Source organism: Halichoerus grypus, chromosome 9 (genome assembly GCF_964656455.1).
Source record: "Halichoerus grypus chromosome 9, mHalGry1.hap1.1, whole genome shotgun sequence".
In the NCBI taxonomy this organism is placed as follows: Eukaryota; Metazoa; Chordata; class Mammalia; order Carnivora; family Phocidae; genus Halichoerus; species Halichoerus grypus.
Genome location: NC_135720.1, coordinates 22,898,921 through 23,186,213, shown reverse-complemented (window position 1 = coordinate 23,186,213; position 287,293 = coordinate 22,898,921). Strand labels below are relative to the sequence as shown.

General features: G+C 37.0%; 2 protein-coding genes and 1 long non-coding RNA gene across 10 annotated transcripts; all 3 read left to right on the top strand.

Moving 5' to 3' along the window:
- The first annotated feature begins 7,210 nt into the window (after nucleotides 1–7,210).
- Nucleotides 7,211–71,098, top strand: VTA1 (vesicle trafficking 1). Of its 2 annotated transcripts, none has more exons than XM_078054653.1 (8): nucleotides 7,211–7,379; nucleotides 26,962–27,056; nucleotides 29,850–29,977; nucleotides 30,823–30,898; nucleotides 47,055–47,163; nucleotides 58,825–58,998; nucleotides 64,082–64,162; nucleotides 69,719–71,098. In XM_078054653.1, the coding sequence occupies exons 1-8, from the start codon at nucleotides 7,268–7,270 to the stop codon at nucleotides 69,862–69,864; spliced, it is 921 nt and encodes a 306-aa protein (XP_077910779.1). In that variant the 5' UTR covers nucleotides 7,211–7,267; the 3' UTR covers nucleotides 69,865–71,098. The 2 variants fall into 2 exon arrangements, with proteins under 2 accessions (XP_077910779.1, XP_077910780.1); XM_078054654.1 differs by lacking the exon at nucleotides 7,211–7,379 and adding an exon at nucleotides 9,859–9,877.
- Nucleotides 10,101–12,015, top strand: LOC144379039 (uncharacterized). The gene is made up of 2 exons (XR_013441072.1): nucleotides 10,101–10,392; nucleotides 11,109–12,015. It is a non-coding gene; the product is annotated as an uncharacterized LOC144379039 (long non-coding RNA).
- Nucleotides 71,099–141,961: 70,863 nt separating the features above from the next.
- On the top strand, nucleotides 141,962–278,814 carry ADGRG6 (adhesion G protein-coupled receptor G6). Of its 7 annotated transcripts, XM_036106671.2 has the most exons (26): nucleotides 141,962–142,421; nucleotides 149,974–150,074; nucleotides 206,309–206,650; nucleotides 208,908–209,531; nucleotides 217,746–217,814; nucleotides 220,074–220,154; nucleotides 225,886–225,971; nucleotides 228,748–228,800; nucleotides 229,796–229,858; nucleotides 232,983–233,125; nucleotides 236,331–236,442; nucleotides 237,519–237,583; nucleotides 238,271–238,481; nucleotides 239,499–239,670; nucleotides 241,008–241,148; nucleotides 243,745–243,864; nucleotides 245,492–245,537; nucleotides 246,908–247,014; nucleotides 251,125–251,252; nucleotides 252,397–252,665; nucleotides 253,854–253,950; nucleotides 256,237–256,520; nucleotides 269,839–269,940; nucleotides 270,588–270,740; nucleotides 273,288–273,333; nucleotides 275,850–275,971. In XM_036106671.2, coding segments are annotated over exons 1-25 (3,585 nt in total). In that variant the 5' UTR covers nucleotides 141,962–142,419; the 3' UTR covers nucleotides 273,302–273,333; nucleotides 275,850–275,971. The 7 variants fall into 7 exon arrangements, 6 of the variants coding, with proteins under 6 accessions (XP_035962564.2, XP_035962561.2, XP_035962565.2 ...); XM_036106668.2 differs by lacking the exon at nucleotides 273,288–273,333 and having other exon boundaries at nucleotides 275,850–278,814; XM_036106672.2 differs by lacking the exon at nucleotides 220,074–220,154.
- The last annotated feature ends 8,479 nt before the right edge of the window (nucleotides 278,815–287,293 follow it).

The window sequence follows — 287,293 nt, the reverse complement described above, 5'->3', positions numbered from 1 at the left end:
TATTGTGAATGGTTTCCTTGTTTCTTGTTGAAAAAAAAAAAAAAACACCTCTCACAGATATCCTAACAACTATAGCTTTTATGTTCAAGATTATTGAACTGAAAAACTATATATTAAATTATACTTCCTGAAGAGCTATGAAATTATTTCAGAAAAACTTTTATCAGTTCAGTGTATTCTTTTTATCTGCCTGTCTCACCAATAATCACCTTTATTTGATATCATTTAAAATCTTTATGACTGCCTTGTACTGATGCCTTATTAGTAGAGTATAGTCAGTCAAATACTGAGATTTTCAATTTTTTCTTAAGCATTATTCAACCTATGTTAAATATTATGAATTTCTAGATTTAGGATTTTAAATCATTGAGGCTTTCTCCACATAGAAAGCACAGGAAAAGGGCCAACTTATTTTCATTCAACAAAGAGCTGTTAAGTATCTGTTATTGAATATACACTGTACTAAGAGTTCATAGACAAAGATAACTAAGATTTAGTACCTTTATGAGATATTTAGTGAGTAGTCCAGTGGCAACTTAAAGAGTGGAGGCTGTGGGAATAGCCCACCCTGAAAGGAAGGAGTATTTATTCAGTCTTTGTTTAGAATCACTGGCCCTATGTGCTAAGAAACAGCAACAATGTTTAGTCCACTTTATTATTATTTTTAAATTCTCTATAGATAGCCTACCTTTTATTGCCTGCACCCAGGGTGGATTGCTTTCACCAATCCTCCCACAAACACAAACATGTTTATCTTGGATCTATTCTCCTGCACCTTTGGAAGTAAATTTTTTATTCGATGCCAGACATTGTGTGTTTTACCTTGTTGGATGAGGGATATTTTTTTCTTCTCATGAATAGTCTTAAACTTTATTCTGGGGCACAGTTAAGTTACTTGGAAATGGTTGATCCTCTGTGCTTCCTTTTAAGTTTTGTTAAATGGAACCAGTGTAGTTCTTCCTGAAGGATTAATTTTGCCACCTTACCAAGGCAAATCCTTTCTGAGGACTCTATCAGATAATCCTTTGGTATTTTGGACATGTTATCTTTCCACCACTCTCAAAATTCTACCCGCAAGCTGGTTGACTCCTCTCAGTCCATTTGGAGTGTTATAACAAGGTACCATAGATTGGGTGGCTTATAAACAACAGAAATTTATTTCTCACCATTCTAGAGGCTGGAAGTCTGAGACCAGGGTGCCAGTACAGTCAAGTTCTGAGATCCCTCTTTGAGCTACAGACTTGTCCTGGATCCTCACATGGTAGAAAGAAAGTGAGGGAACTCTCCGGAGTTCATTTTATCAGGGCACTAATCCCATTCATGAGGGCTCTACCCACATGACCTAATCACTTCCCAAAGGTCTGACCTCCTAATACCATCACATTAGGTGTTGGGATTCTAAAACATGAATTTGGGGCGCCTGGGAGGCTCAGTCATTAAGCATCTGCCTTCGGCTCAGGTCAGGATCCCGGGGTCCTGGGATCCAGCCCCGCATTGGGCTCCCTGCTCAGCGGGAAGCCTGCTTCTCCCTTTCCCACTCTCCCTGCTTGTGTTCCCTCTCTTGCTGTGTCTCTCTCTGTCAAATAAATAAAATCTTTAAAAAAATAAAAATAAAAAAATAAAAAATGAATTTGAGGGGGGACACAAATACTCAGTTTATTGCACTCATGGTTGCTACATAAATTGTTGTAGCTATAGGAAATAGGTCTCTATTTTCCAAAGAAAGAAAGGAAATAGGTCTCTATTTCCCAAAGAAAGAAGGGAGAAGTAGCACAGACATTGTCTTGGTTTGTCTCTTAGGATTTTTCTCAGGGAAGACCTTTTTTTCTCTCTTCTCCCCAAAAAAACCCAACAGGCTTCCTCTTAATATCATTGCCCACTCATAGATGAGCACTGATTTATTCTTATTCTGATTTATCCTCTAGTACATTGTCAAAGTATGACTCTTTGTAAAGAGATTTTTTACCTTGGCTGTTGGGAAAAGCAACTAGTCTCAATCTTGTCTGAATTTTGGATAATGTTTCTTTCAATCTTTTCCTTGAAAGATATTTAAAGATGTTACACTGAGCAGAACTCAGTTGGAGACACTTTACAGGTCTCTGAAGCTCTCTTGTTTGCAATTCTCCCCTCCAAGGTATTCTGCCCTCCAAAATCTAGCCTCCTTGGCCCCCCTGGACTCTATCTCCTTGCTGGACAGGCGATGGCATTTCTAAGCCACCATAGAAACCCTGCTTACCCCTGCAAACAGTACCTGTTGTTATGTATAAGGATACAGATCCAGTGAGAGAGTTGGTTTGGATAATCTTTTTAATTCCTTTCTGATCTACTACTTTATGATTTCATTTTGTTGGTAACTATATCAGGATTGTAAGAACACAGTTATATACACCTGAATAATAAATGATATATATAAATATGACATTTATACAGTGTAAATATAAAATATTTATAAAAACTGACTGTTCTAACCAAAATGCAAATGTAGTAAAAATTAATAAGACTATCAATATTTCATAAAAAGCTCATGGATCAAACAAGGTAATTTAAACTAGTTTTTCTGTATTTATAAATGAATAGCAGTCAGAATACTACTTATTAAAACCCATGGGATGGGGCCAAGTCTGTAGTACACAGAAAATTGAGAGCTGAAAATACATTTATTATTAAAAAGAAATAGTAAATGTAATTTAAAAAGTAAAAATAAGAACTTCAAAATAAAACTAAAAAATACTAAAATAATCTAATAAGGATAAAGGCAGAGAATACAGTAATAAATTAGAAAACAAACATAAAAAAACAACAAAATATAAATACAAAATGGTAAAGGAAAATAATAAAATAGACAAATTTGGTGAATCAAATTAAGTATGCAAATATACTATCATAAGATTCTTATATGCGAAGTTTTATATTATCACCTGAAGTATACTGTGATAATTTAAAGATGTATACCGTAACATATAAGATAATTGGTAAAGCAAAACAACAAAATTTGGGCTAAAAAGCTAACGAAGTTAAATAAAATCATAAAATTAGTTAATTAACATTCAACTAATCCAGAAGATGGCAAAAAAGAGAAAAAGGAAACAAAAAATGATGGGGCAAATTGAAAGCAATGACAAGGCAGTAGACCCAAATCTAAAAATACCAATAGTAACAATAAATATAAAATGTCTTAGCACCCTAAACAAAAGCAAAGATTGTCCAGATGTGTTTTTTTTTAGAAGCTAGACCAAACCATTAACAAGAACACCACCTTAAATATTTTTGAATATTTAAAGATTTAGTATTTAAACCATTCAAATATTTTTACAACTAGATAATGAGGAAAAAAAATGGAAAAAAATAGATCATGCAAAAGCATAAGAGAGCTGAAGTGGCTATAATATGAGAAAACTCAAGTAGGTTTCAGGGCAAGGGAGATGACAGGGATAAAAGAGACATTTAATAATGATTAAAGGATAATTTCATCAGGAAGCATAACAGTTCTAAATGTGTATGTCACCAGTTACAGAGTAGCAAAATATATGAAGCAAAACCTAACAAAATCCAAAAGAGAAATAAATTCAGTTACAATTAGAGATTTCAACACCCCTCTCTCACTAATCAATTGACAAAGTAGAAAGAACATCAGAAAAGAGATGGAGTACTTACATGTTACTAATAACTGACTTGCACTGATTGATATTTAGAGAACCCTTCACCTAACCAGCAGATTATACATTTTTTTTTCATGTACATGTGGAACATTCACCAAGAGGGACTCTTTGCTCGGTCATAAGAAAGTCTGAATAATGAAATCATATGGTGTATGTTAGCTGGTCACAATGGAATTAAACTAGAAGTTAATAAAAATAAGATATCAAGAATATGCCCAAGTATTTGAAAAACTAGCAATAGCATCTATTAACCTATAGATAAAGGAAGAAATTATGTGGAAAATTGAAAACTACTATAAACAAATACTAATGCACACAGTTTCTCAAAATTTGTGGAAAGCAGCTAGAAGAGTAATCGACAGAATATTAGAAGTTATAAATATTCTGTTAGAAAAATTAAGTTATAAAGTGATTTAAACCTCTCACCTTAGGAAATTATAAAAAGAACAGTTTAAATACAAATTAAATAGGAGAGAGATAAAAAACACAAAACCTTGAAGTAGAAAACTGAAAGACAATAGAAAAAAATCAATGAAACAAAAAGTGGTTCTTTGCAAAGATTAGTAAAACTGTTTTCTCACTAGACAGGTTGGGATAATAAAAGAGAAAATGAAAATGACCCAGATCATAAATGGAAAAAACAGGGATATCACAACAGAATATTTAAATGATCATAAGGAAACATCATGCATGAACAATGTTATGTCAATAAGTTTGATACTTACACAAAATGAATACATTCCTTGAAAGGCACATATTACTAAAAACTTAACAATTAAACAGAAAATATGCATATCTTTATACTTATTAAAGAAATAACATTTAAAATAAAAAGCTTTCCCACGAAGAAAATGCCAGGCCCAGGTAGCTTCACTGGTGAATTCCATCTATGTCCTCCCCTAACTTGCCAAGATTTAAGCCCCAACCTGGAGGGTGATGTGAGATCCTTCAGCAACTGTTCAGAGCTGGATGGAGGAGAGTTTAGGTCTTTCTTCATAGTAAGTTCTTCATTATAAAACATCAACAAGAAGAAACAACCTCATGTTATTAATATTTATTTTCTTTCACACCATAATTTTAATGTGCTGTTATGCTAAGTCTCTGTTACTTTTCTTCCTCATATCAATACTCCTCTCATGACGGGAGTACAGTACTTGGAAAGAAGAGAACATGTGTTGGCAGATGGCATAAAATCCATTTCACTTACTTGCTTATTTTGCCCCTTTCCTTCTTTAGAACACATGCAAATGAGAAAGGGACCTGAGCAACCTCCAGTCTCAAAGGGAGAGATCAGGAGAATAACAGGAAGGTACAGCTTTCACTAGGAATAGAACACATGATTTTTCAGACATAGGATCATTCAATAGGAAAAACTTAAAGTACAAGGATATAATGGTATAGAGAGACATTAAAGTCAATAGTGGTTAGATTCACAGGCTCTGAAACCAAAGGACATGGATTTTAATATCAAACACTCATATTTACTGGCTTTGATCTGCTGCAAGTTACATAATTTCTAAGTGCCTCACTTTTCTTATCTATAAAATAATGAAAATGATAATACCTTCTTCATAGGGTGTGGTAAGGATTAAATGAATTGATGTTAAGTCCCTAGAAACATACATGATTCATAATAGATGCTCAGCAAATGCTAGCTAGTTATTACTACTCTGTTGTGCCAGAGGAGAGGTAAAACAATTCATATCTCATGACCTTAATCTCAATAGCAGGAATTGCAGCTTCTGATCAAGGCAATCAGGGCAGAGAGTCTAGCTTAAAGAGACTGGAGAAACATCAGCTACATATTGATGATTCACTGGGGCATTGGTCCTGAACCCTGGATATACCATTAAAATTTCCTGAAGCCCTTTTAAAAACACTGATATTTAGGCTCCAACCCAGAACTATTACATTGGGGTGGCTTGGGGGTGAGACCTAGATAGGTCTTTGAAAAAAAAAAAAAAAAACTTCTTAGGTGAACTTTAAGAACAACCAGAGTTGACAATCAAGAATAGGAAAAGAATAAATGAGAATTCATAAGGACAGAGAGATGACATTTATGGTTATCACACTTTGCTTTAGTTCCTCTACCAATCCAACTATGCTGACTGGAAGATCCAGGTTCCAGTATGGTCAGGTTCTAGTGAGCCCGCTCTTCTAGGCTGCAGAATGTTGCTTTCTTATTGTATCCTCACATGGGGGAAGGGCCAGCTAGCTCTCTGGGGTCTCTTTTATAAAGGCATTAATCCCACTTATAAAGGCTCTGCCCTCATCACCTCTCAAGGACTCCACCTCCTAATACCATCACATTGGGCATTAAGTTTCAACATATGAATGCTAAGAAGACCCAAATATTCAGTGTGTAGCATATACATTATCAAGTGGTAGTGAATGTTACCGAGATTGGGGAGAATACAGGTCTCAATTTCTCGTCGGGTAAAAAAAAAAGGCAGACCCAGAGTAAGGTAATGTACTCTGCAAGCAGAAATAGACAAAGGATGTGGATAGGGGTAATCACAAGGACACAGAGCAGTTTCTGCGGGGAGGCGGGGGTAGATGTTTTGGTGATTAGAGAAGAGCAGGCAGGACAAATTTCAGAGGTTGAGATCTTTTTCCTTGGAGATAGTGTGATTTCAATAAAAACTAGTTTTAAGATGAACCCTCAAAACTGGGAACTGAGAAAATAAAGCAGTACAGATGAAGGTTACTGGAGGAGGCAAATAAAGTGTAAAGTCCTGGAAAATGACAGAATGGGATGGAAAAGAGAGAAAAAGAAGTCACTAATGGTGGAAGGAAAAGCTGATGCCTACAATGGTATGAGTCAAAATACCTGACAAATTATTGATCATTCTCCAGAAATAAATGATCTTCAGATTCTTCATGCACCAGTTCGGAACAAAAATTCAATTTTCTTTAAGCTTAATGTGCTTAGTATTTAAGTTGAAAAGAGTCTGGTTATTTTATCCAATATGTCAATACAGAAGAATTCAATATAAAAAAATCAATATAAAAAATTAAACACATCATCTCTCATCTTCCACAACAAGTGAATTTAAAGTTTCCAAAATCAGAAAAGGACGCTATTACGATAATCTGAGAAACTGGAAGTGATAATTTCTGAATGATATTAAAGGCAATTCACGCCTTTACCCTTTCTCCCAATCAACAAACATTATTCTCTTCTTGCTTTTCCCTTTCTACCTTCCGTTTTGCGGAAAGAAAGAGGAAGGAGGGAAGGAGGGAAGGGAGGGAGGAAGGAAGGAAGGGAGGGAGGAAGGAACGAAGGGAGGGAGGGAGGAAAAAAGGCATGGGGGACACAACAAGGTAAAACAAACCAAAAACTCTTTTCCCTCCCACCCGCAGCCAGCAGAGAGCGCTGGTGCCACAAGCGGCACAACCGCGGAGCCGCTTAGCCTTCTCTGGGTTCTAACTGCCAAGAGCGAGGTACATTGAGGCTGTCCCTGTTGGGAGCCCGTAGTTGACTTGCTGTCGCTGAGCAACAGGAGAATGGGCGGGATTTGCCATTCGCGTTCGTGCGCGCGACCTACCAGACGGAAGCGGAAGTGTCGGTGGCGCGCGAGTAGGAAGTGGTGATTCCTGGAATAGAGATGGCCGAGCTTGCTCCGCTGCCCCCACTACCCCCCCAGTTTAAGAGCATACAGCATCATCTGAGGACGGCTCAGGAACATGACAAGCGGGACCCTGTGGTGGCTTATTACTGTGAGTCTTTCCGAGTCGCCGTGCCCCTCTTTACCCTCCAGGGCCCACACACCACCCCTTGGTTTTTAAGGCAGGCCCCGCCCCTTCAGCTTTAGACCTGAGCTTTGACCTCTGGCCTGCCCTGGGAACCCAGTGGAGCCCCGCCCTTTTCAGGGTTTACCCCACCTCACCAGCTCTCCGCCCCCTCGCAGGCCCCAGAGAGGCAAAACGTAAAAAGCACGGTTGGTGTTCGCCGCCTCTCTGGTCTTGTGCTTAAATATTCTTAAACTGGCTACATGGGCTCATGAGCTAACACGCTGTCTTGAGGTTTTCTGTGTGTACTCAAGAGAGTCTCCTGTCTCGAAAATAACCTGGATGGTTAAGTAATTGTGCTGAGGCTAAAACGAAGCTGAGTGTCCCAAAGACAGTAATGATGTGTACAGAAGGAAGGTAGACTAATCGAAAACATAGTAATAAGTGCAGGTTAAGTAGGACGACATGCAAGCTCATTAAAAAACTCATAAATGGTGAAATGGAGAGTAGTTGCTACAAAACTAGCACTTGAATTTGACCATTTTCCCACCAGTGAGGATTTTTTGTCTTGACTTCTTTGAATAATACTTGGGTTTGAGACATTTGGTAGTAATACTATGACTTTGGTTGGTTATGAAAAATATAGTCTACAGTTGGAGAATAGATTAGGTTGTTCAAACTTTTTCCTTTGCAGTAAGTCCAGTAGTTTTATGTAAACTTTAAACTGACTGCAAATAAAACAAGTGACCAAGCAACTGTAATCTTCTGTAAAGGGTTTTTAGCATTGAAAAGCTCAATATAATGTGTCCTGTGCTGTGAACATTGTAAGGTTTGCTAAAATCTGGTCTGTTGTCTTCCCTATCATACTCCAGTACCCCATTTTCATGTCTCAAGTGTACAAGGCCTTTTTAAACCTCCATGTTCTTCAATACCTTGGAATGTCTGTCTTTTTTTTTTTTTTTCACTTGTCAAACTCCTCATGATTCAAGATTTAACTCAAACGTAATCTCTTCTGTAGGCAGTAAGTTGATTATTCCCTAGGCTCTACTTCATTTTGTTCAAATCATGCCGTATTAGTTCCATTATATTTGTTCTTCCAGTTCCTCAAGTAGGGACTGTTAATCATTTATTCACCTTTTATTTATTGAGTTTTCTTCCTGTGTATCAAACATTACCAGGCACTGTGGCTACGGTTCCTGCGTTCATGGAGCTGGTACACAAGTGGGGGAAAGGGGATTAAACAATAAAATGAAAATATTATATGGAATATTAGAAGATTTTGAAAAAAAATAAAGCAGGGAAAAAGAATAGGGAGTACTAGGATTAGGGTGGTAGGGGGTGAGAAGGGGATTTCACTTTAAAGGTACTCGTGGAATGCTTCACTGAGTTCACATCTGAGCAAAGACTTGAAAGGAGTGAAAGGCTTTGCATCATTGGAAAAGAGTATTCTCAATAGAGGGAATAACATATGCAAAAGTCATGAGGCAGGGGCTTGCTTGAAGGAGGATCAAGGAGCCCATTGTAACTGAAGTGGATAGAGGGAGGAGAAAAGTGATAAATGTCAGAGAGGTAATTTCTTATAACAATGAAGTAGGAACCCTTGTTCCTGTCTAAAACTAACTGCTATTCATGAGCTCTGTGTTATATACCTTTGTGATAGCCAGGGGCTTTTATTTTCTGTGTCATCATCTTCTCCCTTTTGCTATATCTTTCTAAATTTGCCCCAGTTTCCTTTATTTAAAAAATAAAATAAAAATTTTAAAAGAACTCTCACTGTGACATTCTCCTAAAGTTATAGTTCTGTCTTCCTAACCTCAAAGTTAAGCTTAAAATAGTTGTCTGTGTTGTCTTTACTTTCCTATCTCATAGAGCCTTTCAGCTCATTGCAGCCTACTTTTCATGCCTTTTATTTCACTGGAACTGCTCTCCGCAGGGCCATAGACAAACATTTTCATTGCTAAATCCAAGTGGTACTTACAAAATATTTTTTGTTATAAAACATGCATATTAAAGAACACGTACAATGTGTATACAGTTTAAGGAATAATAAAATGAACACCAAGGTACCCACTGTATTTGAAGTTATTAGACTTTTTAATTTTTGTCAATCTGGTGAGCATGAAATTCAAGCTAAATTTGCAATTCACTGAGTCTTAATGAGGTTGAGCATCTTTTCCTATGTTAATTACCCTTTGTGATTCCCCTTTGAAATACCTATTTATTGCTTTTGTCCTTTTTTTTATTTCAGTGTTTGTCCTTTCTTAAATGTAGATATTACTCTTTTGTTACATGCATTGCAAATGTCTTCTCCAAGTTCATAGTTTGATTTTTCACTCTATTTATGAAGTCCTTTGATGTTCAAAAGTTCTTAATTTTAAAGTATAGCTAATTTATCACTCTCTTATAACTTATATTCTGATTTTCTAGGACTTGATTTCTTTTCGTCTACCTTCTTTGGGACTTTGGCTTCCTGGATTTACAGATGGGTATCATAAATTCTGGAGAATTCTCTGCTATTATCTGTTCAAGTATTCTCTACTGAAATTTTGATTAGACATGTGTTGCACTTTTCTCCTTTATTTGTCTCTTAATATTTTCATAGTTTGCATCCCTTTGTCTCTCTGTGCTACGTTCTATGTAATTTTTTTAGGTCTGTGTTCACCTCCATATATCCTATTGTATCACCCATTTATTGAGTTTCTATTTTCATTTTTTATTTCTGGATGTTCTCTTTTTTGTTGTTTTTAAATCAACCTAGCCATTTCTGATAGTCTTTTGTTACTGTATTTTTTAAACACTTGTATTTCTTTAAATGCTTTAAAAATACTTGTTTATATTTGCAGTCTCATAATTCCTGTAGCTGCCATATATATGGGTCTGATTTCTGTTGTGTAACAGAAGACTGCTCTTGGTGACTTATTGTGATTTGTGCTCTACACATACCAACCAGTGTTCTTCAAACTTCAGTATGCAAGAAATTCTACAGGAATCATCTCCCCAGGTCTCAGCTTGTTGCTTCTCTGACAAAGCTCCTTTGATCAGGGTAGCAAAGTAGTATGCTGCTTCTCTTTTCCCACATCCTGTTTAAATTGTTCTTCTCCTACTTTAAAGAAGAAAGGCAAGCTCTCATGTATCATGAGTATTTTTATGGTGTGTTGCCCTGGGAAGGAAGGTGGAAAACCTTCCAGGGTGTCCAGAAAAAAGGGACAATTCAAATTACTGGTGTAGTGAAGTCTCTGTTAATTAAGGTATTAAGGAGAGCATCCTGTCTTTCCCTGTTTTATATGGAAGAAGATCAGAGCAAAGAATAAGCATTTATTTGAAAATGCAGGGCATGAGAAAGGATGTCAAAAGCAACATTTTAATTTGGGGAATGAAGACAGAACATTTTATAAGGGGGAAGAGGAGGAATTATCCTTAGATATTAGTAGCCATTGTTTGATCATTTGGGATTTTATCTGGAGGGGCGGAGAGGAACAGTTTGGGACCAGAGTCATGTATCAGAGAGCGTGAAAAGATTTAGCTGTGGGGACGAGGACAGGGAAGGACCACAGTGGAAAAGTCTCTTTCATATGTCGCTTACATTTATAAGTATATCTGTTAAGGGTAAAGCCTCATGTTAAAACCAGGCCTGTGTTGCAGTGTTCTGAATTCCCAAAATGTAAGAGTTTTCATGAAATGACCTAACCTTTTCATTTTCTATTCATTATTTTAAAGAATATCATTCCTGATACAAGAGCCAAACAACAAAAGAGAAATGCTGAAGTGGGTAGTGCCTTGTTTCATCCAAGTGACTTAAGGATCTGTGGCTTACTGAAATTTTGGAATTAGAATTCAGATGAGATGAGGCGAATGCAGACGTGGCTTAACATATTTATTCGAATTGAAAATTTATGTCATATTTTTCTGAGAAAGTAAGCCTCCACTGGCTGGCTGGTTTGGCATTAACAGGTTTTACTATTAATGTTATATGGCAGACATTCTCAAACTAAATGAGCCTAATCCTCAGCTCTGAGGTTTTTTTTTTTCCAGAAATACATTAAAAACAAGTGATAAGAGAAAAACATTTAAATTGGTTTTGAGTTTTGTTTGTTTGTTTTGTTTTGTTTTTTCTTTGCCAAAGGATGTTGAACAGTATTTCAGTTTTCCCAATCCTGTTGGTGTCTTAGAATAATCCTGTCTCAGTGTCATGAAAGAAAATGATAAATCTTTGTAAGATTTTTTTGTATGCTTCACAGAATTGAGAAAATGAATAACTCTAATGATGGGGTGACAAATCCTTTTCTAGTTTTAAAACAAATTTTGAAGCTGACCTATATGAAATGTCAGCTAAGAGATTATTAAAAATAGTATTTGATGATAGGTGATTATATGCTTTTTAGCCTATAACCCGGAAGGAAAGGAATTAAAAGAATTCAGTGATTTTGCTGTGATAAAACTTCCATTCTTATCTGCTGCTTTATATGAATGAATTTTCTCTCATGTTAAATTTGTAAAAATGAAAGTGGGAACAGAACCAATTCTGGTTCTGTATGACAATAAATCATACTGATTCCTAGATACACAGTTTAGCTGTGTATAAGATGCATTTCCAATAAATTTTACGTTTTTTTAATGATTGAAATGTGTAGCATTGATACTGTTTTGATCAATTATGCATTACGATAATCACATAATTTTAACACTTAGAGGAAATCCAGAGGAAAAATTTTAACACTTAGCATCTTATCTCACAGGAAATTTTGATAAGTTTAAACTTCAATTTTTATACATTTTTTGTTGCAGAGAATTATGATAATCAAGTTAGGACTTTTGAGCATACAAATACATTCTTTTATAATAAATTCTATAGGATAAGTAAATGGGAGTATAGGTTAAAAAGTTACAAAATGTATTATTTCTGATGTTTAAAGAAGGAGCTTTGTATGTTTTAAAATTATATCAAGTTGTTATGATACAGTTGAAAGAATGCTATAATTTTTAGATGTATATATCTGATGTACAGAAATTACATCTTTTATACGTAAACATCTGATGAAAAGTGGTAGGTACCAACTTAAAAATGTGTGAAGGGATGTATTTCTATAATCTTAGTGCAAACAATTTTCTAAATTTCTAGAGCAAAGAATTTTTGGTGAGAAAAAAATCAAGATTATTACACTGAAATACTTGCTGACTGGTAAAGCTCCATACTCTCTTTTACATGCTGCTCCTTACCTGGAATCCCTGACTTCCTCTTAACCTGGCTAGCTTATTCTTACTGATTCAGTACAAATTACACTTTTTGAACCGCTTTCATTACCTCATAAGGATGGTCTGGAAGTTGTTCCAGTGTGCCTCTCATCTTACTTACATTGTATCATATACACCGATTTACCTTTTAATCTTCTGGATTCTCCTGGAGGACAGGGATTAATATCTTGTTTTCTCTTACCACCCGGCACATAACTGACATTCGTAAATATTTAATAAATGCCATCTCTCTGAATGTTATTAATATTTCACTAGAGTGTAAGCTCTATGAGAGTAAGAAGTATGTCTTATGTTGGTGATCTTTGAATCTCTAACTCCTAATAGAGTACCTAAGACACTGTGGATGTGTGTAAATTTTGTCTGTTGATTGAATAAATGAACTGTATAGTAACTATATTAATTTATGGCTTTTAACATGTTCTAATTACAGTGAGAAAATGCAATGGAAAGAATTCCAGTGCTCTATTTTATAACTTACCCTACTATATTTATAATGAGTTTTAGATTAAGTTATAGGTATGTTCTCAGGATGTACCCATTGTGCCTCCTCCATTTCAGTATTAAATGATTTCCAAAAATGATTTATCTCTGGCCTTAGTGTGAATACTCTAGTGTTTTATCATTTTTTAATTGTTACCTTAATACTTCTGTATTTCTTTGTTGTTTGGTCTTTTGTTTTCTTTTTAAATCAGGAATGTATATTAAAGTGCTGTGTATCAAATTACTTTTTTTACTATTTGTGCAAGTGCAGATATGCTTATACTTCTTTGAACTTATTAATGGAGTATGTAGTAAAAAAAAATAGTAAATGTCCTTCTATTTGAAACACCCCTCCATCCCTGGAAAGAATCCCATTAGTTTTTTTTTTTTTAATTAAACTTTTTATTTTGAGGTAATTATAAATCCACATGCATTTGTCAGAAATAAGACAGAAAGATCCTATGCCCTTTACCCTGTGTCTTCCAGTGGTAATAACTTGCAAAACTATACCATAATATTATGACCAGAATATTGACATTGATAAAATCCACCAATCTTACTCATAACTCCCCAGTTTTATGTTTATTCCTGTGTGTGTGTGTGTGTGTGTGTGTGTGTGTGTTGTTTAGTTCTAAACAGTTTGTCAGGAATAGGTTCCTATATCACCATGGTCAAGATAGAGAACAGTTCCCTAAGAATCCCTTGTTACTCTTTTGTAGCTACACCCATCTTTGTAGCCACACCCATCCCTTCTCAACCCATTGCTGCCCCGTCCCTTAGCAGCCACTAACCTATTCTCCATTTCTAAAATTTTATCATTTAAAAAATATTATATAAATGGAGTCGTACGTTACATACCCTTGTGGAGTTGACTTTTTGTCACACATTATCACTGGCATTTTGTGTGTCACTATTTTTTATTTTAGTCGCTCTGATAGATATGTTGATATCATGGCTTTCATTTTTATTTACCTGATAGCTACTGAAATTAACATCTTTTCTTGTGCTTATTTACTATCTGTATATCACCTTCAGTAAAATGTCTGTTTTTGCCCCTCCCGCTTTTTAACTTTACTTGGTTTTTAGAGTTCTTAATATATTGTAGTTACAAGTCCTTGTTTTGCAAATATTTTCTCCCAGTCTGTAGCTTCTCTTTTGTCTTTATAACAGGGTGTCACAAAGTTTTGATTTTGGTAGTACCCAGTTTTATCAGTTTTTCTTATATCATGCTGTTGGTGTCAACTCTGTGTTTTATCATGTATATTTCTTAATGTCCTAGTCTATTTTTTCTGTTTTTCTCCTGCAAGAAGAGTTCCTAAGTAATACTGATTGAGTCTTTTTTTTTTTTTTAAGTGTTGCCATTGTCAGATTTTTAGTAAAGATGTCATGCTAGCTTCCTAAATATTGTTAAGAAGGTTCTCATATTGGACCTGGATTAAAACACAGATTTATCTCTTTTTTTAGATTAAAGAAAAGTAATTGATAAAGCAGAACTTTGTGCTTTTGCGGGGGGAATTATTTTACATATTTATCAATTTCTTCAATTTGAAATATTTTTGGCCCAGTATTGATATATTAAATAAAGTTTTCTGGAATATCTCCCATTTCTGTCAGATTTGAAAATTTATTAGCTAGAAATTACGAATTTTTTGAGATTCATTAGAGAGCACAAGCTGGGGGAGTGGCAGGGAGGGAAGAGAGAAGCAGACTCCCCACAACCCTGAGATCAGGACCTGAGCCAAAATCAAGAGTTGGATACCTAACCGTCTGAGCCACCTGGGTGCCCCAAATTACAAATTTTGCCTTTTCTCGCTTCCCTCATATCTCTCACAGTCAGTCGTTAAATTTTTAAACTTTTACTATCTCCTCAGTTTCTTTGGTATATCATGCCCTCATCTTACACCTAAACTACTGACAGGGCTTCCTAGGTTCTACTTCAAACAAGTAATCCCTTTAGCCACCAGAAAGATCTGCTTTAAGTACTTAGTTTAAAAAAAAAAAAGTAAAAGAATGATAGAGTTGACTGGAAACACTTAGAAATTCTGTATGACCCAAACAGTACAATTAATTTGAAAAACATTGCAAAGGAAAAATATTTCCAGTAGATGAGACAGAGGCCCGGTATCCCGGATATATAAAATACTCATACAAAACTATTTTATAAAAACTAACATCCCCATAGATAAATGGACAAAGAGCATGTATGTGTAACTACTAAAGGAGGGAATGCTAATTATTAACATTCAGTTTAATTAGTAATGTAAATTAAAATTTTTTTGGCTGTAAAATTGTAACTCAGTGCAAATGAATATATGGTGAAATCGCCATTGACAAGGCTGTGTGAATTGGTACAAAGTTTTGGAAACCATTTTGGCAAAATGAATGGAATTGTAAAAATATCTCTAATTCAGTAATTCTAGTTTTGGAAAGTTTGTGCTTAGGAAATAATCACAAATATACTGAGAGCATTATGTGGAGTCTTCTGGATGATTATTTATACATTTGTGAAAAATGCAAAACAACCAAAATATATGTCAATGTGGAAATGGTTAATTAAGTTATCTTAATCTACTGGGTGGAAAGTAATATAATCAGTTAAGAATTACAAAGCATCTTTTGTAACATGGGAAGAAGTTTATATGAAAATGCAGGATATAAAATTATATAATATGAATTGACCTTTTTAATGTGTATATACTTGGAGAAAAAAATTGTGGCTTTTAGGTTCATGGATACTGTTTCTTTTGATTGTCTTTTTTGTTTATTTTCTGTTCTATAAGTGAACATGTTCCATTCCATAAAAAATTTAAAAACAAAAGCTTTATTAAGGACAGATTCATTTTTAAAAGCCACCTATAATAGCTCCATATAAGTGCCCTTAGTGATTTGAACTCTGAATCATCTTTAGCAGTTCTGATCAAGCTGAATTTTATTCTGTTTCTGGAACCTCTCTCATTTTCTCTTGTCTTCAAGCCTTCCAACATTGTATTCCCTCTGCCTTGACAGCTCTTTCCTTCTCCACCACCCCCACTCCACCTTATCCTTAGGCACCAGCTTGAATGTCACTTTTTCAGGGAGGCCTTCTCCTAAACTTCCAAAGGTGCTTCTTTTCTGTGTCCTCATTGTGTCTTGTAAGGCTACCTTAATTGCTTTTCATTTATCTATTATCTCTTCCAGAGTTTAAACTTCAGGCTTGTACCCTTCTGGGTGCTTTTTATTTATTTACTGTGCCATGTAGTGCTAGGCCACTAGAGATATTTACATAATAAAGAAAAGGTGCTCAAAAAAAAGTTTGTTAAATTGATCTGTATTTTAAGGCAACAGTGGTCCCTAGAGGGAACTATGGCCACATAGTTGTCACTGAATAAAGAAACCAGACAACTAACATTCATGTAGTTCTTGGCATTTGTAACAACACTTTCTTTCAGGATATCTGATTTGAACCCCACAATCGTCCTGGTTCTTAGGAAGTGATGGAACCAGGAACTGAGTGGCAAATGCTAGATGAGAAATAACTTATGGAAAATTGTTGATGGTAGGTAGTAATTAGAAAACCAATTGTGGAGTGAGTGAGGGTAAAGGGCCTAGTCAAACTGATGAAAAATGAAAGGGGGGCAGAAAGGCAGTGCAGTAATCTGGGAGATTTCTAATAAATGAAGAGTAGAAATGGAGGACAAGCTTGATGTTATTAACATAACTCCGAGCAGCATGTGTCTCTTTTTTTTTCCTTTAATGAAGCCAGAAAATTTTTGAGTCTCTACTAAATGTGGACACTGTATGATACATATTTTGATTCTATCAGGTTTGGTGTTGTAGATAAAGCTAAACCCATAAAGATTCTGTCCTTTGAAATTTGGTTAAGTAACTAAACATAGTTTCAAGTGTGATTTTTCAAAGTTTCCTCTAGGGGGTGACAGTGTATAATTAACAGACTTTGAATGAAAGTGTGTAAGTGCTCTTTGAGAGTCATTTGTTTATATGATCACTGGAAAATTAAATACAGTTGTTCAGGAAGTTGCAAATAGGTATGGCCGTTTCAATTCTGAGATGTTACAGGACCTACAGTGTAAAATTTTTTAATTTAATTTAAAGGCTAAATAATATTGGATTTTTTTAATTGCTGTGTTAAGTCAGATGGATTTTAGGATTAATAATCAGTTGCCTATTATTTTTTCTGTTGTTAATGACACTGAAATTGGATCTTTTAAAGCCAGTGAGACAAACTTAACTAAACCTATAAAAGATAAGCAATTTTTCCCTGTTTTTACTGATTCCTGAATCTCTGTGATTAATTGAAGCCCATAGTCCTGCTGTCTAAGTACTTATTTTTTATTATAGGCTGACTCAGGATACTTTACTGTAGCAATGACAAGTTAATAATGAAAACACAAAGAGTTGGACACCTGATTTATCCATTAACATTCCATTTATTTACCTTATGTTTGTTTTTGCAGACGTGCTGCAAACATGAGTTTTACTTTGTAAAAAATGGTCATTTTAATAGTTACTCCTTTTTTTGAGTAAAGTAAATCAGTTTTTAGACTCTCAGCCTATCCCTAAGGTTGAAGGGACAGGGTCAGTGGTGTCAAGTAATTCGTCCTTCACTGTTACTGTCTTTCTTTGGCACCCATGCAAGTTTAAAGCATCTTTGGTAAGGTTCATTTTTTATGACAATTATGTTTGATGTTCAAAGTGAAAACTGACTCTTTAGCAGCATGTTATTATATAAGAGGTTTCATTGCTTAAGTTCCTGCTTTCATTCAATCCGTCATTTATTTTTCTGTAGCTTGTCAAGGTATTTTGGTGGTTAGATATTTTTTAACCTTAGTTACTGCTTCTCTTTGGGAGCACTTTGGATTCTTTCGTGCCTCCACTATGGGCTTACTAGATACTCCTCTTTGGTTTTTTTTAGTAGTTGCTTTAGCATTCATGTTAATTTAGTCTACTACCATATAATATGCCCCCTCACATTCAAGGTAAAAACTTTACTTTCTTTTCCCTTCCCCTGTCCTTTGGCTATCGTTGTCATACATTTTACTTATAAATCTGTCATAAGCCCTAACCTACATTTTAATTTCTTTAGTTGTCATTTTTTTGAAGAAATTTATAAAACGAGGAAATGAAATTTTGAAATATTTTCCCACATAATTACCATTCTCAGCACTCATTACTCCTCTCCCTATATCCAACTTTTAAATCTGGTATCATTTTCTTTCCTGTTGAAGAGCTTTACCATTTCTTATACAGGCTTGCTGCCAGTGAATTCTGTCAGCTTCTATTGTGTGAAACAAGCTTTTATTTCATATTTATTTTTGATAGTTTTGCTGGGTAAGGAATTTTAATTTTTCTGTTTATTATTTTTCTTCAGCACTTTTTTCTTTTTCTTCTTCTTTTTCTTTTTTTTGGCCACACCTCTCCACCTGTCCTCTTTGGGGAATCCAGTTACACATATTTTAGAACACTTGGAATTTTTTCCTAATTCACTGAGACTCTGATTTTCTATTTCTTTTTCTTTTCGATCCTTTTTCCCTGCTTTGAGTAGTTTCTGTTGTTACGTTCTGAAGTTCACTTAATCTTTCTTTTGTGGTGTCTAAACTGCTATTAATACTGTCCAGTAAATTTTTCATTTCAGATGTTTTTCATCTCCAGACATTCCATTTGTATTCCTTTGTGCATGTTTTGTTTCTCTCCTCATTTTATTCATGGTTTCCATTAAATACTTCATCATGATTTCCCAGTAATTTAATGTCACTGCTGTTTCTGGTATTTTGTTATTGTTCAATCTTAATTGGGCTGTTCACATTCTCCTGCTTATTGCCATCTGTAGTAATTTTTGATTGGTTGCAGGACATAGTGAAGTTTAAGTTCTTGAATGTCTGGATATTATGGCCTTTGAACAGATTTGATCTGGCCAACAATTAAGTTAGTTGCAGTTAAGTGTGATATGTTTGTGTCTTACTTTGTTTGTTTTTTGTTTGGGGGCAAGTCTAAAGTAGCTCTAAGGACAGGATAATCCTACTAAAGCATACCATACCACTTGGGGTCTCTACTAAATATCTTGGGTAAGCATTTAGGACTCTTCACCCTGGTCAGAACTTGAATGCATCTCAGCTTTGGGGATGGTCCAGCTCACAGCTTCCACTCACTCTTCGTCTGACTTTGTGGAGTTCTCATCTACATGTGCATCTTGTAGTATTCAGTTTAGCCTCAAGTTTATCCCTGTACAGATTTCTGGGATTCTTTCCTGCATGGCTTCTCTTCTACAGAACTCTGCCCCTCCACTTATAGCTGCTTCAGTAGTCCTGAGCTTTAGTCTGTTTTCTCAACTCTACTAGAGTGTATTCTGCTTGAGGCTCCCCCTCCCCGTTCCTTAGTTTAGAATGTGCCTCCAGGAAGAATGCTGCACTGATCATTGGTGGAGTCATCTCATTTGTTTCCTTTCTCCAGGTGTCATGGTTTTCCCATCTATTTCTATTTGTGAAAAAGTGGTTCATATATTTTGTCTAGTTTTTTGTTGTTTATCGTGGAATGTCAAGTCTAGTTAGTGCATCGTGGCCATCTGGTCTCATTTTAGTAATCAAGTAGTCACTTAGCTTTTGCTCTGTACCAACACAATCTTTTAGTAAGAACTCAAGAGTAGCTCACTTTTTCTTAAAGCTACTATATTATGACAGGAGCTCCAAAAATATTTGTTTAATGAAGGAATGAGCAAAGTAAATACCCTTTATTGAGTAGACCCTCATTCATACTGTCCTTTTTATCTTTGACTCAGAGTCCCTTCACAAAAGCTAATACTAACCATATAGCAGGTATTTACAATATACTTATGAATAGAGTAGTATATTCAGTTCTGTTTATTGGAATAAAATCTTTTAAACATAGTATAAATCATAATGATTCCTATTTGAGTGCCATGTTTATTTAACCTGTCAAAGCATCACTCTTCATAATTGCTTTTATATGTCTTTTTTTTGTGTGTTTATATCATGCATTTCATAGTTTTATATTTCTTATGTATAAGCAAGGATGTGTTAGAATGTTAATGTTTAGATTTTATGGAACTTTGAATTACACATACCTTCAGGATTAGTAAATGTTTATCTCTTAAATGCCTCACATTAAATTAAAGTTAGGTTGGAAAGTGTTTAATCCTTTTGCAAATGTGCCTCATTACTCATCTTCAAATAATATTTATTCATAAAAGTAAACACATTTCTTTGATGAAATAAATCAAATATATTTTCTTATAGATGATTTTAGCTACATATTTATTCTGTTTTAGTAGGTAATTTTCCATGTTAGACATTAATTTTTCATCATCCTGCTGCTGCTACAATGAATTACTTGTCTTGAGCTCTATATGAAAGTGATTCCTTTCTCCATCCTTTATGGCAAAAAGATCTTCTGGTGTACTTATTAATTTTCACAAGTAGATTTAAGGTCTTTTTGCTTTTATTAATATTAAAAAATGTATCACAAGATAATATTCTGCATTTAAGAAGTAAACTGCATGAGATATTCAAAAATGTTAAAGCCAGGCCAGTTTTATCATAAATATTTCCAATTCTGAGGTGATTCTTCCCAGTTTTTCAATTAAAGGTGTTGTTATGTAATAATGTCCTTGTAATTGCAAAGACTTAAATATGCATGTAAACCAAGAAAGAAAGTGCATGCCAGCGAAACCAATTAACTATATCATCATTACATTGTATTTCAGATAACAACCATCTGTGTTAAGGTTAACTTTTTTTTTTTTTTTTTAAAGATTTTATTTATTTATTTGAGACAGAGAGAATGAGAGAGAGAGCACATGAGAGGGGAGAGGGTCAGAGGGAGAAGCAGGCTCCTTGCTGAGCAGGGAGCCCGATGTGGGACTCGATCCAGGGACTCCAGGATCATGACCTGAGCCGAAGGCAGTCGCCTAACCAACTGAGCCACCCAGGCGCCCCCAAGGTTAACTTTTAAAGGATAGGAGCTGATACTTGTTTTTATTTGTGTTGTGAGGGAGGATCATAATGGCTGTGGTGATATGAATCGGGAATAATTTGATTTTTGCTTCAAAGGAGATATAGATATTCTCCATTTTTATTGTAAACAACAGAAGTAGTTAAAAATAATAACAAACTAGAAACTGAGAATTGTACTTTTTACATATGAATAAATCACTTTCTCATGGTAACAAGAGAACTGCCCAATTAATTTCTGCATGTTTGCTTAATGGTTAAGTCCTAGATAGATGGCTGCCACTAAAGCCAATGTGAACCTAAAAATCAACCTCATTTTTTCAACCTATCTATGCTGAATAGCCATTTATCCCCAAAGTTGGTTCACCAACTACACTCTACAACCTACACTTCATGGATTGTAGGATTCGTACAGTATTCACTACTCTGTTAGGAAGATAGGAGAAAGACCTCCTAGGAACATGAAACTGTACTGTATTTCCTCACATTATCATGATATTCTGTTGGCCAATAGTATATATATAGGTAGTGAATAATTAATTAACGTCTGTTAAGTTTTCTGTGCATGTTTTTGGGTGAGATGGTTATTAAAATAGATTGACATGTGTTTGAAATAGTCATTTGGGAGGTTGGGAAGGCAAGTATTAAGCTCATTTGAGGTCGACATATTTATATTTATTTATATTTATATTGGTGCTCATCTGCCAGTGGTCTCTATTGCTCATATATAGGCATAGAGAAAGAGGATAGTTGGGTTTAAATATGAGTGTCCTTTTGCCATAAGACTAGAGTAAAAAAATTAAGGGGTAGAAGGAGCTAGCGCAGTAAAGTTTTAGAAAAATACAAAATCAAAGCTGGTTGCAGAGAGAAGTTAAAGGAGAAAAGACTGTAATTAAGAAATAGACACCAGTGAACTGGCCACCTGTTTTAACAGGCATAGTTTCAAGTTGGAAGAAATGGAAATTGTGTTTAGAGTTGGTGCTTAATATATTGATTTTGGAAGTATAGCAGTTTGAGATTGTAATTTAATTATGGAGTGAGTGGCTTGTATGGGAGAGTGCATATAATCATTAGAGTCAATAAGAATTGAGAACATAGTTCTGTGTATTAGGATTAGATTTGCTTTCTTATTGCTGAAAATCTAAAATAACAATAGCTAAGTTAGATAAGGACTCATTCCCTCATTTAAAACAAAGTCTGATGTTGTCAGTACCCAAAGTGTCTCAGTTCCATGAAGTTATCAGGGACCCAAACACTTTCCAATTTCAAATATACAAGCCAACACATGATTACCACTTCCAAGGTTGCCTTGTGGTCTAAGATGTCTACTAGTGTTTCAGTCATACCATTTCTGTTTTAGACAGCAGGAAGAAGAGGGAAAGGGTCAGTAAGATCTTTCCCCTCCTGTCATTTCCCTTTAAGATTACTACCAGAATTCTCTCCCAACAACTTCTGACAACATAGCATCAGTCTTAGTTGAATGGCCATATGTGGCTTTGAAGAATACTGGGAAATGTACTATTTGACTAGGTACATTACAACCCCCCCTTAATAATGTAGGGGTCTCATTAGCAAAGAAGGTAGGAAGAAAGAATGTGGGCGGGCAGTTAGTAGTCTCTGCCACAAGTATTGATTATCCATGTGAACAGCCAAATTTTCAAGATGATGGAAGGACAAGGAAGGACCTTGAGGTCCTTGGTCAATTACAAGAATTAACAAGATCAAGTGGAAGAAAGGGGCTTGAGCTTTAGGTCAGACATTGAGAGAATACTGTAAGTAGCAGTGGGATGCAAAGAAAAAAACCAATCATACTTGCCAATCCTGACATAGGAAGAATTATGTAAGAGAATTTCTTCAGGTGACATCTAGGGTTTAGTTAAGACAAAGAGGGAGAGGAATCTGAGGAGATACAGGGGATATTGCTGATTATAAAGCAGTAATTTCATGTAATATGGTAAAAGAATGGGGCCCTGTGGAAGAGGTATGGGGTAGGTTGGGGTAAGAAAATACAGTTTATAGTTGAGGGGAGTAAGGATGTAATGAGTAATGATTCTTAACCTTATGATCTCCTATCCATATGAGTTAAATTAATCTCTAATATATTATATAAATTATGTATTATATTTATATATTGATGCACAAATACTATATTCTAAAAATACTGCATGTATTTTTTTTTAAAGATTTTATTTATTTGAGAGAGAGAGAATGAGAGAGAGCACATGAGGGGGGGGAGGGTCAGAGGGAGAAGCAGACTCCCCGCTGAGCAGGGAGCCCGATGCGGGACTCGATCCAGGGACTCCAGGATCATGACCTGAGCCGAAGGCAGTTGCTTAACCAACTGAGCCACCCAGGCACCCAAAATACTGCATGTATTATTAAAGATACAGAAACATAGATAGACATTTTTAAAGAATGATTAAAAATTATCAGTAGAAATGCTAAGATTTTCTTTCCTACACTCTAGCCAGTCCCTGGGATCATGTAGGTCCCAAAGGCTGCAGTTTCAATATAGCATAGGGTAGGGACTCTGTTAGGGGAAATATGAGTAACCTGGCATGGAATTGATCCCTACTCTCAAGCAGAAGCCTTCCTCTTAAAAATAAGATCAAGAACGCATAAAATTCTTGGTAAAATTTTGGTAATACAGTAAGACATAGCAAGATTAAATTTGGAGGACGGTAAAGCATATTATCAGTGGAGATACTGTCATGTGCTAGAGATGGCATTTGATCTGTGATCTGAGCAAATCAAACAGCCAGGAAACATAAAAAGTAAAAATATGCAGGGGCACTGGGTGGCTCAGATGGTTAAGCATCGGACTCTTGATTTCAGCTCAGGTCATGATCTCAGGGTCTTGGGATCGAGCCCCGCATTGGGTTCCACGCTCAGTGCATAGTTCGCTTGTCCCCCCCCCCCCCCCGCTTCGTCCCCCACTTGCACGCGCGCATTCCCTCTTTTTCTCTCAAATAGTCTTTTTAAAAAGTAAAAATATATTAAAGAGGGAACCACAAAATCATTAGAGAAAGGAAGGATCATTTATTAAGTGTATTTGAGATAGGTGCCCGTAACTTGTGGAGGAGAGGAAATGCGAGTTAAAGAGTTAAATTTGAAAATTTAAAACCATAGGAAAAACTAGAAAAATCATGTAACTGAGTATCTGGTCCCTTGGAGAAAGAACTTTCCCAAGCTTAGAATTTACAGGGGGGAAAAAAAAGGAAATAATAGCTTTGAGTACATAAATATTTCAAGTCTCTGTGTTTTAAAACAGATTCAGAAATTGAAAGATGGCATATTTGCAGCCAATATGTTTGTTTTCCAAAGAGTTCATGTGATGCACTATAGAAGAAGAAATGCAACAAAAACCCTGGGAGAAGAAACCTGAACAGCTCACAAAGAGGAAGTGTTGGGGAGTTCAGTCACAGATCTAAGAAGAAAAGGACCTAAGACAGGCACAGATCTTGGACAGCTCAAAAGAAATGTGACTGGTTTAAAAGGAGAGGGTGTTCAACCATGCTTTAAGAGGTGTGGGGGGATGGGGAGGTAGGGAGAGATCATTAAAACCTTATAGACAAATGGGTAAAGGACCTAGCCATGTTGCTAAAAAATATATGACTGGTTAAAAAAAGAAAGAAAAAAAATTTGGTCACATTTGTTATCAAAGCAGGAGACATTTAAAATGAGCGGGTTTTTCTGTTTTTCAAATTAGAATTTGGTCTTGGGTCAAAGTGATACCCTGTGCTGGCTGGTATGCAGAGAAAACAAAAGCACTATGCTTTTTATACTGTGTGGCAATGTAAATCTGTACAGTACTTTTGGAACTCCCATTTTTCTTCTCTTGTTAATGACTAGATGGATCAAACCCTGAAATTTGATATGTGAAAATAAATACATTAATAAATTAAACATCAAACTCTGTAATATGAGATAGTCCTAAAAGCCTAAGTATTAAAAAGTAGTATCTTCAGATAAAGCTTTTAAAATTAAAAACACAATAAATAACTGTGTATCATGTATATCTTAATACATTTTTAAAGAAGATATCATTGAGTAGGCATAATTGAATTGGAAATCTTGAGAGTAACTAGCAGATACCAAGCTATGTTATAAAGCTCTAGTAAATAAAGCAGTGATAGGCCAGTAGACTAATGAAGCAGGATAGACAATATACAGAATTGGGCCCTTTTATCCCATGGAAGCTTAATATATGATAATGAATGATAAAAGTGGCATTTAAATCAGTGGGGCAGAATGAGCTTTTCTTTCATCCATGTATTTATCTATTCAGAAAATGTTTATCGAAGGCCAAGCACTATCCTACATGCCAAGGGTACATCAGCAAACCAAATAGACTAAAATCGCCATCATCACAGAATTTAAATTCAAGTTGGAGTAGAGATGGTGGATAAATAAGTAGAAGATGATTACTTGCTGAGAGAAAAGTAAAGCAGGGAAGGGGGATAGTGTTCACAAGATTTCATTTGAGGGGAAAAACATTATATCCCTCCTTTATACTGTGTAAAGAACTACCACAAGGCAATTTGTTGAAAAGCAGACAACCCAATAGAAAATTTGGCAGACGGGGCGCCTGGGTGGCTCAGTCCTTAAGCATCTGCCTTTGGCTCAGGTCATGATTCCCAGAGTCCTGGGATCGAGCCCCGCATCGGGCTCCCTGCTCGGCGGGAAGCCTGCTTCTCCCTCTCCCACTCCCCCTGCTTGTGTTCCCTCTCTCACTGTGTCTCTCTCTGTCAAATACATAAATAAAATCTTTAAAAAAAAAAATTTTGGCAGATTTTTTTCTTTTATTTTCATAGCTACTCCTAATTCGTTAAGATGGATATAGAGCTATCCAGTAAATATGCAATACATTTTTAGTAGTGAAAATGAAGTACCATGTAAAATCTTGACACTGATAAGTTTAATAATACCAGTTGTTTTTTTGTTTGTTTTGTGGGTTTGGAGAAATGGTGCTTGCATATGTTGGAGATATAACTGCATATTGGTAATCTGTTTTGGAGGACAGTTTAAGAGTAGCTCTCAAAAGTGAAAAAGATACACATACTATGACCCGGGTATTCCATTTCTTTCTTGGTATTTGCCTCCGGGAACTCTTGAATGTGTGCACAAGAAGGTATGGTAACACAGCAAGATTTGTAGTAATGAACATCTGGGAACTACCTAAATGTGCTTTCATTAGAATGATGTGAAGCGCTGTCACAGATTTCCAGGACATATTTGGAGAATGTAAGAGTAAATTACAGTGGTATGAACACACCAATGGTAACAATTACCACCAAACCTTTCACAGCTCCTATCACTGGAAAAGCTATTAGGATCATGGTGTCACAGAGGTTTTTTTTAGGTTTAGCCTTCTCTCTAATGTTTTTATTAACTTTTTTAAAAGGGTATATATATATATTTTATATATATAAAAATAACTAAAATAGTTCTCCCTGTTAGCCTCAGCTCAAATTATGTTTCCCAGTCTTCTAGCTCATATTACATATTTTGTCAGTATCACTTTCAGGCACTGGTAAGTGCTCTTGTACGTGTCATTTTTCTGATTGCCTTAACTTGCCAATTACAGGTCTTTTTGACAGCTTAGGTTCTGGTCTTTTCTTTTCTTTTCTTTCTGCCAAAAGAGAAGGCCTTACTTCTTGATTTTAAAAAAAAAAATTGCTATTATCATGAGTCTGTTTCATTCTTTGGATAATATTTGTGTGTTCTTTATTTTTGTAAATAAGATCCATAGTAAATCAAAGTTTTATTTTTAAATTCACTTAAATTTTAAGTTATTTATTAGAACATGTATTTTAAACATTCAGTAATGGAAATTGTTCAAGTCATCTCATTTTTCTTTTTTTTTTTTTTAGGTCGTTTATATGCAATGCAAACTGGAATGAAGATTGATAGTAAAACTCCTGACTGTCGTAAATTTTTATCAAAGCTAATGGATCAGTTAGAAGCTGTAAGTTAAACACTGATCATTTATTTTCTGATTAATGTTTTAAGTGGCACTTTATTATATTTGTGTATGTGTATTTTGCCATTTTAGTTCATCCTCTTGGCAGCCATCAAGCCATGTCATTACAGCTGAGGAAAAACTAGACACAATTTTTTTTTAAAGATTTTATTCATTTACTTGGCACAGAGAGAGAGAGAGCACAAGCAGGGGGAGTAGCAGGCAGAGAGAGAGGGAGAAGCAGGCTCCCTGCTGAGCAGGGAGCCCAATGCGGGGCTCTGTGCTAGGGCCCTGGGATCATGACCTGAGCCGAAGGCAGATGCTCACCTGACTGAGCCACCCAGGTGCCCCGACACAATTTTTTCATTTACATCTTACTGCTAAGGGAGTTGTAAGAATAAGTTAAAGTAGATTTCAGTGCCTTTGCATATACCACTATATCTTGTTATCGTAGATGTTATTATAGATGACCTTTGAGTCATTCTTTCATAAGTGACAAACGCTTTCTAATCTACTTCATACAGTCACATGGATGATTGATTTGGGAATTCTTAAATAGCTCTTACAATAATGAAATGGGCTACTTATTTAGTGAAAGGGACAACAAAGGAAATGGTATCAGTTGACTATAGTCTCTTTGTCTCACTCTTGGTACCAGGACAAGATAATTTTATTTTATGGTCCAGGCATTCTTCCCTGCTAGCAGAAATGTGGTAGGTGATTAATGTATGAGTCACCTTCTTGAACCATGATATAATTTCACAGGTTATATAGAGGCAGCAATCCAGAGAAAATTGAATGGGTTGGATTGGGTGTTAGTGCAGGCAGGCATGGGTAGCCATAGTAATACAACTTAATAATCAGGACTCCACCCTGTCCTCCCCTGCCCAGCTGTCCTGGTTTTTCTTTTAACAATGTCAGGGTCTACTCCTCATTAATTTATTTCTTTAGAGGCTGTTATATTAATAGCTGCAGCTTTTTATTTATTCAATTAGTATGTGACCTGCTCAAGAGAATTAGAAACCTAAATATTTGACTAGTTGCATTATTTTGTGTGGAGAGACAGAATTTTAGATATATTAAAAATCAAAACATGATAGTCAGCCCAGAGGTTTTATAAATGTTGAAAGTTACTCAGATCAAAACCTAGTTATATTAAACAGCCATGGGCAGTAGGGTTCTAACTTGGTATGCGTGTCTGGCCTTCTGACCCAGAGTCCCTGTCACTGCTACTATTAACCATCCATTGGACCTAGTGGCACTGCTGATGGGAATCCAGCTCCCTTAAAGCCTGTCTGTCCTTCCACTTCTAACATGGTTTCTGTAGGTAAATTTGAGTATTCTCAAATTTATTCTCAGGAAAAATTTGAGTATTCTTTTTTTGGAAGGTGAGGTTAGGGGGTAAGAGGAGGAATGTGTCTCACACATAGCAGTACATTTATAAAATCATGTTGCTAACAGACTTTGTATAGAATATATCTCTTTATTAATTTCACAATATAACAGTAATAACTAAAATACCTTATGGATAAGACAGAACTCAGAATAGTTCTTTATAAAAAGCAAAGTATAAAATCACATTTGTAAAGGGACTCAGCAGGAGTTTATTATTATCTAAATTAAATAACAGGTAAAATAAATCTATTCCATGGTGAGTCTATCCCATCTGACTGTGCTTTAATATTTAGATTACAGTTGGAAAACTGAGTGTATTATGTTTTTGCTGCCAGATATTTCATGTTGAAGATGAAATGAAGTGACATATTTCCACTTTTTTCTAGAATTAAATCCACTTCTAGAATTAAATCTAGAATTAAAACATTTCATAGTGTGGAAATAGTAAACTAGTGTTCCATGTGGGGTTTTTTCCTGCTTTTGTTCAGGATAAGTATAGCTAAAACATCCTTAAATTCCAACATTAAATCTCTTCTGGAACTTACATTATTCTGTTGTAATTATGAAAATATTTACTTTGCTGATTTTGTGAAGAATCCTGAAGCTTTTTTTAAATTTAATTTTTTAGTTTATAACGTTTTTGAGAAAAGCCATCTTTAACCAGTAGTGTGGTACTCCGATCTAATATTCCAGAAAGCCCTTTCATTGTAGAACAACAGTCTGAGTAAGATGTAGGAACTTTGTTGTGTTTAAAATATTTTAAATTATTATATGTGTAGGAAAAGGATATACTGACTGAAAATTTACAGTTGTGAATTGTGTTAACGAGGTATATATTTGTCTAAATTTTAAAAACTCCTGTAATCCTTTTCTGAGTTTGTGATCTCATACTGTAGAATTATATCTGTTTTTTTACACAGTATGCTCTGGGCGATACCCTTTTAGGATATAATGATTTCCATAATCATATTTTTTAATATTTGATAGAAGAAATTGAAATGAGAATAAATTAAAATTTTAAATTATGATTAGAGAATTTCCTGATTCTATTTTTAGGATACCTCATAGTATATTGGCTATTACTTTGAAATATTTGTCTGATGCTTTACATAGATTGTTGGATGTGTTATCTTTTTATTCTTGGTTATTTTGATTTTTAGAGTTACATTGTCCTTTCAGGTTATCATGAGTGTGTTTCTTCATAATTTTGTAAACATTGGTTTTTATTCTAAAAAACCTTGGGCTGAGGCAGAGCAGTTTTTGTGAGATTTCATTCATACCTCTTTTACTGAAATGAATATAAAATAATTTTTAAAGTTTAAAATGATTCTTAGGATTATTTGTACTTAAGCATACATTTCTGTGAGTCCAAAATCTTAAGCTTTGTATCTGATTTAATTTTAGCTTAAGAAACACTTGAGTGATAATGAAGCTATTACTCAAGAAATAGTTGGTTGTGCCCATTTGGAGAATTATGCTTTGAAAATGTTTTTGTATGCAGATAATGAAGACCGTGCTGGACGATTTCACAAGTAAGTAAAGCAAGAGAAAAATTAAAATTGTACATTTTATTACTGTGTAACTGGAATTACCCAGTTTTCCATTGGACACTTTCAGACTTCTTGATTAATGATTTAGATTTTTTTTTAATTACTTGTAGAATGTCAAAATGATTTTGGGTACAAGAACAAGCCTGTCTTTTTAGGCTGACAGAAGAATAGCCAGGGCAGATTTATTTTTTCAGTAATTATACCTCAAGTAGCAATTCTTTAACATTTAGTAAAATCTAAGAGTTGATTTTAGCCAGTGACAGCCTGGTGCAATGATACTGATTTTTTAAATTATCACAACCTGCTAATTCAAATGATTTGTCATTACTTAAATGCAAAGAAACGCACATGGCTTGATACAGGTTCAGATAATACTGTAATTGCTTTTTTTTTTTTTTCCTCAGAGCATGTGCATGTGTCGGTGGGGGTTGGGGGGCAGAGGGAGAGGGAGAGGGAGAATCTTAAGCAGACTCCATGCCCAGAGCAGGGCTCGATCTCACAACCCTGAGATCATGACCTGAGCCAACATCAAGAGTCAGACAATCAACTGAGCCACCCAGCCACCCCTATAATTGCATTTTTTAATAAAAAGTATACTATAAAACCTTGCTATAGTATATTTATTTGTAATATGAAGGTTGTTACTTTCTCCTAATAACAGATTACAGAAGGAGTTTCATTGTGTTCTTCAAATCTGATTTTATTTAAAACATTAATTTCAGAGTACTTTTGTAAACACTGTAATTTTTTTTTTCTTATAGTTACATGACTAATTCTGCAGCTTAATGTTTTTCATTTAACTAAACCAGCTTTCTCTTCTCTTTTAGAAATATGATCAAGTCCTTCTATACTGCAAGTCTTTTAATAGATGTCATAACAGTGTTTGGAGAACTCACTGATGAAGTGAGTGTACATTTTTTATTGTTTTGTTAGCCTAAGCTCAGTATTGTTGCTCTTTATGAGTTTTGTAATCGCATTGCTTCCTTAGAGCAGCATGCCTGTCAGAAATGTAGTAGAAGCAAAAAATGTTATTTTAAATTTTCTACTGGCCACACTTGTAAAGTAAGAAGATGAAATAATTCTTAATAATATTTTATTTTTTGTAGTAAGTTCTTTAAATCTAGTGTGAATTTTACAGTTTAGCAGATGCACAGCTGCTGTGTTAGGCAGCACAAGTTTAGGGTTTGATTTTATTAAGTGCTTAAATATTACTAATCCTGTATGCTGTTAAATTACTGCACTGTTATCTGGTAAGTAGACTGGAGGCAGAGGCTTTTAGGACTTTTTTTTTCTTAATTTCATTTTTAATCAGAAATATTATGATTTGTTTCATTGTAAAGTACACACAGAACTTGATATTTTCTGAGATACTTCATACCCATTTTAGCATTTTGTTTTTCATAACCTCTAAGGTAAGTAGAGCATATATTCATTTTATACATGAGCAGGTTGAGGCTAAGTGACAAACTGAGTTTATTGCTGTGAGTTCAGTGTTGTTTTCACTGTAGCACGCTTTACCATTGGCATGGAAAATGTGTTTTTTGAGAGAGATATTAATATAGAAATAGAGAAAAAGCTACAAATGAAACTGATAAAGGCATGTTATATTAATGATTTGATATTTATGAAGAGTATCGCTTTCTGTGACATGATTTGTTTCCCAAATGATGAGCAGCTCATAGTAAAGTTCCAAATAAAACAAAGTATAATCTATCTATGAGATGTTTACATTTTCATAAAACAATATAGCAAAACTATGCAAAAAAATTCTTTATATTTAAAACAAAGTTAAGCTCTGGGCTTGATGATATAAGCTAGGTTTTTGCATTACTGCAAAAGAGATGTGCAGGACATTTCAAGGTTGTGCCCAATGAAGAACGATTTTTTATTATGTGGGACTGTCCATTTTGTTTCAAAACATCAAGCATCCCCGGCTTGCCTACACAGCATTTCCCAATCATTCCGCTAACCAGAAACCACCCCCAGATATTTCCAAAACACTCTCTAGGGTATGGGGCAATGCCCGTCGAAAAGTCATGTTTTCTAGTTGCCTTGAGACAGAGTAGTAAAAGAGAAAACTGAGACCTGCAGCATGAAACCTAAAATGCTTCCTAGTGGTTATACCTTTTTTGTATTCTGAAGGCTCTATGGATCCACTCTGTTTAGCTCCCTCTCTACTCCCGTCTTGCGTTAGGGCTGATCTGGAGTTCTTTTTCCTCTGTTTTTCTGGTGTGCAGCACTACACTAGCTACTTGAGGATACAGAAGGGTTTAAACATGATGATGGACTAGTCCTCTTTAAAGTTTTAGATAGTTAAGTATGGTTTTAGAAAGTACCAGGTAGGGTGAAGGAGAATAGAGTTCAGATTAAAAAAGAAGTTATAAGACAGATCAGACAGACTAAAAGGCCTGGGATCTTCAGTTGGTGGGTTTTTTGAATAAAGAACTATACTCTGGTGTGCTTTGTATGATAGGAATCTGTGGAATGAACTAGGCTGAGGAAGAACTACAAGTCATTTGACAAAAGAACTAGTTAATGATTATTGTGGAACTTTGTACAGGGTGGGTTTTTTATTTGAGGAAAAATAATATGGGCAGACAGATTATAAAATCTGAGGTGTAGATATGGCATCCAAGAATAAGTCAGCACAAGTCTCTTGGAAATAAGAAGACAAGAAATCTGCAAAGCAGAGATGGCAATTCAAGTTAGATTAGACACACCCTCACGTAAGAGGATAGTTTTGAAAGAGAAGATGGTCATATAAACATCCTGGTAAACACTTAACATTGAAAATGCAAGAGGAAGACGTGCATACAGAAATAAAGAAGTGGAGACACTCAAGATATCAGAGAAGATCATGATACCGCAGAGTGGCAGAGTAGCAGATCCATTTGCCCAGTACTTCCAAGAGGGCTCTCCTTGCATCACCCACCTGCTCTTAGGGAAAGTGCTCCCCCATCTCAGAAGAAAGACCACGGTCCTTTGAACTTATAGATGCCAACCATGAGGACCCCAGATAATAGGTAAAGTAATAGATACAGGAAAAACAAAATATCTAGAAGTCTTAAGTGAGTAATGCAGGGTTTGCTTTAAAAAAAAAAAAAAAACTTAAAAGATACATACATAACATGCATGCATAATTAGCGTGAGGTTCATCTGCATTTCAGAAAAAAATCTAGGTTTATATTTAGGTATCCTTAACAAAGAACAATTTCGTTAGTTATTTGAACATAGCAACTAGGACAGGGACTCTGAATGGGGCAAATGATAGGGCTTCAAAAGGTGTGGGGGAGATTGTTTAGGGACTGAGGATGCTAAAGGATATATGTAGCAACAGAGTAAAGGGCCATGTTCCTAGAATGTTGGCACTCTTTTCTTTCCCTGTCTCACCACGCAACCTGCTACCCGAGCTCTTTTACCTTGCACTGGTACTAGACTAAAGTAGGAAATAGCATCTGTGTTGGTTAAAGGACCCAGCTAGCTGGAAGGGTCTGAAATGGTACAGAGAAAAGAAGTTAGGCATTCTAAGGCCAGCCTGAAAGGGAAGTTCTTGTTGTTATTTGATTGGGGTGAGGTTATTCCTTGGGCCTTCATCATGTAAGATGCCATGTAAGTTGTACATACTTAAATCAAGAAATGTGTGTATGCACAATTAGTGTGTAATTATATGTAGGTGCTTTTCATGAACTTTTTTTGTTCCATTATTTTCCATGTCTGGAAATGGCATCTTCATTGTCATTACTGAGATTTCGGTTTTTCAGAATGATGGTGTGAAATGTCAAATAATTGTAAATAAAGTTCCACTGAGTGGAATAGGGAGAAATCCACTCTAGCTGTGGCTTTACCAGCTTGTCATCAGTACAGATGAGCAGGATGGTGATTGGCATCAACCGTTTCCCCTAAGTCCTTATGGTTATCTTAAGAAAATCTAGGGCTTGGGGCGCCTGGGTGGCTCAGTCGTTAAGCGTCTGCCTTCGGTTCAGGTCATGATCCCAGGGACCTGGGATGGAGCCCTGCGTTGGGCTCCCTGCTCCGCGGGAAGCCTGCTTCTCCCTCTCCCATTCCCCCTGCTTGTATTCCCTCTCTCACTGTGTCTCTCTCTGTCAAATTAAATAAAATCTTTAAAAAAAAAAAAGAAAAGAAAATCTAGGGCTTGTACTTATTTACTTGTGATTTAAGCCCGATATGCCTAAAACAAGGCACAAGCTCTTACAACATTTTTTTTTTTTTAAAGATTTTATTTATTTATTTGAGAGAGAGAATGAGATAGAGAGAGAGAGCATGAGGGGGGAGGGTCAGAGGGAGAAGCAGACTCCCTGCTGACAGCAGGGAGCCCGATGCGGGACTCGATCCCGGGACTCCAGGATCACGACCTGAGCCGAAGGCAGTCGCTTAACCAACTGAGCCACCCAGGCGCCTCTTACAACATTTCTTATCTGAAACTAACTATTAAAAAGATGAGCTGTTTTAAAAATTATGGGTATAAACTGGTTACTCAAAGCATTTAGCAGTTTTAAGTCATTCCCTGCTTTCCACTTCCACTGTAGTTAAAGCCTGTACTTGGAAAACACTAGCAGAGACACAGACAGGAAACAAAGGTGGGAAAAGAATGAGTTTAAGGATTTCAGGTAGGCAAGGTTTTGTTTTGTTTTTTTGTTTTGTTTTGTTTTTTAATATATCCTCCTATAGGTATAGTTCAGGACTCTAACTTATTTGTTCATTTATAAGGTAAGTACAGTGCTGCATTTAACTAGAGAATATGCCATAGTTTTTAACAAAGCTAAAACTTTCCTCAGAAATAGTTGTTTTCCTTGCCTCTCAAAGAACGCTGTTTTGAGAAACACTAAAATTTGTAACAACAGAAAATGGGGAGGGGAAAGGCATAATTGTCGCATAATTTTTATTTGTGTATTTTTAAATTCTTTTAATTTTATTATCTTAATAACAAGGGAATGGTTTTTAAATTAATGTTTTCTAAAGTTTTTAAAATACTACATTTTTTCACTATCAGCTCTGATAATTTATTTTAAAAGAGATAGTGGTTGTGAGAGGCAGGCCCCACTGAACTCAAAACCAAGAAGTCATTTTACTTCTTCGGACTTGGTTTTCCTTCTGTAAAATGGGAAGCCTGGATGAGCAGGTCTCTGCGGTCCTCTGCAGCTGCACCAGTCTCTAGGGGTATATGTTCCACATGTGGAAGAGGTGATGGGAAAGGAACAAAAAACAAAGACGAACAAGCAAAAAGAAAAAGAAAAGGGGAGAGGCAAAAACAGTTTTAGATTAGAAGCTACAAAAGGAGGGGTGAAAACTCTATAGGAGGTTATATAAATGAAAGTAAAAAGTAGACCCACTGAAAATATGATAGCACAAAACAAATTTCTAGTAGGAGGGAGAAGAAAGCTAGCATTGCAGCATGGGGAGTGGGCAAGCTAAACACCTGGGCCCTTCTGTATGACATTTGTATGTGAAGATTTTGAGTCTTCTAATTAAATTCTTTTTAGCTCATGTTCCAGTCATTTTTTTAGAAGTCCACTGGTTCACAAGCTACGTGACTGCGATTTACCTAATTTATCCTCCTATTTGGGGTTCTTTTTCTCTACAACGTATTTTCCTCTGTTACTGTTTTATTGAAGGACCTAACAGGGACTGTTCACTTCCTGGCATTGCAAGTCCAGGCTCCGACCTGTGGTACTTCTTCCCAGTCCTCTTTTATGTTCGTCAGACCAGTCTCCTCACTGCCTGCTCGGTTTCTACCACTGATAACTGTTGTGTGTTTTGCCTGCTTGCCTACGCCTTACCTTCTCTTTGAGTCAGCTACATTACTCTCGCCCTTACATGAATTTCCCCATTCTGTCAACTTCCACCTTCAGAGTCTTAACTGAATGAATATTACACATACTGTATTGTTTTAAGTTTTATAGATTATATTTTGGAATAAATTATACTGCGAGTCCTTACAAGAGGGGACTTTGTCTCATTCTACTCTTACATCTTCTTTAGCATTAAGTGTAAATTTTCGCCCTGAGTAAAATCTCAGAATAAAAAACAGTGGCTGATAGTTGATATTTCGGATGTTGCTCTAGTTCAGCTTTTCATTTTTCTGTCTGTAGATGGAGATAATGTTCAGACTTGTTTACACAGAACTTCTTTCCTAAGTCTTCTAAAATGTAATAGATCTCTTTTACTCACAGCATTTTTCTTGGTTATTTCCTAATATTTTTTCACATCATTATTCATAGATGCACAAAAATAAAGTCTACATTTTCTTCAGTCTACAACTGTTTTTTTTTAATATTTTATCTGCCACTATTCTGTTTTTTAATTCTCCTATCTCTGTTTTAGTTATACCTATTTAACTCTTTTAACTGTGCTTTGTATAAGTCCATCTCATTATTTAAATATGTTGTTGTATAACTTCTAGCATTTCTATAGCTATATAGAAATCAGTGTCCCAGTTTAGGGATAGAATCACCAGAATATATATTAATATTTTGTATTTTAAAGCAAGGGATGTTCAAAACATAAATATTTTGTTTTCCTCCTATAGCATCTTGTGTAGTCTGTTCGTGGCCAATGCTATTGATAGACTTTTATTGTATTTTAGATTTGTTTCACTTCTAGCATGTTGGGGAGCAGATAGCATTTTGCCTTTTTTCCTTCATAAGTCTTTTGTTTAGGTTTAATAGTGCTAATTTAGGAAGAATATAAAAATCGCAGATAAAAGATTCACTTCTAGCATATTGAGGAGCAGACAGCATTTTGCCTTTTTTTCTTTCATAATCTTTGTTTAGGTTTAATAGTGCTAATTTAGGAAGAATATAAAAATCTCAGATAAAAGATAATAATACTGTTCTTGTCTATTGAGTTTCTGCTAATTTGGGAGGAATCAAATGAATATGGTATGCTTTCCTGCCTTCACAGAACTTGTGTTCTAACGTGGGAAGAGAAGCAAAATAACTAATTATGAGGACCTATGGTATAGTGATGATAGAGTACAAGGAAGACATTTCACTCCTGCCATTTGCCTGGCACAATGCCTAGACAGTTTAGATATACCTTATTTCACCTTTTACAACTCTGAATTACGGTAAGAAAACCAAGAGTCAGGAAAATATAAGTACCTTGTCCCCAGATGCTATGGCCCAGAACAGTATTCTCAAATTCTGTGTGAACATCCAGCTTTTTTTCTTTGTAATTTCCATTCTGTTGCAGACTGATAGTTTTGTAAAATACAAGTAATTATTGAATTATTAGAAAAGTGAAACTTAAAAAAAGACCTATAAAACCCAAGCCTAATTTGTTTTAAGTTTCCTAAATACTCTCAGTGTCTGTACTGTCTTGTCACAAACTTGTAAACAGTTCGCACACTGGGGCTGGGACCACATTTTGATTGGCACTGATCTAGAGCCTTCTCTGGAAGCCCCCAGGGAATCCTGTTTTTATACCAATCTGACTACCCCTGCTCAGAAAACAGAGGTTGCAACATCTCTGCAGTGATTATGTATAGGAATAGCAGGTTGGGAAGGAGGTAATCTGTTTAAAGTATCCATTTGCACTGAAAGGTTCTGAATTAAGCAGCATCTTATTGGTAACCTAGAAAGCCATGGTAGACCAGGAGAAATTCATCTGCTTACAAAAGCATGTGTTCAGGACATACACCATACCTTAGGTTTTCATGCTTTTATTGTATGTACATTGAAGGTCTCATTCTTAGCAGTTACAATAACAGAAAAATATGAAGGTAGTATCTCTCTTACTAGAGTAGGAATTCCACATACTTTGAATTCATTTCTGTGTAATAATTGCCAAAAACAGTGTCTTGCACCTAACGCTTAATCGTGAATGAATGGTGTATGTTTGCATGCAGTGTTAGGATAATGTGACTAAGAATACTACAGGCATTGGCCTCAGAAGTCCATACACCACTTCATAACTGTGACTTTGGTAAGTTATTTGAATTATGTAAGCCTGTTCCATGTCTATAAGGTGAAGGAAATTGTAATATCAATTTTATCAAGTACTCCTGGACTTCAAATGAGAAATGCATGTAAAGCCTTTAGTAAATACCAAATGCTTAAAAAACATGAGTTCTTGCTTTTACTACTAGATGAATAATGTTCTAGTGTGCTATATTTACAAAGGGCATCAGTGAATGCATGAAAACTATAATGGAAACTATCCTAAACTGCTCAATTTTATGTACTTATGAATCTATTCAAAAATAGGCATTATATATTATTACTACTATATTTGGAGGTCCAACATGTGCAATTGGAGTCCAAAGAAAGAGAGTAGAAAGAAAATGTAGAAGAAAAGGTATTTGAGGAAATAATGACCATAGATTTTCTAAATTGGATCCAGCAAGTTCAGTGAACCCTAAGTAAAAGAAACCATACCTGAGAACATTATAGGCGAACCAGTGAAGTTGGCTGATGGAAGAGAAAATCTTGAAAGAGCAGTCTTGGCAAACAATACATTATACACAAGGTAACAGTGCTTTGAAGGATGGTTGACATCTCATTTTTTTAAAAAGTGGTGGCAAAAAGATAATGAAATTGACATGTTTAAAGTACTGAAAGAAAAAAAATAAGCAAAAAACCCTATGAATTCAGAATTCTATATAGAACAAAGCTATCCTTCAAAATATGAAGGTAAAATAAAAGACATTTTCAAACAAATTAATTCACTGCTAGCAAATCTGCTCTAAAGAACTAAAGAACAGCAGAAACAAAGTTTTTTAGGCTGAAGGAAATGATACCAGATGGCAACTTAGATTTATAGGGGGGAATGAAGTACACTGGACATAGTATGTAGGTAGAAATATTTTTTAAAAAGCTATATATTTTCTCTTTTCCTTAATTTCTTTAAAAGATAGATGCCTATTTAAGTAAAAATTATTATAGCTATACATATTTGGTAAACCCAAAAGAAGGCAGAAAAAGGGAAGAGAGGGTAACAAAAACAGATGGGACTCATATAAAACGATCAGCAATTTTAGGCCTGAATACAGTTATATCAATACATACTATAAATGTAAATGGACTAACACTCTAAAAAAGAGACCTTCAGACTAGATTAAAAAGCAAGCTATAACTATACTGTTTACAAGAGATACCTTTTAAGTACGGAAACACAGATATTTTAAAAATGAAAGGGTAGAAAATATTCAATGCAAATACTAAGTAAACAAAATTCCAAGTGAACACATTAATATTAGACAAAGTAAACTTTAAGAAGATGTGTTAGTAGAGGTAAAATGGGACATTTAATAGCAATAAAGGGTTCAGTTCATCAACAGGATATTACAGTTATAGATGTCCACATAACAGTTTTAAGTTATATGAAACAAAAATTGATAGAAATAAAAATACAGAAAAATTCATAATCATAGTTGAGATGTTAACACTTCCTCAGTCATCGTTAGAATAAGTAGTTTAAAAACAGTAAAGTTAATAAAGACTGGCCAAGTATTGGCTAGAATGTGGAAAAACAAGAGCTTTCATACATTGCTTGGTGAAAATGATAAATGTTATAACCACTTTGGGAAAAGATTTGGCAGATTTTTATGAAGTTAAATATACACCTATGCTTTTACCCAGCAATTCCTCCTTGGTGTTTATCCAAGAGAAATGAAACCTATGTCCAGAAAAAGACTTGTTCAAGAGAGCTCATAGGAACTTTATTCATAATAACCCAAAGCTGGAAACATCCCAGATACCTACCAGCAGAGGACTTGATAAATGAATTGCTCTGTACTGTGATCTAAAAAGGTAGTACTGATACCCTTACAACATGGATGAATCTTAAAGGGATTATGCTGAGCAAAAGAAGACTCACATAATACAAACGGATTCCCTTCATACAAAGTACTCCAATATACATATTTATTCTAGTGAAAAAGTTAGGATTTATATGGGGGGGGCAAATTGATCTGAAAAGGGATATAAAGGAATCTTCTGGGGAACTAGAAGTATTATATTTTGATAGGAATATATTTTATACAGGTATATCTATTTGTCAGAACTACTTAAATTATACATAAGATTTATGCACCTCAAGGTATATCAATATTACTGCAAAAAGTTAAATATTGATCTGTTGTTTGTAGGTTTGATTTTTCTTAATGCTATTGGGTTGGCAATTCTAAAACTGCTTACTCTGTATTCTAGGATTGAGCAAATGAGTAAGTATATTGAGAGAGCTAGGTTTCTCACTTCTGGGGAAAGAAGTTACAATAGGATGAGAAAAGACTAGATTGTATTATGGTGTTGGATTAGAATTGGAGGTGTCCATATTATTCATGCTTTTAAATATATTTGATAAATAGAGCAAAGTAGATACACGTGGTAGTATAGTAATCGTGTAGTAGGATAGGTAGTATATATGTACACTATAACTGTATATTACAGTATGTATATTTGTATATACACATAAAGCATACATATAGATGTGTTTATACATGCACATAAAACTTAGTTCTTATATCTCTGTATTGAAGGGACCTAGAAGCAATGATGCACCAATAGCAGTGAAAGTGTCTGATTTTGGGTTCTAAATAACATTCATCTCTAAAGGAACCAGGACTTTTACAGAAAAGGCTGTATTTAGGACTGGGTCAGGGAAGGTATTAGATGAATTGGACCTTCGTCTTGTGCCAGAAAGTAAAATCTTCATATGATCTTGGGGACATGTCAAAAGGATCCAGAAGCCAGCTGGAAAAGGTTTCCACTGTCCATGTCAGGGACAATTTGAGCATCAAAATAAGAATGATATTAGTGGATGAAAACTCATCGAATAAAATAAGCAGCAGTGGGTCTATACTGAAACATACAGAGAAATATGTGAATGAATGAATGAGTGAATGAATGAATAATGGAAAAACAGAGAAAGCCCTTTATAATAGGATTCTAACAAATACAGAAATAATGATGAAGGTAGAAATCATTAATGGGTTTTAAAACTAATAGGTGCAAAGTTTGATGAAGAGCAAGATATTTACTTTAGTCTCTAATGTCTTCCTTCAAATTGCTTATTAATTTTAAAGGGGGAAGTAGTAAGTCTCTAATGGAGAAACCTGACACGACTTTAACCAAACGTTAACACAAACGTTAATCAAATGTAACACAACCAAATACTTCAGTATTTGAGTCATCATGGTAAATAAATTTGTTGAATATGTACTTTTCAATCATTTCTCATTGTATTTTGTCCATTGTTCTGGGAGTTTAATAGAGCCCTTGTTGTTTGTATACTATATTTGGGAGAATTGAGGGACTAAGAGTATAAAAGTATTATCTTTGATGTTACCACCAAGTTGGAGATAATTCCTTTCTTTTGTACATTAACTGCTTTGAAATGTTATGAAAACTATGGATTCTCTCCCGTGCATATATGTATTGCATTTTTCCATACCATTCAGGGAGGTTCACAGACACCCTCAACCCTAGCCACTGACCTTTCTTTGTAAGCCTAAGTCAAACTGTGTACTCAAGTGTAATATTCACACTTATTGATTAGCAAAAATGTTTTACTCCAGGTTTGTGTTTTTCAAAGTGTGGTTCCAAGACAACCACCTTCAGAATCATTTGAGGTATTTGATTTAAAAAAAACATGGATTCCAGATCTACTATCCTTTCCTTCATCATCAAATATTTATTAAGCTCTATACATCAAGCATGGTTCTAAGCACAAGTAATGCAGCAATGAATAAAATTCCTGCCCTCATGGGAATCCCATTCCTCTGGTGAAGACAGTGAACAAATTAATAAATTAATAAATAAAATGTATGTCAGATGGTAAGTGCCATGGAGAAAGTCAAGGTAGGGATAGGAAGGTTCATTTCAGTAGGTGGTTGGGGATGGCTTCACTGAGAAGCAACATTTTAGCAATGTCTTGAAGATAAGGAAATGAAATATAAAGATGTTCAGGAAGAGGCAAGACAAAGTGCAAACCTTTTGAGATTGTAAAGAGGGTCTGTCCAAATTTAAGAAGTATCAATGAAGGTAGTGTAGTTGAATCTGGAGTGAGAGAGGAAATAGGAGGTGAGGGTGAGGAGGAGTTCAACCAGAATTGATGGGATTTAAGTGCTATTTTTAAAGTATTTCATAAATAATTTATTAAAATAAAATAGAATATTTCTTTCTAATGGTCAGGGATGGAAGTAGGGAGACCCATTAGTTCATTTTTAAATAATCAAAGTGAGAAGTAATACTGGCTGAGACCAGAATTTGCAGTAGATGAGGTGGTGAGAAGTAGTTGGACACTGAATATATTTTGAATGGAGAGCTGACAGACTTTAAAGATTTGTTGGTAGATTTTAAGAGAAATAGAGGACTAAAAATGACTCCAGTGGTTTGGGCTTGAACAACGGCAGGAAGGGAATTGCCATTTACTGACAGGGAAGAACAAAATTAGTGGGAGAAGATCAGAAGTTGGTGTTGAACTTTGAATGCTTTGAACTATCAGGCGTACAAGTAAAATGTTGAGGTGAATTGAAAGTTCACAAGAGAAAACTGAGCAGAAGATATGAATTTGGGAGTTGGCAGCATAAGGTGATATTTAAAACCATTACACTTGGGGCACCTGGGTGGCTCAGTCGTTAAACGTCTGCCTTCGGCTTGGATCATGATCCCCGGGGTCCTGGGATCGAGCCCCACATCGGGCTCCCTGCTCGGCAGGAAGCCTGCTCCTCCCTCCCCTGCTCCCCCTGCTTGTCTTCCCTCTCTCGCTGTGTCTCTCTCTGTCAAATAAATAAAATCTTTAAAAAAAAATAAAACCATTACACTGGATAAGATTGCCCAGGTAAAGTGTTAGAAGAGGGGAAGTCCAAGAACTGAAGCTTGTGGCATGTTCCCCACCTTGTAGATAAAAAGAATCAGGAGCACCCAGCAAGGCAGAGAAAACCAGAAGACCTTGATAACCAGGAAACCCAGTGAAAGGACATTGCAAGGAGGAGGAAGTGCTCACCTTTTCATGCTGATAGAGTCAAGTAGGATGATCTCTAAGCTTTGGATTTTGCAAGAGAGAAGTAATCTGTAACCTTGACAAAAGCAATTGTAGTGGGATAGAAACTTGACTAGGTGGGTTCAAGACAGAAATCCAAGAGGAAGAATGGGAGCATTCTCTTTCATGGTGGCTTTTTGGCATTATAATAGAAAATGATTTTCATCAGATTTTCCATAGTTTGGGCTAAGAATTTATTTTTTTTATTATATCCTCATGTGATCCTTATATGTACCAGGTTTGAGAACCCCTGCTGTAGCCTGTGGTTGGCATTTGCTAACCAGTCATTCTTGCGTGTAGCAAGTGCACATGATTTAAAAATAAAATGAAAATCCTTACCACTGCTGACTCTCATGGCCAAAATTTGCAGTTGTCAGTGACTCTCATCAATCCAGTTACAAAACAGGAACTTAGAGGCCAGGGACAAAAGTAAAAGTTCTTTTTGTAATTCCTGTTTCCCAGAAAGGATGTCTAATCAGCCAAAAGGAGTTAAAAGATCTCAAAAATATTGACATCTTGAAATTTTCCTCTTCAAATATTCTTTGATATCTAGCATCCTTTATTTTAAAGAAAACAAAATTAAAAAACAAATTAATTTTGAGTTACAACTGCCAAAATCTTCTGTGAAGTAGTATAAGCTCCAGTTTGCAGGGTTGTCTTGAAATAATTGCGGAATAAAAAATAAACGGTTGTATTGATTTATCTGCTCTGGGGAAATTTTGTAAAATGTATTTACTAAAATGAAACCATCTCAGGTTAGAGTAACGTTTTTAAACTTCACATACTAATGAAGGAACCCAACGTGGTTTAAACATCTTTACACTATTTTTTACTATGAAATTAGGAATGAAGGAACCTCCTAAAGTTATCACAATACAACTTAATCCAACTTAGTCTTTAGATGGTGTTAAATTGTTTTGAGTGAAGAATAGTCTGTCCTATATTTAAAGATCCCAAAAGAAGGCAAATTAAACTTTCCTAAGCAATTTATACATTTTCTTTCAAAAGGGTCCTCTTAAATATATACCAAGTTATAGCTTATGTTAATATGCATTAAGTAGGTGACGTTTTAAAGCCAGTTTTACCTTATTTCATATATTCCCATCTGAGTTGCAAATTGTAGTATGCTTATCAAGGTAGCCCTGAATTGAGTGGATCGCTTCACTGCAAAATAGTGTGACCTTGGGTAAGTCATTTACTTTTGTACTGCCATTTCCTCATATTTATAATAATGGGATTGCAGAATCCTAAAAGAAGAAGGTGAAGAAAATATCATAGATTTCAGGTAATACAGATGCCACATTTAGTGATGGAAATTACTGCCTAGCTTTCACTTTAGATTCTGAAGTTCAGACCTACCTTGTTCATCCTGTTATCCCCAGCACTTATCATCTGTAACTGACTTGAATAAATGATTACTTCACTTGCTGGTAGTCAGGGAGGTTGATAAGAGAGTAAACATTTGAAAGTCTACAGAGACTTTTATCAGAAGAGGAAGCCATGTTAGATAGGAAGACTAGCATGAGAAAAGATTGCAGGTGAGACAGAATCTCATCTGGATTGAGGGGAGATATTAGGAAGTAGAACAGACTGAAACAGTATCCACAATGTGGAAGGCCTTGAATGCCAGGTTAAACTGTCTTTACATTGACCCAGTCTTTTAATGTCTCAGAGCCTTGGAGTAAAATGTGACCTGCCTAAATTTCAAGTTTATTGTGAGGACTGATTAAGAGAAAAATGTGTAAGTGCTTCAAAACCTATAGGGTACTATAAAGATGTTGGTCCACAGCTTTACTCTTGTCTTGGATTTTTCTTACTTATCCAACTAGTCCATATTATGTATCTTCCACCAATGGCAAATTTACTTCTTCACCATCATTCTCTAAACACTTCATTTACTTCTGCCTTTCTGCCTTTGCTTATTCTTTTACTTCTCCCCAGTATAGTCTTACTGCTACTTTCCATCATACCCATCCTGTAAGACCAAGCTAAAAGTACCATTTACTTTATCATTTGTCCATTATTATGGACGTATTAAAGAAACAAGTTCAATACTTTCTACCTACTAAATTTTTATAGTAATATTCTTTTGTATTTTAGATCTATATCCATAATAAGATGATCAGCTCTCTAAGGGCAGAAGTCACTGTATTGGCTTGTTTTATGTCTCCCATATTACCTATCTGAAGGTCTTAACTAATAGCAATTATTGAAGAAGCCTAAAAAATGTTGAGGTTATCTGTAGCTTAGGTTTTCCCAAAAATAGGGAAATTTTAAATCACTGGAAATTTGAAGTAATTCCCTTCATTAGTAAGTGACTTTCCTAGTACTTAAGTATGTAGAAACATAATTCATATTTAAAATTATATATGAATCCATTGATTGAGCCCACCCATTTACAGTATCTGCTAGGACAGGGTATGTAAATTTATTTGGAGATGAGACAGAGGATTAGTAGCCAAAGATAGGAGGGAAAGCAGGAGAACAAGAGTGTCACAAAAACCTGTAATAGAGAATGTTTCAGAGTTTGGAATGGTTCGATGTTTTGTATGCTGATGAAAGGTTTGGTGATGCTTACAAGTGTCTGTTGGATTTGCCAGCGTGGAGAGGGCTGTTGGTGACACTGAGCACATTCCTTAAGTGAACTAACAACTTAAGTGAGGTGGGGGCTGGCACACGTGGGCTCACTGCCATTAAAAGGCATGGCGCATTCAAATTCTCTGACCTTTTATGTGATGAAAATAAGAACCAAACGAAAGAAACTCTTTTCTCTCTAGAGTGAATTAGCTGGTGAGGAAGTGAGAATGTTAAATGTGGATGCTTCTTTTGAAAAGCTTCTTTGTGAAGTAGAATAAATTATAATCATACCTGGAAGAAAATGGAAATCAATGTAGAAAAGTTGTTTTTAGTGGAATATAGAAGAGGATTGTTTGATAAGAAAAGGGGAATTAAATATGATACAAATTCAGTAATTTGGGCGTTACTTCTTTTAGGTTTCTATATACTTATCTGTAATAGTATCTAGATAATTTTGCATAAAATGCTCAACTAAGTATCTGTGCTGTATGCTATGTTTGTACTTATCCCTGATGTAGTGGTTCTTTGTAAAAGGCACATTACAGTTGTTTTCAACATAATGAAAAGTGTCTTATCTCAAACTCTAATGTGCATACAGATCACCTGGGGATCTTGTTATAGTGCAGATTCTGAGTTAGGTCTGGAATGTGTTTAAAGATTATGCATTTCTGATAAGCTGCCAGTTGATACCAGTACCACTGGTCCATGAGTGTCATAAAGGTCAATTGAAATATAAAGTAAAAATTACTAACCCATCCAAAATTCTAACAGATTATACTTTTTTTATATTTTTAAAGCAAATTTTTGTCTTAATTTTATAGTGTGTAGCATGAATTTTAAGGCAGAAAAGAAAAGGCAACTAGCAGGTTCTTTACTGATATTTTCAGTTCTTACAACAACCCCATGAGGTATTATTTTCCCCTTTTTGGAATTGAGGTAACTGAGATTCAGAGCTGGTAAGTAGCGTGCTATGGGTTAAAAGGTCAAGTTTGCTTAGCTGTCTGTCTAGTGTTTGTTTGTTTTAACCCCTGCATCATCTTAGTTTTCCTTTTGTTTTCACAAATGTGTTTTCATAGATTTGTACAGATCAATTTTTTCCTCTTTGGTGGAAATAGCTCAATCTACTGTTACTATCTTTTATATTTAATTTTAGAATTCCATTTAACCTAGTCCTCCCAGGTGCATAAGAGTTACAAGTTTTGCTGAAGGACACTCCCATATTTCCATTGCAGACCTTTTCTGAAATACAGAATCATAAGAGAGGACTAGGCATGTGTTTTCAGGAACATAGCATTTTGTGGTCTGTTGAACCCTAGACAGTTGGTAGAATCCAGTGGTAGGGTGGGGAGGTTGCCAGATTGTTTCAGAGATATAACATGCAAAAATGGGTTTTATCTCAGAAATACCATATAGGTTATCATAAATACATATTTTTACTTCTTACTGAAATTTAATATTGATATAAAAATATTCCTTCTAGAATGTGAAACACAGGAAGTATGCAAGGTGGAAGGCAACATATATCCATAATTGTTTAAAGAATGGAGAGACTCCTCAAGCAGGGCCTGTTGGAATTGAAGAAGATAATGGTATGTATTTATTTATTTAAGTAAAATGATTTAGTAGAATCATAATCGTTCAGAATATTATCTAAGGTTTTGGGAAGAAACTATACATTTTCATTTGTCCCGTCAGGTCCAAAATCCATGAAAATTGTGTAAAATAAATTTAGGGACAGTGAGAGATTAAAGCCAAACTGCTCTAATATCTGTCTTTGTCAACAAAGATGGCCTGGCCATCTCCTACCTGTAATCAGATTTCATTCTTACATAGAACAGGTAATCCATTTATAATTTATAAAATATTTCCAAACCACAAGGAACACTATTATTTTTTACATATCTATTTGAGGTGAGTTTTTTTGGTCAGAGGAGTAGGTAGTGCATTCACATGGCTCAAAATTTATAGAGGATATAAAAATATGAAATGAATTTCTCATTTCTACCACATCCCTCATTGGCCAGATTCTACCAAAACCCAAATAAGTAAATACGATTTTTTTTTTTGGTTTTTTGTGTCCCTTTACAGATGATTTTTTTTATGAATTTACAAATAAATAGGAATACACATCCTCCTTTTTTTAATACAGTTGGTAATAATAGACACTTCTGCACCTGAGTTTTGTTTGGTTTGACTTAATAAATGCATGAAAGTTTCACCATTACGTAATAAGTAGTTTTATAAAATTAAATCATGAAAAAATAAGGGTCTTATTTCACTTCACCTTTCAGTTAATGTGTAATTGAAAAAAAAGGAAAGACATTTTTTACTTGTTTTTATTGATTAGACATACAGGAAATTGACTGTTAGGAGAACAATCACTGTACCTTGAATTAAAATTCTAGGTGATCCTTGCATTTTGTTATACAGATTTTAGGCATCTATGAAAATGATCATTGAATGCACGAGTTGGTGAACTTTTTCTTAAACGGTCAGTAAATATTTTAGGCTTCTAGGTCATAAGGTCTTTGTGGCAACATCTCAACTGCTCTTGTAGTGCAAAAGTAGCCACAGGCAATATGTAATCAAATGAGCAGGTCCCTGTTCCAAAAAAACTTTACTTACAAAACAGGCAGCCAACCTATTGGCCAGAGTTGGCTGACACCAGCCTAGTCCATCTCCTTAGATGTTATTACACTGAATTCTATTAAAAGATTGCCTAATACTGAACCAGCTTTACATTGTGTAATAAACCTCACTTGGCTCTGTTTTGGGTTTTTTTATTGTTATATTGATGGGTTCAGTTCACTGCTACTATATCATTACCAGCTTTACATTGAGTAATAAACCTCACTTGGCTCTGTTTTTTGTTTTATTATACTGATGGATTCAGTTCACTGCTACTGTATCATTTAGGATTTTTGCATTGACATTCATATTCATAAGTAAGATTGGTCTACAGTTTTACTTTTTGGTGTCAATATTCTGCTTGTCATAAGTATAATCTGAAGATATCTAGTTTTTTTTATGCTTTGGAATCACTTTAGAATTTCCTTTCCTTTAAATGTTTTCTAGAATTTTTTTCATGAAACCAGCTGGTCCAGGTGCTGGGATGGCTTGTTGGCACTACTCTTCTATGGAAATTAATCCTCTTAAATTTTTTTTTTTAATTTTCTCAATGCCCAGTGAATGAATGTACATTGATGAAATGAATATTTTAGTTCTTGTAGGCCATTTTAGTGATTTCTGCATATATGTGCTGTCCTCGCAGTTTTTCAGGTGACAGTTATATTGCAGTTCTGCATAGTGGTATATTTATAAGTACATGCTGTATATGTATCCATAACAAAATATAACAGCTATGTTGAGTATTTCCATATATCAATTTAGAACAAATGGGTAGCAAATAAGCACATGAAAAGATGCTGAAATCTTTAGTCATTAGGGAAAAACAAATTAAGACTATAGCGAGATACATCATACCTACTAGAATCTAGGGCTAAAATTGAACAAACTGATAGTCCCAAGTGCTGAGGAGAATGCCAGGTAGCCGGAACTCTCATACATTACTCATTGGAAAAGAAAAGGAAAACGGTTTGGCAGTTTTGTATAAAATTAAAAATATACTTGACACAATATCTAGCAGCCCCACTTCTAGGTATTTTTTTACCCAAGAGAAATGCAAACATATGTCCATACAAAGGCCTGTTAACTGTTACCGCAGCTTTATTTGTAATTGCCAAAAACTAGAAATAATTCAGATGCCATAATCTGTTGATATTTGCAACAGTATGGTATGGACTAATTTCAGAAGCATTTTGCTAAGTGAAAGAAGCCAAACACAGAAGACTACATATACACTATATGATTGTATTTATATAACTTTTTTACCTATCTGAACGCTGCATATCTGTGATGTTTTCTCCTTCATCTGAATTTCTGCAGAGCTATTTTATGTATGTATATAAAGTCTTATAAAATGTATAGGGACACATTTGCTCTAGGGACACAAATCAGGTAAGTGAGTACCTGGGGTGAGGGAGGGATTTACTACAAAGGAACATGGGAAAGGTTTGGAGATTACCAGAAGTAGTGGTTATACATTATATAAGCTTTATGTCAAAACTGTATACCCAAGAGGTATGAATTTTACTGTATGTAAATTATACCTCAATAAACCTGCCTTTAAAAGAGCAAAGGAGATGGGAGGAGAGAACAAGTGGGGAAGACAAGAAAACCTTTTTGTTCTATTTATTTAGTATGCAGAGGACTACTTAGAATGTTATAATGCCATTTGGTGAAAAAGGTACACTGCAGTTTTGTATATGAATACTCTGTAAATTATTTTGCAGTTTATCTTCTAGAGATGCAAGCTTTCATACAGCATTTCAAGTTAACTTTTTGCTATCTATTCCTGAAGCACACTTCATATGTCCTTATCTAATGTTTTAACAGTCTTTTTCACATAGAATTCTTCTTACAGTCATTTTCTGTAATAAATAACCTTGCATTCATATAGTGCCTTAAAGCTTACAAATCATTTTCACTTATCTCATACCCATAGAAATCCCTTGGGAATAGCTTATGTTATTACTCTTGTACACAGGAGGAAGTTGAGGTTCCACATGGGTTAGGGCCTGCCTAAGGACATAGAATCACAAAGGAGAACTAGAACTTGAGTCCTGGCCCTCTTACTCTTGAGTCCTATGGGTGTTTGGTTTTTTTGTTTGTTTTTTTATACCCAGTGCATGTGTTTTTTACATACTTCCTTTCCTACTTTAATACTGACCATTATCAGGAATGTTTTATGTCTGTCCTACTGTTAACAAGTGTCCACAAGAAAATACCCAAGATCCTCAGGCTACCAAGCAAGAGTCACCACAATGTGGCATCAACCTACTTTACCGGTTTTATTTTCTGTTCCTGTCTTGTATTTTCTTGAGTGGGTCAGGCTGCCATAACAAAACACCATGGACTGGGGTGGCATTTATTTTCTCAGGGGCCTAGAGGCTGGAAAGTCCAATATCAAAGTGGAGCAGGGTTCAGTTGCTGGTGAGTGCCCACTTCCTGGCTTTCAGACATCAGCCTTCTCTTTGTTCTCATATGACGGAGAGAGAAACAGATCTTTCCTTCTTTTCTAAGGCCACAGTTCTATTAGAATAGGACTCCACTCTTATGACTCATTTAACCTTAGTTACCTTCTGAAGAGCCTATCTCCAAATATAGTCACATTGGTGATTAGGGCTTGAGCATATGAATTTGGGCCGGGGGGGGGGGGGCACAGTTTATTTCATAGCACCTATATATTATAGTCATAGATGTTAAGAGCCAGAAAGTACCTTTGTCTCTTTAATTATAAAACCATTTCTGCCTCCTAAATTGCTCATCTTTTTTTACCTATCTGAACGCTGCATATCTGTGATGTTTTCTCCTTCATCTGAATTTCTGCAGAGCTATTTTATGTATGTATATAAAGTCTTATAAAATGTATAGCACTTAATAAAGTATCTTCATAATTTATGTTAATGTTTATTATTTATGGAGCACTTGGTATTATTGGGCATTGTGCTAAATATTTTACATGTATTAGCTAATCTAGTTCTCATAGCTTCTGAAGGTAGCTGGGCATCCCTGTTCAAGCTCTAATAACTAGTTAATGAAACTCAAGATTCGAACCCAAATCTTCTAATTCTAAAGTCTGTGCTTTTATTCTACATTTAAGCAGATGCATTTTTTTTCCTTCAACCAGTTTGATATTTGATATTAATACATATGTCTTCCCCATTGAGTTTTATAAGAAAATTTCTCAGCCAGGAAACATAACTATTAATTTCACATTCTCTTGAGAACATAGTACCAATATTATGAGGAACATTTCTGTGCTTTAGACATGATGTAGAGCCCTAAATTTGGAATGAACTCCCACTTCCCAGGACATATCCTTGTTCTTACATTTTTAAAATGTAATTGTTTTTCATTCATTTTTAAAGAAACTTACTTTTTTAATGACATTTTGTCAGCGTTAGCTGGATACCGGGGATGAATAAAAGACATGATCCTTTACTTAGAAGAGCTTACATCCTCATGGGGTACAATAGTTTTAATAAGCAGTTATAATACATGGTAGTAAGAGATTGTGCCTGAGCTGAGTCTCAAAAGAGAAGTTGAATTAAGTCAGGTAAACAAAAAGGAAGGATGCCACAACTTTAAAAACAAAACAAAAACACTTCAAAAGCAGCAGGGAGGCAGATTGAGAACTGGCTAAGACTGTAAGATCACTGTGTGGGGGGGGTGATTTTTGAGAGTGAATTGGAGAAAGATAATTCTGCAGATTGTGAGATGAATTCAGGGGCTATTAGTGACCTAAATTATAAATAACAAAAGCCTGGGTGAGATATCGACCATGGGGATAAAGAGAAGGAAATGTAATCAGTAGAACATAGAACACAGAACACTTTAATGAGGGAGGAAATGGAAGATGATCCCTAAGTTTCCAGCCTTTCAAAGAAATGACTAATACAAGATGAGCAGGTTTGGTGGGAAAAATTAAGAAAAGATACTGAGATGCTCATGTGATTACTACTTGCAGAACTCCCAACTGGCAATTAGATACTCTTCCAAAGATTGCAGGAGAAAATTCTGGGCTAAAAATAGAACTTTGGAGTTGTCAGCCTAAAAGCAAGAGATGAAGCCAAAGTAAAATGTTTCTTCACCCAGGGAGGATGGATAGTTTAAGAACTAAGGCCACAGATGGAACCTTTCTTCACATTTAGTAATTATATTAAATTGGAAACTGAAGCTGAACCACTTTTATTACCTGATTATATTTAAGGTACCTTTTACACACACATATTTGTAGTAAATGTAATCATGTTGTATTTATCATTACCTTCAAACATCTGATTTGAAAGATACTTTATTTCTTGTATATGGTTATACATATATTAAATATACCATGAAAATACATTTTTTGTTTTAAACATATTTTACTTTTCAGTAGCATTTCAGATGTGTCATTTTAGGTACATTGATATGCCTAATAAATAATCAGTGTTGTTTTTTTTTCCCCTAGATATTCTTTCAGTATCAGTGACTTCATTTTGATTATTATCATGATCTCTTTTGTTGTGAAATAGTGGTTTTAGGCTCTTTATAATACTAACTTAGTAGATGATTAGATATATGTAATTTTTGTTATGTTTTCCAAAAATTAGCTTAAGTAGAGCTTGTAATTTCTATTCATTATTTTTATTCAGTTTTTATAGAGCCTCTAGGTAGTAGAAAATTGGGAGTTAAAGAATACCAATAATCCTCTAAAATATAAAGGAGAATATTTTCACTGTATGCTTTTTCAAAATAACTTAAAATGTAACCTGGTAACTTAATCAAGTGTTAATGTCATAATATCTAACAATATCTGCTCAGAAGTGGTTTATGGCTCTAAGAAGATGTTCTCAAATCTGAATATGTAAGAGAAAAGTCTTCTTTAAAACCTTGATTTTTCTTTTCTCAGTATACCATTATATTCTCTTATGTTCTTAAATTAATAAAAGGTATTATGTTTAACAAAAGTCTAATTCTCTGTTATTCTGGAATTGAATTTCTAGTAAAACCATTAAAAAATAATAGATATTACACCTTAGAGTAAGAAAAAAGAGAAAGATACTTACTTCTGAAAATACTGCTATGTGGAATTAAGTCATATTTCAAAAAGTACATAAGGAAACCATATGATTAGTAAAAAAAAAAAAAAAAAAAGTGTTCCAGGAAAAAAATAAGGCTCAACTGAAGGGAAAGAATTCTGTTAACATTCACACTCTAGGTTTCATGTCCATTTCAATTCAGTATCTGCAAATTGGTATTATTTTTAAGTGGTCGTAATTAACCAATTATATTCAGTAAAAACTAAAGAAGGTAATTTCTTATATTTCTACTAATTTAAAATTTTCCTCTTTTGGGAAACCCTAAGATACAGTTAACTTCAACATTTTTTAGTCTCAGTAAGTATTTGCTGCTAATTAAGACCTGTAGTTGGAGAACATAGGAGATATAAAGTAAGTCAATACATTGTTCATCTAAAATGTAATCTTAAAGTGCCCTAATCTAGTGTTAATGTCATAACTTTTAACAGTATCTTCTCAGAAATGGGTTATGGCTCTACAAAAGGATATAATTTTACATATATACATTTTTTGAAGTATTTGAAAATGAATTGGAGTTACGCTCTTTTGCTTCTAAGTACTTCATTCGAGTTTGATACAATTGATTTAGTAATCTCCTTTGTGGCTTTTTGTCCCTCGTCCAAGATACAGTCCAGGATCAACCACTGCATCTAACTTTCATGTCTCCTTAGTTCCTTTCATGTGGAATGGTTCTTCAGCCTTTCTAGGTGTTTCTTGGCCCAATGTTTTTGAAGAATACAGGCTAGTTATAGACTGTCCCTCAATTTGGGTTTGCCTGATGTTGCCTCATAATTAGATTACAGTTATGCATGTTTAGCAGAAATATGCCAGAATGAGATTGTGTCCCCTACCTTGCATTGGAAGTGTCTAATATTGGTGAAATATTGGTGATATTAACTGCTGCTCAGATAATGTGGTATCCTCTGAGTTATTACACTTTAAAATGATTTTCCTTTGTTATTAATAAGCTGTTTGTGTTAATAAGTTATTGTGGAATAAGTCCCTTTGAGACCATGTAAATACCCTATTTTTAATGGAACATTACCCCATTATCTTTAGCATCTACAGATACAAATTAAAGTTTACTGTTTGCTTAGTAGTGTAATTCAGTGACTCAGTGACTTTTGACACACACACCCTCTAAATAAAGAACATTTCCATTATCCCCCAAAATTACCTCATACTCTTTCCCAGCCCATTCCCACCTTGAGAAACAACTGATTTAGTTGTTTGTTTAACCAAAAATTAGTTTTGTCTGATTTAGAACATTATGTAAATGGAGTCCCACGATGTTGTTATGCACCTAGCTTCTTTCAGCACATCTGTGAGATTCATCTGTTTCTTGTGTCTTGTGTATCAGTAGTCCACTCTTTTTTACTGCTGAGTAGTATTTCATAGTATGGATACCATAATTTGTTTATCAGTTCATCTGCTAATGAACATTATGGCTGTTTCTAGTTTGAGGTTATGATGAATTAAGCTTCTTGACATTTAAATACATATGGTTTTTAGACATACTTCACATTATATGTGAACAGGTGGATGTGTTTCATTGCTGTGGGTCAATAGCTAGAATAGAATTGTTGGGTTATATATAAAACTCCCAAAGCATTTTCTAAAGTCCTTGTACCATTTACAGTTTCATCAGCCATTTATTAGAGTTTCTGTCTCTCTCTATCCTTGCTAGCCCTTAGTAATTGTCAATATTTTTAAATTTAGCCATTCTGATCCTTATATAGTGGTTCTTCATTTGTGGTTTAATTAGCCTTTTTTCCCCAATGGCTAAGCGATATTGAACTCTCTTATATGTGTTTACTGGCTTTTCATATATCTTTATTTGTGAAGTGTCTGTTTAAATCTTTTGCCCATTCTTTTTTGTTGGGGTAAATGATACATAACAAAGTTTACCATTTTAATCATTTAAATGTACGGCTCAGTGGCATTAAGCAAATTTGTATTATTCAGCCTGTCACCACCATCTATCTCCAGAACATTTTTCGTCTTCTCAAATTGAAACTCTGTACCCATTAAACTGTAAGTCCCCTTTACCCTATCCATTCCTAGCCCCTGGTCACTGACCACTGTTCTGTTTTCTGTCTTTGTGAATTTGACTATTCTAGGTACCTCATATACATGGAATCCTACAGTATTTGTCCTTTTGTGACTGGCTTATTTCATTTATTGTAATGTCTTCAAGGTTCATCCATGTTACAGGATGTTTTAGAATTTCATTCCAAAGGCTGAATAGTATTCCATTGTATGTCCCTACACATTGTATTTCTTCATCCATTGATGAACATTTTGGTTGTTTCTACCTTTTGATTGTTGTGAATACTACTGTGGACATTAATATACCTGCCCATTTTTCATGGGTTGTCTGTTGTTTTATTATTGAATTATTTATAAATTATGAATAGAAGTCCTTTGTCAGATACCTGTTTTACAAATATTTACTCCCGGTCTGTTGTTTCCCTACTTGTTTTCTTAACTGTCTTTTAATTACCAAAAATCATTAATCCTGGTGAAGTATAATTTATAATTTTAAAATTTTTAGGGCTACTTCTTATGTCCTATGAAATCTTTATCTACCTCTACCTTAAAAATTCTTTTATATTTTTAATCCTGAAGATTTATCATTTGAGCTGTTACTTTTAGGTTTGTGAAAGACCTTAAATCTTTTCATGCATATAGTGTGAGGTAGGCTAGATTCAGGATTATTTCCCCCATAAGGATAGCCTATTATTCCAGCACCATTTGTTATGCATTTTCCTTTCCTTGTTGAATTTCTTTGGTTCCTCTGTCAAAAATTCAATTAACCATGTAAGTGTGATTCTATTTCTGGATTCTGTTCAATTACATTGGTCTATTTTTCTGGTCTGTACCAACAGCACACTGCCTTCCACCTTTTTACAGTAAACCTTGGAGTCAGATGGCATAAGTTGTCCAACTCTTCTCTTCTTTCTCAAGATGTTCTTAGTTATTCTCTGGCCTTTGAGTTTCACCATAAATTTGGAAGTAGGTTTTTCAGTTTCTATTAAAATAAAAAACAGCTGGCTGGAATTAGGATTGATATTACATTGAATTGATAGATAAATTTAGAGAGAATTGATACCTTAACAAAACTGAGTCTTTCATTACATGAATATGGTGTATCTTTGCATTTATTAAGCCTTCATTAATTTCTATCGGCAATATTTTGTATTTTTCAGAATAGAGATTTTGTGCCTCTTTTGTTAAATTTATTTCCGAGTATTTGGTTTTTTTCATTCCCTTGTTTACTTCTAATGTATGAAATACAATTGATTTTTGTATAATGATGTTATATTGCACAACCTTGCTAAATTTACCTATTCTGGTGGTTGCTTTATAGATTCCTTGGGAGTTTCTGTGTAGATAATCCTGTTATCTGCAAAGAGAGGCAGTTTTGCTTCTTTCTTTCCAATCTTTATATCTTTTCTTTTTCTTGTCTGTTGCACCCGCAATATTCCTTGAAATGAATTCTGTTGTGTCTGTTACTGGATTTAGCTACTTCAGCTTTTGTCTGCCTGGTATTTACATAATTTATCTATGTTCATCCTTTTACTATAAATATATCTGAGTCTTAAAGCATATAGGTGTTTTTTGGTTTGGGTTTTGTTCATTTGTTTGTTTAGTCTGTCAACATCAGCCTTCAAAATTGTGTTTGGTCCACTTAATGTAATTATTGCTGTAGCTAGATTTAAGTCTATCGTTTTTATCATTTGTTTTCTGTTAGTCCCATCTGTTTTTGTCTCCTCTTAGTTTCTTTTCTCTGGTGAGTTTTTCCTCTTTCATTCATTATGACTACATTTGTCTCTATGGCCTTGAACATATTTATAGTACCTGCTTTAATGTTATTTATTTATTTATTTTTCACTAATTAATTTTTTGCTAATATCTGGGTCATTTGGGGGTCTTCTTCTATAGACTCTCTTTTTCTCCTAACTCGGGTCACATTTTCTTCCTCCCGCCCCCCTTTATTTCTATTAATTTTTATTGTTGATAACGTCTTGTAGCTCCTCTGCATTTTCTCATCTTCCTCTGCAAGTTCTTGATTCTTGTTCTAGCAGGCAGTTAACATGCCTGAACTCAAACACTGCCTGTCCTTCTTTCAGCTTTAAGGCTCTTGCTCTCACTAGGACACTCCAGAATCTTCCCAGAGTGTGCATGCATAGTTCAGGGTCATACAGTATTTAGTTGGGGTTTATACACACATTTCAAGGCTCACTTCTCCGCAGCTCTTTCTTTTGCACAGACTGTTGAGTGCCTGCGGGTGAAAAGCCACATGAAAGCAAACCTTACCTTGTGAGATTTCCTCTCCAAAGGGCCATCTTCACTCTAGTTTCGACCAGCTTTTAGTCACTTTCTAGTGCCTTTAAAAATTGGAGGGAGGGGCTCCTTCCCAGGATGTATAAATGTTATAGTTCTCTAATATAAGAGAGAATAATTTTAGTGTATATAAAGTATGAATACGTCTACAAGGTTACTTAGTAAAATGTGTATCTCAGAGTAGGTAGGATTTTTTTTTTTGGTTGTTTAAAATTATCCACATTGAATATGTAATATGGTTATGATCAAACAAAAAAAGTTATTTAAAAATGTGATAGGAAATAAATTGACTTCAGAAATCTCTTGCTCTCGCTTACATTTTAAATTATGAAGATTCCCAAAAGTGGCTAATTGTCATTTTAAATAGACTATCAATATTTAATTTTCCCAGAGTAGCTTTCAGATTCGGCTAATAATATAGTATATTTTAAGTCTGTATTTCAGAACTTACCAACACAGAGTCTCTACACTTGATCTTAGCCAAAAGACCGAGAAGCGATTCAACACAAAGTCTCTTACTACTACTTTCTGTGCAGGTAGCTCTGTGAAATTTCATTCCTTTGTTTTTGTTGATTAACCTACAACAAACACACAGGTAATCATTTAGTAGCTAGTGTGAACAATGAATACTGATTAAAAGGCAGCTGTCAGAAAAATAAAGTCTAGGGGCGCCTGAGTGGCTCAGTCGTTAAACGTCTGCCTTGGGCTCAGGTCATGATCCCAGCTGCTGGGATCGAGCCCCGCATCGGGCTCCCTGCTCGGCGGGAAGCCTGCCTCTCCCTCTCCCACTCCCCCTGCTTGTGTTCCCTCTCTCTCTGTCTCTCTCTGTCGAATAAATAAAATCTTAAAAAAAAAGAAAAGGAAAAGAAAGTCTATGGATAGCATAAATGTGACATGTCTTGCCAAAAATACCCTGTTCATCTTAAGTTTAAAGAGTTTAAAGAAAATTTATTTTTAAGAAAAACATACTATATGCAAAGATTTTAATAGAATTGTAAAGTATTAACTTGAAGTGACAGTCATATTGCCAGGCATAATTAAGTGATTTAAGAAAAGAAAACAATTAAAACTATTATTTTAAGAGCTAGAGCCTACTTATCAATTGCATTAAATAGAATTGCATCAGAAGGTCTGTTCGTCATGTCTGTATAGCAAAATAAGAATGTTTGGCATTTTTCTTCCAAATACCTAGTTTAACTTTACATGTAAATTATATAATAGATGTTGAAGAAAATGAAGATGCTGGAGCAACATCCCTGCCAGCTCAGCCATCTCAGCCATCATCTTCGACTTACGACCCAGGCAGCATGCCATCCAGCAGCTTCTCTGGCATACAGATTCCTCCCGGCGCGCACGCTCCAGCTAACACACCAGCGGAAGTGCCTCACAGCACAGGTAGGAAACTGAAGCTCAACAAGTTTTGAACTCTCCTTTCATAAATAAGGACTGCACTTTTTATTGTGTTTATGCCTGATCGTGATGGTCATGAAGCATAATAAGATCTTTAAATTCTATTTGAACCTACAAAAAATGTTCAGTCCTTTTTGTTTTATTGTTGTTTGTCCTTTAGTTTTTTGAGAAGTGACCAAACATTTACATATGTTACTATTAACTTTATATTTTATTACTAAGAAGAGCTTCTGTGCTTTTCGTGTGTGGTACTGTTTTCTCTTTCTTCCCCTCCCTTTCTTTGCCCTTCACTGTCCAAGATTAGCACTGAGTTGTGCGCATCTATCATAGTATGTGTTGGTCAGCGTCCCACTGTGTCAGCAAGATTTGATTTTTCTTGCCTTATTTCCTTAGGACCCGACCTCTGCCCTCAACGTAGATATTATTGATGAAGGGAGCAGGCACTGAGGCAGAAAATCTCAATAGCAGTGGAATCACAACCAAAAAGAGGGGGTGTGGGTTATTTCTTTTAATATTATAAACAGTTGACTGAAGAAAAGAAAGGGAAGTGATAGCTACTGTCTTTGAATAAATCAGTACTGTATGTCTGTGTTTTCATGGAAAAGATCTAACAACACTAGTCTCTAGTAATGAGTCAGTGTCAGTAAATGAAAGATAATTTTTAAAATTGCAGACAGATACTCTTCCATTTACTTGTATTATTGACAAAGTGTCATCCTTACCTTGAGATAGAAGGGCATTTAAAGCCATAATTTACCTTGAGATAGAAGGGATTTGAAGTTTTTCCAAAAATTGTTCTTAAAATATTTCTTTTATCTCAGCATAAATGTAATCTATGGTAGTAAACCATACAAACATTTCAAAATATTTAATTCATAGGATGAAAGTCATTCTTTGAGCCCTCATTTCTGCGGTTTCTGTTAAGTACCACACCATTACTTCACTGACTTTCAGATTTTCAGCCTCAGTTTACCCAAACCATTTTAGCTTATTTTGCATGAGTTGAATAACATTTAAAAGTTTTCTATTTGACTATTATAGCACCAATTATTATTAATTTCTTTCCTCCTATTTTAAAACTTTTAACTTTATATTATCTACAAATATTGCTGTTATTTTTGTCTTGAAGAATATTGATGAATGTGATTATTTTAACACTGATCTCTTTTGTGTCATCATTTGACTTTGCTTTGCTTTATGGTCTGTATGATGAGTTTAATAGACCAATTTGAGTTTGTTTTGTAAGTAAAATTTCGCAGAACACTGTTATAAATATTTTATTTTCTTACAGAAATATTCAGTATTTCCAGTGTAGAATAATATAAGCAATACCAGCTACTTAGATGTATTTGCCTTAGATAAATACTACTCTATTCTATTGAATTTAAACACTAACCAGGAGCTCCTGACACACTATTTTTATAGAAGGGCAAAGTGTGAATAAAATGTATTTTGAAGTCAAATAGTATTGGTTATTAGTTCCTGCCCCTTGCTAAACCACAAACTCAGATGTTATTCAGCTTCTCAGTCTAGGTTTTGCCTCTTTCTAAAATGAAATTAATCATACTTCTCATAGTGATTTTAATTATTAAAGGAGAAAAAATTTGAAAATTCACTACTACTGTGCCTAATCACACAATCATTGTTCAGCAAATTAGCTTCCTTTTCCTTTTTTTTTTTTTTTTTTTTTTTTTTCTCTCTTCCTTCCTATCTCTGTGCCAAAGACAGGGTATTTAAGAGCAAGCTAATGAACACTTAAAATCATTTTGTGAATCAAGGGAAGTGTCACCTTTGGGGGTAGGATATTGACCTTAAAAAAAAGTTGCCTAGAGGGTACCATGTTAGACAGTTTATCTTAGGGCAGAATCCTGGTGCAGGCACCTATATACATATATTTTATATATAGTCACAGTGTGTATATAGAAGAGAGCTCACTTCTGGGAGGGCTGTATTCGGTTGGACCATATGAAATTGCTGCTTTTATATAACATAAGTGATAAAATCTTAGTAGTTTCATATGTTCAAACTAATAGACCGTTATCTCCTGCTTAGAATATCTTTGATATACATAAACAGATATTGAGGAGGTAGTTTCTATTAGAAAGTTTTCTGGCATGAACAGTTCATCTTTCTCCAATTAACTCTGGCATGAGCCTTACTTTTTTTTCTTTTTTGTTCCTCAGAGTGAGCACATAAAACTAAAAACCTTGAAACTTTTTTAGGGTGAGGTCCTATCTTGTTGCTTTATATACACTCTTATAGACTTAGCATTTACAAAATTATCATAGCTATTTTATGAATTAATTCTTACAGCAACTATATTAACTATATTAGATATTGCTATCCCTAGTTTACACACTGTAAAGAAATTAAACAATTATCCCATGAAAATAAACATACAAACATATCTATTAGTGACAGAGTTTGAACCCACGTCTTTCTGATTTCATGTTTTTGCCACCTCCTTTCTGTGTCTCTTCCTCCAAGGAACTAAAACCCTGTTAAATCAAAATCTACTTTTCTCACAATATTTTGCCCCATAAAATTGGTTTGCGATATTGGAATCTCCTCTTAGCTGGCAGATTTTTTTTCTATTATATTTAAAACAGTAAAACATTTTGGCTAATAGCAAATGAAATAACATTTTTAGTTTATAAGTATAGCAGATGTTTCCCCTCTTACTCACTTTAAGATTGATTTACTTTCCCTCATATAAAGATCCAGGATGTACTTTTATCAAAGGGAAATCCTCAAGATAGCTGAAAAGAATAGTATGTACTAATATACGGTTTTTAGTTCTTCCACCAAAAAGCACAGGGGTGCGAGGAGTGCAGTGAGCGATTGTTTAAGCAAGCAGAGTGCCTCTGGGCTCTAACCACTGTGGACGGTCAGATGGAGGTGATAGAGCGGATGATTTGTCCTTTCTTTTGAAACACATGCTTTATACAGCCTATACGTATTGAGGACGAAGGTCTCAGTAATTAGATCAAATATTAGAATTATGTTACAATGAATGCTAGCCTTTTGATTATAAATGCGGCTCCTTATACGTAGATCAAAAACTTAGCTCTTTTATTGTTGTTCTTTTATGTATGAGAAGTACTGCATTTGAGTTTTCCTACACAGCTTTCAAAGTTGTTAATATTTTGTCCTGACCACTTCTATCAATGCTATTTTCCATGATTATACTGAGGTATAATTGGGTTACTCAACCTAATCCTCCTATTTTCTTAACTTTGCTTATAGTGTCCCTTGTATCTAGCATGTCTTTCTCCCTTTTTCTCTGCCTCTCCAAATGCTACTCCGCTAAGGGGTCTGTTTAACTATAATTCTGGATAATCTCTAGTTTTCTAACCAACACCCATTTCTCCCTTTTCAGAATCCCCAGACTGTGTAGACAATAGAACAATTTAAATTCAGACCTTAATTAGAAATCTTGTAATGTTTAATTCTTGAATGTGTATTAATCCCACTTAATAGGCTACGTAACCATCTACTTAAAAGTTAGCCAGAACTTATTTGTTGACACTTCTTTTTTGTTAAATAATCGAAAGGAAGAAATTTCCAACATAGTTCTGCTTTCCCCCATGAATGTTTTTATGGTCACATCACTCCCAACATATTCCCAACATACTGCAGTCTTTGGGGTTGCAGTCCATTTGTGAATTGACATATGAGACCTTTCCAGATCCAGAAAGAAAAACAGATTTGGGCATCTCAAAAATAAATAAATAAATAACATAAACTAAAAGCCACTTTTACTAATTTAACAAGTATTTATGAGCTTATGTTGGACCTATACACTAGGCCCCCGTGGAAACGTGTCATGACGGCTGCTGAAAGGACAGGCCTTGGCTCATGTGCATCAAGACAAATGGAAGCAGCATCTTCCTACTGCTGCTTGAGGTGTGTTGAGCACCCTCTGCTGTCAGTTCAAGCTTTAGTTGAATGACTGTAACCAGAAGTTCTTAATAAAATGCAGACTACCTATTTTTTTAATATCACTCAGATAAAATTTTACTACATAACTAAATTTTCTCCCTGTAAATTCTGTTTTGTTCTTGTTAATTAATATTGCCTACTTAATTAATCATATGAAGATGTACTAATAAGCATTTAAAAGTTAATAATACAAGATGCTGATCAGTAAAAATATTCCTTTTCCATAGAGAAACGGATTTGTTTGGAAAATTTTAATTTAGACAAAAACACAAATTACCTAGCAAGGAATGGCTTGATACCTAGATTGATCTGTGAGTGGGTTGTAGATTTACCTTTTTTTTTTTAACGTTATATGAAAAATTTATAATCATCTACCTATGCTTTAGGTACAGCTGCTTCAGAGCACTGGGCTTGACTAGGTAGTCTCTGAAGATCCCTCTCAAATCTTGCATTCCTTTTTTTTTTGATGTAATTATGTGTCTTTAAAAGCAAGTTTTGTGGGGACATTTATGTTGGATGGTGATACTTTAATATATTTGGTTAGCACTTACCAAAATCAAGCAAAAGATAGTCATTGAATTGGTCAATTTAAAACTTGTATGCCCCTGACTTTGCAGGTACACTTCTTTAAATTTTTTTCCCATAAATGAATTCATATATATGTGTGTGTATATGTACACAATGTGTAAGATTATTCACTGTAGTATTATCTATAGTAGCAAAAGATTGGAAACAACCTAAATGCCCATCAGTAAAGGACTGCTTTGTAAATTGTGGTTCATACCTGGAATGGAACACTGTGTGGCCATGTCAAATAACAAGGTAGATATATATATATCTAGAATTATTGCTAAAACATACTAAGTAAAAAAATGCATGAAATAGTATGGTATGCAGACATAACGACCATCTGCATTAGACATGTGTGTATGTAAACACTCAGAATGTATTTCCTGCATATTTTCTATACCAGCCTCCAGCATCAAATAAGTATGTCAGATTACAATTCATTAAGATTTCAAAAAAGTAATTAAGAAATGGAATTCCTTCATGATCCTTTAAATATTTTCCTAGTATATAATTAAGAGGTATAACTTTTACACCCATTTGTGGTTTTCTGATGCAGGTGTAGCGAGTAATACTATCGAACCCACTCCACAGACTATTCCAGCTATTGATCCTGCACTTTTCAGTACGGTCTCCCAGGGTAAGTCAGTTGACTGTTTTTTGAGATATATCGTATCTCTTGTTTTGGGTGTTGTTTTCTAATTGTAACTTATTGGAATGTTTACACATTTCTTTGAATGTCTGTATTCACTGGATTCTCCAGAACCAAGATTCTTTCATATTATTAAAAATATCTAAATTTGAAGGCATTCCCCCCCTTTTTTATAGTTCCTTTTTTTGGTATACAGTGGATATAGTGGCAGAAATAGCCAAAGCTATCACGAAAGCTGATACTAGATTACTTTAGTTCAAAAGTTACCATGTCTTATGATTATGATCTTCCTTATCTATACTAAATTATTAGATTATCCAAAAAGAGGAACTGACCATAGTTGAAAACAAAAACAAAAAGGAACCTGTAATAAATTGGCAAGTTACCCAAGAACATAGTGGAAAATATTTATCTGTTAGTAGACAGACCAGATAACCTGCCCAATGAATACTATATTCCTCTGTTAAACTTGGTGTCCAGACTCTCCTCTGGAGTCCCACCCAATTTTAAAAGCCCCACCTAAAATCTGATGTGAAAATACCTGAAATAGATAGATCAGTGAAACAGAATAGGGACTCTGGAAATTAGACCACACGTTATAGGAATTAAATTAATGATGAATGTGGCATTTGATCAGTGTGGCAAGAATATATATTCAAAAGTGGTGTTCGAACAATTGGTTATTCGGGGAGCACCTGGGTGGCTCAGTCAGTTAAGTGTCTGACTTCAGCTGGGGCTGTGATCTTGAGGTCCTGGGATGGAGCCCCGCATTGGGCTCCCTGCTCAGTGGGGAATCTGCTTCTCCCTGTACCTCTCTCCCCACTCGTTCTTTCTCTCTTTCTCAAATAGGATCTCAAAAAAAAAAAAAAAAGAACAATTGGTTATGAGAAAAAAATATATATTAGATACTGTCTCTCAATACTTGTATGTGATTTAGTTGTGTCTTAACAGGTTTGACAAATGAAAGATGAAAAATTCATGCCACAGAAGACTCCTTCTTCCCCATTACATTGTTAGAATGCAACTAATAGACCAGGAAGAAATTGAAATTTAAAAATAAAGAAGTAATGTCCAGAGCATATATAAAGAGCTCCTACAAATGAATAAATGAAACTTAATTCGATAGAAAAAGAACAGGCAGAGAATATGATAGGGAATGCAGATACTCAGTGAACACATGAAAGCTTTCCCAGCCATATTCATAATCAGGGAAATTGAGAATTAGAATGAGTTTGGTTTGGTTTATGTCAATAGATAAAAAAATATTTTAAAGGATCAATAATCTGTAGTGTCATTGAAGACCTAAGAAATGACTCTCACATGCTGTTGGTGGGAAATGTACATTAGTAAAGTTTTTGCAGCAGCACTATGTCACTATCAGAATTGCAAATGTAATTTTTTTGAACTGCTATATTCTACTATCTTGAAAAAATACTCAGACGTGGGCACAAAATTTACAAGGATATTTTATTTCAACATCATCGCAATAGTAGAAAATAATCTTTTAAGTGCTAATTAATGGGATATTATGGTTCATTTGTCATAAGGAATACTGAGCAGATATTAAATATATATATATGGTAACTTTGATGTGAAAAGATCTCCTAAGCATATTAAGTAAAAAAAAAAAAAAACAGGTTGCAGAACATTATATATAGTATGACCCTATTTAGGAAAAAAATATTAAAACTATCTTCCTGCATGTATGTATGTGTTTAAGAACATAGAAAAATTCTAGATAATACTCAGACCAAAACTAGTAGTTTCGTAACCATCACTGTCTTCACCACCACCTCTAATAAATACTCGCTGAGCCCCTTTCCTGCTACATTTTTCTCTTTAGTGCTTAGTACTTATCACCTTTAATACACATAGTGTATGTGCGTTAGTATTAATATATTAAACATTTCTGTAGTGAATTTGTGGCTGACTGTGGAAAGGCTGACAATGGAACTGGAAAGGTGGTAGGTAGTTGAAGCAGAACATTTCCTTTTTTAACTTACATATCTCTATCTAGTATTAGAGTGTGAATAACCGCTTACCCCATGAATTTTTTTGAGAATTAAATGGAATATCTGAAACGAATTTATTAGCACAGTGCCTGACCTAATCAAATTCTACCTCTAATCATTCTAGTGCTGCCATTTCTAAGAAACATATCTTGGCAATGCCTGGATGTAAGGGTTCAGTCCTGAGCTTTATCTTTACTCCCAGGACTTACTGCGTATCACGTGGTTCCCCTGTGATTCTGCCCATGCTTTCCATTCAAGTCAGAGGATAATAGAGTACATTAGGATCAGATTATCCAAGGCCCCTGATATGAATTTCTAAAATTACCTAGCTAAGTAAGAAAGAGTCTCTAAAGACCCATTTTGGTAATCTTTACAATTAAGTATTCTATGGTCTATCATAACATTAGATAAATTAGCCTTAGAAACGGATGCTTATGTCAACTGAGTGTGCAGGGATTTCTCTTCACACCAAAAATGTTATCTTTGATCCAGTGCTGACCCAGGCTCTTCCCACTGTGATAGGGAACTTGAGTAATAGTCTTCTGCCTTCTTGTTCTGCCCCGTGGAGGAGAAAAGCGGCCCCGTGATGAGGACGGTCTTCTCTGAAGCCATCGGCAACATATTTATAAACATAGAGTTCAGAAAAGAGATACTCTGTTAGACAACCTCTTCACTCCTTCAGACACCTTTTACATCCACAGTGTGCTCTCTCTCTGGTCTGATTATGGCCTCTAGTAAATTTTAATAATAGAAAAAATAGCTTTTTTTTGGGTGCTCTAAGCAGTATTTACTATTTTGTATATAACATCAGATACTGAAATTGAACAGTTGTTCTCTTCTCCTTTTATATATTTTCCACTTTATCAAGTTTTCAAATGCTAAGTTAAAAGAATCATAATTAGGCAGATTTTCTTTTTATTTAATTTAAAATTTTAATCACATTTTATTATTAATGACTCTTAGATGATATTTGTTAAATGAAGGGAAGCCTGAAGTGTTATAAAATAGCAAAAGTAACTATTTGACATGGCTTTTTAAGTTCTTTCTATTTTTAATTAATAAGTCTTGCATCTCTATTTAAGCCTATAAGTTACATTTTGTATCTGAGTCTGTAAGTTGGTTATTATCTAGTTATATTTTATATGATAGTTACATAATTTCATACATGTTTATAAGCTATATATATTACATACATGTAATGATATTTTTCTATTAAAATATTTTCATTCACATTTTCTGAATATTGAAATTGTTATTTCATAAAAAGTGCAATATTTGTGTTTTAAAATAGTTTTATCATTGGTGGATAAGTTTAGTTTATAAAAACTAAAATAGTAATGGAGTTCTTACCACTACATACATCTCATTAATAAATAAGTGATATATCAGCAAAACACTGCTAAGGCTAATGCTGTAAAAATAAGATTAGTTCTGATCATTGGGGCTTTCTTCCAGCAGGTCCGATAAATTCTGAATGGTTTCCCTACATACTTAAAGATTGCCCTGAGATAAGAGGACAGGCTATTCAAGCACAAAATGAGTAGTGGGGTAAACTCAATTTTCAAAGGCGTCTCCCTCACCTAGATAGGATGTATAGCTTTAGATGACTAGAACCTCTTAATATATTTGGAAAAACCATTGAAGAACCTAAAGTGTCCTGACTAAATTGTCAACAGAACAACTGCAGGATAATTGTTTTTTAGGTTTAATGGGTAAAAAATGCCAAGGCACTAAAATATTAAAAGATTTGTGGAAAAATGTTTATACATATATATATATATAAAATACAAATAATATAAAAATAATAAACATAAATGTAAATAAATATAATAAAAATATAAATAAATATAAATATATATGTATAATTGTATTTTACTAGTGTATTGATTTGTATTTCTTCCTTTTTAAGCAAGACTGAAATTCAAGAAAATTGAAACAAGATCTGTCCAAATTGGAATATATAATCTCTCACTCACAACAGTAAAGACCAACCACTGATCTTTAATAATCAAAAAATTTTTGAAGACTTTATATGTCACACACTGGGCTAATTACTACATGTAGATCTATGTGTATTATCTTAAAATCTGAAATTTCATTAATGTTTAATTCTGTATGAACTTTATTTTAAAATGTAGGAAATAATGTACACACAGCATTTTTATATTCATTCATTAAAGTTATTCAGTACTTACGGGTGCCTGGCTTTGGCCTAGAAACTTTAGGATACATTGTTTCAGAACTCTTGAAAATTTTAGAAAATAATGATTTGGATCAGAACTTAGTATCTGGATACCTGGAGTCATTACCTACTTTGTAATATCAAAGTTTTCATTATATGCCATGTATGTGTGTGTGTGTGTGTGTGTGTGTGTGTGTATACATACATATAGCAAAATTAAAAGCAACTAAATAAAGATAGTCTGTTTATAAGTACATGCTTATAAACAGAATAGAAATATATTGACTTCATTTATAAACAGAATTTGAAATATATTATTTGTTTGTTATATTCTGTGCCCCAGCCTTCTTTCTGATCTGTTCTTAATATCCTTAATAAAGAATTCTAAAGAAAATGAGGCACAAAGTCAGTTTTTAATTTCATCTTTAGAAATACATATTCAAACCTTAGATTGATTAAGTGAAGTTTTTTTGTTTGTTTTCTTAAAGATTTTTTTTATTTATTTGGAACAGAGAGAGACACAGCGAGAGAGGGAACACAAGCAGGGGGAGTGGGAGAGGGAGAAGCAGGCTTCCCGCCAAGCAGGGAGCCCGATGCAGGGCTCGATCCCAGGACCCTTGGGATCATGACCTGAGCCAAAGGCAGATGCTTAATGACTGAGCCACCCAGGCGCCCCAAGTGAAGTTGTTTTTTTGGTTTTACCCAGATTATTTAGTCGGGTTCTACCCTTATTAATCATATGTGTAACTGGAAAACTTGGTGAGAATAAATTTTGGACATAATTTGTAAAGGTTGTTTATATGTTTAGTTTTATAATTTAATGATAATTAAGCTAGAGGTTTTTATATGGATGGCACAAAAACAAAGTATTTACATGCTAAAAAAGTTAAATGACTTATGTAATTTTTTAAATAATTTTATTTATTTTTTTCATGGAGAATTATATTTATATTCTAGCTCAAGTGAGGGTTGAATGGTTTAGTCTGTGTGTATTGTTCCATGAAAAGAGAGGCTCAGCAATTCTAGTATAAAAACCAAAGCTACTATTCTTTTTTTACACAGAATATAATTTTTTTGCAGTTAATTTATCAAAATATATAGGCTTCTAGTTTATTACTTCTGGAAGAAAAATCTTTTCATATAAGTTATTAGTATTGGCATGTGTATGGTTTATGTTAGTAAGAAAAAAAGTGAAAAGCATGAAAATACTTAGTTAAATATTTACACCTGGGGTTGAAAAACCTTCATGTTTTTATATAACCTACAATCTTAAATGTAAGCATTTACCTAACCTAATAGAATACTTTTTAGATTCCTACAGATATCTTAATCACTCTGTGTTTCTTCTAGGGGATATCCGTCTAACACCCGAGGACTTTGCTAGAGCCCAGAAATACTGCAAATATGCCGGCAGTGCTTTGCAATATGAAGATGTCAGCACTGCTGTGCAGAATCTACAGAAGGCCCTCAAGTTACTAACTACAGGCAGAGAATGAAGCCTTTGTACAGTAGATCCATGCATTTTTGGCTTAAAGAACTAACAGTCCATTACTCTATCTTCAGCCTATCAGGAGCACAGTTTTAAGGAAGACTTCAGTTGCATTGACTATAACAATGAAATCTGTGTCTGTGTATCAGATTCCTGTTGAAGCATTCAGCAGCAGCCTCAGCCAGTTTTCATTGTCCATTTAGTGGATCCAGTAATCTCCGGGGATACAGGGCTGATGTGAGCAAAATCCTAAAAATGCCCATTGAATCCTGCTTCAGGAAACGAAAACACACTTCTATAAAATGTATTGGGGTTCGCATTGTATCTTAATATACATAAATTAGGGATTTTTTTTAATCATAATTTGGACACACAGACTGTATTATTTTGCTATAAAATTCTAAATTTAACTTTTAATAAAAATTGCCAGAATATGCTAGATTAGAGATCATGTTTTTGTTTTCCTCTGGATTTATAAAACAAATATGAACATCCTAAACTGTTCGATAAATCCAAAAGGGATTATGTTCTAAATTAAATTTATGTTCATGTTTAATATCACTACATTAAAAGTTAAAATCTTTATGGAAGAAAATACAAGGTAAAGAGGTGGAATCACTCTTAGATTTAAGAATAATGTTGGTCTCCCAACTGCTTTCCCTTCTCCATTGAAGCTTAAAGTGAATTGGTATTTATTCATAGGCAGTTTGACTGCATGTACTAGGGAATGAAAAAAAGACATTTGTAGTAATGCCTGGAAATTTGGTGCTTAAAGTTAAGGTTCTCCTCTGCTGCTATGGAATGGATTCCATACAGTGTATAGCTAGGAGCGATGCAGAAGATTATAAGAATTTAGACTCTCAGTTGTTAAGTTTATAAGTTTTGTGGGAAATTATGGACTTACTGTGTGTCACCTGCATTTGTGCTGTGTAAAAAATAAATACAAGGATTCTTTTAACTTGTTCAGCTTATTACAGAGCCAGATGTGTTTTAATTTGCATGCTAGAGTTTGTCATTATTGAAGTCATTATGTTTATATAGGAATATGGATATTTCCATAGTAAAAAAAAACAGTTTTTAAAAGGAAAGAGGTAAATTTGCCAAATTTACCTGAAATTTATCTGGTCCATTTTGTTCATCCCATTGAGATTGGAGTCATTTAACATAGGGGTCCACAAACTATGTATAGTGAGTGGGCAGACCACCTGTTGTGTAAATAAAGTTTTATTGAAAAAAACCCATACCCATCATTTATGTTTAATCTGTGTTTGCTTTCCCTGACTGCAGAATTAGATGGCCTGCAAGTCTAAAATATTTACTATTTGGCCCTGTAAGAAGAAGTTTGCTGACCCCTGTTCTAACAGTCTCTTTGAAAGAAAATGAATCATTAACTCATAATCACTTGTCTTTTAATTTTTCTTTGCCTAAGTGTAATGCTATTGCATAGGGTTTGATAGAATGAACATTCAGACAGAATAAACTATTCTAAGGCATTGAAAATACAAGCCCCACAAACCATGCCTCCTGAAAAATGTGTTCATATCTTTCACAACTAAACTCTTATAACATCTGTAGAGTTCAACATTTGCATCTAAAACTCTGGTGCTCTGATGCATTCCTCTAGACCTTTATTGTAGTAGAAGAGAGTCTAGGATTATCTTCAGTGTGTTACAAGAGGTAAATAAATCCAGCAAGTTTTAATTCAGATCTTAACATGTCTGGACACTAGAAAGAAAACTGTCAACTCCTATTTTACACCCTACTTTGTTGCTCCCGGTTGGGAGAGCACATTGACGGGAGAAGATAATGTGGAAACCCTGGAGTTCACTGATAAATGGGCTGTGGTGTAACAGCACTTATCTAAAATGGAAGCAACATCGCTAGCTTCCTCAGAATTTGTTACGAGATACTTTACATGAAGTGCTCAGCAGTTGGTAGCAGACCACAAATGTTTATTGTTATTAACCTTAATGTTAATAATGTCAATTATCAACAATTTATTTCCCATATATCAGGAAATCCCAGTTGTCTCTGTGTCTTATTGCTTTAAAATGCTTTCTTGCCTGAGAGGATTAAACTATAAGTACTTTTAGCTTTGTATTTCTTCATATGGATTCTGGCAAGATAAAGTTAGAAATTTTTTGATAAGTTTAAGTAATTTAGCCCTACCCAAATCAAAAGAATGAGAATCTGGGAGGAGAGATTCTCCTGAAGCAGTGGTTCGCAAAGTGTGGTTCCTGGACCCCCAGCATCAGCATTACCTGGGAACTTGCCAGAAAGTTCGGAGTTTCTGTATTAGTGATAAAACGAGTATGGGATAGGAAATGCTTAGGTGTGTGGAGACATGCATATTTAAGTAGTAGGATAGTCAGGATGGGCCTCACTGAGGTGACTGCATGAAGAAGGAAGAAGGAGGAAGAGCATTCCAGGCAGAGGGAGGTAAAGAAGAGGTCAGAAGGTAGAAGTGAGGAAGGCTGGTGAAGGGAGCCACAGGCTTAGGACCACATATAGGCTTTTTGTAAGAGATCCGACTTTTACTCTGAACAAGACGGGGATCTTTTGAGAGGTTTTGAACGGAAGAGTGGCCTGGTTGTGACTTAACTTTTAAAAGGATCATATTGTCTGTGGAGACTAGGCCATAAGGCGGGTAAGAGTGGAAGCTGGGAGACCAGTTACAAGAGTATTGCAATAATGAAGGTGAAATATGATGGCTTAGACCAGGGTAGTTGTGGAGGTAATAGGACGTCATTGGTTTCTGGCTATTTTTAAAGCAGAGACACAGTATTTCCGATAAACTGGTATGAGGTATGAGTATAGGAGGAGTGAAGATTGACTCCCAAGTCTTTAACCTGAACACCTGAAAAGAATGAGTGGTTGTTAACTGCAGTAGGGATATTTCGTTGCCGAGTTCTGCTAACGTTTAGGCTGAAGTACAATGTTCCCAGGTTCTTGTGACCGTCCCGAGTAAAACTATTTGATAACATTGTTTTGCCAGTGCAGACAGAGGGGGAAGAAAAAATAAGATAAAGTTCTATCTACACCGATTGTCATAGACATCTCACCAAATCACTGTTGAACTGGAGCTAGAAGCCAAGAACAGTTCCCGTGGTTAGCATGGCCAAGGAAGCATGCAGGCTTCAAGATCACACCAAGAAAAAGACCCCAGTTACAGGTCTTGGAAGTTAACAGCCTAGGGTGTTCATATGAATTGATCTCTCTCTCTTTCTCTCTCTCTATATACATATCTATCTATCTATCTATATCATAACTTCTAGAAATTTGAGGTTACTGTGTATGTGTTAAAATTAGGTTATATGCTATTCTTTCTAAAGAAACTTACACCCTAATAGCAGTGTTGTTATAAATATCTTCAACTCTGAAAGAACAATGACTAGGGGTTGAAGAGTTTTGGTTATCTGTGTAGCTTCCCCTGCCCGTCCCCATTTTATTTTTTAACTTTACTCATGTTATGTATCAGAGCAATTGGATCAGATCATCTACTTTGGACCATAAGTAAACCTCCACCAGTAGAAAAGTTCTGTTCTTAAAAGATGACAAAATTTTAAGACCTCCCTCATGTGGAGGTATGCTTACCTGGTTGGTTATAATCTCTCATGTCTGTATGGAATTCTGAGACCGAAAGCTCATTCACTGGACTGTATTTAAATAGGACTAATTCCGAGTGAGCAGTACTTTAATAATAGTAAAGATAATAGCTAACATTTAGGTGCTCGCTAAGGACCAGGCACTATTCTAAGTATTTTACATGTATTAATTCATTTAATCCTGCCAGTGATCCTAAGAGGTGGGTCCCATTGTTGTCCCTGTTTTATAGGTGAGGAAACTGAACCACCAGATAATGATGTGCCTGAAGCTATGCAGCTAATACTGAAAGTTTCTAAGCTCAGGCTACCCGTTTCAGACAATGTGTATCTCCATGTAGGTAAATCACCAGTTAAAATTATTGTGAGTATAGTGAGATGTTCTAAGTGAACTCCACATTATCAAGGTCATGGGTCACAATCAAGGTCATGATCCCTATTATTAGTGGGAGGTGTTATCAGCCAGATTTTTCTGTTATCTAGGCAATGTGTCCCAATTAACTAGGTGCAAGGCAGTGAATAAAGAATGTGAACACACAGCCTGGAGCCAATGGCCTGGTAGTAAATGGATTGAGTCCAGGGAGAAAATGAGCAGGATTTGAATGCAATGGATTAATATATCATCTTGGAGAGGGTGTCCCACATTGCTAGGGAGACCCGAGTTTCCCATTCTTTCCTTTATATTTTAAATAACATTACTGTTTTTATTTCAAATTTACAATGTTAAGTATTTTTATTTAAAAATACATTAGACCTTACCTTCAGGAAATCAGATCGGGATATGAACATCAATATAAAATTAATCTTTATAATTAGTTATTTCCTCAAACTTCTATCTGAAAATCTGAGGCAAGAGCACCTGTCCTTTCAGAAATCCCTTGAGGGCACCTGGGTGGCTCGGTTGAGCAACTGCCTTCAGCTCAGGTCATGATCCTGGAGTCCCGGGATCGAGTCCTGCATCAGGCTCCCTGCTCAGCGGGGAGTCTGCTTCTCCCTCTGACCCTCCTCCCTCTCATGTGCTCTCTCTCTCCTCTCATCCTCTCTCTCAAATAAATAAATAAAATCTTTAAAAAAAAAAAAAAGAAATCCCTTGAAATTTGGAGGGGGAAAGAGATGACTGTATAACAATAACTCATAACTTCCTGGAGAACTAGCTTCGTAGTTCAGCAATATTAGGAGATCTTGTAAAAATATTAGCATCATTCATATGTTCAAAAATAATATGTATTGAGCATCCATGGTCAATTAAAACTTAACATGATAATGCTATATTATTGGAGGTTATATACAAGACACAGTAATTCTTCCTGGGAAAAGTCAGGGAAGGCCTTGAAGAAGAGTTTGAAAGGTAGGTTTGCCAGGCAGACGAGCAGGGAGAAGTGAGCAAAAATAAAGCATGCACAACAGCATGAGGGGGAAAAAAATGCAAGAAATATGGGGAATTTGAAGAATTTGGTGTTGCTATGGCAGAAAGCCTATGAAGAACAGGAGTTGTAAATGTGAGATCACACAGGTGGAGAGGTGTTAAGACACTGAATTGTGTCCTGCCAAACTTCCTATGTTAAAGCCCTCTCCCTCCCAATGTGACAGTATTTGGAGATGGGGCCTTTCAGGAGGTAAGTTAGATGAAGTGAGCAGTGGGGCCTGAATCCCATAGCTCTGGTCTCCTTGTGAGAAGAGGAAGAGACACTAAAGATATCTCTCTCTCTTTGCTCTGCTTACTCTCTCTCTCTCTCCAAGCACACAAACAGGTCATGTGAGGACACAGCAAGAAGGCAGCCATCTACAAGCCAGAAAATAGAGGCCTCGCCAGAACCCAGCCCTGGCGGCACCTTGATCTCAGATGTCTAGCCTCCAGAACTGTGAGAAAATAAATTTCCCTCGCCAAAGCCATCTGTGGTATTTTGTGATGGCAGCCCAAGCTGACTAAGACAGGAGGCAAGAGGATGAAAGCATTGATAGTCCTGCCAAAGAATTGACATTTTCGTTTTGAAAGTGATGGAAAGTATGATTTCAATTCTCAATTTCCTCCAAAATCTGTGGCTCAATTTGTACTTTAAAAAATGATCTTTATCTATGTATCTCTATGAAGGCTTTGATCCCCTCAAATATGCCCTTGACAATACTGCTTGCTTGCTTCATTGGTAACCCATAGAACTGTGTTTGTCTTCTTGGCCCCTCGGTTGTAATACTTGGGTTGTGCTGTGGGGGAGAGTCAGAACCCCTTAAGAAGGAAGAAGGACGTTTGGATGTGTCTGTTTTACCATGTTTTACCATGCTTCTGTACTTTCTGTCTTAAAACTAATGAAGCCCCTCTAACTGTAACTTGGCATAAATTACTATTACTTTATATATCATGTAAGTTAAGCTTTACTTATACAAATCTCCCTTCATTGAGATGCTAACTCCTTAATGGTGAGAGCTATTTAAATTTGTAAATCCCTAGTACTGTGTGTGATGCCTGATGCAGACTTAGTATCTCTAACCAGTAAAATCAACAGATGACTTGGTGAGGACTGAAGAAATTATACTGAAATCATCAAATAAAGGTTAATTATGTTCAGAAAACTCTGTTCTCTAATATTATAGTGTGAGATAAAATTGCCTCGAAAAATTCTGAAATTATTTGTTGATCATTGTTATCTTAAAAAAAAAAAAACCTCATTATTGGTTAGAGTCCATCCACACCACCCAGAAAGTCTTGATTCGTAATTGAAATGTATGGTTCTTTATCTGTTGAAATCGTGAAGGTAACAGTGGATCAGATGTGCTCAGAACATGCCTATAGTATAGACTAATAACATCCTAGTGACGACATACATGTTCTCTGCAGGTATATGTTATATGTTCTTGGTCTATCCATACTCTTAGAGAGATTAATATGTACAAGCCATTGCAATTATTTAACAACAACAACAAGAAAAAGAAAAACCTTGTATATGTTAAAAACAGGAAAAAATATCCAGATTATGTTGAAGTTAAAAATAATTATTATGTCTAAGGAAATTGTAATGGAAAGATTATTTTTATAGGTGAATGGACAAATAAATGGAAGTTTAAAATTACAGAAGCTGCCACTGAGACCTGAACACTTTCGGGGAAGTCGGAACTCATTTGAATTTTTTTTTTTTCTCAATGTATATACTCTTTTCTTCTGTCTATTGCTCCAAAAAGGTGTGAAGATTATAAAGCCATGGCATAGGGTGACATAATGTAAAGAGTGTTCTTTTCTGAGTCAGGAAACAGGGTTTCTGGTCCCCTTGTTGCCATAGTCTGTTCTATCAACTAAGAAAAGTTGCCCTTCCTGACCCTCCTCTGAGCATTAGTTTTCCCACAAATAGCAGGAGCGGGCAGGGCTGGATATCTAACATCCTTTGAAGATCTCAGATTCTTCAAGTCTCTGAAAAATCCTTAGACTTCTACAGACACAATTGGAGGTCTGTAGTCCTTGAATCACTTCTTATTTGAACTAGATGCATCGTTAGATTATGTTTTCAAAACTCAAATCCTGACATCCATCCTATTTAATAAACAAACATCCCCTGAACATCTTATGTTAATATGTCAAGAAGTCAGTAAATACATCCCTTTGAATAAAGTTGAAACCAAGGACCTGGATGGCAAAATAATTACTGTTCCTCTAGGTAGGGAATTTTCTTCTGCCAATGTGGAAATTAACAGTGAGCAAAAATCTGACAAAGAAGATTTCAGAGCAAAGAATATACCCAGGGATAAAGAATCATTTCAAAACGATAAAGTGGTCAATTAATCAACAGAACATCACAATCCTGAGGGTTTATGTGCCTAACAAGAGAACTTCAAAATACATGGAGCAAAAACTAATATAATTGCAAGGACAAGTCTATAATTATAATCAGAGACTTTAACACCCATCTCAATAATTGACAGAACAGTAAGAAAATATGACTGGTATACTGAACCCTTAAAATTTGTCCTTATGACCCTGAATAAAACCAATCCATCTTTTTTTTTTTTTTTTTTTTTTTTTTGCAGTGGGTTCCTTTTTCTTTTCTTTTTTTAGAGTGACTTCTATATAGGCTGATATGAGAATGATCTGCTGACTCCGTTTTCCTCATGATTGGAGATTTTATTTCTACATGTGTGAAGACTGCAAACATGTCTGCCTTTTTTGATGATGAATTAAAATAAGTGTCTTTAGTTATTTATAAATGAGTATGTATATTTACTGAGTATATACTTTTTGATTCTTTTTTTAATACTGTCTTGAGATACTGCTTATAAACATCTCCTGATATTCTAAGTTTTTTCAAAATGAATTAGTCTGAGAGCTTTTGCTATAGCGACTGCAGCTTGGGGAAAAATTTATTCCAAGTCCCCCTATAGCAAAAACTGTCAGATTAATTTATTATTTATTGGTATCATTTTCTAGAAAAATCCCAATACTGCAGGTAGAATAACATAAAGAATCCTGTTAAATATGTGTTTGTGTATAAAATATTATATATATATATCTCATATATACATATATATTTATGTATCTGTATCAGATAATTGTATTTATCTATATATATCAGATAATAGTAATCCTTTTAAAAATGCTCTTTAGAATTATGTGGAGCAAAAAAGCAAAGAAAATTATAAAATAACTTATTTTCTGTTATTGTAACCTGAGGGCACGAAGTTTTGTTAGAAGTCTCAGCTGCTCAGGAGCTTAAAATCTATGTAGGACACAGATGTGCACAAGTAAACGTAACTGGAAGCATAGTTTTAAGTGCCATAATGAAAACATTCATGAATTTCTATTGAAACTTAACAATTTTTTTTCCCAAACTGGGGAAGCTGAAACAGGACATATCCCTGGGATGGTGACATTTGAGTTGTACCTTATTCCAATAAAATGAAGTGGGTAATTAAGGTAATGGGGAAGCATAAAAGGAAAAGTACAGTAGTGGAAAAGTGCATGATAACTTTTTTCCAATTATAGCAAACTAGCCATAAGGAGAAACCGGCTAAACAGTATAGTCACATTGAGTGAGTATAGTCACATTGAGCCAATGAGATAGACAGCGATCTCTTAAAGATGGAAGAGATTCCATCTAAATCCTTTCCTTCTGTATAAAACCTAAGTAAATTCTAAATCCTTCTGAATAAAATATTTTTATTCTTTCTGAAGCTGAAAGTGTATCTACTTGTAGATCCCAACTTGGTGTAAGCCCCAGTCCTCTTCCTGATCTTCATCCACCCTGCTCTAATCCTTCCATCCCTCAGAGACCTACGATCACAGTGAAGGGTCGGTTCATGGTAAAGAGGAGAGTGACGAGAAGCAGACAGGACAGAACAGGGCTGGGGGAGAGTGAGGTGGGCAGGGAAATTGGAAGCAGGTCAAGGGGTGGATATTTTAAGATCTTTAGAAGACAAAAGTAAGGGGTTAACTCAGTCTCAACAATTCACAGGAAATGTCACTAAAGTCCAGCTCAGAGAATCGCTGGTGGTTGTTGGGGCCATCACTGTCTGTTCCGCAAGCGCTTATGGGAAATTATCAGGATGCTTAAGTTTTTGTAAGAAAGTTGTGGGAAAATCCACAGCATGCTCTCATAAAAAGGTTTCTGAAGACCTTGCCAACTAATCCCTCTTTCATCTGCGTATGAAAGAATCTGAGTAGGATTGGAGATATAGCATGTCACGTCAAATGAGTCTTTTGACAAGGAGGAATAAATCTTATTAGGAGTGTGTTTGATAGAGTCTCAATTTACCTTTTCAGGAAAGTCTCAGTCCTTAGACATTTAAATTCTTCAACTGCCCGGGGAAACTGAGTAATCCTGGAAACTTGAATTCAGTCCTAATGAAGTGTTAAAAACTTTAGTAATGTGACATAAACTCTTTGATTCACAAACTCTTCAAGATGGAAGGGCCCCTAGAAATGATCTAATCCAACCTTTCTGTTTTACAAAGGTTGGACTTGAGGCCCAGGAGAGATGCAGTTACTTGCTCAGGATCACAAAACTGGTTCATTAGTGGAACAGAAAACAAAAAACAAAAAAACAAAACAAAAAAAACCCTCCATTTCTCAGACCGAGGATCTTTTTGTATAATGTATCTTGTTCTGAGGGCTAGTTCAAAAAGATTCTCTGCTAATTCTTGATATTTGCACATTTTCACCACAATATACATGTAAGTTCAGTGAGGATTATTAATTGGATAATTGGTCAATCACATTGTAAATATTCACTCACTATTACCCTAAGAAGCCCTCATTGCTGCCCAAAAGAATGAAGATGTGAAACAAACTGAGGGTTCTAGAGGGGAGGGGGGTGGGAGGATGGGTTAGCCTGGTGATGGGTATTGAGGAGGGCACGTTCTGCATGGAGCACTGGGTGTTATGCACAAACAATGAATCATGAACACTATATCTAAAACTAATGATGTAATGTATGGGGATTAACATAACAATTAAAAAAAAGAACTAAAAAAAAAAGAATGAAGATGTGTATCACTTTTCCTTACAGATATTCAGAGTGATGGAAAACATACACGTGCCAAGCCATCTAGCATCCCAAGGCAAATGCATAACAAGATGCCAAACGGAAGAGAGAGGCAAGAACGAGGTGCGGGCTGGGGCTGTATCTGGAAACAATGGAAATGTGCTAGGGAGAACCGAGTTGAGAGAGCGACCAAGAGCAGCTCGAAGTGTCCATGAAGGCTTTGTGGAGAAAGCAGAGCTAGAAGATGATAGGATTTTTCTGGCGTTACTGAAACTCCCACTTACCTGCCGTCTTCTTTCGGGCTCACTGTCCAGAATAATTTCAGTGGCCGTGGGAGGGGCTGTGCTCTTCCTGCTGAGGTCAGAGCAACATCAGGGTGATCATCGTTTCTTGCCGTCTCTTTAGCACAGAGCTTTTCACCCTGAAAAAGGATCTGGGGTTGTGGAGGAGAGAAAAAAATACATCTTTACTTTTTAAATCTCTAGCTGACATGTAACCTTTCCTACAATTAGAATATAAACAACAAACCATGATAGGATTAGCGCTTCTTGTGACTCTGTCACCAATAAAAATGACAGATGTTTTCCTTCCTCATTACAGCCTTCACGGTTGTTACTGATAGATTGAAAAGTCGTTGATGGTTACCGTTATTTTCAATGTATGGACATTAGTTGATCTGCTCTAGATATTATTGTGTTAATAAAAACAAACATATATTATTATATTGCAAATTTGAACTTTAATATAATTTTATTATTTATTTCCACATGATTATTTCATCCCTAACCCTAATTAGGTAAAATAATGGCCTTCAAGGATGCCCACACCCAAACCCCAGAATCTGTAAGTATGTTACCTTACGGGGCAAAAGGGACTTTGCAGATGTAATTAAGGTTAAGGACGTTGAGATGGGGAGATTATCCTGGATTTTCCAGGTGAGCTCAATCTAAGCACAAGCATTCTTTTTTTTTTTTTTTTTTAAAGATTTTATTTATTTATTTGACAGAGACACAGGGAGAGAGGGAATGTAAGCAGGGGGAGCGGGGGAGGGAGAAGCAGGCTTCCCGCTGAGCAGGGAGCCTGATGCGGGCTCCATCCCAGGACCCTGGGATCATGACCTGAGCCAAAGGCAGATGCTTAATGACTAAGCCACCCAGGCGCGCCTAAGTACAAGCATTCTTAAATGCAGAGAATCCTTCCCAACGTGGTCAGAGAGGAGAATGTACAAAGGACTTGATCAGCCTTCGCAGATTTTGAAGATGGAAAAGGAAACCAGCAGCCAAGGCATGTGGGTGGCCTTTAGAAACTGCATAAGACAAGGAACACAGATCCTTCAAAAAGAAGTGCAGTCCTGCCAACACCTTAATTTTAGCCCCCAGAGACCTCTATCAGACTTCTGATCTTCAGAACGTTAAGATAATATATTAGTGCTGTGAAAGCCAACTAAGGTTGTGGATATTTGTTCTGGCAGCAATAGCAAACTAGTCCACTATTTATTTTATACATTTAAAAATAACATTCTGAGAAACTTCTCCAAAGGCATTCATGCACAAAAATAAGTTGAAAACTCCTGCCTAGCACTGTCTGTTGCTACAGTTCAAAGGAAAACCTTAGGTAGTTCAACAATGACACCAATCAGTATGTGGTGGAGCCCCAGAGGTAAATCGTGTATTTTTTTGACAATTGTCCAAATATTCCAGTAAAAAAATTTGTAGCAAAATCATAATTATAGTTCTTATTCAAGCTTTACTTTTTCTCTCACCTTCTTGAGTAAGGGTTCTTATTTTTCCTGGCTTCCACCATTTCCAAATCTGGATTGCTTTCATATATGCAACTCATTCATGCAGAAATGAGAGCCAAGGGAGGAGTGATTTTAATCCTTTAAATCGTCATTATTACTTTATGAGCTTTATGAGCTAAAATATCAGGCTAGGGAATTGTTGTAGGAAAATGAAAACCCAACAAAGAAGTCCTATGCCAAAGGAGATGTATTTTCCATTCCCAGTGGTGATAGAGTCTCTGATGATTCTTTATTGAAATTCTTGGGATCGATTCCTAATTTGTTCTAACACATTAATGCAAAAATGATTTGCAAAGGAGTTTCCATTATCCTACTTGTTAAAAGTAAATGGCACCCTTTGAAGTATCTGGTTAATTAAAATTGGTTATGATATTTGAGTTCTGTAAAGTTCTAGGGAAGTACCTGATATAATTCTACCAATGCATTCTTATCTATTATTTTGTAGTCTATCAGAAAAAAAAAAAAATCTTTCTATGTAATTCCAAAAGAGGTGTTTCTTCCCTCATAGAAAACCACAGTCATGAGGTAACTAAGATGAGTTCGTCAACAGCAGCATGATCTGCCTGGTGTTGGGCATACCTTGCCACACACTTCTCAGCATGTCCACATTCTCTTACTACAAGCAGTCTTTCTAAATGTGCGCATTTGGATCTTAAGAAAATAAAAAAAAATTAAAACTGCCAAGGCAAACATTATAAAATTCTAAATTATTGATCAATTTGCTTTTGAAAATATGCATAAAACAATCTAATCCTTCTTTCCTAGGACGGGCTCCTTTGAGTAATTAAAGACAGACATGCTAGTTTTGCTGAGGTCAAGTACATACAGTATATAATAGAATATGATATCTGGACCTTGGACAAAATGGAATGCCAAAACTAGAATGTTGCCAACTTTCCACTGTGCAAGGTCTAATTTAGTTGATACATCTGCTTTCCGTGCTTCATGAACCCTAATGCATTCTCAGGAATTCAAAGTAGTATTTCTCATTACTAAAGATGCATGGTCATTCTGGCCTCAGGAACATAAAGTTGTGTTAAATAACATAGATTTTTACATAGAAGGTTTTTAGAATGCCTTTCTGAGAGTTTTCTAAAATGTAAAAAAGGAAAATGATGCTAACATTTAGCTTAAAAATCCATAAATATTTAACTTGTGCTTCATAGCAAGTTTTTTCATTAAAGCACTTACATACTTTCACACCTGAAAAACATCTCATATCTCTAATAGCAATCCTCAACTAAGACTAGCATTTTATTGGTATTTTCATATAACTACACACTTCCTAAATGCTTGTGTACTGTATGGTAAATAGTGACAAAAGACAGAAAATACATATTGGTGATGCAAACAGTTTGCACTTAGCAGCTCTGATTTTTTAAAATTAAATTTTTATCTCACAGGAAATAGCATACTACCAAAACCAGACAAAGATGTCATCATAAGAAAAGAAAATTCCAGGCCAATATCTCTCTCTGATAAACACAGATGCAAAAATCCTTAGCAAAAATAATTAGCAAACCTAAATCACCGGTACACTAAAAGGATCATACACCATGATCAAGTAGGATAGGGTCCTGTAACTGAAACTTACAAAAATATTTACTACAACAGATTTTTTATTCCAATTTTTTATTATTTAAACTTAGTTGGATCCCAACAACAGAATAAAATAAGAGACCTAAGGGCTCACTCTTCATAGCTTTACCAATGAATGTCCGTGAAAGGAGAGATTAAAGCTAATAACTAGTTTATTAAATTAGACCTGGGGGACAATATCAGGTCTCAGTTTACTGTTTGTTAACATAGAGTCCGATATCCAGTTTAATTGCATTGATCAAGTATTTAGTTATGAAATAAAATACAGTTTTTGTATTATTCTCATGCCACTTTTATTTAAACATGAACCTAGAGTCCATATTGTATTATATATTTAAAACACAAGTATATTTGGATCTCTTCTGAACAGTCAAATCATGCACACCCTTTAACTTATATTTATATTCTCAGGTTGATAATTTCCCCTGTGGATTCCTTTAACTATGAGATGCAATTAAAACCAAACTCAAGAAATAAGCAAACATGGGTGCCTGGGTGGCTCAGTTGGTTAAGCGTCTGCCTTCGACTCAGGTCATGATCCCAGGGTCCTGGGATTGAGCCCCGCATTAGTGGGGAGTCTGCTTCTCCCTCTCCCTCTGCCTCTTCCCCCAACTCATGCTCTCTTTCTCTCTCTCATTCTCTCTCCATCTCAAATGAATAAATGAAATCTTTAAAAAAATAAGCAAACATTTAAATAAATATGTATTTGAAAGAAAACTTGTTTTGATAAGAGTATGCAAAATAGTATAAATGTGCTAATTTACTTTATTCTAGTTATGCTAATGTACTTTAAATTAATGACTAAAATAATTCAAAGAATTGTAGGGATCCTTCCTTCTCTGAAAACACTAAATCAATGTATCACCTTGTCACAAAATGCTGTGATGTAAAGAGCACTGATCTAGGAGTCAGAAGACCTGCCTTTCATACTCCAGGCTCTGCCCCCATTTAGCCTATGACAGAAGCTCCCTGTGTCTGTTTCCTCGTGGTGCACAAGACTCAGTGAGATCTCTGACTTTTCTAAAACGTTATAACTTATTCGTGAAATAAATCTCTCTCCCTCTTTTCAGGGTTCAGCACAAGATACCGTGGATCAGAAGACTGCAGGAAATCAATGTCTATTTCTGTCATATGAATTGCATATTAAGTGCTTACTCTGTGGCAGGCCCTCAGCAAAGTGCAAGCTGTGTAATCTTACCCTAACTCTGGAAGGTGTGTGCTGGTTCCTGTTTACATCAGAGGACACTGAAACCAAAGAGATTGAGGAACTTAACAAGTTCGTGTAGCTAATAAGGACATAAGGTGGTATTTATATCATATCCCTGTGACTTCAAAGTCTAAACGCCACCATTATGCACCCCATGCTCTTGTCACTTGCCGTCATTGATATTTCCTGAGGGCATTGCTTGGTCATAAGTCTCAGGAAAAATTTTTGTTCTTCTAAGATATGAGATTGGAATTTCTCTGAAAAGCTGCTGCAGCTTAACTGTTTTGTTCTTTTAGATAGTGATAAGCTTTGGGTGAATTTTTTTAATAACAGGCTTTTTCTGAAGAAAATGTAGAAAAATATATAAACAATAAAGATCATCCATAATCCCACCATGCTGAGAAATTCCCCCCAGTAACGTCAGTGTCTGCCCTTCTCAGACATTGAGGAGGAAATGTAGCTGGACCTGCTCAGCTGACAGGCTGCCCAAGGCCAACCAGACTGCAGTCCTCGGAGGGACAGTAGGAGACCCACCCTGGGGACACAGCTCACAGCTTTGCCAGGGCATGTAGTGAAGAGTTTGAAAAAGAAAAGCCCTGCTCCCCAGGAAACACTGACAGTTCTCCGCTCACCTCACCCAGGCACGTCTTTCAGCATCTCTGTGTGTAAGGAGGGATCCCACTGTCTGTTGTATTTTTAAGCTCTATCTGTGTAGAAACAACATGTCAAAACCTCCTGGGCTGGCCCGCTTTTCATGGTGAAACTCCTTTTGTCTGTGCTATCTGTCTTCCTCTCTCTCTGGCCTCCTAATGCTGTGGATGGGTAAGAATCATGAAAACCATAACCCCTGTGCACTGATATCTCAACTCTTCCCCACGAGGCCACCTGCCACCCTCATCCACCCAGGGCACTGAACTTGGGGGATGACACCGTCAGTTATGTCTGATGGCTACTTCCTGCAACGTTTGGGGAACTGGGCTCTCTGACAGGACACACAAGAAGAAAAACCAACAGGAGGAGGAGGAGGGGAGCACTCTGGTGACCTCACGAAGCAACACTTGCTGAGCAGAGGGAGAGAGGTCTACTTTTCTAGGTAGCTGGGACTTTTGTTCACCATTTATTGTCAGATGCTTTATCACTGCATGAAGGCAAAGACTGTGTTTCCTTCAATGCCGTATCCCCAGGCCCCAGACTGGTGCCTAATACACCGTAAGCTCTCAGTACATACTTGGTAAACTATTTAGATTGTCTGCAAGAAAATCAGGAACCCTCAATAGGATCCTCCTCTCCCAGCCATTAAAAGTGGGGTCCTCACACCACTGCTCTGGGCTCTTCTACCTCTCTCCTTACTCTGTCTCATCTGCCTGCCAACCTTCAGTTAACCATGTACTTGCTGATGATTTCTAATTGTATTACTCAGACTTGGTTCTTTCTTCCGTATTCCAGACTTCACTTGACATTTCTATTGGGATGACTCTAAAGGTACATAAGTTAAACATACCCCAAACTAAACATTCTCTCACCCCCTCCACCATCCGACTCCTCACCAATGTCTCAAGGAATGCCCACACTTTCTACTCAGCTTATTCAATTGTATAATCTAGAAGTCATATTTGACTTCTACTTTCCCTTATTCCCCACATCCAGTCCATTAAACGCTGTGAATTTGAACTCCTAATATCCAGTTTGTGAACAGCATCTTCTTTGATCCCTACTACCACGACTCTAATCTGAGCTACCAGTCTCTCTTACCTGAACTAATCACCTGGATTCACCTGGAGAATTCCATAATTCTCCCTGCATGTTCTCCCTTCCTCCCTCTTCAGTCCATTTTTTGCCACAATCAGAGTCACTTTTTAAAACCTTAGTTCTGATTCTTCTGTACCACTGTTTAAATACCCTCAGTATGACCTCACTGCCCTTTGGATAAAGACCAGAATCCTTCACAGTGCTTTTTAGGTGCTCTGTTGTCTGATCCACACTTGCCTCTCCAGTTGGCCTCATATCACTTTCTGCCTTGCTCTTTGTGTTAAGCCACCTGAGGCTTCTCATGGGTCCCCCAAAGTCATTGCTTTCTCCTGCCCCTTGACGTTCACATAACGCTGATGCTCTATCTCGAAATACTCTCTCCCTCAACCTCATTTCATACTTAACCTCATTCAATCTCACTCATTTTTTGACATCAGATAGATTACATACAGAAACAATTGTGTTTTATCACACTTTTGTAAGAAGAGATCCTTAAGTTCTAGATGTTATGGTTATTTGAAAAATTAGTAATGAACATATATCTTATTAGTAGCTTAAGTGTTTCTCATACTTCATTATGTATGCAAGTATAGTTGACATTTCATTATAAGAATTAAGAACACTGAGAGTATATTTGCTTCGAGAAGATGCCTCCCTTCACTGGAGAAAACTGGCACTGATTCTATCAGTTATTAAGCAATGTTACCCATAGGAAGAAGCCTCAGGATTTTATATCATAGAACAGAGGTCAGCAAAGTATGACCTATGGGCCAAATCTGGCCCAGCAGCAGTTTTTATCAATAAAGTTTTATTAGAACACGGCCATTTATTTATGTATTCGTTTATGCAATGTCTGTGGCTGCTTTCATGACACAATACAAGTAGTTGACTAGTCATGACCAAAATTGTATAGCCCAAAAAGCCTAAATTATTTCCTTTTTGGCCCTTTAGAGATAGTTTCCTGACTCCTCTCATAAAATATAATGACAAGGATTTTAATCAAAAGAGTTCAATGTCAGGAACTACCGGTAATCCTAAAAGACATTAAGTATGAATTTCTTAGAAAACCTAGTATAAATTATACTCTATTCTGATGGACCTGACAAGAAGAGTTGTCCTCAAAATGTACCAAAATAACAGAATCAATTGATTTGTCTAAAGAGTGACTAGGAACTGTATAATTGAATGTTAGAAATTTATGCCAAAATTCGTGTTTATGTATTTGTGTGTGTGTGTGTGTGTGTGTGTGTAGAAGTTAATGTTATGATGTTGAGCTGTTCTTTGAGGGAGTAACTAGTCATCAGACCCTACTTTTAAGGATGTCTTGGTTTATGATAGGAAAAAGCCATCATCATTGAAGAAGAGGTTTTTTTTAATTATTATATTAACAAACTGGTTGGCATTAGTCCAACTCATCTAAAGACCAAATCATTTAGAAATGTTAGCAAGAGGTAAGCATGGCTTTCACCAACCTCTTTTCTGTCACTTAGCATTGTTCTGATCTGCGAAGAGAATATTTCTTTAATCTCCAACTAAACTGTAATATTTCAATACTCCCTTTGAAACACTTGTAAAAAGTATGTCTTTCACTGTCTCAACCTCAGTAGAATCAGTAAGTGCATGCTTATATGCATAAACTAACCGGTAATTTTATATTTCTGGGTGTATGATAAATATTAATAATTATCTCCTCATGGGGAAAAATAAACAAATAATAAAAATACAGGCCTTGAGATCCAGTCACCAGAATAAATTCAGGTTCAGCCACTTACTGTCCATGTTGCCATGGACAAGTTACTTAAAACGACAAAACTTCTATTTCCTTTTTTATGAAATGGTGGAGATATTAGTACTTACCACATAAGGTTTGCCTGAATAAAAATAGACTATTTTTGAAGCACTATGTGATGTCTTGTGTAAATTGTAAATGGAAGTGTTTCAGCCCATGCTTATGACGAGTCATGCAGGTGGGCCTGTCAACTTTTCCCTCCTCTGGACATTAAAGCTGATGATAAATCGGCACATGATGCAGAGTCCTGATCAGTGATGGTGAGAAAAGTACTACATCTTCTGAATCTGTTCTCAGTGAGAAGAAAAAGCACAGCAATGAGCAATAGTGGAAAAGCTATACCTAAAATCCACTTCTTCCCTATTCAAGATATAAAATTGACATGTTCAAAACTCTAGTATCTCAAGAAAAAAAAAGTTAAAATATGAAGAGATGTCTAAAAAAACTGGGAGGCACACTTCATAAAAGACAGGGAATTACTTTTTTGAAAATAGAGTAAATCAATGCTTCTCAAGTGTTCCTCTCCAGAAGACAGAGAATGAATAGATACCTGCTAAGTGTTCTGGAGATGAGCAGAAGAACAGGACATAGCTCTGAAGTCATGAGCTGTAACTTATGATCCATAGAAATGTTATATTCTACATCTTATTTTTTATATTTGTTATTTTAAAATTTCCTTAAAGTCTCAATGAAAAGGTGCATCTTATGCATTTGAGGACTTCCCGGCACACTGCTCCTTATCCAGTAAGAAGCACAAGTTGAACAGGGGTTCATCTCAGGTATACACCTGCTGAGGGAATTCTCTTTAAGGAATAAGTTAATTTAGGAAGGGGGAAAAAAACTATCACCTTGAACAACATCTAAACAGTTAGTTATAATAATTTTTCCCTTAAGCCCTATGAAGTTAAAGTGATATTGGAGAGGGCGCCTGGGTGGCTCAGTTGGTTGAGCGACTGCCTTCAGCTCAGGTCATGATCCCGGAGTCCTGGGATTGAGTCCCACATCGGGCTCCCGGCTCAGCGGGGAGCCTGCTTCTCCCTCTGACCCTCTCCCCTCTCATGCTGTTTCTCTGTCTCTCTTTCTCTCAAATAAATAAATAAAATCTTTAAAAAAAAAAAGTGATATTGGAGCGTCACTATTTAAACAATCTTTTGGGGAAATTATTAGATTTGTATTCAAGGGAACCTAAGGCAATCTTGATCTTAGGAAACTAGTTGTGTAATGGAAAAAATGAGAATTTTGCGGTCAATGTATTACAAACCTGGGTCTGCCACTTACTAGTTGGAGGAAAGTTATTTAACTTCTCTGAGCCTCAATTCCTTCAGCTGCAAAGGGAAATAACAATGAAGAGTTGTTTAAACAACCAGAAAGGATGGGTATAAAATGCCTGGCTTGATTACTACATGGAGTGGTTGCTCAGCATAATAGAAGCTCAGTGTAATTCTCTATGAGGTTTTATTCATTCATTTATTCATATATTCATTTATTTATTTTCGTAGAACAGTGTTTCACTGAGACAGGCAAAAAGTAATGGTCTGAATACTATTCTTGACAAACATTCTATTGATGTCTACATGCAGAGGCTTCTCCAGGTATGAGTAGAGATCACAGTGTGCACGGCTGCTAAACAGCCCACAGCAGTTTGAACAACTTGTCTATGTGCAAAGCAATGAGGTTACAGTTCCATTAGGGTGAGTTTGCATATAGGTTCACCTAAAAAATAGTGATTGAGCTCTCACTAGGCAAAAAGCATCATAGTAGCCATAAAATGCAAAGGACTGGCATAAAATGGAAGTATAAATTATAAAGGGAGAAAAAATTGCTATTCCTCACTTCTAAAGAGCTCACTTCTAAAGGAGGATATAAGGATGAACACGCAATAAGCCCAGTGTATTTGTTTTTGGAAAAACACAGTGAACCTAGGCTCGAGAAAATATACTCTCAAAGCTTATGAATAAAATTTTCACATGAATGGAATACTTGCTAGAGGCAGGAAGCACTCAAATAAAACTCATCAAGGTCAGCTCCAAAATTGCTACGTAGTTGGGGCCTAGAGGCCATCTAGTTGCAAGGAGAACCAGACAGATCTGCTGTGAAGCTTAGTTGACCTGCACTCTGATTTTATTTAGGGTGCCTTTGGTGGTGGTGAAGAAGATTCTGAAGAATGTTTAACCACAATCACTACCCACCACTCCCACTCAGTGACCCCTTAGCACCATCTCAGAAATTTGGGTTTTAGACCTGGTTTTGTCCTTACATTTGGAACCTAGAGATAACGCCTCTCTTTGAATACATATATTATATTATTATTTTTTAATAATATTATTATATTATATTATATTATATTATATTATATTATATTATATTGTATTATACATATATTATAGGTGGTCTACCAAGTGCCGGGCAAAGACACAATCTGTTTTCCCAATGGGCTCAGGTTCTAGTTCAAGGGACAGAGACCCCAAAAATAATAAGTACAGCAGTGTGATAAGCATTCATCTGCACTTCATTCTTTCCAAGGTGATATAAATGGGGTGGAAATCAGGCTTCCATCCATAATAGGTGGGGCTGTCTTTCCAGAATTGGGGTTGTTGGACATAAATCCAACAAGATCCAGGAAATCTTTCTCCGCAGCCCAATTTCTAAAAAATAATATGTTTATTTTCAAAACTCATGTTTCCTATGGATATTCTCTCCATTGCTAAATTTTAAAAATGGCTCAAAATACAAAAGATTTACACATAACTCTCCTGAGGAAGCCAAAGATTGAAAAAAAAAAATTCACTAGCACCTTAATGTTGCATTGAGAGAAAAAGAAAGGTACTTTGGCTGCCAATGTAGTTAATTAGCACCCAGTGAAAGTTAAGCCTTGTTTTATAGAATGTTTATTATATTGAGCTACTCTCATGAGCCAGAGATGGTGCTGGGTGATTAACATATATTATCTCTGTCAGAATTCCTCAGGATAGTCTTCTTCTCTTTTTTTCTCAGAATAGTCTTCTTAGACAAATTTATATTCTAAAGCCCTGAATTACTCTTCCCAACATTTTGATTTCTAGGAACATCCTTCCCTTCATCTACCAAATACCACTTCAAGGGTAGAGGCTGAAAAGCAAGGCCCTACAAGGCTTAATTTCCTTTTGATTTTGGTCTATGTGGGATCACAAATACTTGGTTTAGAATTGACCATTTCTACAGTATGCCTTAAGCGAGCCAAATTCCAATGTGGCTCTGAGTGAAATATTTGCCAAAGTCTTGAGGCTGTCAGGATAGTATTGACTCTATAAAGAAGTGGATTTCACCTCAGTATATTTATTTTATTTTTTTTTAAAGATTTTATTTATTTGACAGAGACAGCACAAGCAGAGGGAGAGAGAGGGAGAAGCAGGCTCCCTGCTGAGCAAGGAGCCCAATGTGGGACTTGATCCCAGGACCCTGGGATCGTGACCCAGGCCGAAGGTAGCCGCTTAACCGACTGAGCCACCCAGGCGTCCCTCACCTAAGTATATTTAAATGTGCTCTTCTCCTTTGCCTAAAAGTAGTTTAGGATGAAGATGTTTACTATTATATTAAATAAAATATTTCTTTATATCTCGAGTTTATTCAATACCAAATCATCTACACTTCAGATCACATAATGCAATGACTAGACAGGTAGGGTTCAGCTAGCCCAGGCTGCTCACTTCGTGGAGGAGGAAGCCAACTCCAAAGATGAGGAGTCTTCCTTGATGTCATGTAGCTTGAAGAGAAATGCAGGTTGGGATAAAATGCCCCTCTGCTCACTCCGTTTCCCTGCCTCTCCCACTGCACCTCTGCATCTCTTATTGCTGGCGTATGTGGTGTTTGTGTGCAGAGTTCCCAAGGAGTGCTCTCCCAATGTATCATTTTGGTACATTAGTTTTCTACTCATCCATTATTTTTCTTAAGTACCTCTGAACTTAAAAGAAGATTACTTCAGAAAATAGTCTTTCATAAGACAATACCCAATTGTAATATAAAAGCATCGTGACAATCTGCTAGGTCAGGAATCCCCCTCTTCCATCGGATGCTGTGGAATGCAAATTGGTAATAACAGTAACAATTCATTGGTAAACCAAGATAACACATGACCGGAGTTTAGTGGAGAGGCAGGTATGTCAACTGTGGGAGTGGCTAAGAGGTGACAATGACATTAACTCAAAAGAATATGTTCCAGTTTCTGTTAATTAATAGGGGCGCAAAATTTCTTGTCTTTCTTGCAGCATTTAAAATCTTCTCTCCTTTTGAAACTGTTCTCTATTGGCTTCCAGTACATTGTTCTATATCAGTTCTCCTTCTCTCCCTCCATTTCTCTCTCATTTTTTTTTAAGATTTTATTTCTTTATTAGAGAGAGAGAGTGGGGGGGGAGGGTCAGAGGGAGAAGCAGACTCCCCACTGAGCAGGGAGCCTGACATGGGGCTCTATCCCAGGACCCTGAGATCATGACCTGAGTCAAAGGCAGATGTTTAACCAACTGAACCACACAGGCACCCCTCTTTCTCATTTTCTATATACCTGCTTAATATCATCCTTCTATGACACTGATGTCTTTTTCTCTCTCTTTCTCACCATTATTTTTCTATGGAGCTACAATTTTGCATTTTCAACCCTCCCAGAGAGTTTCCACAATTTATTTCTAAGGCATCTCGAACTCTGTGTGTCAAAATGAATTCATTTTATCAACTGAGTGGAGCATATTTCTCCATTCCTTTAAGCGTGAGCTTTGCAGAGTAACTTTCTTCCAAAGAGTATAGTATGAAGAGGAAGGGAAAAGGATTATTTCACAGTAGAGAAGCTGGGAAAACACTACCTCAGCCGGATAATCAACATCAACTACCATATTGATAGTACATACCTTTAATATGATGTGATAAAAATGGTACTTTTTCTCTGTGGTCTTCCTCCCCAAATTCGCAACCTTAGTCCAATCATAAGAAAAACATCAGACAAATAATAATTGAGGAACATTCTACAAAATATTTGACCAGTATTCCTCAAAACTGAGAAGATCATCAAAAATAAGAAAAGTCTGAGAAACCATCACAGTCAAGAGGAGCCAAAGGAGACATAACAACTAAATGCAATGTAGTAATCTGGAAGGGATCCTGGAGGAGAAAAAAGACATTAGATGAAAACTAAGAAAATCTGAATAAAGTATGGACTTTAGTTAACAATAATGTGTAAATATGTGATTAATGGTGACAAATGTACCACACTCAGATAAGAGGTTAAGAATAGGGAAACTGAGTGTGAGTAGATGAGAAATCTCTGTGCGATTGTTATAATTTTTCTGTGAATCTAAAAGTATTCTAAAATAAAAATGTTAAAATAACAAATTCATAATTTTCCCTCCCAAGTCTTTTTTTTTCTTATGTTCCCTATTTTTGTCAGTATAATTATGGTGGGACAACCAGAACTTTGCCCCGGCTATCCACATTTATAAGGCACACAGCTTTTAGTGAATGTTTTATTAATTTTGAAATTTAATATCTGAGTTTAGCACCTACATATTGAGAAAAAAATAGCTAAAATAGAAAGCTGCCAGATAACCTCTGTTTATTAATGACACAAATCTGGGCACCACACCATAAAGTACAAAGTTGATTTGAGGCCATCTATAATGGAGAAGTCAAAATGGACCCACTTGACTCCGATTCAGAAAACTTTAAATTAATTTTTCTATAAATTATCTAAACTGCCTCATATGAAGATAACCCTACATGACCTTCTGTCTTTTCTGCTTACCAATTTAATTTTGTTAACATCTTTCCAGTTTAAATCCTAGAATAAATTTTGAATACTCATCCCTCAACTGTTTCTCCATCTTCCCCTTTCTGATTGTCTGACCAAAGATGATTTAATGTCTCACACAGCCTATGTGCCCTGTTGCATGATGAGGGAAGGAGTACCAAGTCTGCCACCATCCCCTGCCCTAGTGGCCTCTTCTATGCTCTAGGTTGACCCCGTTGGTCACTAACGTGGTCCATGGGCTACCATCCACACCAGGTGGCATAGCTGGGCCCATCCTGTTCTTCCAGATTCCATTCTTCTCCCATGTTACTTCTCAGCAATGGCCTCTAGTGATGCTGTTCCCTCACTTTTTAGTCTCTGCTTCTTGACCTCTGGCTTCTTTCGGTTCTATTACCACTTCTCCATTCCTTTCCAAGACCTATAGAAAGTTCTGGATAACTTGCAATCCACATACAGGCCCTGGGAACCAAGAATGACACTAGAGATATCTATCCACCTAAACCCCTTCTTTGTCATTGATAATTACTGTTTTTGTTCACTGCTATATTCTTGGGATGTCATGCTGCTCTGGGATTATGCTGGATGCAAGCCTTTTCAAAGGGGCCATGCCATAGGAAAGAAGGAACAAGTCCTCTTCTTTGGGATTTTCCCAAACCTACTTGGGTTTTTCCACCACAGTACCTCGCAGGTCCTCTCCTCCTTCACCTTGGCAAGGTGGCAATGGAGCATGGACTAGATCCCCCAGTTGGCTCATCTCTTGCTCTTCTCTTCATGCTTCATTGTGTTCATGTGCTCTCTCTCTTTCTGCTACCCTCTCTCACCCCGCCACACCCCAGCTCCTCTCCTTAGACGTGGAAAGAATTTTTATTTCCTTTTCCTCCCTAACAGGAATTGCCTTTACTCACAGCCACATCCTTCTTTGTTCTATAATTTATATTAAAACTTTATGCTACAGTTCTCTGTTTATGACTCTTAATATTCAAAGCCTAGCTTTGGAAAGTCTAAGAAAAGTTTCTCTCCAATAAAGAAAAGCTCTTACGAATCAAAAGATTTCTTTTCAAACTATCATCTTGCCATGGACTTCAAAAATCTCTCTTTGAAATTCAAAGCAGAACGATGATTATTGTTTAAAAATGTCTTGGTCTGGGCCTGTCCTTTGCTACCTTTGGGCAATAAGATCAGGTTTAGGTCTTAGATTTCTTGGCAGAAGGACTGCCAGGAACAAATCTTAGTCATTCAGAGAAAAGAAAATGCAACAGGCTATATTTAAGCTATTATCTCAAAGTAAATGTTTTTGCTCTGCTTGGCTTCAATCCCAACCAGGCCATGGCTCTCATGGAACCTTCATTTACCCTTGTCACCAGGACTGGTAACCAAGACATTTCTTGCTCTTTCTTGTACCTTCACAGTCAATCAAATGTGGGAGTGTTGTCAATTATGTCATGGTACTATTTCTACTAGTTTCCCCTTTTCCCCGATTGCCACTAATTCACCCTTTACTTCTCACCTAGATTATTTTTGTCAACTTCTAACTTCACTGCTTGAAGGATCTCCTTCATTTTTTTTCAGATATTCTTCCCTCAGGTTGCAAATCTGAACCGTGGACTGATGTACACCTGAGGTCCAGTTCTACTTGGACATGGGAGAATTTGAGCAAGCTTTGAAGCATCTGTCTCCTCAACCTTGGAAGGAGGCAATGAGATGATATACACAGAGCATTTAGCATCGTGATTGGCTGATGCAAAGCAGGCACAAAAGGCTGCGATTATAACATAATATTAATATTAATGATTATAATTCTCAAAGGTCTTAAATGTTTTCAGAGGTTCACGGATGAGAGACACTGAAGGCGGAGTAGGCTTCAGGGCAATGCAGCTGTGGGGAAAGATGGCGAGCGCAGGTGTGAGGGCAGGAAGGTGCAGAACAGGAAGTAGCGGCAAGATGGAAGCAGAGCATGGCAGGAAGCCGGGGAGAAACAGTTGGAGAGGCCAATTACAGAAAAATTAGGGATGACCATAATTTCTAAGGCTAAGAATTTGTATTTTATTTCATAGGCACTAAAGAAGTTTTTTCTTTATCCTAACACTGAAGTCATGTGTGTGGAGTGTGAGCACATGGGTTCATCTGTGAATTCTACAAGCGAAAATCCGAATGTTCAAACGATAGTGAAAACTAATGGATCTGCCTGTTGAAATAAACATGCTCACGTTCTCTGAACAGTAACTTCAGAGTTTTTTAAAGAGAGGAATTCTTACAAATGAAGTTTAAGTATCATAAGCTTTCACTCCCATCTATTAGCCAAATACATCATCGAGTTTATATATAGTGTCTGTTAAATATTCTAATATTTTTTAGCCTTAGTTTTAGTTTGGCAGTAAGGTTTTGCCTTCGGAAAGGGAGAAGAGAGAGAGAGAGAGATGTGGAGGGAGAGATGAGAAATGGGAGACAGGGAGAGAGGAATGTGGCAGGACCAGGGATAAAGAGAGAAGGAAATTAACAGTGTAAGATTTGGAAAAACCCAGGGACAAAATCTTAAAGGTAAGAGGCTCATGGAAAGCAAACTTGATGAAGTGAAATGGCAATAAATGAACTCATATATCTAGAATAAGTATTCAGTAACTGCTCCCCCCAACAAATAACCCAAATAAAGGAATAAAAGATACCAATAGGCAGGTAAGAAACTGAATCTATTTTATCTTCAGAAGCAAAAGGCTCCACGTGAACCCGAAGCTGTGCTGACAGTCCAGTTGGGAAGAATTCAGTATTCAGTTCTTCAGGTGATCAATTGCCAAGCTCTTAGCGGCAAGAAACCATGCCTCGTGTACTGGGTCAGCTCCTGTCACTAACACATAACTGGCCTTCAGTAAGTTTATTGAACTGAACTAAACTCAATACCTGAGCATTGGAGAATATGAATTCTGGCCATTGGTTTGGGCTGACGCTTCCCAACCTTCACAAGGACCTCTGTACTGTGCTCCGTTGGCTACCTGATACCTGGCCTGTAGAACTTGCTGAGTCAAGTCTTATTTAATTTTACGTTCTTCCCGAGGACTGTTTATTGGCCCTTCAGTTTTTAGGAGCATTTTCATATCATGATTTCAATTACACTCAAGGGTCCAATTGTTTCCTTCTACCTAGGTTCTCAGGAGCTGCACAGAATGGATCAATTCACTGTGTTTCCCCAGAAGGATGGTAATTTAAATACGATCCTGATTCACTCCATTTTCCTTCCTATCAGGTCCTTCCTAAAAGGGACTTCAGAATTACTAATGATAACTGAGGAAAAGAAGAGAGGTTAGAATGCTAGGATTGGTAGATTAATAAATAAGTAAAAACTTGAAATAATGTTCTGTTTCCTTTACCCCATGTCGTTCATGCTTTTAATTAACCTCTTCAATGGACAAAAAAATAGGGCCTTAACTCTGGGTGGGTCAATGTTCCTTGAACCTTTATGGTGCACTTCAATTACAGCTATTAATAGTGAGATCATGGAAGAAATGAGTAAGACATTCCTACTCATTAAAGAGCTCCCAAATGATACATTCAAAACTTTAAGTTCCTTAAGTGGCTGTAACTTTCCATTAATGATGAAGAAAGATTCCTTATTTTAAAATGTCTAGAAATTAGAGCCTTGAAATACATCTACCACAAAAAAGGTCAATTCATTTGTTGTAAAATATACTTTTCTCTTCTCTTTCTTATTATTAAATCTTTTTTTTTTAATGTTTTATTTATTTATTCATGAGAGTCAGAGAGAGAGAGAGAGAGAGAGGCAGAGGGAGAAGCAGGCTCCCTGCCTAGCAGGGAGCCCGATGCGGGACTCGATCCCAGGACCCTGGGATCATGACCTGAGCCGAAGGCAGACACTTAACCATCTGAGCCACCCAGGCGCCCCTTCTCTTTCTTATTATTGAGAAGTAGTGAGGGAGGGAGTCATATCCTTTATTCCTAGGCCTCTCCAGGAAGTTAGAGGTGGATCAGTGAAGATTATGTTAAAGATTCAAAGAGTCTAAAGGTGTAAAAAAAAATGCAGATACTATTATTATTGACACTTTGTCTTTGCTATCACTCTGCTAACTTCCATTTCACCTGTTAACCTCCTATTCCATTTCACCTGTTAACCTCCTATTCCCAGTCAGTGGTTTTATTCTGCTCAAAAAGTCTTAATTTTTAATTAATGTTCCCTTTTAAATATCAGTTAAGTACCAAAATACTTTCCCCTTGAACTTAGATGGAAACAAAACTAAAACAGTTTTTTTAAAAGGGAGGGGGAGGGAAGTGTGCTCCTTGGAGAGTTATCAAACACGTTTTGGGGACATCTGTGTCCCAGAACAGCTCTGGTTGTCTGGATATTTCACAGACCAAGTCTTAGTTTGAAAAGCAGTCGCAAAAAAAAAAAAAAAAGCAATTGCATATTTTTTATTATTATTCAGTTTGAAAATCTGCAAGAGTCTTCTCAAAAGGATGAAAGTGTGTTTGTGTGTTTAAGACAAAGAAAATCCACAATTAAAAAAAAAAATCCTAATCTGCTCAGTCCTGAAAAGAGCCACAATTCAATTTCCTTTTCCCCACACAGTTGAGGTGCTTCAAAGTTGCAATGCGAGTAAAATTGAAACGAACCAAGGATGATGTTGATCGTAAGGGAGAACTCTCCAGTTTTACTTTTATTCAATTTCCTGATGGATGAGGCTGTACCAGGACCCAGCAGGGGAGGAGGTGAGGTTGGCCACTGGGGAGGCTGGAACACTTCTGCAGGGGCATAAAGTAAAAATCACAGACCGAGCCAAATCCACGTTTCTGCTGGACACTATTTCCCAGGAGGGTCACAAATCTAAAACAGGTGAAGAAAGTAATTGAGTAGCTATAAATTCCATCATAAAAGTTTCCTACTGGGAATAGGCAATAAGTCCATTAAAAATAAACCACAACAGGGATTCTTGATGGTGGAAAACATTACAAATAACTCACACGCTGGCAAGAAATTACAACCAATAAGAGTGTTCTAAAAATAGTGGACCAGAGGAGGGAAACTACCTACAATAAATGATTTCCAAAGGAAATGCCAATTATTAGAAAAAGGCCAACAGAAATGGCCAGAATGGCCTGGGCTCCAACCTGGAGGCCTCTCTCTCTGCTGGCTGCAGTTAAAAGGAAGAACTTTTTTTTTTTTTTTTTAATTTCCCCATTATGAGTAGTTCCCATGCTTTAATTGAGGCAGAAGATTTACATGTTTTTTTCCCACAATGTAAAAGGCGGCCTTGTTCTTAAAGAATAGGAATTGCAAGCAACCCTGACCATTCCTGTGTCTAGAGAGGTTCCTATTTCTCTATCTCGAGGAACCATCTGCAGAGTTTACAAATGAAGCCGGATGGTGGCCTTAAGTACTAGTCCTTTAAGAAATGGAGGCATAGAAAGCACATGCTTGTGTTGAGTGCCCACCAAGAGGCACTGGGGATTTGGACTCAGACAAGACCTTGGCCTTTCCCTCAACAGTGAGGCTCGAATGGAGGAGATGGACACATATGAAGGTCACAATATAATGTGTGAACCAAGAAAGGTATATAAAGAAACCCCAGCCAATGAGAGACGTCAAACACACTGGGAGGCGATTTGCTTACATGCCGGCTGGGACCTGGATTTTCTCCCCTGAAAAGTGGAAACAAAAAATAGATAGTGAAAGAGTATTACAAGGTGGATCAGCGATTAATTCATAAAATATCTTTTCTGCATTGCCAAGTTTGTGGTGTCTGGTTTTTGGAAATTATAGTTAATTTCTTTTTAAAATTTTAATAAATATTTATTTTCCCCACCTGATGCATTCTCTATGAGTCCCACAAATTGTATAATACTGGAGACCCACAAAACTTAGATTTCTTTTCCCCATTCCCAGCCCATTCTTTTAAAAAAGTCATTCTGAAGGGCGCCTGGGTGGCTCAGTCGTTAAGCGTCTGCCTTCGGCTCAGGTCATGATCCCAGGGTCCTGGGATCGAGTCCCGCATCGGGCTCCCTGCTCTGCGGAAGCCTGCTTCTCCCTCTCCCACTCCCCCTGCTTGTGTTCCTGCTCTCGCTATGTCTCTCTCTGTCAAAAAAATAAATAAAATCTTTAAAAAAAAAAAAAAAAGTCATTCTGACGGTTAAATATTGCTTTGTTATATGGATTTCAAGTTGCTCGATTTTGCCTTAAATGAATGCTTATTTGAAAAGAGACAGCAGCATATACCGGACAGAGCTGTGACCGGGGGTGAGCAGAGCCGAGTGAGCGCCTGGTTCTACCTCTAGCCAGCGGTGCGTCCAGGGAGATCTTCCGCATCTCAGCATCTCTTCCCGCTGCTGCTACCTTTGACGAACTGTCTCCAACGGTCCTTCTATGGTTCTGCGTCCTGGGGATCTCTGAGAACTGTATGAAAAATATTCTCTCTCTCCATCTAATTCTAGTTTGGCTAATAGGAAATGAACGGGAGAAACTGAATAACCAATAACTCCCTGTCTTACTGTGGAAATTGGCTTCTAGCCCTATTATCGGCATGACTGAAACTTCTTTACCAATATTAAGTGCATAGGTCAGATAGGCTGAAATTCTAACAAGAACAATTGCTGTGAAGTGCAGAAAGATAAGCAGGTCGCTGGGGCCAAAGCAGAGCTCCAGATAGAGCAGAATGTGCTATGGGAAGGAAAAGGCCAGGCTAGTGTACTGCGGTAAATTGGAAGGCCAGACGCAGGTGTGTGAGACGGGAGGCCTGGCAGACGGCCCTGACAATGAAGGACAGAGAAGTGAGGCAACAGCAAGAGCAACAAAATCAGCAAGATCACACATCAGGCCAGGCCAGGTCCCCACGTAGGTCTGTGGTTCCCAGTGCCAGCTAAATATTAGAATCACCTGCAGAGCGTTTAAAACCAACAGTGTCCTGTCCCACCCACCCACCCGTAGTAGTATTTAAATTTCCCAGGTGATTCTAATGTGCAATCAGTTTGGGAACCACTGGCCTTGATGCTGTGTTTTGGGGGGCAGCCCAGAGGTTAGATGCTTAATTAAGCTCCCTATTAAACAAAGGCTAATATCAGAGCTGGATTTATTTAGTAAAAGAATTTAGTTAAATGTAGAGAGCTCACTGAAGGAAAAATATTTTAAGCTGTCATCAGTCACTTATGCTTTAATACATCCCTGTTGAGTCAGTGGAACTTTCTGTGTTGATGGAAATGCCCTATGTATAGACTACTGTCCCATTCGGTGGTTCGCTGGCCGCGTGTGGCTGTGAGCACTTGAAATGAGGCGACAAAATTGAGCAAATAAACTTTTAATTTAATTAATTTAAATGAATTTAAATTTAAATAGCTACACGGGGCTAGTGGCTCCCATATCGCAGGTCTGTGCAATTCTGTTGTGAATGGCTGAGGATTGAAAGTATAGAGGATGAGGGTCTGGAAACCCAGGGAAAGGAGGAGGAGGGCATTACAGATCAGTAGGAAAACAAGGATATTTAATAAATGGTTTTGGGACAAAAAAAAAAAAACAAAAACAAAACTGTGGGAGAAAAAGAGGAAATTAGATCTGTAGTACATATCAAATATTTTTTTAAATCCTGGAAAAATAATCAAGTGCTTTCCTCATTCAATATAATTTATGCTGTCATTAAATTCAAAGCATCTATATAGATCAACATGGATAAACTAAAACATAAAAAGTTGAGAAACTGGTAAAGTTGCAACAGTATGTTTGGCATGCCACCACTTATTCAACACTTTAAAATAGAAAAAAAATAGTGCTTATTGTTTATGGAGACATATAAATGCTCTAAACACATAAAAAGATGCAGATGAAAAACTCCCAACTTTCAGATAATGGCTACCTCAGGCAAGCGAGCTGAGGAAAGGGAAGGGGGTGGAGGAAATTTTAGTTTACAGATCTGAAACAGATATGGCAGACTATGAATGTTTAATATCAGCGCTGGGTACACCTGCGTTATAGCATCTTCTGGGCTCTTCTCTGTGTTTGAAATGAAAACTGTGAAATTTTCAAAATTGCAAATTTACTTATTGTTAGTGACATAAAGGTTTGCCATCAGTCTGGGGCAGACTTTTGGGAAGAGTTGGTGGGCAAAATTCTTGCAGTCCAAAATCAGATTATAAGATGCCAGAAATCTTGGGACGCCTGGGTGGCTCAGTCGGTTAAGTGTCTGCCTTCGGCTCAGGTCATGATCCCAGGGTCCTGGGATCGAGTCCTGCATCGGGCTCCCTGCTCCGTGGGGAGCCTGCTTCTCCCTCTGCCTCTCTCTCTGTCTCTCATGAATAAATAAAATATTAAAAAAAAATATATTAAAAAAAAAAAAAAGATGCCAGAAATCTTTAGATACTTTCATAGGTAATTGAAGAATTTCAACATTATTTTACACTGGAAAGTATTCTATATTTATTACTTTTAGGCACCATACTTTTCTACTCTATTCTGTACTACCTTGTAGGACCGATTCCACTAATCCAGCAAAACTTTCCCATACTTAGAGTTTTGTGTACAAGAATCCCTGATCATTGCCATAGAAAATATCAAAGACAAAAATTTTATCTTTTAAAATAGAGGACCATGAATAAAAAGAAATGAAATGACTATTGCCATATATCAACAAAATAGTTCATATTTATATTCATTTTCATCTTTAAATATACTGACAAAATCTTTATAGTTTTAGCAAAAATATAAGGTAGCAATTTTTATTCTTAACAGTAAATCTAGCATTACTAGTTAGAACTTAAGCAACAACTAATAAATGGTGAAACTAATATTTGAATCCAGGTTTATCCTATTTCTAATCCTTACTCTGAAACACTAAGCTACACTCTCTTACTTTCTTTATCCCTAACACAGAGAAATATTAAAATGAGAAAATCATCAAGAAGACACATCACAATTTTCGAAGGCCGATATTTGTCTTTGTTCTCTTTGGCCAATCTATAGTGATTGTTCTTGCCCATAGTCTTGATAAAATGCATAGGCGTGGACTCACTTCAGTCTCATTCTGTGCTGTTAAACAGGGAGGATGAGTACATTCAAAGATACGAGTTTGTTACTAAAACTTTGTACGAAGGCTACTTTGTGTGTGAAGTTCCCAAGTAAATTTCCTCTTACTAAAACTAATACTAATATTAATTAACACAAATAAAATGCTAACAGAAGTGTAGTGAAATTTTTAAAAAATAATTATTATAACACACTAGGTAGAACACACTTTCTCAGATGACTTTAAATGATACAGCTAGGGGCGCCTGGGTGGCTCAGTCACTTAAGCGTCCAACTCTTGATTTCAACTCAGGTCATGATCTCGGGGTCGTGAGATAGACCCCGGTGTTAGGTTCTGCGTTCAGCAAGGAGTCTGCTTCTTTCCCTCTCCTTCTGCCCCTCAGTGCTCCCTCTCTCTCTCTCAAATAAATAAATCTTTTTTAAAAAATAAATGATATAGCTATATTCTCTCCTGTTCAGTTGCCTAAAAAGACCCATCCCCTCATCTTGACATTCTTCATGTATAAGTTTGATCTTGCTAATAATGTTCTGTTCTTCCATGAAGCACATCTATCAAGGAGAATAGTTAATGGAGAAAAATGTAAATTTAGAAAAAAAAATGATCAATAAAATATGACAGGGAAATCAGAGCATTGCTACGAGAAAGCTAAAGATATTAACGTGAGGGTGATTTTTATACCCCAAAATTGCCACACCTAAAAAGAGATCACCATTTACTGCTTCTTAATAAATTTATAGTTCGATGTAAATAGTAATACACTAAACTTTGCAAAATTCAGATTAAACAAATTTAAATGTTTCTTCATTACAGGACTTCTCAGAGCCTTTATTTTGTTAATCTGATTGATTGTTCTTTAAGAGAAAGGTTTACTGCATGATCCTCCTCTTTGTTCAGACTCTCTTACTTGGTGTCTCCAATAATATATACTGAGGACCGCTGCCCCTAAAAGCTAAGTCTTTCAATATCCTGTCTTCCTCTTTACTTAGTATGCATGCATTTATTGGATTCCTGTTCTATGTTGGAATCTGGAGACCTCATGAGGTTCCAAGTTTGTTTGGAAAAGCAAATATATGCAAACAACTTGTTACACAATAGGCTTAGTTCAAAAGTTGGCTCTGGGTTAGAAAAACACTGGAAGGTAAGGAAGAGAAGCCTTTTGCATTAGCAGTGCAGGGGAGAGTAAAACACCCCACGGGCAGGCAGTCAGGGAAGTAGAATTTAGGACTGCTCCCACATGAGAATGAGAAGTAGGGATTTTACCTTTCGTATCTGCCATAACACTGAAACTCCACCAGGAAGGAACCATGATTTTTCTTTTTCTTTTCAGCAATATATTCAAAGGATCTGGCATAGCGTAGACATTCAAATATTTGTTGGTAAATTATTGAATGAATGTATATCCCCCACTTATGAGCCCACACCCTGCCAATAACTCATTTAGAATACTCTTCCCTGGAGCCTGTGGGTCTAATTCTTTGTTTCCAACTCACTCCTGGAAACCTCCTAAAGCTCTGGTCTCCTTATCCGTAATTGAAGATCTCTTTCCTGAACCAGTTGAAACATGACTTCCTTTAGTTTTTCCAAAAATGTGTTTTCTTATCCTATCTCTCAAAGCTGGACTTTCTCTATCTTCCAAGGAAACAGCCACTCTATCTGATGGACTGGTTCTCACTACTGTGCTAATAAATGGGTGTGTGCTAGTTTTAGACCTCTGAGAAGCAGATGCCAAAATGGGACTAGGAGAGCAAGAGAGTTACTGGAGGACATGCTTGTAAAGGTTAAAGGGAGGGAATAGGAGAGGACGTGAGAACCTTCTATCTGACCCCAACGAAGGGAAGGTGAGGGCAAGAGGACCGGGGTCCGGGGAGAGTCTCAGACTACAGCACAGCTCTGAGATGTCGGCCCTGCAGTGCTCAGCCGTTGGCCGGGAGGGGGACATGGCATGAAGAGATAGGGTGAGAGCTGGAGCCATTGGTAGACTACGCTCCCACCGCAGGATCTGAGTAGTTGCTTTTTATGGCTGCTACAGGAAAGAAGAGAGAGGCTCCCCTTTTGTGTTTCTCTCCTTGCCGTGGTAACAAGTGGGCATTTTCTAGTGCTCTCTGGAAACAAGGCTCTCATTTACATTCACACTTCCCAGGCTTTTTTGTTTTGGGGCACACAGAAAATGATAATATATTGGCAGGGCATTATGGAAAATAGAAGAAATAGAAGAGGCCGCTCCAGGCAAAGGCTCAGGGGCCCAAGCAATTCAAAGACTGAGGGCATCAGCCTCTCAGACTCTTTTAAACCACTTGAAGTACGCTGTAGGCAATCTGTGCTTTAACCCTCTGTAAAATAACCCTCTGTATAAAATAACTAGTTATTTTACAGAGGGGTTTTCTCTGTGCGGTGGTTCTCAGCTCGGGCTGTACATCTGAATTACCTGGAGAAATTAAAAAAAAAAAAAATGAATACCTTGATCCCACTCCAGACCAGTCACAAGCTCGTGGTGGATCCCTGACACTGGTATACTGATTTTTGTGTATAGTCAAAGTTGAGAACCACTGTTCTGGCGCCTTCTCCAATGCCAGGGCAATAGAAAAGAGAGCATAGAGCAGGCAGGTCCTAAGGCATACCTCCTCTTCTATAAATAGATGCGGCCCGGAGAAGAATGATGATGGTAAAAAGAGTATTAGGATAGTCATTGCCTTCAGGATTCTTTTTTCCTATTCCTCTGGGTTTTCTAGGAACTGGCAAGCCTGTGCAGGACTGAATTTCATCATTTGCCATCCAAGCCCGATGTTCAGTAGTGTTTCGTTATGGAGTTCATATGGGAAGGCAAAAGAGAGGTACCTGGGCGGCTCAGTTGGTTAAGCATTTACCTTTAGCTCAGGTCATGATCTCAGGGTCCTGGGATCGAGCCCCGTGTCAGCCTCTCTGTTCAACGGGGAGTCTGCTTCTCCCTCTCCCTCTGTGCTCTCTCTCTTGCTTTCACTCTCTCTCAAGTAAATAAATAAAACCTTTAATTTTTTCTAAAAAAAAAAGAAAGATAAAAGACCCAGAAAAGTCAACATGAAACTGAAGAAGTTTTTGAATTTTTATACCATGTAAATTGGCAAACATTATAAATCATGACTTTTCTTTTCCCTGGAGTGAGTTTAATAGTATATCACTGTTTTTAAGTATTTTTTTTAATATTTAGATTTCTCCTTCCAAAGCTATTTATGTTGTGCTGTTGTCATTCAATTTATTTGTTGCAGATCCCTGCTTAGGTTTGCTGGTTATAACACACTATGGTGTGGTCTAACGTGCATTTCCTATACACGAGCCAGTAGCATGACCAGGTTCAAGTTGATAGTTTTGAAGACCATGTCGTTGGTGTTATGTTCTTCCATAAGGAAGCACACAACTAGTGCTTCTCCTTCTTTTGGTGATGTTTACAGCCAGTGATGCTCACAAACCCGATCCATTAGTTCATTATGGATTGCAGTGCCATTCCTATTTTCATTGTTTGACTGGAACACATCTATAAAGAGAAACTCCCCTTGTCTATGATTTGGTTGCAAAGTGACATCTATTTTACAGGAAAGGCAGGAAACACATTGGATTTTTTTTCCCCTTTATTTACAATCCTCGTAATAATCAATCGGTTCCACAGCATCCTCTAACGGCAACCATTAGGCTGTGCGTGTTTTCCAGTATTACTAGAAATCATGGATATAAGCATATATGATGTGTTTCAATCCACTGTAGTCATTATCTTAATAGAGGTCCCATCTTTGATTGGTGGGACACTCTATGTTAGATTCTGAGTCCTTTTGACCCAATTCTAGTCTTTGATAGTTTCATTCATCTGGTATAATAACATGTTCTAGGCTCATCTTATATACTTCCTGTCCCAGTCCTAGGTATTATATATATCCTTAAGATGAGTTGGTTTTTGTTTGTTTGTTTGTTTTTGTTTTTTTAGTGGAAAATAGCACTTAGGGGCCACAATTCAGGCTCTAGGGGTACTTTGCTACTACTCATCATTTCTAGGTCTTTTCAGTGAACAGAGCTACAAAAAATATAAATTAATTCTGGTATGTCCAGTACAAATTCAGAACTGTATGGTTTTTATGTATCCTCAACTATCTTAAGTTTTTGTTTCTTTTCTCCAATACTAAGAATTCTGGTTTCCCAAGGTAATGGGATGCTAAAATTTGTATATCACATAAATTATTCATTTGATTTAATCCATGTGATTCACAGAACACTTTCAGAATAAGAGCAAAATTACTACTAACAATATAATTATTGAAAGAACTAAGCATTTTAACAGTTCTTCTGTCCCCTGATAACCCACTAAAACCACATAAATTCCTGTGTTTTAAAGTAATTTGAAACAGTTCCCTTGGTATATGTGTGGCATCAATAAATAAATACAAAGTAGATTAACTTATTTTTTTATTTCATTATTTTTAAGGAGATTTTATTTATTTATTTATTTATTTATTTATTTATTTATTTTAGGGAGAGAGAAAGTACACGAGTGGGAAGAGGGATTAAGTGCATGCGAGGGAGAGAGAGAATTTCAAGTAGACTCTGTGCGGAGCACAGAGCCTGACGCAGGGCTTGATTTCATGACCCTGAGATCATGACCTGAGCTGAAATCAGGAGTTGGATGCTTAATCAACTGAGTCACCCAGGTGTCCCAAATCACTTGTTTTTTTAAATGACTTTTTTATATTTAGAAATCCTTTCTTATTTTTTATTTTATTATTATTTTTTAAAAGATTTTTATTTATTTATTTGACAGAGAGAGACACAGCGAGAGAAGGAACACAAGCAGGGGGAGTGGGAGAGGGAGAAGCAGGTTTCCTGCCAAGAAGGGAGCCCGATGCGGGGCTCGATCCCAGGACCCTGGGATCACGACCTGAGCCAAAAGCAGATGCTTAACGACTGAGCCACCCAGGCACCCCTAGAAATCCTTTTTTAAATTTAAATTTTGTTTTAAAATTATGTAAAACACATATATACTTCAACATGCAAATCTACAAAGACAGGAAGTTGTATTTGACTTCAAAATTAAAATTTCCAAAATGGTTAACGTGAACCTAACTTTTTAAAGTCAGTTTGAAATAGTAACATGGAATTCCTAATCTTCACTGAAGAGATACTTTGTTCTCAAAATGAAGTGACAACAATATCACAACCTCTTGTTTTACCCATCCAAAAACTTACAAAAGTTTGAATTCTAGGAAAGGAGCTAATGTCTCTTTTTCTTCTTTTATAGATACATGTAACATGACCATGTGTTCTGTAGTGAGCACACAGGCTTGAAGCCACCACCTGATGCCGCTCTCGCCAGGGGGTCTGGCCAAGTTTCGTCAGATCAGCTAACCGTGTTAGGGAAAGCCTGTTCCTGGGGCACCTGGCCAGCAAGCTCCTCCCACGGCTCCCCAGCGGAGGAACGTGATGGGCAGTGGCTTTCTCTGAAGCTAGTTGCTAAAACAGTTGTCCACCTGCTTGGTGATCTTGTTTTGCCGGTCACATCACCGAGGAACGAAACGACCATCCCCAGGGCCGCAGCCACCTGAGGGCCGAGGAAATCAGTATCTTCGGGCATACAAGTAACTCAAGCTAGTTAAGAAGAGTTGCAATCGTGTACTATGAGTAAAACGCATCTGAGCCAAAATGTTCTTTTTAAATCTTTTCCTTACCACTCTCTAGTGGGTGCTAGAAGGGAATATAGGCTCAAATAGTTATTTTTAAATGAAATGTTTGAAAATTTTTTACAAATTGGGAAGCTGGAGCACCTGAGTGCCTCAGTTAGTTAAGCATCCAGCTCTTGATTTTGGCTCAGGTCGTGACCTTGGTCATGAGATTGAGTCCCACAAGGGGCTCTGTGCTGGGTGTGGAGCCTGCTTGAGATTCTCTCTCGCTTCCTCTCCCTCTGCCCCCCACCCCTGTCCTGGCTCATGTGCTCTCTCTCTTGCTCTCTTTTTAAAAAAAAAAGGAGAAGCAATTCTACTGTAGATTTTATCTTACTCACTTGGGTAAAAAGGAGAGTTTTTAGGTGGAAAAACTACATCCTGTGAGTTGTATTCCTGGAGGACTTCTCACTTTGTCAACCGACTGCACTTAAGTAGGTATAACATCCACCTGGGTCCCTCAGATTGCGAAACACATCGTAGCCTTGCCTTAAAGGTCTATTCACTACAACGAAATCAGAGAAGTATAAAAATCACAGAGAAACGATTTTAACTACAGTGTTCTAGTTTTTGAAGAAGATCTCCTATAAAATCGTCACTTCCATGGGCATTGAAATCCATTGGCTTGTAGGCACCCAAATTCTGTCAACTGGTTGAGGATAGTATAGCAAATTTCTCACTTCTCCAGACAGATCTCAGGAATAATGTAAAGGGGTGCGTGTGTGTGCCTGTGTGTGTGTGTGTGTGTGTGTGTGTGTGTTGGATGGTAGAGGATAGGCACTAAAGTGAGAATATGGTGGGAGGGGAGGGAAAGTAAAGGCTGAGGGGAATGCTGGAGGGGGACAGGATTTGGTCACCGGGTTAGAGGAACGGAGAGAAATATGTGATCAGAGACAGAGATTGCTATCAGAGGCGCAGAAGTGCCCTTTGATAAATTGTTGGCTAATTCCACAGATACTTTCTAAGTGCCTCTTGTACTGGCAGCTGGGGGACGACAGCGGATAAAACCAGATAAGCCCCTGCCACTCACAGTTTACATTCTAGCAGATTCAGTGCAGCTGCCTAACCTAAGCAAATAAACATCTTATAATATATTTAGGAAAAATCCTATTAATAGTGTGTCATGAAGTAAAGACATACATTCTACTTGATTTCTAATCTTGAGAAACGTAGCAAAGGAAAAATAGGACACAGCTGTCTTAATTTCAAGAAATACGGTGATGTTTAATAATGCATAAAATATCACAAATGGTTTTGTGAGAAGTTCTAAGAGTGAAGTTGTACATTTTACTATCACTCTATATTCTCCTTCCTATATTTTTTAAAGGAATTTTGTGAAGTCTGTGTTTTCGGGGAATTTACTTTCAGATTGCCCTTTGATCCCAGTATGCAAAATCCCTTCGTAAACTATAGAAGTATATCCAGAAGGGACAGGAGGAATTCTATTCCCCACTTGTCATATTTCAGGGAGCTTCCCTACCCTCTTCCTGGGGCCCTGACCTAGCCCATTAGGTTAAACAGAACAGGCCATTTTATCACTCTTTAGTAAATGGAACAATAGACCCAGAGGTCTTATGGTACTGTGACTTTACCAAAGAAGCTGTGAGGGGCGAGGGAGACCTCTGTCTGAAGCCGTTTCATGCAGTGTACTTCAGGAAGCACCAGTTTCTGTCACTCCTTCCAGAGACACCCAGGACCTGAAAATATCCACTCTACCAGCTCCATAGAAGGGAAAACCAGATGGAACTGCCCAATTTCTTAGCTCAAACCTAGAGAAAGAAGTGTGCCACTGGGGAGAAGAAAGAAAAGAGCGTATGGCCAGAGAAGGACAATGGACACTCTGATGCCCATCTAAATTTATCAATTTGCACCGTGCTCTGGGCTCCAAAGTAAGATTTTCAACGAGTAAGAATATGGTTAAAGAGTTTCATAAATACTTTATTGTTATACTTACTGTTGTTGTTACTATAGAGACAGGCTCTAAACATGCCTCTCTGTCAGACCTCCCGTGCGATCAATGCCGGCCCCCAAGATGCAGACAGCAGGGGTCACAATGCCTGTTGTAGAGAGCAGACCATGCCCACTACACCGTGTCCATGGGAATGAGGGGGGAAACAGCCACCCTCTCAACAGCCCAGAACCCAACCTTCACCTTTCTCCTCTTTGGATTCTCAGTATGTCCCTTTACGTTGGTCCTGCTTTCAGAATAGAATGAAACTCTAGGCTGTGGACTGTTGTAAAATAGGAACTACTCAGTGGAAAAGAACGGAATCATTGGAAAAGGTTCAGATGCCTGAAGTTGTGCTTTTCTCGTTTAATCCTTACAATAATGCTGCATATTATTATTTTTATTACCGTTATTTTACAGATGAGCAAACAGGCTCAGAAAAGTTAAGTGAACTGTAACACGTCACATTGGCCAATACCTGGTAAAAACGGAATCTATCCCTGAATCTACCCAATGCCAGAGACTCTATATTTTGTACTATGTATCATTTTCATGTTAATTTAAGGAGTTCTGTGAAAATACTCTATGTGCCTACAGTTGCACTGAGTGCTGTGAGGGCCACAAATGAGTCACTATGTTGTGTGCTTGGTAAGCAGCTCTGACTTGTGGGCTCACCTGTTAGCCAGACTTGCTTCACTCAGAGCAGACATCAAGGCTTCTGAGGAGGGGGCTCTAGGTGCTCATCTCTTCTGATGCTATGAAGACTGTTGTCTGAGGAAAATATTCTTTGGATGCCTTCTTGTCCAGAGCCTGCTCTTATTTCTTTTGGTATGGTAGTAAAGTAGTAAAGTGCATTGGTCAAAAGATGCAATCTGGAATCAGACCAGATCTGGGTTCAAAAGCTGGTTCCATCACTTTCTAGCTATGTGATTTTAGCTAAATTTTCTCATCTGCACAATGGGGATAATACGAATATCTACTCATGGAGTAACGGAGAATTAATGAAATAATGTACCTAAAATCATAGCACAGTGTTACATGTAATCCAGGTAGCTGAGTGCGTCTTCTTGGAACTGAACATGCCTACCTCAGTACATTATTGTTTAACTTTCTTTGTCAAGGGTACTTATTCTGACTTTTCAAAAACTTGTTTCCCACTCCTTTTTCTGTTTAAAAGGTCATAATTTCTCTATAGGTGATTCTATCTCTTCTGGAAAAAATGATTTCCTCATAAACAACAGCCCTGTGAGGACTTGGTGCCCTTCTAATCGTAGCCATGCAGAAAATACATGTTTGTAGACAGTGATGATAATGCTCCATCTCAATTTTCCATGAAGTTTGTTTTTCCTTTTCTTCTTCAGCCAGGCCACCAAAATGTAAAAGCTCTTAGCTATATGAGTGGGTCAAATATGTGTAAGACATCCCTAAAATGTATGTTTCTCAAAAAAACATGGCTCCCTCCTCAATGCCAAAGCATGGCAAGAACTCAATTGTTAATCAGGGAAGTGTTTGGGGTAACATTTTTAACCGGCCACATCCTTCTTTTCTAAATATTTTGGTAAGCTTGAATGGATTTTTATGCAATTTCACTTAATTCAGAGATTTTTCAGTTATAAATAGGGAAGTTCATCCCCAAAGATGCCTTTTTTTGCATGGGAATGGAGACCCAGACATCAGTATTTCCATGTGATATACAAAAATCTGGGGCACTGTGAAGGTGGTTGCCAGAGGTTAAGAAAAGTCAGCCTGATGTGGGAAGGAAATAGATCAAAGGGCTGCCTGTAACTCTTTTACTCCAAAAAGCCAGAGGAATCCTTTTAAGTATATCCTGATTCATGTATGCTGTATTCTAATAGCCGTGTCCTTCCTCAGCTCTTTAGGTGGTAGGATGAAGTCCATAATGCACACACTGAATAGATACTTGATTGGTTGCCCTTGTGTTCCCAGCAGGCTGCTAGGAGCTCAGGGGGCCATGAAGGGAAGAGGAAAGCATGCATCCTGCCTTAGGAATTTATATTTTGGTTGAATAGAGTTGAAACGACTTTTCCCTAAGGTAAGCTTACAAGGCTCATCCCCAAGAGCAAAGAACTCATAGCACTCAATGTAAAGTCAAATGCATTTAGACTCCTAGATGATGCAGCATGGCCATGAAACAGAAGGGGGAGGATTACGTAGATTTAAAGTTGAGAGATCTGGATTTTTAGTCCAAGTTTGTCTCTAACTTTCTAGGTCATCTAAGCCAATTACTTTATTCTGGCCTTTGATTAAATAATCTTTGCTAATAAAGCCCTGATTAAATAATCTTTGTGTCTTTTAGTAACATATTTCTATTTAGTAACATTATATAATTCCAGGCAACAACGTTATATGTAGGAACCTCTAAGTGCTGTGCACCGTGCCCCCTGGAATGGAAGCCTGAGGAATTGAGTGAGTCATAGATTCTGTGGACAAGGGCTTGCTTTCTACTGGGCAAACTGGATGTGCATCCAGTATGGATCTGTGACTATAGAACAAAGGGGGCTACCTGCTCTAACAGAGGTCCAAGAAAAGTAAGATAAGAGCATCTAGATATATTCATTGACTTCATATCTTTTACTTCCTAAGGCACTGGAAAAAGCCAAAAGACCTCTCATACCAGACTGATAACTTTTTCTCCCTGATCTGAACCTCCTTTTGTTATTATTTCAATCTATATGGAGATATCTCTCATATACATGTATATGTATACACACACATACATACAACACACACAGACATATTACATTGTACATCATGGGCAAAATGTGTTTAAATTGTCTTTTTTGTATTAACTAATGTTCTAGATGCACGAGGTGAACTGGTACATTCATCAGGGTTCCTCAGTTGCAAGCAGTGTAAACAGAATCTGGATAATTTAAACAAAAAGGGAACTTATTGTAAGTTGTTGAGTGAGATCATAGAATTGAAGAAGCACAAGACCCAGGATAAGAAAGTTCAGGAAGCAGCTAGCTCCTTGTGGCAACAAAAACCCTATTGCCTTTATCAGTGAGCCACCCAAACTAAAAGGTGTATGTTACAACCATTGTTTTTGTTTTTTGTTTTTTGTTTTTTGTTTTTGAATTTAGGCTCAAGAGTCAAAATCCTTAGAAGACAAAACCTGATTAGCACGGCTATGGCTTTCTGTGTACCCCCTTGGCGAGTCAGGGAGAGCACAGTGTTTCATGATGGCTCCAAGACTACAAACAATGAAAAGAGATAGGAACCTGGGAGATGTAAATATCCAAAGGAAAGAGTGAATGGGTGCTGAGTAGTGGACACCAACAAACATCCACTGTGGTAAGCTCTTGGAAGAAAGCCTGAGTTTTTCTTTAAAGACCAATCATCCTTAAAGTCTTCCTTTGTTGACACAAAGTGAACAAAACTTTTAGAATCTCTAAAAGTAAGAAAGAGAGTTTTGTTCTAACCCAAATTAGGATAGCTCCCCAGGAAACACAATCTTCACACGGAACATAGTGCCCCGGAGGATGAAGAGCTTTTACAAGGTTATATACCTTTTTACATCTTGTAAAAGCTCAAAAGATTATAGATTATCATATAGGCAGGAATCACAAGTTTTAATGACCAGGAATGCAGGAGTGGGGACATTGATCGATATCTTAAGGATAGGATGGTTTTCCTTTTGGCTACTCATTTACAAAGCAGGTGCACAATGTATGCTTAGTGGCCATAAACTGGGCTTTGGGTGTAAATAAAGTTTACGTAAAGTCATGTTGACTTAGAAAGAACCTAAAATGGCCACCCTTATAGCTCAGGTCTTTATAGAGAGTTTTTTCTCTCATCACCTTAAAGGCTCAGTTTTGGTTAATTTTTCACTTATTTTTAAAATTAATGTTTTTCTTAATATGTCTGTGATTTTTTTTTCAGGTTTTTTTTTTTTTGTGTGGGTAAAATGGATGTCCCCGGGGTATATACCATGTTTATTCTTTGGCTGTAAGTAACCCCTAACACATCCTGTGAAGCTCCTGAGAGCAATTATGGTTATCCAGGAAAAAGACATGTTGAAAGGGGCTGGTGCTAATGTCGGAGAATCTACATTTGAATCTTCATTATCTACTTAGTGTGTAGCTTTAGGTAAATCATTTGACTTCTTTGAGTCTCAAATTTCTGATGTATAAAGTGCAAATAATCCCTGACTAGTGTGCCTAAAGAACATAAAACACTTAGAACAGTACTGGGCGGATACAACACCTTAGTTACATTGTAGTTGTTACTGCACAGACAGCTAGGTCAAAGGAGAGAGGTAAAACGTGTATTTTACTTTCTAAGGAACTGGAAAAAGTCAAAAGACTTCTCAGGCAAGAATGATCATATCTTTTCCCTGTTTTAAAATGCTCCCTAAAATTCAGATATCATTTTCTGTTCTTCTTAGAATGTGCAACTCTAGCCAGGTATGCCTCCCGTTTCCTACTTAGCTCAACTCCAGTACTTTTTTGATGATAGTATCTTTGCCTGTAAATATATGTCTCCTTCCCCCCTTTCCATGTTGCTCCCATTCCTACATCCAGATATGAATCACATCTTTCACTTCTTTCCAGCTTCTCACAGACGCTGGCCAACTGCTAAGTACATTCATGGGACCTCGGTCACTAACAATTGAATGTCACAGAAAGCAAGGAAAAGGGGGAAAGAATTATACTTGAGGAACCAGAGAACTCAATGTTGTTCTGGGCTTTTCCGTTTCTGATGTGAATCCAACTTGAATATATACCCGACTGTTTTAGCTCAGAAAGCTCATGGAACAAAGATCAGAGTGGTCATGGAGGTGTCACTTACTTGTCATTTATGTTCTGCTTAAGAAACCTGAAGACCTCAATGAGCTTCCCATATAACTCCCCAGTATCTCTCAGCAGCTCCGATGAGAGGCTGTATTTTCAGTAGCTCTGGGATAATTTATACCTTCCTTTTTTTTTTTTTTTTTTTAATTTAGAAGCTTCTGAGGTAGAAGTCAGAGCTCTGACTCCTTACTTTAACTTAGCAGTGGACATCAAATAACTAATCACAGAAAAACAAAAATGTCAATAGGGGGTCATGGATTTCACCTCTTTGTATCCAGATGAACTATACTTAGATGATGATCTATACCTGGATCATCATTCTTATTTTTTAAAAGCAAGTACATTATTCCACTTTTATCAGTAATTTATTTCACTGATTTACAAATTCAGCTCGATGACATTTTATGCTTTTTTCTATCAACTTTTGTTTTATTTACGTTTTAAGCCAAACCACTAAAAACTCCATTCTGAGACGGCATGAAATTTACTTTATATTTGCTGGAGAGGCTCCCTTGCCCAATGGGGGTCTTTGCATATTTTTATCTCTGACATACACATAGTGTTTTCCACAAGGAGCTTTTCACTTTGCTCTGGTTTCCATTGTGACCACTGGCTTGTACTGACCACCCACCAGTTCCTTGTTTTTCATGCATAATAAATTTTAAAGCCACATGTTTCAGCCAACATTTCTACCTCAAGGGAGGGAAATTAGGTATTCTTTTGATTTATTAATTGGCCGTTAAGCATACGCATGTAAGTGAATGCAGAGAAATGCTGCTCTGAAGTCCAGGTGGCCAAAGAAGAAAGCTTCCTGTAAACAGAATAAAAGGAAACAAAAAGAAACCCCATAGAAACCACATTTAGGGACGTTTCAGGGGCCATATCTTTATTAGCCTCAAGTACAGGGACAGTGTACAAATTCCTAGTGGAATTCTGGGCACTTATCAAAATACCCCCCTTCACTCAACCAAGGGGATATTTTAAGGAGGAATTTAATAGTGACTTGGCAATAACAGCTGTGGAACACAGCTGCCAGTTCCACACTCAGCTTTGTCAACAGTTCAAATTTCAAGTGTCCATGACGTACATTTCTATACAGCTGGAAGGGGCACCAATGATATTTTTCTTGGACCTTGTGTTGCTCCAGACATAATCCAAGTGAAAGTCTATCCAGCCATTTTTTTCACATCCTCTTATAAACAATTTGGGTTCTGTACTGACATCGGCATGTTGCATAATAATAAGGTGCTGTCCTCTCTCTCTCGATCTTTTTAAAGATGACCCCCCAAAATGTCACATTCCAGTAGCCATTCTGATATTTTTCTGATTCCTACTAGTTGAATGTAGCTGCCGATTATGGGCCACTTAAAATCGATAGACAGAACTGATTTCCCAGGTGCTGGCAAAGGCCTTCTCCTAAAAATTATCTTTGTTAATATTGTAAATTCCTTAAATTTTACCTTTAGATATTTATTAATTTTGTCCCCTACGTGTTAATCTACAAGTACCTAGGGAAGAAGGCAGCTGTAACACTTCTAGTTTTAACACTATTTATGGTTCTCTCAACTTTCTAGTTGGCAGCAGATTTTGCCAGGCAGTAGAGAGAGAACAGAAAAATCATGAGGTAGCCTAGATCAGGGGCGTGGGGGAGATACTATAAGAGAAAGAAGAAGGGCGCCTGGGTGGCTCTGTCGGTTAAGCATCTGCGTTTGGCTCAGGTCATGATCTCAGGGTCCTGGGATCAAGTCCCGCATCAGGCTCTCTGCTCAGTGGGGAGTCTGCTTGTCCCTCTGCCTCTGTGCTCTCGCTCTTGCTCTCACACTCTCTCTCTCAAATAAATAAATAAAATCTTTTAAAAAATAAAAAAATAAAGAGAAAGAAGAAAAAAGGGGAGGGCTTAGGGAGAGATTAGTATGAGGGTTCACATTTTTAAGAGCCAATTTAATGTTACTTTCTTCCTGAAGTCTTCCTTGTGTGTCCCAGTCAGAAGCAAAATGATGCCTCTTTCCTATCAAATCCAGGAAGATTCAGCACCAATGTCATATGATATTTGCACATACTCCCTCGCACTGTGGTAGTTTTTACAAATGTTTAATTTCCTGATTTATGTACACATGTATTTTATAAATCTCTCGCATCCTCTCCCCGCCCCTCTCCCCTGTGCTTCTAATTCATAAGGGGTTTTTCATAAACCTGGAGCAAGTCATTTTACCCAGTATTTAATTCTGGAGTCAAGAGATGAGGAGAGAGAACAAAGACTGTCTTCTTTCCTGAGAACAAAGGATGCTTCCCTGAACTATGACCTCAGAGTGCCCTGTCAATAGCAAGTCTGACTTTGGCTATAGGAAAAGCACGCTCTAAACCAGATAACAGCCTGGTTTAAGCAAGTACTCTGTGTGACAAGATTATGTGCTATTTGAATAATAACGGTAATATTCATGTCCACATAGGTCTTTGTCCTCACTGCAATATAGCAATTCTGTGATGATGTCTAGGGCTTGTTAATTCCTCTCTCTCTCTTTTTACGGGTTTTCTGTCTCAATGGAGATATGAGTCATCTGAAGCTTAGCCAAGTTAAATGACTTGTTTAAAGAGCAGAAAGTTCCAGTGTCTGCAAAGTGTACTATATCCAGGAAGGGAGAGTGGGATCACTTTACTATCATAAAAGCTTTACTGATCTTTTTTTTTTTTTTCTTTTGCCTATACTTTTTCTCTCTCTCTCATTTTGGAATTACCATCTTTCTGTTCGTCTAGATACAAGCTCAGAAAAATTTCACTACCTCCTTTGTCCCCAGAACGCAAGATCCCTCTGTTCTATTAATGCCAGTTTCCTTGCCTGAACTGTTCCAACAAACACATAAATATTTTAAATCTGCAACCCATTTTCTACACTTGTCAGATTATTCTTCTTAAAATTAAGTTTTGAATATTCCACAACTTGATTCTACTATCCATTGATGTGTGTGGGATAAAATGGACTTTCTACTCAGCAAGACCATCAGAATATGGCCTCTTTAATTCTTCACCTTAATAGCTGATCGCCTTACTTCACATCTAGTCATCCAGAAAAAGAAGAATCTTGGTCTTTACCCAAACATGTCTGTGCTGTTCTAATTCTGTGCTGCTTCTCACTGTTTTCTCTGCCCCATATCTGTATCTAACATTTGTTGAGCTTATTCCATTTCCTGGGTTCTGCTTTAAGTAATGTTTATACATTATCTACCATTAATTTCTCACAATAATCCCATGATATGAGCTTTTTTTTCTTCCCATTTTACAGTTGGTCCACAGAGATTTAGTAACCTTCCAGAATTACAAAGTAAGTAATAGCAGAATGCGAATCCGCATCTACCTGACTTTAAAGTGATGCTCTTCATGTTTCTGCCTCAAGTATGGAAATTTTCCCAACTTACATGTTCCACCTCAAATGCAAATATATTTTGTTCCTCTCCTTCTACTCTTTGTGTCGCGCTGTATTTAAATCGCTGATGTCTTTAAGGACTTTTGCAACTGAGCGAATATTAGTGGGTTTTTTTGTCTTGTAATTTTTTCTTTCTGATTTTCCTGTCAGAGTTATAATGGCCCCATAAAACAAGTTGGTAAACATTCCCCTTTTTCTATTTTCTGATAGAATTTGTGTAGGACTGATATTATTTCTTTAATGTTTGATAGGATTTACCAGGCAAGCCATCCGGGATCGGAATTATTTTCTGTACAAAGTATTTTAATTATGAATTCGATAATTTAAATTCGCCATTCAGATTTTCTGTTCCTTCTTTGATTCAGATTTTAGTAGTTTCTTTCAAGGAACTTGTCTATTTAATCTAAGTATTAATTTATTGGCATACAGTTTTTCATAATATGATCCTTTTAATATCTATAGAACCCTCTCATCCTTTTCATTCCTGATGTTGATACGTTGTGTTTCTCTTTTTTTATTAATCAGAGGAGCTAGAGTTTTACCAATTTATTGAAGTTTTTAAAAAGCCACCTTCTTGTTTCATATATTTTCTTTATTGCTTTACTCTTTTCTATTTCATTGATTTCCATTCTTTTTTTGTTTCATCCATTCTGCTTAGATAGGGTTTTTTTTATATTAGCTTTTTAAGTTGAAAGCTTGTATCATTGATTCTAGGTCTTTCTTCTTTTCTCATGTAAGCATTGATTGCTATAAATTTCCCTTAAGGGGCAGCTGGGTAGCTCAATCTGTTAAGTGTCTGAATTAGGCTCAGGTCATGACTTCAGGGTCCAGGGATTCAGCCCCACATGGGGCTTTGCACTCAGCCAAGAGTCTGCTCCTCCCTCTCCCTCTGCTCCTCCCCTCCGCTCATGCGCTCACTCTTTCTCTCTCAAATAAATAAATAAATAAATAAACATCTTTTTAAAAATTTCCCTTTAAGCACTGCTTTATTTTCATTCTACAAATTTTGCTATAATGTGTGTCCACTATCATTCATCTCAAAATACTTTCTAATTCTCCTTTTGATTTATTTTTTGGCTAATGGGTTAATTTAATTTCTAAATATCTAATTTCAAAATGCTTGGCTAAATTTCCACATGTGTATATGTTTGAATTTAAGTTTCATTTTGTTGTTGGAGAACACACTTTGTATGATATCAATACTTCAAATTTATTGACAATTGTTGTATGGCCTATGGTCTGTATTGAGAAATATTCCATGTGTGCTTAAAATGATTGTATATCACGTTGGGTTATGTGATGTCTTCTGTATGTGTCAATTAGTTGGTTGATAGTGTGTTCAAGTCTTCTCTATTCTTCCCAATTTTTCTGTCTACTTTTTCTATCAAATACTGAGAAAGGAGTATGGAAATCTTCTACTATGGTTTTAAATTTATCTATTTCTCCTTTTATTTCTGCCAGTTTGGGGAGATCTTTTATTAGATGCATATAAATTTACAATCATTGAACCAACTCTTTAAACTTCATGAAATGTTTCACTTTTTCTGCAGTAATATTCCTTGGCTAGAAGTTTTTGTCTTATATTTATAAAGCAACTCCAGTTTTCTTGTGATTGCTATTTGCTTGTACATTGTTTTTTATCCTTTGTCTTTCAACCTATTTGTGTTTTTGTATTTAAAGTGCACCTCTTTTAGGTCACGCAGGGTCGAATCCTGCTCTTTAAATCCAGTTTCACATTCTCTGCCTCTTATTTTGTGTATTTGGCAATTCACATTTAATAAAATTATGTAAATTGTGGATTTTAAGTCTGCCATTTTGTTGCTATTTTTATTTGTTTCATTTCTGTTTTGTTCCTCTACTCCTCCTTACCTGCTTTCCTTTGTGTTAAGCAAACATTTTACAGTATATTATTGTAAAATCGGTATTGCCTTGTTAACATGTCGACAATTTGTTAGTGGTGGCTCTAGGGATTATAACATGCCACTTTAACTTATCAAAATTTACTTAATCCACAATGAATGACCTCCAGTTCAATAGAGGAAACTTCCAACTATATAGTTCTGTTTACCCTCCACTTTTTTGCATTGTTTTCATCTATATATATTATAATCCCAACAATATAGTAGTATAAATTTGGCTTTATGTATGCATATATTTTTTAAAGCATCTGATAAAAAAGAAAAAAATACATATATTTATATTAACTCACATATCACATATTTATTCTTCCTGGTGCCCTTTATTTTCTCTGGTGTATCTGAATTACCATCTGGTGCAATTATCCTTCAGTCTGAAAAACTTCCTGTTGTAAATAATGCAGTGCTGCTAGCATTAATTTCTCTCAATTATTTTAATTTAAAAATGTCTTGATTTTAGCTTTAGTTTTGAAGGATAATTTCTCTGGCTATAGATATCTTGAATAATTTTTTCTTTCACCACTTTGAATATGTCATCCCAATATCTAGCCTCCATTGTTTCTGATGAAAGGTTGAGCTTTAATCATATTGTTCTCTCTCTATTTATAATGTGTCATTTTTCTCTTGTTGCTTTCAAATTTTCTATTTATTTTTAGCTTTTATTAGTTTGAATTTGATGTGGCTGGGTATGACTTCTCTGTTTTTTAGCCAATTTTTAAAAAGATTTTATTTATTTATTTTTTAGAGAGAGAGAGAGAAAGAGAGGGCAACGGGAGGGGCAGAGGGAGAGAGAATCTCTAGCAGAATCCATGCTGAGCACAGAGCCCAGTGTGGGGCTCGATCTCACGACCCTGAGATCATGACCCGAGCCAAAATCAAGAGTCAAGTGCTTAACAAACTGAGCCACCCAGGTGCTCCTGTTTTTATTCCAATTTGGTTTCACAAAGCTTCTTGGATTTGTAAATTTATGTTTTTCAATGAATTTAATAAATTTTAAGCCATTATTTCTTTAAATGTTTTTGTTTTTGTTTTTTCTGCCAGTTTCTTCCAGTCCTCTTCTTCTGGGTCTCTGATTATATGTGTGCTACATCACTTGGATACTGTCACAAAATGTTTTTCATTTTCTTAATCTTTTCTTCTTTTCTATTTGTCAGATGGGATAATTTTTCAAATACATTAATTTTTTTTTTCTTGCAACATCTGAGATCATCTGAGTTTATTGCTAGTTTTTAAAGTTCAATTATTGTACTTTTTAGATTTGACTTTTTCAGGTTTCAAAAATAATTTCTATCTCTTTGTTGGTATCCCTACATATTTACTCCTTATTATGATGTTTTCCTTAATTATTTGAACAAATTTCCTTTAATTGCTTGAATGTATTTACAGTAGTGTTTTGAAGTTTGTAACTATTATATTCACTCCCTGGGCCCACTTTAAACTAGTGCCTATTTATAGATTTGTTCCCTGATTTTTCTGTATTATAACTAATACATTTTAGTTAAAAATTAGGCACAGTAGGGGCGCCTGGGTGGCTCAGTTGGTTAAGCAACTGCCTTCGGCTCAGGTCATGATCCTGGAGTCCCGGGATCGAGTCCCGCATCGGGCTCCCTGCTCGGCAGGGAGTCTGCTTCTCCCTCTGACCCTCCTCCCTCTCATGCTCTCTGTCTCTCATTCTCTCTCTCGCAAATAAATAAATAAAATCTTTAAAAAAAAAAAATTAGGCACAGTAGCAACTATGGAATCTGTTTTGCTCTTCTGAGGACTATTGGTTTTTTGCCTAGTAGTCTGTAATTGACGGGACTCACATTCTGAAACTTGTCTTCGTGGGGTGGATTATACCTGATGTCTCTGCTGCCTAGTGTTTTGGGCTTCTAGTTGCTGTCTTTTTGTTTTTTTTGGTTTGGTTTTAGCTGGCATCCTGGAAATCATCATTGCTCAGGAAAAAAAAATTCATACAACCAAAGGTGTGTGTGTGTGTGTGTGTGTGTGTGTGTGTGTATGCAGACACGTGACTTGTCCTCATTCTGTCTTGAGTTTGCTGATGAAAGCTGACAGTTGTAGGGCTTTAACTCACTGAGAGTCTCTCCACTACACTGCCATACCAATAGACTGTTTCTTTCCAAGTTGCCATGTTTTTTCCATTTCTTCATTCAGTCTTGCTTCCCCTTCCAGAACATGATGCCAAGGGGGTTGAAGGGTGCTTCAGAGTCCATCCAGTCTACCCCACTCTAATTGTTCCAAACAACAGATTATTGGCTTTGACCATGAGTGCTTCTACTTACACTGAAGCACAATAAGCTCTGCCAAATCTGCCCAAGGTCTTCTCTTTGTGTTCTCTCCTATAATGGCAGCATTTTATTACACTTGGGGGCCCTTCTTTATTTATTATGTTTCAACATTATGACAGTGTTTCTTACTGTCATCGAAAATGAAGCTGTTGATTTTTTTTATAACATCCTAAACTAGAAATCTGAAAACAATTTAAATCACATGGAAAATATTCAAATAATAACAAACACTTGTCCAACACTTTGCAGTTTTTGAGGCATCGCCCATCTATTATTTAATGTGATCCACACAATATGCGGAATAGGTGTTGGCTATAATTCCAATTTTACCAAAATTAAGCTAAATGTTCAAAGGCTTTTAGATAGTTATGATGCATATTCACAGAATGCAAGAGACAAATGCTTTAATATCCCCATGGTCCATACCATACTCCATTTAACTTAGCTTCTCCGCAACTATGGCAAGGCTCCATGTTCATTTCACTCCAAAATTAATGCTTCTTTCATTTTATGCTGTTTCTGTAGCTATAAATATTGTAGGACTAATAATTACATCAAAAATGCTAGTCTTAGAAATCTAAAAATTAAATCTAAAAGTCAAGTAATGAAAAAATATTCTTACATTTTAAATTTAGATTAAATTTGTACCAGATATATTTATACAACATTACAAAACTCACATCTCACACTTATACTTATGTGATATATAGTTCATCAATCAAAGCCAAAATATTAATTTTACCATATCATTATTTTGCATATGAACATTAAGGAAAATATATAATGTAAATAATCATAAGCTTCATAATATATGCAAAGTGAAACGTGACCAAACAGGAAAAATATGATGTCAACTTATTAATAAATTATCTATAACATCAGGCAGAAATTCAGGGTTAAATTTGATTTGAAGGAAAGAACTTTACATCTTTAGGAGGAAATTTAGATACATAAAAGAATAAATAAAAAATTATGAAAATATTGTAGTCAATTCTTTACCTTAATGACTGGGGATTGTTTGGAAGACAAAATAATACTACAAAAATAAAATGTAATACTTTTGTTAACAGTAACAATTACTGTAATTTATTGAAACCCTATTCTGTCCCAGGCTACATAATTAGTAAGTATTTTATGTTTATTACTCTTTTCAGTTAGATCTAAAAAGGAAACTTTATTACTTTGTTCAAATCTGATTAATAAATTTGAAAAGTGGCTTTGGATATGAGCAAACACATAAAAAGTAATCTTCCAGTCTGGGATTATCATTCCTCTCTCTATGAAATATTGAGTAATACCTCTCATTGAGTCCTTTACACATTAGAAACTCAGGAAATGTTGATTTGCTAATAATTAAGTATAAGAAATTCCCAATTGCTTCATGACTCTTGCTCTGAGGGTCAAACACAAATTATTTTTATATCTTCTCATCTACTTTTATAATGATTCAGTGAAAGGGTAATTTCTTCCATAAGAGACAGTGGCCATTTTAAATATGTTTGAAGAATAAATTGAGCCACTTTAGAATATGACTTTATTTTGTGTTAACTGTGTTAGCGTGATGAAAAAGACCGAAGGCCAAACAGTGTCTAACAGGAATAGATTAATAGTTCTCTTGAGCTTCGTTGGAATCGTTCTTACCCAAAGCAATAACCTTCGCCTTGATTATAAGAGTAAAAGCTTGTTGAGTCTAGCTGAGTTGGGAAAGCGAGATCTGTGATTCAGGTTCATTTGGGGAAACCATAAAAATGATCAGGCGTACACAGACATGATTCTTATTAATTTTGGCAAAGATTTCCTTCCACTTAAATCAATGGCCAGATATAAAAATAGAAATATGTGAGCTAATGACACAACTCCATAGATCACAAATGGTATTTAGCATTTAAACAATAGCCATGTTAAATTTAACGGACATATGTGGAGATACTGGCAAAGTAAAACAAAAAACCAATTTGTGGTATGAATGATGATTTCTTTGATACCAGCCATAATTTTTTAAATGGGTGAGGAGAAACTGATTATAAATTTATTAATATGATATAGAAATGATTAAGAAAAAAATCATTAAGGGTACTATTGAATATACCATTTAAAAATATTTTTAATAAAATACGTTTTAAAAAATATTTTATTGGTTGAATTAGTTTGGATTTTAGACATAGTTGCCAATGTGCAAATGCACTAGCATTTTCCATGTCAAAATATTTTTTTTCCTGAAACTACCTAACCATTAGCAGCTGTCTATGTGAGAATAGAGGGAGGACTGTTTTCACTTCAATCAAAGATTAATGATATTTCACAGCTTCAAAAGAAGTTTTTAATTCTGGCTTTCATGGCAGGCACCTCCCTCTTGTCTCCTTTAATTTTATTGCCACTTTTTAAACATAATTATTCATTCTGTGGCATATTAAAATAGTCTACAAAGCAAAAGTTTTTATTGGAAAAAAGATTTTGCTTGCTATTAACTCTGTAGAAGTACACTTCCCTCTTTCTCTCATTTACCAGGTAGCATTGTAATCATTCCAAACATTTTTTGTTTTTATTTTTGCTCAAATATTTAATGCTGGCTAATGGAGACAGGGAAAAGGGGTAAGAGAGGTGAGTTGAATTCGTTCTATTTTCCTCCAGATTGAATTTATTTTTGGTTCTCCAAAAATGATGTAGCAAAATTTCAATGATAAAAAGTAAGTTCTGAACTAGTGAGATTATTATCCATATCCACAATCTCTGACCTGTTATCAGAGCTGGAATTGGGCTGCAGAAGGGTCATAAACTTCAATCAGCATGGACTCCACCAGCCCTGTCTTGTTTCTAATCACCAGCATTACTCCATTTCAAAAGCCTTGGGCTTACTGGGTACTTTGTAATGTTATGTGTCCTACAGGACATGCTCCAAACTCCGAGAATTAAACTTTTAAAAATACATGTAACAAGCAACCAAAACCTCAGCAAGATATTTTGTGGATATTGACAAACTCATTCTAAAGTTTATATAGAGAGGCAGGAGACTCAAACTAGCCAACACCCTATTAAAGAAGATAAAGTCAGAAAATTGACACGACCTGATGTCAAGACTTACTATAAAGCGACAGTAATCAACAGTGTGGTAGTAGTGAAAGACTAGACAAACAGATCAGGGGCATAGAAGAGAGAGCCCAGAAATAGACCCACATAAACATAGTAACTGATCTTTGACAAAGGAGCAAAAGCAATAGAATGGGGACAAGATGCTCTTTTTTTTTAAAGATTTTTTTTTTTTAATTTATTTATTTGAGAGAGAGAGAATGAGAGAGAGCAAGCACATGAGGGGGGGAGGGTCAGAGGGAGAAGCAGACTCCCTGCCGAGCAGGGAGCCCGATGCGGGACTCGATCCAGGGACTCCAGGATCATGACCTGAGCCGAAGGCAGTCGCTTAACCAACTGAGCCACCCAGGCGCCCGGACAAGATGCTCTTTTCAATGAATGGTGCTGTAACAGTTTTTTGCCACCTGCAAAAAACCAATTCTAGACACACACCATACACTCTTTATAGATATTAACTCAAAATAGATCACAGACCTAAATATAAAATCAAACCATTAGTCTCCTAGAAGATAACCTAAGAGAAACTATGGATATAAGGATGACTCTTTAGATACAACACCAAAGGCACAATCCATGAAAGACTTCAGTAAAATTAAAAACTTCTGCTCTGCAAAAGACATTGGCAAGAAAATGAGCAGAAAAGCCACAGACTAGGAGAAAATATTTGCAGAAGACACATCTGATAAAGGACTATTATCCAAAATATACAAAGAACATTTAAAATCCAATAATAAAACAAACAATTGAAAAATGGGCCTTAACAGACACCTCAGCAAAGAAGACATACAGATGAAAAGTCGATATATGAAAAAAGGCTCCAGTCATATGTCACCAGGGAAATGTAAATTAAGATGAGATACCACCACACACCTATTGCAATGGCCCAAATCCCAAATGCTGACAACATCAAATGCTGGCAAGGACGTGGAACAACAGGAATCCTCATTCATTGCTGGTGAAAATGCAAAATGGTACAGCCGCTTTGGAATGCAGTTTGGCAGCATCTTACAAAACTAAATATATCCTTACCGTACAATCTAACAATGATGCTTTTTGGTATTAATGCAAAAGAGTTGTAAACTTACATCTGCACAAAAACCTGTACGTGGATATTTACAGCAGATGCTTTCATAACTGTCAAGACTTAGAGCAACCAAGATGTCCTTCAGTAGGGCTAAAATCAAAAACACAGGAAATAACATGTTGGCAAGGATGTGGAGAAAAAGAAACCCTCTCGCACTGTTGGTGGGAATGCAAGCTGGTGCAGCCACTGTGGAAAACAGTATGGAGGGTCCTCAAAAGTTAGAAATAGAGCTACCCTATGATTCAGTAATTGTAATACCAGGTATTTACCCCCAAAATACAAAAACAGTAATTCAAAGGGATATGCACCCTTATGTTTATAGTAGTATTTACAATAGCCAAATTGTAAAGTGTTCAGTGATAGGTGGAATATATATATATATATATATATATATATATATATATATATATATACATACTTTATATATGGAATATATATATGGAATATATATATATATACTTTATATATGGAATTAATATTCCATATATTATAATATATGGAATATTATCCAGCCATTAAAAAATAAAGAAATCTTGTCATTTGTAATGACGTGGATGGAGCTAGAGGGTATTATGTTAAGTGAAATAAGACAGTCAGAGAAAGACAAATACCATATGAGTTCACTCATGTGTGGAATTTAAGAAACAACAGAAGAAAATGAGCAAAGGTCTACAAAAAAAGAGAGAGAGAGAGAGAGAGACAAGCCAAGAAACAGACTCAGCTATAGAGAACACCCTGATTGGGGGGAGGGGAGCCTGCTTGGCTCAGTCAGTACAGCACATGACTCTTGATCTCAGGGTCATGAGTTCAGATCCCACACTGAGCATAGCACTTACTTAAAAAAAAACAAAACCAAAAAACAAAAACCACCCTAACAAATTGATGGTTACCAGAGGGGAGATGGGTAGAGGGATGGGTGAAATAGGTGATGGGTATTAAGGAGGGCACTTGTCCTGATGAGCACTAAGTGATGTATGGAATTGTTGAGTCCCTATATTGTACAACAGAAACTAACACAACACTGTATGTTAACTATACCGGAATTTAAATTAAAAAAAAAAAAGATGTTCTCCAGTAGATGAATGGATAGATAAACTGTACTACATCCAGACGATGGAATATTATTCAGCACTAGGAAGAAATGAGCTATCAAGACATGGAAGAAATTTATTTATTTATTTATTTTTTAAAGATTTTATTTATTTATTTGACAGAGAGAGACACAGTGAGAGAGGGAACACAAGCAGGGGGAGTGGGAGAGGGAGAAGCAGGCTCCCCACCGAGCAGGGAGCCTGATGTGGGGCTCGATCCCAGGACCCTGAGATCATGACCTGAGCCGAAGGCAGATGCTTAACGACTGAGCCACCCAGGCGCCCTGACATGGAAGAAATTTAAACGCATATTGCTAAGTAAATGAAATCAATCATACTATATGATTCCAACTATATGACATTCTAGAAAAATCATTAATTATGGAGACAGTAAAAAGATCAGTGGTTGCCAGGGGTTTAGGGGGAGGGAGGGATGAATAGATGGAGCACAGAGGATTTTTAGGACAAAGAAAATATTCTGTGATACTATATAATGATGTATTCTTGTCCTACTACACTGGTCCAAACTCATGGAATGCATAACAAGAGTGACCCCTAACATAAACTATGGACTTGGAGGTGATAATGATGTGTCAATGTAGGTTCATCAGTTGCAACAAATGTACCACTCTGGTGGGGGGATGGTGACAATGGGGGAAGCTGTGCATGTGTGGGGGCAGAGGGATGTATGGGAAATCTCTGTATCATCCTCTCAATTTTGCTATGAACCTAAAACTGCTCCTAAAAAAAAAGGTCTATTAAAAATAAGGTTAACTGGTAATTTATGCATCTGGAAGTGAAAAAAGCCCACAATCTTAAAAAGGAATGAAATTCTGATACGTGCTGCAACATAGATGAAACACGAAGACTTTGTGCTAAGTGAAATAAGCCAGACACAAAGGGAAATATAGTATGCACCTAGAGTAAGTTGAATGCAGAGAGAGAGAAAGCAGAATAGAGGTTGCCAGAGGCTGGGGGAGGTGAGAAAGAGGAGTTACTGTTTAATAGGTATAGAGTTTCAGATTGGAAAGATGAAAAAGTTCTGAAGATAGAAAGTAGTGATGGTTGACAACAATGAGAATGTACTTAATGCACTGAACTCTACACTTGAAAATGTTTAAAACGGTAAATTTATGTCATGCGTATTTTACTACAGTAAAAAAAGTTGATATAGCTCAATATACTATTTTACCTGTATTTTTTTAAAAGATTTTATTTATTTATTTGAGAGAGAGAGAAGAGCACAAGCAGGGGGAGGGGGAGGGGCAGGCAGAGGGAGAAGCAGACTCCCCGCTGAGCAGGGAGCCCGACATGGGGCTTGATCCCAGGACCCTGGGATCATGACCTGAGCTGAAAGCAGATGCTTAACTGACTGAACCACCAGGGGCTCCTTATTTTAACTTTAGTTTGAAAAGGGATTTTGGAATGTTTCAATAAAACAAATAAGAAATTATTAAAAAAGAACCCATATGTAATACAAATGAAATTATGAGAACGAGTCTTACAACTTTCTTGTCAATCAAAAACAGAACTGGTTTATAGAGAACTCAGAAAAAAGTAGTTTCTGGTGATGGTACTGCTCAAAGTTATTGTGTTGGGAGGGTTTCATGTGTGCTGAATACCCAGTTTACCTGGCTTGTACATTTGCAGTAAATACAGAGACACCAAAAAATCTTCAGTGGGTATGTTACACCTACATAGTCCCAGATCTTTGTCTTTCTTCTATGGTGGTCAGCCAGACCATGAACATTTGAGATGGCAAAATCTATTACACCACAATTCAAGGAATGCTGCTTACAAATGTATCCAATATGGGAACATACAGACATTAACAGAGTCATGGAATCCAACTCGGTTTGATTTAACAACTATTTTTTGCTATTTATTCTGTTGGTGAATTTTGCCTTTTTCACTGAGGGGATTTTTTTTTCCATAGAAAGATCTGATTCTGTTTCTAATTATAATTAATAATAATAGCTCCTGCCATCTCTAAGCTCTGACTCTGCCAAACATTTTACAAATAGTATCTCTGAGCATAATAACAATTAATGAAGGTGGGCATCATTTATTCCCACTTACAGATATGGAATCCGGCTCGAGACCAATCTCTGCCCAAGGCCACCTAATGAGTGAGTGGGACAGCCTGGGTTTGTATCCCTGCTTCTGTGGTTCCCCTCTGTGTGTTTTTCCACCGTGCTCTGCTTTCTACTGGAGTCCCAACTTCATTGCTCCTTCTGCTGGACCCAGGTTCTAGAACTTCTTGATTTCTTAACTCTTTGAGGCCTCTATTTCAAAGCTAATTTCAATGAGCAGCTATTCATTTGAAACAGATTGGACAGCTCATTCCTTTTTTAAACAACCCTCATCTACTGTTTAAGAGACAGGTCTTATTTTCAGTCATATTTCTTCGCCTGGGATTGTGCTTTCCTTTGTTCCCAATTGTTCTGACTCTACCAGACAATTCTAACAATAAAATTCGTTTCTCTAGGACCAGCAGAGAAAATATGATTAAAGGTGCTATGGAAGAAGAGAAAAAGAAAAAGTCCAAACTCTGGCAATATTCCACATCAATTAGCATACTAAATATCAAATCAATAATTATGATCTAGTTGGAACTTAGGCATGCATAAACTTTAAAAAAAATATATTCAAACATTTACAACATGTGCATAGATATCTTGGACTGAAAAATAATTTGTATAAATCTGTAATGAAAAAAGCCTATTTTTTCAAACAGTTGAAATTTTAAACCAGTCATCATTTTGCTAAGGAATATGGATTTAAAAATCTAAGATTAATTTTTCCTTCTGAAAAACCCCACAAGGCTCACTCTATGCAGATTAATACCTCTACTGAGCTTTTTCTCTAAATACTGATGGAAGAAATTTTTCAACTGTAGACATGTTTGATGAGTCAAGTACTGTGCGTGTATGTGTGTGCTTGTGTAAGTGTATGGCATTTGTTAGTGTTTCTAGAAATATAAGCAATATGCTGATTTTGATTTTTGTTTTAAAATTTTCTGGACTAAAACTTGGCATAAGAATTAGTTATTTCAGAGCCACTTAGTAGCATTGCAATAAGATTTGGTAGGATGTAGTAGTTATGTCCTAAAAACTAGCATTGGAAATGATAGCTACTATCATCCTTGATATCTCACCTGTTTATTTATGAACTGGGACAAGATTACAGCACACAGGTATGTTAAATAAAATGTGTTCAATAAAAAAAATGTGATATTATCTCCATTGATATTAAGAAATTGCACTTCATTCAAAGTATGGCAGAGTAAAGATATTATTTAAGAGTATTATTCAATTAGCTCAGCATGATAAGGATTTTACATACTTTGAAACTTGGTTTTTAAGCATAATTTTTGAAAAACCAGAACAAATGTACTAAACTTCAACCTTTTAAATAATTAATTCTCAATAAATGTGCTCAAGTTTGTAAGGTATTCTTCAGTTCTTAAATAATAATTTTCACCATTCAACCCACTATTTAGCATTTATTTTTCATGATCATGAAACATTTTACCTTCAAAAAAAGCTCCATCTTCAATGGGACTTGGAGATACCTATCATCCGAAGATCAGTATATGAACCTGGAAAGCTAATGGAGGAAAAAAATAGTAATTTCGCAGATGGAAGTCAAACCTAAATGTGTTCAGATGGAGACCAATAGCGAACAAGCATAACTGCTCTCAATCCAGGAAGACTCAGAAATTGGAGGCACGAGGGGCGCCTGGGTGGCTCAGATGGTTAAGTGGTTAAGCGTCTGCCTTTGGCTCAGGTCATGATCCCAGGATCCTGGGATCGAGCCCCACATCTGGCTCTCTGCTCAGCTGCTCACCCTGCTTGTGCTCTCTCTCTCTCTGTCAAATAAATAAAATCTTGAAAAAAAAGAAAAGAAACTGGAGGCATGAAATTCCCCTGATGTCAGAAGTGAGGTAGGGGACTGCCTTGGGATCTATATAAGGAGCAATTTAGGACCAAAGACCTACTAAGAGGCAACATCAGGGGTTAAGGGGGATTCTGACTAAATGAACTTAACAGAATTCTTGTTCAGGTAAGCCACGATGACCAGATACTACCTGGGGAATGGCCGGGATGAGGAATTTGTTCAGATATCAAGGTGGGGTTTCTGGCTAAACTGACTTAGCAGGATTCTTGCTAAAACTGAGCCCTTGAGGACATGCCTAAGGATGGGGTCTAGTCAGCTCTGAGGAGCTGGCCTAGAGTTTGGTCCAGAAGAGTCTTTGTCAGTTCAACATGTCTAAAATGTAAAATTGGTTGTCTGTTCACCTCTATAAATACTCTTGGCCATGTAGTTCTAAATGAAACGGCATGATGTCCTTTGTGTTGAGTGTGTTTATCTTTTTAATCAGCTTTTCAAATTAATCATTTTTTTCTCCAACTGTAGAAAAGTATCTCAGATATTATGTTCTGTACCAGTAAAGAATATTAGTATTGGTTTCACAAAGTGTTTACTTCCTGTCCCTATTTGTTTTTCTCCCAAGAGGCATTTGATTTTCCCCTCTCTCACGCACATGCATGCACGCACGCGCGCACACACACACGTGTGCACACACACACACACACACACACACATACTTTCCATTTTCTGCCAAATCTCTGGAAAATTACTTTCCTTTGGTTTTTTTAAAAAAACGGAACACAGAAAACTTGTATAGAATCAACTCAGGAAAGCAAATGCATAATAAAAACTATTACTTCCTGTTTGCTTGTCTCTTTTTGGCCAGAGTTATGAATATCATCACAGGTTGTGTTATATCTGTTGCTCAATACTTTTGAAAAGGAAAGACAAGATTTCCCACATAAAATATGTTCCTTTAAATTATTTAAATATCTTTGACATTTGACTGTATAATACTTTATCAATGCCTCAGATAACAGTTACTGTATCAGTCAGGATAAACTAGATTATACCCTAGTAACAAATAACCCCAAATCTCAGTGGTAGGAACAAAAGCGTATTTCTCACTCACACTTGACTCTGCAGGTTTGCTGGAGTAGCTGTTCCAATCATCCTCACTCTGAAACTGATGAAATCAGCTGATGCAATCTCCATCAGTTTTTAATATTGCCAGTGGCTGCATCAGGAAGAGACGGTGATGAATTTGCACTTTCCTTCTTAAAAACTTCTGTCCCAGGGACGCCTGGGTGGCTCAGATGGTTAAGCATCTGCCTTCAGCTGAGGTCACGATCTCCAGGTCCTGGGATCGAGCCCCACGTTGGGCTCCCAGCTTCTCCCTCTTCCTCTGCCTCTCCCTCTGCTTGTGCTCTCTCTGTCTGTCTCTCTCTCTCAAATGAATAAATAAAATCTTTAAAAAACAATAAAAAAAAAAACTTCTGTCCCAAAGTGACACACCATTTATGCTCATATCCTATTTCCCAAAGCAAGTCACAGTCCTATGCCTCACATCCTCGAGAAAGGAAAGAGTCCTCCTACCATGTGCTGAGAAAGAGAACCACCACCCTGGTAAACAGCCCTGATGACTCCCACAGCTATATCATGTAAAAATAGCAAAGGTCCGTGTATAATTCTGTAAATTAATAAGAATCCAGTCAATCATACTTTGTTGGCATGATGCCAAGCATCAAAGAGCTTAGGTATCTGCTACGGAGGTTTGGACTAGATAAGAATCACATCTCCTTGCCTTCATAAGCCTCTTGAACCTGGTGCTTGCTTTCCATTTCCATTGTTCCCAAAATATTTATTTTCTCACTCAGAGCTACTACAGTCCTCCTCTTGCATAAATCTTCTCTACTATAGTCCATCCTGATTAATTCTCTACAAACATTACTTTCATCCTGTGGCTCCCTTGCCAACAAGATAAACAAAAACAGAAGACAATTAAAAATAAGTCAAACTCTTTAGTCTGACCCTTCAAGCCTTCCACAATCTGCCATCAATTAGCCTTTCACTCCTTATCAGCCTCTAGAATCTATGACTGTAGCCAGGTCATTTCCTCGCTTGCCCTCAAGTATTTATCATCATTTCCTACATTGTGATTAAAACAGTCCCACTGCTTCAAATTCTCACTCTGTTCCTCTGTTGCTGAGAATCAAACCTATTCTTCATGACTTCATGAAACTTCTCACTCTTCTGTGAAAGTTTATTCTACAAACAATTGCCAAAGAACCTTGACAGAGATCTCAAGAAAAATCTTAGAATGCAATGCTTGCTTGCTTAATTAAGTAATTAACTTTTATCAAGCACCTAATATATTTCAAGCAGTGTGATAGTTGCATGTATTAGATTGTTAATTTAATAGTCTCAGACTTACCATCTCTAAAACTGACCTCTTGATTTCCCTCCCACACCTGCTTCTCCCTCAGTCCGCTCCCTCAGGTATTAGCAGCTCAACTCACTCAGCTATAGAAGTGAAAATGCCAGAGTACTCCCATTTCGGCTCCAGATCCAATTATCAGCAAATCACCTTCAAAATATCCCAAGTCCAATAACTTTTCACCACTTCCATTTCTATTACCCTAGTTCAAATCATTATTATCTCTTTCTTTGATGATGCAGCCTACTAAATAGTCTCTGTGCTTCCACTTTTGAACTCCCTAGTTTCTATTTTCCAACATGTCAGACAACAATTTTGTCTATTCAAAATTATTCCAATATTTACTTATCCTACAAAAAAATCCATTGTCTGTTCTCTTGCCTGTAACAACAACAAAAAATTGACCTTTTGCTCTCTCAGATCTCATTCCCTCTTTTCCCTTCAAGTCCTGCCTCTCTGTTCTCCTTGCTCTGCTATGCAGGCCAAGCCTATAATACTACAGGGCATTTGCACTTGCTTATCCTTCCTGATTGGAACACTCTCCCTTTGTATAACTGCCTGGTTCTATTCTCCACTTAATTCACATTTCTTTTATGATGACATCTTATCAGAGAGGCTATCCCTGACCACTCTGTAGAAAATAACACCTGTCATCACAATCTTTTAAAATCCCTCCTTGCTTTTATTTCATGGAACTTACCCCCATCTGTATACTCTAAATCTATTTTTTATTACATTACCACTTACCATCCCTCCCACCCCAAGTGGAATTTAAGCTCAATGAAAGCAGAGACTTTGTTTTTACCCATTGCTATAATGAAGTGCTTAGAACAATGCTTGACATAAAGTAGGCAATCAACATTTTTATTGATGAGTGAATAAATGAATGAAAGGGAAATTAATAATTATTTGGATGAATGTAGCTCTCCTAATTGCATTCGTTTACATTTGCTCTTCTTATATAGTTCAGGATTGTGTCCCAGTTTTTGAAACTGTGAAGTTTATATATTCAGCTGGATTCTCAGACACATTAACTAATGCCCACACTGCTAATGAAAGCTGATTTTGGAGTACTTTTAAAAGCAGGGTAACACAATGGCGGGAACACCTGTAAGCTTGTACTTCCTGGATCCATATCTATGTTGCTTGCATTTCTTCTGACCAGACTGTACACTCAAACCTCTGTGTAAATGTTCCAAGCAAATATAGCTAGACCTGGATTGACTGGTCAAGGGTATAGGAGCTGAGTTAGAAAAAACTGAGTTTAAGTTCTGATGGCCTAGGCTCTTTTAAGCCAAATCTCGGTATCTATCGTGCTGGTGTGAAGAGTAAAGGAGTTACTGCATGTAATTATCTCAATAGAGTGTCAGGTGCATGGGCAGCTCTAATGGTGGTAATTGCTGTGAATATTAATATTTTTATTATCAATGGAAGACTACAGAACTAGCTGCCAGTGCATGAAATTCACAGCAGCCTACATTAGTCACCAAAGACTATGAGAATCAGACGCACAATGCATGTCATGTCAGCTTTAAAACAATAACTAATTTGTTTTGATTTTATCATAGGAAAAAGGGATTTGTGGGAAGTAGAATCTAAGGAACTTGATGTTTCTCCTAGACATTGTCAAGGCTGGGTTATACAAAAGATAACTTTTGAGCACTTGAACAGAAGGAGCTATTACTAAGAGCCAGTAAGAGCTCACCAAGAATAAGTCCTATCCCCAAACTCACACTCACGGATGAAAACTAGAACGTCTAGATTGGTAAGCAGATCAGGAGAGTATAAAAGCTATATGAATTTCCTGATGTATATAGTGCCCTGTGATCATCTGGGGGCCCCAGCTGGGGAAAATAGATGGTATAAGAGTAAAGCAAGTCAGATAAGAACAGGTTGAAAATGTGTGTCTTCCAACATTGATTATTAGTAGATCAGTATTAGGTAGCGGGTCCCTCACAGGGCTTTGCTTGGGTCAGTATTGTCATTTATGATTCAAATATAGGAAATATAATTATTAAATTTTCATGTAACAAAAACTTGGAAAAGATTATTAACAAGATTAATAAAGGAATCAAATTTCAAACTGATTTCTCCAAACTGATGCACTGGATTGAATGCAACAAGATAAAATGTATTAGGCTCCCTGACATGGATTCTGATTATTGCATGAGGGCAGGATGGGCTGTCTGACCTGGTGACACCTTATGTGAAAAGATAAGTGGGGCCAACAGCGAGGAGAGGCCATGTGGGAAAAGTACAATATTGGAAATCACTCAGACTGGCGTGGGCTCAGCTTTTCCTTGCTTGCTGTGTGATCTTGGGTAAGTTGCTTAAACACTTTGAACTTTAATTTCCTATCTTTATTTATTTTTAAATATTTTATGTATTCATTTGAGACAGAGAGATACAGAGAGAGAGAGAGCACAAGCAGGGGGAGAGGCAGAGGGAGAGGGAGAAGCAGGCTCCCCGCCAAGCCAGGAGCCAGACGTGGGGCTCGATCCCAGGACCCTGGGATCATGACCTGAGCCGAAGGCAGACGCTTAACCATCTGAGCCACCCAGGAGCCCCTAATCTCCTATCTTTAAATAGGAAGGAAGAATAATCATTTGCAAAACATTTGAATTTGTGGAGGCATGATATTTTTGTGAGATTAACTTTGTGTTTTCCTTTTTCCCTTTATTTATCTCCCCTTCTCTCTGTTCAAGCTTCAAGCTGATGTATGCTCACAGCTTCTGGAAATAATGAGGCAGAGAAGAAAAAACAGAAAGGATTTAGGATGTCTGGATTTGTTTTTCATACCCTAAAGCATCACACCAAGAGAACTGAGAGGAGTGGAGATACAGATGAAATGTTGAGACACAGCAGAGAAAGAAAAGCTATCTCCCTTCTCAGGTAGGAAGGGGAAGTAAGAGAGATTGTGGGTGTATTAGAGCAGAGAGCTGAGTGGTTTCCTGCATGCTGCCTCTCCCATTTCTATAAGATTCCAGAGAGGGGCCAAGTGCCTAGAATGGGAAGGACTGCTTGGAGAGACTAGGCTGATGGACAGTCATGGCCCATCAGGAAGTCAAAAGAGAGTTATAAACCTGGAGGGGCCTCATTGACAAGATTGACAACCTGTGTGGACTGATGACCAGGGACCGGAGAGGTTGATGTCTGCTGACACAGATAAATCAAGGACCCTGTTTTTCTACCTTTCCTGCTGAAGAAAGCAACTAGCCTGGTGAAAGGGAGAGGAATCAAATTGATTAAGGCAGAATGAGAGATTAAAACAGAAATTGGGTTGAATTATTTATAAATTAAGATACATATCTTGAACAACTAGCTTTGTAGCATAAAATTAATACACTCCCTGCCACATAGTAGAAGATCAATATAATAATAGGTACTCCTATTCCTACTACAAATATTTTATGTGGGTGTTTAAAAGGTCAATATCAACTTTTATTTACACAAGGGTAATATCCAGTTCAGGAAAGGTAAGAATCTCACTGTTACCAGGGGCTGTGGCATCCACTTTGAGTAGATTGTCAAGAGAGCTGATATTGATTCCCGTTTCCATAGGAAAGGGTAAATCCCATGTGTAATGAGGAGCCAGGCACTGAATGGGTAAAATAACCACGGCTGTGGAAACTGAATAAGGAAAAGCTGAGTAGAGAGAGATGCTAGCTGTCTTCAGATATTTGAAAGGCTTTTTGTGGAAGATAGAATGTCCTTGTTCTGAATGGAAGTTGATGGCATGAATGTTTGATTCAATCAACAGAAAGAGGAAGTTTCTCATAGTTGAGTGTTCATCAATGCTAAGGATTGAAACAGATGTTCAATATTCATTTTGTCTGGAATGTTGTCAGAGGATTCCTGTGTGCAAAGGAATGTGGTCCTGGCACTTTCAGTTTTAGGATGATGCCTGAGGCAGGCAGAGGCAACTGATATTACCAAATTCCAGGAAATATGCTGGGTGCTCTGTCTCGTTATCTTACTGAAGCTGCCTAATGACCCCATGAGTTAAACATTATAAGTATTATTACAAATCAGGTTTATAGTTTACATAGTAAACTGCCAGAGTTCATAGTGCTGGTAAATTACAGGAACAAGTTTTGAACTCAGGTTGTTGCATTAAAAGATCATGTACTTTCCTGTTCATTCTCCCTTTCCCTAACATGCTCTTTCTTATTTTTTAAAAGATTTTACTTATTTGAGACAGAGAGAGAGAGAGCGCATGCACAAGCAGGGAGGAGGGTCAGAGGGAGAGGGAGAAGCAGACTCCCCGCAGAGCAGGGAGCCCGCCCGATGCGGGGTTTGATCCCCAGACCCTGAAATCCTGACCTGAGCCGAAGGCAGATGCTTAACCAACTGAGCCACCTAGGCGACCCCCTAATAAGCTCTTTCAAAGAAAAGAACAAATCCTCAGTTCAAGGACAGAAATATCAAAATACACAGATTTTACTAATGTGCTGATGAACGACGGGCCCTTTCTCAAGAAATATTTTACTATGATTCATGTAATCATATAGAAATAATATATACGTTTATGAACATTTTAGCATATAATGGCACATGTAAATATACTACTCCTATCTTCTAGGCATATGTACATTTGCTTCAGTTACTATGATAGTTAATTTTATATGTCCACATGGCTGGGCCATAGCGTCCAGATATTTGGTCAAACATTATTCTGGATGTTTCTGTGAAGATTTTTTTTTTTTAAGATAGATTTATTTATTTATTTATTTATTTATTTATTTATTTATTTGACAGAGAGAGAGACAGCAAGAGAGGGAACACAAGCAGGGGGAGTGGGAGAGGGAGAAGCAGGCCTCCTGCGGAGCAGGGAACCCAATGCGGGGCTCAATCCCAGGACCCTGGGATCATGCCGAAGGCAGACACTTAACGACTGAGCCACCCAGGAGCCCCTATGTGAAGATGTTTTTTAAACGAGATTAACATTTAGATCAGTGGACATTGAGTAAAGCACATTCCTCTCCACAAGGTAGGTGGGCCTCATCCAGTCAGTGGAAGGTCTTCATAGAACAAAGACTCACCTCCTGCCATCAAGAAGGAATTCTGCCAGCAGACTGCCTTTGGACTTGGACTTTAACTCTTCCCTGAGTCTCCAGCCTGCAGGCCTACCCTGCAGATTTTGAACTTGTACCCCCACAACCACATGGGCCAATTCCTTAAATCTGTCTTTATATGTACATATACATCCTGTTCATTCTGTTTCTCTGAAGAGCCCTAAAACAGTTATATTTCATTGTTTGCCCTTATGTTCCCTAGCTTTAAAATTCCGAGGGGAACAACTACACACATGAGCTTGGAAGCAGCTCACTCCTTGGTCATGCCTTCAGATGAGACTGCAGCCTTAGCCAGTCTTGTGAGACACTGGGCTAAGTTGCCCTCAGATTACTGCACCTGAGAACCGTGAAATAATAAATATTGTTGCTCTAAAGAAAATTCTGTGAGTGGCACTTAAATTTTCCTAGGACAGTCTGATGTCATAGAGACTGATTTGAATTGTAAGAACTGGATCCTAGCCCCTGGCCACTTCCAGCTAGTTAGTGCAGACCTCACATCTCTGGGTCTCATTTCCCGTTCTGTAATAAGAGAGCCCTGGAAGGAGAAACTTCAGTTTCCCTTAAGTGCTAAATTCAATGTCTCTATTAATTATACTGTTTATTCATCAAAATAAATGCTGATAAAAGTCACTAGAAGAGCACACCCTGGACTTTCAGGCCTCTGAATTTGGTGGCAGTGTTCCAGCTTCCTTTCTGCCAGTAGCTGTCTATGCTCAAGTCCTGCTCTACTTTTTTTCCACCCCAACAATTTTCTATCACTAGCCCATCAACGTTATATAAATTTCTTTGGCACTTCTTTGTGTGGCCTGTTCATGTATGCGTGTGCATGCTCACAGTTCAAACTGGGCTGTTCTCACTCTGGATGTGTAATCCAGCTCTGTCACCGGAAGATTTGCCTCCAGCATTTCAGGAGCATTAACTCCGGCAGTTCACAAAGGGAAGGGAGCTACTTTCCAAGTGTGAGTCCTTTTTTTCTCTCTTCTCATCACCGAGGAGGTGCTTCCAGATCTTTTTGCCTGCCAGCTACTTGTAGGAGCCCTGGAGTCCAAGCAGTGCACTTTCCCCAATGAGTAACTGGATTTGTATTTGCAAATCAATATTGCTGAATGAAATGTTATGTGAACATTTTCCCAGCCCCCTGTTAATATCCCTTCTTCTTTTTTTTTTTTTTTATGGTGATTTTAAAAGAAAGTGCAATTTATCTAGTCCCATCTCTAAGTCCTAGTGAAGCAGTAGAGAGGGTTCTAGCAGGACGGTATCAGCCAAAACTGTGGACCAAGCATTTTGCCACTGGTCCTGCCAGGTTTTGCTTTCACTGAATCCGACTGCACCCACTTTCAGACCCCCCCCCCGTCTGTTTCCACCTCATATCACAGCACCCACTCCCCCTTCAAACACTTCTTTCCCGAAGGGATTTGAACAACTCAAACTAAAGGCAGTGGCAAAGGTTTTACGTATTACCACTCCTTGGGGGGTATTTAGAGGCATGTAATGAAGAAGACAAAATTCTAAGCCAAAATGATGACTATTTATGGAACTATAGGTGTCAGCAAATCAGGGGGAGCAGGTAGTGGGTGTATCTGTGTGGGTGCGGTGGTGGGAATAGTTACACTGGAACTGTCGCCTTCTCAGCCTCCTCTTACGTCTGGTCTTCATCCTCGGTGGAGGAGGGTGTGGTGGGAGACCATCCCCTTTCCCCGCAGAGACCACGAGATGAGGTGATGGTACCGGGAAACACACAGACTCTCCCTTCACTCCGATTTTTAGAAGGAAAAAGAACAAGAGAACGAAGAAAGAAAAAAGAGAGGAGAGAGGTGAAAGAAAACAGAAGAAAAGGAAGAGAGCAGGGAAGGCAAAGGGACAGAAAAGAACAAGAAAAGTAAAGCAAGGCGGCGGCCCGGGAGCTTGGTGGAGGGGTCCCGTGCGGGGTCCTGGGTGGGTGAGAGCGCGGAATCCCAGCAGACGGGGAGGAGATGCCCACATCGCCGCCCGCATTCCGAGCTTCTCCTTTCTCGCGCGGAGAAGACTCCTGAATTCAGGGCTCACGACTTTCTGGTGACCTCGGGTCCGCCCCGTCCCCTCCCCCCGCTGGGAGCCTAGCGCGGCCCAGCGCCAATCGCTCATCCCGACCCGGCTGCCCGTTGGGGGAGCGCCTCTCCCGCCTCGCAGTCTGACTTCTCCCTTTCTGCCCCGGGGCAGGCGATCCTGGGTGGGGCAGCCGCGCTTTGGGGACGGCCCCCGCAGCGGAGCGTCGAGACTGGGGCCGCCCCAGGGCCGCGTGGGGCCCGGCCAGACGCCGCGCACCGCCGGGGCAGCCGCACCTGAGCCCCCAGCTCGGGCCGAGGGGACGGGCGCTGGGAGCTGCTGGAGCCGGCGGGCGGGGCGGGGCGGGGCGGGGGGAACGAGAGCCACAAAGGGGTGACCACGTGCCGCCTCCCGCGGGCGGGGGCGAGGACTTGCCGGGTCAGACCCCCCACCCCCGCCCGGCCCAGATCACCTCGAGCACCCAGCACCAGCTCAGAGGCAGACCCAACCGTCCTCACCTTCTCGCCCTAACTTTTCTTTAACTTGTCTGTAAGGGGGAACCTGCCGCCCCGCCCTCCCCCTACCGCGAAGATCCGCACTTGAACTCCGCCGCGCGGGCCTTCCACCTTGCGCCGCCCCGAGCGCGGGCGTGGAGTGACTGCCGGGAAACCCCGATGAACTCTCCAGAAAGAGCGTGAAGGAGGGTCCGGCCGCCGCGCTCCGCTCGGGCGCCCGGGGTCTCCATTGGGGAACTCGGAGCATCAGAACCAGGGAAAGACTGTGGACCATGACCGTGCGGCCCCTGGGGACCTCAGCGCAGTGATGCCAACATGTAAGTCTCACCTTTCAGCTGAGAATTCCTTCACACCTTTACTTGTATCTACCCCTCCCACCCCCACCTCAACTAAATGATTGTGTAAGGACTACTTTGACAGAATAAACCGGTTTGTCTTCAGTTTGACTCCTGAGGCGCTGAGGAGTGAGCTGGTATTGCCGGGGAGAGCTGTGACATGTGTGTGCGGCTTGCTTTTTTTTTCCCCAGGGAGAGGTAAACCTCACATTTGGGCGGTGTAAAGCATAATAAAAAGGGCAGGGCTTCAAGAATGGGGAAAACGTGTTTTCGAGTCAAATTAAACAAGGAGTAACAGGCGCGGCTCCTCTATCCAGGGGCCTTGCCCTGCCAAGAAAGAGGGATCCTGGATCAACACCTGGGGCCTTGGAAAGGTACTCGTATACCGAGAAAATGTTGACTTTACACATTATCACCCTTGACTGTAGAAGTTATTCTTGGATCTTTGGGTTATTTGAATTGTTTCTTTAAAAAAAAAAAAACGCGCAGAAAAGTTTCTTGGTTGTATTTTGTAGATTAAAAAGTAATGAAGGAATATGCCATTTCACGGGATGAGACCTGGGAGGCGACTTGCCTTGAATTAGAAGTGGGGGACATAGAGCTATGAATGGTCAGAGAAACCTAAAAGGTTTTGATTTTATGGAGTTACCAACGAAGTGGTGAGGTTCCTCAGAGCGACCCCGCGAAAGGGCCACCCAGCAGGGCCTGGGCCTTCCAGAATGCAAAAAGGAAGATTGCTCTAAAAAGGGCCTATTTTTGTGGCCAGTTCGGCAGTGGCTTTTTCTTGTAATATGTAATTTTCCCTCTGATGTTTTACTTAATCTTGAGCAGATACCCTGACAGAGATTTTACTCCCTTCCACTAATATACAAGTGTTTCTAGAGATTGATAGTCACCCTCCCTTCCCCAGCTACTGGATCCTTAAGTATTTCCATTAAAATTTCCTCTTTCAGCTTAATACCTGGGAAAAGACATGAGCCTCAGGCCCTGTCTTTTCCTTCCTTGCAGCTTCTCCTCCTCTCCCCACTCAGCACACGGTTTTAAAACAGGAAAAGAGTAGTGCCCACAAGCCTAGCACTCTACCCCTCTGTTCCTGGTAGTGAGCAGTATAATTAGAAAACAACTAGTATTTTTATTAAAACTGCATGTGAAGTAATTCCACACCTGTGACTTTTAAGGTTTCATTTATGCCAGTGGAATCAGCAAGGTATAACCTGAAGTAATTTATCTTGGGATCCAGCCAACAGTCCCACATAAGACTGGTTCTCATATACAGGCGACACATTTTGAATGAATGTGAATTTGTTTTAAACTTCAGTTTTTCCTAAAAATATAGTAAGGTTTTTAACAGCAGGTATTTGTGTAGCTTCCTTTCAGCTTTCCTAGGTAATTTAGGTCTCATGGAAAATGAAAAAAAGTGTGAATACCAATTTTTAAAATAAAACGTGAAACTGATCAACAGGTAATGTACAGAATTCCTCATTATGCAGTTAAGTTATATAGCCCATTTGAATTGCGTATGACTAAAACTTCTTTTGTCATATAGAGTAAAAATATGAATATTTAATCACATAAAATACAGAGTTTAGTACCCTGATTTGAGTTTCTTTATTGAGCTTTTTTGACTGAAAGTTTTTCCATTTCTTGCCAGATTATAACTGTTTCTCTCTCCATTTTGCTGTTTATAACTCATAACGGAATAGCTTAAGATCAGATTCTTTTTAGATATTAGTGTGTTAGAAAATATGGAAATAATACCAACCTTTCCAAAGTAAATATTCTTACTATCTTGTTGAAAAATGTTAAAATGGGGAACACAAACTATTATCTTTTAAGTTTTAATTTTAATGGGTTCAAGCTCACAAACTAAGATATTTTCTGCCTGCTCTTTGTGAAGAAAGTATTAATATATTGTGACATTCAGGTTATGAAATTACAGATTTTATAAATATATTTGGAGTTGTAGTGACTACATATTTTTCATATCCTAAGAAATTTAATAGATTTAGCAAGACTTGTGTTAACTGGTTTCAAACTTCATGAAGCTCCTGTTCGTTCCATTTATGGCTTATATAAATTACATGACATTGTGCTTTTCCAGTGTGAATGGTGAATGAGGCTATTGTCTCTTGGCTTATGGGAAATATTAGAAGCTTGTAGTTTTACTGCCTAACTGGACACGTCACTCTGATTTCTGGAAATAATGATTTGAAAGAGAATCAGTTTATACATTAAAAATAAACTGACAACCACTTCCTTAAACTTGACCATTTTTCTAACTGCCCATCTCTTACAGAGTTTACATTTCTGATGGGATGATTAAAAGTTTCTAGAGACAATTCAGACTTTAGACTAAATAGAGTAAGACTTTGTTCGATGTGTGTGGCATGCTTAGGCAAAAAACCCCCCATATCTTTCCATTTCGTTTCTGATTGGATGCCATTATTATATTATCTACATTGGATGGCATCAAGATGCATACTGGGTGACTGGGGTGATAATATTTAAAGGACTTTTCAGTGGTAACTAAAAATGCCAGTAAAACTTGAATGTGGCTACCTGAGTATCATCTTACTTTCCCTTATAAGCATTACTCAGGATGGAATTACTTGGAATGCCCTAAGGAAAACTTCAAGATTACTGTGTTTAAAACATTTGTAGCAAATATGACAAAGGCTGAACATATTTCGTATAGGATTGGTAAAAAGAATTCACAAATCAGTAAGAAAAATATTTCTATTATAATAGGAGACTACAAAACTGACTTGAACATGCCAATCCAAATAAAGGAAATCCAAATGAGATGCTACTTGTATCAAACTGGTGATGATGAAACAGTAATAGTGATGGGAGTATCATGACATAAACATTGATACACTTCAGTGTAAATGTGGATGGCTGTGTTGAAATTTATTTAGAAATAATTTTAAACCTACAGAAAAGTTGCAAGAATAATACAAAGAACACCTGTTTATCCTTTATGCAGAATCACTTAATGTAAATGTTTACCCCATTTCTGTTATTTTCCATCCTTCTCCCCTCCACCCACTACTCTCTGTATATGCACACACACAGTATTTTTCCTGAATCACCTGAACGTTAAGTTATATACATCAGGGTTTCAGGCTTTACTTTTTTAATTGAAAATTTTATTGAGAAGTTTATAGATTGACATGCAGTTGGAAGAAATAGTAGAGATCCAATGCACCCTTTGCCCAGTTTCTCCCAGTGGTAACATTTTGCACAATACCACAACCAGGATATTGATACAGTACTCTTTTTCAGATGTGTTTCTCAGGGTTGCCTTTTAATTTCAATTGTGGTACAAGTCATGGTACAAGGGATGTTTCTGCTCAAATAAGGGTCAAGATCTGTGCAGATTTGAAGAATAAATTCTTCTACCTATTTGAAGTGGGGGTGAACCCAACTTAATAAAAGAACTTGAATTGAGTAATAGAATAGCACTTTCTCTTTTTATTCATTGCTTTGGCTCGGAACATGATCTTTAACCAAAAGGAGAAATACAATTATGAGCAGACTTGAATAAACCAAATTACATTCTTTTCACTCTAGAAGAATTAAGGTACTCTGTGCTACTCCTCATGCCCCTTTGTGATAAGATTTGACATAGAAATACAGTTGGGAGATGGGGAGTGAATGTAATTCTGACCGTTGTGGGTAAAAGAATTAGTGCCATGTCAATTTCTCCACTGATTTCAAAATGTCTTCACTAATTTCTCTTTAAATTTGACTTTTAAGGGATCCTGCAGGACTAAAGAGGTGCAAGATGGTAGGTTTTCTAGATTACAGATTATTTTAGTGATGTGTTTGGATTCGGTTGCATTTACAAGGGGTCATTCTGGCGTTAAAAAATTCCTATAGAACGGTTAAGTTCTAGAGTTCCTGAAATAGGACTCAAGCATATTGTATTTTGTAGCCTATGCCATTTGAAAAGGGGAGCAAGTTTGCAGTTAGAGGCAGGTGACTTGGAAGCCAGGTGACCCAGTGGGTGTTTTGGCGCCACGGATTACGTGATCTTGGGCAAGTAGTTTAGCTTTGTAACATTTTTGCCTGTGCAGTGATTGGTTTTATTGCATAATTTTTAGATTCTGTTCAGGCGATAGAAGTCTATGTAAGACTCTTTTACTTAAAAAAAAAAAAGTTCTTGCTCTCTTCAGAACTTTGAGGCTACAACTTAAGTGATAGAAGATTGCATTATGTTTTTTATGGTTCCCATTTAGAACCTTAGTAACCCTGTTCAGGATTTTCCGTTCTTGTGAGAAAGTTGTTTGAATCTCAGGGATGTGTCTTTGCTAAGTGATCCCCTGAGAAGACACACAGTGCTTTCCTTCCTCTGTTCTATTCTTAATTTGTTTCTGTTCTTCAGTAAACAGTCAACTGGATGAAAGTTGACTTGTCATGGGGTTTAAGTTTGGTTCCAAGTGCTTGCCCTGTCCTGGGTTCCTTTTCAATACGAAGTGATGGAGTCTTGAGACCTCGAATGCACAAAGCACTGGATCATCATTTGCAGCTCTTGTCTGAAAGGATTGCAGGCAGCTTTTGTAAAACAGCTTCAGGATTGAGTCTGGAATCCCTAACTGTCAGAACCTGTTGTAGCAAAAGAAAGTTGCGTGATGAAATAAATAGAATTGAATGTTGCCAAGCTAACATGATTCCTTGAGGATTGTTGAGAGAGCACATAAATCTAAGAGGGGACCATTATTTACATATAGATAAAGGAAAACTGTCACGTGCCACAAAGATTAAGAAGCTGGGAGTTCTCTTGGGCTGACACTCCTGACTGTTAATGCAGGCAGCCAGTTTTGATGGCTCTGCTCCTTTATTTCCCTGGTCCTCAGCTTCCTCCTCTGTAATATAAGGTTAGACTTCATCTTCGGTCTTCCCACCTCTAAACTTCTTTGAATATATAATTGTGTTTTTTTTTTTTTTTTTTAGAAGCATACTCATTCATCCATAGCATGAATTGGAAACACCTCATTCATCCAACATCAGTGGGAAATGGACCCATTCTTCCAAATGAGTGAACTTTCCATGTAACAGAAGTCTATCGTCTACTCTTTCTTTTTTTTTTTTAAGATTTTATTTATTTATTTGAGAGAGAGAGTGAGAGCACGAGCAGGGGGAGGAGCCGAGAGAGAGGAAGAAGCAGGCTCCCATCTGAGCAGAGAGCCTGATGTGGGGCTCCATCCCAGACCCTGGGATCATGATCTGAGCCAAAAGCAGATGCTTAACCAACTGAACCACCCAGGTGCCCCTATGGTCTACCATTTTTAAAGCCCTTACCAAGTGCCATGCAGTATTATCTCTTATCTTTTTGATGGATGATATCCTATTTACAGAAGAGGAAATAGTCCAACGTTTTAAGGACTTGCCTCTAAAGTGACACAATAAATAGAGGCACCAGGTTGTAATTCTGCTATTCCAGAGTTCACATCCATTATTATTATATTATGATGATGATGTACCGTGGCATATTGCTTCTCATAAGTAGTAACATTGCTTTAAATTTCAACTGTTTTGGATGGATGTATTTTAAAACATGCCCTCCATACAGAAAATTACTCTTCAGATCTTAAGCTTTGCTTACTTTAGAATTTCCATTAGGAGCTGTGTGATGCTGGAACTTCTAGTTGGATGAATATAAAAACATGGCATGGTTATCAGACATTACTCAAAATTTCTGTATTCATGGCAGACATGAATAATCCATTCCATTTCTGTTCCCAGGTGATCCAGAAGTAGTCACAAAGTCAATTGATTGGTGTTGGTTTATGACATCCTATTGTCTGTTCTTGTTTAAGCCTTTTCTTTTGATTTTAGTACGGACAGAATAACCATACTTCTATTAGAATGCCCGGGATGGTAGTAGCAATAATAATAGCTAATGTTTGTTGAGTGCTGAGTGTCAGGCACTGTCCTTAAAAGACATGATCTGATTTAGTCATCCAGCAACTCTGTGGTTTAGGTTCTACTGCCATTTCTATTTTACAGGTGAGAAATAGGAGGTGCAGGGTGGTCAAGTAAATTTCCCAAGGGTTGCATAGCTTACAAGTAGCAAACCTTGGTCTGTCTGACTCTAGAGCTTGTTCTCTTTGCTGCTTAGGTGGTCTCTAACAGTAAAGGATGGATTGGAAATGAAGGCTTGAGGCAAGTGGAGGAATCATTTGATGTCTATTTTTGCTGACTTGAGTATTCCCTCTCCTACTTTTCTGGTTTTGTGTTTGGTATTACATATTTACTCCAGATAAGCAACCTTCAGGCACTACACAGAAGGTATTACTGTGATCCTACAGTATCTTACTGGTTGTTTCTCTTTTTAGAAATAAAAAGACTCTCAATTATCACCTGGAACCATGGTAACTCCCTTTGGAGATTTTAAGATCTGGAGATTTCTTACTGCTACTTAACCATCTTCCTGCCTGATGGCTCTCATGCTCACCAATCCATTTATGGCCCTTATGGTGACTGACATTTATACTTGCTGCCCCATTCATAGGCTTGCCTCTTGTGATGGGGTTGAGTCAATGCAAGGTATCATACCACTGTGGGATGCCAAGATAATATGGATGTTCCTGTCTAAATTATTATTAGGTACAATTTTGAGTTTAAAGATGAGACCACTGTATAGACAAATAATTGAGAAATTTCAAAGCATCGACCCTCCCTCTAATGTCATTTACTAGTTCTATGATACTTGGTGTTTGCTAGTCATTCAAAAACATTGATAGCTATTGTTATATATAAAGAAGTTATTCTTTTTGAATGTTAGTGCTTCATTGCTTTATTTTAGGGGAAAGAAGACAATTGGATAATTTATTTTTATTTTAAATATTTCCATTTGTAAAGCAGCAGATGTTATAAAATGACAACATTTCCTTAAAGTCTAAATTTTTGGAAGATTATTGGGCGCCTGGGTGGCTCAGTTGGTTAAGCTACTGCCTTTGGCCCAGGTCATGATCCTGGAGTCCTGGGATCGAGTCCCACATAGGGCTCCCTGCTCGGTGGGGAGTCTGCTTCTCCTTCTGACCCCACCCCCCCCCATACTCTCTTTCTCATTCTCTCTCTCTTAAATAAATAAATAAAATTCTTTAAAAAAAAATAAATTTTGGAAGATTATAGGAGAGGTTGGTATAAAATCCTCTTGCCACCCAGATGGGCATGTGACTGGTGATGCTGAAGGTTGAAACTGAAATTGCTTTATTTTTTAATAAATGAACTTGAATTATCTGAATGTTTCCCCATCTTCATTGGGAAATCACCTGTTATGTATATTCTCTGATAAGGAAGGTGCCACCAAATGGCAAATGACATGCATGGATTTTTTTTCTTTTGCCTCATTAGCCTAAAAGAGGTGATTTGGTTTATCATCGTTAAAGTTCCTTCTTTATTTGGAAGCAAGATTGAAAACGATTTCTATTTTCCAATCTCTGCTGAAAACCTACACTTGGACTATGATTGTCCTAATGCCTTACTGAATACTGAGTGTCCTGATGGTTGCTTTCTTCCATTGCAGGATGTTTCACTCAGATCAAATGTGGAACTGTCATTGGAAATGGAAACCAAGTTCTCTTTTGTTCTTACTTGCTTTATGTATTGTGTATGTTCCTCTTTCAGGTAAGTAAGACTCTTTGTCTTTTAAACCCTGAATTTAATAGTGATCGCGTTGTCTTTAGTATAACTGTGCTACTGATTTAAGTCAACTTTATTACTTGTCTTTTTCTTTTTCTGTTACTGTCCTTGTAGGCTTTTACTGTCCATGGCCTCTCTGACTTCTATGTGAATACTCTTACTTTGATCATTGTTCTGTTTTCTAATGAGTGTATTTCTTTAATCTTTGCTGCGTTTCTATTAGTTTTATTTATTTATCTAGCCCATATTGAATGATGAGATAGCTACATGTCTGACATTAAAAATGTGCTAGCTCTTTCTTTGGCTATTGAATAAATATACAGTACTCGATTCTCTTTTCAAGTTTTCATATAGTTATTTATGGAAAGTATAGACTTCGTTGTGTGTATTTATCCTGATTTTCTTACCATGTTGCAGTATGAGACAGGAAATTTGAAATTAAGTTTTTAGACCATGAAGTTTATTTAGTTGGATTAAAATGACATGAAAAATTTAATTTTAATTATAGCATTTTGGGAATAAAAATATCAAATCTTTGTAATTACAATTTTTTTCTGAACTTTGAAACCAGATCCTTTTAGCTGTTGTTGCAAGCTAAATTTTCTATAAACAGTTAATGATATGAATGAGCCAATCAACCTGAGGAATGTGAATGATATTTAAAAGTATACTGTTTCTCCATTATCTGATTTTGTGCCTGAGCAAACTGCATTTCTCTTAAGTCCGTTTTGTTTTACTCTTTATTTTAAATTGCTGTATTCATTCAGTATACTATATTTGTTTTTAGAATAAAATCGTTACTCATGTAGTCTTGTGTATTTATTACTTTGGGTTTAATCAAGATATCATGCATTCCATATTTATAATATATCTGTATGTTAAAAATAATACATTTAATGAATCATGAAAATAGATTATCTGCTAAAATTGTTTATTCATAGATTAAGAAATTCAACTCCTATTTATTATATAAGTATGATTTTCCAAGCCAGCGGGTATTTTAAGAGTTTCAGCTATTAACTTGGAAAATTCCTGGCACTTGCTTAATGGCTTCAAAACAAAACTGATCTTTGAAGTTTTTTTGTGTATTTGTTTCAATTTCATGATAAAGCCACTCTTTCTTTTACTTTCATTGCCAAAAGAGGAAAGAAACTTGTGAAGAGAACTGAAAATTCAATATACATTGGATTTACTTGGTTACGGTATTGGACTTTTTCTTAACTTTGAAAAGTGACCCTCAAAGAACCAATGACATGATGTAAAATAAATTATGAGATTAAAATTTTAGTCGAGGTCTATTTACTTTCGTTTTTGTTAGGTCATGGCCTTTGTCAATTTTCAAGGCTTTTTCAGACCTTAAGTTGAGACTTTTTATTTTTGATGTTAATATTTTAATTGACATATGCACGTTCATTATTTAATCACTTGAATCAATGAAATGAAACACATGTTCTCAGACTAATCAAAAGGAGTCAGCTGGCTAGGACTAGGGTGGGGCCACGGAAGCACCTAGGTTGCAGAATTTAAGGAGGGGACTCATTCTCAAAGTCATGGGAATCAAAGTCCTTAAGTTTGTTTTTAAGTTACTGTCTCACATAAGAAATCTTTTTTAAAAATTCCTTCCATTACCCAGTACTTTATGTGCATCATGTAAGGCTTTCTGACAGATAGTAATCTGTGTTTACACATGAACCCAGAACACTTTGTATCTATATATCTGTAATCATGATTCACTCAGAATGCTGCCACTTCACCCATGAGTATCTAAACTCAAAAAAATGCTTTGGGGATTATTATTGGTATTTTAATATAAAATTTTTGCCTTACAACTCAGTATAAGATTCTCTAAAATAATGCATATCAAAACTTCAGACATATCTAATGTTCAAAGTCCTGCCTTTACAACATAGTGTAATTTTGATTAACTGTATTTTTGAAGAACATTTGGTGCTTAACTGTGATGTTGTATCTCAGTGTATGCACTCTCTGACGTTTTCACTTCTCTGGATGACCTCTATGTGATCTTAGGGAGTCCAGTAGCTTTCAGTGGCATCTTGATGCCAATGTCTCCTAAATCTGTATTATCAGCCCTGGCCCCTTCCTTGACTCTGGAGTCACGTCTGGAGTTGCTTATCCTCATCCATACTTGGATATGTAATGGGCTTCATACTTCACAGGTGGGAGCAAGACTCTTGACTCCTACCTCCTATCCCCAAATCGACTTCACTTTCTATCTGTACGATCCATCCTACTATATCCTGCTGTTCTCTCCCACCTTACTATTTCCTAGATAGGTTGGCCCTTCTGTTTCTTGACCATTCCTCCTTATTCCCTCTTCTTCTTAAACTGCACACACCTGGTTCTTTCTTGACACTATGCTCTTAATTATTACCACCTCAGATAAGCCTTCCTGTCTCCTAATTCAAAGGTGCCCCTTAGCCACCCTCTTACCATGTTACCCTTTACTGATAATCTGTATAGATTTTGGTTGCTTCCTTGGTTTTTAATGTTTTGGTAATTTGGCTGTGATAGCTAGGGTAGAGGGTTGACAAAACCTCTTTTGATTGTTATGATTGAACTTAGGTGAGATGATTAAAAATTAGAATCCTGTAGTTTGATTTGGATAACATCCTTCATTTAATTCAAATAATAGAATTGCAAGGTTAAGTCTTCTAGTAGGCAAGTTAACAACTGTAGTCTCATGGGGCATTTACAAAGCAAACAGTATAAAGGTCTGTGCCCTTCAGGATTTAAAAAAGGAATATAGAAAAAGCTCGTCCCTTGACAAGTGATGAATATAACTTTTAATAAGAACTACAACAAAACAGCAGCTGAATATTTAAACTAGTCCCACAGAAGTGGAGATTAAAACAATAAAACATGATATTTTAAATCCACTAGCTTGACAATATTTAGAAACATTGATAATATCCATATCCAGTATTCTCAAAGTTGTTGGGGAAAGGTCACACACTAATACTGTTGGCTCTGTCTCTTGGGGGAGTAAGTAGGCAACATTTTTTAAAAATTAAGAATTTGCATCTTTGATAGATACCCACATGTAGGTACCTATCCTACAGAAATAAATAGTATATACAGAAATATGTATAGTATGTTAACTCTAACATTGTAGTAACAGATATTCAGCAAAGACTTTAATTTTTCTTCAACAGGGGAATGGCTATATAAATTATTTTATGTTAACACAATGAAATACTATACAGCCACTCAAAACAATGTGGTCAAACTGTGTATATTGGCTTTGAAAGATGTCAGTGATAATAATGTTAAGTTAAAAAGCAAATTGCCGAACAATATCAGATCTGTAATAGGTTGTGTTATAAAACCAGAATGTGTTATGTATATATGTGTTTAAGATTATATAAAAATCATAGTAAAACATGGAGTGATACACATCAGGCTTTAAAATGGGTCATCCTCAAGAGCATAGGTTGGAACGAGAAGGGGGAAGGCAGTGGAAGTTTATACGGCTCTGAATTATTTATCTTGTTACAATGAACATATATTACTTTAGTATTTTGAAAAAACAAAAGAAAACCTGATCATTTTTTTTTAAAGCCACATTAAAAAAACTGCCAGGGAGACTCTTGAAGTACATGAATGTTCTAATTTTCTGTTAGACATGCAACCGTTACCTTGGCTCTTCCTTTACTTGATAGGAATCTGTTAAAGGTGTTTCAAAAAATAGCCTCTTTTTATGTAGCATGACACTCCATGGCTCTGAAGATGAATGATGGTATCTCAAGCAGACTGAAGGTTACCGCTTCAAGTAGAATGGGAAACAAACAGCCAGGAGCCAATGAATTCCTAAGCAACCCTGAGCCTGTTTCCATACAGATAGCCTTAGTCATGAGCACTGAGGGAGGAGCCTCCCTTCTCTCCTGAAAAATAGATGATATCAGCAGATTATTTAAAAGCTCAGTGTTGTTCTAATATCTATGATACATCAATAGCTAAAAGGGGAAATGTTTTTGAAAGTACAATCTGGCCTGAATTGTGTGCTTTCTAGCCCAGAGCACAGCACAGTTCTAGAAGGCAGGTAGGTAATTAGGCAAAAGCAATCCTGTACTTTCTGTTTGTTTGTTTATTTTTCTCATGATCAAAGAATGAGCAGTTATTCTATAGCATCAATTACATTGCAATCAATATTTATGTGTTAGGCATGTCACCTTATGCATATTTTTATATTTGATTAAAAATACATAGAAAAATAATCTTTTTACAAGTCTGCCAAGTTTTTTTTGGCAATTTCACTATTAATGTGTCTGAAAGGTAAAAAAACAAGGTTCCAATTGTGCCAACTATTCTTTTTTTTTTTTTTTAATTTCAGTCTAGTTAACATACAGTGTTATATTAATTTCAAGTGTACAATATAGTGATTTGGCACTTCCATACATCACCCAGTGCTCATCAGGACAAGTGCCCTCCTTAATCCCCATCACCCATTTCACCCGTCCCCCCACCCGCCTCCCCTCTGGTAGCCATTAGTTTGTTCTCAGTAGTTAAGAGTCTTTTCATTGGCTTGTCTCTCTCTCTCTCTCTCTTTTTTCCTTGCTCGTTTGTTTTGCTTCCTAAATTCCATGTATGAGTGAAATCATATGGTATTTGTCTTTCTCTGACTTATTTCACTTAGCATTATACTCTCTAGCTCTATCCATGTTGTTACAAATGGCAAGATTTCGTTCCTTTTTGTGGCTGAATATTATTCTATTGTTTGCATATACATACCACATCTTATGATACGTACACCGTATGTCATACCATATCATATGAATACATACCACATCTTCTTTATCTATCCATCTATCAATGGACACTTGGGCTGCTTCTAAAATTTGACTATTGTAAATAATGCTGCTATAAATCACTCATCATCAAGGAAATGCAAATCAAAACTGCAATGAGATGTCACCTAACACCTGTCAGAATGGCTAAAATCAAAGACACAAGAAACAATAATTGTTGGCGAGGATGCGGAGAAAGGGGAACCCTCACACACTGTTGGTGGGAATGCAAGCTGGTGCAGCCACTGTGGAAAACAGTATGGAGGTTCCTCAAAAAGTTGAAAATAGAGCTACCCTGCGACCCAGCAGACTGTTCTTATCAAGTGAAAAAATAGCCAGAATAATGATCAAGCAACTAACAGAAAATTACATAGTAACAAAGTTTGTTTTTCAGTAAGGATCAAAATGCTCCAAATTACTATCTGCAGCCATTAGCTAAAAGCCTCTTTTGTTATTCTACACTTGAGATGAGAGGAGTCAATGTGATTGAATAAACAAACCCCAGAAATGTGTACACAAAAATTTCTTTAAAGCATCTTCCCAGATAATTTCCTTTGTGTACTTTTGAGATGGTCTGAATTTGATGTAGGTAACTATGAAATCCTACATTGGGGTCGAAACGTCAATCACATAAATGTGGAAAGAGAATGACTTGTCATCACAGTGACAATTTCAAGTGACTGAGCAGTGTGACGGGGCCACTAATGAAGCTGGCCCCACTTAGCTTTAGGAAGAGGGGGTTGTCAGCAGAACCTTGCTCCTCCCTGGTCAGGTCACACTGTTTGCAGGCACGGTTGTCATCCTTTAGAGAGAACTCGTGATTGTAGCAGCAGAGGGCAGATGTGCTTGGTGATGGGTCTCGAGCGCTCTGAGGAATGTTCTGGGGCATCTGAGTCTCTGCTGTGCTATGAGAAGCCTCTGCGGGGGTGGGCTGCCACGGTAGACTCACGGCCTTCGTCAGACACAACATGGTTGCTTTTGTGTAGCAATTCTTTTTTTTTTTTTTTTAAGTAAAAATCCTGCTGAATAAGAAAAAATTAGAGAAATGGCACATTTACTTTGGAGCAATGAAGTCAGTGGGAATAAGATAGTGGCCTTCAGATATTTGAAGAATGGTCATTTGGGAGTGATAACAGACTTATTCTAAATTCTCTCAGAGCAGAGATAAGATGATTGGGTTGGTGCTCTAAGTACCAGATGACTCTCCTAGTAATTGGTTGCCAAGAAATAAAACCAGCTGTCCTTTAAATTCCTCATCGCTGGGAATCAGGACATGAAGAAGGAATCTTAATATTGAAGAAGAATTTGTACTAAAGACCTTGAAGTTCTTCTCAATTTACAACTTAAAGAGTAAGAGTGTGTGTGTGTGTGTGTGTGTGTGTGTGTGTGTGTGTGTGTGTTGTATAGGCTAGTTTTTTGAGGTACACAGAGTTTTGTTTTACTTCAAAAGTTTCTTCTGTGTGCATTTCCTTTCAGTGTAGCAGGTAATTTTTATATTGAACTGGAGATTGGGCAGGTAACTTTGTTTGATAGGCGAGACCTGGGGGAACTCTAGACTTTGGCAGATACAACATTTTCTTCCACTTTCAAATGAATAATTCTCTAAGGGGTTTTCATTTTATTTCAGCAAGTAGAATATGTGCTTTTTGGCACCATTCTTACTACAACTGCAATATCGTAGGATTCCGTAAGTCAAGAATGTGGAAAAGAACAAAATGGAAACAAACCAGAGAGAGAGAGAAAGAGAGAGAGAGAGAAACTTATTCCAGATTTTAAAAGTAAATATATTTTGCAGGGCATGGCAGCAAAGGAGAGAAGTATGGAGGTTAGATGAGAAAATATATTCACCCCACAATGAATGTGAAGTCACAATATTATAAACATCCTTTCCCTTCCACTGCACCAAGGCAGTAGACACCTGAAAAGAAAACGTCTTTTGCCAGCACACAGGTGGAGGCTCTCACCAGTTCAGATAAACCTTTCTAACTACAAACAAAACAAAACAAACAAACAAAAACCTGTCAGAGAGACATAAAGTAGTCTTGGTTTACAGTCATTCCTAAATCAGCTTCATGTTAAACTTGTGATTGAGAAAGGATACACTGTTTTAAAAAAAATTACAAAGTTTTCTTTCGTACATCAACTCTTATGAATCAAAAAAGATGTCTTTCTCCAACATAATCTGCCTCCTGCCTAGTGCTCCTGGTTTAGATAAAGAAAAGCGAGAAAGTGTTCGTTCACACCAGAGCTCAGGGGATAGATTGTGTCAACTCAATTAAAAATCAAATTTTTTTTTTCTTCTCTTTAATTATGAAATTACAGTAATCACTGTTATTAGTTAGGGCAAAGCTACATTCCTCATGCTCTTTGCAAATCTCCGAACAAAAAGATCTTCTTAGATTTCCTTCCCTGGTCAAAACTTTAAAGAGTGTTGTCAAAGTGAAATTACAGAGCTGAAAAAAAGAAAATCGTCTGAATGGGAATATTAATCACTGCTTTTAAACACTTCCACAGTTCTTTCCTTCCTTTATTTTACTTTTTGATTTAAATATGTATCATTAATACTGGCCCCTATTAAGTATATGTAACAGTTTTGCTGGATTACTGGCTTTATTGAAGAGAATTTTAAGGCACAGGATGAGAGTTTTCTGGTCCTAGTGATTTCAGTGGCCTCAGTAATGGTGCTATGGGGGGAAAAAGCAAGACTTTTAAAGATATTTTGCCTGGGTGTTAGGTGTTTCAGAAAGAATGAACTCTGAGTATGCACACTGGGGCACTGTGGAATGTGGCCTCCACCAGTTCCTGAATGTTCTTAATCCGATTGTGGGCACCAGTTGTCCCCTAGCTGGCTCATCACAGGGCAATATTAACTTTTTACCTGGACTGCCAATCTCATCTCTCTTGAGAATGGTAACCTGAAAATCTGTTCCCTGTAGGAAGCTCAAGATCACAGCATTTCTATTCAAGTACTGATGAAATACTAATAAGGTTTGTGGTTTTTCTCTTGGAGCCTTTGCTCATTTGACATAGAACTTTTTCCTTCCAGTTGAGTTGCTTTGATGCTTTTGTTGGTGTTTGGTTAGGACTCCCATGACTTACCATCTGACTTGCTTTCATGTCTCTCACATATATATTAGAGAGGTCTGCCCCTTTTAGTAACTACTCCAGAAGAAAGTCCTCTCTGAATTTTCAAACATTTCTTGTGTTGAAGGGGGTGTCTGTTTATAAATATGCTATGATCTTGTGGCCCCAAAAGTGGTTTTCAGTAAATGTGTAGTGAATGAATCAAACTGCTTTTCCAAGCTGCCCTTCGGTGCCTTTGATTTCCCTTAGCAGGGTGAGTCTAGCTGTTTTAAGATCAGAGCCTTGCCCCTCCCCCTAATATTATTAAAGTATGTAAAACACTTGGGAGAACATTATGGTATTTAAATACCATAAAAGGAACATAGAGTTAATATTGCTTCTTTTAGATGCATTTAAAAGCTGAGGGCTATGTCGTAATAATATCACAATATTTAAATGTTGTGTGCATATGTGTATCAGATACACGTTAGAGCAAAATCGTGGTCCTTAATGTTAGGCATTTTTGACATTGTTGATGAGGAGGCTGACATGAGACAAATAGGAAGCTCTGTAATATGTGGTCTAATAGAATTGCAAAGGTGATATCAAGGGATAGCAGAGAAGAGCTCAGATAAGTTTTCATGGAGGAAGTAATGTTAAAACTGTGTCATTGGGGTGCCTGGGTGGCTCAGTTGGTAAAGCGTCTGCCTTCGGCTCAGGTCATGATCCCAGGGTCCTAGGATCGAGCCCCACATTGGGCTCCCTCATCAGCAGAGAGCCTGCTTCTCCCTCTCCCTCTGCTGCTCCACCTGCTTATGCTCTCTCTCTCACTGTCAGATAAATATATAAAATCTTAAAAAAAAAACTATGTCTTCTATCAGGGGTGCTGAACAAAATATTTACAAAATGGTATGGCTTCCTCACTGACCATTTGAAGAGGTTTTCCTGCAATCAGATTGTATGGCTCACTGTAAAAGCTGAGGCAGTCATGGGATTGGTTTCTACCCATCAGTTATCCCCTCTGATGGGAACAGAAAGCAGGAAAATGGAAAATGGATTTGACAATTGAGAAGGGCAGTGTTGGGGGAGAAAGGGCCAAAGGCAAACCCATGGATGCCTTGAAAATGACTGTGGAAGGATAAATAATTCTTGTTACTAGAATAGAGGGTCTCTGCAGAAGGGAGGAAGGACTGAAGTTAGACCAGTGAGTGGGAGGCCAGACCGTGAAAGATATCACTCGGGGGGGTTGTGCTGACAGAGCTGAGGACTTCCAGCCCAGGAAGGGAGGGAGATGCATCACCCCCGGCTATGATCAGGAGGGTCTGTGCAATCAGAAAAGCATGCTGAAGGGAACAGAGGTTGAGAACTTCCCTAGGGTTGTAGTTAGGTAACTCCATGACAGAACTGTTTTTCGTGTCTTGAATGCCTAGTTCATGCTTTTTCTCTATTGTATCATTTTGCTCCAGAAATGGCGGCCTCACTTTGCTCACCAATGGTGAAGAGCATCCATATACATATCAAGAAGCTGGAGATACTAATAGAATTCCAGGCGCCCTTGATGCCTTCTCTTTCTTGCTCAAACCCATATTTAATTGTGACCAAGGGTTGCCGAATCTATATTAGAAATGTTGCCTTCATCTTTGTAACTGTTACCTCCAAGGCGCTCATCTCCACCAGGTGTGTTAAATGAGCTCCTAAGTCATCTCCCTGCATCCAGTGTTTCTCTTAAACTACACTTGGAATCATGCCGTTGCCCTGATTAAGTTGCCTTGGAGATTCTCATTACCTACGGGATAGAGTCCAGTCCTTAATTTATGTAATTTCATGGCTCCCTAGCTTTGTTGTGCCCTATCAAGTGCCTGCCAAATAGTAGGGCCTCAATTAAATATTGAATGAGTGCCCCAGGTAAGGAATTGATATATTTTTGTGAAGCAAAATTAGGATTTAGCCATGGATATTATAAATATCTGTTATATATGTATTACAAATATCTGTTATATAATATATATCATGAATATTCAGTTATGTTATCATAGGTGCTATGTTAAGTTTTAGAAACTAATGGTCAACACTTATGTCTTTGTGGAAGACCAACTCTTTGAGAGAGGAAATTTCATAAAACTTTACAAGAATTATTTGTGCCAAAAGAAGAAAGTGGTCACTCTAAATGTGTACAATAACCAGAATAGTTTATTTATTTACACTTGCTTCAAGGACTGAGCTTCTTGTGGAAATATATCCTTTTTTTAGTACCAAACTAATCTCATCACTATTAAAATATACACTTATACTCTTTTTAAAAATGCCTACTTTTAATGAAAATGGAAAAAAGGTGATTATTGTCTTAAAATTCTTTTAGCTGTTCTCCTCTTTCCCCTTTGTTAGTCTTTTCCACAGTATCCTCACCATCACCTGTATCTTAAACATTTATCTTGCTTTATGCCGTCCCCAGGTTAGCTCACAAAGATATTCATATCTTGTCTTTTTAGAACAAAATTTTCCCACCTCCCCTCAAGACTTTTTTTCTTTTAAGCAGTCATTTTTATTTGTTATTCTCCTCATTTCTGAATGTCTTGAAAGAGTAGTGTACATTTGGATCTGTTACTTCCTCACCCTTAAAAAAATAGATAATTCTGTTTTGGAGATGCATTGACAAGTATCTGTGTGTGTGTGTGTGTGTGTGTGTGTGTGTGTGTGTGTAAACAATTATGTTGTGGTTTTCTAAAGCCCTAAAGATCTCCTGAGTAGTCTGATGTTTTCCGAAGGTTTTTTATTTTTAAGAATTTTTTAAAGTAGATGGAACATATTTGCTATAATAATGTTTGCTATTAAAGGAATAAGGAAACCCTTCCTTCATAGAAAGTCTGTTTTAGGATGAAATTGTGTCACAAAATTGGATGACTAATGATTTAAAATTTAGTATATTTGCATTTAACTTTTACAAGATACCTTTTTGCGTGCAGTGTTTCATATTCTTCAAATTGTTCCTTTAGGTGCCTCTGACTTCCTGTCAGCTTATATTCTCTTTTTTTCTCATTTAAATCAAATTTATATCCTGATTTGCCTAGTTGGTTCTGTTTTCCATTCCTGTTTCTTTCTTGTTCAATATTCCATCATATCTTAACATTTTCTGGTATTAGGATATTAAGCAGTTATTAGAATATTTATTTCAAAGTGGTTGGTTCAAGTGAAACTAAAAAAAAAACGTGTCTTTAATATTTGTCCCATATGTGTGCCTGGCTTCACTTTACAATGAAGTGAATTTTTGTTGTAATTATATTTGAAAGCATTTTGTTGTAATTATATTTGAAAACATTTTGAACTGGGAAGTTTTGGTTAATTTACATTTAAAGCTCCCATTTGTGGGAAGCAGAGATACATAAGGTAAAAATTTAGTGCTGAAAATCACACCTTACTCTTTTGGTCAGAAAAAAATAGAGTTCATTAGGCTTTGTTAAAATAGGTTGGAAGTCTTTTAGCTCTTAGGGCAGAATATATAAACTAATCTGATTTTGTTATTCAGATAGAAGCAGAAAATTAGATTTGAAATCTAGTAATAAAATTGAACAGGTGTAATTTTGCTTTCGTTATTATTAAAGGAGGACTTGTCATTTTTTCAAAAGTAAGACCATACTATATTCTGAGTGTTTTAATTTTAGTAATTCTAGTCAGAAATAAAATCAGAAAACATGTAGTGGGCTATTTCAGGTTAAAAATTCTAGTGAATCCTGTATTGTTTGAGAGTAAAAATGTGCCTTTGAGAAACATATTTTAAAAATTTAAACCTATATTGGATTTTATTTAAACTTGAACTCCACATACCAGGACATCAAGTTATTTTTAAAATGTATCTAAACTAGTGATGATAATGAAAAAGTTGGTGTGATATCAGTGGCACTTGATTAATCAGTAACATGAGTTAAATGCTGACTCTGAAATTAAATTTCGCAAAGATGTTCATTTGCAGCCAGAGATAATAGTTTCAATGTGTGCTAGGGCTTTGTTATAATTACTAAATATTAAACATAACCTAAATATCCAACAATAGGGGATATTTTGATAAATTCTGATATATTTACATGATGAAATGGTACACCTATTTCTAACTTTATTTTTTCAAATGTTTAGAGAAATGGGGGAATCAAGATTCAAGTGTAATTGAAAAGGGCAGGACATCAAACTGACTAGTATGATTTTTTTTTAAACAATGGTCTGAGTTAAAAAAATAGGGATAGAAATATAGCATGATAGTAAACTCTGTTCTTGACATTCAGGTGTTTCCTTTTTCATCATATCTTTATGTTTCTAGCAATAATATGCATTGATTTCATAATATAAAATCAATGCATACTCACTGGTTTTATAGTTTTATGTATGAATATGTATATAGTTTTATATATGGATATGATTATAAAACATCTTGATTTTATATTGGGTATGTACAGTGTATACATACAATGCTCATTTGTGATATGTATATAAAGTTCCCTAATATAATTCAACTGGTTAATGTTTTTGCCTAAGAAGACTGGCTTGAATAATGGTAATCTCATCCTGAAAGCTGGAGACACACTTCATCTCCACTAGCTTAGCTAGAATTAAAAAGTGGTGGTGAAGATGTGGAACAGTTGGAACTTTCATACATTGTTGGAGCAAGTGTAAAATTGTACATCCGCTTTGCACAGCTGCTCAGTAGTTTCTTTAAAAGGTTATATATACACACATCTACACTGTGATTTGATAATTTTATTATTGGGTATTTATCCAAAAGAAATTAAGACATTTGTTCACAAAACTTCCATAACTATTTCATAATACCATTACTCATAATAGCCCCAAACTGGGAAAAATTCAAATGTCCATTAACATGTAAATGGATCAACAGATTTTGGTATATTTATCAAATAGAACAGTACTCTTCCAAAAAGAAATCAACTAGTGATATGTGCAACAGCATGAATGGGGATCTGTAAGATGTGTTGAGCAAGGAGGGGACATAGAGTATATTCTCTGTGATTTTACTTATATGGAGGTCTAGGATAGACCCAACTAATCCATACTGATAAAAATCAGAACACTTGGTGCCTCCAGGGAGCAACTGACTGGAAGGAGACACAGGAATATACACTGGGTTGATGGAATTGTTCCAAAGTTTGGTTGATGGTTATGTAGGGGAATACATCTATCACAACTCACTGAACAACACCCTTGAAATCTGTGCATTTTATTACATGTCAATTATACCTCCAGAAAAAGAAATCTCTGCTAATTGGAAAAAATACTGGTTAATAGTTCTGAGGCACAATAGATGGAATTCCAGTGATCTCAGAACTCTCAGGATTTTACTAGCTGTATCAAGAATTAAATAATAGCTTTTTAAAACCAACTTCTTTATTAGTATTTGCTGTGCTTTTTTTTTTTTTTTTTTGCCAGCAGGAAAAAGAATATTCAGTCTTACTATGTATGGATTATTATGGTTGTTCAGATATTTTCAGTACTTAAGAATATTCTTTTATGTGTGGGAGAAGAAATTTCTACAAAGGATATAAATTTCACCTAGCTCAAGTGTAAGCTTGCATTTCATCCTTCCTTAGTCCCTACACACACTCTGAAGTTCAAATTATTACACCTCTGCCTGACAGCAGCCTTCCAGTAAAATGAATGCAATGATCAGCCTATCACTTTTTCCTATTTGCTATATTTTTCATACATTAATTGGATTTTGCTTTTTAGCTAAAGCCTTATAGTAGACTTATTATAGTTTTGGCTTATTACCTTTATTTTTAATTTTTATTTTTTTAAAAAGATTTTTATTTATTTATTTGACAGAGAGAGACACAGCGAGAGAGGGAACACAAGCAGGGGGAGTGGGAGAGGGAGAAGCAGGCTTCCCGCTGAGCAGGGAGCCCGATGCGGGGTTCGATCCCAGGACCCTTGGGATCGTGACCTGAGCCGAAGGCAGACACCCAACGACTGAGCCACCCAGGCGCCCCTTGGCTTATTACCTTTAATAAAAATTAAAGATAAGAAAGGTGGCCCAGGGAAACTAACTCCCATTGGCTTGTTGTAAGCATATTTTTCTTCTGTTTAATTTGTTCTCTCTTAACTGAGCTATTGCTCATTAACTGTAAAGTTATTTGTGCTCATTTCAAAAATTCATGGATCTTGTGAAAAACTTCACAAATCTTTTTGTAAATTTGATTGCTCAGCAAATATAAAGCATGAATCAGAAAGTAAATTTCAATCGAACACTTGAAAATTCCAACCTAGAGTGGAGTCAGCACCTGGTGAGTTGTTTCTGAGGGGTTATTTGTTCTGCCCTGGTTACGTGACTTGAGAGGTTTACGTGGGTAAATAGTGGGTTGAAAGCATCAGTCAAGACAGTCTCATTTCTGGAGAAGCACCTGCTATGCGTATATCCCTGTAGAAAAGTCGCTATTTGCCCATGAAGGGTCTAATGAGAATGTGGCCATTGACTGAAGCAAAATAATGGGGCCTGTTATCATCGACTGTTAATATTAAGATCCCAGATGATGGAGAGATTATACACAAACATCTCATGAAAGCGAGGTTGTATCCTTATTGGGTGGATAATTTGAGGAAGCGCTATGTGTAATTCAGGAAATCTAAAGGGGGAATAGTCGTATAATTTCACACTTTAATAAATATTACAAAAAGGTAAAGCTCAACTTTTACATCTTAAATTCTGGTCTCATTTGTGAGTTTCATAAAGTTTAAAATTAAGCTGATTTGGCAGATATTTTGCTATGGCGGGCCTGTGCTAATAGTTATAGTATCATTGGTGGGGCCATCAACTAGGACATTTTATTTTCTTAAAAATCTTCATACATTGGGGCACCTGGGTGGCTCAGTTAGCTAAGCATCCTACTCTTGATTTCGGCTCAGGTGATGATGTCAGGGTCGTGAGATCAAGGCTTGCATCAGGCTCTGTGCTGGGTGGGGAGCCTGCTTAAGATTCTCCCTCCCCCTCTCTCCCTTTGCCTTCCCCCCCTACTCACATGCTCTCTCTCTTTCTCAAAAAAAAAAAAAAAATCCTCATACATTATTAAGGTACCGGGGGTACCTTGAAACCAAGCTTATAACATGGGAGAGTAGGGGAAATGTTATAGATATTCTCTCTTGTGAAGCCACTACCCTCTGTTTGGGTTCCAGTTACCTGTGCAGTGGCTTGGAAAGGACTCTCAGACAGGTATGTGGGGCTCACCTAGTGTGTTTCTTTTCTAAGATCAGAGAGCTTTGTTCTGTCAGTTTTCCAGTGTCTGAAAGCAATTGCTTCATGTATTTCATCCACTTCTATTTTTGCTTATGCTGGGAGAGGAATCCAATACTTGTGACGTCATCACGGCTGGAGCCCGGAGTCCCTACCATTTAATTTGCACTTAACGTAAGCTTACATTTATTTGCCATTCATTTCATATAGCACTAAGGCCTTTGTGGATAGATCTGAATTGGAGCTCAGTGTTGTCCCTCTTGCATAAATCATGCCCATAATGTGCCAGTGATCTTTAATTTTGATTCCTTTACAGTGGAGAGAGATTGCTTAGGAAGTGTTCTGAATGCAAAATCTTTCAGTTTTCCCACCAGTCATTAAATATCATCTTACCCATATCTAACTGAATGGCTATTTCATTTACCTTTATAAAAAACTTTCCAAACCATTCAACTAAGTTTTCATGGACTCATATATCCTTTGACTTTCACACTTTTATTGGTTCGTGTAAAACATAATACATTTTGTAACCACGATATGAAGTACAATCAGCAAAAAATAGTCTGAGGACAAACATGATCAATAAGCACAACTCACCTAGTGGGAAGCAGCTGAATTCCAGCCTCCCAGGACTAATAGCTTTGACTGACGATTCAGCTCGTTGTATCTTTCTTCAGTCTAAGCTGCTTTTTCCTAGTCTCAGTGTCTCACTAATACCATTATTTTTCTTCCTTCTAGAATCAAACTTTCAGAGGTATCTTTGTCTCCTTTTTAGCAACACTTCTCAGATATCTAATCCATTGCTAAATCTGGGAATCTCTTGTTTTTGAATGCTCTTTGTTTTAATGCAGACTCTTATTGCTTCTTGCCTCAACTTTTGTGATAATAGAAAAAATTGATGCTGTTGTCCTCTGTCTTCCTCTGCCATCTAGTAATAAACCACTTTCATATAAACATTTAATAAAGTGTAATTTGCTTGGGAACTTTGAAGGGCTTTTAGTTGTGGAATTAAATGCTGCCTTGAGGGACTGTCAGTCAAGGTCCTTCACCATGGAGCCTCAACTGGTATTTTCTAAGCTATTTCTGAGTTTCCTTATTTATAATCTAAGAAAAAAAACAAATTGAAAAACCTATTTTTCTCTTGCATTCCATGTACTTCCCTGCCTTCAAGTCTTTCTTCATACCTCGTCCTCAACCTAAAACTCATTTCCCCTTTGCTGCCTAATAAAGCACTTCCCCATCTCAAGACCCATGGTAAATGCCCTCTTGATGTCGGAAACATTTAAAACAAGGCTGGTAAGACCTGTAGTTTCTTTTCCTTAGTTTTCATGTCTGTGTATACCCATGTAACCACGTATTGGATCCCATTTTAAAGGTTGAATTGGAGCAGGAAGATATTTTTTAAATCTCCAATTCTTCTCCATCTCTCCGTTGGAATTCTGTAACAGTTTGTACTTTAGGTTTTGTTGCCATATTGTCTTATGATTGTTAATGTTCATATTTTTTTCTTATTGATTAGGAGTGCCTAAAAGGTAGGGGTCATCTCTTCTTCTTTATTGTGCACAAATCAAGAGAGTATAGGTACTACAATATGAATGAATTAAAGCACACTATTTAAAGGGAGACGTTTGAGATTAGGGTAACCCATCCACTCTACAGGTTTGACAGGAAAGGCATAGAAGCCACGTTGTGAAAAAGTAGGCCAAGGCACGAGCATGCATTTCAGTTGTCATCCTGGAGCAGGTTGGCTTGAATTAATCAGAGTGCTGCAGACCCTGGTGGCCCTTTCTGCATTTCATTCATTTTGACTTTGTTGATGTATAGACAAAATGACAAAATACTTCCCAAGAAGTTGGTACGTAAAAACCGTAGGTCTTAACAAAACAGTGTGTCTAAAGGCCAGTATCGTGAGGTTCACCTCTTCCTGTCTTTTTTTGACTGACCCATCCCTGTGACAGGCTATGCTCCCAGCACGTCCTTCCCCTGTAACCCACGTTCCTCCCCCTTTCCACAGGAGAGGAGGAGAGGTGTGAGAGCTTGTACCCAGCTCTCCTTTCATATTCTTTATACCTCCTATGAGGCTCACAGCTTCTCAGGTTGAAGTTCCAGGGTATTAAGTGGGTTTGGAATTCTGGGCTGCTATTAATTTTGTTTTAGCTATGTTATGAATTGGCCTGGGATTTTTAACAGAATTTTATAATGTTATTTCCATGGGAAAAAGAACTTTAAGATCAAAACAACCAACTAGGAGCTTATTTTTTGCAATATAAGAATCGGTACATTTTGGACTTGGTAGTTTTGACTTTTTAAGACCAAATATTTCAAAATTCATTGTGTCTAAGCCCTTTTGTTAAAAAGTCAAATTAAAGCATCCTTATTGTGAATTACTTAGAAACATGATATCAGTGCTTTATCAGTTTATCTAATATGCTTCTCATTTAAATGAATATATGTAGATTTTTAAAAAGGATTTATCTCTTATAACTAGTGGATTTATCATACTAAAATTGTATGTTTGATTTTTAAAAATAGTCTATGATGGATGCATCCAGGGAGATGCTGTACCTTCTGGTTAATTACTGGGAAATCTGCCAAAGAGAATAATTTAATAGAAGTGAAGGCTTTATACATAAAGATGCTCATTTAATACCATCTATGGTAGAAAAAGGAACCACCTAAATTTCTATTAATACAAAACAATTTTCTTGACTACTGCAAAATGACTACAATTATAATGTAGAAATACAGCATTTAGAATAATAAAGTATCAGTACTAAATATTAGGTATACCATGTTTGCAAAATATGCATGTATATAGGTGACTGGGAGGTAGTAAGCAAATATTAAAATAGGGGAAAGAGAGTTAAGAATATATAGCTTTATTTTTTCAAAATGTGTCTTCAAAATAATTCTACTTAATTTTAAGTGAGTTGCTTCTGGAACAATAATGCAGGCCGATTTAAAGCCGTATGCATCAAGATGAATTCAGAAGTTTGATTTTGTTTCTTTGCCCTCCCTCCTAACAAGAAAAATTATTGTTAATAAGTGATCCCCAGTTGTTGTGGTTCCTTTTCCCTACGTTGCTATACCATCTGTGAATTTTTAAAACTCCCATATGAAGTAAATGGGAATTAAAAATTAATTTTAATTTTAGAAAGATAATTGGCATATCTCATCAGGCCTAATTATTTATAATATGCAGTGTTATCATAATTTCTCAGACGCTCAGCTTTTTTTTTTTTAGTCTTGAATGTGGTTCAAATTGAGTGTCACGCTAATGCTGACCCTTGTCTAGAAGAAAGTTTTGTTCTTATGTACCCCTTGACTGTTCACTGTTATTTTAAATTAATGGTGCAGAGACAAACTCATTCTATGAGACTGAGATCATCTGTTATCAAAACTTAGTTATTAGGTGGAGACAGAGACTTCATGGCTGAAGTGATTGCAGAAGCATCTGTGGAAAAGGCCATACAATCAAGTAGTGTAGGGGTGGGGCGCCTGGGTGGCTCAGTCGTTAAGCGTCTGCCTTCGGCTCAGGTCGTGATCCCAGGGTCCTGGGATCGAGCCCCGCATCGGGCTCCCTGCTCCGCGGGAAGCCTGCTTCTCTCTCTCCCACTCCCCCGCTTGTATTCCCTCTCTCGCTGTGTCTCTCTGTCAAATAAATAAATAAAATCTTTAAAAAAAAAAAAAAAAGTAGTATAGGGGTAAAAGGGAGTGCGTGTGTGTGTGTGTGTGTGTGTGTGTGTGTGTGTGTGTGTGTGTTGGGGGAGGTCAGTGGTTAGTTGGCTATGAACCCTCTGTGTAGACTTACGGGATTTGTATTTGCATATGTTTGCTTTTTATTTAAAAATCTGTTCACTTTAAGAATCCATTTTAGATTAATTGACATAGATCATTCTTTCAGAAACTGATATCATCCAGAAAAATCTTCATACATTGTTTAATGATTCAGTACCAAATCGTGGGTATTGTGAAAGTATAATTTCTCATCTTGGTCTGATTATGAAAGACTAGTGTAAGGGAAAAGAAATGTTCCCTTCTTTTCTTTTCTAGGTTCTTTAGCTGGTCTAATAGTTAAATTGACAGAAGATGGATTCACAGGAGAAAAACAAATCGAATTTTGTACATGCTAGAGACCTAAAGATATGACACTCAAGGACAAGTCAGTTAGTTGAGGCTTATATACCATCCTGAGCTAAGGAGTGGGATATGAGCCTGGGGCTTCAGTGGGGAGAGGGTGATTCACAGCCAGATACGAAGAGCAGATGCCTGGTAATTAGCTGTCTGCCCTGCCACATCAAAAGTTATTTCTGGGAATAGCTCTTCTTCTGGGGCAGGTCCCTATCGAAATTTTTTTAGGTAGTTAAGGGAGAGGTATAAGTTTTTCCTGAGTCTGCTGGGCCTTGATTGCTTTCTGTTCAAAATAATCCAGAGGCCAAAGTGGCACATTTTGGGGTGGCCTATTCTGCTTCCCCACGCTGGTGTCACATCTTGTTTTAATACTTCGGGCATTTATATTTTATTAATTGTTTCCAGATGTAATGCAGTCAGCAATTATTTTGCTAAAAATGTTTTAATTTTTAGAGCCTCATAAAATAAAGGCTGAGGCAAATGAACCACGGCTTGAACTAAAAGAATGACAGACAACGAAAGAAAAAGAGGAATTTAGGTTTTTTATATTTTTTTATTTTAATAAGCCTTTGAGAACTAGGAGGAACTGGAAGTACTATAACAGCAACTTTCTGTGTAAACTGGAAACTCCCCTAATTCAGATTTAACAACTGAAGTCTACTTTTTATATTAAAAAATGTTGCTTCTGAGCACAGTATGAAGATCAGTGCTAGTAAGAAGCAGATTTTCTTGGTACTGACTTCAAATAGTCTTCTGAGCCTGAACAGCATTATTCAGTTTGGTTTAAAAACAGCTATTAGATATTTTTAGGAAATATATATTACCTTTTTTTTTGACAATTGCATGACACCAGAACTGTTTCACCTGTGTCTGGCAATAATGGTGAAGGACTTCTTACCCATCACCTTTCTATTTCTGTTCCTTCTCCTCAAGAGAATTGTGTAATCAACCTCTGTTCATCTTATTTTAAGGGAGTCAGTTATTTTTATGAAGGGTAAACTCTTTTCCATTTTTCCCACTAAGTTCTCTTCCATGGTTTCCTTTTTTTTAGGAAATTTTTGAGTTAAAACATGCTCTAAGCATGACTCACTATGATCAATAATTCATAAATTGGTATAAAATTTAATTTTCTCTAAAGAAAACAAAAGTCCTACATTTTGAGACTAAATCAGATGTAATCAGAATCATAGTAATATTTAGTTTATTGTGTATATTGTTCCTTAGTATAGAAAATATTTTTTATTCAGTTACTTCATCAGATTCTTACAATGTTCCAAAAACAAAACAAAACAAAACAAAAAAAAAAGAAAAGAAAAGAAGGAAAGGAATTATTCACTACTGTGTTGCACAGAAGGGGAGACCGACTTTAAGAATAAGCACAGCTGGGGCGCTTAGGTAGCTCAGTCGGTTAAGCATCTGACTCTTGATTTCGGCTCAGGTGATGATCTCAGGGTTGTGAGATTGAGCCCCACGTTGGTCTTGTACTCCGTACTCAGTGTGGAGTCTGCTTGAGATTCTCTCTCTCTCCCTCTGCTCCTCCCCCCACTCACTCTCTCTCTTTCTCAAATAAATAAATAAATCTTAAAAAAAAATAAAAGCACGGCTATGTGGAAGCAGAACCAGAATGTAGTTCTTCTGGCTCCTAGTCTTTGTTCTTTCCATTTTGTTAGACGTAAATCCACAAAGGGCCCACAAATATCAAGCAAGCAAAGGCTGTGAAGGTTCACACACATACGTGTTTATTCTTCTCTGATTCAGTGTGCTTCATGTCTATAACCATGAGTCAGGGTATGTATTTTATGCCTAATTTTTATTCAGTAATAGTACTTAACAAAATTTCTTCCACTATATTTCAATTTTTAGTATCCCTGCTGTGATGGTTTGTGGTTCTTAAAGTGTGGGCTGGTCCTAGGACTAGCAGTTATCCCTGTCATGTGGGAACTTGATAGAAATGCAGATTCTTGGGTCCCAGCCCAGCCCTACTGATTCAGAAACTGGGGGTGAGATCCAGCAGTCTGTGTTTTAATAAACCCTGGTGATTCTGATGGAAGCTAACGTTTGAGAACCACTGTTTTAAACTCTTGTTCATGGCAATTGAAATTCAAGTTATAGTTCATTAACCTTTTCCTGAGACACATAAGGAGCCTATACAGTGTTCATAATACTTTTTTGTTTTTTTTTGTTTTTTGATGTCTGCATCCTCCAGCATCGGCTACCTGAGATGGTAGAGTGTGATGGTTCAGTATGTGACGGGCCCTGAGGACAGCCTAGGAGATGGAGTACTGCTTCTGTTATTTACAAGTCCCATGGTTTGGGGAGAAGTTACTTCTGTGACACGTGGTCCTGATAGTTTCTACTCCATAGGGTGGTTGTGACAAGTTAACAGATCCGTGCAATGTATTTATCAGAACCTGACCCCTGGGAAGGCACCAGTGAAATGTTAGCTATAGTTGTTTTTTTTTTTTATTATGTTAATCACCATACATTACATCATTTGTTTTTGATGTAGTGTTCCATGATTCATTGTTTGCGTATAACACCCAGTGCTCCATGCAGAACGTGCCCTCTTTAATACCCATCACCGGGCTAACCCATCCCCCCACCCCCCTCCCCTCTAGAACCCTCAGTTTGTTTTTCAGAGTCCATCGTCTCTCATGGTTCATCTCCCCCTCCGATTCCCCCCCTTTCATTCTTCCCCTCCTGTTATCTTCTTCTGTTAGCTATAATTTTTATCATTATTCAGCACAGTGAATGATTATTCACCAAGTAAATATTATTTTGGAAAATAATATTTTGTTTTGACCAAGGATCTTAAAAATGAACTTTTGAGGAAATGACCCATTTAGAAGACTTTCCAGGGGTAGCACATAATATGCATGTCTCATTAGCAGCTTTTTTCCTTTCTAAATGTTGGCAATTTCATCTTAATAAATAATTTGTTAATAACTAAAAGTAGGCACAAGGAGAATATTATCCCCCCCCAATCATTTGAAGTTAATAGTCCTCATTTTCTTTCCTCTAATATTATTACCTTTGAAAGGGAAGCAAAGAATTACGTGAACATCAGGCCGCTGGGCATCCATCTGCTGCAACCCTTAGCATCCACTTTTGTTAACCCGTCAGATTTTCGTGATCCTTGCTAAAAGAAAATTCTAAGAGTGAACTTAAGCTGCAACTTCTGGCCTTTCCTCCTTCCTTCGGAGAATAGTCGCCACTTGTAGAAAGTTCCCATCACTGAGTCACGGCTGTGGTGGTCCACACAAAGGGTGAATCAAGCTAAGGACCTGTACGGGATGGAGAGGTGTTCTTACCCTGAAGGTTTCTTTTTCGTTTAAACATCACGCTTAAACACTCAGGCGGCGAAGGCATCCCCAGGTCCCTCCTTGACATCCCTTGCTCCTCCTGTAAGTTTGTGGGAGTCGTAGATCTGCTGCCTGTGAAGGAAAGAGGGCAGAAAAAGAAAAGGTAGGGGAAGACAGCTGTGCAAAGGTCAGCTGTGTGAGAACTGCTGTGGAACTTCCCTCTTCAGGGCAGCCCATGGCCAGCAGCTTCTTGCCCCTTTATTCTAGTCTTTAATAGGTTCTGGCAAGGAAAAAAACATGTTCTGCTGGAAGAAATTTTTTTTTTACTTGCCACTGTAACTTTTTTTAAAAGCAGAAAAACAAGGTAGAGGAGAGCCTCAGAACTAGGTGGTGAGAACATTTTTTTCTTGATGGTATTCATGGCCAGAAGGGATTTATGCAAGCCGGAAAGATGTGGGAGTGAATATGGTAATGTCATTCATTAATCATGAAAACCATATTAAGGAAAGGGCTTTCCCCTGTCCTGTGGTGTCAGCTACTAGGTCTGTTTGGAATCAAGAAACATCTAGTGTAGGAGTGTTCGGATACCTTGCCTTTCCCTTCCGGAAAAGAAATAACATATGCTTGAGAAGAAGACAGTTTGATTTACTATATAACCTTGTACTGTTAATGCATTCAGTGAGCTGAACGTTGGAAATAGTTTATATGCCTTTTTTCCCCTAATGGTCATTAATTTGGGATTTTGAGGAGGAGGAATTTACAACGTATTCTTTCCATTTTCATTACTAGTGTATAAAAACATGCTCTTTCTCTCTTGAAAAATCAATTTTCAATTTATTAGACACCAGAGGAACGGTAGCCCGGGGTTTTTAAGGCATAGAATTCTTGGCCATATAAAACATTTCAGAATTATCTTCAAAAAGGGTTTTTTTTAAGCTTCATTTATGGAACTGGGCTTGATCAACAGTTTTGTCTGTGGGAGGCCAGAAGCAAAATTTGCCTTTGCCTGGAAGTCACTGACTTCCGGGTTGGGGTCAGGAATGCCTGTGAGTCACATGGATATTCTATAGGAGATAGCAGGAAAACAATAATAATAAAGGGGTGCCTGGGTGGCTCAGTTGGTTAAGCATCTGCCTTCGGCTCAGGTCATGATCCCAAGGTCCTGGGATCGAGTCCCGCATCAGGCTCTCTGCTCCGCGGGAAGCCTGCTTCTCCCTCTCCCACTCCCCCTGCTTGTGTTTCCTCTCTCGCTGTGTCTCTCTCTGTCAAATAATAATAATAATAAAATAACCATCAAACTAGTGTTTTTCAGTTGTCCTGGATTTTTAGTGTTTCCCCTAAGTTCTAACCTTTGCCATCCCTGTTCCCCTAGTTCTGAGAAGATATAGTGTCTGTTCTTTTTCTTCTGCCACTGGCCCTCCCCGCCTTGAATCTTATGGCACTTTTAAAGTGTGTAGTTTAAACTGAGGGTTCTCGAGGGGAGGGGGGTGGGGGATGGGTTAGCCTGGTGATGGGTATTCAAGAGGGCACGTTCTGCATGGAGCACTGGGTGTTATATGCAAACAATGAATCATGGAACACTACATCAAAAACTAATGATGTAATGTATGGTGATTAACATAACATAATAAAAAAAAAGTCTTAAAAAGAAAATAAAGTGTGTAGTTCAAAGAAAAGCCACAGTGAAAAGGGCTGTGTCTTTTTAGGTCCAGTGAAACATGTCCTGCAGCCCATGGGCTTTGTGTGAGGCTTTCTGTGATCTCATCTTGCAGGGTCAGAAAGGAAAAGAGATCCTTCTGTTCTGTGTTTGCCGGTATAATCATCACGCTGTATGACGAAGATGCAGGGGGGCTCCAGCCATGACATGACCCTCTGAAAAGGATGCTAAAAGAAAACTTTTTAGAAATGTCGTTAACTTGAACTTGCTGTATTTTCATTGGTGAAAATAGTTCTGAAAAGCCCTGGTATTCACAGACTATGGATCTAGTGTGGTTTATTTAAAAAAAAAAAAAAAATTAAAGCAACAATATTGATCCCTATAGGCAGGGTTAAAGGGTTAATGGAACAGAAGAGCTGATGCAAACTATTGCCCTCTGCTGTTTTTTTAAACTTTTTTTTTTTTTAGTGTACTTATGACTAAGTAGGAAAATATGCATCACTACTTCCCTCATCCCCTCTCCATTAACTAATCAACTTAATTCACAGCTTGTGGAATTTGGCATGTTTTCATGTTAACGTTTTTTTGTCTAGAATGTGAGACCATCTTTTAATGAGATGTGAAGAAATACTGGTACCTCAAACAAGTTAACTGCAGTTTGACAATTCAGGACGGTATCACTCTCTTGTCTTAACAAGAGCTTCACAGTGGGACAATTAAGTAGAAATCTGTAGACCTTTAGAATAAAATATTGTTAGATCTAAGATTTATATTGTTGGTATTTCAGAAAAAGAGAAAGTATATGTCAATTCAGGTATGGCACCCAATTCTTCTTCAAGTAGATATAACAGAATTTAATATCAAAATACAGGTCGGTTCACCCCTTATTGATTACTTAAAAATGACTGTATCTCTACAGTGTAAAATAGATTCCCATCCTTCCTGACAAAAGATTTAGATTCAGAAGTGTTGAAGAAAAGGCTGTACTTTTAGCATAGTGATGAGTAGGTAGTGCGTCTTGGAATATTAGTGATAGTCTCTTTGAATTCAACTCAGAAATTTAAACATAGGTATTAGAAGACATTCCACAGAAATGGAAAGTTTTTATTTTTAATAAAAGTAAGTTATGTAAATATTAGCTTGGTGACCTTTCTGTGTTCTCCACTAAACTAGAATGTTTTTAACCAGGATGTTTTTTGCCTCATTTGTGAAGGAAGTCTGGGTTAAGCACAGTTGACATTCTGCTGGCTTAGATAATGAGCCACCTCATTCCAAGGCAGTTTCTCTAGGAAATGATTTCCTTTCTTTATAAATCTTGCTGTGAGGCTTGGATGTTGTGTGGACATAAAACATTATTATGTGCCAAGCCAAGATATCAGAGCTTTTGCAAGAGAAATAAAGATAAGTCATGTTTATTTTATATACATCTGTTTGGTTTATCTTTGGGCTTTTATCCAGATCTTCCTCCTCTGTAAGTTATTCTGTGTAAATTAGTGAAAAGACCCTTGAGCCCCTTTTCCTCCCACTCCAGAGATATAAGTACAGAACCATTGTATGGGCTGAAGGATCGTGGCAGGAGGAACAGGCCAATAGGAATTCTTAAATCTTCCAGGGAAGGGCTTCTGTCCAGAAGCCTGGGAAGTTAAGCATATGGCAACGCCAGTGTGCTGTCTATTTATCATCCTAACTTAGCTACACTAGGAAATTGAGCATAAAAATAGCCTGGCACTTACCTTACTGACTCAGAGGTGTTTGAACTGTTCCAAAAGCTAGAGAGTAGAGATGGTCACAGACTTCCATCACCCAAACGGTGATAACGTTAGAGAAGTATGATCCTGTGGTTTGTCTCAAATTTCAGAGCAAAGAGAATACATGATATGGGACTTGATTGAAACATTAATTTATTTTTCTTGCTTGGGTTTATTAATTAGTCAGTGTCTCACTGATCAAACCTGCTCAGGGAATAATGTTGGGCAGAATGGGAGGCCCAGAGGGTTAGAAGAAGAGCACTGTATGTTGACTCATTTTAATTCATCAGCAGGTGTAGTTAATGTTGGTTTTTCAAGGTTATAGTCCTCCTTAACTATTTTACTATTCCTTAAGTGTTTGCATAAGTCATTAGCATCATAAACTATGAGAGATCTTGGATATCAGGGAATTCTTCCTCATTTGAGTGTATGGTGTACTTCACCTTCGTCACCTTTAAGCTTCGGGCTCTGGGAGCTTGGAGACTGTACTTCATGTTCTGATCTTTTGAGGATGGGGTTAAAAATACCTGTGTTACACTCTGGTAAGGTTGAAACAATGTAACAGATGCCTGCCTGCCTACTTGTAGTTTTATTATTATTTAGGGATGAGGAAGTTGAGTTCCAGAGAAGTTTGAGGATTTGCTGATCACCACATTAGGAGGTAGTGGTCGGGTAGGGCTTAAATTTGGGCCTTCTGTCTTTAATCCCATGTCCTGTCCAACTATCATTCCTCTTAATTCAAACAGATTCTGGTGAATAAAATCTTTTCCAAGGGATTGCATGTATGTATGTAAGCTAATGATGTTTGCTGAGGGAGCGCTAATACAAATTACCACCCATTCATGATATCAGATCGTTGACTTGGGGAGGAAAGTGGTTTTCCAACCCAATGAATGGGTATTACAGTCCGCTCTGTGGTAGCTTCAGGATGTTTCCAAGGTGAGCCCCAGGGCATGGCAGCTCAACCTGAAATTCTAGAAATACGATCGTTAGAAGAAATATAAAATTCGTAGGTGAAAGATGGAAAAAATAATCTAATGAGGAGGCTAGAAAGAATAACATTTCATGTAAGAAGCGGGAAATCAAAACAGTGAGTGGCTACACGAAGAAAGTGGTAAGAAGAAAGGAACGGCAAAAGGACTTTTCACTCCCAAGCCTACTAGACAAATTCTATACGGGGTTAGCAGCTAGGAGATCCAGACTGTACCAGCCAGTGCCCCCTAAAACAATAAGGTGGATTTGCAAACATTAACAGATAGGAGAAATAACAGAAGCCCAAGTGTTTGTACCACCAGAGCTGGCAGTGATGAGGAAAACTTACCAGGAAGTATGTCTTGGCCCAGAGTAAGGAAGAACTTTCTAACAATAAGAGCTGCCCACAACGGAATGTCCCATTCCCCAAAGTAATGAGCTTCCTTTTACTGGAGAGTCCGACAGCAGCCAGAACATTGTCTGGCAAGGGTTGTCACATGGGGCTTGTAGCATTGGGTCACAGTTCAAATCAGACGAACCCAAGGGTCCCTTGCCAAGATTCTGTGATTCTGTGACTGTTTTGGTTACACCTTATTTCTTTCATACTCAAAGTTTTACCGGTTTTCATAAATATCCTTTCATATGCAGAGGGAGAGACTTAGGCTTATGCAATAAGATTAGCTGTGACAATTCTTTAAAAAGAAGCAACCCGATAAATTCAAAGTACTGTATGTTTCAGGAAAATAAGCAGAATATGAGATTCTTTTCACAGTCATATAAAAGCCTGGGGGAGTGATTATAACTCTCAGTTGGATAAGTGTGATTTGCAATGGACACAAACACATCTAGGAAAGAGTTTATCATTGCATTTAGTATTTGGTATTACTCGGGCAGAGAAAAGAGCTTACATGGGGTAGGTGGAAGCCACGTGTAAGGAGCTACGAGCAGACGTTTTCCTTTAGTATAGCTGATGGGAGGGCAGGACTGGGGAAAAAGCACTCCGAAGTAGCGTCAGGTTATTTCAGGTTCAGATGTTTGGCCTTTGGACACCTGATTTCTATTGAAGGGCTTTTGTTTTTTAAATAGAGGCAGACATGATAGGAGTTTTCACAAATATTAATTTGGTAGTGGTGGACAAAAAGGTTTAGGGCAGAAGGATGAGAAGAGAGGGATAAGATGTCTAAGTGAAATAAGTCGAAGGCCAGAACAGAAGTGAGAATTCAGCTCCTAGGAAGACAGAGTTGCCTTTCACTGAAATGGGAAACCCATAGGGAGGACGGGTTTTGGGAGGGTATCACGCTGAAGACAGGTTGTCTTGTCCACCTGAGAGCCGCCAGTGTGGAACAGAGGTCAGGAATTGGGACTCAGATTTGGGAGTTATTTACACAGAGGACAAAACTGACATAATCAGATCTGATGAAATCCCAAAAGGAGAAACTCAGGGGAAAAGAGACCTCTAAGCTGAACTTTGGGGAACATCAAAATATAGGGACTGAGAAGGAAAAATCAAAGAAGGCAGTAATAAAAGAATAATGAATAAGGAGAATAAGCAAGAGATAGTATTTCTTGGAAGCTGAGAAAGAAGAGAATTTCGAGAAAATATAGCCAGGGGGATGCCTGGGTGGCTCAGTCATTAAGCGTCTGCCTTCAGCTCAGGTCATGATACCAGGGTCTTGGGATTGAGCCCCGCATCAGGCTCCCTGCTCAGCGGGAACCCTGCTTCTCCCTCTCCCTCTGCCTGCTTGTGTTCCCTCTCTTGCTGTCTCTCTCTCTCTCTGTCAAATAAATAAAATCTTCAAGAAAAAAAAAGAAAATGTAGTCAGGGTCCCTCAGAGAGTAAAAAGGTGGGAAGTAAAAAAACCTGAGTGTTTCTTTTTTTTTTTTCTCCTGAGTTGGAGGTTTCTGTAGAGGATTTGAGCTTGGAAGAGCTTGGAAACTGGGGTGACCGTATGATTTTTTTAATGTGAAAGAACCAAAAAACAGCCCCCCATTATAAATTAAAGTTTTATTTGTTACTTGCAGTGACTTTTCATGATGTCCCTTTCCCCCTTCTGGGTAACAACAGTGCCTTTCTAGGCCAGCTGTGCAGTATTCTTCCCCACGCGGCTGCTCGGACTTCTCTCAGGGATAAAGGCTTTTAAGTCAGACTTAATTCATAGTTTTGTATCAGCTCCACTGGAGGATGGCATTGCTCCTCTTTTTCTTTCTTGGGGGAAATTAGACAATTGGGGCATACTAACAGGGAACTTCCAGTTATCTCTGAAATAATATGCAGGTGATAGCATTTGTCGGAAGACTGACTTTGGTCTAAATAGTTGTTCAGAAAGGTCAAATCCTTATTCACACCTAGTTTCACTATACATACAGTTAAGACTGTAATTGAGGAGTATTTATAGGTTTTCTTTTTTATGTTTTTCTGTTTGATATGATAATAAATAACTGCTATAGTTGAAACTGAAGTCCTTGATTAGGTAGTTTACCTATTATATCATAGCAACTATAGTCTATGCTGCTGTTATCAAATACACTCATTCTACTAATGTAACAGCCACCACATGTTGAGGCATGTTCTAAGGTGCTTTGGTAGATAGTACATACAATCATATACACACACATACACAAGTATGCATCTGTATTATCTTTTTTTATGACAGCCTCCTTAGAGAGGTGACATTATTGTCATCATATGGATGAGCAAACTGAGTTTGTAACTGTTTTCAAATCCAGTGTTCTCCATCCCTGTGTCATGTTGCACTTCCCGGGATATGGAGATATCAAAGTGGGGACCAGCCAGGGACTTCACTGTCAAGGTGTGAATGTGAGTGAGCTAACGTGCAGAGAGGTTCAGAGCCAGCTGGGCAGCTGCTGCCCAGGTCCGCATGGACCACGGCACTGTCCCTTCCACTATTGTGTGCTTCAAAGGGCATTTTTTTTCTCTTTCTGAATAAATTTCATAGACGATTCTTATTTTCATCTTCAGAATTCCTTGCCATTAACATTCCTTAGGTTTATATGCTGTCATTTTATTATGATATCTGTCTTCAAGAATTTCACGTGATCTGGTATTCTTTGTGAATTTGGGAGTGTGCGTTTACCAAAAAAAGCCTGCAGCTCTTAGGGTGAAACAAAATCTCCACCTACTGGAAGTACTCAAGTGGTATCAGAGCTTAAGAAAAAATTTTCACTTTGTCTTTTGGAAGTCTTAATTAAAACCAAATAAATTGTGGGTCAGTCTTCTTACATTTTTTCCCCCCTATGGACTGTTTTACTGAATGCTGCAATATGACTCAAGCAATGAAACCAAAACAAACCAGAAAAATGGCAACGGTGTATGTATAAGAGGAACATACCTTTTCGATGATTCCTCCTTGTGAAGGGAGCTCCAGGTCGATTTTATCCTTGGAGGGATTTAAATGATGGGTAATTTGTAGAAGGTGTAACTGCATGCTTAGCCTGACTCCACCCTCCTTTGTGGAGGTGGCTTCCTTATAGCATTCTAGCGCCTCTCCACAGGGACACCTATTGATGTATGTGAAATGAATGTTAGTGAATAGTTAATATTTGATTACTTATATAACTTTCTGACACTGGATTTAAATATATTTCCTATGCTGAAAATGAACAAATATTCTGATAATCTTTTTTTATGCCCTGTATTTTTGATACTATAGTAAAATTAAGGAGAGAAGTCTGTGGTTTTAATTATATTAAAGTTGTTTCTTAAACAATGTTGAGAATACCTAATTTTCTTTGGTTGTAGTTCACTAATTTAATTCTTAATGAAGGCTCTAAATAAGAGTATTCTATTACATAAATTTAAAAATTTAAAACAAATACTTGGTGTTTAAATAATGGTTAATAAGTTTACATTGATATATAATCACATTCATCTTAGCCATAAAACTTTAAAATATCCAAGTTAATTTTCTTTGATATCATTTTAATATAAAAAGTTGTCAGCAAAAATTTTACTAAAGTAATTACCATTTCATAAATATAGAATGTTAACATCATTTGATTTATATATTATAATCCTACAAATAATCTAAAAGAAATTAAGCATAATTCTTACTTTTATCTGGTATGTAATGAAGCCATTTTAATTATTTTTTCCAATTCAAATAATACCTATCATTCATTTATTCATCCTTTCATCTATCCAGCCCCACACACCCTTACAAATGTGGAAGCAACCCAAATATAAATGAACTTTTCTCTTGGTGGCTAATTGTTCCAGAAATTTGTCAATCCCACCATTCGCCATAGACAGAAACACAGTCCACATCCCATTGGACATGACTGACATTGTATGAACTCTAAATTTGTAAGAACTTTATCTTTATTCTTAAATCTTCATATCCTGGACCATTATTAATTTGTAACCTGCCTTAGCTAGCTAGTGTACAAATCTCAGATATTAATTTAAGTATTTATATTCCTTAGTAGTGTTCTTTGTATTTTTGAGCCAGAGACCTTTTGAGAGTCTGACTCTAGATATGCACAGGCTTTTATAATCACTTACTGGAGGTTAGTAGACTACTTACAGCTCATGCAAAGACCAGCCAGGTAGGGAATCCCTTCTGTACTGTAAAATGCCCATTGGTGTTGGAGGTATAACAATAATGTGTGCCTCCAAAGAAGCTGGAGACCAGCAGGCAATCAATGAAACTGAGGATTTGATTGAGAAACTATCAAGCATGGTTATATGAGGGCTGATCTCAGAGCTTGCTAGAAACTACACTAAAATTAGAACCCCTCCTTTCCCTCTGTAGTGCCAAGAATGAGTACTGATACAAACGGGCCATTTCTTTTTTTCTCCTCCTACTTTGCTATATTACCCAGATTTGTCATTCTGTGTTGTTACTGACATTGTCTTATGTTAAAAAACATGATCCTTTTGTGATTTCAAGGGGTGGGTTTGTGTAGCACTCTCACACTTAGCGATCATGAGCAGGCCTTCCTCAAGACTATCCATGCTCCTCGGATGTTTTGACTTTAAGGATTATTACATACCATACTAGAAGTACAGAATAAAAACCACTATGAAATTACCCACTTAATCTTTTCATTACAACTGTTTATATTTAATGCCAGATAATTGTTTCTTGACTGCCTTACATCACTGAAACTTTAGAAACCAGGTGCTTTTTTTTCCTTTTATTCTAGTGAATTATTCTTCAGCGTAATAGGGTAAGTATTCCCTTCTGTGTTGCTTTTTTGTTTAACATGTGTTTTGCAGGTGTAGTTGACATTGGAGATTCTGGGTCCTGATCTGCAGACAGAAAAGCTTTCAAATATTGGATGCAGAGTTAGGCAATGCTAAGCCACTCTTATTTGATAAAATTAAGTCCTTATTTTTGTCTTATTGATGATAAATATTGCGTATTACCAGTAGCTCGTATGTGCAGTGAGATCGAGCTCTTGGCTGCATGTAACTACACATCTGTGGAAAGAGGAACACTAGAAGTGGGAGTTAAATTAATATGTGGTGTTATGCTGACGTACCAACAATTGCTGCAAGTTATTTTGCAAAGAAGACAATGTGGAATGCAGATGTATTCCCAAGAATGAATGCTTACCTATGGCAATTTGTTCATCACCAAATATTTATTGCCTATCACAAGTCTCCCTGTTCATGAAAGCCCTGTATTTATTCAATTTCCAGTGTGTACATTTAACTCACTCTAGGAGGTTTTATGAGAGTAAGATAATTTGCAAGAACATCGAAGTGCTCATGTAGATGTAGGTGTATAAAGTTACAGAGCATATAATCGTTAAGTGCTCATATGTACGTCATGTAAAACAAGAACTTAAATGTACTAAGAAAAATTTCAAAAGAATATACTCTTTAGTTAAGAACAAAATACAGGGAGGAAGAGATTTCCATTCTTTCTGGACTTTTAGTCCCTTTGAGTCATAGTCTTTCCCAGAGAGAGAAGCATCCTTGTCCCCCCACCTATTCCAAGTAGAACCAGAGAAATCTTTATTTCTTAATCAGTGAAGTTGCTGATTTACAAGTGGGTAACTTAACAGCTCAGAGCATTTATTTGAAATTTATATAATGCATGTTCCTATTACCGTAAGGTCTCTGAGGAGACTTTTAAATTAAATTAAGGGGTTTAAATGAGTTAGAGTACTGCTCCACTATATCATTTTCTTTGGTCATCCTAAACTTCAAGGCATTGTACAATGACTTGGGTTGTAACTTATTTTTTAAAGATATTATTTATTTATTTATTTTAGAGAGAGAGAGAGCACGAGCAGGGAGAGGAGCAGAGGGAGAGGGAGAAGCAGACTCCATGCTGAGCGTGAGTCCCACCTGGGGCTCCATACTGCGACCCTGAGATCATGACCTGAGCTGAAACCAAGAGTCCGACACTTTAAGTGACTGAGCCACCCAGGCGCCCTATACCATTTTTAATATTTACAGAAAACAACAGTTTCATAAAATGCAGGGGTAGGAATTGGTTTAGGAAGTCATTGTGGAAAGATGTCTTCAAAATTAAAAGAAATGGGGCACCTGGGTATCTCAGGAAGCAGCCAACTCTTGATTTGGGCTCAGGTCATGATCTCAGGGTCCTAGGATTGAGCCCTGCTGTGCTCAGCATGGAGTCTGCTTAAGATTCTCTCTCTCCTTCTGCCTCTCCCCTTGCTTTTTCTCTCTCTCAAATAAATAAATAAATCCTATAAAAAGTTAAAAAGTAAAAATAAAAGGGAACGTGATAAGAGAGTATGCTTCTGGCTGGTGGATTTTGAGAATGAAGAGGTCTTCAAGATGGAAAATGACAGCCTAGAATTCTGTATTTGAAGGTAATTAATAATGGTGCTCCTAGGGTTTCAGGGAAGTCCTGGAGTGGATTCCTTGAGTTTGATTCCTGTTTCTAGCACTTGGAAGCTCTGTGACTTGGGAGTACTTAATTTTCTTTAAGCTTTGATTTTATTAACTCTTCAGTAGGGTTATTAGTAGTGTCTGCCTCATTGAGCTACTTAGCATATGGTAAGAGCTTATTATACATTTTAATGGAAAATCGAGATCTTGGCTTATTGCTCTTAGAAATATGAATGGAGAGTTCATTGGAGAGCAAGATTCTAATCATAGTTATACTGCTGAGTAATGTGTGAGTAACTGTGTGGCCTTGGACAGGTTACACTGTTCTCCTCCTATTCTTCTTCTTCTTCCTTCTCCTTCTAAATTACAAAATGAAATCATGGACTGTCTGCTCTCTAATTCTATTCTAGTTGGAGTTCTATAATTCTGTGTTTTATCCGTGAATACCAACTTTTTTAAAAAACTTGATCCCTTGAATTTGAAATGCCCCCCAAACTGGTTTTGTTTTGTGAATGTCAGAGGTAGAAGCTGAACTCAGATCCCATGCCTAGAACACATGCCATTTAGGGTTAATCCAGGAAACATTTTTTTGGTGTTTGGTGACTCAGCTGGTTATAGGAGGCTGCCTTACAAGGACCTGTGTGCAAAGAGGGAATAAAATGAAGTGAAAGACAAGCAGGGCAGTGGGAGTTTTGGAAAGATGAGCAAGTGGTAAAGAGTCAAAGTATAACTGCATGGAAAAAACATTCCCCAGAGGCCAGAGAAAATTGTTGAAAGGAAAAACATTAGGGAACTAAGTTTATCTCAGGGATTTATTCCAAAAATCAGATTCCGGAGGAGATTCATTTTTACAATGCCTCACCAAGCTATTGTTCCATAGCAGATAGTATATTCTTTGAAAAGGGATTTTAGGAGAAATGATCCTTATCATTAACTTGAAAATATTTATTATGAAATCCCTAATTTCCTGAGCATTCTTATTGAAGCTTTACCATTTAAATAAGGCATATAGAAGTGTGCATAATTAACTGGCCGTCTTAGTTGTTCTTTTCCCAAGATCAGAATAATAAGCCACAAAGCTGACAGTAGTGTTCTTTCCATTGAGTTTTCCTTTTCATTTTACTAAACTTATAAGCAATTTAAAAAAAGATTATCAAAACTCCTTAAAGCCAATCATCTAGTAGAAAAAATGAATGAAATCAGTTTCATTCATACTCATCTGGCGTGAATTATCTCCCCACGCTAAATATATTAAATTTAGAAGAGGAAAATAATGGGAAAGACCCAATTTTGCTTATTTTAAAATATAGTTAGACAAGTAAAATTTTTGCTGAGAATACAGATGAGATTCTGACTTCTGACTTACTCATGTACTATTGCTTTATATGGACCTCAGCATGGCTCCCAGATACACTGAATGCATTCTTTGTATTAAACTGGGTAAAAATAAGATATTTGTCTACAAATGTCACTGCATTTTCTGTAAAATGAAATGTGTTTTGGACAACTCTATAAATATGTTGGCAGCTATTTCTATACTTTAATAACTTAAGTGATACCTAAATAAGTGCCTGTGGGTGGTCTTCATATTCACGGAGAACTTAATTAAAAATTATTTGGTTATTTGGAATAAAGAAAGCACTTGGATGTAAGAAAATAACATAATATCTTAAAAAATTCAATAGCCAGATATAGCCATCTTTAAGCAAATAAGTTTTACTTTTAGTAACAGTCAGAAAAAAAATTATATTTGTTGCTTTCAATAAAAATGAAGAGGGGCCTGAACATTTTTGACTAAAGATCTTTATTTTACTATTTATTTTATTTAAATTATGATTTTTCTCTCATGATGATCTTATTTAATGAAATTATTCTATGAAAGATAAAAATATAAAGTTTTTAGAGATGCATATTTTACTATATACAAGTTCAGGTTTTTCCTGAGATTGTAAAATTATAGATTTTAAATTTGGATTTTAAAATTTCAACACTATGAAAGTAGTTTTAATATTAATTATCAAAAAAGGGGGGGTCTGGGTGGCTCAGTCGGTTATGTGTCTGCCTTCTGCTCAGGTCATGATCCCAGAGTCCTGGGATCAAGCCCTACCTCTGGTTCCCTGCTCAGCAGGGAGTCTGCTTCTCTCTCTCCCTCTGCTCTCCCCCTGCTTCTGCTCTCTTGTGCTCTCTCTCTCAAATAAACAAATAAAAATCTTAAAAAAAAAAAAAAAGAGCAAGAGCCACCAATTTGGAAAATATGTTTGGTTGTTAAGCGAAATAATATTTAATCATCCATAACTTTTAGATTAACCAAATCCAAAGCCATGAAAATTTGCAATTCACTTATTTCTTTTAATTCGGAACAAAAAGTCAGGACTTTTTTTTTTTTTTTTAAGATTTTATTTATTTATTTGACAGAGAGAGGCACAGCAAGAGAGGGAACACAAGCAGGGGGAGTGGGAGAGGGAGAAGCAGGCTTCCCGCTGAGCAGGGAGCCCGATGTGGGGCTCGATCCCAGGACCCTGAGATCATGACCTGAGCTGAAGGCAGACGCTTAACGACTGAGCCACCCAGGCGCCCCAAAAGTCAAGACTTTTTATGTGAATTATCTGGCTAAAGAAAAAATTCAAAAAGGGGAAGTTCTCAATTTATATTCTTCTGAATTGAAACGTTACGATTTATGATACCCCATTGTATTATATTTAGTATACTTCATTAATATTTGAAATTTACAGCCTGAATTCCTGTTTCTAAATGAAACATGAATCTACATGCTAAATGAAATGTATGAAAGATACTGTATTGAATAATAACTACAGTTCCTACTGGATTTTTTTTTTTTTTGGTTGGAAGATTGAAAGGGTGTTCATAGAGAAGTCAGAAAGATCTAGCTTGCATGCTAATACGTGATTCATTATTCTGGGTTTATTACTCTGTGAAATGTGAAAGGAAAAAAACCTTGTAGATGATGTCACTGATTGTTTTGTTTCTAGAATATTAGTGATAAGAAAAATTTTGCATGAGGTCAAAATTGTAAAAAAAAAAAAAAAAAAAATACGTGCTTGAGAAAAATCCCATCTAACAATGTGATGATCAGTATAAATAAGTTTTTCTTTATACTATAACTTTGTACTAAAAGGATATTTGAAATGCTCTATTAATACTATCTGAATGTTTTACATGAGTTTTAGCATACCACACAGAGCTATTAGGTCATGCCTTGAAAGGTATAATACGATTTATCCTTTGCATTTAAAATTAACTTGGCATTGAATTACAAACATATTTTAAAGAAAATAGTGTGGAAGAATATTTAAAGGGAAGAAAATTTCTGAGGCTAGATAGTCTAGTAATTTATAATTAACTAGTTAAATGTTTTCTTTAGACACTTAATATTATGTGATATATTAAGAAGCATTGCCTCCTTCAAAAAGTTTTGTTAAAGTAGCTGGTGCTTTAAAACTGTAAATAAAGAATTGTTTCCATTTCTATTTCCCATTTCTATTTTAGGCAGTAATTGGTAAGATTTAATGGAAAGGATACATAGAAGAGATACACACATACATGCCTTGTTTAACATATCTATCATTGTGATATTCCCTTATAGTTCCCTAGCTGTCTTCGTGATAAAATAGATTGATGACTACAGGGATATTTGCAAATCCCTTGAGATGATGGGGATATGAGGAAATGAACTGATACTAATCCCTCTTCAAATAATTCCTGGTACCAAGGGTGGAACATAGCAGAAAGGTGAGAGGGGGATTAGAAAAACTGAGAGTCAAATCAGCCCAAATAAAGGTCAGAATTAGGGGTCATTCAGTAATCGGATGGTAGAATATTGTCTGTTACAAAAGTCAAAGGGGACTCAAGAATATTCATTTTGCATTTTTAAGAAGCTTTGCGTGACTGAGAAATATTCTGCAGAGTGGCAAAGGAGAAAAGAAATACAGGCTACAGATTTGGTGATGTGTTAAGGGTTTTGGATATAAAAATGTAATTGTCTGTAATCTTTCTTTAGTTTTCAGTTAGGAACTAGATGAGGGGAAAATGTACATAACTTGAAAAAATATCTTAATATCCTTGGCAGTCATAGCAAAGGCTGTTCTGCTCATACTTGTTGGCCCATCGCTATAAACATTGTATATATAATGAAAATATGGAACAAAATTTGGTTTGTAACTATAAAGTTAAACACTATATTCAACCTCTTGCTTTTTTTGGTTAGAAATCCTTTTCACAACATGATCAACTGTGTTTGAATTCAAAAAGTCTTTCTGGTTTACATGCCAGTTAAATGCATGAATTTTTAGTGGGTGTTTCTGACATGCAAAAGAGAAACAATATCCTAAATATTAGCCCCTCTCCCTACAGCATGCTCCAAATATGCTGTCTAGGATGGTTTATTTTATGTTTCATGTAAATTTAGGATCAAATAATTCCCTCAACTAAAAATGCATTTTTCCCAATGGCACCATGGCTAATAGTCTGGGGGTAAAGCAGAACAAATTGAAAAAGGAAGCTGTATTACTTCATAATTGAAGTGACTATTTCAATAATCAAACTTAAAACTACTAGCCAGATTTTCATTTGCAGCAAAATTGGCTTATTATCTTAATCCATTAAATTAGTTAGTTGCTGTTATGTCTTAGATTTGTGTTCAGAAGACAAAGAATGTAAAGTTGTTTACTTATGTTGGTAATCTCCCTGTAGGTTCTGTGGGGGGAAATCCCATGGTGTCTGCAAGGCTGGGTCAGAATAGTGGGCTGCCTGTAGTGGGAAGGGTGCTGCAAATTTCTCAAGAGACCTCTCTGAAGGCTGTTCCTCGCCATAGTGAACTGGTCTAATCCTGAGTCTTGAAGGCTCAGAAGTTTGATTTTAAACCTACTGCGAAAGTAGATCTATCTCTTAAAAGGAAATTTATCCAGACTGATATTTGTTTGCTCATTTATTCATTTGTTCTCAGAGCTAAGGCCAGGGCTAGGAATTATGCTAGGTTTTGGAGATACAGTGGTAAATGAGACAGTCACCGTGTAAGAGGGGAGAAAAATGTCAAACAAGTAACTGGACATTTACTTACAAGTAAAAGTAAGTGCAGAAGTCATGGTCAGAACTGATATTCAGCTGTTTTTCATGGTCTGCCTTCCTGGCCAGCATCCACTCTGACTGGTGGGGGCCCAAGTCCTAATTGTTATGGGTTGTTAAATATTTTTGATATTGCCCCTGTTTACATTGCTTTTATGGGGATATTGCTACTTGAGAAACCAACTTGTAATGAGCTAATTTGTTGATACATAATGAGTCATATCAGAGGAACTGGAAGAATTGATGGTCCACCAATGTAGGAAACCAGACAGTGGTCTGAGCATGAATTAGAAGATTGCGATGAATCCCATTTTTAACCTGATCAATCCAATTGAGCTTGTGTTATCCATCTCCTGAGAGGTGATCTTATCAGTGGCATGAGGTCTTTGGGCCATTTGCTAGGATTTTCTTGCTGGCCCAGTACAGTATTTAGATAGGTACTACCATTGAGTTCAGGTCTTACTCAGGAAGACTCTTTTTCTAAGATGATTATGTCAGTGTCAGTACAAAAGAGTTAAAACTGAACACTTTAAAGAACAATCTGATTTCTAAATTCCTGGGGAACTCTTCATCATAGCACCCAAGTACTAATAAGAGTTTTTGTTTGAATAAAGTTGCTGCATGTTCTCCTGGATTCCTGGGTTAGTTTTTTTATATTCTGGACCAAACTACCATGTTTTTTCTGGCCAACAGATTTAAAATCTAAACATAAAGGTTTATTTTTCATAAATATGTTTTGAATTTGACCTTCACAGGGAACATTTTAAGTGTCGTGATCAGTGAGGTTTCAGGTACCTCTTTACAGAGAACTACTGTGATTATGTTTTCGTGGTTGGATTTTTCTGAACCCATTAGCTACGTGGGAATGGAGTGGTGGAATTAAGGTTTTGAGAATCATCACACCACCCGCTTACCAGAAATTCAGTGAAAAACAAACATGAGTGATAGGTTTGTGTTCTAGTACAGTATATTTTTAAAATGGTGTTTGTTAAGCCCTCTAGAGAATACATCAAAGGGAATATAAAAATCCAACTTTGAACAAGTGAACCTTCTTATAATTGGACTCTGCATCAAATGTTAAAAGATCAAATGGGTGAGACAAATTTAGATATAGGCATGAGATAGGTCATTTTCCTGGTGGGAACAATATATATCTTTGGATTGGTAAAAATAGGATATTAGGAAAATGTCATTTTCTATTTCCCTACATTATTTAAAAGTGTCCTTCCATTGTTCATTCCTGACATCACTTGAAGGTATCTGCTACTTCACTCTGCACAAAAGTGCACTTCAGTAACTAAATAACTTTCTCTCCGTGCCTCAAAAAATTCATGAGTCATGAGCAAAGAAATATGTAGTCATGGGGTTTTCTTTTGAGATATTTAGAAGGACTAGTTTCCTAAAACTTTCAATCTTAGTGGTAATATAGAAAATTTCACTTACCAATAATATACTTGCATTAGTATTCCATAGTAAGTTATTTAATGAATTTCTACTTGGCTAGATTAATCTGGAAAGTTGTGCATTCCAACTCTGTTAAGAAAAACATCATGACATTTAAATTCATCATCTTGGGTCTGTGAATTGATTAGGATTTGATGAAAATACACGTATTGATTTTTTTTTCAATACAGGTTCCTGTTTTTCTTGGCCTGGTAGAAACACTAGGGCCTAAAGTTGGAACTAAAATGAGGGAACCTAAGCTTTATGTCAAAGTTATAATCTATCACATTTTAAACCATTAAAGCTGAGATATTAAATAAGCAGCCCAGCATACCTAGGTAGTAACTGGAACCAGACTTACACCTTTGACTTCTCACTTCAGTTTTATCACATCACTACAGTTTGAATGGAGATTTCTTCTTTGAGCATCCTCAATGCCTGCCGTTTCATTCAGGCACAAGACAATGAAATGATCAGATGTTACAGTTGAGGAAGTGAAGGAAGAGCAGGGCTGAGGGAGAAGCTGGGCTTCAAATAGCTACCATAGCCTCAGCAGATACTACAGGGAGCTCTGGAGCTGGGGGCTGGGCCTTGTATCCCTACTTTGGTCTGTCACTGGGTGGAGGCTACACTGGGAAAGTGGTGTGACCTTGGGTGAAGTGTCTCTCTTTGGCTGATGGCAGTCTTGAGGAAAACTCAACTGTGAACTGTCAGTATCTGACAGTCCTAGCATCTGAGAGAAGGGGCATCTGAAGGGGAGTCTGGCTAGTGCTTTGCAGCACCCATTACACCACGAGTAATCAAATAGCTATGTCCTGTCAGCCAGGCATGAGGTCCTTTATGGAGGAATTCATTTATCCATTCAGGAACCACAAAAAAAAGGTGATGTCTTTTCCTTTTCTAAGAAGAAAAAGGGGGTTTAGAGGTTAAATAACTTGCCCAAGATCACATACAAATGGCAAGTCTCCCTGATTCCAAAGCTCATGTTCTTTTCATATTGCTGCTTATGGTAAGAAATATGGTTGGAGTGGGTTATCTAAACTCTAAGATTCCTTGAACTCCTTTGGTTCTGGGGAAAGTTTGGATTAAATTAATTGTTACTAATACTGTGACCACCCATACTGCCACCACTAGAAATAGATTTAGCATGTGATGTTGACTAAACCAAGTTAGATGTGATCCCTGGCTTTCAGAAGCATATGGGCTAGATTATAGAAACAAAGTAATACGTTAAAATGATACACAGAAATCTCCATTTTCTCATTAATAAAATCATGACAACACTATAATTTGCAAGACTGTTATAAGAATTAAATTTACATATGGAAAGATAATTGTACATGACTTCAGATACCTTAGTCTCTCTAAATTTATTTACTATGTTTAAATTTAGTAGAGGCATACAGATATTAGACAATATTTATATTTACCAGAGTTGGGAAGCAGAAATGATTCTTATTTTGATTGTAATTCATGGTGTTCTCTTGGACAAGTCTGTTGGTATCTCTGGGCTTTAGCTTCCACATCTGGAAAATGAAGGGCATGCGGTGAGTGAACTAGAAGCAGTAGGATCCTACCAAATGTTTTGATGATAGAGATCCAAGTAGTTCAATATGAAATAATGCATAAAGTCAACAACTGGCCTTGAGTAAAGCAACCATTCTAGGTCAACAGGTTTATGGCATCTCTGCTGTGGCTTCTTGTTATTCCTGAAGGAAATAATTTTCCTCATTTGTACTTATAATGTGTGCCTTATACATAATAAGTATAGGTCGACTAGAGCGAAGCAAGCATATTACATGAAATCAAATATAATATCAGCCTAGAATGGAATTCAGTTTAACTTTTATCATGAGCAGGAAGGAACAAACGACTTGATGCTCTTCTACCATGTAAAACTCGTGATTATTACAAAAAAATTATCTTGTAACATGTATATTTAAAGATATATGTAAATATATGTACGTTAATGTATATATTTTGAAGTATGCATGTGTAGGGTATGTATGTCTCTGTCCTTTTTTCTCAATTTCTGGGTTTTTTAGTGGTGAATCCTTTCTGTGTGCCATTGGGCATTGGAGATTTAGAAGTGAGCCAGGTAGGCACGCTGCCTGACCTCATGGAAGTAGTCTACATATATATCATGTATGTATTCAGAAGGCATACGCATTATGGATACACACGTAGAACTTTTCCCTTTTTTATTTTTTACTTTTTTTTTTTTAGCTTGACTCATCTTATGAATTTGTGGTATTTAATTCAGAAAAAAAATATTTGACAAGGAAAGCAAGCAAATAAAATTAGATGAAGGATGCCAAGGAAAACAGTCTTTAGTTTTGGAGGGTGTGCCACAAGATTTTCAGATCTCCCCCAAATCCAACAACAAAAAACCCCCCAAAACAAAACAAAACAAAAAAATAAAAACACCAAAAAAACAAGTCTTTCTCTATGTGGGTTCAGGGAAGTCTGTAACTTCGGGTACTGGCATTACACAATGTCACAGTATGAACTCAAGATAAGTGGGTCATGTTAGAGATATCCACTTCTTTTTTTTTTCTCTCTACTTCCATTTTTATTGGATATAACCCAAAGAATCAAAGAGGAAGCAGACAGCAAAAGGCTCCTGCCCAAGCCATGTCCAAAATATTTTTTATTTTACTTCTTTGTATTCCTTACTACCAGTTACCAAGGTAGGTTGACAGGAAAATGTGATAGTTTAATCTGTCCTTATGCATTTCCAATTATGTTTAACAAGATGGCACTCACCTTGCAATGATTTAATCACATCTTATATCAAACATTCTTAGTGTAACATGTTCCTTCCCAGTCTTCCCCTACAATACTAGATCACATCAACTGAGCTTTGACATTATCTTTTCTTTTTCTATTTTTTGTCATCCATTAAAGACAGTGAAAGGATAAGCACATTAATATTACTTGGATGGTACACAAAGCGGGCTACAATTTGATGTAGTTTTTTTCCATTAAAATTTCATCAACATTAACATTTGTCTTTATCAATGGTTTTAATAGAAAAGCTACTCCAACTTAGGAGATTTTTCTCACCAAAGCCCTTATATTTCTGAAATGAGTGTACCCCCAGGGGTAGATGTACATCTTTTTACATGGTTTCTACATCACTCCAAGCCATGTTAAAAAATCAAACTGTGAATTGAAAGGCTGTACCTAAAAATGACGTCATGAAGCAAATTGATTGAATTACACAGGATATAGTGCTGCCTTTGTCTTCGGCTTCGGCAGCCCAGATCGAATTGTTGAATAATGTGCTTTAGAGGACAGTAGTGTCTTTCACTGAAACACTGTGCAGAAAGTTCCAGCCAGTCAGTGTGCTATTTCTAGTCAAGTGTATGGAGGGTTTACATGCTGAGGACAGCTGTAAGGATGTTGGCATAGAACAACTTCAAAGCCAGTTCAACTGGAAATTTAGTTAGTGTCCCAAAGAGCTTCTGTGAACCCTAGGTGTTTAATGTTCAGCTCTCCTGGGAGCCAATGTTTAAATCTAGTAAACAAATGACGAGACCGGCTGTCCTTTAACATTCTGCTTTTCTTTTATTCTTCTTGGAAAGGGCTTTGCTGTGTCTGTGTTGTTAATGACTAGATATGATCCTCCATTTGTCAGCTTTCCATTGTCTTGTGCACGGTCACTTAGAACATTCTCTCTTATGTTGTAGCCAAGAGCTTTGGCCTGCATCTTAAGATCAGTGGGATATGTATATTTTTTTACTGACTCTATTTGTTGGGAGACTGAGAGAGTGACCGAGGAACTTCATCTGCGTCGTCTGCTTTTGAATCGTGACTTCATTTTATAGAAAATAAATGTATAAAGTATCATAAAATAACACTCATAAAAATGATGTATTAGACAAAAAATATTTTCGATGATTTAAAAAGTGATTCAGGCAAAATCACATACATGTGAACTTGACATCACTTTACAAGCAAAAATTAACTTTTATTAAAATTTCAATTAACTTTGTATTTTGGCCCATTTTGCATTGTGAGACTAACAGTCCTTCCACATAGAACAATATCACACTGGCTGGAGGGTCTTTCACAAAAATGCCTCATGTCTTGCTCATCATAAAAACTGAAAGTCAGCTGAGTATATTGGAGGGAGAAGAAAACCATTTTGATTTTCTTAAGTAGAGATTCAATTCAAATTATCTTAGTAAATAAATTTCAGAAAAGATATGTTATCCAAATATCTCCTATTTACTTCAACGCATTATTAAAGAATCCCCAAGTCTAAAGTTTCTCATCTTTTTTGGGGTTGAGATTTGATGCCAGGAGGACTTACCGTCTTTCCATCATATTCCCTTCCCTAGAAAAATGATACATATGTATCCAAAGCTTTGTATTTATATTGGAATCCTAAATTGCCATTGTTTAAAAATTTCCTTCCAGTTTTTCTGTAAAGGGGACTTCCCTGTGTCTTTGCAATTATCCCTGGAGCTCAGTCTGCCTCTTCATCAGTGTTATTTTGGAGGGGGGCGACTAAACTGTGTGTTATAGGGGCGCCTGAGCGGCTCAGCCGTTAAGCGTCTGCCTTCAGCTCAGGTCATGGTCCCAGGGTCCTGGGATCGGGCCCCTCATTGGGCTCCCTGCTCAGTGGGAAGCCTGCTTCTCCCTCTCCCACTCCCTCTGCTTGTGTTCCCTCTCTAGTTGTCGCTCTGTCAAATAAATAAATAAAATCTTTAAAAAAAAAACAAAAAAACTCTGTGCTATAACTTGTATTGAACCCGAATAGTGCTATACCTGTTGTTACTCCAAAGTCATTTCCCTCGAGAATACCCTTCAAAACTTCCCTACCGGGTGTTCTACACAGGATCACGAAAGGAATCTGTATGTTAAAATAATGTTTCCCCTTTTCTCAATGCTGCACAGCTAAATAGTAGTCAAGAGCGTAGAAGCAATTTGACAGAAATTTCAAGGGATCATTAAGCCCCTCAAGTGGTGAATGAAACAGATGTTTGCAGTTTGGGCACGCCTCCGCTCCCCAGTGGCCGTCCAGTTTGCCCCAGTTCAGACCTCTTGGACACCAGCAAACTTCTGTTCCTGGGTCTGTGCCTCCAACTGGAAACATGCTGCGCTGTTTGCTCTGGAGACCACCCAGCCCGCCCACTTGTGGTTTGGCCTTCTCTCTGGCTTGCCTGCAGGTGTGACCTTACTCACCCACCTATGACAAGTCACTCTCCCATTTTTCTGGGGTTTAAAAATACAAGTGGCCAAAAGAGGGTAAGCAAGTAGATTTTTCTACTATCCTGCAAATTTATAATTATAAAGTTTGGTGACCTTCATGAACTCTCTCAAGGGTGTTTTTGCCACAGATTTTGTGATTAATGTGGAGGACTCCTGGGGCAGAGGTGAAGCAGTTTAAATGTGGAGAAGCTGATTGGGTTGCCTGGACGTACACAACCTGCCAGAGGTCCTACAAAGTTAGCACCTAAATTACCGCATTCCCAACCCAGGGCAATTTGAAATTTAGATAAACATTTTGGCAGTAGTGTGGCAAACCAAAATTCAACCTTACTTCTCAATAGGTGTATTAACTTTATAAAAATAATAAACTATTTTTTCCTTTGTGAAGTAACCTGGTAGGCATCAAGAACACACGAAAACAGCTATATTAAGTAGGGAGTAGGTGATGTTTTTCCCCTGATGTAACCACACTCTAAATCTTTACAATCTGTCATAGCTTGCTCTATAATTCTAAGCCAGCAATATTCAAAATAGCATAATAACTACTGTTAGCAAGATGTGGAAATTTTCTTGAGCAGTTGAATATATCCCAGAAGCCAGGATGTTTGTTGACCATTAGCTCTACTTCCATTCAACCTGTATTGGTTGACATATGGCTCAAAGTGGACAAATGAACACAAACAAGCTGAGACTCATGAATACTCAAAAAGACCCTGTTTCCTCATAGTTTCTTGAACTATCAGCACATTCTTTTCCTTAGGGAAGCCTCAGATATCTTCCTGACTCTCCCAGAAGCTTCCTCCTACTAAAGGGAGCAATTGAAGCTCTATTGTGTATGAGAATCTGACTCTATCAACCATACTGGGGGTTTAGAACTAGAAGAGACATTTCTTTCAGATGTGGCAACCGAGGCCTCAATGGCTAGTGACTAGCTCAGAGTCCCATGGTTGGTTAATGGAAGAGCCAAGACTAGAACACACTGTGATGCACTCGTAATATGACCAAATATTCATATAAACATTATTTCAAGAGGAAGTTAATGTAGTCTTCTCTCATCTGGCACAAAGTAATCACTTATCAAATGCTGCTTGTTGTTAGAGTTGTTATAATTATTACTTTTCTGTTTCTATATATAGGGGTTTAAATGGCTTATACTGAAATTTTAAAGAAAATACTTTGTGGGGCACCTGGGTGGGTCAGTCGGTTAAGCGTCCGACTCTCAATTTCAGCTCAGGTCATGCTCTCAGGGTCGTGAAATCAAGCTCCACATCAGGCTCCGCACTTTCCTTCTCCCTTTGCCCTCCCACTCATTCTCCCTCTCTCTTTCTGTCTCTCATAAAAAAGAAAAATTACCTTGAAAAGTATAATTTTACATCTGGAAAGGATTTTGAGAGAGCTTCTAGTTCAGCATCAAGAGTATATTGTTCTTGCCACAGTGTTTCTTTTTTGAAAATAACAAAATATTTTTTATCAGATCTTGTGATTTAGCTAGAAAGAAGTTGGAAATAGAACTTTTTAAAGTTTAATTTCAGAGTGTGCTGAACAAACTTGAGAATCTATTTCTCTTTCTCCTTCCCTCTTTCACACAATCCTCAAATATATTATTCTTTTTTTAGCATTTTATTTATTTTTTAAATTTTATTTAAATTTATTTATTTATTTATTTTATTATGTTATGTTAATGACCATACATTACATCATTAGTTTTGATGTAGTGTTCTATGATTCATTGTTTGCGTATTATTCTTGAGATCTGTGTGTAAATATTTTAAAAGTAATTAATTCCAGCGATGGATTAATTTAAGGCAGTTAGCATATTTAAACAACCTATTTATGTATAAAATGGAAACTTTTACTGAAAAAGCATTTTAATTTTAAAAATCTCTATTATGGAATTTTTACATCAGCCCTTTCTTATTCCCAAAATGTTTACATAAAAAGTATTCCATAAAGGGGCAAAATTATGCTAGTCGCATCTATCATTTACTTTGCTCCAAGCCCTTCACTATTTAAACTGCTGCCTTTATGTGTACAAACCTGAGTGGGCTGTTTTTGTTGTTGTTGTTGTTGTTGTTAATGCCCTCAAATTAAAGGCTCATTTGGAAAATTTGAGCTACGGGGCACACTTACTCTGCCCCTGCCATCTTCTTCCCAGTATATTCTCCCAACTTATTAGGAGGGTGAGTTTGTTAAACCAAAACCCATTTTAGCTATTAATTTCAGGTTCTTCACCTGCACCCATAACATGCCATAAATTGGAAGCAATAACCTTTGGCTCCGACCTCCAATTCTGACCACCCTCTGTTAACCATATGTAAAGACAGCGAAGAGAAAACTGGAAATGAATGGAAGTAGGGGCCCAGAAAATGGAATGAACAAATGAATGAATAAACCAACACGATCTGAAACATTGCTCACATGCTCTGCTATGAAGTAGCAACCACAATCACGACGACACTAAAAACTAATATTAGTTGAGCATCTTACTAGCAGCCAAGTGCAGTCCTCGTATTTTATATGGATTTCTCATTAGCTGCCTGCATGTGCTCAAGAAGTCAGTAATGTGCTGGTTAGCCAATAACGACGTCATTGCCTTCATGGGTATTAGAACTATAATTAGCTTTCATTAGGCTGAGACATTCTCCACTTATGTTGGTCATATTTAGCAATATTTTTCTGGCTAATGCCAACATAAACCAGTTTTATCCTGCAACACTGCCTAGATAATCCATATGGAGAAGTTTTCTGTGACCTTCTCAAGCGAAATGAACATTAGGTGGGTGTTTGCTGTTTATAGTTCCTTCAGTTTTTCGTCAGGGGTATTAAAACATGTAAGATCACAGACAGATCTTCGATGAACAGTAGATTGGTCACTCTGCTGCTTTTAGATCTCACCCATCAACAGTTAGGCTCTGCTTCAGGGAGTCCTTGTAGAATTAATCTTCCTACTGCTTGTGACTACTATTCTCTCTCCACAGATGAGCCGCCAACGTAGTTTGCTGTCTCTTTCTTCTTGTTTCCTGTCAAGTCCTTTGAGTGAGGCTGCAGGGATTCTTACAAGGGGCTTTGTTCACTCGTAGTTTTGTGTTGTTTATGTATAGAAGGGTAAGGATTTAAAAAATCTGTGCTAAACACAAATCTGATTATTTTACTTTCCCCTAATTAAAACCTCTTATTTTCCCTACTGCTCCTACTATAATCTTTCATTTTCTTTAGGATGGCTTGCAGAATCCTGCAGAATCTCATTTCGGCCTACCTTGTCATCTTTATCTCTTGTTTTGCCTCACTTTGGATACTATGTTTCCATGAAATGAAACTCTTAGGTTACCTTGAACAGTCATGCTCTCTTTCACCTGCTACCCTTTGTACTTGCTGATCTACTGGCCGGAACACTTTTCTTTTTCTCCTCTTTACATGGCCCACTTCTGTGCTGCATATTTAGGTCTTAGTTTCTTTCTCATTTGTTAGAAATGGCACTGTTTCCACAAAGTCTAAATCCAGGTGATTGCACTCATCTATCTGTTTTATCAGAGCAATTTTCACATTATGCTATTGCTGTCTACTTATTTATCTGTATTTGAAATAATCTAGATGTTCCATAACATTAGGGATTATATCCTGTCCACGATATGCTTGATATTCCCAGTGCCAGGCACAGAGATGCTTAAGAAGTATTTATTGAGTGAATGGATATGGGGAGATGGTAAGAGATGAGTAGACAGTGTGAACAGGGACAGTATGGGTGTTGTATGTGTCATTCAAAGAAGCTTGTCCTTTTGATCCTAGCGAAGATTTCGAGTTAGAGAAAACATATTTTTATCTTTGCATTTGTATTTTTTTTTTTAAGATTTTATTTATTTATTCATGAGAGACAGAGAGAGGCAGAGGGAGAAGCAGGCTCCCAAGGAGCAGGGAGCCCGATGTGGGGCTCGATCCCAGGACCCTGAGATCACGACCTGAGCCGAAGGCAGACGCTTAACCATCTGAGCCACCCAGGCGCCCTGCATTTGTATTTTAATAGATCTTTCTTGTAGTGACATGGAGGATGAGTTGGAGGTGATAAGACTACTGACAAGGAGACTAGCTACTGAGTTTTTGTCCAAGAGAGAAAAGATGTGAACCTTAAACTAAGTAGCATGGGGATGAGATAAGGCGATAAATTAAATAACTGTGAATAAGATAATTACACAGCCCTTGACAAAATATTTGAAAAGGTGTGGGAGAAGGAAGACGGGAATATTCAGAGTTCTAGTTTGGGTGTTTCTCATACAACTAACAATTATAAAATGGATAAAAACAAATCACTTGAGGGATGGTGTTTGAATTGAGGAATCTATGGGTTATCCAAGTGGAGACATTGAGTAGACATTCGGAAGTGTGGGTGTGGTGCTCGTAGGGCATGTATGTCATCAGCATTTGGACATAATGAAGGCCTGTGTTTGGGTGACATCACCCAGAGAGACTGAGCGTAGGGACAGAAAATCTCAGGGGAGAGGAGATCCCCGTAAAGTATTGCCTTGAGGCACCCTTGGTTGTAAGACACAGAAATCTACTGAAGCTGGATCAAGAGAAGTGAGATGGCAGGTGTTAAGAGTTCTTGTCATAGGGGCGCCTGGGTGGCTCAGTCGTTAAGCGTCTGCCTTCGGCTCAGGTCATGGTCCCAGGGCCCTGGGATCGAGCCCCACATCGGGCTCCCCGCTCAGCGGGAAGCCTGCTTCTCTCTCTCCCACTCCCCCTGATTGTGTTCCCTCTCTCGCTGTGTCTCTATCAAATAAATAAATAAAATCTTTAAAAAAAAAAAAAAAAAAAAGAGTTCTTGTCATAGAATTCAAGGATGAGCCACAAAGAACATTAACTTCTGGACATGGAATATCTAAAATTAAAGTCTCTGTGTTTCTCAAGGGTCTGATTTTCTCTCATCTCTCTGTTCTCTACATTTGCTTTCTTTCTCTTTTCTCTGCTCATCTGTGTCCTTTCGTTTGCAAGTAGGCAAGGTCTGTTGCTGTCCTTGAATTCATAGAACTTTGGCATTCTATTTTTCATCATTCTCTGAATAAATTATCCATGTCCCTAACTTCACATTCTCAGAGAATCTGAGTGGCCAAGCCCATGATTTGGTTTTCTTCACGTCAGCAGTCCTTCCCTGGGGTGATGGTACCAATATGACTGCATGAGATGTGGGAGGGGCAGATCTCTCTGGAAGAAGGTGTATGTGTGGAGATTGTGAATAGCTTCTGTAGTATGTTGTTATTTAAAGGAGAACCTCTCAGATTTTAATGTACTTATGAATCACCAGAAAATCTTGTTAAAATACAGGTTTTGTTTAGTAGGTCTGGTTGATTCCATATGTCTAACAAGCACCGGGTGATGCTGAAACTGTGGGTCTGAGGATCACACTTGAAATAGCAAAGATTGTGAGGGCAGTTAGAGCAGGGGCAAGCTCAGAGAGGGCTGAGGGAAGGCAGGAGGAGAATTAGGAGAAGGTAGGAGCTATGAGTTGGAGAGATTCAAGAATCAGGGAATGTTCAGAGGCATCTAATGTTGAAGAGATTGAGTGAGATAAAATTGGAAGCCTCTTCAGTATAAGTCTGCACAGTGTTGTGGATTCTTTTCAACAGTGTCTGGAAGCCTACGTATTAGAGAGCAAAAGGTCCCTGGCTGGATTAATACAGAGTTGGGGGGGTTGCAGTGCTGGAATATGGAAGGGGATAAGAGACTTGAATATATTAACCAAAAGGTAGGTTAAGTGATTGGCCCTGCAGCTTTAGTGTGTTTAAAATTATGCATTGCCTTTAGATTTTTTTTTTTTTTAATAGCTGGAGAAGGATTCAACCACTGGTTAAGAGGGAACAGTTTCCCATGAAAATGTGTGTGGGTGTGCGTGCATATGCATGCACACATGCTTGTGTGCTTAATCTCCTTGCAAGGGAAATATAGCTACATAATAAAGTGAGTCTGGAAGGATTTCCAGCCCTTCGTGTGTTTGGAACCAGAAAGTATTACCTCTCAACAGTTACATATGGAATGTTCTTATGCTCTGGTGGTTATGGAAAGGCAAGACTTGAAGTTTAAACATTAACAATATTATAGAAGACAGAAATGTATCTGAAAGTGTGGTGCATGTTGAATCTCTTTGGAGATGCAAAAAAATTGTCGGTTTAATGGTGCTTCATTGAGGAACCTTCAACTTCTTGTTAATATTGTAGCTATGTCAAACTTAATTGAACGGATTCAAGTAAAGCGCTACCCTTTTAAACTAATAATGCAAGTCACTGCGATGGCTTCATATTCATGGTGCCTCTGAAGAACGTTTTGAGGCTGAAACATTACAGTGGGAAATCAAACCATTTTCTGGCTAACCCTGGGGAAACCAGTGTTTGAGGAGGAGTTCGGGAGCAAATTGATATCCTTGCTCAGCTGCTGGAAATTCCAGCGGGAGATTGGAATGACCACTGTAACCCTGGTTTAGGAGGGATCCTCCCCTCCATGGAAATGTTATCTCTGAGTGCAGAGCTTGAAGAGGAGTGGCGAGGGAAGGTGGGGATGCTTGCCAAGTCTGTCACATTAACAGAAACGCAGATGTCACAGCCAGACTGCCTTCAGATTCCTTGCCATCCTGAAAAAATATGCACAGAGGCCTGAAATCACTTAAATTTAAACACTCACTTTGATGACTATATATTATGTGTAGTTCTATGTATTATCAGTCAACTAATACATGCAAGCATCTAAAGTATTATTTCTATTTGACAGTTCGGTGATGTTATGACTGGCAGCATTGTACTCGATCTGGAGAAATCCTGTGTGGCTGCTCCTGGCTTTGTGATGATTGAGGCATTAGAACAGATCCTGGAATTCTCAGTTGCTGACCTTTCCACTAAATCTTCAGAAACCACCGAGGCTACTAAATATTTTAGACCTTTTTAAGCAACTAATAAACTGTATTCATTAGATTTTAATATATCACATAGATAATTCAAACAATGACTTTGAATAGATGCATCCTGAGCAGGCAACTTAAGCAAAATTTTCTGAGCTGATTTTCACCAGCAAGGTTTTCCAACAGGTTCATTAGCAGTTTGAGATGCATTCAAATAAAAAGCAAGATTTCATTTAAATGCATTCATTCTGCTCATCATTTAACACAGTAGAGGAAAAACAGTTATTCCGTCTACAGATCTGTGTTGAAAGCAGCTAAAATAGATTTCTTTTGATTTATCTTTTGGAACCTGATACTCCAGCCTTAGATTTTAAAGAACATACTATTTGATTTAGAGGGAAGGATTCGAAGAAAGGGTGGGATGAGAACCCGAATCTCTGAGATAAAACAACAATGACAAAAAACACAGAAGGTCATGATTATTAAATCTGGGTCTAAATGTTGCTTATAAATCGAAATAGGCTTTGGCATGACTGTGAGGTTTTCAGTCTTGGATTTGAGTTTCTTTGAAGAATAAAGTTTTGTGAAATAAGAATGAGTCAGTCATTGCTAAACATTTGCAAGCATAGGCAAGAGCCAAGGGTGGAATTTGGTTTGTTTAGATTACCAGAAAGCTTTGCTTTTATAAATTTATAGGTGTGAATATGTTACGACATTGGTCTTTGAAAACAGTTTGAGCCGGATGTTTTGAGTTGAGTATCTTAGAAAATATGTTAATTCTGGTTTTACGGAGACCACATTCAGTGGTACTTCAGTAGCTATCTTTTTAAGTAGCTGTGCCTTTTAGGGGGAAGGAATTAAGTTCTCAGTGAACTAGCTCATTGTATAGGAATCGATTAACAGTGACAATTGATTGCTTTAAATGGGCAAATTCAAATCACCATATTGTGGAAACTTTCTTTTCCCCTAGAAAAACACTAGACTTACATTTAGAACGGCTGGTTTGAGTCTTGGTCCTCTTATCAATTAGACGTGTAACTTTGAACAAGTTATATAATCTGTTAGCCTTATTAGTTTCATCTGAAGATGGAGGTGGCACTAACTCCCAGGGTTGTTCTTGATGTCAAATGAGATAATATATGTGAAAGCCCTTTACTGTGAAATTATTACAGATATGATGAACATAATGATACTGTGCCTAGTGTAATTGATTTTTCATCCAACTAAGATCATTGCTCTTTAGGAGCACTTTCTAACTTCTGTCTAGTGACTTTAGATGAGAATCATAGAATGCTTAAAGTGGGTTTTAAATGAATATTAATGGTGTTTTTCACTTTTTCATCCCAATGAGTGCTGAAAGGAAAAAGAGATTCTATTAAAGTGGGATGGGCTGTTTTTATCTCTGAAGTTATCGATGAATGGGTTTTGTGTTATCGTAATGATTAATAATAGCCAACACGTATATGGTGCTCCCAGGACACTTGGTGCACTTCTATGGTGTGGCTCCCAGGACTTTCCAATATTAACCTATCTAATCCTCTCAATAACCGTGGGAGGTGGGTGCTTCTATTGCCACCAGTGTGAAATGAAGGTAGTGAAACTGAGGCACAGAGAGATTAACTTGTTCAAGATTGCAGAGTCCATGTGCTCAGTCAGGTTGAACATTCCTGTACTTTTCATTCAGCTCTTAGAGAAGAATTGGCAAAAAATATATACATCAGGATAAAGGAAGTCATGAACGTTACTTGGGTTTTGGATGTAAGGGATGGCATTTATTTTGGAAAAATGATGGTGCGTCATGCATGTTGAGATGACACAGAGATGACACAGAGATTGTACCTTATTTTCCTTTCTCTTTTACTTTTTTGCTCTTCAGTTCCTTTTACTGCGTACATTATTTTTAATTTACTAGGATTACCTCTCTCTCGGGCCCAAAGTACAGTAACAGGAAGCTAAAGGGTCAGAGAGGCCCAGTGTTCTCAATCTTACACTGTGAGTGAAACAATTGGAAGAAGGAGCCCCAAACCGCCATCCAAAGGGACATTCCAGAGCTCATGCACTGTCTTTTTTCTGACTTAGACTTTGTTTGGCTTAGTTTCATGTACTGTATTTAGTCCTTCTTTAATTGAGACATGATTTAAGCTATTCATTTATTTGTTTACAAATTTAACAAATTTTATTGAAAGTCTTCCGTGTACCAGGGATGCAGTGAGGTCCTGAGGAGTAAGATGGTGAATAGAACAGTATATACTCTGCTTGTTGGGCTCAAAGAATAGTGGGAAAAACAGACAATAAGCAAATAATATCACAAGTGGAAGTAACGCACCTGCTCTGATTGAAGCTACAGAGAAGAACGTGGTACTCCAGAGGTGCATGAGAGAAGGCATTTGGCTAACACTTGGTGATCATAATTTGTTTTCCTCTATCTTTGGCCCCATATAAGACATTAAAGACATAGGGAGGAAGAGCAGAGGGAGGGCAAGTTAGAAAGAATTGATGGGGAGCAGAGTTGTCAAGGATACGGTACATAACACAAGGTGGCCACAGGGGAAAGGAAAAAGAAAAACCTAACCTGAGCAGTGTAACGTATCTGGTAAGTCCTTGCATATTATCACTGTATCATAGAAGAAGAAGTAGTATTGGTAGTGCCTACCATGTTCAAGAAAAGTTATTGCATATTTATTCTACTCAACCCAGTAAAAGAGGGAGGAACACAAATTTAGAGTGATTTCCATTAACATGGTTAAAGCATTTTATTGTTTTAAAGTGTATGTGTAAGTTTTATGGTGGTTTATTTATCCAGAATGTTGAATAAATGAAATTACTGCCTAAATTTATACAAATATTTAAAAGAAACATGAATATTAATTGCAAAAGCACCACCAGACAGAAAGACAGTAGACCTAGGTTTCTTGTCCCAGCTGGTGACCAGGCCCCAGATGACTCATAATTGAGAAAGACTAGATTGCTTTACTTTTCTTCCTACCTCCTCCTACCATCTGTCATTATATTATTTGTTTATCTTTGGGCCCAGAACTGACATGTAAGAATCATTCAGACACAGACTTTGTCTTTCTTGCTGATTAATACATACTATTTAGAATAGTGCCTGGCATGTAACAGGCACCCAATAAATATTCACTGCATGCATGAATGAATGAGATAATCACACAAGTATAGACTTAACAACTGTAATGAACAAATGAAATAAGTGAAAGTATTTTCAAAACTGTAAATATTCCACGCATGCAAGGTGATGCTATTTATTTGAATTTTAGGAACAAGTACAATCTGCCAGAAGATAACTTACTTGCTTATTTATTTATTTTGTGTTAGTAGATTTCTCTTTAAACATCTATTTCCTAAGTATTTATCTTCCTTTATATCCATGGTTGTAATACTGACTTCTGTCTACCTTTATGGTTCTATAACTCCCTTACCCCAGTGCAATTACTCTCTAGAGTAGAGATTCTTAACCTGGGCCAGTGAGCCTTTGGGAAACCCATTGTTGCCTCCTGGGGCCTCATGTACTCCCTAAAACAGTGTACCGAGTGTAGTGGTTTCTAAGTGTTTGACAGAGAGTTACAGTAACTTTCCTCAGATTCTTAGAGTATATGACCCCCCAAGTTTAAGAATCATTGCTCTAAAATTTTCTCTTTTTCTTTTACCTTTTGTTCCTCTGTTGCTTTTTCCTTTTCTCCTTGAGATGGTTTCATTCTCCTTTTATTTTGCATGATTGTATTTTGGTATTTTAAAATGCTTACTGTTTGATTGTCCCCAGTGTGTGGTATTCTCGGTTTATTGTATGCCTCTGATCCCCGCCCTTCTCTCTGTCTCTCTCTTGTCTGGCCAACAGTGTGGGGATGCGCCAACTGCAGGGTTGTCCTATCCAGCCCTTCTGGGACATTTACTTCTCCGTGCTACCCTAACGACTACCCTAACAGCCAGGCTTGCATGTGGACCCTGCGAGCCCCCACCGGCTATATCATTCAGATAACGTTTAATGATTTCGACATTGAAGAAGCTCCCAATTGCATTTATGACTCATTATCCCTTGATAATGGAGAGAGCCAGACTAAATTTTGTGGCGCAACTGCCAAAGGCCTATCATTTAACTCAAGTGCGAATGAGATGCATGTGTCCTTTTCAAGCGACTTTAGCATCCAGAAGAAAGGTTTCAATGCCAGCTACATCAGAGGTATGTAAACCAAAGGCAGCGCCAGCCTTCTGCTTTCATTTAACATGTCCTACAGTAAACACCAGGACCAGAAGACAGAGTTATGTGCTTTTATGTGAATGTGAATGATTAGGATTAGAATTTAAGGGCAAGAATCTGTTAATATTCTCTGAACATTCTCATTAGCAATATATAGTTACCAGATCCAAAATCTGGTTACAGTAGAGCTGAATTTGTTTATATTGTTTATATGCAGAACATTTAAAGGCTGGTTGGAAAATATTGTAGACATTCCACAGCTAATAATTAAAAGCTGTAATTCTGACAGCTCTTCACTGAACATTTAAAGCATTCCTATTCAGAAATCATTTTATTTTAGGCTTTTAAGATGTTGCACTTTTAAGGAACTATGCTGGGGGACAAATATAAAAAAATTAGCATATAAATTAAAATAAAAAAGAACTATTTATAACTAAAGCTAATAAACAACATAGCCTGAGGAAGGCCCCTTAAAAATGACTAATGAAAGGAAAAAAAATATTTCCATCAAACATATTTCCCAGATCCTGGCATAGTAAAACTTTTGAATAATCTCAGTCTCTCTAAAACCTCTCTTTCCTTAAGGAAAACTCAAGCTTCAAGACTAGCTTCTTAAGTAGATGTCATGTCTGAAAAAAGAAACAAAAGAGAAAGGCACCATTATGAAAATGACCCTCATTATTATATATTGTGTTTTTTGTGGCAGGGTTATTTACTGTATGTGATTGACATTAGATGTATGTGTGGTTAATTGGAAAACTTGCTTTAATTTTTCAAACAATGTTTTAAAAATTGTAAAATATTATAGGAAATTTGAAAATAAAAAAGAAGCAAAGTACAATTGCCCATATATCTATAACCCAGCCATAACCACTAATAAAATGTTGATGGACATATTTCCTTTCAGCCCTTTTAATAATACATGTAGAATACTGGGTTCATATACATAAATATCCCTTTGGGTAAATAGACCTCTAAAGTGCCTTATATTTAAAAAGTAGACTAAAATCCATGATTCTATTAAATTCCATCATGGATTTTTAACTAGAATATTTATATTAAAATGCTGTTTTTACCATAGACCTGTTCTTGGTGTATATTAAAAAATATTCAAACTAGCATTCCTATGAAGCTAGCATTAAACAGAATTTTTGAGGGGAGCTACTTCTGTCTCAATCAGTACATGTTTCATGATGTCTGTTATATTACCATGAGGTGAAATCCATTGTATAATTTAATAATTTCACATATGTCACAAAAAGACGAGGCTAATGCATTTTATTTGGAATATATTATGCAGATAATAATAGTAATCTGTATTAGTAATCAGTAACATTAGTAATCAATCCTAGCCATATATTGGTTACAGCAGGCACTGTTCTAGTGCTTTCCAGGTATTAACTTAATTCCTATTGACCACCTGTGCAGTAGGTCACTGTCCTTCATTTTATGGATGAGGAGACTGAGATCGAGAGTGGTGAAGTAACATGTCCACGGTCACACTGCATTTTGTGGAAGAGCTGGGATAGGAAGTTGCATTGTCTGCCCCTTTTACCTCTGCTCCTCGCTCTCCCTCGCAAAGGAGCTCAGATGCCCCACCGTAAAGGAAATATAGCTTAAAATCCCATTTTTATTTTTATTTTTTTATTAGACTTCCTCTCCTTAATAGGATTATCTTTACCTTTGTTCCTGAAATGGCCTGGTGATGGGGCAAATGAATAAGATATGGGGTATCTGAAAGGGAGTGTGTAGCATAGGAGTGTTTAGGAAGAGTAAAAGGCTATTGTTAACGAAAAATAGAACTATTAGCTGTTATGTTTAGAAAGTTATTTGAAAAATAACATATTTCTGAAAATCTTAATGTGTAAACAGAGCTTTCCTGAAAAAGTAGTTTCCTTAATTTGGGTTTTGGGTTTTTTTTTGCTGTTTTTTGTTTTTGTTTTTTTTTCTCTCAGGTCAGGGATTTAAAAAAGATACTTACCAACTTGGTTGACGATAACTCAAAAGGTTTGGTGTGAGATCCCATCATGATTAGAGTTAATATGGGTGGGGTTACATATTGTTAGTATTATTGGTACAAGGTGATGGGTTGGTGACAGAGAGTCATGAAAGAGTTGTGATGTCAAAAGTCAGTCAGTCCAGAGTGGTGGGGTGCGGGGTGGGCATATCAGATGGTTTGCATCTCATTAGTTCATATTTGAAGTTAATATATTTTATCTGTTGTTATGTTTTGTCCTAGTTGCTGTGTCCTTAAGGAACCAGAAGGTCATTTTACCCCAGACGCTAGATAGTTACCAGGTATCTGTTGCCAAAAGTGTCTCTATTCCAGACCTCAGCGCTTTCACTCTCTGTTTTGAAGCAACGAAAATTGGCAAGGAAGACCATGAATGGATAGCTTTCTCCTACTCAAATACATCCTTCACACAGTTACTTAGCTTTGGAAAGGCCAAGAATGGCTACTTTATTTCTATTTCTGGCTCAAAATGCTTCCTAAACAGCGTGTTACCTGTGAAGGATAAAGAAGACATTTTTACAGAAAGCTTTGAGCAGCTCTGCATCATTTGGAATAATTCTCTGGGTTCTGTTGGTGTAAATTTCAAAAGAAACTATGAAGCAGTTCCGTGCGATTCTACCATCAGTAAAGTTATTCCTGGAAATGGGAAGTTGTTGTTAGGCTCCAGTCACAATGAGATTGCCTCCCTAAAAGGGGACATTTATAACTTTCGACTTTGGAATTTTACCATGAATTCCAAAGTCCTCTCCAACCTCAGCTGTCATGTGAAAGGGAATGTGGTCGACTGGCAAAATGACTTCTGGAATATCCCCACCCTAGCTCTGAAAGCAGAAAGCAACCTAAGCTGTGGTAAGTCTGGGCATATTACCCCCCCCCCTTTTTTAAAGCATTATTCTATGAATGTTGGTCAACAAGAAATCATACACACGTACATGTGTCTATGTATATGCGTAATATGTGTGTGCATGTGTGTAAATATATATATACATATGTATAGTTGTCATTAATGAACTTTTTGATTTTTAAAATGTTATATGCTCAGCCATGCATAGTATACATTTGATTATAGGCCTTCTTTATTCAATTAAAGCTTTTGGTTGTACCATTTTAAAGTTTTCCTTATGCCATAAAATGTTACACAGTTTATTATTGAGGTAACAGAAGTTGTAACTGTCATACTGCAAATAGAATGGTTAACACTGGGACTGAAACAAAAGAAATTAGTAAGTTATTATTTTTAATCACAAAGAAGATACAATAAAAAGTTGATTATTATGAAATTTCCATTATGTTATTTAAATAAACAACCACCACTGAAAAAGAATGGTATTTACTGAGCCAGAACAAAATATCAAAGCTGTCCATTTTATGGAAAAATCTTTGTTAATCCGAAATTATCAAATTTTTCTTTGAACTTTTTTCTCTGCTGGAAAATGAGCATTTGTTGTTTGTTTCTATGGTTGCTCTTTGAGAAACATTGAATGTGATATTACCGGAAGTAGCTAAATGCAAAATATTTAGGAAAATAATTCTATATAACAACATTATATAAAAATAGACTTCTATCAAACATTCTCTATGTACATATGGAAGTCCTTATTTTATTATAGGACTGACTGAAATACAAAAAGTAGAAGTTAATTATCACTTTTGAATGTCATATGACTAAATCTAAAGTGTTGATAACATATACTTTTTAGTCACAGAGATAACTCTCATTAAAAGAGGAAAGGAGGGGTCTGATGTTAAAAAGTAATTCTCATGTGACTTTGGAGTGGATTTTATCAGAACTTCATTTCCAATACTTTGAACAAAGTAGGACCCCTTTGAAGACCTGAGACCACCTCCTCCATTTCCCTGACCTGTGTGTGCCCTTCTGCTCTGGGGAACTTTTGTCACCTAACTCTCAGTGTAAGTCACCCATCCCTCCATGTGGTCCACGGTGCTCCTGCAAATGGTGGGAGGCTATGAAGTGATGCGGTTTGAGAGGTATTTCCTTGTGGGTTGTCGGACAGAGGGTAAACCACAAGCATGTTCCAGAAGAAGGCTGCAGAACTCTGTAAGAGCTAATGGTGTTCCCCAGCATCCTCTCAGTCTGACTAGCTGCAGAGGGTGGTTAGGGACCCCTGAGAAGTCTTTCACTCAGTGAGGAAATTGAGAAGATCAAGTGTGTGTGTTTCGTGTGGGATGGTGAGCAGCGAGAGGGCAGTGATATTCTTCCTATGTCCAGGGTGATTATCTTTACTCTAGTGGCCTGTTTTCACCACATCCTTGGTCATCATTAAAAAGTCATAATATAGACCATTTAATAGTTGCCTTTCTACGGGGCAATATTTGAGGACTATGACAATGAAAAAAGAATTTTGAGTAGGTATATTAATAACTGCTAACACAAATTATATACTTAACTTGAATATTCAATACATATTTTCTAGGTACTGTTTTAAGCCCTTTACACATATTCACTCTTTTCTACAACATAGACCCCATGATGTGGGTTTTATTACTAACCCCATTTTGCAGATATGAAATCTAAGGCACAAAGAAATTAAGTTACGTATCCAGTGTCAATCAATAAGTGGCCGAGCCAGGAGGTGAACCTAGGAAATTCAGTTTTAGAGCTGTGTCTCTTACAAGTATAAATTAGACTGTGTTTTGGAATAAGCAGGACTAGAAGATGAGACATACTAGAGTGGTGAGCTAATTCTTGCCCAGGTGAGGAGTATGAAGGCCCAGGAGTGATCTGTGGGAAAACAGTAGCTTTCCAGGGCATAAATATTATATTTGTTTTAAACAAAAGTAATAGGGTTTCTTTCCTGCTTTGCTTCTTGGATACATTAGTATGATAAAATGTGAGGGATATACATGGATTGATTCCTAAACTTCTCTAGGAAATCCTCTAGACCAGGGGTTGGCAAACTAGGAAGGCCTGTGGCATGCTACCTATTTTTGTAAATAAAGTTTTATTGCAACACAGCCGTGCCTAGGAGGCTCTGTATTTCCGTAGCTGCCTCTGTGCTAGAGGGGCAGAGCTGGTGATGGTGGGAGTCTGTAACATGGCCCACCAGCCTAACATTTTTACTGTCGGGCCCTTTCAGAGAGAATTTGCCAATCCCTGAAACTAGTCCAAAAAATCATGAGGCTCCTTTCATCTTTAGATGGCCTTCTGGCTCTAGGAGGCATTTCTGTTTCCCAACCTAGGCCAGTCCCTTCACTTAATATAAGGGCAGGAAACTGAAAATTAAAAAAAAAAAAAAAAGTAAGTGGCAAGGCAGTTGGACTAACATGCACATCTCCTGTCCCCCTTCCCCAGGATTTATATCTGGGTGTCCTCACATTTTCTTTAACACTGTCTTAAAACTCCTTTCCCAAGACTTAAGATTACTGGGACGCATGGAACATATGCTTGTGTAATGTGGTCATCTGTACATTTTCAAAATGATTTCATTGAAAGAGTAGCACAAGTTACAGACTCAGTGTGCTTGAATTCCTTTAATTTTTATAGCAATCTTCTTGACATTCCACGATGACACCAAACACCACATTCTGTGGATTCAGATATCCTGGGCTGTGTTTCAGGAGTCATCCCTGGAGAGGGAGTTTCCTGCTGCTCAGTCATCAGCCTTGGGAGTTGAAGAACACAAGTCACTTATTAACTGGCAGGAAATACCTGTAAGAGAGATGATATCTAAGCTTGTTAGCTAAGCAGAACTTCAACAAATGAAAAATAGTTTGCTCTATTAACATTTTAACCTTTCCTTTTTTTCTGGAACATTTTGGCTTGCTGTTTATGGTAACAGTAATTTCCAAAAACTAATGATCAGTACAGTAACCAATGGGAAAATAGAATTTCATGCCTAACATTCCATTGGACTGACAGTGTCTGGTAAATATGACCTTTAATTCCAGATTCAACTTGTGGTGGAAGAATGAATAGATTTTCCAAAGGTCTCTTGCTGTATGAAAATAAGATGGTAAAACAGAACTAATTATATCTAACATTAAAACATTCTGTCATTTGTTCCAAATAGTAAATATGCTAGCCTTAATAAAATCAACATATTATTAATTAATGTTTCAACAATTTCAGAGTTAGACTCTTTTGTTTTCCTACACTATTCTAAGCCTATTGGGGAAAATACCTTAATTAAGAAATTTTCAGCAGTTTTTTTTTTTTAACACAGTTAATCTTGTCCGTCTTTTTCAGAAAGAAATACTTTATTTAGCAGTAATCCTTTTTCATTTTATAACATCATTCTATTTCTTAGAATTTTTATTTTATAATTTTATTTTATTAAACATATTTTATTTACACAATTTTATTAAACATATTCAGTTTTATGACCTCCACGGAGAGACAGTTTTCCTAGTGAGTGGACTCTTTAATTATAACTGCAGTATTAGCCTGTGTTATGATTCAAGTTTAGATACTGGCTAATGTCCACCAATTTACACAAAGAACAAACAGTGCCTTCTATACCAGTTTTATTTATTTTCCTGATGATGCTCTTTCCTGAGGAGTGGTACAGTATAACCCAATGAATGGTCTGAGTTCAAACAAACTACGTTTATTTAACAAGCATTTATTAAACACTTCCATTTATTAACCACTTGTGGATGTAGAGATAAGGTGCAATTCATAAGTACCCAACTTTTTTGTTATTCTTTTCTAGAAATTTTTGGATTCGTACTGACTTTTGTTTTCACTTCCAAATTTTTGTGCTTAATTACCAAGGCTTCATCAACTCTTGGATTCCTTCCCTTTCATTTTCAGTTGTTATAGTTCTGTCCTTCACAGCCATAAAATTGTGACTCACTCTTGGCTCCTTCCTTTCATCCCTAAAAAAATTAGTGAGTGTATCATTTGTAGATAACTGAATTATTTTTTTAAATAATGAAATCAAGATAAAATTACTTTACAAAGGACTTTATTTTTGAAGATGTCCCAAACTCTTTAAGAGCATAAATGGCTTCCAGAAATGTTATTTTAAATATATTTATGAAAAATTATAAAATTCAATTTAATAACTACAAAGAGGGAATTGAAAGCAATTATTTTTTTCTCATTATTGCAACTCGCTGTGAGGATTTAGCTATTACTTGGATTATCATTATGTAGAATGTAAGACGAATTCTTGGCTACACATCAGTCTTTTTTACCACCCTGTGTAAGTAGTGGCTTCTTTCAGTGGCAAGATTTTGGAAGGACAACAGATAGAGAAGAAAGATTAACAGCTTTGCAGCTTTTCATCACCTGTTCATTTTCGGTGATTACATTTTTCAAGGAAATTTGGCTCTAAATTTTGCAGTTAATATTAAGTAAATACCTTTAAAAACCTTTGTTGTATCCACAAACATCAGTGAACACACATAGGTCACATTCTGAATATAATTCCTTGATAATAATTATATCATGATCCAGGAAAGAAAATTGTCTCTTCTTCCTTAAAAATCTGGTTCATAAATATGTCCACGTAGGAAAATTGTGAGAATGACCTTTTTTATGCAGGTATGCTGAAAATGGAACTGGGTGGAAATAAAAAGTTTGTGTACACTCCTTATATTTTATGTATTTGTTTATGTAATTTGGTGTATTTGTAATACAAGCTTTCATTTATCAGTATAATTTCTTGCTAATTAAATTTGTCACTTTTGGGGCACCTGGGTGGCTCTGTCGGTTAACTGTCTGACTCTTGGTTTCAGCTCAGGTCCTGAATTCACGGTCATGGGATCGAGCCCCCCTTTTGGGCTCCACACTCCGTGGAGAGTCTGCTTGTTCCTCTCCCTCTGCTCCTCCCCTGACTCTCTCTCAAAAATGAATAAATGAATAAGTACATAAATTAATAAACAAGCAAACAAATACAATCTTAAAAAAGTTTTTAAAAAATCATGTGTCACTTATACTTACACCATGTAGTCTTCAGATTTAATTTCTATTGCTATATCAAATCATCATAAAACAGTGTTTATTGAGTATTTATAATGCAGCATCAATTTGCTAAACTGTAAGTACCCAAAAAGGAGCAACTTATACTTTAAATATTGAGAAGTGTTACAATTTCCTGTGACAAGGATGTCACATATTGGATTTATACTTGTTACCATACAATGAAACTGAGGAAATGTTAAAAAAAAATTGTTAAATATCTTGCTCTAAATCATAACTCTTCTGATTCTTTCCTCATTTCCACCTCTAAGCCCCTTAATATACTGCACTGGAAGTGTAGTTAGTCTAGAAACTTCTTTCCCACACCATCTCCTTATCTCTCTTTGTCTAACAGATATTCTATCAGTGCCAGAAGAGGTCTGAGGAACCTTTGACAGCCAACATTGTGTGTAATTTGAGAAGCACAGGAACTCCATCCAAGGGTCTCTCACTCTCTCATGTTGCAGTGGCTGATGTTTCCTCATTTTGAGTTTTGAAGCCTTTTTAGTTTTCAGAAGTTCCTCACTAAAATATAAGTACCTTACAGAGAAGTAAGGTTCTGCAAAAAAATGGGGCTTAAGTTAAGTGTTATGAGAAAGAATAGTGGACAGAAAACATTGACAGTAAAATTCTACCTCGGTCCTGACAAGGCAAGCCTCAACTTCTGCCTACTCAGATGCCCTTTTTCCACAGTGCACTTGTCTAAGTTTTCAGTCTTTCAAACTCACCCTCCCTATGTCTGCTTTCTTTCATAGCCAGGCTTCCTCTTTTTGCATTCACTTCTCAAATGGTGGTCATGAGTTCATCATTCCCAGGCTACTGAAACTAATTCCTGTACAGTTACCACCAAAATTCCAATGCAAAGTTAACGGTCTTCTTGGTTTTGACCATTCTTGACCTTTCTAGTATACTTGATATGGGCACGCCTTCTGTGAAACTTTCTTCACTTGAATTCTATAAAACCACCTTCTATAAGAACTATTTTTACTTCTCAGATTCAGAGCTCTTTAAAAAAAATAGTATGATCCTTAAATATAGGAATATCTCTGGTTCCATCAAATCTCCATTCTAGCTTGAGTGATCCCAGACACATCTACAGATTCTGTGGCATTGTTTCCTGGCTAGACCTCTTACAAAACCCTGTATACCTGCCCATGTATCCAGATGTCACACAGGCCCCTCAGTTCCCATTACTGGACTCATTCAACCCACCCCATCTAAGTTTGCTGTTCTTTTAGTATTTTCTCTTTCCTTTTATGACATCATTATGTACCAGTTTCTCAAGCTGGAAACCAGAAAAATATCCCCTAGTCTTCCCTTTCTTTCTCTCTTCTCCAATTAGTTACTAAATATTATATATCCTATCTTTGGATGTCTTGTATCCATCTCTCTCTTGCCCTCCTCATTGTACTCATGATATCAAGCCTGAATTAATACTATTATTTATTCTTATTGTATATTCCCTTTTAGTTGGCCATGGAGCCTCAAAAGTGGTTTCAAATTTAAATCTTAATTTTCTCACTTAGTTTCCTTTCTTATTTTCCGTTTCCTTTGAGAAAGATTTCAAAATGTTATCAGTCTTCATGATGCATCAAGAAATTTATTCGGTAAAAGATTGAGTACCCACCTACTATGTGTGTGGGATATGGCATTGGAAGACAGAGTCCCACCATTCATGGTGCCAACATTCTATAAGGCCTTCCACTAGTATCCATTACCTACATATCTGATCATTCCTGTACTCTACCCCAGTAATGCCAGGTCACCCAGGTCACAATGCACTGTCATCTTGATACGTATTTCAGTAATTCTGTTTGCTAGGAATATCCATCTCTAGTCTCTTGTCTTGATATTACTCACAGATATCCTTCTTTGTAATGGATTCTCTGTGCCCCATTCTCACTAAGCTGCTAGTTATGCCCTCCTTTGAGCCAGTGAGTACTTACAGCATTCAGAGAACTGTGACTCTATCTCCCATTCATGCCTCTTTGAGAGCAGTGACATTATCTTAGAGCATTATTCTAGCCTGTGTGCCTCACACACTAAACAGTGATTACATCTTTATTGACTGAACATGTAAATGTCTATGATGAGGGCTTCTTGCCAGTTAACTTCACAGACCTGCCTGTAGAGTTGGGTTTTTCCGAAGTAACATTCCTTCCTTGGGCTAGGTGCCTGGGGCAGTTGAGAATGAAGAAATCATGATTCATGAGGTGCTGTTAAACTGTTGGGATGCTTTCTGCTTATGCACGTCAATTACCTAGTTAGACATCTTTTGTTAGATCACATACCTGCTCTGGCCTTCATGCACTATTCCCACAGGACAGTTTGGAAAATGTTTAAATATTAGAATGGAATCACTGTCATAGAAATGTCCTTTTAAAATTGAATATATGTGTTTGTGTATGTGTATTCATATATAAATATTTGTATGTATTCTTCTGTCTTTATGCATAGTGCAGGTGCTTTGTGATAAGTTTAGCCCATCATCCCCAGTCTCAACCTGTTGGTAAAAGTCTGTTAACTGTGAGGGAGATTTAGTGTAACAGAGAAAATCCATTACTCCTACTAGAAAGCCAGCTCTAATCTTGTTTCTTGCTGAGGATGAGTCAGTAAAAAAAAAAAGCTTGAAGTAAAAAGACACAGAGACCAACTTGAAGTCACAGAAACATATTTCTGGAATTGCAAATCACATATGCTAGTGCCTGTGAACCCCAAATATGCATTTTATGAATATTAATAATATCTAAGTTCACTTTTGAAACTTACCTTTGATGTTTTTATTACTTTATTTATATGAATTTCTACCAGAGCTTTATAATTTATTCTGTGAAAAGGCGCTGGACTTTTTACACAAACTCTACCGGGCAGTAGCACCTCTTTTCCTTTCATGTGTGGATAGCCAATAAATTGAGTTAAAGATTCTGAGGGAAATTTCAATAATTTGATTTTACACTTGTGGAAATGAAGACACAAAGACCTTAAGAGACTTTCTTGATGTTGGAGTATTATTGATGGACTCTTCTAGGGCAGCTCCCAATATACCAACCATAAGATTCATGGTTTTTTGGGGTTTTTTTTGGATAATGTCATTAAATCATCAATCAAACTTGTATAATCCCTCTGTGTTGATCAAGGTTCCTACCTGATCCCACTCCCGGCAGCAGAACTAGCCAACTGTGCCGATCTGGGGACCCTCTGCCAAGGTAGGGAGCCAACATCGTCCTCTGGAGTCTGTTTCCTACTTGCTATTTTGGATATTGTGGTTGTAATTATTTTGATTATTATCTTAATTTTCACTTGAGAAGCCAGAAACCAGCAAAACAGAAGAATTTCTGGATGTGTTTTAGTTGTGTGGGTGCACAGTACATACACTGTGGAGAAAGAATGCATTCACACACTGGATGACCATATTTCCATAAAGCACTGGGTTTTTAAATATGAATGATTATATGCTATTAAACAAGGATTTATTTCATTTTTTCCCTCTTTTTATTCTCAAGAGTATTATAAAGTTCCCATATAAATATAGTCATGCAATATTTTGAAAAAGTATTCATGTGTAAAAAACAAGGGAAAATTAAGTTAAATATTCGGTTAAGCTTGAGACAAGACCATAAGGCAATTCATGGTGTATAATATAACTTAAATATTAAGATAAAATTAGTTATATTAAACTAATCTTAATGTAATTGTATTGTTATAATGCACAATGATTATATTATGGCAAGTATTCCAATTTTATATTATCTACTAAATAGCTGCATACTAATAATACATAATTAAAGTTTTAAAATAATAAGTATTTTGCTTTAATTTTATCATTGCTCCTCCTAATTACTTATGACCCATTTTCATCCATTTATTCTATTAAATATTTCTTTATGAAGTAATGTGTTCTATGTACCACATTAAGAATCATGACAATGCCTTTTGAAAAAGCTGGATCTCTTATTAAGAGGATCATATCCTGAAAGTGACAGGGTTAGAAGTGCTTCTAAGTAGATGGAAACCTAAGCTCTCTTCTGTGGTTCCAGTGGGGGAGTAGTTAGGGAGAAGGGATGTAATACAGTATTATGTTTGCTTCTTTTCCAAGACAGTATTTCTTGTTGTTATTACTGATGAATGATCTATGAAAATAAAGTCATTACATAATTTCCACAAACTCACTGTAGTCTTAAAACAGTTAAATGAAATAGAAAGAAACTTTAATTTTGCTTAATTCAAGATCTGAAGGGTTTTTTAAATTGTTTTTTTTCTTTTAATCTGAGATACCTATAGTATTCATTCCTTCAGTCAAAGACCAGATGCCCAGCATCCCACTCCCCACCCATGTCCTAAATGGCCAAAAAGCATTTTTAAATTCATTGATGTATTTTGCACTAAGAAAAATGTAATTGATTGTTCATAATTTTAAAAAATAAAAACTTCAAAAAGCATCCCCATTTTTAAGAATTATATATTACTTTGGAATGGAAAATTATTTTAGTTAAGGATGCATATTTTGAATCAAAGAATTTCACTTTCAGAAGGTAATCATAATCATAATTACTTAATCACTTAATGCATAATCACACACATGTTTTAAATTTAGGTAATATTTTTAAAATTGAGATATATAACAAATGGTCATTGTACACATGAATGTCCATCTAATACAAACATACTCCTAAGATAAGCTAAAGGGAACTCTACACAAAGAGTAGAGTTTTACTACCTATACAGCTCTTCTAGAATCCCTTAAAAAGATATTAAAGCATTACATAGGGTTTAATCTTTGAAAGTTTTAATAGTATAAGAAGCATAGCTATAACATAATGTCTTGAAAATGTCTCCCCCGTAAGGCTTGTCTTTACGAAATCCATTTTATCCATCAACATTCAGTAGAGTTACTGGGCTCTGTAAATGATTCTACACATTTATATTCTATATAGTCTATACATTTCATTCTCTTTTGTTTTTCTTTACATTTATCTTCTCAAGGAGAAATACATTTTCCTCTGAGACTTTACTTCTCTAGCCTCAGCGGAAGACTAATTAATTGAGATAATTTTTCTAATGGATAGATGCAATACAGACTGCCTTCTCTAGCCGTTTCTTTTTACCAACTTAGGAAATTGAGTTTTAGAAAGATTTAGTAATTCATTCTGTGGTCATCAGCCTGTTACGGGCAGACGGGCAGACCTGGGTCTAGAATCTAAATGTTTCTCCTCTTGTTCCTCAGTGCCGCTTCCAAACTCTTGGACAATGTGACAGCAAAGGCCATAGGAAGTGATTCTTAATGTGCCATAGGGAAGCACTGCTTCATTTTATGCATTGTAACGCTAGAGTCTGTTGTATTTAGTAGCAAGAAATGGTTTCTGTTCCTCTTCTGTATATTTTCATGCATTAATTGTAGATTGCTCATCCATATTAACTGCCATGGGCTCCTTGCAAAATTACATCTTTCTCATCTTTATTACCAGCTACTGTAGACTCTCCTAGTACACCACCCACTGTCACCACTAACATGCCTGTTACTAATAGAATCGATAAACAATGGAATGGTAAGAAATCATTACCTTTTATATTCATAGTATGTCTGATGTGATAAAAAATTGTATTCTAAGAGTGGGACTATCTAATGTTCAAACAAAATTTCTGTTATTGGACTCAATCGGTACCTCTGGACATTTGCAAAGATTAGTAAGATAAATAAATATCACTTGACTCCCTTGAGTTCCTTATTCTAATGACTGGCGGTATGAGTACATTTCCAGTACTACTCTTGTACACTTTTAGCAAAAACTGCTTTCAAAGGAAGCTTTAAGAGAAAAGCATTTAATTAAAGGGATTAATTTGCTTTATACTAGATATCTGAAAAAATATTCATGATATTTTGTCAGATTATTCTCTTCAGGAAACTAGTTTCTTAAAGAATTTTATAATTTCAAAAAAACTAAATTATGCTACTAATGTAATTTTTCACTGAAGCCAACTTTATTTATGTTTAAGTGTTCATGACATTTGGATCAATTTATATGGTAATACTTTGCTTTCTGTTTTTATTTGTTGAAGAATAATGGTTAGAATGTGATTACATATCAACTAAGTCGATTTTCAGCTGACAGAATTTCAATTTAAGTGCCAATACTCCTTGCTTCTTTGTCCATATATACTTTTCTATTTATATTATTTGTAATTTGTAACTAGGGCAGTTATATGAGATACAGAAATGAGCAGGGAAAATGCCAGGTAACATGAATTATTATTTAGTCTGCCACCTATATGGACTACATAGCCTTTTGGTAATTCAGAGTAAATGATTTAAGTCTCTTCTAGAAAAGAGAAATTCCAATCAGGTGCCCACAGCATTGCCTCGCATACAGTAATATTCTCAAATATGACCTATTAGAAACAAAGGAATTTTCTCAACCCCAGTCATTTAACTTGTGAGGCCAAAACATCTGTAACATATCACCAGGGACCAAAACCCAGAGAAAAGAAACCCACAGAGTTCATTTTTTCTTTGGCTTCGGGGGTTACACCAACTTCCTCTGTGAGGACATTTAAATTGGAAGTATGGAATATTTTACATGAAACATAGATATAAATTTCACTAGGGTTATAAAGACATCGATTCAGGGAAGTGTTTATGGTTATTCTGGTAGTTACACCAAGGAGATTTATGATGGGGCAAACATTCCAGCAACCCCCAGAAAAGCAGCAGCGGTTGATGTTCCCAGTGCATATTTCACATGGACTCCGGCCAGGAGATGGGAATATTATAATTCTGACTAAGTATTTCGCTTTGTATGAACATACAAAGAGCCTCTGTGGCATTCTCCCTCCAGGACTGGCACATCCTCTACTGCCCAAGAACGTTTATATGATGCTTCAGAGTCCTTGACTTGGTGGAGTGGAGCTGGATTCACTCAATCATGTCATTTCTGACATTCTTGAAGAGAGCCTTGTTCAGCCATCTCTCTCTGCGTCATAACCTTCACTGGAGTTTCAACAAAGCAAGCAAATGTTAGAATCAGTTAAAATGGTTTGACTTGACTACATTAAAGGAAAAAATGCAATTTAGATGATACTTGATAAAAATGTAATGCTAGCGTTTAAGAATATTCAAAAGTCATCCTGTGGTAGAAATATTCTCAAAATTGTATATTCAAATCCATGTACCATCAGAACAATTTTTACCACATCCTTGAACCACCTATACTATTGATTTGATGGGTTTTTTCCCTAAACTGACTCACATTTTTACTTAAACATTTGCATTTATATGGGAAAATTGATATCACTATTATAAAATCAGTACTGTTTTTGTAAATTAGAAATGAAAAGCGAGAATAAATGTAATGAAAACAATGTTATTGAATTCTCCCTATATGCTATTGCTTTCTCATATCCCTATGCCTGAAGCCTTCATTATCTTTTTAAAAAGGGAGAGTAACAAAGTGTTAGAGACAGACTATAATCTAATTAATATTTTTTCTTTGATGTAGTCAAATTAGAAATAAATGGAAAGAGAATTACTTATTCACCTTGTGAATAAATGGGATTTAATGTCATGTCGTGGACTATCTAAATCATTTGCATACTGTCAGCAATTCTAGATACACTTTTCGTGTTCCTTGGGAAACTGACACAGTAAACATTTTCAGGCTTATGATCTGATATATTAGAGAATCCTATTTTATTCACTGTAAGAAAGATAGGCACAACTATCAAATTTGTCATCTAACTTATCCAGTCCTTTAAATTCTGGCTTATCAAAGAGTTTTGCTGGATCTATCAGTGGTAATTGGCTGGTGTGGGGAGGGGTGGGGGTTGAGACTGTTTGATAATCAGACACATTTCTTCAGTGTATCAATGAAATTTGTTTTCCTAAACTTTATGAAGTGTTCCTATTTCTCTATGTAAAGTTCTTTTTTGTTATCTTCAATAGGACTTTTATCTGATACCTCAGAATGTATCCTAGGAAAATAGTAATCTTTAAGTTACTTTTCATAAACAGATATTTCTGTATGTAATGGATAATCTAGGTATTCCCACAAATAACTTTTGTGCCTTTTGCATTACATTCTTAAGGAGAGCTCTTGGGCCAATTATTATTTGCATATCAAATCATCTCTTCTGTGCTTGAAGCATCACTCTATTGCTACTGAATATTAAATCTTGTGGGGTCAACCCGAGTAACCCAAGTAAGGAACTAACTCCGTTAGTCCTTATTATTGTTCTAAAAACCTAGCTTACAGGTATTAACTGTATCACTGCTTCCAGATTCTTAACGTACATTTAATTACTCAAATAAAAAAAATATTCCCTGGATATGTGTATAGATTGGACAATCAATCTAGCTATATATGCCAGGCATCTAAAGAAATCATGTGTGTAGTATGAGCAGATCTCCAGTCATATTATAAATGTGACTGTCAGGTTATAATTGCCTCATCACCAGTTCAAAGAAATGATTTTGACTCTAAAATAACATTGGGTTTATATTTTCACATCTCTCTTTTCAAAAAAGTATTTTAAAATCTACCTTTTCAAACCTATATTTCACACCCTTGAATATAGAATAAATACGTAGTGTCATTTCTGTGTCTCCCAAGAAACCCTAAAAAGAGTGTTAAGAAGGACCAAAAAAATGATTAATTGGACAAAGACTTATTGACGGGAATATACCCTTTCGATACCATATTTGTAACAGCAAGCAATGATTTCTACTTTGAGGTTCTGCTTGACTGAAAGAGTCCTCTATTGAAAAATGGGTATACTCATAAATGCTTCTCCCCACCCCACCCCCACTCCCCTCGCCCCACCCCACCTCAAGAAAGATCTGTCATGAATTCTGGCTTGGATGTCATTATTAGGAATGGAATATATGAAAATGTGTGATTAGCTTTTCTATTGAGACACTGTGGGAGTTGTTACATCCATAGAAGATCCCTTGACTGCTAGGATGACGTGGGAATGGGAAAGCCTGAATCAGGATGTCTTAATTGTGCATTTTCTGCAACAACAATGCTTAAGCCAATTATTTTGCTGCAATCCAAAACCCCTCCTACCAATTCTTTGGAGGACATTTTATCTTGCTTTGACAGTTCACTCCTGGACATATCTCATGTTTACTTGTTGGCTACATTATTCAGAAATTTTTAAAATAATATAACAAGTAGACTCCACTGAGTGTATAAATACCTCATTCTAAGGCTTCTGCAGGGAGACTGCTTGAAAATGATCTATAGCACAAGAGAATCTGTAACATAAGATGTTATGTTGTTCTCTGCGTTCACATATTTTATTTGCTGTAAGCAATATAACTCTAGGGAGAGTGCTGTATTTATAGATTGAATTAGGCTGTCTCTGATATTGGATGTCTTTCTCATGTATAAATAACAGCAGATTGAAAAAAATGAGGCGGGAAATATTTAAAATTTAAAGAAGACTATCTTAAATGTTTCCAAAACATTTCAGAAATGTCAGTGATAAAAAATAATGAATTTTAGTATTTTGCATTATTTTCCTGAGAGGGAAAGAACACTACTCTTAAACATATGCTTTAGGTCTCCATCTAGTGGTAGCTTTTCAGCTACTGTGCTGACACCAGGGAGCATACACAGGATATCCTTAGGATCCTGGAATGACTCTTGGACCTCTGCAATTTGAATTTCTCCTCAGTCATTCAGAATGTCCATGATTTGATATGATGATATAATACAGTGTGAAAGCGTTTTTAAAAATCTGAATTAATAGCATTTGTTTTGAATATATTCCTCTAAATATCTTAAATTCAGAGTATTTTTAGAGGAACATAAAATCAATATCATTAAAATACCTGAAAAGCTTTAGACGCTAAATAACCTAGTCTACATAAGTTAAACCACTTGTCCTCGGACTTGTACCAATTTCATATATTTATATTGTTACATTTGGGAGTGGCAAAATTTTTAGCATGAGATTCTGATCCCATACTGGAAAAGCATTCCTTTAGTAGTGGGACTGGAATTTGCATTTTGGTAGATATGGGGGTTTCCAGAGGCAGAGTTTTATATTTTTTCTACTGACTTCCCAACTTTTTTTTAATTAAATCTATTCCCCAACATTGTTTTAATTGTATATTTCTACGTTTTCTGTGCATACTTTACTTAAGATATACCAAAATATAAGCATGAAGAAAGATGACTGACAATAATAGAGATTCAATTTTTTTTCTCTGTATAGCCTATGATATTTTAAAATGATATTTTTTTTATTAGCTGCTTATAGTAAGGTACCCTATAACACACATCTAGAAAGATTTAGCAAACCCTGGCTGGTGACTTCAATTTGCATTTACTATATATATATATATATATATATATATATCAGGCTACTTTAAAGATTGTTCCAAAAAGAAAAAAGCAAAACCTTCTTTTCTCATAAGATTTTCTTTTTAAAGCAACTTAGTCCAGTTAAAATTCTATCTGCAAATATTCTTTCTTTTCCCCCTTTACTTTGATACAAGTGACTGTATTTATGGAATAAATGAATTTATGAAAAATCTGGTAAATGACTCAGTAGAAGTAAATGCTATATTGGGGAAGGGAAAGAGAAAAGGAAGAATAAGGGGCTGAGGGCACCAAGTATGTGTATGCCTATTCTTTTTCAGGTTAACTTCTGTCCATCATCCCACTCAAGTTTGCATACCTTATACTGTGTCATTCTTTCTAACGTACAAAAAAAATGATAGTTTCTTGTTATAAGAGATCAAACTGTACATGAAGAAGTCATGAAAAAATTTTGGAATTCTATATCCAAAATCTATAGAATTAAGGAAATATGTAGGTGATAATTGAGAAGCAGTGAATTATTTATAAGAATAAACTGAGAACTCTTTCTAAGAAGTTACAAAGGTCAATGAATATAAAGTCAAAATATCTCAAATTTTCTGTACCTGTATAGAAGGTGTTTTATTTTTTTAGGTTTTTTTTTTAATTGAAGTCTAGCTGACACACGATATTATGGTTTACAACATAGTGATTCAACAAGTCTGTGTGTTCTGCTGTGCTCAGCATGAGTATGGCTACTGTCTGTCATACAAATGTTATTACAATGCCATTGACTGTATTCTCTGTACTGTATCTTTTATTATTGTGACTTATTCATTCCGTAACTGGAAACCTGTATCTCCCAAAAAAGGCATTTCTTTTAAATTGTGTGAAATTGTGTGATTGTAAATTTAAATTGAGAATTATATGACTGTAAAATATAATTAACGGACTAAACCCTATTTCCAATGGACAGATGGAATTGTCTATAGAATTTCCATAGTGATTCAGAATATCCTTCGTCACCCGGAGGTTAAAGTACAGAGCAAGGTAGCAGAATGGGTAAGTGAACTTGTACAATTTCTTCTTTGTTTTGAAACCTTTAACCTCTGGAAATCTGGAGAGGACTCTACTGTCTGGATAACTGAATCCACAGATCACATGGAAACATAGACACTGTTCCTTATATATATAATATACTCTGAGTAGACATAGAAGTGAGGTGTATGCTGATGCCTAGAAAGGGAGGTGCATTTGAATCAGGGACAAGCCTAATAGACTATTATTGTCTACAGAAGAAAAGTACCACACAAATAGAAATATATTTTCATAGGTATCTTTATTTACTATTATATCCCTACAATTTCAGCAGAACTTTAAAAATAGATTATGTATTTTTTATTTAATTGTTTGAATGTTTGATTCATACACCAAAAAGCATAACAAAATATACCATGAAAATATTCTACCCATCTCCGTAGCTCATCTCCCTGGAGACCAACCCATCTGCTTAGAAATCATTGTTAATTTTTCTTGTTTGTTTTTTTGCCCCTGAATTTCTTTGTGTATATAAAAGAAAATAAGACTATAGATGCTTCTTTTTCCTCCTTTTTACACTAAAAACATATTTTGCATACCATTCCACATTGTGTTTATTTTTGTTATTGCCAGATTTACATCAAAAGTGTGCACAGACCTTCCTTTTCTTTTTTTTTCAAAACAGTGCATAGTATTCCATTATGTGGCTGGCTGGTCATTAATTTAGCAAGTCTTCTGTTGATAGAGATTTAGGGTATACTAATTTATTTAATCAGTATTCTATTAATGAAAAGTTTTGTAATTTCCAGTAAAGAGAAACTTCAGCATTTTATTTTTTTGTCCTTACAGATATCACCTATGTTTATTTTTTGTCTCCATAACAAAAATTTCATCTTCCATAGGTTTCTTTTTTTTTTCTATTTTATTTTCTGTCTGCTGCATACTGTGGGACTTTGTACTGCTTTTTATATATAATACTATTACAGTTCAAACACTGAATAAAGTCATTCTAGTATACATTTTGAGAAAGATGGGTTTTCTTATGCAGAAGGTATCTAGTAAACATGCCCTTGTTAGCAAAACAAAGTTAAATCATATATTGAGCGGTAGTGGTGACTGACTCTCTCTCTCTCTCTCTTTGAAGAGTAACTTAATATGACAATACAATCTTGTTTTGAAGGGTCTATAGTAAGACAAGTCCTATTTTCAATACACTTTAAAACAAGCTGACCACAGGAAACAATAGTATGTATATAACAACTCTATTATAAAATTGAGGGGAGGAGCGACATTCTCTAATAGAAGTCAACAAAAAATACTGCTGTTGACTTTTTGGACTGATACATTAAAGTCAGTAATTAATTCAAACACTGGGAGATATGTTTCATTTCCAAATGGAGAGCAGCTTTAAAGAAATAGCCTATTCTTTTTTTAAATTTAATTTAACTTTATTTTTTATTAACATATAATGCATTATTTGTTTCAGGGGTACAGGTTTGTGATTCATCAGTCTTAAGAATTCACAGTGCTCACCATAGCACATACCCTCCCCAATGTCTTGCAACCCATTTACTTTCAAGAATTCTTCTTTTTGTTTTAAGTCAGAATGATTTCAAAAGATAAAATTATTTTCATTCTCAAATAAGCCCCTACTAATATTATTAATCTGGGAAATAAACATTCACTAGAGAGTCTGTGCCTTAGGCAGCCTATAATTTTACATTTATATTTATTACATGCATAGTTTTCAACATAGCTTCATTCTCATCTGAAGCTAAACTTTACTGGAAACTTTTCATTTAAGATGCAAAATACCAAAGCAGATGCTTGATACTAGAGAAAACATAAGTGGTGTCCCTGATTCATATTATTGCTGTTTATAATTTTAAAATAATTTAATACTTTTTGTCAGCACTTTGTAGAATTTACATTCAATTTTAGGAATGCTTGCAAGGAAGGCTAACTGTGTGTATGAAATAAGACCTAAAAAACCCTTTGGAGGTGATACAGAAATAGGAAGATTTCATATCAGTAAAGAAATCCCATTTGTGATTGTATTGGACAATGCATCATGGAAGGTTGTAATTTATATTGAGAGGAATCCATAATACATTGCTTCTTTAAAAAGTCTGGTGCCAAGACCCATAGGACTGTTAAATAACCCACATAATAATTAACATAGTTCCCAATAATGTTGAACTCATTTTGTTTGTGTTTTCAAAGGTTTGTATTGTTAATTTGTAATTTTTCTTACTGATATCCTTATGAGGTGATACTTGCTAGAAGAATATGTGTTATTGTACCAAGTGTTTGTTGAATGAAGAATATGGATGGTATTTACTGTGCTTATCCTCCTGTGTAACCCTCATTGTTATGGCTAATTCGAAGAACCACTACAGTGGGGCCCATTATAATATGGGCTAGAGAGGAAAGTATAGTGTTTCCAGACAAACAGACTTGGGTTCCAATCTGGGATCTGCTACTTCTTAGTTGGGGACATTGGGGACATTGGGCAAGCTATTACTTCTCCATGAAGCTCAGTTTCTTCATCTGTAAGGGTGGGGGAGCAGATAATACCTATCTCATTAGTTGTTGTGAGATCAAAGAAACAACCTTTGTAAAATTCTTGGCATATAATGATCCAGTGACTGTTATCTTTACCTTTCTTTCACTCCTCTGGCTCTCTGGGATTTTCCCAGGGTCTTAAAATAACAACTTATCTTTTGGGGGAAAGAAACTAGATTCAGATATTTTTTAGAAAGTATTACCAGAACTCACCGTTTTCCATTGTATTTTTCAGCTCAATTCAACCTTCCAAAATTGGAACTACACTGTTTATGTGGTTAATATCAGGTAAATGACAGAATGAATGATTTGAAAAATAAAAATTCGTGTCTAATTTAATGCTACTCTATATCTCTCTGATTATACCCCACACACTTGATACCAGTACATACACACATGCACCATATTCATAGTCTTTCTGAAACAACTCTATGTTATGGCATTTCTTTGCACAAAAATCTTCAATGATGCAGCAATTGGTTTTAATTTTTTTTTTGATCATGGATCCCAATCTTTAAAAAAAAATTACTTATGTATTCCCAAAATATATTTGTGATTTTAAATAAATTTGTGTCTTACTTAACCAGTATGTTATAAATATATCACAGATTATAAGAAGATAATCAAATATATATAGAAGTACTGTTGGTTCCATCTCACACCCCATTGAACCATTGATAGCACCCCCAGTTTGGAGACTGTTTTTCTATAAGATAAGACATTTACAGTGTGCACCTAGCTTTTCAAAAATATCTTTTGCTATCCTATTTAAATACTTTAACTGCCTCGCAAATAGTATCATCCACATATCCTCCTCTGTACCTTGTTTTCATAGTTTTAAATTAGTTTTCAAAAGTGTATGTCACTAACCCTAAACAGATACTCTGTGAACCCAAGAGACGTCGTTAAGTTAACACAGAAAAAGGGATCACATATTGAATTAGCTCAGGAAGTACATTCTTAAACTGAAACAGATTTCTATTCATCTGAACATCTCAGATTATTTAGTATAACCAACATGCATCGAGAATCTTTTTTTCTTTTTTTTTTTTTTTTGCATCGAGAATCTTGAAAACAGAGCAAGGGCGCACAAGCTGCCAGACTTACTTGACAATGGAGCCATTCGATCTCAGGCATATGAAAAGAACTGGAACCTCAGGACACATATTGGGAAATACTGGCTTAGAATGTTCATTTTGCCTCTTTCTTTTACTTCCTCAAATTTTGTTGTTGATGATGTGACAGATGAGGTTGATAATGAATATATATATTTGTATTTATAGTTTTCACCAGAGCACGGGAGAGGACAAGATTAAAGTCAAGAGAAGCATTGTGAATGATCAAAGGTAACACTGACAAAGTCTTACAGAAAGTGTAACATCCTTTTCTAACTCTCTGTTTTGACCCGTAGAAAAATGAAAATAATGAGATAAGAGAGAAACATTTTAATCAGGTAGCACTTTTAAGTTAATTCTTTAGCACTAGTGCACTAATTTTTTTTCCTTGTAGTTAAGACCATCAAATAGTAGAATGGATAGAGATGTACACCCAATGAGAAGTAATTCAGAAGTAGAACATTTAAAATATAGGAGTTATTATTTTTAGTATTTTTAGTTTATTTATGATAATCCATTACCTCTTCATTGAAATTTCGAGAAGACTGTCAAAGAAACAAAAAGATAGTTACAGCTTTAAGTAAGGTACTTATGTACAGTAGCATCTAATAATATGGGTAATAGCTAATTTTTGGAAGTCTCCATTTTAAAATTTCTATCTAGACCATGATTTAAGTAGGCAGGTAATTCAACAGATCTGTCCACCATACAGAATCAGTTGGCATATAAAGGCTAGCTGTTCAGAGTGCTGTGTAATTAAAAACAACTTAAACTCCTAAATAAATTTAGCTGTGTTCAGGTAGTCTATTACATTTCCAAAGAAGAGGAAAAAAAAAAATAGTTGAAAAGCAAAAGTTCATGTAAGGTTGGCTCAGTTTCAATGGACTGAATTGATTTTACAGATTTAAACCATAATGATGGAATGTACTTCTTTTCAGGTGATATATTCTTACTAGGAGAAGATAAAAATAGAATTTCGTATGAGAGTTGGCCAGAGAGTTTCTTCTTACTTTTTTTCCTTTTTCTGTTTAATATTAGAAAAGCAGATGTATTTAAGTTATAATTGAAACTTTTCATTTCAGTATGTATTCAGCAGACCGGCTTTCTCCATCTGAGGAGGGAAATTTGTCTTTATCTTCTTTGTTCCTTTTCTTTTATGATCTGAAGAACAGAATAATTATTTTAATACTATATTCTTGATGGTGACAGGACTTTTCTATTTAGCCAAATAATTTTTTCTCTAACCTGTACTGCTAGATCATGTTGAGCTTTGAACAGCGGATCAGAGATCTGGATCCCTTTGCTGGACACTTTGTGTAACAATTGAGGCCGCCCTAGTTTGGGGTATCACCAATTGCGAATCCTCTTCGGGAAGTCAGCATTGCCCTTTTTAGTGGACCTCCTGTGATTCTTCTACCACCCAGTAATACTAAAGTCAGCCATCATTAGTTCATGTCAGTACCTCAGAAACGTGCTTGAAGAACATTTAAATTCATGGAATCTCAGTTTTCTGTCTGTCAAACCAACAGGTAACTTCACAGAAAATTATAGGGAGAGGGAACCAAGGCCATGTATATGGTAAAGTCTACATGTTTAGTTTTTCTTTGGTATGAATCTTTGACTCTTTGTTTCAAAAAAATTTTTTTTTATTTAAAAGCCTATTATTTAAAAATGTTTTAATCATTTTAAAATTGTTTTAAAATGTATTCTTATAGTCTTTCCCCTTTTTTCTCCTCTCCTCTACTGCTCTTATGCTCATTGATGAGTCTTTGTAGTCCCTCATAGTTTTTCTCAAAACCACAATCTACTAGTTTTACACACACATTTTTTTCCAAACTTTTTCTTTCAATTTGGTTGTAACACTTAACATAGACCATAATCTCAGATAATGCTCTCATCCTCTATTGCCTAGACAGACAGCAAACTGAAGCCGCAGACAGGTTTATTCAAATAAAGGGTGATTGATGGTTACAACTGATGGAACTTGGGGGAACCATAAACTAGTGTCAGTTTTCAGGATGAGAGAGGAAAATACAGAGATAAGACCTGTGAAAATGCATGGCCGTTCTTGAATTGCTGAATTTGGGTATTCAGTATTGTCACAATGCATTGTGCTCATTATGTTCTCAATAAAAGTAAAAGGTCATGTTCCCAACGCTAAGTTCTCAGTAACTGGAGTAGCAAAGCTTATCTTCCAACAATAATTTAATCAGAGGATACTTTTCCTAGGCCATTTAAAAAATTATTAAGTTCACCATTCTGTTTATATCTATGTCTCGCTCAACCTGAAGTATGACTTATATGTGAACACTGGGGAGTAGATCATTTTTGAGATAAATAGCTTTTCGGACTGAATTATGAGAACAGTTCCACACTTTGTCTTTGAAATTAACACAGATATTTAGGGGAAAAAATGGAGCTCTTCTTTAATTTCACCTAACCTTGAATAACATAGATTTCATTTAGTCTTTTTTTAGCACCACAAATATATCAATATTCTATTTCATTTTTATTGATACCTACATAATTTTATAAATACAATATGCCATGCCTCTCTACTGGCAATACTTATTTCAAAAATAGTGCTACTGCCTTGACTTTGGCATGTTTTGATTTCTGCTATTGACTATAGCTATGATTACAGTGGAACAGAAAATTATATTATTTCAAAATGTAGAACCAAAGGTTTTCATGGGGCTTTTAGGATACATCGCTGCTTCTCATAGAAATATTTTCTTTTTAAGGACATTCAAGGTCAGACAGTCTGTAAACTCCTTCTGTAATGTGCCGGCCAATCACCATGGATATTTTAAGTATTTATTTTGTAACTTTTCACCGTACAACATACTTGCAAATGCTTCACGGAGATGGAAAATCATTATCACAATTCTGGAGAAAGTTTAACACATTTGTAAACAATAACACCCTTAATAATTTTAAAGTCAAATGATCAGTTTAGTCAGATTTGTTGGAATTTAATTTTTCTAAAAAATTTTATTTTTGGCTCCAAAGAAACAATGTAGAAATAACCACAAGTATGACCCTTTCTTGCCTGTATGCTATAAATATTACTTAAAATATTTCTTAAATGAGGTGATAACGATATGATATGATAGGATTATACATGTGATATCCTATATAATCTATTCATACTGAGATATTTTTAACATTATAATTTATGCAGCCACAAGAGTCTCTGAGTGCCTTGGCCTATTTCTCTTGTCTCAGTACTTCAAGATCATCCCTCTTACTACCATATCCAAATGTTCTGTTTTTCCACAAAATAAAAAAAATACAAAAAAAATCAACCAACCAGTCAGCAATTCCAACAATTATATCTGAAATGTTTTTCTAGGTTGGTGATTTGGGCCCTTCTAGTTTACAATGCTACCAACAATCCCAATTTAGAAGGAAAAGACATTCAACAGAAGCTCTTAAAAAATAATGAGTCCCTGGATGAAGGCTTGAGGCTATATGCAGTGAGTGTGAAGCAACTGGGTAAGTGCCTTTTTTTATATGTATTTTATATAATTCTTCAGGTTTTATTGAAGCAGCAACAACAATATTCTTCCTCTGTGCATTGTTTGCCTATTTAAAACTTTTTTCTGATGATGAGATTCATCATATTGGTGGCATAGTAACAAATGGGTGACGTGGTTAACATCAGAGATATCAATACCTATGAATCTAAGGGAATGAAAGAGGCAGAGGAGAGTTTACACTTTATTTGGGGGACATATTCTGGAAAAACTAAGAATATGAGCGAAGTGCCAGGATCGCCTTGACCAGAATTGGCTTCAACTTCAGGAATAAAGACTGTGTATGTGGACATATGGGAACTCTAAAGAGGTAAATCTTAGAAGAGGCAATTTGTTGTTAGAAAACATCTCCTCTTATGTTTTCTGTCTTCATGAATGGTAGCACTATCTTTATAGGAATAGGCCAGAAATCTGGGAGTTATCCAGGATTGAGAGTCAGTTCTTACCTAGACGCCATTCACATGCTGAGTTCCAACCACACACGTGGTACTCCATGCACCTCCCCAGACACGCCATGCTCCTTCGTGCCTTTCCATGTCTTGCCCATACTGCTCTTCTGTACTCCCACCATCCACCTGCTTATCACATCACTGTTTTAAAGACAGCCCAAAGTCGTCTTTTCTATGATGTATTGTATGACATGATCATGCATAAATAGGAGTCCTTGCCTTTGAGCCTCCACTTCATGCTTTCCGGATACCTAGAGCACCATACAAATTAGAAGACCGTAATATTTGACTGGACTCACTTATGTTCTTACGGATATTTTCTTTAAACAGGAATCTCCTCTGGCTTGAGAACACCTGTTAGTTTTTTTTTTAACACCCTCACTTTCCACCTCCCCTAGCACTCAGCACATTCCCTAGCACTTAAATACTTGAAAAAAATAAATGAGGTTTGATGGGAATATTTTAGAAAAATTGATCACAAATATGGACAATAAGAAGTTAAGTTATTATTCTAATGTTATATGATTATATTATGATTAAACATATTAATAGAGATCAAGAGAAGAGGAAACTGACTCTTTTCCTTATACACACACAGGAGGCTAAAGTGAGGGAAGCAAGTATTTCTCAGTCTCCATAAGAGGCGGATTCCCCCTGAGGCCAGAATCCCGGTGTAATAAAGAAGCAGGTATCCCTGCTTGGATAAGGAACTACCCATATGTAATATGCCCACTTACACAACTACAGAGAACTCATAGAGGTGGCGGAATACAAATCATCATTGTTGATGTCATCATCATGAACGGTTTCTGAGCCTCTATGGGAAAGTGCTTGCTTATTAACAAATGGGGCTTCTTGAGGCAGGGGAGAGTACACGTGCTACCTTTCACTAATGAGTCTCCACGAGGAGTAGCTTGATGAATGGTGGATTATATATGACAGGGAAGCTCTGTGAGGGCCGGCCGTCCTCATCTCTGTTCTAAGAGGCTGTGGAATCCCAGAAAACTCTCTGCATACCTAGACATATAATTTATACGACTTAATTTAAATTCTGTGCTTTTACTGGGTATCTACCCCAAAGACACAGATGTAGTGAAAAGAAGGGCCATATGCACCCTAATGTTCATAGCAGCAATGTCCACAATAGCCAAACTGTGGAAAGAACCGAGATGCCTTTCAACAGACAAATGGATAAAGAAGATGTGGTCCAGGGGCACCTGGGTGGCTCAGTCCTTAAGCATCTGCCTTCAGCTCAGGTCATGATCCCAGGGTCCTGGAATCGAGCCCCACACCAGGCTCCCTGCTCTGCGGAAAGCCTGCTTCTTCCTCTCCCACTCCCCCTGCTTCTGTTCCCTCTTTCGCTGTGTCTCTCTCTGTCAGATAAATAAATTTAAAAAAAATCTTAAAAAAAAAAAAAAGATGTCTATATATACAATGGACTATTACTCAGCCATCAGAAAGGATGAATACCCAACCTTTGCATCAACATGGATGGGACTGGAGGAGATTATGCTAAGTGAAATAAGTCAAGCAGAGAAAGTCAATTATCATATGGTTTCACTTATTTGTAGAACATAAGGAATAGCATGGAGGACATTAGGAGAAGGAAGGGAAAAATGAAGGGGGGGAAATCAGAGGGGGAGACAAACCATGAGAGACTATAGGCTCCGAGAAACAAACTGAGGGTTTTAGAGGGGAGGGGTGTGGGGGGATGGGTGAGCCTGGTGATGGGTATTAAGGAGGGCACGTACTGCATAGAGCACTGGAGGTTATACAAAAACAATGAATTGTGGATCACTACATCAAAAACTAATGATGTATGGTGACTTACATAATAAAAAAAATAAATTCTGTGCTTTATTGTTTTTCTGCAAGTGGGCCTATGAGGAAAAGTTTCTACCAATTGAAAATATTAAAGAACAAACCCTGGTGATGTTAAGGCTTAGAATGTAGATGAGAAATTTCTTTAAATGTTAAGTTGGTGACTCCAATACCAGTTCCCAATGGTCTGGTTTAATTTGCTATTTTTCAGTCCTGAAATGACATGATTTTATTGTCGTTGATATATTGCTTTTATTTGGATATTTTTAAAATGGTAAAATCTGAATTACTGATGTCATGACTCTTGCCCAGAGAGTTTTCCAACAACAGGTGGAATGATTTGAGGATGAGGGCTCAGGTGAGGGGCATGTGGCACTGGTTAATGGGTCCCCTCTCTCCATCCCCCCAGCAGACTTCCAGGCAATCGATGCTTTCAGAATAGCTGGAAATGTTTCCATAAAATATGCTTACAACTCAATGACAACAGGATTGATGCATCATTTTGTAGGCTTTCCCCTTTGGAAAAAGATCATATTACATTTTGAATTTTTCAGGATCGTCATTGTATGTGGTGTTCATTTTTTGAATACATCTTTATTTTACTAATGTTACCAGCTAACGATTTATATTAGAATAATGATGTATGTTTAATGATTATACTCCCATAAGTGTGTGACTTTGATTTGAATAACTTTTGTGTCTGAAGTGTACTATATGTTTATTGTTCCTAATTTCTAAAGGTTTACAAAGTCTGAACATTAAAAATAAAACTAGTATTTTAGCATTACGTGAAATAAATACCTAAGTACCAACATCATCATTTTGCTCTTATCTTTCACCTTTTACTTCAAAGAATAGATTAACATTTCTGTGTTGGCTCTTATTTTCACATAGGTTTATGTCCTGCTGATGAGGATCCCAAAGGCTATCACTGGCCACTCATCCCACCTTCTGTGTACAACTTTCCCTGTCCAGGGAAACAGGGCTTTTATGCTTCACGGACATGGTAATGCTTTTATTGAATCTTGCCAGTAAAGCTGCACATTGTCTACCTGCCTGGGTTACACAGGCTGGCTGCGTGATAGTCCCCATACATTGTATAGTGATTGGGAAGGACAGGAAAGTCTGTGAACACCTAAATCACACTTCATGGAGGGTAAAAAGGCAGGTAGGTTACCCAGAAAAGCCTTTTTACTCCAAGTGCCATGCTAATTTAGCCTTCTCCAAAGAAAGATGGGGAAGTCTGGAAACCTCAGGGTGACTCTAGAGCAAAGCATGTGGATGAACGGCGCTAACTTCCAGCTTTGGAACATGCATCTGAAATTCCAAAACTTTTAAACAATTGGGAATGGTTATTGTTGGAGTGAGAAGAGGCAGAAAAAGAGGGAATAAATTCAGGATCCTAGGCTAGGGCAGGCTGCTAATGCAGACTGTCAGGGTGTAGAGTTTTCCTAAGTGTTTAACAGAAACCTCAGAGACAGGTCGACTGCAGAGGATTCACTGAATACTCCTCACCCCCAGTTGGAGTTTTCTCACAGGGGTGAGGGGCGGGGGGGTCAAAAATGGAAACTGCCCAAACTTTGCACATTCTGCTGTGCTTGACACACGGTAGGAAGCAAAGAAGGGGCTTTAGAGAGTTACTGACCCTAGTTTGAAACAAGGCTCTGCCCCTTCCTGGCTGTGAGGCTTCGGAATGTTCTTTGATTTCTCTTTTTCCTCACCTATAAAGTGTGGATTATAATCTGCTTTACAGAGTTATGTGAAATCAAAATCAGATTTTATCAAAGTTCTTAAAGAGGTATTTGACCCATATTACCAAATAGGCCTTTAACCTTAGTAACTGGATATACCCTAGCTTAGGACACACACTATTGCTAGTATTGTGTTTCCAGGATGCATGGCACCTGATTTTTTTCTAATAAGAATTCTCAGTGGGAGTTTTATTTCAATGTATTACAATTTTATTTTCAAATGAAATTTACGTAGACATCAAGGCAAATTCTCAAACTTATTATTAACCAATTTTGTCAATTAAAATGTCATTTATGCCAAATATTTTAAATACCTTGTTTTGTTCCCCAGTTATCGTGACCCTGCCAACACCTCTGTAGCCTACTGGGGGCCTCCTGATCTCTCCAACTGTTCAAGTAAGTGAGCAATTTTCCTTCAGTTCTCACAGGCAAAATGAAATGACTTCATACTGCATAGTTTTCATCCTCTTCAGATATATTCTTCTGCTATATGATAACCATTGTAATAATAAAAGCTTAAGCAAATGATTGTTTCACTTAAGGTAGAAAATTCTGTTTTTCCTGATTCTTTTTGTAAAACTTTTGTGTTTTTCCTGATAACTTTTTGTCCTGCTTATTCTGTTAGAGATTAAAGATAAACAATTTTAGAGAACATGTAACAAATAAATTGATATTTGTGTCAGTGTTTTATAGTTGTGTATTATTTTCCTTAAAGATTTTATTTATTATCGATTTGAGAAAGAGAGAGAGAGCATGAGCTGGGGGGGGGGAAGGGCAGAGGGAGAAGCAGACTCCCCACTGAGCAGGGAGCCAGCTGCTGGTAGATCCCAGGACCCTGGGATCATGACCTGAGCTGAAGGCAGACACTTAACTGACTGAGCCACCCAGGAGCCCCTAGTTGTATATTATTTTTAAGCAGCAGCTATAAACTTATTTTTTGTGATTCTGGGTACATTTCTCTTAGAACTATATATGAATATTGGTCCCTCCAAAGTTGGGACTCTGAAGTGGAAATATCCTAGTATGTTTTGGATTCCTGAAATGTTCAAAATTTTGTGTTTTGTTTTTTCTGTCTTTTTTTAGGAGAAGCAAATGAAGTGGCCAACCAGATTTTAAATTTAACTAGTGATGGGCAGACCTTAAGCTCAGCCAATATTACTAGCATTGTAGAACAGGTCAAAAGGATTGTGAATAAAGAAGAAAACATTGATATAACACTTGGTTCAACTTTAATGAATATATTTTCCAATATCTTAACCAGTCCGGACAGTGACTTGCTTGAGTCTTCTTCTGAGTAAGTATTTTTTTTTTCTTCTGGAGAGTAAAATTTATTGGATACATGTTATGTAATTTCTCAGTTATCTGAGTGGTTGGTGGCCAGCTTTCATCATTTAAATCTCCAGAAGATCCATGGATAGTTCCAAAGATCATTCACAAAGTGAACTTCAAAGTTCTCTATTTTCTTTCTTGAAAAATATAATTTACAAAATGATTAGGATTGTCCATCTGGCAAGATATATAAATAACCCCAGAAAAACATAATCAGTATGTCATTTCTCATCTGAAAAAACGTTAACTGGAATTAATTCAAAGATAAGCTATTATATATATTAGCATAGGACACTTTGATTGCAAAAGAGACACTTAGCAAACATTCAGCTCACATCTTTTAGGCATAACTTGGTCACTGTAAATTCTGTCCTACGGACTGTGACATGGAAATGCCATAGGTGTGTGGTCGTTGTACTTCAGGAATGGAAATGCCCAGGGCATATAAAATGTACCTGTTTTTACACAATTAGTGTGCATCCAGTTATTTCATTTAATGTGTTAATAGTTCTTGTTTCCTTCCTTTCAACCAAATTTCTTCAATGAAAATTTTATATTTGTTAAAATGTATTTTTTACTTACCTTATCTACATAATAATTACAAACTTTTTATAGTGTCTTAGAGTCCAAAAAAATGCTTTTACCTCATTATTTTCCTTTGATTCTCACTCAGTTATAAAATAGAAAAGGTATTTTTTATATGAGGAAAGAAAGGCTAAGAGGTGAAAAACAGTATTTGTTTAGGGTGATTTAATTGTTGGTATTCCTTAAAGCATAGCATTTCTCTTGAGGATGCATTCATCACTATGATTCTGTGTTTAAACTGATGTTATTGTGGTTTGGGGTAGTTTTGTTGGTATTCATGTTAAGATCAGAAAATTTAAAGACAAATTTACTGGTTTTGTATTTTGTCCTGCTGCAAATCGCATGTGTACAAGTACATAAAACGTGTTACTTAACAGTGGTATTATCATTTCTTTAGAGCTTTAAAGACAATTGACGAATTGGCCTTCAAGATAGACCTAAGTAGCACATCACATGTGAATATTACAACTCGGAATTTGGCTCTTGGAGTCTCATCCCTGTCCCCAGGGACAAATGAAATTTCAAATTTTAGCATCGGTCTTCCAAGCAATAATGAATCCTATTTCCAGGTAATGAGCCAGTGTTTAGTTTTAATTAATTAGACAAAGGAAAACTATCTGATCACTTGCCAGTTTCTGCTTGAAGATCTTGGTCGGCGGGGTGGCAGGCAGGTAGGTCAGGACACTGGCTGAGGTTAATAATAGCAGTAGCCACAGGTATGTGGACACCGAGAGGAGGTGTCCTTTTTAGAACCCATGTGACGGGGTGGTCAGCTTACCTTCTACAAGAGGTGATAGTGGAACTGAGTGTTCAACCATCAGTGGGAAACCCCTTTGGGAGTGGTGGGGCGGATCCATTCAGTAAGAAGAAAGGGCTTTATTCAGGGCCCAAGTGGGAAGAAGTGTCATGTATTCAACCACACCAGTGGTTGTCAAACTGCATTGTACCACCTGGAGGGCTTGTCGGAACAGATGGCGGGCTCCCATCCCCAGAGATTCTAAGTTAGTAGGTCCTGGGTGGATCTCCAAAGTTCGCACTTGGAACAGGTTCCCAGGCATTGCTGATTGTGCTGGTCTTTGAATGGCACTCTGCTGAGGACCAGTGGCGTGAAGCCTGGGAGGAGGGTAGGCAGTGATGAGGCTGGACAGGTTAATGGAGAGCCTCTCTGCCCTGTGGAAGCAACCTTCCAGCAGATACTTCTCAAGTTCCTACTGTATGTTAGTGTTAGCCATGTGGGCAAATGAAATGAGGTAACATCGTCCTTGACACGGGAGAGCACACAGTGGTACGTGCTGATTCTCCACTCTGGAGCTAAACCAAGATGGAATATTTAAGAATCTGGATAAAAGGAAGGACATTTTTCTGCTTGAGAGTAGTGGCTCTTTTGGATATTTCTGTTTCACATTTAAGAGTGAAAACTTGGTCAGCCTCAGTCTCATTCCGAATCCATTTATGGGAAGACATGTTTGAGCCTGATCTGTGGGTTCAGGGAAAGACGATATCCAAGAGTATTCAGAAAACTGCTGCTGCTTCCTCTGTGCAGAGATACTCAGTCTCAGCAATCAGACAGATCAACTCCAATCTTGTTTTTTTCCTTCACTAGGTGTTTTGAGAAAAGCTCAAAGTCTATTAAGTGTAAATCTCACTCTTGAAGAGGTTAACCGATTTGTTGATTTCTCAGTTTGCCTTAAAATCAGTGCGTCTTCTGTTTTTCCACATTTGCAAAACCCAGATGAGATCCAGGCTTTTGTCGGTAAGGGTTCATTCAGGGCGGCAGTGACTCCAGTGGAGGTAAAGGGAAACCCCAGCCCTAACCAAGTAGCCCTTGCCTGCCTCGTTCAGATGTGGAGTAGTTATCATGGTAATTTGTCATTACTCGACCCGTGTATCTCTCTGTGTGTGACAGATGGATTTTGAGAGTGGACAAATGGATCCATTGGCTTCTGTAATTTTGCCTCCAAATTTACTTGAGGATTTAAGTCAAGAAGATTCTGTATTAGTTAAAAGAGCACAGTTTACTTTCTTCAATAAAACTGGACTTTTCCAGGTATGGGTTCATTAAATTATTTTTCAATTGCAAATTGAGTTTCTTTGCTCAGAAGGAAAAAACCAAAGTTTGGATTCCTTGAAAATATATCAAGAGGCATAGAGAAATTAACCTACTGTATCTTCAAAAATGAAAAATTTTAACATAATTAGTTAAGCATTTTATTTCAGGTAATTGTATGCTTATTACAGGATATGTTCATTTAGGTTTTTTAAATAAATCAAATATTAGATTAAGACTTGCATGGTACAATTAGGAATGGAATTTGTGGAGAAGGGACTATTTATTATTCCTTTTGTTAAATATTTTATGCTCTCCAGCAATTTAGACCTTCAGAGTCAAAGAAATTGTGTGCCAAAGGAAAGGTTTTGTTTTTGTTTCTGTTTTTTTTTTTTTTTTAAATTCAGCAGGAAGCACTGTTCACATAATGAGCAGCATTCTTGGCTTTAATCAGTTTTCCCATTAATATTTCAAATGACCTTTGGCCTTCACACATCCCCAGAGGGGGGTGGCATTGTGCTGAGCACATATTATCATTTTTATTGGCATCATTTCTAGATACTAGAAAGTCCACTGCCAGCAAACACAGGTGACCTCTGGTTTCCTTTGAAAGTGCAACCCGATCCAGACTAGTTTCACTGAGCCCTTTTTAAAAAATAACAGTTATCTATTAAATTAAAGATCCCAGCATATACCAAACAACACCATCTGTGTAAGAGAAGACAGCCAAGTCTCAAGGCCAATAGAATTGCCTCCAACTGTCATGTACAGAGGCGTGGCAATATAAATTACAGATAAGAAAAAGAAATACCATGAAATCATTTACAATAAGTCTAAAATTTTAAAATTTTTTCAGCAAATGTTTTAGAAACAAGCTATATAAAAATTTTGAGTAAATTAAGAATGTGATTACAAATTATTCTGAAGGATTTAATAGCTATGAACAGATAAAACTACATTTATTAAAATTATTTGAGGCTTACAACACCACCTTTAAAAACAAAACAAAAAATGCAGTATGTGTCACAAAAATGTGATGGGTGGTGGAGGAGGCTCTGTTCAGAGGAGAGGTTGAGCCCAGAGGGAGGGGGTTTGGGAGAAAGGTTAGAACTGTTAGAATCTGTCATTGTTTCATTTTGAGTCTTTTTTTTTTTATATTTTTTTAAGATTTTATTTATTTATTTGACAGAGAGAGACACAACGATAGAGGGAACACAAGCAGGGGGAGGGGCAGAGGGAGAAGCAGGCTTCCCGCTGAGCAGGGAGCCCAGTGTGGGGCTCGATTCCAGGACCCTGGGATCATGACCTGAGCTGAAGGCAGACGCTTAACGACTGAGCCACCCAGGCGCCCCTTGAGTCTGTTTTCTGCACGCTACCTTTCCCTTCTCTCTTGGCATCTCCCAATCAATGTATTATTAGGAAACATATGTTTGTTTTTTAAAGTAAATTTATAGCAGAGTCAAAAGATTTTAAGGGTTCTCTGGTACTGCCCTAACATAGTGAACAAGGTATGAGTATTTTTTTTTTAAAGAAAAGACAGGATATCCACAAGCCATTACCAACTTTATTGAGCACGATCACACATAAGTAATAAACTATATTCTGAATGCTGAGATTTATTTGGCATTTAAGAAATCCTGTAATTATTCCCAAACAACTGATTTATAAGCTGCAATAGATAAATACAGGAGGTTTGACAAGAAAAACACAAGGGAAGAAGGAGTAAGAGATGGTCTTGCTGAGAGACACACTGTTGGCCTCATTCTGCAGCATGGATTCACTGGTTTGCTATCCTGACAACCTTATCTCTGAAGGGGAAGCTACCGAGGGTAGCAGGTATACAATCAGAGAAGGTAGAAGTTCTGGGTGGGGGGCGCCTGGGTGGTGCAGTCAGTTAAGTGTCTGACTCTCGGTTTTGGCTCAGTTCACGATCTCAGGGTCATGATCTCTGAGTCATGAGACTGAGCCCCTCCTCCTTGATCCACGCTCAGCATGGAGTCTGCATAAGATTCTCTCCCTCTCCCTCTTCCCCCACACCCGCGGTCGCTCTCTCTTTCTCTCAAATAAATAAATCTTTAAAAAAAAAAAAAAAGTTTTGGATGGGACCCTCATCTAGTAGAATTATAAGTTACTAAACACATCAGGCTGTTGGCAGGGATGTGAAAGATGAATTGTTGTTGTTTTTTAATTTTTCACACCGTCTTTCTTTTATACTTCTCTAACAGCAAACAACTTCATCTGTTTTCTAGGGCAGGGAAGTGATCTAATTGTTTCGTGGCTTTTTATGAGTCCATTATTTCTGGGTTCGCATTGTTTCAGACGATAACTGGCTGACATCAGTCACGGCAATCGAGAGTCAGGTTTTATGAACACTGCCTTACAGGGTCAGCTCATAATGTTCCCTCAATGTATTTATTATAATAAGGGAAATAGCAAAGCTCTTTCAGGAAAGCCAGCAATTTGATCTTATAAACAGGATGTTCTATAATTGAAAATCTTAAATGTAAAAAGTGCTGACAGTTTGCGTGTTTGGGAGCACCAAAATCAAATACAAGTGTACTCCTGACTAATAATCCATTTTTTTTTTCTTTAAAAGGATGTAGAAACCAAGAAAGGCACCTTAGTGAGTTATGTGATGGCATGCAGTATTGGAAACATTACTATCCAGGGTCTGAAGGACCCTGTTCGAATTAAAATCAAACATATGAGAAACCAGGTAAGAAAATGCTACAAAGGACAATGGAACAGAGGCAGACTATTTCAGAGAAGTGTGGGGCCTTTTTTTTTTTCCCTACATGGTAAGAACTTTATTCTACTGGTACTTTTTGATGGGGGCAATTTTCCAAAAAGGGGAGAACAGTTAAGCAGGTGGTGCTGTAATGTCACGGTAAATGTTGGCAAGTGGGGGAATTGTTCCCCTCTAGGATTCAGTCATCAGAAGAATGAGAGTGAAGAAAAGGACCCCTCTTTTCCTTTTAAGGAACGACGCATTACTTTGAGAAATTAGATGCAGATGCCGTTGCACAATCCTGCCATTAAAAGGCTTGGGTTTGTTTTTTTTTAAGTCAGAAATTACTGCTACTGGGAAAGCAGAAGGGAAACAGGGCAGGGTTGACTCATTTTTTGAGAGGTTAGCAGTTATCTAGAATCTTGGCAAATGTTGCTTTTTTGTTGCCTCATTACCCTTGCTATCATCTGTTTATTTGATAAAATTATATGGGGGTTCCTTTGGCCCCAGGTAAGGCCAGGCACAGGGTCTCCCCTCTTTTCCAGAGGGCCCCACTCATGATTCTCCCGTGTATGAGGCAGACAGGAAGGCAGGCAGGAAGGAAGCTGGCTGATAAGGACTGAGGCTTGGAAGTTAGGTCATCTAAGAACTAGCCTGGCTTTGTCACCCAGCCCTCTGAGACGTCCTTGTTCTACCCTTTGGCTTCCTTTGTTTCAGCTCCTTCATCCATGAAGAATTTTTTATTGTGGTAAAATGTACATTACATAATATTTACTATTTTCACCATTTTTAAGTGTACCGTTCTGTGACGTTTTAGTGCATTCCCGTTGTTCTGCGCCCATCGAACCATTCATCCCCAGAACTGCTTCATGTTTCCCAACAAAAACCATGGACCATTACATAGTAGCTCCCCATTTTCCCTCCCCTGGGCCCCTGCAAACACCATTTTACTCTCCCTCTCAGTGAACTTAACCATTCTAGGCACCTCATGTAATTGGAATCCTATAGTATTTGTCCTTTGTGACTTGCTTATTTCATCTAACATAATCTTTTTCAAGGTTCATCCATGTTATAGCATGTACCAGAATTTCCTTCCTTTTTAAGCCTGGATAACATTCCTTATATATATGTATGTGTATCTCCCACATTTTTTTATCCATTCATCCATCAGTGAGTACTTTGATTGCTTCCACCTTTTGGCTCTTGGGAGTAGCGTTGCTCGTGAACATGGATGTTCAAAATATCTGTTTCAATCCCTACTTTGAATTCCGGGCACATAGATGTAAAGGAGAATTTTGAAAATGAAGTGAAGTTACAATGTAAAGAGCTTTGATAAATGCTAAGGATAGCATTTTATGGTGGGACATATATAGTAACCTTTAGATAAATGGGAAGCACGATTCCTTAGGAGCTTATGGTTGATTTCCACTTGAAGTCTCCGTGAGAGGAGATGCTTCTGGATGGCCTGCCATTCCTAGGTCGTATTGGCATGACTAATACTGGTCTCTTTCTTCATGAAAACCTTAGCGTTTTGACTCTTTTCCCAAATTCAGATCATAAGATTTTTCACTTATTTTAAACACAATTTCGCATGTTTATTCTTATGTTAATATAGGCAGTGCCTCATCCCATCTGTGCCTTCTGGGATCTGAACAAAAACGGTAAGTTTTAAAATATTGGCTGTCTTAAGAACAACTGAATTTTAAACATTGTTAAACACCCCCGTTTCCTTTCATTCCGCCCTAGCCGGAGTGAGTCAGTGTAAGTGTGATGACAACTGAACTGTAAAGTTAGTTTAGGTAGCTGGGGAAGTGAACCGAATTTCTGCAACTTTTTACTCATTGCAAGAAGTAAGTAAACTTGACTTTTTTTTTTTTTTTTTTTTTTTTTACCAAACAACCTCTTTGATTTCAGTTATTTATAAAACACAGTGTGCATTTTGATTGCCACTTTTAGATGAATATCGATATATGCTGATCTCATTCTTTTTAGGACACCTCTGAGGAGATTATTAATATGCATGAGGCACACAACTTAGAATCTAGCTACCAGACCTCAGATTATGAGGAAAGCATACTAAAGGACTATAAGTGAGAAATGGTTATAATACATATATATTGCTTGAAAGAAATGAACTGCCTCCAAAATGACATTTGACAATTAAGAGAAAAAGGCAAAATTAAGGGAGAAGTCTAGGTATAAGTTGTGGGGATCTTTTTGATGGGAAGGACAAGCTATGAAAACTCCCACCTCTGCCCCCTAAAGGTCACCTTCCCTTGGGGATCCCCAGTGGGATTATCCTAACTCTAAACCAGCACCAGTACAGGCTGCTTCTTGGTAGAAATGGAGTCTGAAGGTGTCCCAACCTCTGTTTTTGATACGCCTTATCACAACTGGAAAGTCTTGTTGTTGTTTGGTTTCTAGTTGCACAGTTTTGAGAAAGTGGATTTACTGGATACATAATTAAAAATGAAATCACCTTGCAACTCAATATATGAGTTGCTCATATTCCACATCCTACCATAAAAGTCAGATAAGATGCATTAAAGGCATTTATAATAAGTTACCACTGTGCATGATTGCTGTGTACATAATAGCATGTTAGAAGAACACTGACCTCTGTTAGTTCTGATGTCTTTACAAAAGTAGAGGCTAAAACAAGGGGAAAAAATGTGTTGATCTTCAGAGACTTCATTATTTGAAAGGGGGATACTCTTTTCATGGAAGTTTATTTTGTAATACATTAAAAGTTAAACTAGAATCAAACTCTTGCAGGATCTTCAGTAGAACACAGTTGAAAACCACTGACTAGATAATCTCTCACTGCCAATCCAGCACTAACATTCTGTGATTCCGGGAATCTCAATTATTCTAAGTATTGGCAGCTTTAAGAATAAATAGTATCTGTTTGACTGATAAACTGCAAGGCAGAAAAGACTGAGGCATATTTTCCTAAAGAAGATATCATCCATTATAGAAAAGGAACTGGCCTGCTGTTATTTTCACAATGTTTGTGGACTTCCTCTTACAGAAGGTTCTGGATTTTGGAACACGTCAGGATGTGTGGCACACAAAGATTCAGATGAGAGCGAGACGGTCTGCTTATGTAACCACCTCACACACTTTGGAGTTCTGATGGTAGGGGAGAAATTTCTAAACTCATTTTGAAATGATATAATTTGGGAAGGCATACTTCTTTTTGTAAGTCAGCCTTTTTAGATTATGTATTTTGGGAATTATTTCCTGATAATTGGCATCTGTACCTTGAATCTTGCTAATTAGCAGAGATCGCATATTTAAAATATGTAACAATAATTATAAAAAAGAACCCTACTTTAGTTTTTTTTCTGTAGCATTAACAGCGATGATAAAATCACCATGAGACTCTTGAATTAAGAGAGAGGAAAGGAGGGGTGCCTGGGTGGCTCAGTTGTTAAGCGTCTGCCTTCGGCTCAGGTCATGATCCCAGGGTCCTGGGATCGAGCCCCGCATTGGGCTCTCTGCTCAGTGGGAAGCTGGTTCTCCCTCTCCCACTCCCCGTGCTTGTGTTCCCTCTCTCGCTGTGCCTCTCTCTGTCAAATAAATAAATAAAATCTTAAAAAAAAAGAGAGAGAGAGAGAAAGAGAGAGGAAAGGAGGGAAAGAGAGAGAAAAGTTAAAGAGGAAGATAATGTTGGGTTTTACTAACATAGAAGGGAACTGTGAAAATTTTGATAAAATATTGTTTTTGCATTATCAATCATTGGATTGAATGTGACTTTATAGCAGGTACTATGGTAGGTGATCCAGCTGTCACCCAAAATGATGCATCTGCATCTCGCCCCCCCCCCGCCGAGACCACAGCCTGTTAGGACAGACTAGGGACTAGGACAGCATGGAGTCTTCAGGCCTGCAAGAGAAGAGAGAGGTGTGACATGTCTCTTACCACTAGGTCTTCATCTTATTCTTTCCTTCCTTCCTTCCATCTTTCCCAAGGCCCTGTTTTTATCTCATTAGCCAGCTTGTCTGACAGTTTTAAACAAAAATTAGATCACAACTACATGTTTGTTTTTTTTTTCATCCCACCAAATTTCTCAGAGCCACCCTCCATGTTAACAACTCCTTTGAATTCATCCATAGACTTATACCTCTATCTTATATCTCATACACATGTGTTTTTGCAGATACTTTTCTGGTGCGCATTGCATCCTCCAGATTGTAACAGAACTGTTGGTTCTGGTATTTGGTATAGTTCCCAAGGATCAAACCACATTTGCTTTTTAAAATGATGATGGCAGTCATGTATGCTCAGACAGTAAAGCTTTTTGAATTTGAATCACAGACATCATGGTTATGTTTATCCCCTCCCTTAGATCTTACCCCCACTTCCCATGGAACTGGATGGGAGCAGTAGGGGCTGTAGGATGTGGCATTTAGGCTCATGAACCCTCTTGGCCGATGTAAATGGCCATTGTCATATGGCCATCTTGCAAGTGATTTTCTTGACAGCCTACTGCATAAATCCTCTGAGGGATAAAACAAGTCATTGAAAATGGCAGCAATCATAGCAAATAACTTTTTAATTTTCCCAAAATATAAATATTTTTCTTTACTGCCAGAGCATGAAAATGAACAATTAAACTATAGCATGTTTTCCCTAAGTAAAACAAACAAACACACTCTCAGTTTTTTGTTTTTTTTTTAAGATTTTATTTATTTATTTTAGAGAGAGATACAGATAGCGTGAGCTGGGGAAGGAGAGGGGGAGAGAGAGAGAATCTCAAGCAGACTCCACACTGATCGCAGAGCCCGATGCAGGGCTCTATCTCAAGACCCTGAGATCATGACCTGAGCATAAATCAAGAGTCAGACGCTTCACCAACTGAACCACCCAAGCGCCCCAAAACACACTCAGTTTTAACTTCCATGTTCTCCTTTCTGCAAAGGTGACAGTAGACATTCTTTTAGAAAACACTTACTTTGCATCATTATTCATTCAGGTATTATATAAGCTTTAGCTTAATTCATTTAGTTATTTGAATTGTGTGCGTGTGCATGTGCACACATGTATGTGTGTGTGCACATGTGTGTTTGAGCCTGATTATGTATGTTGTAGGTCTAAGGTTAGATAAATAGGTAAGAGTAATACAATTCAGTATACAGCAGTGATTTATATGTAACCAAAGTTTGGCTTTCTGTTACTTTGGTTAGTTTCTTCACATATTGTTTGAATTTTATTATGAATTTGTATTTTTGTATTTTTCTGTTGCCATTTGATTAAATAATTGGTTTTACATATATGTGAATATATGCATTTTTTTAGTACTATCCTTTCACCTTGACTGCTCTTACAAGTTTATAAACTGCTAGGAGAAAAACTTTCCAGAATTTATCCTTCCTGGCGATGAACCCATGTCCTCTCAGCTTTTCCAGACCACCAAGGCTTTGCTAAGAGACTTTCTTGATTTACAAACTCTTTATCCACTTATATAAGATATTCCCAGAGTCTACATTGCCCTGTGATACATTTACCATATGGGAAGTTAAAAGATGTACCCCAGACCCATAATTATATCTTCTAATCTACAAATGTGTGAAGGATTTAATGTCCTCTGTTAACATTTCCTAGTAGTAAAACTGATTTTAATAGTTTTAACATTAGTACATTTTCATGTTGGCTAGTTCAGAGGAATAAATATTTTCATATTCTTCATTCTCTAAAAGTACAAAACAACATGAGAGTTGTGTGTGAATGTATTAATAGTAAATAACATTATTTTATTTAATTTACACTTTAAATTGTGGTTTTAATTGTGGCTTGCAAGTTCACCCCCTCACCTAGATGGGAGCCACAAGTTTTTCAAGAGGTAAGGACAAGTCACCTGGAGATTCTTCAAGACCATTTCTCTGCTCCATGAAATCCTGGCGTAACCAAAATGTTGGTCAGGGTAACCTATCTGTGAGTCCACTGGCCCTGACTTGAACCCCATCTCATGTGCCAGGGGAGTCCCAGGTCATTCCAGTGTTTGGAGGGAGTCCTGGGAGAGAAGGGTAGGCTGAGTACCTTCTGACCCAGAGCCCCTGTGTCTGCTGAATTCGATCACTGGGCATTCCTGGGAGCCACAGAAGTGCTGTTACCTGTTTCCTACTGCCTCAGCCAAACCACAGACTGAATCTCCTCTCATCATTTCACACACATATACTCACAAGCAAACACCACCTACTGGAGGCTTTGTATGTGAGTAATAAATTTTATTGACATGTTGGTGAAAATTAAAGAGAATTAACACATAAAATGAAAAGCTTATAAAGCAAACTTTCTTTTTCATAATCTAAGACCTAAAATTTTAAACCAGATATCCCCTTTAGAATGTGGCCTTTCTCCAAGAAGACTCCATTTTTGAACATCTGCATAACGGAGGTATCTTTTCTTCTCCAACCAGGATTGAGTGGATGGTCTTAACTCAAGATTTATCCCTAACCCAATTCCCTATTTAAGGAAGGAAAGAAAGATTTCCCTCCCGGGCCCAGACTTTACAAGTCTACCTCTGCGCAATGAAATTAATGTTTCATGTTAATATGCTAGAAAGTGTTTACTTCTTTCCATTCCACAACCCCTAACACTTTAAATGGTGCCCTCTCAAGTCAACAGGGATTAAAACAAACAAAACAAACAAACAAAACCCCTGTAATCTAAAAATCCGTAATGGTTTCTCATTTATAAAAAAATAAAGACCACCCAACCCAATACATGCCAAGCTTTGAAATGACCATAGTTAAGATCCTCAGCACTAAGCTCAGAGGCACCAGGCTCTGGCTATCCACTGGCTGAGCCCCTCCCTGCTGGACAAAGAAGCCAAGGCTTGCCTGAGGGCTCACATTGGCCATGGTGGCCTCTATTTGTACTTCTGTCCCTAGCCCTGCAAATGTTAGCAATGGGTCTGATCATTTATTATGCAAGGCAGTGACCTTCTCCCCAGTTACTTGTGGGGGGAGCGGTTTTGCTCTTCAGGCTCTTCTGGTGGGCAGAGTTTGGATTATCAGGTAATGATGGAAAACAACATGCAGCTCTCTCAATAATGCTACACTTTTGCTTCATGGAATGATCTGCAAGAGTACAATAAATGGAAGCTTCCATATTGATTCGCACTGTTGTTTTTAGCCCCTCAGATTGAGCTAAGACTGTAAGTGCTAGCAGTGAACTTTCTAATAAAACACCGTTCCCGTGAAAAGAGAGATTCTTAACAGCTGCTTCCCGTGATTTATGTAGGACCTTCAAGGAACTGCCTCACAGATAGATGCAAGAAACACCAAAGTTCTCACCTTCATCACCTATATTGGGTGTGGGATATCTGCTATCTTTTCAGCAGCAACTCTCCTTACATATGTTGCTTTTGAGTAAGTATTTTTTATCTGTCAAAACCTAGTGCTAACTGTCCCAAAATGTGAATGAGAAAATTGCCTTTGCTTTTAAAAATACTTACTTTTCAAATTGTGTAGAGTGGTTCAACTTTAGTGTTCAGGTTTCTCGTAACATATATCATGCAACATAAATTTTCTCGCTATAGAATCTTAATTTATAATTATTGTATGTCTATGGATAAAATGCATTTAAACCTGTAAGAGATGATTAAATATAAATAAAAATTGTATAAAGTGCTTTTTTCATGGTAAATATGAGAACATTTACTTCACAGATCTTATAAAATTAGTCCTGAAACAGGAACCCTTTTTTTATAAAGATTTTTTATTTAGTCCTTCATTTATTTATTTATTCATTATTTATTCATTCAGAGAGAGAGAGAGAGAGCTCGCCCCAGAACATGAGCAGGGGGGAGAGGGGAAGGGTCAGAGGGAAAGAGGGAAAGAAAGAAGCAGACTCCCTGCTGAGCAGGGACCCTGGAGGCAGGGCTCCATCCCAGGACCCCAGATCATGATCTGAAGCAACTGAGATCTCATGATCTCAACCGACTGAGCCACTCAGGCACCCTAACAGGACTTCTTTTTTTTTAAAAGGATCCTTACCTCATTTAAAAGAAACCCCAGAAAAATTTAAGGAAATTTTTTTTTTTTAACAAAAATCTCATTTTTATAACTAGTATTTTTCCTGGATTAAAAAAAAAAATCCATTGAAACTAATTAGAAATTTCATAAACAATTGGAAACGGTTTTGAAATCAAATTAATATTAAAAAAACTTTAGGGGCCCCTGGGTGGCTCAGTAGGTTAAGCGTCTGCCTTCGGCTCAGGTCAGGATCCCAGGGTCCTGGGATCGAGCCCCGCGTCAGGCTTCCTGCTCCCTCTCCCACTGCCCCTCTCCCTGCTTGTACATGCTCTCTCTCTCTCTCTCTCTCAAATAAATAAAATCTTTAAGAAAATTAAAAAAAAAAACTTTATAATTTGCCAAGTACTCATAAAATCTTTAAATACTCCTAATTAAACACAAATCTCCTCCTCCTAGTGGAGCCATATGAATTTACTGCCTGTGCCTAAAAGATTAATTTACAGTATTCCTTCTCTTCTTTCTTTTTTCCCCTTTTCAGGAAATTGCGAAGGGACTATCCCTCCAAAATCCTGATGAACTTGAGTACAGCCCTGCTGTTCCTGAACCTCCTCTTCCTCTTGGATGGCTGGATCGCCTCGTTTCACGTGGAGGGTCTTTGCACAGCCGTTGCTGTCCTGCTCCATTTCTTCCTCCTTGCAACCTTCACCTGGATGGGGCTAGAAGCAATTCACATGTACATTGCCCTGGTTAAAGTATTTAACACTTACATTCGCAGATATATACTGAAATTCTGCATCATTGGCTGGGGTAAGCCTCCTAAACAGTTTTGGTTTTGTTTTTACTGTCAGGGAAATTGCCCGTCTCTCATAGGAAAATCCTATTTTGAAAGATTTTAGTGCTGCTGAAAGAAACTTCAAAATTGTGAATGATGCAGATTCGATGTACACGTCCCAAGTCAGGGGCTTCCTTGGAATGGTATTTTTTAAATCTATTCATCCATCCTTACTAAATTCAGGAGTAAAGGAGAAAACCCTAGCCTCCTGAGTCACCGCAAACTTATTTCCTGTGACCAGAGCCAGCCCACCCAAGTCTGAAGAAGCAGTTGACAGACCATGGTGCATTTCCATTATGTTTCAAAATAGAAAGGGCCACTCAGGCTCCTCGCTGTCCTCACCCCCTGCAGACATGCGCATGTCTTGGATCCAGCGAGAGAAGGTTCTTTTTGTGTGTGCAACCAGAATACTGACAAAATTCTTGCCTTGAACTTCTTAACATGATTCCTCAGCCAAACATGGAGGGTAGCCTTAGCCTGTTTGGAATCTCCTAAATGGGCTCCTTTCTTTATCTGGCTTCATATTGAAGCAAGCATTTAGAGCTTGCTTTTTTTTTTTTTTTTTTTTTTTGCAGATGACAATATAGACGTATGGGACATTTCCAAGGTGTTTGGCACCAAAATCATCCTCCAGGGAATTAGGGTGCTGTGGTCTTCCCCAGTGAAATATACAGGAAAATATTTTATTGATTCTCTGGAGAGAAAAGAGAGACTGTAAAAACTTTACGGCCCCATGGTTTCTCCCCCACTGTTTCTGAAGACTTTTCTTTCCATAGAAAGGGGCCAAATAAACTGCAGTTCTCTCACTGCCCGAACCCTGGCAGAATGGCAGTTGTCATTAACGAAGCACATTTGCTTCTGGATTCGGAATAAACCGGGTTCTGGGTCTCTAATGAGTAACAGTAAGCAAACACAATATTTAAATATCTGTCATTTAAGAGTGGGTTTTAAGTGTTGCCAGTTAGAGTTGGATGTTCCACACCAAAGAGGGGATTGTATTGTTGCTTTTAAGCAAATTGCCAGTTCTAAAACAAATTCTGTGATGTGGAGGGTTTTCTTTCTCTCTCTCTCTCTCTCTCTCTTTTTTTTCCCCTTGCCCTTATCAGTCTTATAAAGCAGTTCCAGATGCTCCAGGTGCTTATGTCATGGTCTTTCTGTAACAGGTCTGCCAGCCTTAGTCGTGTCCATTGTTCTGGCAAGCAGAAACCAAAATGAGGTCTACGGAAAAGAAAGTTATGGAAAAGAACAAGGTGATGAATTGTAAGTAATAACTTGTTGGAAATTTATTTGTGATGAGTGTATATCCTTTGCTTCCTAGAGTGTGGTGCACAGTTTCCAGGCCAGTAGTGAGCCTCCTAGTTTGGAAGGCTGAAAATGCGCTTGCATGCCTTCACTGAGGTCTTTGCTGCTCCACCGCTGAATTCGGCTGGGCACCCGGACTGCTTGAGCTGCTTCCCCACGTTAACCTGCACTCTGTCATCTGGCGGACTGCAGAGGAGGTCTGGGATAGGGTCGGCTCAGAAGACCCGTCCTGCTTGAAGGGATTCCATAATACTCCCCCTCCTTAAGCCCACACACATCTTCAAGAAAATTAAATCAGTATTTGTATTTGGCTGTGGGATCATAGAGGCCAAGATCTGGATATTGTTCACCTTTGGCAGTTCTCTCATATTTTATCTAGCCCATAATAGATAATAAATATTTGTTGATTGAATGAATTATTGAATGCATACAGAGCTTACTCCTGAGATGAGACCCGTGAGATCACATATCTGTGCACGTTTCATGGATGGAGAACATTTTCATATCTAGTCAGTGTCCGACCTGGGTTCCATTCCCTCATGGACTTCCCTTCTCTTATAGTTCCAAAACAGCACTCAAAAAACCCCACAAGAACTAGTAGAAAATAAAGGAGCTAGGTCAGGAAATTCGGGATTCTAAGGGACTTCCAAATGTAAAGGAATATTAGCTCCAGAGACAAGCAGCGTCATTTTGGGGATTGTTATAATAAGATACATTAGGGCGCCTGGGTGGCTCAGTTGGTTAAGCGACTGCCTTCGGCTCAGGTCATGATCCTGGAGTCCCGGGATCGAGTCCCGCATCGGGCTCCCTGCTCAGCGGGGAGCCTGCTTCTCCTTCTGACCCTCCTCCCTCTCATGCTCTCTGTCTCTCACTCTCTCTCTCTCTCAAATAAATAAATAAAAAATCTTAAAAAAAAAAAATATAAAAAAAAAAAATAATAAGATACATTAAAAGTAGAAGTCAGTGCATCAGTCCCAAATAAGGGAATTTTACAAGTATGTTAGTCAGCTCTCACAGGACTTTATAATACAGTTGGTAAATTGCTGCGCCATCAGCAGTCTCATTTGCTGAGCATTTGTGATCTGCCAGGAATCATGTTAGGTTCTGGGATTCAAAGATGTTCAAGACAGCTTTTGCCTTTGTGGCTGTCATGTTCTAGTGTGGAATACATAACCTAGAATGATAACCATTTTCACAAGACTTTTTAGATGAATTTAATAGCTTTAAATAATTTATCCAATTTTTGAGGTACCTAAGAACTCGCATAGTATTAATTAGGCCCTGGGGCATCTGCAAATTGTGGTTTGTGTTGACTTTATTCATAGAACACTTTACACATGGTACAATTTTTAAATTACTTTAATCTATTTTCTGATGTGTGTGTGTGTGTGTGTAATTCTGAATAGGAAGTATGTCCTTCCTCACCTCATAAAGATGTTGCAATTGGTGTAAGCTTTTTAACTATTCATGAGGAGTGTCACTATAGGAATATCATAGTTCTATAATAAAGTCTTGCCTCAACTAGGCCAATTATATTACTAGGAGTTATTTTGCAGCAGTAATGGAATTCATGATTACGTGTGTCTTAAGTAGGAATTGACTCTTCTCACATAACAAGAGACATGGAAGTAGGCAGCTACTGCCATTGGTTTTATGGCTGAAAATATCAGGACCAGCAACTCTGCAGTGATCTTGGCCTTTCTTTCAAAGATAAAAGGTGGTTACTGCAGCTCCAGGGCTTACTTTCATGGTGGAAGCAGAAAGAACAAATAAGGGCCTCTCCCAAAAATCCCCTAGCAGATTTTGCTTCCATATCATTTCGTGGAACAGTGTCCACGTGGCTGCCCCTTAAATGTAAAAGAGATTGAGAAAATGAGTACTTAAATTTCCCATTCTCTGGAGTGCAGTCACATAAGAGAGAAGGGGGCTAGACATGGTTTTGGGTGAGCCAACCACGAGTGTCTTCACGCCAAGTCAGAATTCAAGAAGCCACCTTGTTTTCTTTTTAACTGTTGACTTAAATAACTTGATATTAAGATGATGGCTATCCAAAACAAACCAAAAAAAAACTGTGTAAACATCAAAAAAGAAACTGAGGCCCAGGAAAATGAAGTGACTGTCTAAAGGCTTTGAGAAAGGTCCAGCTGTGAAATCTGCAGAAACCCAAACTAAGCCAGGAGAAGTCTTCGGTAAACAGGACATGGTAATAAATCTCTTTTTCTTTCTGGTTTCTTCTTCTTTAAGCTGTTGGATTCAGGATCCAGTCGTATTTTATGTGACCTGCGCTGGGTATTTTGGAGTCATGTTTTTCCTGAATGTTGCCATGTTCATCGTGGTAATGGTGCAAATCTGTGGGAGGAATGGCAAGAGAAGCAACCGGACCCTGCGTGAAGAGGTTTTAAGGAACTTGCGCAGTGTGGTCAGCCTGACATTTCTGCTGGGCATGACGTGGGGTTTTGCTTTCTTTGCCTGGGGACCCTTAAACGTCCCTTTTATGTACCTCTTCTCCATCTTCAATTCATTACAAGGTAAGATAAGTGGTACCTTTGTAATTTCTGCTTTCCAATTGTATCATGGGTGTGAACAGCTTCACCTAGGGGCAGGTGCCATGCTAAATGTCTACGTCATTGTTCCAAGTAATAGACATAGTTCCAGGTACAGGGTACTCATTAAAAGGATCTTGAATAGAGAGATGAGGTAGGGTGTCAGTTTGTTTTCAGTGATGGGTATCCCAAACACTTAGAACAGGGCCTGGCAAGTAGTAGGTGCTCAATAAATCTACATTGTTTTATGACTAAATATGGGGCAGGGCGGTACCCAATGGGGAGTTTAAAGGGAGGCATGGACAACTTTTACCTTCGTCACAGTTTTCCTTAGTATCCTACGTGGATGTAACATTGGCCAGAAGAATTTTTAGAATCTATGCAGGGACAGAACAATTCTCTTAGAGTCCTTGGCCCCTTGGATTTCAAAATAAATACCAATACTCTAGTTCAGAAAGGCTCGTTTTCTCATGAGATATACAGCAATTAGTTCAACAATTTAACCAACGTTTGCCAATGGTCTGCTTTGTACAAAAATCGAAGGCTTCTTTTGAGGAGCTTTCTGTCGTGCTTCTGATTCCATAATACATACCTGAGTATACTCTATGATCAATTTAACATTTAAACTTAAATAAATATAAATTATGCTTTTCAAAAGCTGGAAACGACATTCTTTAAGATATTGGATATACCTTGGGTTGTTGATAAAGTTCCCCAATGTTCAGAAGCACCGTGAGGCCCACACAACAATGGAATGAGGGGACAAAGCTTGGAATTGTTTTGAGTAGGGTAATCCTGCAGGCTTACCTGAAGCTCCTGGCCATGCAATGGTAAGCGTGTGGGGAAAGGAGAGCTGACTAAAGCTGACTGAATCTGAGCTAGGGTGGATGGGGTGGTGGGATGCAGGTTTGCATTACTCACCAAAGGAGATGCCTGGACAACGGCTTCCCTACAGATGCGTTTGAAGACAAGTTGGTATTTATCTGCAGGGGAGTGTTTCCTGTTTTATATTGCACATATCTGCTTTGCCTCACCTCCTAGTTTTCCCACCAGCTCATGAGCTCCTGCAAAAAAAAAAAAAAAAATGTCATGCAGTAAATGCTCAATGATTGTTAAATGAATAAATGGATTGCTGGATGAAGAAAGGGAGGGGTTTTCGAGATGGCCTAAATCCAACCTGAGACTCTTCTGGCATAAATAGGCATTAATTAGTTCAGCAAATTTTATTCAGGTTCACTCTTCCATAACAGAGGAAATATGTGGGCTCATTATCTTTAGTAAATAGAATAATAAGCCTCAAGGGCGCCTCCAAAAGTTGGAAACCGGATAGGTGGCATATGAATGCACCTTCATATCTAGCTTTGTAAAGTGAGCGTTCGTCTATTTATTCTCTTCTATAATATACAACATAAAAGTGCCTAGATAAATATTGCCCAAAATGTCCATTAACATTAGAAATTCCATGGTTTTATATTTCAGGCACATTAATCTGCCAGCCCAACCTTGTTTTTGCTTTTAGAATTTCCTGGCACTTTCAGTAAGCTTCAACAGCTACGGTTGTCTGTTCAGCTCTGTTTCCATTAATGAGAATTGGGATGTTTTATTTTTCCCAGCATCGGCCTCCTGTCAGGAGGGAAAAATGTTCTAAACCATCATCAAGTCACAGTTCTTCAAAAATTGCTAACTTTTAAGACTGATGTTAAATTATATAAATTCAGAACAGATTTCCGCATATCCAGTGACATTAAAAACACTTCCTGAAAAGGAAATTTAAATTAAAACACAGTGATACCGAGCAGATGAGTCCACCAACAATTGCTTACTGGCTGAGCTTGTACAGAAACTTGTCAGGATGCTATAGAAAGTCACTTAATGGTTCTTATTTGAGTCATTTTCTGAACCTTCCAAGAGGGTGTTGGCTGTTGTTGAAAGTATATGCTTTTTAAAAAGATGCATGTAGAATCTAGACCGTCTAAAGAAACAATTCAGTGAACTGCAGGTAGTACCTAGGCAAAATAAACTCAGGTAGGATTTAGGCCAACTACATTGTCTTTTTTATTCTTTCTGATACTTTTTTTTATTCCAGCAAAAAAAAAAAAAAAAAGAAGAAGAAAACTTGGCACAATCCCTTTGTCTCGTGGAGTTTATGTTCTAGCAGGAGAGACTGACATTAATCAGATAGTCACCCTATGAAACGTAGCTGGTGGTGTGGAGAGCACATGACAGAAGTCACGGTGCCTAAGCTGGAAGCTGAAGGATCAGTAGGGATGAACTAGGTGAAGGTGGGGGTAGGAACAGAGAAGAGACGATTTCAAGTGGAGGACACTCTGTGCACAAAAAAACCCTGCTATCGTTGGTGATTATAGTGTATGCCCCAGGAATTAAAAGAAAGCTCATGTAACCGGAGAACCAAGAAAGAGCCATAGAGTGACAGAGTGGTGGGCCTGCACAAAAGGGAGGCTGGGGCTGGACCAGAAGGCCCTGTGTTTTGATCTTGCTAAGAGCCGTGGGAAGTCTTTGAAATCTTCTAGGGCTGTGGAATGACATGATCAGATGTGCATTTTATAAAGACGAAGCTGGACGTAATGTGGAGAAGCGATTAGAGCTGCCCCTGTAGGGAGCACAGGGAGGAGGCTATTTCTGTGGTCCAGGTGAGATAAGGCAGTGCAGTATTTTAGACTGTGGTGGGGCTGGGGGGGCTGGAGATATATGAAAAGAGTCAAGAGAAAGTTTGGAACTACGCTGCCATAAAACACTCATCACTGGTGTTGAGTTTCATTAAAGCGAACTCTTATTTTTCTGGAGTGGTTAGGGTGAGCGGTCTTCTTGCTTGGTGCCATATGCCATAGCTAATTGAAGCCTGTGATTATTAGACTTAGCAATGGCCGAAGATCTAGAATGTGATGCAATATTCTAAAAACTAAGTCTGCCAAACAAATTCCAATCTCAGATTTAGCTTGGAGCTGAGCAGCGTCTTCATTTTGAATCCCACAAGTCACCCTTTAGTATTATGGAGGTGGCACCTCCGAGAAGGTCAAGTGTTCACGCTGGGTCTGCAGGGAGGCCAGGACATCTATATCACCCGAGTGGCTTCTACCAACAGCTTTCTTTTCATTTTTGTTTTTGTGTCTGTCTTCAAAACTTTGGTTCAAACATGTGAAAAATCCATTTTATCTTTCAGGATTCTTAGAAGTAAGAATGGATGTGATGAGTGTGTTCAAACACACATATACATATATAATTATATGGATACTTACATAAATTTGCATAGCCTACATATTAAAAGTTTGTACATGCTTTTTAAATATTTTTATCTTAATGTTCAGTTTTAATATATATCTTTGTTACTCATATATGTATTTTTAATTTTTATGGACATTTATAACCATACAACTTAATTGCCAAAAATAGTGCTAATTGAATATCAGAAAATTATTGTAATCTGTGTGGCTTGTAATAAATTCTCCCTACTTGAATAAGCAAATGAAATCATGAATTGAATCAAGCCTGAACCTAAGTTTATTGTTTTCTAATTTTCCACAGTATATTGCTTTTTATTATTATTATTATTATTATTTTACCTTCTTCACTTCAGCAAGTTATATTTTAATCAGTCCACTGATTTTTTTTTCTTGTAAGATGAAAAGATAAATATATCTTCTCTTGCCATGGTGGTATTACATATCTACCTGCTTTTGTTATCTTTGTTGCTTTCCCAGGATGAAACTGGCAGATCGCTGTATTAGAAATTTTAATTTTTTCTAAAGAATACAACTTGAGAAAATGGCATGGTATACACATTGCTATCTAAAAGAGAACAGATGTTTGACAAAAGTGTATCATAATTCACATGCCTGGGAACATTAGCCTACACTTCAGGAAATACAGTGTAACTCATTTTAAAGAAGTAAAAGGCAATTCCCTGATTGTTCAGAAGATCGTGGCCAGAGTCCTCTAGGGCTCCTCCAGCCTTTGGCAATACTGATGTGCTTGTCGAATAGATTATTGCTCTGAGATGCAGTACGTGCACAAAGTTGCTCATTATGAAAGTCATAAACAGTATTCAGGCTGTATATTTTTTTCATTAACTGTACAAAAGCATTTGACACTATCAATTAGATTAGGCTTTTTCAACATATAGGGAAGTTTAACACTCCTGACAAGTTTATCAAGATCTGAAGTCTAGTCCCATAGCAAGAAGTTGGTCTTCAATTTTCCTTCTCCAGGCATGTGAAACAATATTGACTAATCGTCTCAGGCACAATCAGCCCATCTTCTGTACATATTTATGACAACATAATAAGATGTAGCATATGGTTCTGAAAATAGAAGCTGCCATGGTGAACACAGAAGGTTATTATCACTCTACTCAGAGATAATGTTTGCCATTAATTTGATAACATTAAGATATACCCAGAGCAACAGAAATAATTTATATTTGTATAGTGCATTGTGGCTTATAAAAAGCTTACACACAACATCCATGATTAGATGTAATTCTTAAAGCAAGTGCAGAAAGTAGGTACCCAAGAAAGAGGGTACTTTCTGCATTTTATAGATGAATAAACAGGCTCAGAAGATTTAATGACTCCCCCAAGATCAGTCTGAATCTGACAGTGTAATATTTACAATATAGCATATATGAAAATAGAAAAATACATTATTAGGGAATAAAGCATAAGAAAAATAAATTACTGCCCTTCAATTTTTGTTTCAAAGTTTCTAGGAAGTATCTGTATCCATTGAAAAGACTGTTAGTAATTATATGCTTAATGAATAAATGCTAATGTATCCTTACCCTTATTCAGAAATAAATTAAGGAAATATATTTATTATTATTTTAATCTTATTGGTAAAGTAAGAAAGTTAAGTCAAGTTAAGTGTTAGGAGCCTCCTGACAGCTAAGCTCTGTTGTAATCACATAGGCAGCATAGGGCGTTGGTGCCAAGGTAAAGACATGAACCACCTTTAAACCCTAACATCTGAAACGATGTCATGTTGCTGAGATGTCACACATTGCAAGGAAATAAATTACTCATCTTTTGGCAGGGCATTTTGTGCCACAGAGAAATAATTTTCTAAAGGGCATCTTGGTAGTATGAAAGGAGGATTCAAGAGGTTCCAAAGAGAACCATAAACCCAGCTGGCTATGTCTGTGACAGCAGAATATATGAGCCATTCAGAGACCTGGACTCAGGCTTGCTAGGAAGCTGAGAGGTAATCTAGACCATTTTTGTCAGAAATCAGTTCTCTTGGGGCACCTGCGTGGCTCAGTCAGTTAAGCGGCCAACTTTTATCTCAGCCCAGGTCTTGACCTCGGGGTTGTGAGTTCAAGCCCCGCATTGGGTTCCACCCTGTGTGTGGAGCCTACTTAAAAAAAAAAAAAGAAAAAGTCAGTTATCTAGAGTATGCATCCTTTTTTGCCCACATACGTGATTTGATTAATTCGTGATTGATTTTCCCATCAAAGCTCCGGAACTGCTTATGCCCGTGGACCTGATTAAGATACCATTCACTCATCATTACTACGCACTCTGACTCTACCCTGTATCCCTGAACTTATCTATAGCTAATCTACAATCTTGCCCCTAACTCTGTTTCTGGATCTTTTATTAACCAGAATAAGAAAAAGTTAAGGGAGGCCATATGTCGGAATTTGTTGATGAGAATCTTGCTGGAAGTGTCAGTGGCCTTTTGTCAGTAAAGCACTCATTGAGAGTTGAGGACCCAAGGTTTGGTTTTTTTTTTTTGTTTTTTTTTTTAAAGATTTTTTTATTTATTTATCTGAGAGAGAGAATGGGAGACAGAGAGCATGAGAGGGGGAGGATCAGAAGGAGAAGCAGACTCCCCACTGAGCAGGGAGTCCGATGCGGGACTCGATCCCGGGACTCCAGGATCATGACCTGAGCCGAAGGCAGTTGCTTAACCAACTGAGCCACCCAGGCGCCCCGAGGTTTGGGTTTTGATTTCGGGTTTTTGTTGTTGTTTTGTTGTTGTTTTTTTTCCCCTCCAGCCAGGCTTCTCGAAAATGACCTTTTAGAGCCCAGAAAGAATGACAGTATGTGCTATCCTGAATTTTACTGTCCCGCTTTCATTTTTATATCCAAGGGAAACTGTTCCTTGGCATTTTTTTTTTTTTACTTTTGATAATCATGCTAGAGATCTGAGAACATCCCTTTGGCTGCTCATTTTACATCTGCCCCAGAAAGCCCCAAATCTTTGCCAGAATCAACCAAAGAGAATGAGTCCCACGTGGGAGCCAAATCCCTAGCCAAAATATTGAGGCTCAGAATTTTTTTTCTAAATACATAAATAGCTTTTATAAAGACAAGGTTAAAGACAGCTCATAAAATCTATAGCAAACATAGCACCAATACTTAGAGGGAAGCTTTCCCCCCTCCCCTGCCAAACATGCTGCTTGAAGGCATTCCCAGGTCAGTGAAAGGACTAGGTATCAAAAACCAAATCCACTTCTTGATGATGAATTTTCAGAATATTGCTCACTCCAAGTTTAGGTCACTCTTGTAGGTTTCCCTTCACTGTATTTGCTGACCCAAGCTTGGCCTGTATGTGCTTCCCAGGGAGGATTTGAGGAGGTGGAGTTCATTACCTTTTCTTCCCTGGCAGTGCCCCTGGGCAGGCCCACCATCCCACATACTTGCAACACCATCTGCCATCAAAATTGAAAATGTCACTTATTTTAAATAAGAACATTGCAAAATTTATGGAGAAGTAAAACACCTTGAGTTTGCATATTGGTCTAAATTTTTGTTTTTTAAGGGAGCAGGTCTCTCTGGTTAGTGAAAGATGGTGTGGTAAAAGGAAAGCAAGGGTGAGGGGGGATGGACAGGTAGAGGATGGGTTAGGAATCTATCTGTTTTATGCTTGTTCCAGCATGGAATCTGGGTTCATGCAGGTAAAATAAAGAATCAGTGCTGTTATCAAGTCAAAGAAACTATTGCTCAGGAATTTTGGCTTGGATTCATTAGAGTGGTGGTCTTTCAGGCTAAAATTCACAATTCATGAGCTGTGTTTTGTGAGATGATAAAGGTTTCATGGAACTAGCACTAGCCTGTCAGGATGAAGTAAAGATTTCAATTCTGATTCAATCTTTTCACCCATTTCAGCTTCTAACTTTTATGAGCAATGTTCTCTACTCCCTGGTCAGTTAAATAAAGCTATAAGTCAGTATGAAAGAGTAAAGGCCAATTATCCTGGTCCCTGGTCACAGCGGAAAGCCCTTTCCAGAAAGCTAGAAGAGCATATTTTTCCAGGTGGTATGGAAGTACTCTTTGAGGTGCCATGTGGTTGATAGGAAGATTCTCAAAGGGAAAACATTTGCTAGAAAGAGAGCAGAGATGGGGATGAGAAATCAAACAGATTCCCTTGGATGTCAGTGTAGAACTCTAAAGTTTTATGATTTTAGTTCTGCTTCTGGCACCAAGACCTATAAATAGATGAGAAAAAAAAAGAAATCTTCAAAACTGAGGAGGGAGTAGCCCTCTGTTTTCTCACTTTGGCCTCCAAGTTCCCTTGGCTCTCCTGCTGCATTTTCTCCTCCTCCTCCCTGAAGTATTTAGAATTTCTCAGCATACTGAGTATGTGCATTCTTCCAGATGTGCATACCTACCACATTTCCCACAGCTGGACTGTAAAAGGGATGTTTTGTCCTGTAAGAATTTTGGTACAGTATCTATTGCCAGACTAATTTAATTCACACGGAAAGGACTAGTTACTATGAATAGTAAAATAACATGAGAATCCTATTCTGATTTAAAATGGAAATGTATCTCATGGCTAAAGAATCAGGCTTTTTAAAATACCTTGGCATTTAAAAATATATTAACTCCTAAGAATTCTAATTTCTCGTGCCTGTCATTTGATTTTGTCTCATAGCATTGCAGTTCATAGTGGGGGGGGGGGGGCAATTTCAATGACTGCCATCACAGCAGTTTAGAAGAGATGTTCAGATTTTGAATCTAATTTACATTCCAGCGTCTCTTGAACTTACTGGATGCCTGTAGATTTACTGGCACATGCAGATGCTTAAATATAGGCAATATCATCTAATGCTGTGCAATTATAATTTAGAACAGCACTGCACAATCTAAAAAGTTGTTTTATTAGGTCAGTTTTATCTTATCTTTAACCTTCTCCTCATGACTGTGGTCAGCATCAGACCCTCAAAGTAATGCCCATCTTAGCATCCCAGCAAGGGTGACAAAGTGAATCCAAGAACTAGTTCCCTCCCAGTGTCCTCAAAACACCAGACATAACCCCTAAAGTTTTTTTTTTTTTTCCTCGAGTAGATAGGACATGCATAAAAATTGCTGAGTGAACACAAAGGAAGCAACATCTGGCGACTGTCACCTTCTGCCCTCAACTAAAAGGAAATCATTTGCTCAGTGCGAGGCCCTATACCGAGTGACATCTGGGGAGGAAAGTTTCTTTCTTTTTTTTTTAATTTTTTATTGTTATGTTAATCACCATACATTACATCATTAGTTTTAGATTGTAGGAAACACATTTCCTTTCTTTTTTTTTTGTAGTTTTTAATTTTATTATATTATGTTAGTCACCATACAATACATCATTAGCTTTTGATGTGGTGATCCACGATCCATTGTTTTCGTATAACACCCAGTGCTCCATGCAGTATGTGCCCTCCTTAATACCCATCACCGGGCTAACCAATCCCCCCTCCCCCCTTCCCTCTAGAACCCTGTTTGTTTCTCAGAGTCCATAGTCTCTCATGGTTCATCTCTCCCTCCAATTCCTCCCCCCCATTTTTCCCTTCCTTCTCCTAATGTCCTCCATGTTATTTCTTATGTTCCACAAATAAGTGAAACCATATGATAATGGACTTTCTCTGCTTGACTTATTTCACTTAGCATAATCTCCTCCAGTCCTATCCATGTTGATGTAAAAGTTGGGTATTCATCCTTTCGGATTGGCTGAGTAATATTCCATTGTATATATGGACCACATCTTCTTTATCCATTCATCTGTTGAAGGGCATCTCGGCTCTTTCCACAGTTTGGCTATTGCGGACATTGCTGCTAAGAACATTGGGGTGCATATGGCCCTTCTTTTCACTACATCTGTGTCTTTGGGGTAAATACCCAGTAGTGCAACTGCTAGGTCATAGGGTAGCTCTATTTTTAAATTTTTGAGGAACCTCCACACTGTTTTCCAAAGTGGCTGTACCAACTTGCATTCCCACCAACAGTATAAGAGGGTTCCCCTTTCTCCACAACCTCTCCAACATTTGTTGTTTCTTTCCCTGTCCGTTTTGGCCATTCTAACTGGTGTAAGGTGATATCTCAGTGTGGTTTTGATTTGGAGTTCCCTGATAGCTAATGATGATGAACATTTTTTCATGTGTCTGTTAGCCATTTGTATGTCTTCTTCAGAGAAGTGTCTGTTCATCTCTTCTGCCCACTTTTTGACTTGATTATTTGTTTTTTGGGTGTTGAGTTTGAGAAGTTCTTTATAGATTTTGGATACCAGCCCTTTATCTGTAGTGTCATTTGCAAATATCTTCTCCCATTCTGTGGGTTGCCTCTTTGTTTTGTTGACTGTTTCCTTTGCTGTGCAGAAGCTTTTTATCTTGATGAAGTCCCAAAAGTTCATTTTTGCTTTTGTTTCACTAGCTTTTGGAGATGTATCTTGAAAGAAGTTGCTGTGGCCAATGTCAAAGAGGTTACTGCCTATGTTCTCCTCTAGGATATTGATGGATTCCTGTCTCACATTGAGGTCTTTCATCCACTTTGAGTTTATCTTTGTGAGTGGTGTTAGAGAATGGTCGAGTTTCATTCTTCTGCATGTGGCTGTCCAATTTTCCCAGCACCATTTATTGAAGAGACTGTCTTTTTTCCATTGCATGTTTTTTCCTGCTTTGTCAAAGATTATTTGACCATAGAGTTGAGGGTCCATATCTGGATTCTCTATTCTGTTCCATTGGTCTGTATGTCTGTTTTTGTGCCAGTACCATGCTGTCTTGGTGATCACTGATTTGTAATATAGCTTGAAATCGGGCAATGTGATGCCCCCAGATTTATTTTTCTTTTTCAACATCAGGGGAGGAAAGTTTCTAATCGAAGTCTGTAATCTCTCCCAGCCCTAATATGTGATTTTTGTGAAACAGTGGCTTAAGAACACATGGTTACCTGGGTTTTCAGCTATCTGACAAAAATACCTCCAAGAACAAACCCTGCAAATTCTGCCCCAGTTCACAAAAACAGAGTAAACCCAAGGCAGGGGCTCTGTTCCCTCAAACAGCAGCCCCCTTCATCTGTGACTTGTGTTGACCTGTCCTTAGGTTTTCATGTCCCCTGCTCCCTTTCCTCAGAAACTGCCACCACCTTGTAGAAACTTCAAAGACTCTGTTAACCAATTCAAATTATTTATATATCCTGGTTACTCACACTACCAGTGCTACTGAAAGGCATGTTTACCTATTAAAGGGATTGTCTGTATCAGCAAACGGCATAGGGAATTGGGGTTGTAGGTGTGGGAAGGTTTTGACAAGCAATTGGATTTAGTCAGTCAGTGTGAGGGTGAGGTCCGAACCCAGTGATGTCTACTCCCTACTCCCTGGGAAGGTGGGTCAGCCTGCAGGTGCTGACTCTGAGGGTTTGGAGTGTGGAAGAAAATCATCCCCCCTACTCTGAGACTTGTCATGCCTGAGCCAGGCAGGTCTGCAAGCAGGTTTCCTCTCTCTGGCTCCCCCTGCCCAACCGAGCTGCCAGCCTCCTGCCCACAGCACAGGCACCGTCACGAGCTGTATATGTGTGTGTTCGTTTGTTTTCTGAACGATTGAAATCTGATATCATTTCAGACAAATTACTAGGTCACTAGGATATATTTCCTTCACTAATTATTAAAAATAAAATATTAGTAATAAATAATATAATAAAAGAATAGTTTTACTTATATAAATATATAGATGATGTAATAATAAAAAGAATAAATTGGTAATATTACCGATGACCAGTATTATTTCACTTAGGTCATTGCATGTTTTATTTATACCTCTTAGAGATAATGTGTTTGTATTTCCCAGGAATTTTTTAATAGGCTAGCTACCTATTGAAATCAGTGACCAGTGATAGCAATAGGAATTTATAGAGCGCCCCTGAGTGTCAGGCACTCACTGATGATCAAAGAGGTCAATCCCAGGGGCGGAGAATCAGCCATGGTCCTTCACTGAGGTCAGGGCCCATCCTGTAGCAATCCAGCACGTTCCTTTTCTAAGAGTTCATAATGTAATTTATTCTGGAATAGAATTCTGGGCCATTCTGCATTAAGATGTTGAAACATAAAAACATACAAGCATAACGTTACATAGACATATTTTCCAAGTTTAACTACACACATCAAAAGAGAATACTCTCAATACTTTTCCCCACTTTTCCAGTTGTATATGCTACAATATAATTTACACTTTTCTTGATGAATACTCCATATTTGAAAAGAACAGATAAGTCTTAAAAGTCTTAATGTCCCTTAAATGTACTATAATATTTTTTACTTTTATATCTTTCCATGCTAGACCCATCGTCTCATGAAAGCAGTGATCATCTACCTTGATTACATTTGAATATCCAGCTCCTAAAACAACCGTTCCTCCTGCTTAATAGTGCTTAGTAGTCACTGGATATATTACCCTTTTTGGAAACTTCCCTTGCCTCCTTACCCAAAGCTTTCTTCAGGTTCAGTTCAAGCCCTATGTCCTCTAAAAGACCCTCCCTTATGTAGGTATTCTGGCTACTGTGGTATGTCACTAAGGTAGTAATTTGGAAACTAGGTTGCATAATTTTTTAGAAATTTTGCCTTAAATATATTTTCATTATCTTCTGTGGCTCCCTAATTTGTGTTCTACTCTTAGTCATCCCCTATCCCCAAATACATTTAACACATTAGAATGTACATATAAGTATTCAGTTAACTCATGTAAATAGATGAGCAGTTCATCATTCAACATTCATGGAGTTCCTGCTTAGTTTCTGGTATCCTTCTGGGAATGGCCAGCCAGTAGAGCATTGAGTGACAAACATCCCTGTGCTCTTGGAGCTTATTATAATCTACTAGCAAAAGACAACCAAGCGAACAAATAAATGAATAAATGAAGAATACAAGGATATCAGGTACTGATTAGTGTGCAAGGGTGTGACTAGAGCCAAAACATAAAAGTAAAATGAAATAAACAGTTGGTTATGGCCTCTTTAAGGAGTTAACAGTTGACCTAACACCTGAGTGACAGATAGGAAGCAGTTATGGAAAGATTTGGAAGAAGAGCCTTTGACATGGTATTGGGCAGGAATGAGCTTGAGATGTTGGTTTGAGGGTAGTGATGAAGAGGATGTCTATCTGGAACATGAGGGGTTTGAGATGCTGCTAAGTAGAGATACAGCCAATGAAGATGTCCTGTAAGTGGTGGTGGTGGTGGCTGGAAGAGAAGCGAATGGGGACAAATGTAAAAATTAGCATATGGCACTCATAGCACATGGCTGGAGGAAATGAGCACCTACTGGAGTGTAACCACAGAAAATATAGAAAGCCAGGGAGCGCCTGGGTGGTATCGTTGGTTAAGCGTCAACCCCTTGGTTTCGGCTCAGGTCATGATCTCAGAGTCAAGAGATCAAGCCCCTTGTTGGGCTCTGCACTCAGCACAGAGTCTGCTTGAAATTCTCTCCCCTTCTCCCTCTGCCCCTCATGGTTGTGCTCTCTCTCACTCACTTGGGTACTCGCTCTCTCGCTCAAATAAATAAATAAATAAATAAAATCTCTCTCTCTCTAAATTAAATAAATAAAATCTAAAAAAATGTTGAGAAACTAAAGCAGTCCAAGTAGAGCCACACGAATTTGCTGATTTTTGGCCTTTTTTGACCTGCAAAAATACTATTTTTCTATGGCCCAAATTTACAATAATATGCACACATAAAATAGCTTAGAATACATAAATTGCAATAGAGCTTATAGATATTTTCAGTTTTCTCTTTTTTTCTATGATTTTTGTGATGCTTTCACAGAATTTTAAAACAAACATAGGGGAAGTATTAAATGCCTCTTAAATTGAAAATTGCCCATTTCAAAAGCTTAACCTTTGGGCCAAGTCATAATAATTGCTGAACAGAACAGGCAAAGAAAGAATCGGATATGTGTAATTATTCTAGTTCCTTAGTGACTCAGTCATTAAAAAAAAAAAAAAACCAACTTAAAATGAATCCATGTGTTCCACAAGATTTATCTTTAAAAATGTGTCTATTGGCTTAAATGTTTATATTTTCTTTTGTTCCAGGCTTATTTATATTTATTTTCCACTGTGCTATGAAGGAGAATGTTCAGAAACAGTGGAGGCGGCATCTCTGCTGTGGTAGATTTCGGTTAGCAGACAACTCAGGTAAAGTGGCATGTTGGTAATTGGTTTTTATACCTAAGAGTGGTCAGAAACCTTCCTCATCTGGTCTTCCATCGTCAGAGCAACCAGTCCCAATGGTAGCAAATTGTAAAGGTGGTGCACATGAAGACACTTAGTTGGAGTCTTCGAATATTAGTCCTGCAAGCGATCTGAGGACTCTGGGCCTGACCCTTCTATTCCACCGAGAAGCATGAATTCCAGCCAGGTGAAGTGAGTTGTCCAAGATTTTGTGTCTAATTTAACAACTCAGGTATCCAGAGGTTCCACCATACCATGTGCTTCTTTCCACGTTTTTGAGGCCCTCAATCACATTATTAGGCAAAGACATTTTTCTCATTATATATATATAAAAAAAATACTTGAATAGTATTACTTTTTTTTGGCTGTGATTACCTCTCACCCTTACAAAATTGAAGTAGGATTTTAAACAATATGCACAACAGGTCAAAGTTTGAAATTTACTTCTTCAGTTTATTATTGTTCATATGCCAGGCTCTTCTCTGAGCCATTGCTAGCATATACAGAATTGAATGCTTTGGATAAATTACTTAAATAATGTGGTGATGATTCTTCACGGTAGACCATATGCCCCCTAAAACACATTCATGGAGAGATGTTATTTCTTTCAGACTGGAGCAAGACAGCTACCAATATCATCAAGAAAAGTTCTGATAATCTAGGAAAATCTTTGTCCTCAAGCTCCATTGGGTCCAACTCAACATACCTTACATCCAAATCTAAATCCAGCTCTACCACTTACTTCAAAAGGAATAGCCACACTGGTGAGTCATTGTGACGGTGGTAAAGATGTTCTCTGGCCCATTTCTCATCATCTTTTTATTACAATTGGCATATCATGAAGATTGATAGATAACAGTGCCCTTTAGGGTGCTTATGTTAGATTTATGAAAATCAAAATCTATTTGAAGACCGACCTTTTCCAACACTTTTGTGAATGTTTTGTCTTTCTTTTTTTAAGTTTTATAACCAAAATTGAATCTACATAGCCATAATATTATTAGCTCTGAATATTATTGTAACTTCTTTTGATTCAAACCTTTGTTTTCTTTTCAAAAATATGGTATTTAAAGTTATGTTTTTATTTAAAAAATATAGAAACCGAGTTGCAATTATTCATAATACTGCATAATTTAGGTTTTATAACTTATTATGAAAGTTAATTGACAAGTTGACATGGGAACAAGTAGAAACACCATCCAGGATGTATTACATTAAAGACTTAATTCCTAACCATTGGAAGTGTTATTGCCAATTGCTCTTTAAATCACTGATTAAATATGATAGAATAGAGAGCATCATATTTGGAAGGTGGTACAGGATGGTGTGAAACATGTCTTTGTTCATCTTCTGGATTGTCATGATATTTGCAATGACCACAGGTTCTGACGCTGAGCATGTGCATGAACAATCCTAAAGACAATGTGGAAATAAAGATTCTTTTGCAGTACTTGATAGCCAGTTAGTGGTGTGGAAAGTTGCAATCTTTTAATAACTTTAAAGGAAAAAAGCAGAATTGCTATTTTGAAATACTAATTATACTTCAAGCAAACAGCTGTCAACACTTAGCACCAGCACTTTCCTAATTAAAGATGCTTCTAAAAGGATAATGGAAATAACTTAATTTTGAATTTGTTTAGTTATTAAACATAAGCAGAGGTGAATGACACTGAAGAGATTCATATTTGGCTTTTTGCAAATAGGAAATGTATATCTGTAAATGTTCGTATTGCAAACATTTAAACTTCAAATGACCATTATGTACATTTGAATTGTTTTACATGTCCCTGCTTACACCACAGTCTGTAACTTGCCACTGGAATGACCACTGCCTGAGAGTCAAGGTAGCACTATGGAAAAATGTTTGAGTGTTTAGAGAGTTTGTTAATTACAAAATTAAAGATCTGAAAATTTAGAGCAGCTTAGGATAGCAGTTGTAAAAATTTCTTGGAGTAGAGGACATTCACAAGAATCAAATAAAAACTGTGGACTCTCTTCCAATATAAGATGCAGCCTCTGAGTCCTGTACACAAACAGTTCTGCCTAAAATTAAGAGGTCTGTTATCCCTTCTTTAAACACCTGTGTAAGAAAATTTCTGACAGGTGTATAGTCTGAGATAGATTATTCTACCTAGTTCCCTGGCACAAAATATCTTTTATTATAATGAATGAATTTTTCACTTTATTTAATCAGCCTTAAAACTGGTTACTTATATGATCATCTTCATAGAGGCAGAAAAAGCATTTGACAAGATACAACATTCATTCATGATAAAAACAAAGTAGGTTTTAGAGGGAACATACTTCAACATAATAAAGGCCATATATGAAAAACCCACAGGTAACATCATACTCAGTGGTGAAAATTGAGAGCTTTTTCTCTAAGATCAGGAACAAGACAAGGATGTCTACTCTCACCACTTTTATTCAACATAGTTTTGGAAGACCTAGCCATAGCAATCAGACAAGAAAAAGAAAAGGCATCCACATTGGTAAGGAAGAAGTAAAACGTTCACTATTTGTAGATGACATGATACTGTATTTAGAAAACCCTAAAGACTCTGCCATAAGACTACTAGAAGTGATAAATGAATTCAGTAAAGTTGTAGGATACAAAATTAATATACTAGAATCTGTTGCATTTCTATACACTAATAATGAAGTGGCTGAAAGAGAAATTAAAACAATCCCATTTATAAAACAATACTCATTTTGCCTGCCCTTCTAAAATGCAAACAGTGCATTATATATCAGTTGTGAATGAATAGGGATTAGACCAACTAAATTGTTTTCCTCTTAACATAGCTGAGAATAGCTAGCCAGAAAAATGCCACTATTGAAAGGGGAAAGAAGATAACAAAGTAGATTATTTGGAACAGCGGGCATTTTGGAAGTCTTAATGAAATATTTAGGCATATTAAGGATCATGGGGAAAACTGACCAAAAGATAAAAGGAAATACGAAAATGGAAGTGCCAAAGAAACACTTTGCTATTTCAGAGTGTTGTGTATTTTTTTTTTTAAGGAATGCATTATTGTGTTTCTGTTTCCCATAACAAAACCCTTGGGGTTAAATGAGTTCTTGTCAACTAGCATAAGTCAGCTATATGACATTACTTCTGTGACATAGTAATTTATGGTTTCCAATCAACTGATGTACAAATGGCCTTTAGCTACCTAGCCAGTTCTCAGTGTGACTGCTGGCGTACTTGGGTCCCTTGGAGTATGCAAAAAGTCACTGCATATCATCATGGATATCTAGTTGGTTTATTTCTTGGAATTGATCTAGAAATTCATATGTTTATGGTGTAGATAATGTCTTCTAAGAGCATTCCTTCAGCAAAAGTGGATCATTCAGGTAAACTTTTATTACTTTTTTGAATGCATGAATTTTTTGCAAGGTAATAAAAGAATATTTGCATGGATTAAACTAAGACTCTTGCCGCACCAGCAAAATTGCTTGTTCTTTACAATACTTCTCAGCTAGCACAATGACATTCCTGCATTGAGCTGGAATTTCTGAAATTTCATATGGTTGTGTGCTGTGCTGGTTCTTCCCTGCATGGGGTGTCTGCAAACTGCTCCTTCTAGGAAATGTACCATGCTCTGGAGTTAATGGGTCACATATCAGGTAAAATAATGGGAAAAAAAGCAGTACTTGAGAAGTTTGTTAGAGAAAAGAGTGAAATTCTTTACTTTTCCACTGCTCTTATGAATTACTGGCTATGTCATGGTACATTCATAGAAGTCATAATAGAGAAATTGTCACTTCCAAGCCTGCTTTTTGAAGATTTTTACCTGCTTGATATTTCAGCATAGGTCAAATAATAGTTCATTTCCCTAGCCCCTGGTTTTCAAACTTGCTGCTGTAATCAAAATCTCTATTGTTAATGATGTAATGTCTAACCAGAGGACTGGGAATAGCATACATGTTGAAATACAGCCCTTGCTCACAATTCTACTTTATTGACTATGAAGACCCAGAAAATTGGATCACATATTTGGAAAGGAGCTGGTCAAAAATCTCTCAAAGGCACATGCCATTGGAAGTTGTCAATGAAGCAGAATGAGTGTATCCTTGAAGCTTCTTTGAGGATGTGTGGTTTTTCTAAAAACATCAAGCACAAATTATTTGTTACTGATGTTTAAATTAATAGAAAAATCCCCAGTAGAAAACCAATGGCTAGTGAATATGTGAACTGAAGGAAGCACAGAATCAGTCAGCTTGCTGAGAGCTAAATGGGGAGGGGGCCTTTCTAAAATGACTCCCTAAGCGTTTCCTCACCAGTCCTGAGATGTAATCCTTCTGCCGTGCTTCAGTCTGCCATTCTTCCCACGAGCCATCTATTCTCTCTTTCTTCCTTTAGTATGGGGTGGACACACCATTTCCTTTTTTAGCCTTCATTTTATTTAGTGTCTCCTTCAACACAAGACAGTAGTTGAACAGTTTGAGTCATTTCCAAAGACAACAGATACAGCAATGATGGCTTTTACCAATTACTGATGGATTTTTCATGTCATGTCACATGCTGGGGGCAACTTACTCAAAACATAAAAATGCCTGAAATGAACATTCCAAATTTGAAGCCATGATTCCTAGAAGCAATTTTTCATGATAGAGTTTTTGCCTCTTCCACAGTAAATAGAGAATATACAATGTAGGGAATTGAATACTTTGTAGAAGGTCACATTTGTTCCTTCATTGGTGTGAGATCCCTGTGGTTAATTTTAGGGTAGAATTTTTCTCCAAAATGTGTTGGGAAGGGGAAGAGAGTTGATACTTACCAGATATTCATAGGGTACATGAAGACAGCCGTATATATTTGTAAATAATAGGGCTTATGTGAGTTTCAGACTACTCTCTGAAATAATTTTAGAAAGGTTTTGGCTCTAGGGAAATAATACTTAAATATATGATATTGAGCATTGAATCACTAAATTTTACACCTGAAACTAATATTACACTGTGTGTTAACTAACTGGAATTAAAATTAAAACTTAAAAATAAATAAATAAATAAATAAATAAATAAATAAAATTGAGAAATTCAGAACAGAAATCTATTTAACAGTCCTTTATTACCATCAGTTGCTTTGATATTATTACCATCAACAATAACATCATTCTGAGAACGTAGCATAGATAATAAAAACACAGACTTAAAATACTTCAGATAATTTTGATTGTTATAATTTAGAAATAATTAATAAAAGATGCCTTTTTCTGTATTCCAATTATTTTATAAGTTAAAAACGATGGGAAAATGCCTTCAAAATACCCTTTCATGTTTATTTTCATTCACTTTATTCTCCAACATCTTTTAGATTATATTTTATAAAAATTTTTATTATGAAGAGCAGTAAACATATATAAAAAGTAGAGAGGATAGTGTAATGAGTCCCCTTGTACCTATCAACTCATGGCCACCTACCCATTTCCCCCACCCTGTATTATTTTGAAATCCTATCTTAGACATCAAACATTTCTTTCATAGATGTTTTGGCAACTTTTAGTTTATTTGCCATATAATCTGTCCCTGCTTATTTTGAGTTACTTGCCACATTATATTTTTGTGGCAATTTTCTGATTATTCTATTCACTGACTCTTTGAAAAATGCCACTTTACAGGAACATTTCTTGAAACAAATTCCAACATACATTACTAGAAGGCAAATTAACATTCATTCATGCATAGGAATGCACTTTGAAGATGAAAAGCATGAAATGTTAGTGCTGCCTATTACCTAACCTAAGAAAGAACAGGCCTTCATTTCCTTTGTGTACTTCTGTAATGTGCAGAATGGTGTCCAGTTTGGTGGCCCTTAGGCATGTCACCTCATCTCGCAGTCTAATTTCTGGTATCATTTCTTGCAGACAATGCTTCCATGGACAAATCCTCGACAAAACTGACCCATGCTGATGGAGAACAAACATCAATCATCCCTGTCCACCAGGTCATTGACAAGGTGAAGGGTTATTACAATGCTCATTCAGACAACTTCTATAAAAATATTATCATGTCAGACACCTTCAGCCACAGCACAAAGTTTTAATGTGTTTAGTATCTAACAGAAGAATCTGTCTACGGAGACCTGAAGCTCTGCAAGCAGGGAGAACCGTGACTAGCACACGTGAATGTGCTGTGACCTAGATAACTGTGTGTACGTGTATGAGGAATGTACTTTGTTAAGAAGGCTTTTGTGAAATTTTAAAAATCTGTCTTTTCAGTGTATTTCTTCCATGGGGGAGTTTTGATCATCACTAAAACTTTAGTACTGAGAGCAACATGTCCCAGTAGCCACAGGGGATATGATCTTTTTTAAATATATAATTGGATTGGACTAATCAGAACTCAGGGAGAGTGGAGGACATTAAAGTCAGTGGACAAGAGAGGGGCAGAGCGAGGGGCAAGCATAGCTTAGAGCTCATTCACGCCCCCCACTATTACGTTTTAGATATAGCCATTTGCTACATCATCTTTCTCAACAATGAAAAGCATATGAATAGTCACAACTATTTGGATGCCCTCAAGTTCCTTCTCAGTGCCAGTTTCTATGAATGCAGTAACATTTCTTCTCTTTCCATAAATTTTCAACCACAGATAAAAAAAAATGCTTAATGTCTGACCCAACGATTAGAAAGGAATTTGTTCTTAATTATACCAAATGTTTTACCTTCAAAACATGAATGTGCTTGAGAAAGAATTTCCAAAATTTTGACCCAGTGAATATGAGGCCCTGTAAATTTCTACTATTTCACTTATCCTACTCAAGACACAAGGTTTAAGCATCATCATTAATTAGAATTTAATCCCATACCTTTGAGTGCAATATAATGTTGAGATTCCATTAATGTGGACTTCCCACTACTTATTGAAGAATGAATCCCTTAGACCTCTGGTTTTGCTCCTCTTCTATCTGTTGAGCCCATAGACTCATGGGAGGAACGAGGATTTCCATCAGGCATACTATATGTATACTGTATAATAGTCTCTCCCTTTTAGAAAATACAATCATTGAGACTCTATGGTCCTGTCCTTGCTCTAGGGACTTTAAGACATTTCCATCTGCACAATTGGAAAGCCTCTTACTTCCTTTTCAAGTGTTTTGTTCCAAAGAATATAAACTGAGACATATGGGTGACTTGTCATAGTCAAAATAATTTATAAACATGTGGGTCTGCAATTGTTAGTCTAAAAACCATTTGTACACGAGTCCTCTTATTACAAGAGCCAGAGGAGGTCTGGCAAGATAGATAAATAAATTAGGTTTCTGTGTACAAGGCATGCATATTAAGCAGGTTACCTAATTTTCAAACTACCCTAAGTGAACTGCTTCCTAGTGAATGTGTTGGAGATGACATTTAAATTATTCTTAAATGATGGAGTTGTATCTAGGTCCTTAGAAATTGATCTCAGTACATATTGTGCCTTTACATTTGCTCTGGGTTATCTGGGAAGTATCAGGTTCTGGGAGACATTAGCCTACATGATGAGAAGATAAGGCAGCGCCAATCTGCTTAAAGACAGAAGCCAGAACTGAGCACCTGGGGGCCTTTCTCTCTGTGCAAAAAGGAGATGGCTCTCAGTCTGAGACCTAGGAGGGCTCTCAGTCTGAGACCTAGGAGAGCTCTCAGGCTATGCAGCATCCAAGGGGTCTCTCACCTTTTGCTGATCTCCAGTCATAAAGCTATTTGCCAGACTTAAATGGATGATAAGATAATATGGTGGTGGGTTTTTATTACCATTTCATTTTGCATTAGCCTGGACCAGGCCTGGGAGACATGAGCATTACCCAGCTTGACTTTCACAGGGGAGGCGTGTATATAGTAGGAAAGGATAGTAAACCTCAAGGTCACTAAGATTCTCTACAGTAGAGCCAAATCCTTTTCTGTAGGCGTATTATTAACAGGCTGCTTATTCTGGCACAGGTTACGTGTAGATGAAAATTAGTCTTAAGTCGTTACTGAATCTTCATATACTTTCCCCCAAGCCTTAGAGATTCATGAAAGAATTTCATTAGCTTTCTACTGTGAGATTTCTACCCAAAGATTTCTACTCATATTTAGTTAATAGTATTTAAGAGATAGCTTCCAAAATGGCTTTCATTTCTACTCCTATTCATTCAGACCTGGGAAAATATTTTCTTTTTTTTTTTTTTTTTATCATTGACAACAATGTCAACTTCACTTTTGAAATTTCCAGTAATCAGGTAAGGAGAAATGAAGAAACAGCTGAATAAAAACATTTGCAGATGGATTTAAAAGACTGAGCCAAATTCTACCCCAGTTCCAAGCATGGGCTTCTCACCTTCATTGGTTTCCCTCAAAAAAGAATTGCAGGAATTTAGCTATGGAGCCAAAATTCAGTTCAGCCTAACCTTGAGAATAATAGCAATTCAGATTCCCTGGGTTTTTTTTTTTTTCTTCTTCTTTTTCCTCTTTTTTTAACTACATTGTGTTAGTCTAGCATCCTGAGATACTTTCTATTCTTATCATCGTTCCCTGCGTTGTGAAGCTTTTCTTTGTCCATTGTTGGCACAGACTCTTTTGTACATATTTATTTATTGTGTTTATAAATGCCAGCTTGTTTCATATCTTAGCTTTATATTGCCTGGATTTGTTATTTTAATTAACTTTCTATTAGAGAGACTGTATATATTTTTTCCTAAATACTTTGTGAAATAGTTTTCCATAGTAATATCATTGAATATGATGAATAAAAGTGACTGTGAGTGCAAATGAGAATTAGTAGTAAGAAGCTACTATAACTGATTTGCCATTTTACTTAAATGGAAAATGTTTTTCAAATAAATACTTATGTTGTTCGTGTTCCAAATTATTCAGTTCCTTTATGAGTGAGTGTTTTTATTTCTGACTCCTAAGTAGGAAAAGATCATTTGACAACTGGAAAATAACCTGCCACCAATTAAGCTAGTGACATGGCGCTACTTTGCCCAAACACTAAGAATGAATATATTACGAAGATCCAGCTCACTGGGGATTAACGCATTTTGAAGTTTTTGGATTTTCTTAAGATGAATGATGTGAAGCCAAGCTCTACGGAAGATTATAAGTAATGTAGGCTCCTTTTTGACGATGTCTTCAGCATCTCAAAAAGGGAACCAAGTCAGTAATATAACATGGAGTTATGTCCTGAGACGTTTTCTCACATTTATAGTTGCTGTTTTCATTGTGGGAAGCTTAGAAAATGACCAAATTTAGCCAGCTTCCTTGCATAATTCGAACAGAACCTCCCCACATGCCTTTGCTGTGGTTATTTAGGCTCTCTTTTCTGCAGAGAGCCAAGGCCAATTTGGCTCCCAGCCCTACTCAGTGCTAAGTTGTGAGGCGTGTTGGCTGGTCACTGTGAAATCAGGTCTTCCGAGCCAATGTTCACAACTCCCGGCCAAGCCATGTTAAGAAAACAGGCAGGCAGTTGCTTCGGATTCATCTACAGTCATACAAGCAGGTTACTTCAGAAAGCCTGGGGAGTAGCTGTGGCGAGTGGATGGGAAACACTGATTTGATTCGCTGGCCGACCTGTGTTTGTAATATTGTGAAATATAGAGGAATTGGACTTGACACATACAGTGTTTTGGAAGCACTTCTGTGTTTTCAGTTGAATAACATTATAATTTTCTTTAATAAGGCATTTCAGACCTCTCTCCTGCCCTCCCTTCTGCCCACACCCTCCCTCCTCTCCTTCTCTTCCTCCCTCCCTTTCTTCTTCCCACCATCCCTCTTCATTTTAAGGAAAAATACTTAAAGCATCGGTTTTCTTTTCCTGCTTCCCCAGAGAAAAAATAAGTGTGAAATATTCAAGTGTTTGCATTTATATTCTATAGCCTGTCAAAACAAAACAAAATGGGGGAAAAAATGACATGTTTTATTACCATAGGCTGTCTCAGCCCAAACTGGGTAGTTTGGACTTGAGAGGGAAAAAAAATAGCAAATCTATAAACACACTTGGGTATGAGATACTTCTTTGCTCTCTCTCCTAATTTGTGGCAGAATTCTAGGAGGGGGTGTTGTTTTAATTTTCCATTTGGGGGAATTGTTGATTAAATTGTTGATTAAAGATGGTTAGTGCTGTGGCTACAGAGGAAGTAAGAGTGGGTTCAAACCTAAATCCTTTGGACTCTGTGTCCTCTCTTCTGCATCGGAGTGTCTAGAGGCCCTCTTCAAAGAACCTACACCCTCGTGAAGGAAGGCATTCCAAGGATGGGATCCATGTCATGAGATTCCAATGAGTGCTTCCAGACAGCAACTCTGTGTTGGCAACAGATTAGTGACAGTGTGGTCTTTGAAGTTCCAGGAGATTCTGATCGGCCTCTCCAGAGAGTAAGGAGAGTCATTTCAGGCCTGGCAGTCGGGAAATCCCCAGCAGTGAGTGGAACACGGGTGAGGGTGGCGTGATTGTGGGGTGTGGAAGCAGGAGGAGGCCGAGTCCGGGTCACAGCCTAAGAGGTGAGCGTCTGGCTGGGGCAGGCACAGGGAACGCATACAGGCTGCAGGCAGGGAGGGAACAGAATCCTCGCTGCAAGGAGACTTTAGGACGTGGCCATAGAAAGACAATTAGAAGGCAGAGGGCCTGGACTCGGATAGGAATGAGGAGGCCTTTGGAGAGGTTGACAGAAGAGCGAGGCAATCCAAGGAATGGTGTCTGGGCTCACAGGTCTTGGGAGTGATGTCGCCTACCGTTAGACAGCCCACCTTTACTAGGTGCCAGCTCATTGTACTTAGAACAGTGGTGAGCACCCCAGTTTTTCCAGATGCTGTGGGGTTAGAGGAGCTAAGAAACAAAGTAAACCTTTCAAGAGAAAAAGAAGCTGCTTATGTCAAGAAATGTGGCGGGGCAGTGGGGGGGTGGAGAAGAAACGTTGGTCTTGTTTGAAGGAGTACAATTGGCCCTTGAGCAACATGGGTTTGAACTGCACAGATCCACATACATGTGGATTGTTTTTGATAAATACAGTAAGTACTGCAATTTATTTCCCTTCCTTACAATTTTCTTAATAACGTTCTCTTTTCTCCAGCTTACTTTATTGTAAGAATACATATGAACATACACACTATGTGTTATGTTATCACTAAGGCTTCTGGTCAACAGTAGGCTATTCAGTTTTGGGGAGTCACAGCTTACACTGGATTGTCAGATGCATGGGGGTAGGTACCCCTAAGCCTGTGTTGTTCAAGACACCTTGAACATAAAAGAAAGTTGTCTTGCGGAGTTTTGTTTCTTGTTTATGAATGGAATGCAAAGTCCTTTTTGAAGGCAGAAAGAAAGGCAACAGAAGAGAGTGGATGTTATGGTGAGGGAGTGAGAATTACAGGGAGCGAGCTGGTCTTGGCAAAGAGAAGAGGCACTGTGCCCTTTGGAGGGGGAAAGATGGTTATTACATGAGAGAAGGAGGGATGACCAGACAGAGAGGAAAACTTGTTGAGTTTCCTGATTTTTATCAGTCAAAATATTAGAGCTCCATTTCACCTGCTGGGTATTATAACAGAGGTGGTATCCGGATGGGGATCTGAGTAAAATTAAAAAGATTTGGAACAACCTTACAGGGAATGTAAATCCCTGGCTAATTTACATTAAATAAATTACTAAGTGGTGTTTGCCCTTAGAGTAGCTTTTACAAGTATATTCCCCAAATCATCTCATTAAAATATTTATATTTAGTATGTTTTGAAAAGCTAGTTTAGGGGCGCCTGGGTGGCTCAGTCGTTAAGCGTCTGCCTTCTGCTCAGGTCACGATCCCGGAGTCCTGGGATCGAGCCCCACATCGGGCTCCCTGCTCCACGGAAAGCCTGCTTCTCCCTCTCCCACTCCCCCTGCTTGTGTTCTCTCTCTCGCTGTGTCTCTCTCTGTCAAATAAATAAAATATTAAAAAAAAAAAAAGAAAAGAAATGCTAGTTTATTTCAAGGTCATAACCAAACACTTAATATTCTAAAGTCCCAAACCTTACTGATCAAGGATTTATTTTAAACATTTATGAATAATTGGATGATGAATTATTTCAGACATACTCCAAAATCTTTTGAATCTTTCAAATGACATCTTCTGGTTGGCTTGACTCATTTTCATTCTGAATTAATTTAAATGATTTTTATAAATTCAAGATGCCAGTAAGAATAAAAGATTTGATATTCACATTAAATACATATTAATATTAATATTTATGGTGTCTAGTTGCACTGCATGAGAAAACAACAATACAAAAGAAAGAGTTTAAATACTCTTGGAGCAAAAGAAAGAGCTCTAGAGCACTGTAGTATTTTCCTGCTTCATCGTCCTGAAGCTCAATCAATCAAGGATATTAAGTGACTACAACCCTGTAACCGTCCTATAAAGAATTCACTGGCCAGAGTGAACAGATATGACATGAAGCTATTTTAACTTGAAAAATAATGTTTATCTGTAAAGATCTGAGATGTAAGCATTCTGCCAGATTAGAGCTAATGGATTGTCTGCCATAACACAATAGCAATAAAGTGCCCACATAAACTTGACACATTATATTATTTTTTTAATTTCATGCATGTATGTCTTTTCTAGTGAATGAAGTTAGTATTAGGGTTATGTTTATGCTCATCAAGAGGCGATAGCATATTGCTAGCTATCACATAACAGGTGCTTGGTTTTAAAGTTTCTTGAATTAAGTTGAAATTTGTATGTAGTTTTCTGGGTCCATTTGCATTTTATATTTTGGAAAAGTAGATCTCCAAAGTACCTTGGATTTTGGTGGGTTTGTGAGAACATGGATTAGAAATACAAAGCAAAGGGGGAAAAGTATTAGCATTACACTACACAGGCCCTTTACTGTGATTACTGTATGTCACTTTATAGGATACGGCAAGTGGGGTAAGAATGAAAAAACATCGCTTTGGTCTTAACTCTAAATCCTTTTTAATGGTATTGGAAAAGGAACTAGGTTCAACTCAAGTCTGAGATGAATAAATATATAAACCTGCTTTCGAGCAGTTGTCTTGAGAACTGTTTAATGGCTCAAACTAATTTCAATATTAGGGAACTCATTGTAAGAGCACAGAGGGTCCTCCTCTGGATAAATACCAAGGAGCACAATGGCAGGATTGTATGGTGAGAGTGTGTTTAGTTTTGTAAGAAACCACCAGACAGTCCACGAAGTGGTGAGCTACGGTGTTTCAACTTTGCACCTTCCTGTGCATCTGCTGTAGACTCTTCCTTCCAAGGCCCTCATAGCTGTGCTTTATTCTGGCCTCAACCCTAAACGTGAATTTACATCTCTGCTTCTCAGGACCATAGAACCTTGGTTTCAGTACCTCTTCATTTAAGTTCTTGAGAAAGAGCCCCTGATTGGATTAAGAGGTACAAACTTCCAGTTACAAATAAGTGAGTTACAGGGGTGAGGAGCACAGCATAGGAAACATCGTCTACGATATCGTGATAACCTTGTATGGTGACCAGTTAGCCATACTTACTGTGGTGAGCAGGGTCAAATGTCTAGAATTGTCGAGTCACTAGGTTGCATATCTGAAACTAATACAACATTGTCAGCTGTACTTCAATAATAATTTTAAGAGAATGATGAGAACCTTGTAAATCAGAAAAAAAATTAATGAAAAAAAAGGCCCTGGTTGACCCAACTTTATTCAAGTGTATGTACGTTGTCCAAGAATACTTGGTATGACTATGGCCGCCCAGGCTCACCCATCAACAGAGGCTGTGGATGGGGGAAGGGGGAAGCTTGCTAACTCAGACAGGATTCTTAAAGTGTGTTCAATTAGAACAAGTGAATTATGGGAAAAAGTGATTTATTACTAGCTCATCGTGTCAGCTTGGGTCTTCCAGGAAGCAGTACGGATTTAGAAACTCAAGGAATTGACTGAGAATAACACCTGTGAAAGATGAAGGAGCCAGAGAGGGAGGAGAAGGAGGCAAAGGAGCGCCTGCAGGCGTCACACCCATTTAAGGAGAGTTGGAGGGACAAGGATGGTGTAGGAAGAGCCTCGGAGTGCAGCCCAACTCTGGGCAAGTCCTGGCAGCCTGGGCAGCCCAGCAGGGCACTCCAGCACGAAGATCTCTCATCCCTGGGCGCATGTTGGGTGGATGCGCTGGCTCCGTCGCTTCTGCTGAGCTCAGCTGCTGGTTGGGACTGTTTAGGAAAAGACTGTCTTCACTTGGACACGGACTCAGCACATGGCAGCAGGCCTCTGAGGCACCGTATCTAGAGGGCACTAGCTGACCCTGCTCCTTGCAGCAAGTTCTCTTTGGAAAGATCCAAGTGGTGTACCCTTGTGGGCACCCCTCCCAATTCACAGAAATACAAAATGGCTATCTGCCTTGAAGGCTGTGTGGCCAGGAGCCATGCAGAGTCACCCTGATGGATTTCTACCGGTCACCTTCCAAGTGTTGCTGAGCACAGGTCCAGCAAACACCAAGCACAGGACACCAGTGAGCAGTATCTTCACTGGAGATTTACAAAGAGAAGAGATGTTAATAATACAAAGTGGGGTTTAGAGACTCAGTGTGACTACCATATTTTTCTCTCTCTACATTTAATGTGTAAAATCAAAAGATGTTTAGGAAGCATGCTGAATTGAGCATTTGAGAATTTTTATCCCCATTTTGTAAATTCATTTGTTCCCTTGAAGTCTGTTTGCTGAGAGAACAGTGGTAATTTGCCTAACAGAAATCCAGTATCTTTTAGACTTGCTTTATAGGACCTTCTGGCAAATACGTTTTTGTTCTGGTTAATTTGTTACAATTAATGAAAAGTGTGAGATCCCAACCAGTTTATTAGCCCGGGTTCTATTACTATCTGTCTAGCAATTTCTACAAGAAAACCATGTTACAGCCTACAGCAAGAATGGTAAGCTATGATACTGGTGACTAGTAAGGATAAGAACTAGAAAAAGCAGTATTGTTTAAGGTTTAGAAAGGTATTGATCCCATTTTGCTAAAGCCAACGGTTCCTTCACTCTGAAAGGAGTCATATAATGTAGAAGAAACCTCACAAGTTTAATTTTTAGGAAATATTTACTCTTCTAGCAATGGTCTATGCTGTATGACTTTAGTATGTCACCTATCTGTTGTGGGCCTCAGTTTATCTGGTAAATTAAAGAGGCTGAGGATGCCTGGGTGGCTCAGTCAGTTGAGCGTCTGCCTTTGGTTCAGGTCATGATCCCAGGGAGTCTCAGTGGGGAGTCTGCTTCTCCCTCTGCCTCCTCCCCACTGCTCGTGATCTCTCTCTCTCTCTCTCAAATAAATAAAATCTTTAAACATAAATAAATAAATAAAAATAAAAGAGGCTGATTAAGAGCTAAAATATTTTTAGCCCTAGAATTTTATAATTTCCTTTAACTTCTTTAAATATAAAAATGCTCATGGTTTCCATTTAAACACAGAATCCAAAGACCTAAAAACTAATCGTCAACCAAGACATCTGATCTCCTTCTATCTGAATTTTTCAAGGGAATACATAAATTCTGTGTCTTTTTATTTTCAAAATAAATGCCTTTTCTGTACACATACTTTAATATTTTTAGGATACTAATGAAGTCTTTAGGGATTAAATTAGTAGGAAGATTCACTCTCAAATACAAAGAAGATGGCTCAACAGCAAGTCAGTACTCATTGTGAAAATCAGAGATAAAACCCCAGTTTTCTTTGAACAAATCTGTGGAATTAATGATCCTCCCAACACGGGCACCAAAAAAATCCCATTTCTCCTCCCCAGCTGTGTGACAACAATGTGCACAGCCACAGGGGAAAAGGAGAAAACGGATCAGCAGGAAATACGAAGACGGCAAGCAAAACAGATTTGCCAGTTGCCAAGAATTGTCCTCAGAGGTACAATACAGGATCTCTTCCTGGGTGAGTGAGAAGGCAAAACCAATAAGTGCCATTTAATAAATACACATGGACGTGCCCCACAGCCCAGAGGAGCATCTTACCTTTGCCCCAGGTCTGCATTCAAGTTGAAGAAAGCTGTGTGCATAAGTTGTGGAAGGCTGTTCTTAGCACAGAATGATGCCGAAGACCCAAGACACACTTTAAAGAGGTAATAGTCATGTGATTCCCTTTCAAGGGCCCTGAGAGTCTCCTAAGTTGTAACACCTGAGTTTACAGACATCATGGCAACGGGAAATTGTCTATGGCAATGCAAACAGTGGGGCAGAGCAGGAGGGTCTCTTGAATAACTTGGCAGAACGGCTATTAGATTAGTGTCTTAATGTTAATGCAGATATATTTCTGCAAACAGAAATTGTCACTAGTCTGATTAGTTGGCTTCCAGTTAACATTTTAACCTGAAGGTAAAAAAAACCCATTTATTCAATATTTTTGGTAGATAACTATATATATGTGAATGTGTATACACATACACACACAGACTGCTTTCTAAATAAAGTACTCAGAATCGTTAAAAGGACATTTTCTTCTCAGAAACAATTCCAAGCAAATACTCCAAACAGAAGAGTTAGAAAATGTCTTACTAGACCTTTGCCACAATTACAAAAAAATTGGTTGGTAGCTACAAAGTGTTGGGTTTTGTTTTGTTTTGTTTTGTTCTGCTTGCGTTTGGTTTGGGGGTTTTTGTTGTTGTTGTTTTTATCCACAAAAGCTATAAGGGATCACTAACATAATTGTGGCTTTCATTCTTCCAAATAATTCTCAATTCACTTGGACATTTTTTTTCAAAGGATCTTTTTCTCTAACATTTGTTCTGCTATTTTGCAGTCAGTGTGTACTCCACTGCCCTGAGCAGTCTCTCCCTAATCCTCGAGTTGATTTTTTCCCCCCATATCTCACTTGGCGTGTATTTGGGATGCAAGCGGCCATGAACAACCCGGAGTCGTGGTGGCTATTATCGGGAACATACCACAGCCGCTCCTTGTGAAGCTGCCTCTCTTACACCCATCAATCTACCCAGGGTGAGTGACTTCTAGGGCCTCTGAGCACTTCCTGAAGGATTTAGGATGTGCAAACCCTTGCTTTCTCCATCGTTACAACAAAATAGCAGGTCAAATCCACCGCACCCTAATCCCTCCCTCCTCCTAAACTCTCATCAGCACAAACCTCTGTGAGTCCAGCGGGGGTGTGGGCAGGGATCTAGAATCTAATGTTTCCCGAATGACAGTGGTGTTCTAGTCCCCAGTTCATGAACATGAGCTGTTAGTTTTCATGCAACATTCCTTTGGGCACAGATTGCTCCGTATTGTCCAGGCAAATGAAAACAGTCTCCTAGAGGACTGGAAGGCAAATTGAGTCCTGAGAATTCAACTGAGATTTATTATTTTTTATTTTTTTTAAAGATTTTATTTATTTATTTGACAG

Coding starts and splice junctions, on each gene's coding strand:
- ADGRG6 (XM_036106668.2), top strand. Junction 225,972..228,747: donor AGAGCAAGGTAGCAGAATGG/GTAAGTGAACTT, acceptor TGTATTTTTCAG/CTCAATTCAACCTTCCAAAA. Junction 229,859..232,982: donor AGCATTGTGAATGATCAAAG/GTAACACTGACA, acceptor ATGTTTTTCTAG/GTTGGTGATTTGGGCCCTTC.
- VTA1 (XM_078054653.1), top strand. CDS start 7,268: ATGGCCGAGCTTGCTCCGCTGCCCCCACTACCCCCCCAGTTTAAGAGC. Junction 7,380..26,961: donor CCCTGTGGTGGCTTATTACT/GTGAGTCTTTCC, acceptor TTTTTTTTTTAG/GTCGTTTATATGCAATGCAA. Junction 47,164..58,824: donor TGGAATTGAAGAAGATAATG/GTATGTATTTAT, acceptor ATTATATAATAG/ATGTTGAAGAAAATGAAGAT.